This window comes from Melospiza melodia, chromosome Z (assembly GCF_035770615.1).
Source record: "Melospiza melodia melodia isolate bMelMel2 chromosome Z, bMelMel2.pri, whole genome shotgun sequence".
Lineage (NCBI taxonomy): Eukaryota > Metazoa > Chordata > Aves > Passeriformes > Passerellidae > Melospiza > Melospiza melodia.
The window spans coordinates 74113456-74401813 of record NC_086226.1 but is presented as its reverse complement, the minus strand read 5'-3'; the positions used below and the strand labels follow the sequence as shown (position 1 = coordinate 74401813).

The following is a 288358-nucleotide window of genomic DNA, read 5'->3' as shown; positions in this document are numbered from 1 at the left end:
ACATTTGGTAAATTAACCTCACTTTGTTCTATTTCTACTATGTATAGGAAAAAGCTCTAGCTCTATTTCAGTCTGGTCCCCAGCCAACATCCATGCTCTAATTATTAAAAAGAAGCACCATGTCCTTTATGCTTACTTTGGTTACTCTTTTTTCCTTACTTTGGTTACTCTTTTTTGCTCTGCCCAACAGGTCAAGCATTAGTCACTTATCTCCAATCTCCTAGTGTGGCAGGTCCCTTTCTGGACTAGACTAACCTGACTGTTAAAACCACTGTTCTTGTTGAGGTTATTAGCAAGGAATGTAAGGGAACTACAGCTAATACAAAAGGCTTTGCAGCCTGCAGATCAGCTAGAACTTTTTTAAACCCCTACCCTTTGGGACCACTTCAGAGAAGTGACAATTCAAAAATATTTATGAAGACAAACTATTTCCTGGTAAGCCTTTGTTAAAAATTCAAGCATGAGCTACTCTCAATTGTTTTCAGCTCATTCTATTTTTTTTTAATTGCCTAAGAAATATCTATTTATTATTATGAATGTCACACAGCAATGGAGAACTCTCTAAATTATTGATGGCCTTTGAACACTGAGAAGGATGGAGAGATGTAAGACAAAGGGTGAGTTTTTTCATAAATTAGTTAAAGTATTAATATTGTAAATCAGGGAAGACAATTAGAGTTCTCTCCCAAGAGAAAGAGAGAGAGAGAGAGAGAGAAAGAAAGAAGAAGAAGGAAAGAAAGGAAGGAAAGAAAGAAAGAAAGAAAGAAAGAAAGAAAGAAAGAAAGAAAGAAAGAAAGAAAGAAAGAAAGAAAGAAAGAAAGAAAGAAAGAAAGAAAGAAAGAAAGAAAGAAAGAAAGAAAGAAAGAAAGAAAGAAAGAAAGAAAGAAAGAAAGAAAGAAAGAAAGAAAGAAAAGAAAGAAAGAAAGAAAGAAAGAAAGAAAGAAAGAAAGAAAGAAAGAAAGAAAGAAAGAAAGAAAGAAAGAAAGAAAGAAAGAAAGAAAGAAAGAAAGAAAGAAGAAGAGAAAGGCACTTTGAAATTGCCCAATTCAGACCAGAAGTATGACTTTCAAATATGAAAAGGACACAGTAAAGGTAAGTAAAAATAAATCAAAGGCAAGATCACAAGACATAAAATTTGTAGTCTGCCTACGAAAAAATCCTCTCATTCTCAGTTTCATTGTACACATCACAGAAAAAGTCCCTCTCATGGCCTAGAATTCAGAACAGTTTGGAAGAAAGGACGTAGAGCTGCCAAGAACAAGGAATGCAGAAGAAAGCTTGAGCGGGTCAGGAATACCAGAATCCCCACTAATGGCAGGCAGCCGCTCTGCACAGCCCTGCAGGACTCTCTCAGACAGTCTCAGCTCAGTGCTCAGCGGCGACACAGCCACTGTGAGCAGCAGGACCTCCCCGGCAGTGCGGGTCTTTGTGAAGCAAAAACCAGATCTTTACAGGGCTTGTATAGACAGGGTCAAGCCAGAAAACCGGGCACATGCTGGGGGTGGTATTTTACTGCACACTCAAACAGCAGCACACCGGCTCGCTCCCACAGGTTAGGGGGAAATTTCTGAGATTTCAAGTTTGTTTGCATGGAAGAAGGCAGCACACTTAAATTCTCACACCACAGTGAATGGCCATATTTTTCACTTGAGCACACTCATTTTCCTTTGAGGCACCAATAAAGGGTTGGCTCTTTAATGTCTGCCAATCCTATGTTTTTAGTACATTAAATTTATTGCCAGTACACTTGTGTGAATATGGGAAAAATATGCAAGTGTATGAATGACATTGCAAATTAATTGCTGAAAATAAACAAATTAAATATTTCTGCCAGCAGGGCAGTTCTATATTCTCCCCATATCTTCATATTATTAAAATCACATTTACACAAGTTTATTTTCTGTAAGAATAGAGAAGTGGAAAACTTTTTAAAGAAGTGTGACTATAAATTTGAATTATTATACCTTGAAAAGCTTTTAATACGTAACCAGAGATTGGATGGCAAGATTTTTCTGTCTAATTAAAAAATTTTGCACCTGCGACTTAGATAATTGCTATGATTTGATTTGAATGCAGCTAATACATAGTGCATCAATCATTACCCAAGAACAGACATTTGTCTGGCAGTAGTATCTGAGATTTTGGTAGGTGACTCAGGAGGTTTACATAATGATAACCTATGGTCTAGCACAAATTATTGTTTTGTGATATAGCAGTTTTAAACCTGAGACTTTCAGAATGCAATTTTTTGTATGCTTTTCCTATGTGTAAAATTTATTCTTTAAACCATTTTATGTTTTTATGGAAGTCATGACTTCTTCCTTCATCTGTAAAATCCCCACTGCCTGTACAATGTTTACTCCGCAGTTGCATTTCTGCCTAATGTCTCCCTTTGCTCCCCTATAAAACTGCATATGTTTGAGTGAACTGCTGGCAGAAAGCAACTCTCTCTGCAAACCAGACTGTAATTCAGATGAACATTTATCCCAGAACAATTACATGAAAAAAAAATAATTCTGTAGTAAGGAGTAAGAGTTATTTATTATAGCTTCATGATGGTTGAGTTAATAAAAGTGGAAAAGGCCTTTAAGTTTAAATAAGTGCACCATTAGAAAGTAAATTAGGAAAAAAAATTATCAAGGCTGTTTTTTAATATCCTTCACCTTAACAGAGTCCATTTGGCCTATAGTGCTACCAAGAGGTCAGCTATAAGACATACTAAAATAAATTAAATTAATAAAAATAAGCACTACTTTTGCTTAAAGAAGCTGTGTTTATAATAACTAGTCTAAGGTAAAGATATTAGAATACACTTAGGAAAACAAATAATTAAAAATTAAAACCACTTGCTATTTCCCAGTTGATCAAGTTAGAAAGCAATTTGAAGTAGAAAATGCATTTTTCAGATTATATATCTTACATAAAATTTAATAAAGATTTTGGTTTTTTCTGAGTTGTATTGTTTTAATAATTTCTACTTAGAGGTAATTAGCAATATTGTGAGCTATGAGATGCCACCAAACCAGTAAAAACTTTGGAAGAAAAATCCTTTAAAAGTTAGGGGTTTTTCCCCAGATTGATATCAAACAAAATTTCCCTCAAAAGAAAAAAGAAGAAAAAACACAGTTGGTAACTGGGACATTGCATAAGATGTCATCATATAATACATCATGGGCAGCCTCTCTGCATACTGTTTCATATATTTTTGGGGAATAAGATAGAAGTGTTTTCTCATTGAGAAAACTAAACTTACAAATTTATTTTTTTTTATACTCAATAATCTTTATGTTCTGTCAAATGCAAAAGTTACCAAAAAAATTATTAGAATACAAGAAAACAAAATCAGATGGGGGTCAAAGTCATTTAAACAATGTTTATTTATAATGGAATAACATATTCATATAGACACTATTATTTCTAGAGCAAAGTGTCTGGGATATATAAAGACAAAGACATGCAATCAGAATACCGATTTGGAGTTCTTTGCTAACATTTTCTTCTGTATGACACAGATTTTTTCTTTCTGTAATTTGTCATCTAAGTAAAAATTAAGGACTCTCATGTGCATTTCCAAAACGTGTTTGGAAATTTTCATTCTTCTTGTTCCAGAAAAACATTTTTTCTTAATCAGTGGAAAACAAACAGTTACTGAAGGAGAGTAGCACCTCTACCTTTATTCGCTTTCCCCTTGCCCAGTGCAACCCACCTTTATTATCTCCTACGTGCAGCCCGAGGGCAGCAGAACACAGTGCAGGCGCTGGGATGTCCTCTCCACTCTCTCCTTTTGAACCCCAATCAGAGCCTATAGGAGACAAATCACCTTGCTGAGCAGTAATTTCACTTCTAAAAGCTGGAATCAGATTCTACCATATTTCACTAACCATTTTATGCAGTATTTCTTAAGGTAGTCCATGTTTGACACTTCTAGGTAACTTAAGAGTAAACAAAATCAATTAAAAGTATAAAAAAGAAATTAGATGTAGACATTATTCTTTGATCTCACTTTGAAGTTCACCCTTACTCTTGCAGAAATACATTTTCATCATACTTTTTGTACTTTAGCAGTTGCTTTTAAAGTACTTTGTATGAGCAAGCATTTAAGATATTATCTTTAAGAAAAGCCATGCAATATAGAAACTGTTTATGTAGTTGAAGAGTTCTTTGAAAAAAAAATGCATGCTGTGAGGCACAGCTGCAAAGGAAATTTCAAAGTATTTACATAAAGCTAGGATCAGTATTTAAAGTTGCCAAAAAAAGACTCATTTCTCTCTTTATCCTGGTAGAGGATAGTACTACATTTTTTCTGTCAACTAAAGTGAACACTCAGCATGAAAAGCACAAGCAGGAATTTACTCCAAGGTAAATTTCCAAGTAAGAGAAACACTATTTAAAAACATTTTCTTAGTAAATTTCTGCATGTACAGTCATAGGAAATTCTGTCTATATTAGAGAAAATTATGCTGTTTTTCTCAGAGACAGAGATAAGGGGCATAGGAAGTTTTCTTTGTTTTTCAGGTTTTTTAGTTAGTTTTTAGTTTTTCTTTGTTTTTCAGGCTCTTCAGCTTGAGCAATTTTTTCCCACTTAATGGGCTGAGATTCTTTAATATTGTAAAAGACCTCTGATGTATCACCGATTTATGGCGTAAAGATGCATCACAAAGCTGGGCTGCAGAGGAGATCACCCTGTCATCAGAGGGGAGAAGAGTGAAGGAAATCCCATTAAATATGCAATAACTTCAGGGAAAATAAGTTCAAGTAAGATAGAATTGCTTTAGTCACCCCTTCCTACATGAGGGGGTACTTCTATGGAAAATAAACTCTTCAAAACATTGTTATCTTCTCCTGGATCTTGCCACCACCTAAGGTCACCACAAGTATCCTAGCAATGCTTCTAGAGATTTCTTAATGAAATTTATTTCCTCATCAGCATGTTAAGAAAATTTCCAATGCTCTCTCATTTTCTTAGGTAGGCCTTCGTGGGCATTAGTGTCCAATTAAAAGAACTAAGTAAAGTTTTGGAAAAAAAAAAATCTGTAAGTGGAAAAAAATTTAATTCTCTGAGCAAACGTATTTCAGATTATCATTTATACTGAAATTCTTGCTGATTTATTGAACAGTTTTACATAAGAGTTAATATAATATTTCTGATCATTTTTAAGCAAGATTTTTGTTTCAAGAATTATATAGTAATAGCAGCATTTTACATTTTGTACTGTGGAATTCTGTAACAAACAGAGCAAGAGAAGGAAACAAAAATTATGTGTCAAATAGACAAAACCCAGTCCAAGGAAAGATGTTTTAGGTTGGGTTTTCTTTCAGGGAGGAAAGAGAATTTGTTTGGTTGATTTTATTTCTTTTTAGAAAGTGACTGGGACCTAATAATTTTTTTATGGTATCCAATACCAATGCTGTTTTATTACCGTGGAAGTCACATTCCACCTAAGCCAGTCCCCATTTCTTCACTACTTGCATCAATGAAAAAACATCTCTTGCTTTGACAAATCAATTTCAATTGTGCCTTCACCTGAAGAGCTATTTTCTCATCAATACATTCCCCAAAGAACACATGTGGAAAAAAGCCATCACAATGTATAAGAGTATTACAGCAATTTTTTTTCATTTGTGTTTTATTCAGTTAAAATCTCTTTAGTCGTATGCAAGAGAGTTTTAATTTATTAACCAACAATCCTACATCACTATGGACACACCTGGATATATGCTGCACATAAAACAAAACAAAACAAAACAAAACAAAAAAAAAAAAAATTGCTCTTCAGTAGTGAAATTCCTGAATAGTTTGTGATGTGTAATTTGGGATTAAAAGAAGGTATTACTTGTACTTAAGCTACAGTATTAGAGAGAGACTGCAATTATAAACTGCCATATTAAAAAAAAATACTATAAAATCGACTTTTATAGATAAAATTGTAGGTTTTGGCTGTCTGTAACAGATGGATATGGCCCAAGAAATGAAGCATTTGGAAAGGCTGAGCGAAGACTCTTAGTAATCCCACCAAAAATTTGTCAGCTAACACTGCTTCTTGGCATCATGGAAATTTCCTGGCAATATAAAGGCTGTAAAAGATAAATCTCATATCCCCTCTATACAAAGAAATTGGGAAGGAAAATGCACCACACTTTTCTGTATGCTGCTCTTTGAACGTCGCAAATCCAGCTTGGGGCACCACAACAAATCTGTGAAGGCCTCGAAATGCTACAAAGTGTGGTGCAAAGGACTAGAGGCAATTTATGTCCCCAGTCTGGATTAACAGTGGTGATAGCTGCTGCTCCTCTGCTCCAGCCTCCACAGCAATATTCCCTGCACGATGTAGATGATAACTGATGCTGGCGAGGAGGGCAAGATGTCAGGAGAATCCTCAGCAATTCGAGGGAAATCCTGAAACAAGGCACACACATGGGTGGATAAGAAGGACATTGAAATGGGATGGTGATGGATTTTTTGGATGAGATGGATTGGGAACAAGGAAGATTTTACTGGTTTCTGAAGTAAGGAAGAAAGAAAAGTACTTAAAGTTTTAATAACAGAAATTATTTTCTTCTAACGGCAGAAAAGAAAAGGACATTTTCTCTTTTTTTTGTTACAGTTATGAAGTCTAACTTGCTATTGATTTTCAAGAAGGAAAGCCTACTTTTACTGTACTTCAATTCTCCAAGGATGTTTTCTGAGAGAATCCAACAACCATAAATATCTTTGACTTTTTAATGCATCACAATATCAATAATTTAAAAGGTTATTCTAGAACTTTAAAAATGCTCTACTGGTTTCAATGTTACAAAACAATACCCCTTTCTACAGTAAAATATTTGTGCATGTGTTGCACCAGATATCTTTATTGAGCTATTTACTTAATGTTGGGACTTTTTTCTTTGTAAACCTTTTAATCTTCATCTTTCAGTAGACCAAACTGCTTTCATCAGCTGGGAAATACATTTGCCTTCTGGGAAATTCCCTACAGTATTTCTGAGTTCTGTACAGAATTCTAGAGTTTTATATAGAAGACTTTGTTTCCTGGTTTAGTTTGGTCAGCAATTGTGCTGCCTAATGGATAGTTCCAAAATTGCCATTAAATAATGAGTAGATACAGGGTTGAAGTTACAGAACCCAGCTAAGATTTTTGACAAGCCTGGAACCCTACAGCTACAGAAGAACTTCATGGATCTGAGATTTTATCTATCCCTAGATGTTCAAAGAATACAACCTCATAGTTGAACCTAATGGTTATGAGCCTTTGCAGCTTGGTATAGGTATCTAAAATTGTGCATTCTTCTTCTGCTGTACAGGTAACTATGGGTTACTCTTTTAATTTCTGTAATGTTTAATGGCAAAAAAATCACATAGCTACATGCAAATGTTTATTTTATATATTTTTATATATTTTATATATATATATAATGAATTTCCATTTTATACATATATGTGTGTGTGAATGTATATATATACATAGTGAATGATATATGTATATTTTTCTTTCATATATTAAATATTATATATATATATAATGTATCAATCATATAACTGGGAATGTTAGTAAAATATTAGAAATGTAATGTAATCTAAATATAATTTTTTTAATGTAAAGAAAAAGTTTACTTCAAGAGCTGTAAGTTATATTGTATCATATTTTATTTCACAAAAGAGTTAGATGTTCTAAACCTTTTAATTACTTTTCAAAATAAAAGTAAAACCCACATTTTTTAAGCTCTTTAATAGAACTAATAGAAATTATTAAGAAATACTATGAACTACAGGTAAATGAATAGAAAAATGGCAATTTAATTTTGGAGAAGGAACTAACTAGTGATTTTCTATCTAAAAATTCTGACCTTCCCACAAAATAGTACTGTATTAGCAAAATACTCTAACTTTTCCAAGGAAGATATTATGGTGATCAACTATAGTGGTCTTTCATTCAGGGATAAAAATTTCTTCTTAAGTGTTTACTTTTGCTCTTCAGCTTGCCTTGTCATTGCTTGGGTTTTTATCAATTCCTTTCTACACAGAATATCTCCTAAGTAAACTGATTTTGCCATGAAAGGAATTCCTGGAAATGCAGTGACTTATTTCTCTGAAGCAACTACTCAGAAAATTTATATAAATCATACAGTGTATTTCAACTTCTTTTGCTCCATTTTGTTGTGAGTAGCAGAATTGAATGTGTTGTCTTCTAGTCAGGAAAAAAACCCCACAAACCCAACATACAGCACAGCGCATCATATGAACATATTTTTTCTTATGAATCTGGCAAAAATTCTCATTTTATGTTTTCCCTGGCAAACTTCACTTAAAACTGACTCAGGAAATATGTTTTGTTACCCTTTTTTTCATCCTTTACCATGCATAAGTCTTTCTTTTTCTCATTTCTTTCAATAAGTTTACTCACTGACATATTCTCCTGAATGCTCAGTCTACACACTTGGTGCCTGCGAGACAAAAGGTGGAGGGTGGAAATTGCGCAATTTTTCAGGTCCAGGGAGTTGAACAAGCTCTTTCCGGAGTTATGGAGACTTGTGACTATTAAGCTTTGATTTTACTGTGCAAAAAAATTAATTCCTTCACCATCATTCATCCTTTAATTAAAAAAATAATTTTTGCATTACAAAAAAATTGAAGGGGAAAATTTGCCTCCCACAGATGTCAGTAGCCCATTTGCCACTCAGTTCAGTGATTTCAAAATAGATTACTTCTTGATGCTTTTTTTGCCCCCCTCAGGATTTCTCATTCTAAATCTATTTTTAAATTTAATGCATGATAAATTCAAAAAACAAAATATTTCTTGTTGTTAGTTACTGAGAGATTTTGCATAAAAAAAATGTCATGTTGCCAGCCCTGGACGAGAAAATCTCATTGTACCTCTAAGCTGTCAACACCTCACTTTTGGTATTTTTTGTAAATTAGAGTGAAATAATAAATTTCTGTCTGATTAATGTATACTGATGAAAGCAGTCTATTGTTGGAGACCTAACCTACATTTCTATTCTCAGCACTCTACAAACCAATATAGAAAGAAAGCCCAACTGTATTTTTCTTAAATTTCAAGTCTCAAGTTGCAGTTGAGGGTCAACCCAGATGTTCTTGCAAGCCTGTTATTTACTTTAAGTTGTTCATATAATGTCTCTCTATAATCAATGCAACTCCAAGAGGCAATTTCACCCATCATAAGTCAACTGACAGAAATAAACGGACTAAACAACCCTCCACAAGTATTGGCTGGGATTTGCTGAGTGCAGAGAGAAACTAGCTAGCATAAACCAAGCATCTAACTGCGTGTAATAAAAATTAGGTCAAAAATCTGCCAGCCTAAACTTTAGAGGGTTTTTTGGTATAAAATTACAATAAATTATTATTGGTCTTTGTAGGATAAAATGGTAAATACTCAAAAAAAAAAATTAAAATACACCTTTAAGACCTTATATGCCCAAAATCATGGACATCTACAAAACTTTATCCTTTTTACATCTATTATTTTCAATCATTATTTTGTATTAGCTCTCTGAACATTCAGTTTTGGTTTTAATTCTTTTAATGACTCCACATAATGGAAAAAATTTCTTTCCAGTTTCCACGTCTTTTCTTGACTAATTTCTCACCTTAACCTCCTCTTTACAAATGGGTATGGTGAAGCTTAACTTATTGTGCAGATTTATATTTTATGTGTCACCACTCCCTTTGGCTCTCTGTTGTCTCCACTCCAGATTCCCAAAGGAGCACTCCTGGACTCCACAGTCACTCTCCCTTCTCCCTAAACAAATGTCTGTCCTCATTCAAGTACAACAAGCATTACATATTACAAGGCCCAGGTACTCATGACAGAAAAGCAGTGTTACTATATTGTAGTTTCCAGTATAGAGATATTTCTTAAGAAATTATTTCCTGCTAATTAATAAAGGAACTGTGAATTGCCAGAAAAACTTTTAATCATAAGTCATATCAGCTAGGGTACCCAATAAATATTTGCTGCACCAGAAAATCTTTACGCCAAGCAAAGACTGGTCAATGTGTTTCTATACTTTCTAAGAGAGAGAAAATATTGCTTTTTATTTTAAAAAAAGATCTAGCCTTTCAATCTCCAAAAGATCAATTTACTCAAAGTGATGCTTTTCTAAAAGTTAATAGACTTTTTGTTTCTTCAGTACCAGAAGCTCAACTTGAGAAATCTAGTTCACTATATGTAGTAAAATACGATTACTCCTTTCATTCCTTGGATTATGGTTGCACGTATCCTGGAGAGTCGGGCATGAATGACTGTAGTATGTACAAAGACTGAATGAACAGACACATAGTGCAGACCAAATTGAGACCAACAAAGCCACACAGAGACAGTGCCCATGTATCTCATCGTTTTCTCATTCTTTGGGGCTTCTTTTAAGACATGAAAGCAAGCCTCAAATACTGGGAATGTTTTTAGAGATCACAAAGCACCTTTAATCAAAGGCAAATATTAGAGAGCCTACATGCTTTTTCCCACACCAGAAAAGAGCTAATGAAGGGAGAGGAGGGGAAGGAAAAAATGAGTTTCTGTACTGTGTATTTAACTTGTCTTGGCTATATTTACTGATGTTTTATTCAACTGGACACATGAACATTTACAATATTATATCACACAGCTCATCTGCAAGCAGTGCTGTATTTGTTGTTTATTAAACAGGGCCCTTCAATGAACTTCTAAGTGACAGATATTATTTAAGAAATCTTTCAAAATTATTTTTGATAGTCACAGTTTCTGTCATTAGTAGGGCAGACTGACAAATTATCAATGACATGTTTATGCTACTGCTGGTATTCCCTGGCAGCCAGAACATGGAAGAAAAATTTTTGGAAAACAGTATGTATACAGTATAGTGGATGTTTGCCACTTGGTTATTTGCAGTGAGTTTTGCATTAGTTAAAAGAGGGTGATGGTGGGGCTACTGGTTTTGTTGCAAGCAGGAGATGCAGTACATCTTTGGTCCTTAGTAGGCTGCTTCTCTTTATGACAACCACTTCCTTTCGTATGTAATTAGGGACTCAAACATGGCAACACTCCATCATTTCTGAATTGCAATTGGATTTGGATTGCATTTCACCTTTTCCTGATAGAATTTTCACTTTTTCTAGGACTAATTCACTGAAATTAGAGGGCCAGCAGCTCGCTGTGGGAGGCAGTGAGGGAGCAGGGCAGGCCATGATGGGAGCCAGAGGCAGCCCCAGTGCAGGGCACCAGGCATCAACCCTGCACAGTGCTGGGGCTGCTGCAGGGCTTAAATTACTGGCAGCTGATCTGCTTGTTGCTGTGTCCCCAGGAGCCAGACATGTCTAACGGCCACGGCATTAGCAAATGCACAACACATTTGTGCTGCCTGAGGAGTCGCCAGAGGTGCATATATCATGGATCCTGGATTTGACTACGAGTTGCTTGCAACATTTCCCCTAAATCTAGAGAGAACATTCACTCTACTTTTAAAAAGGAGACTGAACAAGACTCTAAGGCTATAGAAATACATTATGTACTTTCAAGAAAATGGAGCTGCATCTGACTTTTCTTCAACGGGGAAGAGTCCTCTGTGCTTTCTGCTCTGTCATGTTAAGCATTTCACAGTCCACACAATGTACAATAGTTTCCTAAAAGCTGCATTTGCAAAATATATCATTTCAGCCTGATAAAAAAATGGAGACCCATGTCCACAGCTGTTACCAATGTGTAGAATTCCAATGAAGTTAATATGGCCATGGGGATTTCTGCTCCTAGACCCAGAGAATTTAATACTTTCAAAACAGAACACAAATAAAGTCCTACAATATTGTCATAAGACCTAATAATAAGTACTGCACAACAGTATGAAGGATATCCTGATAGCTGGAGGCAAAAAGAAGTGCAAAAGGATGGGTGTGCATTTAATGTTTGCAATCTAGTAAGTACTGTAATTACTGTAATTATATACTATCCTCAATATTGTGCTCTGTCTGATAGCCAAGTATCATTCTATATCATATTTATGTAGCCTTCTCTACAGGTAAAATATTTTCATATTTTGCGTAAACCCTGGAAGATAAAATCTTCTTATCAGGACAAGCAGACTCTAGAATTTGCTGCAGTCACAAACCACTGACCTTCAAACTCCTCCTTGCACTACATTACCTTATCTATGAGATTTTAGTTCTGCTTTTAGTGTGTTCAGTTACCTCTCATGGATATGATGTTAAACTAGTTGCATTTAAGTTCTGAAATTTGAATTTTAACTGGTTTTGAAACGAACTCAGAATTTTCTCTTAGGTAGGTGAGTTAAAACCATTTAAGTATGCATTGGTCCTACCTGGATTTGAAGGATTCTACAGAACACAGTTAATATCATCCCATTTCTATGACTAGAATTTCCCTAAAATTATTTAGATATGTGAAATAAAAAAGAGAAATTATTTAATTTTTTTTTCTTAGAAGATTTTGTGCTCAGTGGTAAACATGGGATTGCTGTCCTTATCTAATCTGAAATAAAGTATATTAGACTTTCTATAAGGTACTCAGCTCTGCTTCCTCTTCAACACATAAAAGTTTATTACTTAGAAGAAAAAGTCTGCATGCTTCATTGACCATAATCTGTCCCTGCACTACCTAATAACTACAGTGTGATTACACCCTTTATTCTCTAAATTTACCTCTAAATGATAAGAAATCAAAAAGTAATGTGGTAAGGATGAGCTGGTGTGTCACCCTCTAGTTTAAAACTTTAGCTGAGACTTTTGCACTCACAAAAGCCACAGCTACTTTCTTAATAATGTACCATTTTCTAGCATATTCATTCTCAAAGATATACAGAAGAGAAAACAGAGAACAAAACTTAACTAACTCCTGTCCTGGTAACCTAAATGTCTCTTTTCACTTTGGAAAAGTCAAGTTCAGTTCTGATATCAACATTCAGAGATGTTGAAAGGGAAAATTTTTAAGAAAAGTGATTCAGCTGGAGCCAGTCAAAAGACACACAATTCTCAAAACAGCCCCACACCGTCAATATTTTCAACTTGTCATTTATCTAAGAGGTAATATAGTTACATTTTAGAGGGATCTATACAAAGATGAAAAGATCTATCATATTAAGGCATAAATGCATCAAATTTCCATGGAACCCAATTAGACAAAGTGAACTGCTGAATATAGGTTAGTACTGAGAACAAGTGATGGCTCTGTTATGGTATTACAATCCACACATTGAAAGGTTACTTTAGAACACCCTCAAATTCGGGCCGTGATGTAGAAGCTCTGTTCACAGATGACTTTAAAGGAACTGTAAAAATACTCTCTATTCATTTATTAATCCCTATTGATGTACTGTAGACAGTGTAAATGCTATTACTAGGGAAGTGCAAACAGTTGGGCATTGCTGCTGTTATAAAGAAAAACTTGAAGTGGGGAGCAATGTTTGTTTCAATACTTCAGCAATATTATTATATTTATTACATTAAAAATATCTGGAAACAAGAAAGGAAAAAATCAACACTCAATCTTAGCAAGAAAATGTTATATAATTACTGAAGTTAATGTTCTTTCCTTGAAAAGCTTAAGTTGCAGAACAACTGAAAATGCATTTTTACCTGAAAGCCCTTTGTGACTGATGAGTAGCTGCAGCATGAAATGACTATCTATGTGAATGCAAAATCTCCCATATGGCACAAAGTGCAAGTGCAGGGATAGAGAGTATGGTGAGCTAAATCTGCTAAATGCCATTCAAATCAGTGCAGTTTTTAATGCTAACCTACTTATCAATCAAATGTACCCCTAAGGATTTGTTATTGGAACTGATCACAATCATAACTATGCAGCACTTTGAAATTCTTTCAGAAGAAAGATTTCTTTTTTTCATTTTTTTAAATGGTACATCTGAATACTTAATATTTATTATTTCAATTTTCTTCTTCATTGGTTGATGAAATAATACAATGGAGTATTTCTTTTTCTTATGTCCTTGGATTACATTATTGTGAATTATTTGAAAGAAGGGGAAAAGAAATGGACAATTCATCTGAGTCTTTCATGGAAATAAAATGAAGACAACTTGCAAGATAGAGACAACTGAATGGGACAATAAGAGGACACAAACAGATCCAGAGAAATTTACAGCATTTAAATCCTGCTTTTCTCTTCAGCAAAGAAACCTGACAACTCTTTAAAAATATATAAATTCTTTTTTAGTAGAAAGAGACATATGAACTGTGTTTCTGGAAAATCAGTGCTGCCTTACCACATATTTAGAAAGTAAATGCATTAATGTATTCTTGAAAGAATGTATATAAACTCATCTTTTATTCCGACTTTGACTTTATTTATGTTTTACATTACTTTCACCTAAAAAAGAGACAGAACAAGGACACAATAATATTCCTTGCAGCTTCAAAAGCAAAAGCTTGTAACCAATAATTCATTTTCAATTCAAAGTTCAATTGTGAACAGCCAAAGTAACAAGTCTAGCAGGCTTAGGCTGGGTATGAACCTAAGCCTGCCAATTGACCTATTAAGACAACAAGCAGGCTGGGTTAGGTGTGTTGAGGGAGGTCTTACTGCCACTATAATTAGGGCAGTAGCTGCATATTGAATGCTTACTTCAATGGCGAATAAAAGCTTTACAATTAAAAAAAACCTAACCCCTTAATACTGATCTATTACCAAGTAATCACAAGATACTATATAAACATGCAAAGAAAGACCATTTTCAAGTAGAATTGTGACTGGAAAATATCTGTTATTGAAGATTCCAATATGGTAGTCTCATGAAGTGATATAAAATTAAATTAGTATTTATATACTTAGTATATAAATATTTCATTTTCAAATATTTTCTTCCCTCAGAAGAAGAAATTCAGGTTGTTACTTTTTTCCTCTGTCAATTCCCTGTTCAGAATATCTTCCTTCCATCATACTAGCAGATCTGTGATAATTCTCAAAACATAACATCTCCTTTGAGGCTTTGGATTCTTTACAGAGCATATTTCTTTCTAAAAGTTAAATTTATCCATAATGCACATATTTTAGTCCCAATTGTGTTTATTTTCTTTTTTGTTTGTTGAATAAACAGAGAATAAATGACAGCTGTATTCCCAGCTTTGAATCTTGTAGCATACTATTCCAGAGTGTACATTCACCCACATGTTACTGGTTGAGACTGAGGTAGAGGTAATTTCCTTCCCAGTGGCTGGTGCAGGCCTGTGCTTTGGATTTGTGCTGAACACAGGGTTGATAGCACAGAGATGTTTTGTTATTGCTGAGCAGGGCTTACACAGAGCCAAGGCCTTTCCTGTTTTTGCACTTCCAGCCTGGTGAGGGAGCTGGGGGTGCCCAAGGGGCTGGGAGGAGACACAGCCAGGACAGGTGACCCAACTGACCAAAGAGACATTCCAGAGCACCTGACATCATGGTCTAACCATAAAATGGGGGGAAGAAGGAGGGAGGGGGAGATGTTTGGAGTGATGTTGTTTGTGTTCCCAAGTCACTGTCACATCTGATGGAGCTGTGCTTTCGCAGAGATGGCTGAACATCTGCCAGCATAGGAAGCGTTGCATTCATTCCTTGTTTCATTTTCCTTGTGTATATGGCTTTTGTTTTTCCTATTAAACTCTCTTTGTCTCAACCCAGCAGTTTTCTGCTTTTATCCTTCCAACCCTCTCCCCAGTCCTGCTATGTCAGAGTGAGCAAAAGGCTGCCTGTGTCTTGGTGTTGGCTGGGGTTAAACCATTACCTGGTTTAACTTCATTACCTGGCAGTTTTGTCCACACTTCTGTACAGTGCACTTGAAGCACTCACCATGGAATCATTGAGCACTATCTTAGTTGTCATTTATGGATGATCAAATAGAGCTTGTTCAGTAATTCTCAACAATTAAAGGACGCTGGGTAATGAAGGAGAAACTGAAGAAAAATATTGCTGACTTACAAGACTAATGCGTCTTTAAAATCTTTGCCCTGAATTATGTGAGACACTGAACTCCATAGAAGGCATGAGGACACAGTTCCAAACTGACTCTTGGGTGCCTATCTGCCCTTTTCTATTTCTGATTATAGTCAATAGGGACAGATAAACAATACCAGCAGTACTGCCTTGAGCCATTCAGTTCAGGATGGAGATGCCTACCAGCATCTGCAACACTTTCTGACCTTACTCAAATCACCATCCAAACGTAGATATCTGAATTTAAATTTTTAAAAATTAATACTATCCTTATAATATGAGTTCAGCAGCATCTTTATATTGTCACATGGTGTAGTTGAAATTATACATTTCTCTGTTTTCTACACCTCTTCTGCCTAATGGAGATTAAGTCAAGAATGTTTCACATCCCACAGATCTCTACTTCAACAAGTCCCATGGCATACTGACTTTTCTGGCTCAACCAGCCAGGTGTGCTGTAGCTCTCAGTATAAGCACTCAGAGATTACTTGTGTGTTAGAAGCAAAATAGTGTAACTGCTTTCCCTTATTTTTACTGTCTGCACATTCTTTGTAGTGATTATCCGCATATTGCTGTCAGTTCTTTGCACCTGCACAAGAGATTCAACCACAAATGACAGAGAGAGAGGTAAACAGTAATGATAAGTAGGACACAAGATCACAAACTATTTTCCTTGCTCTTACCTGAATGCTTCATGCCTTCGTGTTTGCCTGGCTTGTAGGTAACTCTCAGGGTGTGATGAAGGCAGGCATTCTCCTTTTTAGCCCTGTGGGAGCCCTGGAGCACTGACCACTCAGTAAAGGGGCCTGGCACCTCACCAGAGCAGGCCACATGAGACACATCTCTTTTGAGATCAGTTAGAATGACAAGAACACTTTGTCACACAATTCACTCACCAATACTTTCATATTTCTAGGTCCAACAGTCAACCAAGTGCTAGGTTGCCTTCCCTTTCCTCCACAAAGAATGAAAGCCTTAACTGATGACAATAATTTATTTAGCCCGGTCAGTATGAGAGAAAATGCAAAGGGTAGGTCTAACTAACACAGAAGTCTAAAATGGAAACAGATTTTTCCATTCTTAGGCAAAAGGTTTCTCTGACTGCAAGTACTTACACATGCACAATACTTACAGGTCCCTCCGTTAACCCAAATCAGTTAATTTTTCTTTTCATGCTAGATAATCCTATTGAGCAAATTGTATCTTGAGAAAAAGAGGTTCTACACTTTGCTTTTCTTATTAAAAATGCTTACTGGCTTCAATACAACCCTTAGCTCCCTAATCAAGAATGGACAGTCAGAAGATATGTACTTTCAGCTGCTAACTGAGCATATTACAAAGGAAATTCCAGGGACCACAATACTCACACCACCCTAATGTTGCATAGCCTCCTTTCAGAGCAGAATTCCCTTAGTTTATATGGCCCACCCAGTATCAGAAGCTGGCTGGAAATGACTGCTGAAGATCTGGAAAGAATTAGAAAGAGACACCAAAGATCTCATTTGCAATGAGATTTTAATTCAATCCAGGCTATTCAAAGGAAAGAAAAAGGACTTTTATGAATTTTCTAAGGTTACTTGCAGATACAGGACAAAGGGGTAAAAGCCCAATCCAGTGAGTCATTGAGAACATTTTATTTCCAGTGAGTCACTGAGCTTCAGAGCACCAAAGAACATTCCCTTATTCTTCCTTATTTCCTCTGAGAAAAATGTGATCTGCCAAAAGACACCTGTTTTAAAATAGCAATAAAATATCCTGAATGTCTTCATTAGTGTCTTTGATGTATCTTGCAGTTTGATTTTGCAAAAACCTCTGAACAGGAGATTTTATTACCAGCAGATAACTCAGATTTTATCAGGTACCCATCACCTCATTTCCTTGTGCAGTCATAGGTTGTGTCAATGCCTTCCTTTGTATCAAGACTAGATACTAATTTGGACTAAAAAGTAGTTGAGACAAAGAAAATAAATTGAAAAAGCAACAACTCATCTGAAAACTGTTGAAAAAGATAGCTTGAAGTTAGCTCCTGAGCCTTGAGGATATTTTCATAACGTTTTCATCATGAAGTGGAAAGTACTTCTAGAAATATGATTCATAAACTTAATTGCTTTTAAGGAGCTATGTCTGTAATGTGAGGCAGTGACCTTTATTTCTAGTTTCAGCCCAAGCATTAGGGGGAAAACTAGAATGGGATCACAGCGAGATCCCAAATTTTTCATAAAATGTATTAGAAGGAGGATAAGCTATACTTTGTCACTTAAAAACATTACCTGACCATTATCCCTAGTTCCCCCTGCTGACATTACTTGTTTGTGGCATCATGCCCCTGTTCACTGGTGACCTCCTTCATAGTGTGATGAAGGTAGTATCTCATCATCCTATGAGGAAATCTGTCAAAGGGGCTGAAAGGTTCAGAACACAGAGGCAACCTCAAGTACCAAGAAGAAACGCTATCATATTTCATGTATTTCTTATGAACCGTTAAAGTGATTTCCCATAAAGTCACAAATTACTTTAAAAACTCACTTTTAACCTACTGTATCCTTCATGGACACAGCTCATCTCATTTAACTAAATCTCTATTCCCCTCAGATTCCACTTCAGCCTCTGAGTCTCTGTGAAATGAGTTGCAAAAATGTTTGTGTACATATTTTCTGTATATATTTTATATACATTTGTATATATATTTGTTTTTTATATATTTGTATATACATATTTGTATATGTATACATATTTTGACTTTTATGGCTGGGAATTCAGTGCTGACTACCCACAGCATATTCAAATTTACCAGTTGCCCATTTAGCTGGTGCAGTCACTGATACGTTCCTCACATACCCCACAAAGGTTTTCATGCAAATTCTAGCCAGAGCCTAGTCTTCATGCCTCATCAAAGCCTTTATTAATTATTCTCTCAAGGATCTTGAATTCACAGTTTAAGATCTCTTTGTACTTTCTTCTCTACCTCTCTAACTTTATTGAAGCTAGAATTAGCTCATCCCTCTTTCTGTTGTTTCAGCTAATCTTCCTCTATGTCTCGAAAAAAACTTTCTTGAATTGCACCTATTTCAGGAGGACATGAACATTATTGTATTCTCAGAACCTGAGATATAAACACATTTTTATGATCTTAGAATACTATTTTTAATAGAACCTCACAGTAGTTAACAACTTGTTTAAAATTACCCCCAAAACCAAGATGATTTCTTTCTAATGCCTTAAATTTCCACATTTGTTAACAGTACCTTGTGGCAGGCCCAGAATTCAGTAAAAGAGGGCAGCAATGAGGTCCCTAATACTGTCTGAAAAAAAAAATATTAAAATTAGGCAGAGAAAATATATACTATTTTTAATTTTTTTTATTGTATTGGCTTTTAAACAGAATTATTTCATGAACAGTAAAATCCCTTTGTATATAAAAATGAAATATGCCAAAACTACATCTATGCAGTGTCAACAACCTAAAGCATGAAATCCATACCTAATCTAGACCCAGACACATTGTCCAGAGAACGTCCAAAGAGTTTCATGTGTTAATTCCATGGTCCCTCCCCAGTCAAACATTCACCACATGCAGAGCATTAGAAGTCAACTCAAGCTCTTGTTATCAGTCATTGGACATATGCGTATCTAGGGTCTCAACATTGGATTCTTAACTAGGTTTCACCCTTAGTTACTATTGAAAAGGGAGGGGGGGGTGGGTTTATTTCAAAGGAAGTGTTATGAAAACAGCAAAAGGAAAAACAAGAAAGTTGGCAAAAATACAGCAATATTATGAAACTCATTAGCACAAAGAATCTAATTAAAACAGTGGAGAGCTTTTCATCACCAACAAATTAACCATTTTCTTAATACATAGTGGGTGAGAGGTTGCAACATCTGACAGATGATCTAGAAGAACATTTTTTCCAATATGAGGAACAAAATCATTTGGAGCATCCATCATTTTTAAAACACACTAGGAATCCAAACAGCACAGAAAAGTGCTGTGCTGTGCCCTGGTGGACAAATGCAAATAATAACTTCTATTCTGTGCAGTTCAAACAGCCCATTTATGAAGTTTGCCTTTTTTACTTAGTGTGAATTGAGTACAAAAGTATCGCAAAGTTTCCAGTCTTTAAAATTTTTGTTTAGACATTAGTTCAGGGTGGGGTTTTTCTTCACCTTATGTCAGCAGTCATCATGGTCATCTGCAACCCAAGTGCAGGTTAACTGATTGTCATGAGGTTGAGGACGGGATGGTTCTGCTCACTCTTTGGATCATAATCTGCTGTGTTTCATTGTAAATTCTTTCAGTCTTAAATGCTTTAGTTGTAAAATGCAAGTAGAGCTGGAGAATGATGAGATCACAAATAAGTAACTGGCAGAACAGCAGGTCATTAAAAACTTATACAAGGTTTTGTATACTTATACAAGGCATTGTAAACGTATACTGCATTGTTTAATGCAATGATTTTTGGCTAAGCAAAAGCTGCTAACTAACATTGAAAGTCCTCTCCTACGTATAACTGAACTGGTGCTACCATCTCAAGAAATAACATAGAAGAACCTTACAGTTTACTTACTCTTAACAGACATATTCCCTATTCTGGGACAAGCACTGTATGTTCTTGCTGATCATTCACACTCATAGAGAATGGGGGCTGTACTTTATTTTTAAAAGAAGTTTAAGAGGGTACAGGATACCTTAGATGAGGTCTAACACTTTGCCAACACAATCACGTAGGCTTTGGAAACATAACTGGTACCCCTCAATAAAATAATTATTATCCCTTACCCCTCAATAAATGTATTTAGAACTGCTGCATCACACTGCACAAAAATAACAGATCCAGCTCCTGGAGTGGTGCCTGTGGAATACACAGTTCAGGTCCTAGTCATGTCATCTTTTGGGGGCAACTTGCTTTCCAACCAGGACAGCACCAAACTAGCAGATCTTATTTGAAGGATCCATAGAGCAGATGACATGTCCATTATTCTCAGAGAGATTGGCTTCGACACCTTAACATGCAGGCAATTCGGTATTACTCAAGAGAAACCAGCTTACTCCAGAAAAGCAATCAATAAGGCAATAACACAGCCAGATCATTTACAACACCAAGAGATTTGTGCTGACCGTGATGGACATCTTGTGTCAGTGATAGGAGCTTCCATGGCCATGTCAAAACTGGAACAGATAAGGTATATTTAAGTACCAGGCTTACTGAAAGTATAGAGTGTGTTATTCTAACTCAACACCTTTCGACTAAAAGGTTGTTAAGAAGCTTAGTGACCGAGAACACCTCCTTTTGCCTTTAGAATTCTGTTTCTTTGCTTGATGGATACTGACTTATTGAGAAGTCCAGATGGTTACTATCCACTTGGATAAGTCAGCTCACACAAATTTTAAAATCTGTTTTGAAATACCATATGGACTCTTTTGCCAGTGAAATGTAAGCCCAATTTCGGGGTTAGAAAAAGAAACTAATCCTTTTTTCTCAATGGGAGAAAAGATATAAGCACATTAATATATTGGGAACAAAAATTAATGCATGAGAGCTCTCATCCTTAAATCCCAGAGAGATTGTCTTTGTTCTTTCACTTCATGCTTGTAAGTGGAGGTAAAATCTGATGTAGACAGACTTGTGACTATGTTTGTCTGAATGAAAGCCTGAATAAGTTCAAGATCAAGCTGTTATTCACTCATATTGAGTAGAACTAAGTCATTTATTAGTCTCTGTTTGATCCCCTAAATATCATTCTTCTTGACACTTTGCTACTTCTATTTTGTTTTGGTTTTATTTCTTAGATGAATCACGTTGTAATACTCAATGACTGTCAAATAGAAAGAAATTGTGCAATTTTGGGACCACTTCCAACAACTAGATTTACAGCTGGCAAAGAAAATCGCATTGTTTCATTTTAAATTGTACACAGTATTGAAAGAAACTGCTCAATTATTAGTAGTATAACTTTAAGACTTTGAGCCACAGACTGGCAATTTTGATAATGGAATTTAATGGGGTAAGAAGGAAAGTCTTGCAGGTTTAATGAAGTGTATCTGTACAAGACTCAGCTTGATACAAAACATTTTCAAATGTACATTTCAAAACATTGCTTTTCAGCCACTAGAATAGAAACACTTTATTAAAATACTTTTAAAATGTTGGGATTTGCGTCCTAAGTAAAGAAAGAGCTAATTCAAATGGCAAGCACCGGGCAAAGAGAAGGCCGTTTTCTAGTGTGCAGGTATTCACATATAAAGTTTTAATGAAAGAAGAGATAGAGTTTCTTTCTGAAAGCTGAGAAACTGTTAATTGCAATAGCAAAAGAAGAAAAAATAAATAGAAGAAAGAATTTTTTGTTCATTTCCCAGCCAGACACTGTATAGTGGAAGGGCCTGCAGAGTGTACACAGTAAGCTTTTTTTCTTATTTAATGATCAAGAAAAGCCATCATTCATGTTTGTTGGTTTTTATTGTGAAGTCAAACTTTCTGACACTTTGACTTTTCCCATGCTTTTCTTTCTGTAAGAAGGGACCTTAAGCAAAGCACAGGTGATATAATGACTTAGCAGTGCTTCAAAAGACCACTGCACTGCTGTGAAAAATTATTATTATTATTATTTCTTCCTATTGTCTCTATTCATTTTTTCCAACATTGTTGTTTAGCAATATCAAGATCTGAAACAGCATGAAGGTCCAGAGCAGCAACTGATAAAATTTCATACTTTGTTTTGAGCAGGTGAAATAACATCTAGCAGTATTTAGAAAACTTTGAGATTTAATGGGATCACTTTAATAAAGAAATAACTTCAGCCAAATATTTACATGCACTGGTCTTTAATTGCACTAGCACAAATTTATTCAAAGACCATAATAGAATGAGATCAGAGAGTAGGAGAAGTAAGGGAACTGTCCAGAATTATAGGAGAAGAGTCCAGAAGTATTTGCTTGACTATTTTTTAAAGAAAAGTGGAAAATAGAAAATTTGCCTGTCTTCAGTTTTGGATTTTACATCTTCCAGGTCTGTATGAGCCAAATTTATAGTTTTCAGTCCTTCCTGCATGTTAGATTCTCTGGTCAGGAATCATAACATCATCTCCATCCATTTAAAAATCTGGCAAAACAACAAGAAAATGATGGGATTTATAGTGCTTTACCTCTTTCTCATTGTATATGGTATAAATTTGGATTCTATTTAGGTAGGATAATATTACCCCTCTATAAATTTTTTGTCTGAAAAAAAATAGAAAGGTTATTTCCCCAGAATGTATTGTATATTTTTTTTCTTTTTTCCCCCAATTTTATAATAATGGCTTAATCAAAAGAAAAACACAAGCATAAAAGATATTCTGGGTTCTGTTCACAAAATACAGCATTCTAGAAAACACCAGAAGTTCTGGACTTAAATGCAAGGTAAATGAGAGAAAATATAGTTGATTTTAAACCCTTTTTCAGCAGAGGAAACATACGCAATCAGCTTTCAATATCATTAAACCCACCCTGTTATCTCAGCTGGTCTTCAAAAGTCCCATTCAAAAATGTTTTGCCTCTTGCAGCACTTTCCCTCTTTAATCACTCTTGATGTGCACAGAAACAAGATCCTTTGCCTATCTCACCATGTGTAAATTTAGGCCTGAAACTTCAGTTCAATCACTTGTGCACCTGAAAGCCACCACCAATCATGGCATTTAAAGTAAGACTTTTCTTTTTATTTATTGCATTCAGGATGCTTCAAGTATGTCCTATATCAACACTTGCTTCCAAATCAGCAGTTGAATAAAAAATTAGTTCTTAAATATTTCTGCTTATCTTTATAATTCTTTCGATCTCATAGTGAGGAATAGAAGGTAATGTAGACATTCACTGGGGCAAAAAGTCATCAGCAGACATGAATGCAAATACACATCACAGAGGTTCTGTACAGATACAAAAGTTTTAGCTGCATCTGTGCTGCAGTCAAGACCTGCTCCATGCTTTCCTGACGTGCCTCTGGAAGAGCTGCAATGGGGCAACACAGCTCTGACCGACCTGCACCTTCCCTGAATATATTGTCACCACCCACCCCAGACACTCCTTACAGATTATCTGGAAGCACCTTTAAATAAGGCCTGGCCTGGAGGCAGCCCTGTGTCAGTTTTGTGATAGCTTTTCTTCTATAAGGGCACAAAAAGGATGAAACCCTTGAGGTTTAAATGTGAAGCAATAAGTTACTCACTCTCAGTGCACACAGAAGAAAGTAATCTTATCCTTTGCTACATGAGAAAAGCACTTTGTTCCTCTACAAATGAACCCTGTGCTCGAATGTAAATCAGTGGAAAAAAGGAACATTTCTCTACATGAAAAATTCTGTGAGAAAACAAATTCATGCTAAAAATGTCTTCCTGTTCACATATCAAAACTCATCTCCAAGCCTCCAGGCACTCTTAATCTCAGTTAAAAAATACAATTGTTACTGCAGCTCTGACAAGTCCTAGAGAGTGTCTGCATGCTGTTACCAATGTAAAACAATTCTCCTCTTCTCCACTCTCTCACTACTCATCCCTCGTATAACTCTCCTATCACTACAAAGTCTCAAAGGAGTTAGCAACATTTTTTTCATATGTTTCAGGGCCTCTTGCAGGAGAGTGAATCCTGTGTTCAAGTCTTACACAAAAAGTATGATGAGACACACCTCTACTTCAGTTTAGAATAATTTGTGCTCTTTTTCTTTGATTTTCTAGGTTCATCGGGGACTTTTCTTTAATCAGTATAATGCATATTTTTTTCCCATATGCAGAATATTTTACACAATAACTTTCTGAGCAAGTGTGATATGGCTGAGGTCTAGAGAAACCTGCTGAGCTTTTTACAATCTGAAATTTTTGAGACAACATATACAAGCAAGACAGAATTTCCAGATTGACATTTTCTTCAGTTTTATTGAAAATATGTGCAACAGTATATTTTAAAATTAATTAACTTAAGGGATATTTCAAACTAGGAATTGGACATAAATTTCTTCTTTGAAGATTACACCTTAAGATATTTTTACAGCTGTATGTAAGATTTTATTTTTCAAATGTTCCTCCTAGTCATGGTTGATATTGCCTAAAACTGTATTCATGGTTTCTCTCCTTTTCTTTTTCTAATCACCAATTCTGTTTTAGACATGGCAGTTTATACAAGATTTATAAAAAGTAAATAAAAAAGAACCAAAAACTATCATTTAGTTCAAACAAGTCTAAAAGTAACTTTGGACTCTACCTCAAAAACTTTAAACTAGGTGTGAGAACATTAATCATCAAAGGGGAAAAAAATTAATGAACACACAGAAGTGGATAAGTGAACCTATGTGGGTTAGTTGCAAAATTGTAAAAAACTCCTTTGTATTAAACTAATTCCTGTAAATCCTCTTTTTCATTTGCTCAACCGTGTTGTAAAAAGTTTTCATGTGATGACCATGCGAAAAAAATTTCTTCACATACACAAAAATCCTAGTTTAGCAGAAGAAAGCACTTATGCTGCTATAGTAACATTTGTAAGTCCAGCTATCAACAGCTACAAATATATATTTCTGATTATGTTTTGTCAGCTACATACAAAACCGTATAAAATCTTCTGACTTGCCCCAGACAAGCTATAGATACTTTTTACAAGTCATTTATATATTTTTCTTACAATGAAGCAAGCAGGAAAGTTTGACAAAAGAAAGCTGAATAATAAAAAGTCAGAAAATTTAAAAGGAGTAACAATTGCTACAGCAATTTCCACATATATTTTTTTAACCTTTTTTTAAGTGTTCACCTGCATTGTACACCCACAATTAGGGATAAGCCACACGCCTCTAGCCTCTGGTGGAAAATTAATTACAGTATCCCTCCAGCATAGCTGGGACACTCCAGTATCTGGATCCCTTCCATGTTTTCTAGAAACTTTTGTGAAGACAGAACAAAAGGCTGAACAGTCTAAAGCAGGGCAAAGAGCTCACATACTCGTCTTATGAATTTGTCTCTGTGTGTATCTGTATGTGTGTGGGTGTGTAGGAATGTATATATACAAAGAGCTACATAATAAATAGTACTACATATAGTATATAACTTTATTCATATGTACAATATATAATTTGAGACACATTATGTGTGATTTATCTCCTTGCCATGAGAGTGAGAGTTGCCAACATGAAACCACACAGAGTTTCACTTTGATGGGGATCATGAAATGCTACATAAAAGGGAAGAGTGCTGCAAAAATCAGGTTATCTTTCCATAGCATCTTTCACTTTGGCAATGGTCTTTGATGATTCAATCTCCACAGAGATATTATGACTTTCTCATCCCTGATATTTTGTAAATGTAGGAAATAAGTTCAAATGCAGGAAATAAGACTGTTCAACAGTCAAATGAACATATTTCTTCCCCTGGTAACAGTAGTATCTAAAACCAAAATATACATTTTGCAAACAGAATTACCAGGCTGCAGTTGAACTAAGTAATTCATTTCTTCATGATCCTTTTTTTAAGCCATTTTAGATAATTCTAAGTATATAATGCTTTTATGGTTTCTTTAAGTATATTCTTCCTCTATACTAAATTTTTCAGACTAAGTTCTTACAAAAACATATTAATGGTAAAAACTAGACTGTAATTTTGATACATTAAAGCATACCTCAAACATATCAAAAGGTTCTAACTAGGCAGACATTAATGGATGAGATAAAGTGCACAGAGTAAAATAGCTTCAATAATAAAAACTTTTAAGTCTTCCCTGATTAAACAATGATGGAAAATGAAAATGTCTAATATCTCTAAATACAAAACCTATGTTAAAAGAGATTATTTTTTTTTAACTATGGGAACTTCTTTCATAGGATATGAAAAGAAAAAATCTCTTTCCTGGATCAAGTTCCCTGTCATCCCATACAGCTGCTTCACCTAGTCCCTTTCATTAATACATCACGTTGAAAATTTCAGCATGAATGCATATACACTACAAACTACTTTTTAGAATTACTTCATCTTATAAATTTGAGGAATAAATAAATTGAAATACCACAATTATTATGAGTAAAAAACCTTTTTTTATCAACAGCCACCGGCTGAGAAAGTAGCATCGTAAGCTCTAGGGAATCCAGGAGACTTCTGAAGTTCATTGAAGATATCATCTTTAGCCAGGTAATAGACAGGCCAAGCAGAGGGGATGTGGTAGTAAGTCTGATGGTGATCAGCACGAGTGAGCTGGGCAGAGATGTGTGATTGGAGACAGCCTGGGCTGCAGTCATAATGCGTCAGAACATAATGCAAGAGAATCCACAGCCTTTGAGTGCAGGGGTCAGGCAAAGAGTAATTTCAGGACCCTAAATCCCAGGAAAGAAAACTTGGACCTGTTCAAGGCATTGGTCAGCAGGACCCCTGGGAAGCTGCCCTCAGGAGCATAGGAGAGGAACAGAGCTGGCAGACCTACAGGGACACCTTCCACAGAGATCCAAAGATCTTGGTTCCCGGGTGCAGTCAAGACATGCTGGAAAAATAAAAAGGCGAGAAGGAAATGTACAGGCAGGGGAAAGATATCCCAGAAAGAGCAGAAGAATGCAGTCCAGTTGTTTAAGGATGGAATGAGGAAGAACAAGGTGGAGCCAGAGCTGAAAATCACAAAGGATGCAAACACAAAAAGAACTTCAACAGGCCTGTCAGCCTGAAAACAAATATCAAAAATGTGTACAGCCCTTGATGAATATGACTGGAAAACTGGTAACAATGGATGAAGACTGAGGTACTCAACAACTTTTATGCCTCAGTCTTCAACATCAGCCTCTCTTCCTGCACCTCTCAAGGGGATGGATTGAAAGGCAGGGACTGGGGAAGCATAATCCCTCCCAGTGAAGAAGAAGATCAGATCTAAACCTCCTGAGGAACCTGAACATATATTAGTGAGTGACACCTGAATAAGATGCATCCCAGAGTCCTGAAGGAATTGGCTGATGTAGTTGCCAAGTCAATCTTCACATATTTAAGAAGTCATGGCAGTCACCCAAAGTCATAGCGATTGGAAAAAGATAAATATTGTACCCATCATATGAAAGGGTGGAAAGGAGGATCCTGGGAGCTACCAACCCATCAACCTCACTTTGTATCTGGGAAGATCATGGAACAGATCCCTCTAGAAGGTTGGATCCATGTGCTAAGGTGCATGGAGGACAGGGAAGAGATTTGAGACAGCCAGCATGGCTTCATCAAGGGAAAGTACTGCCTGACCAAGCTGGTGGCTTTCTGTGGTGGAGTGGTTCTATCAGCACATGAGGGAAGGGCTAGGCCTGTCATTTATCTGGAATTCTGTGAGGCCTTTGACAGCCAGCCCACAACATCCTTATCTCTAAACTGGAGAGGGGTAGGTTTTTGATCACTGTCTGTTCAGGGGATAAGAAAGAGGTTGAGTAATCAGCACCCAGAGGTGACACCCGTCCTAGCCAAGCCTAAGAAATGGGCCCAGGTGAATGTCATGAGATTCAACCAAGTGAAGTACAAGCTCTTGCACCTGAAAGGAGGCAGCCTGGCATCATTGCAGCTGGAGGAGAAGAGATCAAGAGCAGCCCTGCCAAGAAGGGCTTAGGACAACTGCTGGCTGAAAAACTGGACACGAGCCAATAATGTATTAACACAGCCCAGAGGGCCAACTGCACCCAGGGCTGTGTCAAAAAAAGAGAGACCAGCTGTTCAAGGGAGGTGATTATGCCTCTCTTCTCCATTCTCATGAGACTCCACTTGGAAAGCTACATCCAGCTTTGGGGTCAGAGGAGAGTTGGTTAGATGAGAGTCAAAGTGATCAGAGAGATGGAATACCTCTTGTATTAGGACAGGCTGAGAGACACGGTTGTTCAGTCTTGAGAAGACTCTGGGAAAACCTTATTAATCTTTCTTGCAGGGGGCTTATATGAAAGATAGGAACAGGATTTGCAGTAGGGAATGTAGTGATAGGACCAGATGGCTTTACACTAAAAGTCAATTTAGAATTTAGAATAAATATTAGAGAGATAGTCTTTTACAATGAGGGTGCTGAAAAACTGGAATGGGTTTTACAAAAGGGTGGTAGATTCCCCATCTCTGGAAACCTGCAAGGTCAGGTGGAACAAGGATCTGACCAAACTGGTCAAGGTGTCCCTACTCATTGCAGGGGATTGGACTAGATTACCTTTAATAAGGTCCCTTCCAATCCAAATAATTTGTAAAAGCAAAGATTAAGTACTTAATCTCTTGACCTTCTGTGCTATTACATTGTTTTCAAAACCTGACCTGCAGACTGTAATCATCATGCTGTTTTGTGTATGTTTTTAGGGACTTGGAGGAGAAAAAAAAAACATGTATGCAAAAACTGGTAAGGACTCCTATGAACACAATTTTGAGGATTTGCCTATATTTGTTTAGGCAAAAATTTTCAGGAAAGCATAACAGTTGCATCAGGTTTTCAAAAGATATGTCATGAAAAAAGAGTGGTACAACTCCGCAGTATTAGAAAATTCAAGCAAACAGACTTGAATTCCAAGGGCTGGAATTAAGCCATAAATGCATGTAATCCACAGCAGACCAGTAAACTTATTATTGCCCAAGAATATTTATGCATCTATATATCCTTAGGCATATAGACATATAGATCTACAGACTTATTTTCTCATTATAGTTTTGGGAATGCTCACTAAACTTCATTCTGCATTACACAATGAATAAAGATTCTTCCAATTGATTGTGCTTACCCTAATCAACCCTTTCTTATATATGCCTTATAAATTCACTTAAATGCCAATATAGAATAGTAGTAAAGTCATAATTTTGTTCCACTTCATTTATAAACAGCTCTTCATATCAATCCTTCATCTAGTTCCAATGTGAAAAATATTACCAATAACATGACAGTTTAAAAATAAACAAATCAAAATTAACATCACTTCAAGACTCTGCCAGAGTCACTTCCAATAACATATGACATCTTTTCAACTTGCATATCATATCAGAATAGGTGACTGAAAGCAAGGAGTCAAAGTAAAGATAAATAAAAATGCTTATAGACATGCCTTTTATCAATCTTTGTGCTCAGAAATTTTATTTTGAGCAATTAAAAGTTTATCCAGCTATAAATGTTGTTTAAAGAAGGAAAAAAAATTTAAAATGTGGAAATATGTCTTGTTAAGCACATTTTAAAATTGTCACTGTTTAACTATCAACTTAATGTGCTGATTTTCAATGTGCCCGTGAATTATTAGGTCTTATTTATGCATAAATCAAGGTTTGAAAGGCAGTTTTTGGAAATCCATAACAAGCTGTGCCAAAAAACAAACCAGGATAGGTCAGCCAATATTTATATATTCCATGACAACAGCAAAAGTGTATCGCATCCAATTCTGTAGTTGCAAACAAACCAGATAATACTACTATTTCCTATGCCTTACTTCATACAGGTGGCACTTACTAATTACTTGCAAAATGTGAAATCTTTAAAATTTTCTTGAGAAAGGATGTTCTTTGATGGTTAATCTTTGCATACTTTTAAGCCTAATCAAGAAGAAAGATTAATTAACCCATGAAACACAGAGCAGCTAACAAGCTCTGAGTGATGTGCAAGATTCAGAATGACAAAATACTTGGTGGAAGAGTTGCCTTGCTAAGGTTTAGGGCCTGACATGCATCAGGCCAAGGGGAAGGGTAACAAAACCTGGGAAGAAGGATGTACCACCAACAGTGAACACAAATAATGCAGAATTTATGGGCCTCAAGGACTTTCGGCAGAACTCCCAAGATAAGGGAGAAACTGATAATGCCAATTCAGCAACTGCGCTGAAGTTAGCTCTGACTGGGTGAAAGGTAATTCCTGGGAGGAATCTGCAACCACTGGCTCACAGACCACAAACCCAAGACTGACTCAAGGGAAGAGAGAGACTGAGCATGCAGACTAATTAGTATGCAAAGCAAAATAATCATCAACCAGTAGAAGACAGAATATTAATAAATAAGAATTATGTAACTTGTTACCAATGAACACTAAAGCATTTGTTTGCTAAAATGTAAAAATGGAAAATTTTTGATACTTTATATGCTTGATTTGTGAAATACCACTGAGTACCCATGCTTCTGAAACATTTAAATAAATAATCAATGTCTCCCTCAAATGTGTAACCACCAGCTTTTTCTACGTCAGGTAACAAATCTGATTTTCATGTACAATGTTCACTTATTCTTAGTTTTTCAACACAGGAATCTGTTGTAATTGAGTATCACAGCAGGTCAAAGTCACTCAGATCACTAGAAAATCTCCAATCGCTTTAGGCCTCATCAACCTCCCTAAAGAAAGGAGCATCTCCCAGCAGTGTGTTCCCAAGGTCTGACAGATTGACAGTGACCATTTTCTGTATTCCCTGAAGTTGTCGTGCAAAAGGCAGGTGCTCGCTCTCACATGCACACAACCAGCCACACATAGACTGAGAAATGGAGTTTGGCATTTCCCCATTAGGAAACAGAAAACACCAGTGTTTAAAAACTGAAAAACTGAAGACAACGTGCTATTAGTCATCTCTAGGTCGTGGGAGAAAGTGCAGTCAGAAAGAAAACCCTTTGACAGAATCTTCTCAAGCAATGTATCCACTGGCTGGAAAATGTGCTTAGAAGCCCTCTCACTGGAAATTCTTTGTCTGGCAATCTAGAGAACAGGAGATGGAGATGTCACCAGGGCACTCTGTGGCCCTCTGAGAACTGCAAGCTGCTTGCTGCATGGTTTTGCTTCCTTGGTGGGGCAGTGGCTCAATGGTGACTTTGTGGTGACATTGTCCAGGAGCAAGGTTACATACATAGCATCTTTGTGACAAAGTGCAACATATTCAGCTCTCACAGCCTTCTGTTGAAGCAACCAGGACCCAAAAAAAATAAAAGGGGTTGCCTAGAGAGACAACCTCATATTTACAGCAAACCCTTCCACGTGCACTGCCTGACATCTGCTCCTCAATGAGGAGATGATAAGAGTGAGCAGGGAGTATTCAGGGATCTGTTTAAAAGTTACAAGCCTATAGGATTTTCACACCACAGCTGGGAAATTAGATGACTGACTGATGGTGAGATATATCTCTGATTATTTATTCTTTCCCAAATGGCATTGGTTTCTTTTCATCCTGGAAAAGATCTTCCTTATTCTGTATACTGACTCATGCTTCACAAACATTTAAGGACACTTCTGATATGGGGCATGATTTCAAATAAATCTGCATAAGAATTTTCATGAAAATTAGATTCATTCATACTCCTCCTACATGACTCAAATGAACTGAAGAACATATTTAAAAGAAGAAAATCAGTGCCTACACCTCAAACAATTAAATTGGTTCATTCCACCTTAAAGAATTTAGAATTATTTGCATTAAGTGTTAGGGAAAATCTGCATCTCAACTTAGTCTTTACAAACAAGGCAAGGTGACTTTCAATCCCTTTACACTGAAATACTAGTGTCACATCTCATACTTTGATGTGAATGGGTAGGCATCACAATTTGGTTATGTTGAAGTTGAGGCCACTGCTGAAAGCAATATTGTCAGGGTACCTTCACTGGTAAACACGACACAAGAATGATGTTGGGATGGAAAATTCTATAGGACAGAAATTTTTATAGGACTAAGCCTGACTCCATGTTTTACTAAACACATTGGCCCTCTTCTGGCTCTGACACACAGCCCACAAAGCCAGTGAGATTTATGGCACACAGGCTTTTTAAAAATCCTGTCTAATGACTGCACCTAAAACAAGAATTCAGTGAAAGATAGGAATTAGACACACACTGAAATGCACAAAAGAGAGAAAGAGGATATGATTAAAGTGCAAAAGAATCTGGAGCTATTTATTTTATAGGGACTCCTTTATGATTCCAAACTCTATCAACATAGACTCCACACAATTAGGACTATGCAGAGTTCACATATTTTGGCAGATAAATAAATGCCCGTAAATGCACATAAATGACAGAACTGTTGTGTCTTAAGGGAGAGGAGAGGAGAGGAGAGGAGAGGAGAGGAGAGGAGAGGAGAGGAGAGGAGAGGAGAGGAGAGGAGAGGAGAGGAGAGGAGAGGAGAGGAGAGGAGAGGAGAGGAGAGGAGAGGAGAGGAGAGGAGAGGAGAGGAGAGGAGAGGAGAGGAGAGGAGAGGAGAGGAGAGGAGAGGAGAGGAGAGGAGAGGAGAGGAGAGGAGAGGAGAGGAGAGGAGAGGAGAGGAGAGGAGAGGAGAGGAGAGGAGAGGAGAGGAGAGGAGAGGAGAGGAGAGGAGAGGAGAGGAGAGGAGAGGAGAGGAGAGGAGAGGAGAGGAATGAGTGGTGGCCTTCAAGCTCTGTATATTAAATACACTATTTAACACCTTCATCACAACACAGTGGAGATCAGTTCACCCTCAGGATTCTGCAGTCAACACTGAGCTGAGTAGTGCAGCTCTTCTGCTGGAGGGGAGGGACACCAAACAGAGGGTCTTTGAAAGACTTTGGGAGTGGAGTCACCTGAACCTCTTGCAGTTCTGCAAGACCAAGTGAAAGCATACAGGTAGATGAAAAAATTGCTTATGAGACCACAGTGTGTGTTTGCAGTTCAAAAAGTCAACCAAATCCTGGGCTGCACACCAAAAAAAAAAAGCCTGGCCAGCAGATCAAGTGAGATTATTCTCCCCCTCCATTCCACTTCTGTGAGAGTTCACCTGGAGAACAGCATCCAGGTCTGAGTCTCCACCAAAAGGAAACCACAGATCTGTTAGAGAGGGTCCAGAGGAGTGCTACAGGAGTGGTCCAAGGGCAGAAGCCCTTCTGTTATGAGCACAGGCTGAGTTGGGTTGTTTGGTCTGGAAAGTCTCCAGGGAGACTTTGTATCATCTTCCCGCTCCTAAACTGAGCTTATGAAAAGAGGAAGAGAGACTTTTTACCAAGGCCTGTGGTGACAGGTCAAGAGGCAACAGCTTTAAACAAAATAATGTTAGTCAGTCTGAGACTCTGTAGCAATCAGATTATGGCTTAATTTCATGGACTGAACAACTTTACTTATAAGTTAGGAAAAAAATATAAGCTTTTCTTCTTCTTCTTCTGCTTCTTCTGTGGACAAAGTATCACAGTGCTAAATTTCATTTCATTACTACAGGAGCAACAAACTTTCAGGTTTTTTTGTTGGGTAACACTCTGCCTTGTTATTACACAGACTATTCTTTCAGCAGCCTCCCAATGAGACTTGCTTCTAAATCCACCATGAAGTCTAGCTGCTGTTTCCCTGCTTCGCTCTTTTATCTCCCATGAAACTAATGGCAAATTCACTATTTGAAGACATTCACATAGCACTACCAGACAATTTATTGGAAGCATTCCTTACGAGATGACAATTAAGGTTGCTAAAATGCACTGGTATTGCCTTAAGGTGTTACATTAATATTTATGTCAAAGTTACATCTAATTTTCCTCAAATTTAAAGGGATATGACTATTAAAATGTATATATTTCTCTGCTTAGTAGAATTCCACATGGAATCTGTTATAATTTGAGAGAGAAAAATCAACCTACTGTCTCCTACATAACTATTAAGGGCCAAAACAGATGTTCCAACTCATTGTAAATATTTAAATATTTGAAAGTTTATTTTTATAATTGTTTTTAGTTCTGCAACTAAATAACCTTGAAATTAAAAAAAAAAATGCTAATCCTTAATATTTGTTTCCTACTTAGAAACAAGATAGAGATTCCCAAGCGATGAAAAATGTGAATTAGCCTAAAAATAAACTATCATCTCTTCTACAGGATATTTATTTTGGATTTCTTGAATAAAACTCAAAACAAACATCACTGTAGTTAGAACACTACCAAAATGGCCTTCAAGGCACTGTTGCAAGGAACATCTACTCGAGGATGACCTCTTTAATCCAACTGATCAGAATAAATTAAAGGGAACACACTGTACAGCAGTAACTGTCAAAAAGGTTTAATCATGCCATGATATGGCAGTTGTTGTGGTTCATGCTAGCTAGCAAATACTGGGAAGTATTTCAAGGAGAGAAGTCTCATACTGCCTTTAAAAAGAATACCTTACTCCTGGGCTTGCCACCCTCTGCCAAGAATGAATTCTACTGCAAGTGAACACCATCCAGGCTGCTCCTTCAGCCACTTTCTGACTTTCACTTAGAGCATATTCATTACAAATTTTGAAATTGATCAAACTCTAATCAATATTTCATTTCTATTGTGGTGTCTTGTGAGGGTTCCTCAGGGTGAGAGGAATAGACGAGAATCTTGCTTCATGATCAGAAGGCTGGATTTATTAATATATATAATACATTATTACTGTACTAATAAGAATAGAGAGACAAGTTGCAGAAGCTGCTAAGCTAAGAATAGAATAGGAATCTAAAAACAAGGGAACTCTCTGTGAATCTGTTCCAGAGCTTGGACCTGTGATTGGCCCTTAATTGTAAACAAGGAATATGAGCCAATCACAGGTGCACCTATTGCATTTCACAGCTGCAGATAATCACTGTTTACATTTTTTTTTCTGGGGCCTCAGCTTCCCAGAAAGGACGAATCCTAAAAGAAAGGATTTTTATGAAAAAATGTCTGTGACAAATTTAAAAATGGAGTAGGTTTTTCAGTAAGGACATGATTATGTAGGGTTCAGAAAGGTTACATATCACCTAAGACATTGAATTGGAAAAGGAGCTCAAAACTGTCTGTGACTGCCCACAGTGGCTTTCCAGGAAACTACAACCCTGAGGATTGCTTTCTCTGGCACTGTGCTGTATTTGGGCACTGGCAATCCTGCCCCTGCCTCTGTTGGGACAGAAAGAGAAAGGAGAATTGTACATACCCCAAGCCTCTTGCAACCCAGGGACAGCCTGGTGGGTGTAAGTGGCATCAGATTGGCATAAGAACTAGGAAGCATATGTAAGCCAATTCATACCTCCTGCCTCCTCTGAGCTCCTGCATTTCCATTGCAACCAAAGTTGAGCTACACTACATGAAATTTCTTTTCTTGAGCTGCTTTTGCCTCTTTACATTAAACCTCTCAAGTACTTCTCTACAAATATGTGAAGAAAATATTACATTTGTTGCAGTTCTGTTATCGAATCACCATTGAAATCTAATTTATACTAGATTTTGCCTAGGTGCAACCCATAAATAGATAAAAACTTTTATCTGCATTTCAGTCCCCAGTGAGAGTACAAAAATGTAATATTTATTTTTTATTTTGAGAGTACCAAACACCATTAAATAATATGACACCACCAGTAAAAGCATTTATGTGTCATCTCTGCTTCACAGTTGCTGCTTGGAAAGTCTACAACAGAGCAGCTTCTTATTAGCACATCTGCAGGATGTGCTGTGTGTTGTTTTACCTGTTCAGAATTCCACCAGAGTTCACATACAGCTTGAGCACAGGGACAAAGAGGTCTTTTTGCTTTGTCAGCTGCAACCAAGCAAGGAAACCAAGCACCCCCTGAACCTAACAAACTTGAACCAGAAAAACACCCTAACTCTGAACATGGCAAACGATCTTTTAATTTCCTCAGAAAATTTAGGGACCTAAGTTCATTAAAAGCAGGGCATGGCTAGAACAACATATTGGAAGTATCCATTTGATTAAGGTATTTTGCTTTGAGAGACTTGAAAAAATGCAATTAAATAAAGAATTTGGAAGTTAAATTTTCACTCAAACTACTTTCATTCACAGCAATAGCTACTGTAGTGTTTTTCTTTTGGGAAAATCCTCACTGGGAATTAACTTTAGAAAAGCAATTAGACCCTGCTGGGTAGCTAAATGAATCAACCTGTCTAAACTATTTTTTACTAGAAATATATCTGCATTCCAGCATCTTGAAACTATTGTGAAAACACACACACACTATGTAAAATTAATCCCCGGGGGACCATAATGGTTGCTGTTAATAATACTCATCTGAACTTGAGGCCTCAAGTGTTGAATATCTGTCAAATAAAGAAGAGAGACAGCCAGCAGCAAAAGGACAAAACAAGGGGAGCATTTTCAGCTTCAACAGGTACAAGCTGTAAATGTGAAATGGGTTGTTAGAAAAATAAATTATTTCCTGCCCTCCTCTAATTTTTCACAGTCTGTGTGGTAAAGCCTTCACCACTGACACAACTGACATAGTCTTTGCATCTGCATTCACTTACCACGACCTAGTAGGTAAACCAATCTTGCTCTCCCTAATAGCTTAATGCCAGAAGCACTTCACATAATGTAAAACATCTCAACCTCCCTAACCCTACCTCAAATTAAAAGGAAAAAAAAAAATCAACCTGGTCATGTAATTGCTTGCCTAACAACTAAAAAGGTGGTTATGAGTGTCTTTTGTTTTCCTGAACTTCTGTTTAACAACAAGCTTAGCCCCAAACATAACCTCTTAGGAACATCTGCAGGAAAGTTCATATCTCCCCAGTGCATCATAATTTCTTCAGTAAAATTACATTTAAGAGTTAATCCTACCACTGCTGCAGCATGGTCATGCCCTGGAATGTTTCTGTGTTGTCACTGAAATCAACGAAATCTTCAAATCTCAAAATATGCTGAGCATAAAATAAAGTGATATTTCCTACCTAGCGTGCTGCTAATGCAACTGACCCGCTGCAAAATCATTTTCACCAGCTGGCTTGCATTGTCTTTCCTGGAATGATGACAGTGCAGGTGAAGTGAGGAATCCAATTGTTTTACCATCTCCAGTCAATTCACAGTCAGCCAAGGCACCTGAACAGGTGTCATGCATATGCAGTAAATTTTCATGACTTATGGGGACGAAGACAGAAAACTGAAAAATATTGTACATATAAATGCACTTCGCAGAATCACAGAATCACAGAAATTCTAGGTTGGAAGAGACCTTTAAGATCATCGAGTCCCACCCATGTTCTAACACCTCAACTAGATCATGGCACCAAGTGCCACATCCAGTCTTTTTTTAAACTCTTCGAGGGATGGTGACTCCACCACCTCACTGGGTAGATGATTCCAGTATTTGACCACTCTTTCTGTAAAAAACTTCCTCCTCAATTCTAGCCTGTATCTCCCTTGGTGCAGCTTGAGACTGTGTCCTCTTGTTCTGTCTGTTGTCGCCCGGAGAAAGAGACCGACCCCCAGCTCACCACAGCCACCCTTCAGGAAGTTGAAGAGAGTGATGAGGTCACCCCTGAGTCTCCTTTCCTCCAGGCTGAACAACCCCAGCTCCCTCAGTCGTTCTTCGTATGGCTTGTGCTCCAAGCCCCTCACCAGCCTCGTTGCACTTCCTCTATATTAAGTAGGGAAGGGGCAACCTAGTGAACCACAGAGGACATATGATTCTCAAAATTCCTCTCCATATACTTTCAGTGAGTCCTACAGGGATTCCCAGCTTTCTTCCTTTTTGTTATGGAAAATACCTGTGACCTCAATTGCTAGTGTGCTGAGGAAAATTAAATTTTGACCATTAAATGTGTGTGCTCCTTTAAGCAGAGTCTTTCTATCTTCCTTATTTATTTGTACAATGCATAGAAGAATAAAATCTGAATATTGCTGAGGCCTCTGTGAATTATTGCAGTGTAAATAAGGTAATAATCATGGTGTGGAACTTACTCCTGGAGTAAAGTGAGGGGGCAAGTGCAAGTACTCGACAACCACGTCCTCCTATCCAGCAGAAAGACTGAGAAGCAAGCTGATTTCTCAGTGCTTCTTCAACTACTTCCATGTGCATAAAATAAATATTAAACCTATGTTTTTCTGTGTCAAAAATAAAACCCCCAAACGGTGTTTTGCTTTGTGCATGGGGAAGTAATCTGGACTGACCACTACTAAACACAGACCAGTTTCCCTGACTGTCAGTTCCGCTGTTCGTGGGCTGAGTTAAGACTGAGTCTGCCTTGTTCTGCTCACTTAGAGCAAGAGAGTGACTGGGGTCAAGGCCCACATCCCCCACAAACACACATTCTGTGAATTGTGATAGCAGCTACTCAGGGGGGAAAAAAGCAGCTTCTGAGCCATCACTGATATCCATATTCATGCAAAACAGGATCTAATCTGGGACTGAAACTTAAGCACTGCTCAAAGGCAGAGAAAGGAAATTAACAATAGTGGTTGTTCAGAAGGGAGGCCTTCTGCAGAAATATCATATGATCTGTTCTCTATGAAATTTTTTTCCACTTGGATTTGAACAATCAAAAGCAATTATATTTTTAAAACCAAATCTGTAAGAAGTAGTATTGTATTTTTCATCTACTGTGTGTCATTGGACCACACAGACAAAATTATAGCTGTACTGAAATCTGATCCAGTAAAAACCAGTAATTATTTGAATGGTTTCTGACACAGCTCAAAAACCTGTCAGGCAATCATGTTTGCAGAAGCACACAAACCCTTTCCCTGTGCAGCTACAGATTTCCTAAAAAGAAGAGTAAAGAATGCTCTGTGTCATTATTTTGAAGGGTGCAGATAGCAAGCCTTAGCTGTAACAATGGTGGAATATAGCTAGCAAAACTAACCAAGAATATGATCAGCATAAATTTATCAAGTTGTATGTCATCAAAAGTCACATGGGACAGTCAGGAATTGTGAGCTGAGACTTCTTACAGTGCATGTGTAATTTTTAAGTGTGAAAATATTACACAGCTCTACTTTTCTCAGAATGCTAATATACGGATGTGTTAAAAGCGAAAATAAAAAACCCAGCAACCTTCATTTTATATCAGTTGATCATTTTTTGCAAGCAAAAGAATACATAATGTTTAAAAATCTGGATCAATGATATACTATAAGATACTAAGTATACCAGGCAGAAAAAAGCCTTCCTTGTTACCACATCTCTGGATGTAATTAAGGCTGTCATGATCTGAATGAGCGTGACTTGATCAAAGCTAAGCAAAACAACACCAGCTTTTTAAGCATGAAGAGATAGACACTTTATGAAATACAAAAAGACATGGGCTAAAAGATATTCTATGAGATGAAAATAGATTTTTTATGAAGGCTAATTTTAACCTCTTTCTACAATGAACTAGGTCACCTACTGCAAACATGCAGAAGCTGAAATTCTTAGAATCCTTATAGCTGGCATACAAAAATTAATTTGAAAAATAAGAAAAACATTCTCTCAGTCTTTAGAAAACAGAGAAATACAGTTCAAGTGAAGATTTTAACAGGCAAGAGACAGAAACAGAACTTTTACAATGTATTTGCATCACTGCAGATATACTTAGGATAACCAGTGATACTGAAGTCTGTTGCATGCAATGGAGAAGCAACACTGAGCTTTGAATGAGCCACCTGCAGAACTTTTGACTCTGTATAAATTTTTTGTTGTTGTAATTTTTTTCCATTTGTCCACTTTCAATATCCTGGACAGATTTCACATTATGTCTTACATCAGCTGCACTATAATACCACATGAGATGGTTTGCATACGAATTTGCATTCCACATATTAATATAGTACAAGAAAGCCTAGATAAAATATTTCCTTTTCAGCTTAATCTGAAGTAAAATAAAATCTTTGGCACCCTCACAATAATGTCTTTGTTTATCATCAGGTTTATAAAGTAGTGTCAGCAGCATTCTGATTCAAAATCAGCATGATTTTGAGCAGCATTCTGATTCAAAATCTCTAGTAAGAGTAAGAGAAACTGTTAACAATTAAATCTGTAATTATATATTTTTCTGACCTCCATGATTGTTGCAGGCCTTTGTCTGCAGGGAGTCATGGATTGTTTAATTGCTCATTAAATTCTAACAGTACAAAGATTTCTTTCCCTCATTAAAATATTCCAGTTATATCATATCAACTAACCATAAACAAAACATACACTATGACCACTGTAACTTGGTTTAGTCATTCAAATTACTTTGGTTGACACATTTTACCACTTTTAACATCTAGTCCATTTTACAAAAACTTTGCATTATAGTAGAAAGTGTCAGAGCAAAAAGGCCTTTAAACCAAGCAACTCTTTCATCCAACACATGTTCCAGAGTGCAGGAAAACATACATTGCCAAAAATTCATGGATCACATAACTGTGCAATGAATCTGTGTCTTAGGAAGGGTCAGGAGGGCTTTACTGCTTTATTACCCTCGTGTCTATGATAGGTCTTCAAGGTTGGAGACAATTAATAAAAACAACAGTGAAAAGAAATCATTAATTTCTCATGGCCCTCAACGTGGAATTTCTCATTCCACGTTGAGGGCCAGTGGCACATGTTATTTTGTTTTTTTTTTTTTTTGTAGAGGTGTAATGCTTACCAACACTACTTAACTCCCTCTGAACTAATTCACACAATAAACCTTGTTTTACAGGGTCAGCCATTACTCCACCCTTTTAGGTTCTTCTGCCGGTGGGTGGATGGACCAGCTGATGGGATTTTGCTCCATCCTGCTTTTTCAGGTAGGCCTCTGCAAATTCCCTGTGAAGGACAGAGGCCTGGCAGCAGTTTCCACACAGGGCCATGTGAGCTGCATCCCACCACTCCCTAGAGGCTTTAAATACTTACTCGGGAGCACCAACTGCTGTGGGATGCCAGCAGAGGTAGATTGTTCCAAAGCCTCTCCTCAAGAAAAGCTTGCTGCAGTGATTAAAATTAAACAAATGAGGACGTGTCTGGCTCTTCCTTCAGGAATATTTATCAAAATGAGACATGCGGCTGGTTCAGAGCTAAATGATACCCAAAGATTTAGCGTAGGAGGAGAGGGGTTCTTATTTTAGCAATACTGCTTCATACACGATGAAACAGGATTAAGATTTTACATATGCTCTTTTATTTGAGCATGATTTATCTACAGAAACAGCTTAATGTGTTGGCGGAACAGCGCCCATCAACAGAAGTGAAGAATCCCATGGAGCAGACTATCTGCCTCCAGGCATAGCCAAGCTAGACATGGATTTGTGCAGAAGAATCTAGTCTGTCAAACAGGCAAAAGAAATTCTATCTTTGGACCCATTAGTAAGCTGACATTATCCACAGTTATTTTTGTTAACTGAAAATAAGTTTAGGTTGCATGTAAGAGATAGGTTCCGTTCAGTTTTGTGGAAAAGCACAAATGAATTAGAGTGTTGCAAATACCCTAGGATCTGTCTTGTTGGCTAGTCACGGTGTACGTTTTCATCAGCCACTAAAACAGTTGTCATTTAAATGCATGTCCTCCTCCAGTTCTCTGAGCATGACACATAACCTGATTTTCTGCCCTGTGAAAAGGATGCAGTAGGACAAAGGGTGCATTCAGGGGTTTCAGATGTCAGGGTGACAAAATCGTTTGATGGTCCCAAAGGCCAGAGCCAGTGTTTCTGCTGTAGAGATTTCCTGAACAGTAGCACCTGCTCTTCCAGCATGGCAGCTTGGAGAGGAAAAAAGCAGCATCTGAAGAGACACATTCTGCTACACCCTGTCTCCTCATGACAACTATCCTCCAGCAGGTTTGATGTGTCCCTTTGTCCTCATTAAAAAGGCACTGAGTGTTTTCAGTGCAGTACTGTAGTGGGTAAGTGATTTTCTTTCAGAGCCCCTTTGGAGCTCCCAACTGGGAAATGAACTTGGCCATTTAATCTGTGTCCCATCTGGACCAGCAGGGCTCCTCATTCTGCAAATACCCTTCCAGTAATTCATAGCTGCTAATGTCACATCAAATTGTAATGAAGTTAGGCACATTCAAATGGGTTTTCCAGTGGTATTATCATTGATGTGCCTCTTTATTTATTGAAAAGGTGGTAATATTCCACAGACAAAATTCTTCATTTTAAAAACTGAAATGTTAAGGCATAAATGGCAGATGGTCAAGCTTATAATGTAAAGAATTTGATTCCCTAATTACAGCTGGATAAACCAACCATTTTAGTAGTATGGGCTGTGATTTCATACCAGCCTCTCTACTTTCTCCCTTCAGTCCTTGTAGATGAATTTGGGCTGAAGGGTAAATCAGACAAGCTATAAGGAGTTCACACAACAGTGATTCTCATGAATCTGGCTATGATGACAACCTTTGTACTTAGCCCTTTTAACTCCTTTGAGCCTGCAGCCTTTCTCCTTTGCCTCCTTACTACCATTTCAGTCACTCCTTCTAATGCAAAACTTGTGTTTGGAATGACAATTTTTTTAAATTATGACTTAACAGGCTGAGTTTCCCACTCCAGAGATGAACATATGTAGCACAACAGAATTATATTTCCAAAGATCTAAAAGGATCACCTGTGTTTGAAAGGATAGTTAACATCAGCCTGGCTACTAAACATGTCTGTCAGCTAACAAAAGGACAATTAAAATCATATTAGTATTAAGAAAGACTCATTAATCTTGCACTCCATCATTTTTGAGTAAAATCTCTGTCTGCTCACTATGAAACAAAGATTCACTTGGCTGAAACATCTGCATTAGAAAAAAAGAAAGAATGGAGATTCTCAAAAAGGCTAAATACTGTACAAGTAGCCCAGATGCCAAGGTAATACTGTGAGAATATGTGAGGAAACAAGGAAGTCCATAAACTGAACTGGGCACTGAAAAAAACTTTGCTCAAAATTTGTTAAAATGCACAAGTGGCACTTCTCTTTATACCTCGTGCAAAACCAGTACATACACAAGATGCTTGCAGTTATTTACATCTATAAACTCAGACCCAGGATTTGTTGAGACTCTCTCCTCCAATGCAATGCATTCCAAACTATCCAAGGAACACTATGTTATGGATATTTCAGTATATGCTATAGATGTCTTTCTCCTTATGAAATACTAGAGTGACTCTACAAATGCTTTTTCTATTTATGAATACTTGGAAACCAGTGCATGTAAATATTTGCTGAGATTGAAAGATTTCAATGGTAGTCCCCGAAATTGAATCTCAGTACTTTTTATTAGTAACCTTAGTTTTTCTGATCATTTTGTTCCAAATTTCAGGCTTCCCAGCAGGCTCTTAGTTAAACAGCCAGCTAGCTCCTTAACCTGACAGATGGAATTGAAATGGCTGAAGAACAGTAGAGATGTCCACATAATTTCAGCAAATAGGGTGGAGATGTTGCAGACAATTTTATGAATGCACAGATATCTTGAACTTAAATCCAAAATGCTCAGAATACAAGCATGTTTTATCTCAAGAGCACGTGGAAAATATTTTAAATATATTAAAGAGGAGGGGAACAAAGTAAACAGACTAAAAAAAGGGCACTACGAAAACTGCTAATAAATATTCACTTTTCATCCATTATTGCTGGAAGCTTTTGTATTAGATCCAGAATTGTGGTCAGTGGTAACAGGCCAGAGTTTCTCTCCTGAGATGGAGATTCCTGAGATAGAGATTCCTGAGAGGCAATTGAGGAGCTTTTTTGGTGGTTTCTCTAAAGTCTATTTTGCTCTAATGTTCCATGCAGTCGTTTTGTGTTACACTTTCCAGAATCAGAAGCATGTATGGTACCATTTTTAGAGCAACACATTTGGTCCACAATGAGAGAATCCCATAACAAATGTGTAAAAGGGAAGGATAATTTCCTGTGGATAATATGTGGGACAAAATATAGAAGTCCAGTATCATTTGCATTAACCAAATGGCTCATCTGGAGTCTTCAGCTCAGAACAGAGCAGGGGAAATCACTGTGTTACATAAGTATTCAAGCTGCCAAGCAGTCTTAAAACATAGAAGGTTGTTAATTAGAGAAAACAACTGAGAAAAAATACACTTTCTATTAATAATTAGGCAGAATATGCGAGGAAACAAACGCTTCACAAGCAACCTACTCATCAATGACACATTTAATGGGGTATAACTTGCAAGGAGACTTCTTTCTTGGACTTCTTTCTTCTTACTTGGATCATATCTGGTCACAAAAGGGCTCTTCAAAGATGAAGGGTTTAAAGGTGTCTCCTCTCTCTAGTGTCCCTGCTGTGTGTTCCCCACTGTAATTAGACATGGAGTTTTCATGAAATGCTATCTATGAATGCAATTAAATTTTTCTCCTTGATTTTCCACTTGACTATGAATGGACACAAAACTAATTATCTTTCAGTGCCTTGCTCTTGCATTGCAGTGAAAGTTTTCTTATGTTTGACAACAACTTCTAAAGACAGGGGAGGGGGACAAAGAGAAACTAATGAAAAGTCCCTGAAACTCAACTCCTTTCAAATCCTTAAGTACAAAAGATTCTGTGATTGAACTGAAATACCTGCAAAAAGCATTAGGAAACTAAGAAAGAGGGAGAAGCACAAAAGAGAAACAAAATTAAAGTTTCAGGACTGGATTACAAATTTGAACATTTTCATTTCACAACAAAAAAAAATTATTGCCTGTGTTAAAGTGTTTGTAAAGTAAATTAAGTAAAGTGTAAGTAAATTATGAGGAATGCTTCTGCAGAGTTATAACTGATGGCACAGAGATCAAAGAGAAATCCAGACAATGAGAGAAACAAATTGAAAGACAGCTTCAGAATGAAGTGTGCAGATGTAATGGAAATCTCCTCTGCAGAGCATAACACAATTTCATTTCTCCTGTGAAACTCATAAACAAGCCCCCAGACACAGTATTTCCCCTTCAGAAATAAAAGCATTATCATCCAATCATAAAACATGCTTACTGAACTCCAATAACCTGTCTCTGCTCATATCAGATATTCCTAGGAGGGTAAAGGAAGTCACCAATGGAAGTAATATGTCAGCACAGCCAGTCTTCTCAGTCTTCTCTAAAATTTACAGTTGATGAAGTCCAAAAATATGTCACTGAAGAGGTCTTCAAAAATATTGCATTTTGAGGAGGAATTACTTATTAAATTTTGCTCTAATTAAGGATCTGCCACTTCACAGCTTAAATAATTATGGTGTATCATGAAAATTGTTTCTAACATGAAAATCTCCCACTTTTTCATTTAATATATCCAAACATTTTTCTTTCTTCTGTCATGTTCCACATCAACAGAAGCACCAAATGCCTTGCCTTGTTCTTCCCATATATTTTTTATAATTTCATTTCAAGGATAAAAAGTACATTTTCATGTTGAAAGTAACTCATGGTATACATGTCCTTACACCCCATCTTTCTCTCTGCCAGAAATACTGTATCTGAAGAACATAAAATTGTTAGGGCTTCTGAATATTACATTTAAGTTAATTTATTATTTTTACCTGCAAACCTCTGTTAGGCACTTTAAAGTGAAAGACTTCTCCTTGCAGAGAGACCATAATATGCAGGTAAAGGATGCATTATTGCTAATTCTGTATCTTAAGAGAATTATGCTATACACAATATGCAGGGCATCCTGGAAAACTCCTACCCACGACTTGTGGAAATTGCAGTCTATAACACTTCAGTACTGCTCTTGGATATGTCATTCAGGTAAGATTGATGAGTAATCATTTTGTGCAATAACAGGGTTCTGTGATAACCTACACAGAGATCAAGGACCTTTTCATTAAGCAGTTTCAATTACAAGAGTTACTCTGTGAGGAGCTATGTCAATATGGCAGTACATTTAAGAGGTAGGCCATCAAAACTCTACTCCTTAAACAAAGGACTGCAGAAAAGCAAAATTCAAAAAGTAAATTTGAAAGAAAACTATTTTTCTTTATGTATATCATATAAAATATTCTATTTGTAGTGCTCAGGATTTTTTCAGTAAGAGGAAAAATTGCATTGTAAAAACATGATAAAACTACAGAAAAAAAGTCCTGAAACTGTATAAGTATACATAGCTTGATTTAATAGATCTCCTTCCACATGACAAAGTTACAGCGTAACAGTCTGGCTTTATTAAAATCTGGGATTCGCACAAAACCATCATTAGATTATGAGAACCTAAAGATGTTATGTTTGCAGATTGATTGGAGGAAACATGATACAAGAAATGGCAGGTAACCTCACATTTGAAAATGGCTGCAAGCAGAGTTAAAGGTAAAGGAGAGGTTATGGCACGAATGTAATTGGAGACCTCATCTATCAGAGTATTTTTTAGGAATGCAAGAGTCTGGGTTGTTCTATAATAGAAATGTTACAGAACCTATGTTCTAAACCAACACAATTCAAGACAACACACGCTAGGAAAAAATGCATATCCTAGTTGTCAGCTTTTAAAATATTGTCTAACCCACCCAGGGATAGCTTCACAGCAGATTAGCTAAAAATCTTGCCAACTACCACCCGAATAAATCGTTATACAGCAATTGTCTTCAAAAAGTCAGAGAAACTCTCTCCTCTCCGTGCATATAATTCCCAGGAAATCCTTAGGCAAACAGCTAACAAATCTGAAAGACCCTTTTGGCTAAGAAGAGGATTTGAATCCATTCAAGGAATGCCTCTCATGCACACCCAGCCCCCTGAAACTGATTCAGGCTGCAGTGTCATGGGAACCAGGTCTCGCTGGAGCCTGCAAGGGAAAAGGTGGCGACCGAAGGAGTCTCCCATGCCACAGCTGGCTTCCAATCAAACACCACCACCATAGAAGGAGACACCTCTAAATAACAATCAAGGAGTTGTTACAAAATACAGCATTCACAGGAAGGCATCAATCTGCACTTTATGCCAAGATAGCACAATGTACTTCTTCAGAGCTTCTCTAATGGGACAGAGAAAGCATTGGAAACACAGAAACATGTGCTACATCCACTCCTCCTCTCCCTCCCCTTTCACAGCTCACTAAAGAAGCATAGTCTTTTATAAGGAGGAAGAGGATAAAGCAAACTTTGCTCTGAAAAGCCTCCGGCCAAGATCTAAGAGCATAACGGGGAAGACACAAAATAGCAGAAACCGCTTGAACTCAGAGTGTCACCAATAAATGAATTGGAGGAATGAAAAGTTTTGTCTGGATAGGAGTCAGGCTGCCATGAACAGGAATTTTCAAACTGGCTCATGCTCTCAGATAATTCAAGTTTCCATGTCTCAAATACTCATTTTACCACTGAATTCACACCGTGTAGTGCTCACACCATATGTTTGTAGAAGATAAATAGTCTGGGATTGAACAAAATCAGAAGTCCTGCCCAAACTCAGTACTCTTTCATAGATGGTGTTCCCCAATGGACCACTGGTCTTTGGAGAGAACTGCAGCCTGGAGGAACACGCACATAAATGCAGAATGGGATTTCTGGGGTCAGAAATGAAATTGCATGTCCATATGACTGTCGGTCTTGTTTTTACTGTGTCCCAAATTGGAGGCAAGACTTGCTGATCCTTCTTTCAATATAGGCGCCTATTTAGCAACAAATAAAATGCAAAGTCATCTTTTTATTTTCACTGAACACAGCAAATTAGAAACTTTACTTGAAATACTGATTTTAAACAATCTTTGAAAATACAGCAGGTACATGGGAAAAGATTTACTAATGAAATACCATAGACATTTTCTGTCTTCTTAGACCAACATTTCTAGAGAAATGACACTAATCTCCTTTCAGCTGTACAGTCCTCCAATTTAAACAAGAAAACTCCTTCCAGATTGTCTTCAGTATCACTGCTAATGAAATGGGTCATTAACTTTAAGAACACAAATGTGTTGCACCAGCCCATTCAGTGCAACTAGTGTACAAGATGATATTTTAAGAGCACACTTTGCAATGTAGCAACTAGTAGATAATGATATTTTAAAAAAAAAACCTTCCATGGCAATGGGCCACCAAAATCCCACTGCCAAATGGTGACAGATATGCTACAGGAAGGCAACAATGGACAATGTAATCTTAGATCCAGGCAAGCACAATTTAATAACTGAACCAAAGGATATTTTCCTTTTTTAATGCACTTAAACCAGTCTTTCAGAGACGCTTAATATTTTTTCAGAGGTAAAGGAAGGGTATATGAAATTTGTATTATTTACATTTCCTCAATCTAATTCTGGATTTGTAATGCATAAATCCAGATCATTATGCAGTATTTTATTTTCTGCTTATTATACAAGAACTTCAGCAGCACACTTTCTCACACTTTTTTTTCTATTACATAACTTGTTCATATGTGTTTTCTTAGTACTTCAGTTTAAAGTAAATTGACAAATAGGATCTCCCGTATTAAATTGCACCATATATGCTTCAAGTCCAATGCCCTGCCTCCAGCAACAGCCAGTATTCAGCAATTTAGAAGGAAACTAGGAAACATATATTGCTTCTTACTAATTGCTGTAGTTTTAGGCCACAAGGGAAGTGTTTCCTGCCTTCTGAAGCAGTTCTTTTTAATTCCAGAGTTCTATAAATCCATTTGTGCCAAATTTCATTCAAGATAAGTGTGTCACAATATTGCTAACAAAAAAGCAGGGAATGCTTCCATAAACCATGCATTTTTCAAAAGGTATACATACCAGACTCAGCACAAGGACCTGTTTGCTTCATTTTCATTTTCTCAAAATCTTATCTAGGTCTCTCACTTCTCTTCATCCTTCTTTTGATCCAACCTGCCCTCTTTTACAAGCACTGTGTGGGTTAAAAATTATACTTATTCTAAATTCATCTTTCCCAGAAAGATTGTTAAACAAACAAACAAAACCATTTCTCACCATAAGTGTGCCTTTTTCAGCCTGGAAGTGCAGGTGCAGTATAAGGGCCTTGTTTCCTCATTTCCTTCTCCAGCAAATAAAGACTTGGAAAATCATTACTTCAGTGGTATGATTGCTTCCCCCATCCCAAGAATACTCAGAACTATGATAAGAGGATAAAAGGTAAATTTCTAGGGCAACAGAATAGCTATCAAAAGCAAAGGAGTCATATATCACCTTTACAAACTAGCTGGCATTACTTAGTTTTGTTCAGAGGGAAACATAGATAGATCAATCAATATGTCTATTATTATTCCACTGTAGGTCTAAGGGTCAGAAATGTTCTTCTAATTCCTACCACGCTTTTCTTACTGATAGTTTCTCTTATTTCTTGTTATATCAGTCAAGTAACTTCCTTCGCTTGACATTTACTTCTTACCTCTCAATATACACCACATCCATTTGAGCCTTTCTTTTCCCCCCACTTCATGCCAAGATCCTCTGTTCTTCTTCACATAAATATGGTTCTGCTCCAGACTCCTTTCAGCCTCAGCTTAACTTCCACATACTTAACTGGTCTGTATGTACCTGAGTCTGACACAGACATTTTGGATGTTTATTATCCTTGCCTCACTCATTACACCAGATCTTTCACCTTGTTGCATTGACAACTCAATTACATTCATTAACCCATTTGTTTTCCTTATTATAATCTTGACTGGTTTTATTTCCATTTAGCAATATCAATGCAAAATATCTATTAATTTTAAAGGATTTTTTTTTTTTGCTTCTGTATAATTAAGTAACAGCTCTAGTTCTGAAAGTTAACTTTTGCAATTTATTCAGCTTAGACCAATTTTACTGTGTTGCTTTGCAGATCACAATTGTTCTTCTACCTTATAAGTCACTGGCTGTCTCCTTTTTTCTTGCTGAGGAGCACTAAAATACAGCTATATATGTCAGCATTAATTACACCAGACCTGTAATTGATGGAGCTTTCGGCATTTTAAAAATTTGTTTCCCAGGCCTTCATAGATCTAGTGATGCACTTCCAATTGGCAGAAAGAAATGTGGTAAAACTTCTTTTCTTCCTTCTCATGTGCTGCATGCTAAGATAGGCTTATCTATAAATTCAGTAGCATTAATCATGTCGTCATTCTGTTGACTCATGTTTATAAAGAATGTGTTATAAAAGAGACTTTTGGTAGCAAGCTTCCTCTACAGCTATTGCATTCTGCTGACAGCAGTATTATAATTCTTAATGAAATGTAAGTAAGAAAGACTTTGCCTTCCTTGACCTCAAAAAAGGATGTAAAATACTGGCAGGAGAGGTGTACAAATGCATTGAATCCAAAGAAGAAATACTTTTTAAAAAACATACTCTTTTATTAGGCAAACTAAATGTAAAGAAAGAATACTATTAAAAGGAGACAAAAAGAAACGTTCAATGTTTTAGCTTAATGAAAAATTCTGTGCAATTTGGAAATCAGGAGACATTTTTATGCAGATAGAGTGAAACTGTATAACCTTAGACATTATGCATATATGTAATAAGTACAATAAGATTTATCATCAGGAAAAACAATCTTATTCAATTCTATATATGATGTATGCTCTGCACTGCAGTCAGATTCTTACAATTTTAAAATCAAGAGTACAAAAATATCTAATTATTCCTCAATGTTATGCACCAAAACCAAAAAAAGTCTTCCTATTACTGCACCCCTCCCCATCAAACAAAACCTCTTTTACTGGCTAGGTTACAGAATTTTAATAGTTTGATTTTTTTTTTTCTTATTTCAAACAGTCTCAAAAAATTTAGAAGAGCATTCTATCATTTGGAGAAGACCACTTTAAAACTTACTGGCATTTAGTAGTTTAAAAAAGCTGACAGAAACAAGGATCATGTTCGATGTCCCAGTCTAAAACCAGGAATTATTAATCTCATTGTATCTTCATAAGCTTAAAAATATTAAGTGTTCAGAACCTTGATATGTCAGTTCATATGATTTCTTTATATGCTGTAATCAAAAACTAGAAGACTGATATTTCTAGTCATACAGACATTGAAATCAGTGAACTAGATCTGGGTCATTTGTTTGTTTTCCAAAGTACTCGCTATGGTATATCACATTGTCACTGCAGTTTGTGGTAAATACCCACTAAAAGCCCACAGAAATTAACATATTCATAAGTGTTAAAAAATTTCCATCCCAAAAGCCATTCACTTAGGGGGCAATGGCTTACAGAAACAGTTCAGAAGACCCCAAGGTCTTTCTCTTCTGTTGGTTAATCAAAACATCAGCAAATATAGTAAATAAAAATATTTATTTCAGTAGCTCTCTTATCTCATTACCCTTTTTTCAGTATCTTTGCTAATGCCTTAAATGTATTTATTATAAGAGTTACATATGGGTATACTGCTTATGCTATCATTCTGTTCAGCTGCCCTAATTACAGACTGTTTGATGTTACACAAAAACAGAAAATAAATTACGCCTGCCTTCAACCAGATTAAATGGAAATTGAAAGCAAGAGAAAACCAGGAGAGGCGCAGTGTGCATTTCTGAAACTATCACAGAACACTGACAATTGAACTGATTTCAAGGTTGTTTTTATATAGACGCTACACAAAAGTGAGAGGAACTAGAGAGGGTTATACAAGTCATTCTGGAAAAAAAAAATATCTACATGTTTAATAAGTGGTGATGAAGCCTGAGCCAGATGGTAACAGGTCAGTTATTACCACTGAGTGAAGGACAAGGGCCCTAGCTAAAACCTCTGCCTGAAAATAGGTGCATGGGGATTCATTATGCAGCAGGACTGATGCAGAGAAAGAGGAGGGGAAGATAGAAAAGCTGAGTAGGAAAAGGGTATGTCCAACATCTCAAGGCCAAATTAGGGAGCAGGGGTAAAGAAGCACATAATCAAGGTGCTGGATATGAACTATCCACAAAAACTAGCGTAGGAGGTGGCAAGTGCAAGAGATTGTACAAGGGATGGAGAGAGGCAAGGAGAAAAGACAGTGTGTGCTGTCTGAGAGAGGAAAAATGGGGAGGGAATGAGATACCATTTCTGCAAGCAAAGAAAACTTGGGAGCAGCCATATTCAGAAAGATGGAAAAAATGGGAGGTGAAATCTCTGAATCACAGACACTAAAGAGAAGAAGCCCAACAGGTAAAACAAGATAAAGTCCAACACTTGAAATGCAATTTAGCAATTGCTTTAATTATTTTTTAAATATTTAAATATATTTAGCCTCTGCATACTAAATTATCATAACCAAAACTGTATGCCCTAAACAGAAGCAACCAAAACTTGTGGGATCAAAAGGAAGGATACACCACATGAACAGATAAAAAAAAAGGCTTTACAAATTGCATAGCAGTTAGTCAATATTCACACTCTTCATGTGTTTGGCACACAGCATAAAGGTGTGAAAATTAACAGGTACTGAGCATCTGTGTCTAAACTGACAAATCCAACTCCAACTGTATGACCTAAAGTGAATCAATACTAAAACTGAATGTTTGCATCTATATTTTTAATGTGGAAGGGAACTGAGTGATTTTTTTTTTAGATAAGAGCAATTGCTGCCAGCCTAGAACACCAGAGAGAATATTCTAATATCTGAACTTCTCTCTACCCAAGTAGTGTTTAAAATTACAATAGTGGCTAACAAGGCTTCAAAATATTACAAGGATCATGTTAGGCATATCTGCATCTATTGTGCTTCTGTGAATTTCAGATGATTCTCTAAAATATCAAGAAATCAATATCAAAAAGCGAACCAATGGAGGAAATATTGAGAAGCTGACAAAATTTATTTACAATGGCAGTTAATCTGATGCCTTTGAGAAGCTGGCGCTGCAGAAAGCTATGGGTCTCTTATCAAATTCTTACCATATTCAGTCACTTAAAAAATAAAAACAACATTCATTTCTACAAATAAAAGAAGGTCTCTGCATGTTAAAATTAATGGTCACCTATGAAGTAGGAAAGCTCATGTAAGTGAAACTGCTGAAAATACACTGAAGGGAAGAGAATCTGCTTTATTCCCTTCTTGATGTGTGAAACTTAGGTAGAGTTAGAGGTAACAGAACCTTAGAGATATCACTAAAGATGGCTTATCAGATAAATGTAAATCAAATCTATTGAGCCAGCTATATCACTTTCACACATTTTTAGATTAAGCAAACACCTTGATAAAAGGCTAAAACCAGAATGGGCAGGAGATGGCAGAAGAAAGTACAGCAGTAGTCAGCTGTCATAGAAAAAACTGTGAACTGATAGCAGTAACACAAAATTAAAGAGCACAATTCAATCACAAAGCCCCTGATTTTTGCCAGACTGGGGCGTTGTGGCTGCAGTGGCACCTTATACTCTATTTAGCCTTTCCAAACTGTATCAGTTGCAATTTACTCAGTGTCATCAAGAGGGAGAGCATAGGCTGCACACACATGCAGTCACTGAGCTGACTTAGGGGTGTGTTTGGGAGTTAAAAGAGCACTTCACGTCCTACCTGTCATGACAACAACTTTTCCTGTTAATGCTCTAAATAACCAGAATGAATTGCTCAATAATGAAGGGGTATCAATTAAAGCCATATAACCAATGATTGATTATATGGCTTCACAAGAGGAGCCTCTTTTTTTTTAACCCACAAAATATTGCACATCAAGTGATAGACATTTATGCTTCTAGACAGATTTAAAAAAAAGCAAATAGCCCCTCTGCTGAAGTTAAGGGAGAACCACAAATGTGTTAATTGCCTAGTAGCTGTAGCTAGGCAGAAGCAAGGGAAAAACTTTCAAATTACATTCAGTTACCAACAACACAAGGCTTTTTCTTATTTTCTTAATCCCTAGAAATTAACAACAACAACAAAAAATTCCTGATGCTGTGAATATTACCTATTCACATTATGCATTAAACAAGATGGGTCAGTCCTCAATTTAGCTAGATTTTTCTCAAACCAGAGAAAACCCTATCAATCGGAAACAAAGCCATTTTAGACTGCTAAAACCAGCAAAAACTGCCAGTAGCCAGCAAATTATCTCTGTATCATCAAATTGCCAAATAAAAGAAACAGTAATGCTTGCTCTGTATAACCCAGATTATGCCTTTTTGGCTCCTTCTGGAATTAAAAACACTTTAAAATACCCATTCAGCTTCCATCAGCAAGACATGTAGAACTGCAGGGGGTTAAGGCTGATTCTCAGAGCCAAATCCTGTGCCCCATGTTTACAGCATGTTGTTTACAACAAGCTTTAAAAGAAGGAAGAAAACAAATTGGTAATAACTGACCTCCTAAGAAACAGTAGCAAAAGGACAGAATTACTTAAGAAAAAAGGGCAAAAGAAAATGAATGCAATTTTTTAACCTCAGAATAAGTATTTGTACACCAACATATCTTGCAGGGAGGGGGTTCTTTCCCCCTGTTTTTATTGTTGGTTATCCATGAAAATTTTATTACAAATTTCATGGTTTACAAGATGATTATTTAAACAATTGACACAAATGGGGTCCAGAAGATGAAGTGTTGTCTCTCTGCAGATCCCAGCATTTACAGTTTGAAAAAGCAGGAAACATGCTGTGAATGCAATGAACAGAAAATATACCTGAGAAAAAAATATCTGTTTATGGACGCTTTTTAGACATAAAGAAATCAATAAACATACACATACACACACACACACATGCGCACACACACACAGAGAAAAGAAACAAAAAACCACTAGAAAATACACTGTTTACTTCTGGAACTGTGGGTTTTTTTAATACAGAGTCTACTCTACAGAAATACTTCTTGTTCTGCAAAATGTCAGAATAGGTTTTTGTTAAATGTGGATCATATACCCTTTTTTTTCCTGTTCAGTTCTCTCTATTTCTATTACTCTGTATAAAATAATTGCCATTTCTACATTACTTACACATAAAAGTTTGAATTTTTAACTCTGTTAAAAATTAAATTCTCCATTACCCTTCAGGTAATTAAACACTAATCCAAGTCCAAGTTATTTTTTAATTAATTTATTGATGCAGCACTGTAAGAAACAGACTTCCAAGGGGATAATTTTAACCAAAATGGAGATGTAAGGATTTTGGTTTATAGGAGGAAAGATGCAAACCACACCTTGTCCAGGGGAAAGTGGTACCAAAGAAAAGTGTTGGTGTCTTGCAGACATGACTGTGTCTCATAACCAGGCATCTTGACTGATAATTTGAGAGGTCTGCTTAGTGCAATAGTTTATCTTCCTTTTGTTTACATCATTAGGCCTGCTATTAACAGTGAACGGGCTCATATTAATATTCTGCAAAAGCATCTCAACAAGTCCAGTCTCTGCAACCTCTCCTCTTCGAAATAAAAGAAAAAAATCAAAACAAAACAAAACAACAACAACAAAAAAGCAAAACAAACAAAAAAAAATCCTCATAATTCAAAATTGCAGAGTTTAAGAACAGAATCCATCTGTACCACTGAATTTCTTTTTCTCAGTCTTGGAGTGTTTACATCATTTTCGAAGGTAACACCACTAACAGAACTGTATGAAGACTAAACAGTTATATTTAGATATCTGCAAATTGACAGACCTCTGGATAATCTTAAAATGTGAGAAAGGTTGATTTTCTGAGACATCAGTTGTGGTGATTTATATAATATTCTGCTTTAGGAAGTGAGCAAACAGATTTTAAATAGCAACACTCTGAATTTAGGAAGTTTACTTCCCTTATCTTCGCCTCACAGAGATGGAAAAGCTTCAAGTGAAACATAACATTTTAAATTGTTGTGACACTTCTCCAGAGGTCTGTTTTCTTGTGGCTGTAAGTTGCAGGTAAACAGTACAGAGAATGATTACCTCAGTACAGCCACAGATGAGCTCAGTAACATGCTCTTATGCTGGGGAGTCAGCAGCACAACTCAAAAACAAAATGTAAAACCCTGATGCCTCTGGTTTAGGGCATCATGAGAGATCTGGACATCTGGAACCATAAAGCTGCCAGAAGCAGGCTAATGTATTTTGCTTGGCAGAAGGCAATTAAAAGGAAAGCTTTCTGTGAAGATGCCAACATTCTGAAAATGTTCAATGCCAACAAAGTGGTGCAGAGATCTTCACCTTGATAGCAAGTTTTGACATCACATTACTGATAGTCATTTGGTAACTGTGTCCTCTGGTGTCTGCAATCTCAAACATAATGGATATTATAATTTATTTAGGTAGAGCCCTAGATCAGAAGGTGACTCAAGCAGAAATCTAGGGCAGTCCTGGAAGACACAGAGAAGTAAAAACAAAAAAACAAAAAAACTAACAAAAACAAAACAAAACAAAAAAAAAAAAAAAAAAAAAAAAAGGAGAGAAAAAAGGAAGGAAAAAAAGGAAAAAATAAGACTGGTAGGAGAAAACAAGTGTTGACAGTAACTACAGGTAAGAACACACAGTTATTAATAGATCTGCTGAATTTAATGGGTCTTTCTTCAGCTGTGGAGTTGAACTACAGATAAAGGAAGACATGATAAAAACACCAGGATAAATCAAATGCTGAAATGTGCAGAGCTTCATAATTTTTAAAGGATGTCTGTATTTCATTATAAAACATATAGAAGAAGTTATAGCTGTTAATTTTAAAGCATCAGTTTAACATCAGAAAACTGCAGACCAGTTTGAGAAATATTATATGCTTTTTTCCAGCCCTCATTGAATCAAGATATATTAGCTATGGGACTGTAAAAAATGTTATAAACTGCCAGGTTTTTCCCCTTCCACATACGTGCAGTCTTCTTATGCTTTGGGAAAAAAAAATCTTTGATTGCAGCATCTGATATTTTTCAACAAGATTATGAAACAGTATTCATAAGGTAGTCTATTTCATGAACATTTTAAGCTTCTCTAAACAGACATAAAAAAATGTGTGGTTTCTCTGTTTCCCTGTTTTCATTCCCAGATAAAACATTTTAATCCACTCCTAATTTTGCTGTCTAATGTCTTGTCCTCATTGCAGTCACTCTTAATATTCACTGTAGAATAAAAGAGAAAAATTAGTCCCGTTATATACACATTCACATTAGCAGATGGGATTTCAGGTGGGATTCAGAGCAATACAACGGTACAGAGAAAAATCCTGCAGAGCATTCAGCATCCTCGGGGGGTTTAGCAGGATGACTTTAAATCACCAGTGCCCTCTGCTGCTCTCAGGACGGTCTTTTTGTTTTTCCATTCGACCACGTATAACTTTGACAGCCTTCCAAGCCATCCTTAATTGCTGCTTCCCCGTGGGATGGCTCATGGGGGCCGTGATTTGCAGGATTCTGTCCCCGTGAGGCGGAGCTGCGGCCTGTCCTGGCCCAGCAGGGCCGTGGGTGTGTGGCCGAGGCAGAGCTTGGCGTGAAGGCCCGGGGGCCAGGGCTGGGGCGGCACAGCTCTGCCACGAGTGCTCATCCTCGCCAAAAGACAAAGCTTGCAAGGTTTTCAAGGAATTTTACTGCTTGTCCCTAAAGGCCATGGATAGAGAGGGAGGGTTGCCTCTGCTTTTGCCCGGGAGGCTCAGTTTTGTAGGGAGGATCCAGTGCAGCAAATAGACTAAATCTAATAATATGAAATATGAAGGATAGAGAAACATGAGTAGTTACAATTTCATCAGCTGCACAGAGTAACACCTACCTAGGGGGAAAATCAATCAGATAGTGTCTGATCAATGTTTCTTGATAGCATTAGCTATGTGGCTTATAAAACCTCTGAGGAGATGGTACTTGTTTTCCTTACCAGTGTAATTCATTTATTAGCCCAAATTTACAGCTGTCAGCATTGATTTGAAGCACCAAACGTACATGAACACACATTCTGAGGGTTCCAAGGACAGATAGCTAAAAGCCTAAGCAAAAACTAGCAGAAATTTTTGCAGAGAACAGCTAACTAATTTTCATTTCTTTTATTTATACAAGAAAAGAATTTGATTTGAAGAAGGAAAGCTCTCTGGTCAGGAGTTCTGAATTTGGCTTTCATTTCCCTTTCTCTATAAGGAAGTATGTAACTCCCATCCAATCCAATAACTCTCACACTCCTCAAGATAGGAGGAATGGTCAATTTAAAATGAAAGGACAGTTTTTGTGACTGTAGGCTACATTTACATGCATGTCCAAAATCCTTCTGCACAGCCACTTCGACTGACTACCAAATATGACAATCTGAACTTGTCTGGCACACAAAATAATGTTAATGGCAATATTTATTTTGTATGCCTTTTATATAAAGGTACAGAAGAGGCCATGAAATCCTTATTTTTCTGTTGGGCCAAATATTGGGTTGACTCTTAAACTAATGTGATTCCTGCTTAAAGTAGACCTGAGGCAGTTTGTGTGCCCCCCCATTTGCTTGAACTTGTATTCTCTGCCTTTTCTACATTCTACACTAAAATACAAAGACCCCCTCCAAATAAAGCTGTTCCCTGCTTTCTTCTGAAGGTAAAGGACTTTCTTACTCATTTCCTAAAGCTGAGGTGCCACCTCACCTATGTATTATGATTTGGTCCTTGTGGCGGTGCCAGACCACTGCAATAAAGTATTATCAATTTACACAGCACAATGCAAATTATCAGGTATATTCAGTGTCCCACAGGAAACATAAAGTACCAGGACAGGTATTTGGAGACTATGCCTTATGAAGTATTCTCATCAATTATAATGAAAAGTAGCAAGAGGCTCAGTAACTCAGGCAAGTTACACCAACAGAAAACAAAACAAAGCACTCAACCCTTGCTGACTTTCAAACAAACAGACCATGTGCAACTATTGGCATGCTCCCCAGAGCTAGTATTAGAAAATAAAATTGGATTTATCTAGTCTATTCTTTGATCAAGAAGTCAAGCAACATCTTTTTCTTGCATTTGAATGTTTGCATGTATGTCTGCAGACCATCAAAGTTAGACTGAAAAAAATTTCAAATTTCCTGACAAGTTTGACTGCTCAGTTATGGACTGTTTTAAATGGAATGCTGTGATCGTGTACGTCATAAATTTTTGATACTTTTTCTCAACTCTCAGGACTTAATTGCCAAAATCAGACAATTCCTGCTGTGAACATTGTAATAGTCTAATATATGGCATCTGTATTTTGACAAAGGTAAAGTTGGCTGTTGTCAACCTGTGTATCACAACATTACTACTCTTTTCATTGCCATTATCCCTTGCTGTGTCTACTTGTTCATGTTGAAAATCAGCTTAATATGAAAGCATGTTTTTCCCTTGTACTCTTGCCAAAGAAATAGGAGAAAAAAAAAGGGGAAGGGAAAAAAGTGAAAGGAAGAAGAAAGAATGAAAAGGGGAAGACAAAATTTAGGAGCAAGGAAAAAGAGCCTCATAGTCCTTCAAAAGGAAGGTACTCAGTGTGGGAGGAAGTTCTGCTCATTTCTTTTGCCAAAAAAAAAAAAAAATGTCCTGGGGCATTTTCAGTTGCTGTCTTCATTTTATCAGATACATGCTAGAATTTTAAACATGTGCAAAGACCATGGATTTTTTTCTACAAGCTACATGCTAATCTTCTCATGCTGATTTCTGAGCTTAATCTTTCCATGAATTTCACACCAAGAGACAGATAGTTGCAGAGAGAGAGCAGTTCAGAAGTCAATGTTTCAATACATAGGCAGAAAGTAGAGCTGTAAGTGAATTAAACAATTATGAATAGGACAATTCATAAAACAAGTGCACATTGGAAGACACTGAGGAAAAGAGTTTCAACATCCTTGATAAATTTATTGAAAGGAATTGGAAATTCCTTTCCAGTTATGAAGAATTTCCTTAAACCCATTAAAACACTTTGTCTTTCAAATATATGATGGCATGCAACCTTGGCAGGGTTTTCTTGAAAGGACAAGGGAAACAAAGATTCGTATGAAGCTCAATAAAAGGCTTTTTTATCTCTTCTATTTCTCAAGAGAAAGGATTTTTTGTTATTATATTGTTTTATGAGATTCCTTGCAAATAAGAAATTTCTCAAGGTTTGTAACATGAAGAAACAGCTCATTATGTCTAGTTGCTTTTTACATGGTTTACACCTTTACTTGTTTTTTTACTTCAAGACAAATTATGAATCAAATTCATAATCCACCATTATCCCCCTAAAATTAGTGGGATTTGATTAAGACCTTTTCTTTTCATTAATATTGGCATCAAGGAGTCTAATTATGTAAAAAGATTTTTTAAATGCCAAAGATATTTATTTCATGGATATGGGCATGGTCTCACCATTCTCTCCATTGCTAATCACTTCCATTCATATCTGTGAAGCCTGCAGTGGTACCTTTCACTTGGTGTCACCTTTATTTTCCCAGCATTGTTTTCCTGGAATGCCTACCTTTTCTTAGCCAGTAACAGATGAAGACTTTCCCCTAATTCAAGCTCCTTGTCACGCTACCTCCTGCCCTGTGTTTGACTCCTTGTGGAGCTCGGTGTCCTCCCTCAAAGCTTCCTCTTGCTTTCAGTCTGTGCCTTAGACCCTTAATTTGTGTTGACTCACAGCGTGGTTGCTGTGAGCTCTGCACCTGCTCCTACCCCTGCTTCAGCAGCTGAATTCTCACAGATGACTGTTTCCAAGGGAGACTCAGGCAGAAACTTAAAAATAACAGTGGAGCAAGCTATGCAGGGCTGCCTTGAGCCTGTGCATGCAGCGGCTGCCAGCGCAGTCCCACTTCAAAATGCAGCCACTGACGCAAAATCTGAGCACACTCAGGCTCCCCTCGTCCTATCCAAGCCAGCACCTGCACAAACGACATTATCCTGTTAGCAGCTCTGGCTAACTTCAATTCTGCTGGCCCAAATGTGCCATGAATGCTGGCAATTTCCTTGCTTATAAGCACAGTGCCTTTGGGCTACCTGAGGCTAAGCCTTGACAAAACCAAAGTGAGCCTTTGGTATGCAAAACTTTGAAGAAAATAAGGAAAAATGTGCTCGAGACAGATTTCCCAGTTTCCCCAAAAGATAAAATCAAAAGTACAACCTTCCCCCCTTCCTCCCAAAATATCAAAATTGTTTTTGCCTTTTATTAAACAAAGAACATGGAAGACAGGAAAGCTTAAGAAATTTTGTAGGAAAAGAAATTAGAATTTCAGGTTTCCTTACAACCTGAATGGGTTGGAAGAATTTTCTTCATCACCACTTCCATGAATTTGCGAGAAAATCATACAAAACAATCCTTCCTTTATATTGTTTCTTGTGTGACTGTGAAACTTGTAAACTGAATCATAACATAAGAACATTAGGAACAATGTCTGAATTGTAGCTCAAAATTTGTTATCATCATATGAGTGCAGACACCCTCAATTACTTTAACAAAGAACAGCTGTGTTGCTGTGGGGTTGCCATTTGCTTCCCATTAATGATTAATTTTTAACAATCTCACAAGACCAGCAAATTAATAAAAAAAAAGAATTATTATTGGCTAATAAAGAATACTTATGACGGGAACCTTTATGACATTTGATTCACATTGTACATTGACATGGATGCTATTTATTTTTACTTTGTGTCACATGAGAGAAAAAACACTTTTTAGGCAGCAATAGCCTTCTTGAGAAAATCAAATCCATATTCAATAAAATCACATATTTTTAGTATTGTAAAGTACTAGCCACATTTTATAAAAACAGTCCTTTCGCTATATAATTTTAGTTATTGTCCAGCTTGTGAAAGATTCGACTGAAGATAGAGAGCAACATAAGGCACTTTGCTCTAGATGTTTAATAAGAGGGCATTTAAAACTATTATAGCTGCTACATTCTTCCTATTCCCCAATGCTAAACATTAATCCCTTTCATAAACTGCACTCCTAAATTAGACATGAGCCAAGGCATTATTTTATTACCCAAACTCTGCTAGCACTTCCTCTTCAGAAAATTTTTATGCTTCAGTACTTTGGGAGGTTTAGGTGATCTAGAGCTTTTACTGCTGATAATAAATTCTTGGATTGAAAATTAATATAGACTACAGTTAAAAAATTTTCAAACTGAAACGTTTCAGTTGTGAAAACCTACTTTAAAAAACAAATCTACAACCAAACAAAGCTTCACTCCTTCAACATTTCTTTGAAAGTAAACAGTGAGGAGAATAAACTTTCATCCCATATTGAAACACAGCTTGTGATAGGGAACTACAAAAGCATCATTTTGTTTTGAAACAATAAAACAACACAAGAACACAACAAAACCTTTGGATGAATACAACAAAACCTTTGGAAAACACGAACTTATGACAATAAGTCTCTGGCAAATCTCACCAACCTGATATACAACCATATGGAAATCAGTCCCAAACGTACCTCTTCAGAAAACTCAATGGAAATACGCACATTCTTCACACTGGTACTTATCAGTTTTTATTTATCACCTAATGAATACTCAAAATTTATAAAGCACATTATCTTCAATTTCAGAGATAACACTTAATATACAAACATAAAGCTTGAATTCTCTCCTTGATCGATATTATATAAAGCCACTTAGCTGAAACACTGGCAAGGCCATAAAAACATTTTAAAAGTTGTTACAAGAGAAGAACATGTATAATAACATAATTGTAGAAGCGAAGGGAGACGACCCATCCTTTGATCAGCATCGAACTCCCATTTATTGATCCAAAATGCACATTTTATAACCGTGTTAATTAAGTTCATACATACTGCAAAACCCGAGCTCATCATTGGTTACCGATTACAGATCAACCCCTCCTTTTGTTTTCAATACCTGTGGTTTGTTATTGAGACCAAGACTTGTTTGTCTCATCCTGTTATGAACGGTTCTCAAGGCCTCCATGTTTGTCACTCTGCTTTCCCATAACTTATCCAAGGACAAGATATTTACTTGTTATTAAAAAACAACCTGAGAACTTCTGCTGTTTACAGAAACGTGCCTGAGAATTTTGTTGTTTACAGGAACAGGCTTTGAGAATTTGCTGCTTACAGCTGCCTTTTACTTTTCAATCAGCTGTATATGATTATGGCATGTCTGAACAAAACTCTATAAGCCATGTCTGAGCAAAATTCTCCAACACATAATGGAACTTTTTAAAAATTTATTGCTGATTCAGAGGAATCTCTTATCTTGAGATCCTTGTAAAAGTCATTGTGTTTACAAGGTCAAAATGATTAAAAATAACAGTCAGTAGACTAAAGAGACAGCAAAGAAGCTAAGTGATTTATTTGTTTTGGTTTGGAAAGAGGGAAAAGGGAGGAAATATCTTGTTTTAGTGCTGATGTCTAAAGATAATGAAGGTGAAGCATTGTCAAACACAGAGACATAAAAGAATAAGATAGAAGAACTCTGGAAATTGTAGTAACATAAATTACTGAGGCACAATGCCAGAGCACTGGCAGAAAACAGAAGCAGAAACTTTTGAGCAGTTATGCTCCAGTTCACTATCCCTGGACATTTTCTGGATGTGGAATGGAGGATAGGAGCCTCCAAAGCCATATTCAACTCTTTTAATCTACCTAATATAGATGAGACTCATTTCATTTACCATAAAAAAGGACAAGTTCTCCAAAAGCAGAGTAAGGTAGATTCAGTGAATAAAAACATAAAGAAAAATTATTTCCTGGATGCAAACAGCAGATAATGACCAAAGTATGACCGCCACCACCAATAGATTTCTCTAGAAGAAGGAATTAAAAAGTGAGACTGTTTCTGTAGCATATCTCAGCATTCAGAGCTGCTTTTAGACATCCTAGGAACCAATTCAAAACATCTTCTTGCGGCACATCATCAAAAACTCCTCCTATTAAATCTGCCTAGCGTTATGCATATTGTGGTCCTGACCATCCCTGCTGCAGTTACTGGGTTTAATGTAAAGGCAACCCTAGATTCCACCTTAGGACACCAATTAGGAAATCAGCCTTTATCTGTTGGCAACAACTGGTTTGCAGAGCATTATTGCATATGCACAAATGCCAGTATAGTAATAAACTTTCTTGTTGTAAAATGGAAAAAACATATTAACCTGTCCAATACAGTGCTATAAGCATATATTTTTTAATAGAAAAAATGTTTGTCTAATAATATTTAATGTCAGTATCAATGAGACAAAGATTAAGTCTTAATTTCTTTTTATTAAATAAATCTATCAGCAAGCAATAATAGGTGGTAAGCACAATAATACATCAAAATCCCAGAGAAATCATTTTGATTCATGCCATCAGCAAATAGCAAGTCTCACTCATATTTCTCTACAGTATGTGCAGCAGAACATATCAGACTATGTTAATTTGGATATAAGAATAAATCTTCCAGAAAGTTTCCATTTGCTTGATTGAGTGTTTAGGTATACAGAAAGCAGCCCAACAATTAATGTTAAATGGTGTCAGTCACCATTTCCTAGCTAGCATCCTTGCAAAACACACCTACCCAGTGTTAACTCCCATATTAGAAGATATAATTGTAAAAAATAATTGCAGCTAAAAGTGGAATTTTTCACACTCTTGTTAATTACTTTGTCCTTGCTCTAGATCCTATGTTATAATAATGCAGTGAATTTAAGCTGTGTAACACAACTTAAATGCTGTGTTTCTGCATCTCTCAGTCTAGAGGTATTTCCCTGAAAATGTCAGGAGTATCTCATGTAAACCCACCTTAGCATCTGAGGGACTGCACCAATCAGTCTCTCATGTAGCTGCTAATCAGCTTCATTCTGAAGATTCACCTCATGCCAGTTGCAGAACACAGTAAGTAGGCTTCATAATTTTTAGGGTTTCACAGCATTACTGAGTCTTACAATGGGTAAAATCAGTCAGCTGTTCAAACTTGACAGTATGAAAAGGAAATAATGGATCAGCAACATCATGCAGGGTTTGTTTCCAGAGTGGAATACCAAAAAAAGGCAGCTATTTTTCTTTTCACTCTATTCTTTAGACAGATCAGTATTAACCATGGATTCACACCATTTGCTACTGTTGGAGACCCCACCATTCATCAGCAAAATGGCTTTTAGATGGTTCTACCCTAACAGCCATAAAAAAACATACATACATTCATCTTTGTCCTTTGTAAAGCTTTGCATTTTGCACTGTTTTGTCTACAAAGCAAACTAAAATGAAGTCAAGGATGTACAATTATATATCTAGATTAAATAATCCATGTAACACTGCTCTTAGGAAGCAAATACTACTACCAGACTGTGTTAGAGATGGGTTCCATGTCATTGACTCTCATACTGCTGGGAACAGCTTCTTACTAATATCTTTTTGAACTAGAAAAGCATCTGGAATTGATGCTGAGCAGTAGCTGTTAACACCACTTATGTCCTAAGCTTTGTCCCACCTTTCAAAATACATCTACTGCATTCTGTCTGCACACTTCATGCTAACTCAAACTGTGCATTTGGGTAGTTGGGTTTTGCAGAGTACTGCATCTCCTGACTATTCTATTTTCATTCTTGTTGATAGTCCAAGGTAATTCTTTCCAGGTGTTGTATTTAGATTTCATGTACTTTTCACTATGAGAGTGATTGTATCATTAAAGCTATTTTCACATCCTTTGAGATTAGTTTTTTATTCCACCAGACAAAACAGGAACACATGGGATGCACTGCTATTTCTTCACCCAAACTAAAGCATCTCAAATATTCTACTATGAGACATGGATGACTAGTATGAATTAATTTGATTGTGCTTCCAGGCATTCTTCACATTTTTTACTCTATTTCAATAGAGAAAGTATAACTTCTCTGGTACCAATGTAGCACTTGTAGCACATAGTGTGTCCCAATAGAAATGCTTACTAATGTCCTACAAGGAGATTAACTGCAGGAGGCCTCACACCTAGACTATTAAATTGTCTGTATTAATATCTTTATCATTTTTTTTTTTGGCTAACATTCAAGGCAGTACTAACAGATATTGCAGCTGGTAACTGCTGATGGAAAAAGCTAAAACATCATAATGTATTTAAATGTAATGTTATATATATTTTTGTTACTGGAGTTGTGGAGATTTTCTGATATGCAAGTTCATAATACTGGCTATTACATCAAATATGTATATTTGATGTAATAGCCAATGTTATGAACTTGCATATCAGAAAATTTGATAAGAATTTGATTCTTAATCGAATATTTGCTCAATGTAGCAGATTTTAAAATTCAGACATGAGAAAGAAATGGCTACATAGAGCTAGTAGCCAATTGTAAAAATCGGAAGACTCTGAAAGATTTGAGTGACTTCACTAAAGTGCTGAAAAATTCCAGCATCTGTAATCAATCAAATCAATCAATCAATAAATAAATCAGTCTCAAAAAAATGTATTATTTAAATTTGAGCATATTTGAGCTGCTTGAGGCAGCTAGGGATTCTGCAAGCTGGGACTCTAAAAACTTTGCATGCTTTCCTGATTTTATTCCATGACACTTGCCAAAGTCTTAAAAAATTAAATATATTGTACTGGACACAAATGTGCTTTCCATTTTCCCCTACCCTTCCATTGTCCTCAGTCTCCATGTTTAAAAGAAATCTCTGGGTGAACAGGCTAGATCTAATAAAAAACTACTTTTCTACAAAATAGTCTCTACCAGTCTGTCTTCATAAAATATGAGTAGAGCTATTTGATATTAGGGTTATAGAGATTACAGCTGAATGACAACATTAAAAACTTCAAACGTGTTATCAAATATTATTATTGTGTAGTATTATGTAGGAAATGTTCCTCCACAGAGCAGGAGTTCATGCAGTACATAATCTTGGTTTGTTAGAACAGACTTCATTTGATTTTCATGCCCAAATCATTCACAACACCCACATCTGCCCACACCTCCCAGGACATCTACTGGAAAACCATCACAAGGGACTATACTCATGTAAGTACCCATGCACTACTGCTGAATGGAGAGCACCTCTGTATTAACAGCCTATTATTGTTTAACTTCCAAAGGTCAAGTCTACTATGACATTAAACTAAAACAATTTTCATCACCCATTTTTTCATTAAAACTGCTGCCTTCTCCCAGTACAGTTCTGATCTGGATAAAAACATTGCAGGGCACTCTTTCAAGTCTTTCCTAGAATTAGTATTTCAAGTCTGTAGCCGTGTGCATAACATGTGCCATTTTTTCGCAGAAACTAGAACAAAAATGGCCAGTAATTGTAATGGTTCTGTAGTTAAAAGAGCACTAATTTGTCAATGTTATTTGACACTTCTGGTTTTGAACGGCCATAGGACCAATTTAGTCTACCAGACTATAAAATGTGATAACCATATGGTATTTTACTGTTTCTTTTTGCTTTTCTGATCATAATGAGATCTTCAGATCAAAAACTGTTTTCTATAAAAAACACAAGAAAAATATTAGATGGAAATTTGCAGTGTTCCTAGGATATTGGATATCAGGCATGCCAAATCATTGTTAATGAAATTAATATTTTCTTACTATATGAACCAAAATGCTCCTAAAGCACTGAAGAAATAGACAAGGTACAGGCAAGTTTTAGGGAAGTACTTGGACTGCTGGGAGGAAGGGATCAGCAAAGAATGGAAGTTTCAGCAACTGCTCCAGAAGAGGAAGAACCATTACACATCAGGTGGTACCACCTTGGTACCACCGAATTTAAGGGTAGCAAAGTTTATGAAAGAAACTTGCTGTTCATCTGGAACTGAAATAAATGAGATGAGGATGAACTATGTAGAGTCAGGTATTTATTGAACAGAATTTATGAACCACAGGATACTGTTGTTATTGGAAAGGTTTCTAACATTGTGAAACTTCTAGTTATGTCTTGATTGACCTTATTTACCTGATTATAGGCAAATCAAGAAACATAGATTTTTACCTTTCCAGGAAAAAAAATAAAGCTAAAAGAAATTTTTGGAAGGAAGAAGAATATTAATGAAAGCAAAAGAAAACAAAGGTTTGTTGGTCTTTGTTTTGATTTGGTTTTTTTTCTAAAGATATCATGAATATTAACTGACAAGAAGACAACTCAGAATAGAATGCAGGTTTGAAAGAAATTGAAAATATCAGTTGAACCTGCCATAAATGAAATGCTGGCATCAGAAGAAGTCAGATGAGTGGCTGTTAAAAACCCCTAGATACTGTTAATGGGAGTGTTCTCATCCCTGGGAGTACTGATATTCCCAGTATTCGGAGGCAGGGGTGTGACATTGACCTCAGCTTTGTGTAGTCTTCTGCAATACAGCAACTACTGCCTGCTTTTGAGGGAAAATTCACTGTTTACTTGTATTCAGAGTGAAAGGTTACTGCTCTGCTTTTGTGAAGAAGCTCAGCAAAAGCAAATCGATGAGCAAGGGTCTACAGAGATTCCCTAAAATGCATATCAAACTGAAAAGGACAAGCTGCTCTTCTTAAACCCCTATGTACACTAGTTCAGTTCCAGAGGAAAACAAAATTAATATTCATATTTTAGATTCAAACACACACAAAATGTTTAGAGGCATTTCTCATTTGAATTTCTAAATTTTTGTGCATTAACAAGGGAAAAATTAAGTAAAATGTAGATGATCCTATAACTCACTTGAGTGAAATAATTAAAAGAATTACAAAGAGCCTTAAGCAGATAGATCTGAAAGTAGGCACAGACAAGTTACTTATAAAAGACACCTGGCTTTAGATATCAAAAGTGTAAATAAATTAGCATCTGCTACATTACCTACAAATATATTTCTGCCACTTAATTATCTGAACACAGAATCTGGTATTTATGTTTCAAGTCATTCTCCACTGACTGTTGCTTCACATGTGACAGTGGCAGCAGGTAAGAGGTAATCTGTAGTTACCTCCACAGATCCAGCTTGGGTAAGTCTGCTTCCAAAGTACTCTGACAGTTTTGGGAATCCTTTGACCATGGTCTAGAAAAGCTTGAGAAAGCAATGACTGTATAAATGATTGGCAGATAGCACGAAGGTGAGGGAAACATGCTTGCATCATATTTGTCCCAGCAGGAGCTTTGTCATTTCCAATATGCAGGTTTTTAAGTATACAACTTTAGCCCTGAGAATTGCTCTGCACACTCTTTGTAGCTGAGTGTCACATAGGATATCAACAGCAGAAGTCTTGGAAAGACACTCCAAGACAAGACTACCAATATCTGGGTTTTACGGTAATTTTCTTACAAATTTTTAAACTACCTCTGAGCAAAACAGAGTTTGCAGATGATATGAGGAACAGTGCAAGAGGGACTCGGCAGTGGAGTGAGCTCTTGGCTTGTGAGTGAGAAAGCAGACAAGCACAGGAAGCAAGTTTGGTAAAAATAAGCCATATAATGGTCCAATTTGTCCCTTATTTGACAGGCACCCAAGGAGCAGTGGCCATGAGTGCCCTTCTTCACTTTGTACTTTGCCCTCTATGGAGCTCCCTCCATCACTGCCACAGTTAAACTAAACACCAGCATTAATTACAACGCGCAGAAACTGTACCTCATGTACATTTAAATAACTGGCACTCCATTAGAGAAACAATTCAGTCTGTATTGTTCACATATTTTGTCATCCTGTGATGTAAGTGATACTCCTTTCATGGTCATTCCTTCATTGTTTTAAGGATTTCTTTCCAACACACAAGCCATTCATTTAGTTGTGCATCTCACTGGAAAAAAAGAATGAGGAATAAAGCAGAACAGTACTCCTTTAATCTGTTTTAGCAGGAGATCATATTAGTCATCAGTGTCTGAACCCTGTATAGTTTCCATTTCGCTCTTTCATAGTGCATAAAACAGAGCTGACAACACATTTTTTTCTTTGTCAAAACATTTCCATTTCACCTACTTTTCAGTGCACAGACATCTTTAAGAGCCATAACTTAGGCCGAGATTGCAGCAATGTTTTTCTTGCTATCTTGCTAGTATTGGAAAGACACCTGCACTAGATCCTTAACAGGAGTATACCAGCTTTAAAACTTGTCACAGATAAAACAGGATTTCTCAAATGATAGTGTCAAATAGAGAAAAAAAAAATAACCTAGGCAGTTATCAGATGAGAGTGAGAGGGCTAGGCCAATACTGTCTTTTATATCTCATCATACACATCATGTTCAGCTGTTTCAAAAGTCATTCAAGCACATTATAGTTTTGGTTGGCTGAAATGCAGTGTACACATCTCATTCCACATCCTTGTCTGATGCTTTTTTAACTTTTAGAGAATGGCCAAAGCAGACACAGATAGTTTGTGCAAAGCTTTGCCTTGCAGAAAATGAGTAATGGTGCTGAGAAATGTGTCTTCCAGGCATATTTTTCCTGAGGATTATGTAAAGAAAATCACAGCAATCTATGAAAAAAGCATGCACAGAAATAAATTGCTCTGGCTCCCAAATATGAAGTCGTAATACAGTTGTCCTTCAAATATTTACTTCTCAGTGTGAAATAGAAGGACTACCAATAAATCAAAATGCTGTGTCTGCACACTGCACACTGCTGCAAAATGAAAGGCAAAGCAAAAATAAGTATTTATCAGTCACAACAGACAATTACATTATTCCTGAATTCTACATTTAAATAGACACAAAGCTGACCAGGCTGATGAGAAAAGCATTATTATAGCTCTTGTATCAAGACCAAAATTGCTACTGTGTGCAGAAATAATCACAGAGAGCAAACTCTGTTGTATCCAAGGTGGAGAACTGTGCTTGGCCACAGGAATCTGGGGTCAGAGGAGGGTGGTTGTGTCCTTGGCCTGAGAGTGCATTTAGCCGCAGGACCCAGACCCACACATGGCAGATTGAACAGACATTTCAATGCACCAGGACCTCACTTTCAGCTCTCTGTTTCTCCCTGCTTCTACTTCTACCCTGCACGGTAAAATTACACCTCTCTCAGTATTGTGAGACCTTAAAAAAAAACATTTAAATTGTTTGTACAAACCATGTATGCCTGGAAACTAAAGAGCTGGGAGATGCAGGAAGGGAAAACACATTTAAGCAAAATTCCAATATAATATTATTCTGGTTCACAGCTTCATGACTCAAATCATATTCAGTTCAGCTGAATAAAAGTATTTATTTCAAATTATACATTTGTTAATTTTTTCCTTAGCTGCAGCCTGATCTCCCCTGCCCTCCATGCGTTCCAGTATTGGTACTGGCCTAGAGGGTTTGACAGATTGATTCCCTTTTCTACCCTTAAATGTACATTGATGGTATGAACCATTTTGCACAGACATCATAATGATTGCCTGCTAACTGAACAATTATTTCATATTTTTCATTCATTTTAATTTATAGTACAGTGTGCAAAGTTCAATTACTGAAATGTAGACTTTTTAAATGCAACTTCTATGAAACTGAGATAAATGGATTTACAATCCTCTATCAATTAGGATATGGGTCTACCACTGTCAAATCAGCTTAACTGTTAAATGTTGACCAAATCATATCCTAATTATCTATTTCAGATTCTATGTAAGAAAAATCACTTATTTTAAGAATCACTTTTTCTACTTAGTCTACACTGACAAATTAATTTCACACAACATCATGTTAAATCATATTCAACACCTCATTATATTTCCTAGGTTCACGTTTTCTTGTCTGCAGTTGCCACATCCATATATGATTTTACATTTAGAGTAATTTCACAGAAAATGAAAGTCTTACATAATATTAAAGCCACAGAACTATAGAGTAATCTTGGGTGAAGGGACCTCTGAAGATCTCTAGTGCTCCAAAGGAATCAACCACTGTAGATGTAAATTTATATCTATTCATTTAATGCACTGACAGCCATAAATTCCACCTGCAACAATGGCATTTTCACCTTCTGAATGCCAAATCACAATAAATTGGCATGAGTGACTTTTAGTAGCCCATTTTATTTGGATGACGTGTTTTCCACTCCCCATGAGCCTGATGTCATGGTAGACAGAAGCACAGAGCTGTAGCTTCAGGCACATCCTGTGGATGGATGGAAATGCAGAAAGGATCATGTGTAACAAACCTGTACAGAGATGGAAAAATAGAAACTGGAAAAATGAGGCCCATAATATGCTTATTGTAAATTGAAAGTACACTTAGAAAACATGTGAAAACATTCCAGAGTTATTGCTTCTTTATTCTCTCTTTGAATTAATTGTTTGTCCTTAATCACTGCAACATGATAATTTTTTTTCTTTTAACAAAGATTATGCTGATCATATTTATTGTTATCAATATAGAAGTTAAGTATACATCTAGTTATGCCCTAATTGATTATTAACAGTCATTCTGGGTGATTAAAGACCCCAAGCCTTCACCCTTTCATTTACAGAGTACTCCAGGTATGTATTTATACTTCATTAATGCACCATCATCCTGTCTTATTGCTTAATTCCTTTATATGTTGCAAATCTAAAACCTTTTTTTTCACAATATTTTCCTAGAAAATAATTTGGAGGAAAGGATGTTGCAAAATTTTCACAATGAGCTAAACACCTAAAAGAGGATTTTGTAATAAATTAAAATTGCTTTTATTAAAGAATATTCTTTGTGGCTTGTAATCTTTATTTGAGTTATGTACTGCTATGAACCAGAAAAAAAACCTCAGTGAGCTAAATGAAGCCAAACCAAAATTCTCCTTTCTCCCTGCGCAAAATTTCCAAACAACTCCTGCTTCCTCTCCCACACTTCCCAGGCTCAAGGCAGGAGCACCAGGACATGTAAAACAGATGGGCACTCAAGTGACATGCTGCAGACAAAGGGCAGCCTCTGGGCTAGCAGAGCAGAGCAGTGGAGAAACAGCAGGTAGTCTCACATTTCTTTTCCAGACAACATGTCAGATTACTCACAGTCTTGCGCAATTTTCAGCTTGAATATCTGATTTATACCTTTAACGTTTTCTTCACAAAAGTAAAGGACGATCGACCAAGATCTTAAAAAAAAAAAAAATAAAGGCAACCTGAAAAGTCATGTCTGAAGTCCGGAGTGAAGTTATGTCGCTGGGCTTCAAAAAGTCAACTCAGATCATCCCTGTTACTTCCTTCCATCACAGAAGATTATATGTACAACAGCTCCTGCCAGTTACTTACAAAATCTTGTATTAATAGACATTTGCCCCTCATTTCTTTTTCAGGAAAGCTTGGTTTAAATCCCCTAGGTCGTGGCTCAGCACATCCTGAGTAATTTTATCCAGTTTCTTGCATACTACCCTACTACAAGCTGGACCCATTTTAAACAGTAATATCACTCTGCTCAATGCTCTTGGTCAAAGTAGCTAACACAGATCTAATTATTCTTGAGTAGTTTCCAGTGCAATAAAAAGGGTGAAGCAAGAGGATATTAACTTCATACAGAGCTATCATCACAATCATTAGTGTGACAGTAGGTGAGATGCAACTTGCAGAGGTCTACTCAGCTGGTAATCCAGATGGGTAATTTTGAGGTTGTTTGCAATTTGGAAAAGTACCATGACTGTTCACTGCTCTCAACTAGTCCAAAATAAATGAAACATCCAATAAAATGTTGGTTACAGGTTGAAAACAAATCCTAAAGCTACCAACTATGATATTATGACTGTATTTCCTTGATGAGTAAATATGCACACAAGTTCATTATCCCAGCCAATGTTGAGAAGCAGCATTGAATCTTACTTAATGGAAAAGTTAATCAGAAAAAGCACATTGGAGGCTTTTAATACACATAATTACACATACATAGTGGAGCACAGGGTCTAGCAGAGAACTTCCTGTTGTAGAAGGACTCTCAATGGGTCAAGTGATTCTTGGAGCCCAGTCCATATCTACCACATCTGCTTCTGCACCCACCTCCTATCACAGGTGAGTACACCAGAAACCAGAGAAAAGTGGAATAGCTCAGGTAAATAATTAATAGTTAAGTTTAGAGGTAAAGATGAAGCCAGCTTTTAGAACCAAAATAGAAAAGCTGATATCATTAATTTTACCCCAATATACCAATAATAAACTTGGTCAGACACTTGCAGAATGTCTGGTAACCCCTAGAGGAAACAGCCAAGTTCAAGTAATTCAGACAACAATATGACACGGACCAAGGGCTCCACATTCCCAGACAGCCACAGGAAAGGACCTAGATACAGTCAGATTCTGGGGGAACATGTGGCATTCTGCTCTCTATCATGCTGTACACACCCATATTACAAAGGACAGATATGCTGAGTACCTGGGGACATCTGGCTACCCTGAGAGTGCCATGGGAAGCTGGAGAAAAACAGCAGACATTCTGGCAGCCAGAAATGGCTCATCTCCAGAATAATCAGGCCTGGGACCTATGCACAACATAGCAAAATAGGATGGAGATTCCGTGGGAGGGAGTCTGAGATGGCCACGGGCTCAGGCACACTTAAATTCTTCCACAGAAATGATGATAACTCCTAATTGCTACATGCAGATGCAAATATAAGTTAATTGGTATCAAGATAAAACTGCATCACACTGGTTTTTGCTCACCAGTTTATTGAACAGCACTACTCTTTCCCTCATAAAGCTCAAGAAGGAGCCCTTCCTGTGCTCATTATCCCTGGCAAAACAGAGTAGAATGCGCAATTTTTCATTTCTTTGAAGTGAAGCCCAGATTGAAACTGTTGCCTGAGTAAGTACAGACAATGTGCAGAACATGAGTAACCCCACTGAGATTAGAAAAGACCCACTGCTTCCTAAATGCATGTAGTTAGTGGAAAATGTAGCACATTTTCTCAACATTACTTTTCATTTTGTGTTTTGCATAGATCTAACCAACTCAGACTTCGCTGAGCCTGCAGAAAAAATAAATCTCTTCTGCATATGGCCACTGTTTGTGAAGACATTCATTGAAACTGCATCATGAAAAACTCCTTATAGGAGCAGTTCCAGAGAAATCTAATGTTGTGCAGCTGTAAGATTAAGTTCCCCCTTAGCTAAATGTGAAGTTTTTACATGTGGCAGTGTGATAGCACTTATTGGGACTTCCTTGCCTCAAGCCTGGATGTCATCAGTCTTTAAAATGTACTATTCCTGTAACTTGAAACTGATTTTGTTGTCACTAATCTCACTTTTGCACAGGAACATTCCCAGTAAAGATAGTTGATTTTTTCTGACACATGAAAGAAGAATCATAATTATATATACCAGCCAACAAATCAGCTGTTAAACAGTTCTAAGTTGAATCAACTTTCATGGGAAATGTTTTGAATCAGACAGACTCACTGGCATATATTTTATCAATATAAACTGTTAAAACAATTTTCAAGCACTTGTGCTGGCCTAGCAATGTAGGTGAAAAACATGGCATAATACTATCGAGTATGTTATGTGAGTTTATGATTTCACCTTTATGCCAGCCAAGGAGCAGCTTCTTTTGGAAATAAGCAGTCATTAATAAGGACTTCTCCATAATTTTCATGCTCTCTGTGAAAGGATGAAGAGATAATGGATCTCAAACACCTTTTCTGGTTTAATCTTCCTGAATATCTCTTGCATTACTGTAGTAGAAGAGGCAGAACATTGGGGTGGGAAAAATACCTGTGTAACATCTTTCTTCAGACAGCTCGTAAACTCATTTTCTTGCTTCCTGCATATGACAAAGTGCCCAGCTGGCAACTTAAATTCTGATTTATAGGAAAGGTCAGTTAATCCCAAGCAGGCGTTTTGCTAAATACCAAAATATCTCCTCATGTGTTTTCTCTGTCAATCTCAAGAAAGTTGGAAGCTTAAACATCAGAAAAGCTTACAGGCTAAGGCAGTGATATCAATTTTAATCACTATCAAAGCATTTTTTCTCCCCAATATTGAATAGTTTATGGACCACAATTAAGATTATAAATGTACAGAAGTTCTGCATTTGTTGCAATACTGTTCTTATAGACAAATTAGTAGACAAACATCCATCTTCCTCTATTGCATGACTACTGTACTGCCAGCAAACAGTACAGAGGAGAGAAAGTGCATTGAGAACAATCCTGCAGTCCCTACCAAACCTTAGCATTTCCCCTGAGGCCAGCATGAATTTTACATCAAGACTAACTCATCTAGAAATACCAGTTCTCTCCAGACGTCACATGTCTAACTTTCAAAATACCAGGTTTTAAAAATATTCTTTAAAGGACAGCAGAAATATTATTTGATGGTTGTTTATTTTCCAAGTGTAAAGAGTAAGAGCAGCCTCCTCTGTGTCAGAAAAGAGGAAAAAAACCAACCAAATCATAAAGTCACTACAGGGTCCAGAAAGCAAGTGAGGAAATTATTACTTGTGGAAACCTGTGTGTTTATCCAATGATATGAAATAAATGGAGCAGAAGTAGCAACATCAACATTTGATTAAGTAGACATTAACAAGAACACAAAGTATAAATAAAAGGAGATAAGAACTTGGTAATAGCCCAGAAGAAAATTGCTGAAGTGTCCAGAAGTAGCACACCATAACCCTTTCCATATTAAAATAGTATATCACACCTGACAACAGACCAAGGAAAGAGAAAATCACAGGAAATGCTCTTTCAGATTTGTTCTTGGTTTTTTGTAACTTTCTGTGGCATGTCATAAACACTTCATGCAAGAATGTGCATCCTGAAATTTAGACCTTTATTTAACCAAAATCTATGTTCTCCCCTCAACCATGTAAACACCATTCTAACTCCAGTGTAGAGGGTATGTCACTGAGCTTAAAAAGTAGTGTGCGCGCGCGTGTGTGTGTGTGTATGTATATATATACATATATATAGTCTAAAACAGAAAATAACTTGAGGAGAAGCACACCCAAGATGATTATTTTTCCACTTGAGAGTCTGGATGTTATTCTAGAGCCATGAACATGTAATAATTAAAGAGTTTTACAAGAACTTCACTCATCTGGCAGAGTAATGATGATGCTTTTTAAAGGTCTCATTTGAAAGGCCCTGCACTAAGCTTCACACTAATCCTTTTTGCTTTTGAAGTAATCTGAGCTGAACTCACTAAAATGTCAATGTGAAGTCCAAAAAGTGCAGACATATTTTTGAACAGAAAGCACAACAAAGTCTAAGTAATGTATAAACTTTTATTTAACTCTCATCTACACTGTTTTAAAAAATTACTTATAATTACTTTAAAAAATTACTTTAAAATTACTTTTAAAAATCTTAAATTACTTAAAAATTATTACCTTTTTTACTTAAATTTACTTAAAAAAACCAGGTGGCTATCTCAGCATTTCATAGCAGCTGCTATAGCAGTACACAAACGGGAAAAAAAAAGAAGAAAGTCCGTATGCCTGACCTCAACTTGTGTTGCAGGCAGTCAGTGGCAATATTGCATAAACTGCTTAGTCATCAATATTCCCAACACATCTCAGATCAAGTCATTGCCTACTTAAAGACAGAGCTTCAGACAGTGGTCACTACTCAGAGCTTAGTCATCAATCAGGAAAAAAAAAAAAGATATTTGGACGGAAAGTCTAGAATATAATATTGACCATCTCCATATTGCTCTGGAAAAGAAAGCCTGCCAAAACAAAGGCTTTTCCTGATTTGAGATAATTGCCCAAACTCTCCTATGTGTTTTCCACGCCAGCTGGGCCGAGCAGAGGGCGTGGGAGGGCTGGCATTGGCTGTGTGATGGAGCTGCAGCACCACAAGGAGCAGGATCGCGTAACCACGCTGAAGTTGCACTCACCTCCATATTTGCAGGCCTGCATTAAACCCCTCCCAGCTGGAGCAGGACAAAGGTGGTTTTGTTATCCTGCTCTTCAGTTTAAGGACAAGATACTTTTACAACCTCATCAAGTAACTCTAGACCTACCTTTTCCTTATAAAACAGTGTTGGGTTGCAGACATCTACAGCTACCATTAAAGAGCGTATTAAACTGGAAGTTTCAAGCACTGAATATAAGACGAAGTTAAAAGTTGAAGATGGGGGCATTCTTCAGCTTTGCTTTAATTTTTGTAGTATTTAATCTTCTTGTTTTAAAAATTAAAAATATTAAAAGAAATGTCTCTGATAGTACTAACATTTATATAAATGAACAAGAACAAAAAGCAGAAATTATTAATATGAGTCAGAATGGACAATTAACATCCATTTTGTTCTAAAAGGAGAATCTTCAAGGTTCTGAAATGGTCCGTGTTTCCTAAAGCAAGTGTTTGTCAACTTCCTTAGGTCTTTGCTCAAGGATGTCTGTGAAAACATAATCCAAGACATATCTGACATCTCTTCTAGAATTCATCATTATGTCTATAACAAAGTTGCATTTTACAGTGTTTGATGACTTCCATATTTTCAGACTTCAACGTTTTACCTTAATTCAAACTGGCCAGTTGTAAATTTGCCACAAATTATTTTTAATATCACATAAAAATTATATCTTAAAAGAAAACATAAAACAAAGATTCAGCTCAAAATGAGTCCAAGAATATACTCTCAAGAAATGGGTGTGAACAGCTCTAAGAAATTTCAATCCAAAATTATTTTTACACCCCAAGTTTTCAAAGAACTTTCACAAAGTCTGGGAGTCAGGGTTTTCCCAATGTATGTTTTATATAACTGCAGTGGCCAAGGTAGAGTCAGAAAGGCATTCTGAAACATCCATCTCTTCATTGTCTCTCCTGCAACTGCTCTCAATTGAGTAGTCTTGTAAAAATCAGTGGTCAGGAGTTCATCCTCTAGATTAACTGAGTGTCTAATAAAAGGCCTTAGTCATGAATAAAATTTTAATTGTTGCCAAAATTAAACAAAAATATGAGACCAAGCATTGCTGTTCTGTTTCCCAGCAGTTGGATCAAACACTTGCTCCACAGTTTCCTTGCTTCCTCACACTCTGTGCATTCCATACACATCTACGGAAAAACTCTCAGTGACTTTATGCCTCGGCAAAATACAGCTGCAAGAGTACGAGACAGATGAGATGGGTTTTACTCCAAAGGGTTTTTAAAGCTTGTGTTTGAACTAGAAAACAAAAATTGCGTGACATTTGAGGGATTTAACCGACATAAATCCCAAGGCAGCAGTTCAGGGCAATGTGTTAATTTGACTGGCAATTTTAAAAGCAGTTAAATGGCAATAGGAATTAAATGCCATTGAACTGGAAGGGTATAATGGGCCTAAAAGATTCAATATTCTTTGGGGAAGGAATTGTCCCCCAACTATGTAATACCATAACAGTCTTTCAGTTTAAAGGCAGAGAGTGATAGTTCAATTACTTTGCACTTTTCTCTTCCTTTTACTAGCTGAAAAGTGATTATTAGAGGATTTGTGGGGTCTGACTTTTGGCATCTCCTCTACTGTATGAATAATAGGCTCGATTTTCCTTTTACAGTGTAGTACTACAGGCCTGAGTATTGCTGCTGATATGAGTCAAGTGTAAGCCACACTGGTTTACACTAGCTGAACCCTCATGCTGGGTTTTATGAGAGTTTGATAAAAGGTGGGACTACAGGGGAAGTTTTTGTGAGAAGCTTCAAGAAGCTTACCCTATGTCCAACAGAACCAGCAGTGCCAGCCACCGCCAAGGTGGGCCCAGCACTATCCAAGTGTGAGCCCACCAGGATGTTGGCAGCACCTCTGTGTGGGAACTCAGCACATCACTCCTGGTGTCCAGAGTTGCCGAGATAACCCCTGGGGGGCTCGGAAATCCTGGAATGTTGCCAGAAGGGCTTGGTGGCTGGATTTTGACCCTGCACGGGATGTGCCACCTGTATGAGGACAAGAGGATCACTTGGGGATAAGTGGTGAAGGAATTGATTATTTGGGTGAAAACACAGGTTTTGGGATTTTGGTACAGGGGGTTTTTTAGGAGACAAGATGGAGGAATTAGGGTGTGTCTTGTCCTTCTCCTCTTCTTCTTGTCATCCCTCTTTGATGGTGATGCTGGCACTTTGGGATTGGTTCACATTAAATCTGCACTTGTTAATAAGGGTAAAAGGTATTGGAAGGTAAAGGTAAATATCTTATACATAGTTTTTAGTATAAAAATAGACGAACGCCCAGTGGGAGCTCAGTGTGCCCATGGCTGTCTTGCTGGTCAGACCTCTGTCAGGCTGGGAGACAACTTTGTAGATAAGAATTAATAAACAATATTGAAGACTGAAAAATCTGAAGAGTGCACTCGTCCTTTGGAGCGCGGGCTGTCCCAAGGCCATCCTATGCCTAACCGGGCAGAGACAGCAGGCCGAGAACGGAGACCTCTGGAGTAATAGAGTTAAGGTGGGGAAAACCCTGCAGAACTTTTGCTTACCACAATTGCGGCCAGAGAAGAGAGAAGTAAAAATATGTGGGAGCAGCTCTGCAGGCAGCAAGGTGAGAAGCAGGGGCTGGCGGCTCCAAGCACAGAGATTCCCCTGCAGCCCGTGGGGCTGACCATGGCGAGGCAGCTGTGTCCCCAGGGAGCTCCTCAGAGGAGCAGAAATCCACCTGCGACCCAGAGAGGACCCCACCCCGGAGCAGATGTATTCCCAAGACACTGTGAATCTGTGGGAAGACCATGCTGGAGCACAGATCAGAACCTGTGGATCCATGGAGAGAAGAACCCACACTGCTGCAGGTCTGCTGGCAGGGCTTGTGACACCACGGAAAATCCACATGAGAGCAGTCTGTTCCAGAAGGACTGCAGATTCCACCAGTACCTTTCCTGATTAGCAAAAACCTTGCACTTGTTCCAAAAAAGCGTTACTGGTCTAGAATGAACCAGCAAGAAATATGCATTATCAAATTTGTAGGGTTATACCATGCTAGAAGCAGACAGATTTGAAAAATCAGAGAGTTGGGCTACAGATTCTCTCCTGGGATGCAGGTAAGTAACACATGGATCCCTCCCAAGACATGATTCCTCAGCATAAGGATTCTGGTGTTATATTCTGGGGCATAGACTCCTGAGAATAAGAGCAGTGATAGCCTCTATAAATCTGCATTTATCCTGAAGCTGACTGCTGTACCCAAGAGCATCATCTTCCAGAGATGATACTTCAGAGAATAAGTGAGAAACATAGTAGATGCTTAAATCAAAGGGTATCTCAGCAACACACCTTCTGCCCAAGAAAACAAGGTGTAGCCTTGGCTGGGAAATTATCTGAGGATATTTTTCGAGCTAAACCTGCTTTGCAAAAATTAATTCTAGTTAAAATAAATTACTTTCCATGCATCTGTAACCAAATTAAGTTCTTTAGTTTGCTATAAATCCAGCCTAGAACACAAAGCAAGTTAAATAATAACTTATTTCCCAATTACATTGGAGGAAGATGGACAGCTTTCAAATATTGCCAAAAATGTTGTTCAATTCCCACAGTGAAAATTTCTTTCTTTATTGGGCACAGTTAGAGATATTTCTTTTAGATAAATTTCAAGAAATATAATTTGCATACACATTTGGAGTTTTTTTCTAAACTAACTTTAAAATTTGTTTCATTTTCCTCAGAATGCACTACCCCACTCTTAGCACATGAGCAATGTTACTACCATGGGTCCATTGTGTTTAAATCTCTCCTTTTACTCCCACCTGAGCTTTCCTGAAAATGGAAGACATGTTACCTGAAAGGTATATTCCTCACACATTTTTGCAAAACTTAGGAAATAAAATACTACAACTTAAAGGGAGGAGAAAGGAGAAGACAAACAAATTTTTGTGTTGGTTTCCTCCTCCCTCAACAGAAGTGGACTTCTTTAAACTGCCTGAGAGCATGGGTGGGAAGGGCACAACTTCTCATGAATCTCATCTTCATTAAGTAAGATTCTCATAGTTCAATTTCTTTTGTGGTCACAGAAACAACTAGTTCTTTTTTTATATGAAAATAGAGCTCAGTGGAAACAGGTAGAAAGAAAAAACTAAATTACAACCTGCAGGTCTTTCTTTGATGGTTTCCCCCTCAGCTTTGCAGCCCAACCCTTTCTTTCAACTCATGTTGTTCTATATTAAGTATAGAACTGCAAAGAAACTTTCTGGGCACTGCGTACATTTCAAACATTATCCACCAGCCAGGCAAACGACATCCAAAGGTTCAGCAGCACAAGTGTACTTAGAGGGAAGGAATTATCTCTTGCCTCCAAGGACAATAAGAGGTGTGCGCCTGTAGGGTATCATGTACTCTTTTATCTTCACTGGAAATAAAAAAGAGAGTATAGTGCAGAGATAATTTTCCTTTTCACTTAATTAAGTGAATACTTACCCAATTTATTAAATCAGCTTCAGAATTAAACATTTTTATATAGAATTTTTCACATTTTTGCTTTATTCTTGACACTCTTAGAATCACAGAATGGCCTGCTTTGGAAAAGAAAGATCATCCAGTTCCAACATCTCCACTACAGACAATGACATGCCACCCACGAGGTTCAGGTTTCTCAGGGTCCTTGAACACTTTCAGGGATGAGAAATGCACAATTTCTCTGGGCAAACTGTTCCTGTGCCTCACCACCCTTACAGTAAAGAATTTCTTCCTTACATCTTATCCACACTTCTTCTTTCAGGTAAAGAAATCTTTCCCCCTTGTCCTATCACAACATGCCTTGAATAAAGTGCCTCTCCCTCTTCCTTTTTCGTACAAACACAAACACAAACATATTTCAGTACAGCACCTTTCAGATTGCTGAACACCCCCAGAGCCCTCAGCCTGCCTTCACAGCAGCGGCGCTCCAGCCCTCAGATCCCCGTGGTGTCCCTGCTCTGGACTTTGTCCAGCAGGTCCATGTCCCTCCTGTGCTGGGGCCCCCAGAGCTGCTCCTGCAGGTGGGCTCTCACCAGAGCAGAGCAGAGCAGAGGGGCAGAATCCCCTCCCTCACCCTGCTGCCCACCCTGCTTTGGATGAAGCTCAGGATACCACAGGCCTGGCTGGCCCTGTTGATCAGCATAGTCTGCTGGTAAAATGTTTTTACAGGTCAGTGAAAATCTATAATCCACATTGCCTTGCATTGCCAATTTCAGTGTTTACTTCCACTTTGAGGAACAATATTCTGGACACTAAAACTGCAGATCAGTTACCAGACTCAGTGAGATGTCTTCCGAGACAGCATCTCCACAACAGGATCAATGCCAAAGCAAAAAATCAAAACCCAACCAGCAGATTTATTGTGTGAGAAGAGATACACCTATAAAAAGGAATGACTGATGAAAAGAACAACATCAGATAAACACCCAGTACCAGAATGAATGCCTATTAGCCAGAAAATCTGTAAATGATCAGTTAAAAATATGTGAGAGTCAAAAAGGAACATGAGAACAAAAAGAGTCCTGCCCTAGCTTTCTAATGGTTTCAATGTTTTCCTAACTCACCAAATGAGAAGCATATTCACACAGCCTTGGATCCAGGCTGGCTCTTGGAGATTGGTGTGTGTCCATGCAATGAGAAATTATGTCAGCAATGTGCAGTATGACTGAGCATGGTACTGCAGAGCTTGACAATGGGGAAATAGAGAAAAATTGAGCACAATTATGTTGGGCATTCAAATTAAGCAAAGGACTTTTGACAATACTGAAACACAATTACTTTGATGTCGGTTTGGTTTTAGCAAAGTTGCCCCCTGAAGCGTATAAGTGCCATCTCTACAATGCTCCTCATGCTGATGGAAATAAAATTGTCTCATCAATGAAAGTAATTGCACATTTAAAAAAATAAACGTACACCAGACTCAAGAGTAAGTTATGCACATATTTTAATAAAGATTAAACGGAGAATGACATTCCTTTGGATGAGAAAATATCTCATGATTCAGCAATCCCTGTCTGGCTCTCAAGCTTCATATTTCAATGCACAATCTTCTGTCCCCTTCATAAGCACCCAGTGCTGGTCGATGCTGCAGACAAGACTGTGGGTTAAAATGTACCTTTGATTAGATTGAACCATCTATGACATTTTTCAATACCATAATTTAGATAAATACCTTCAGGGTTGAACTACTTGAAACCCTCTTTGATTCTATCAGCTGAGAAATTACTTAAAATCAGTAGAACTTTAAAAATTTCCTAAAAGATTTGGGGGCTTAAAGTGTATTTTTAAAGTAATTTTTGAAAAGTATGTTATGCAATATTCATGTTTCTTTGGACCTTATTAAAAGTCACTTTTGCTGAAAACAAGAATTAACACCATTTTGCTGTTTCATAAATCACACATCATAAATTGCCTTCTTCCTGATAATTTAAAGGGTAAAAAAACCCACCATAGCTAATGAAAGTAATAAAGTAATAGTAAGTTCACCTACATACTTGCTTCTGTGTGCCACATTTTTAGAAACCTTCACTAATAATAATTGGGCAGCAGAATCTTAACGATGGCCAGAAATTGCACAAGAAACTGGAGAAATAAAAAGGTAGAAGTATTATGATATGAAGAGAGCTCCTAAGCATGTTTTTTCCCTGAATTCACTGTTACAGGATGACATGTCACCAATATTTTAAGATGTGTTAATATTTAACAATGCATCTGAGTGCTGCCTTTTCTTTCTTAGAAAGTTCTCACTCCTCAATTTCTTTAAATACTTGGGGGTTTGTTGGGTTTTTTTCAAAAATCTCCTCATTGAAACATTTAGAGTATTAAATTTTCATATGGCTGCCTGTTTAAAATCTGAACTTTGGGCAGTCACATCCACCTTTGATTAAAAGCACAAATGTAACTAGTTTTGATCCCTGACTCAATCAATGAAACTCTTAAAACTTCAAATTCCTTCTGTGGAGCCGGTTACTGATGACATATTTAAGCTTCACATTCTGCAGTAAACCTAAATTCTTGATACATTTTTTGTTCACAAGCTCACACTAAGACATACAGAAGACAAATATAACAGAAACACAAATGCCAACATTCAGCAATGAATGTTCATTACAGGAAAAGTTAAAGAACCTTGTTTTTATCAAATACAACCAGAAAAACTAATTTTAAAATGTAAATGAATGCTTAATTCATTTTTTTTACATCGCTCTTTGAATAATGAAGTGATGCAGTCCTGTTAGTACATCGCCCTATTTAGGCAAGCAGAATGTAGGCATTTCAAACGCAATAACAATATTATTTTTTAGACTATCTTGTGTCATTTATTTATCACAGCTGTTCAACTGGAAGACTCCTGTCAGTCACAACCATTGTGCACAATATCCAGGACTCAGACACACAGCTGGCCATAACCAATTCAAACTATACGATAACAAAATAAAAAGTACGCCAAGACAGTGTGTTATGCTCCCTGGCATCATACACAACTGAAAGAAAAAGGAAACTTCTGCTGAAACACTAGCACACTTTATGGAACAGCCTTCCTTGAAAAACGTATTTACTGTATTATTCCGGAGACAAGTCCTGTATGGCAACAGAACCACCGTGAAGTATCCACATTTTCCAAAGTGCCACTTGCAGCACTGCAATGGGAAACACCTGTTTCTGGAAGACTCTCCATAGTCCTGAAACAATATGCAGATAAACACATGTAAATAGATGAATACAAGCATGAAGTTGAAAACCATTTTAAAGGAAACTAAAACATTGGTAGAGAAATGTATCTAATAGATTGCTTACATTTACATAGTTTAGAATATATTCAATGAAATACCCCAAACTCTATTTTTACTTACAAAGAAACAAAATAATTCAGATACTTTGATGTTACTGAGTATTTGAAGCATTGTGGTGAAAGTAATGTTTTTATGTAAGCAATTAATAAACATTAATTTTTGAGATTTGCAGCACATACAGTTTAAAAGGAAATGTTAAAAAAGAAGGCACCAAAAATGTTTAAAAACCCAAACAAACAAACTCAATCAAATGGTCATTGTTATTTTATTTATGGATTCCTACTATCTTCTGTGGCAATTACACATCTGAATGTTAGCTGTCTGTTGATATCCACATTAGTGTGTGATAAAAACCATAAAACTCTCATTAAATTCACGAAAATGGAGAAGAAATAAAATTTACTTGCCATATCCATTTAGAATTCCATTGTTTTTGTAACTCATTAAGAAGTCACACAATTACATTTGCGTTCTGCCTCAGAAGTTGTTACAGATGTCTGCAGCTCTGGTAAAGAGAGGGGATTAGTGGAAAAGCAAACACCTCCTATTATTTCCCAGAAATTTGACTTTCCCTATAAAATCACTTCTTTTCCAATTTTCAGCCCAAATTATTCTTTTTTATGTTCACTAGTTAAAACTAATGGTTTTCATTTAATTTAGAGTAAGACATATATATATCAAAATCTTCCTTGCAGCAGTTCTTGTACAAATGCTTCATAATGTTTAGTCTTTTATGGATGAGACAAATTGCCAAAGGAAGACACAATCTCTATGTGCCAGTGACACATTTTTGATAACTGAAAAAAAAAATTCTCAAAAAAGGGTTTAAGATAAAATTGCACTCATTTCCAAAAAAAACATTCCTTGTGGTTATGCCTTCTCCCTGTCATTTCAAGATTAATAAATGAATCTTCCATAATTTTTAAAGGATGAAAAAACAGAATAAAAGTTAGTATTTTGTATAGTGAAAGGAGAACCTGTAAATCTCAGTGACTTAGTATTTAGCGTCATTTTTGCAGCTACTATTTTTATAAAGTTCTGGAGAACAAGACAGTTGTGGTGAGCTTACACTCATCCTACCTCTGAGGAGACTGGCCCAAGGCGTTTCTTAGTCAGCAACACTGACACAATCCTTATGCTGTAATAGCAATAACTTACTGTTTTTAACAAACAGCAGCCTTTGTTCTGAGGGGATTCGTGTCCCTCTTGGCTCTGTGACTTATCAAACACCCAAGACATCCAATAGTGCTTTAAAAGGCACTGCTGGATATACCTGATTGCCAAAATGTGGGGTTTTCGTTCTAATGTGTAAATCCTCCACTCTCATTTTGTGCCTGCTTACTTTCCATATATAACATTTTGCATCCCTCTTTGCCATACAAGACAGACAAAATGTGTATCCAAGGAATCATCTCAACAATCCATGAACAATATTTCTGACAACAAATATTTTATTAAGCTACTTTTACCCAACTGTAAAGTTAACTCATAAACAAATAAAAAAAGTTCTATGACGTGTACATAATTTATGGTGAAACATGTATTTATTACACTTTTTAAACACCTAGCTTATATCTCAACACCTCTAAAATTTTAACACCTTTAAAGTAATAAAGTACTTTGATTCTTATAGACATATCTTTGGACTGTAACTAAAGACATCAAGAACAAGCAGCATTTTACCTTCTGAGAAACTGCCTACAGACTAACAGCAAGTGTCACTTCAGTTTAATGTCTGTCTGCTTTCAAGGATGTATGTCTTTCAAAACAGGGTCATGATCTAATATGCCTTTCCTACTGATTTTTTTTCCAAGGTAATTTAAGCTGTCTGGAGGTTTGGGGATGTTACAGATTCTCATTTCATAAAAGTGGTAACACTTTAGGTAGTATCAAAACATCTTGTTCAATGCCAACAGAAAGTTCAAAGTATAAAAATACTGTGTGTTTTATAGGTGTGCAGGAATGGCATATTCTCAAAAATTCTAAGTAAATAACACTGAAAGGTTAAGAGTAATAAAAGATGGTAAATATTCTCTCATTTAGTGGAAACTGCACAACTCACTGGATTTCTTCCAGTCCTAAGTCTTTCTTGACTGCAGCCATTTAAATAAACAGCTGGGCCTTGCAGCTATGCAGTCAACTCTTGCAGTCAGTTGTAACCCTCAATATATTTCAATAACAGGACCTTTCACTGTGCACTGGGAATCATCCCTCAAAAATGTTTACTTGATAAATTCTAGTTGAGAGACATGTTTATAGTCAACGATACAATGCAACCGTATATTTATAAAGCTTTATTAATAATACAATGCCTACAAACTTCCTATTGATTATATCTCAATTCAACACTGTCAAATGCTTTAACATTAATAGCTATTAAAATACCTGAGGTGTCTATTATCCACCTAGTTTTATAGATCGGAAGCTTGAGATACAGGCAGGTTGAATGATTTTCCCATCTGTTCTCTGTGTGCTTTGGAGCATAACCTAAATATAGGCATGTGGAAAAGTTCTACTAAAATGCTAGCTCCACAAAAAAGCAAAATAACTTTTGCTCTTTTATTCAACAGAGACATAATTTTATCCTCAATTCACAAGAAATTTCCTGACATTAAAAAAAATCTGGTGACCTTCCCAATTACAACTCCACTGGGTACAAGACAGATGCAACCCAACATACGGTAGTAAACAGGTTGATATAATCTCAGATTTTCTATGGCAACATTAAAGTTCTGGGGTGAGTGGACGTGGAACAGCTTCAGGATGGTCTCAAAATATCTCTTTTCAGGACATGAAAAATTATGAAATGTAGCATGACCGACGACAGTTCAGGGTGGCACACATCTAGACTGGAATTAATAATTTATGGAATGATCTTTTAGTTTGGTCTAGAATATAAATGAACATGTCTATGTCATACTTGCACTGATTTTTCTCATTTGCAATAAAATGATGTTTAGTGCCTTTGAATTCAGAAGACTCTCTTTTCTGTTTAACCTATTATCTAGAGTAATATAATCCTGTGGAGCACTTGGTAAGTCACTTTCCAACTATCAATCATCCCTAAATAGTGCTCTCTCATTTTAAATCAAAAGAATAGACCAGATTTCTCCTTTTCTCCATCTTGGAGACAGCAGCAGTCAATAAAGCCGTCCATTTCAAATACAAGATTTATAGCTGCCAGAATTTTTATACCATATACTCTGCATTTCTAAATACAATATTCATATTGGTAGAAAACACGCAGCAACTGCCTGTAGCAGCATCTAATGGGATTTTAACAGAAGCCTCAGCCTTATCCAGGTGCCTGCTAATTGACCTGCAGAGGAAGCATTTCATTGTGTGCAGCCAGGCAGTTCTGTTTAGATAAATCAATAGAGAAAAGAGAATTTGGGAGTTTTTAAGCAGAGGTCAGGGTTAATCTGTAAATGTGTTTTATCCCTTGAAGGATTTATATTAATCCAGTTTTGTCTCTGATACCACTGATTCAAAGCTTACATTATAACTGAAAATCTTCTCTCTGGTGCTTTTCTTTTTTATAAATACTCAACTACTTAAATGTGCACCGCCCAACAGGACAGCAAGGAGAATCTCCTGGTAAATCTTTAAGTAAAATCCACATACTTTTTAATAAGCAAACAGACTTACTGGAGAGCACAGGCCCCCTGACCAAAAAAAAAAAAAAAATCCTGATTTCATTTCTGTTCTGCGTTGGATTTTTTTTTTCAGTTTGATTTTTTTTCCTTACTGAAACTTTGCCTAATATTCTTCTATGGCAAATTAAAACCAGAAGTTGTTCTAACATAGGGATCTAGTCCAATAGCACAGTCTTTGACAGAATTCAGGCACATCTCAAAATCCAGGAGAATGAGAAAAAATCTGGCTGATGTCCAGGATACAGAATTTTGTGGCGTAGAATAGAATTACTGTTTCAAGATGAACCCCAGTAGAAAGACCATGGTCCCTGCTCTGGCTGGGACCATGCACAAACTACAGCTCCTGAACCCACAGCTTCCTCTGCAAAACGTGGGATGGCACTGGGGGCATTCAGAGCAGAAAGACTTGAAAGCTTTCAACAGCAACAACCCACCATGCACAGCAGAGCAGCTTTTTGTCATTAGCCATATATCCATATTTTATTCCATTGTTTTAATGCAGTAAAAGATGGTAGTCTGCCCCATTTCATAAATTCATCCATTTTATATAGCACAAAAGGCCCTTTGTATGATTTTGGAAATATCCCTTACTTGAGGCACTGTAATAAAACAAGACTTCTGTTGCAAGATAAATAAAGTACCACTGCTCCTTCACTGTCCTGTCACCTCAGTTTCACATTATTTCATTCAGTCTTGTCTTCTGCCCATAAGTTGACATTAATGTCTTTCCTTATCATGACATTTATGGTTTCCATTATTTTCTGAAGCACTCTATTGATTTTGAGATCTATAGCTCCTACATGAATTGTCCTTCAGAGCTCTGTCATTACTCCTGCTTGTACAATAGGTACATGCCCAATGATTCAGGGTCAAATACAGACAGCCTAGCCATGTGAGGGCTAAAGTAATGGAGGTACTCCTTTTCTCTTAGGGGAAATTAAGTTTCCTTAAAATTGTAATATTTACATTTTAATGAGTAAATATACTGACCACCATTATATTGGTATTTTTTTCCTCTCACTCCTAAATTCCTAATGCCTTAGAATGGCCTCACAAACTAATTTTTAAAAAATGTTAAAAACATGAAACTATAAAGCCTCCATATAGGAGTAACCAGAGCAAGAATTTAATAGCATAAAAATGTGATGGTTACAACTAAAATGAGCCTATGCCAACCCAAGGCTAGACAGATTTTTTGCTGTCCAGATGAACAAGCAGAACTTTGTTAAAGCTAGTTCTGAAGATGGCATTGTGTTTTCTCCTCTCCAGCATCTCCACTATGGTATTCCTGTCTTATGCCTGAATTTGGGATCCCTTTGTTGGTGAACATGAGTACAACAATAAAGTTCTACACAGAGGATTTCAGTTTAGGCTTCACTGATACCTGATTCCACATATGCACAAAAGAAGCCAGTTTTCAGAGAACACTCTCCTGAAATATTTCAGTTAGATCAAAAGCTCAGAAAATCATAAAAGCATTCTGTCTTCCCTTGGTATTGAAAAGCATTCCATATTCCCTTGGCTAAACTAAAAACTTACATATCTAGGCATGATTGTCAAGACTGAACTGGGTGACTGGGTGCTCCACAGCAGATCTTTGTACCAGCAGGGTTCCAAACACCCTGTGGTATGGCAATCTCCAAAACCAGGAGGAATTTGCAGAATTACAGAGCAAGTCTTGATATCCTAGCATATGGGGTAAAGTCTCTTCTGAAACTTCAGTTTATTCCTTTCGTGTACTTTCCAGGTACATCTGTTTCTGCTAAGACTCATCACACTAAAAGATGGAGTCTTTTGAAAACAAAAGCCTTCAGTAAGTCCTGAACTCCACTGCATGGTTTCTTTAAAAATATGCCTGACATTTGCCCAAGCAAATTATTTTAGTGTCATGATCTCAGTTAACCTTTTCAGAATATGGTGCTTCAAAAACATTTTGATAACACTTACTATAAGCCTTAATGCCATAAACTTTTTGCCATCCCATTTGCTCTCGTTTATCACTATATAAAAGCGTCACCCACCAGCCAAAGGGGGTTATTTGCTCATGCAGACAGGTAAGATGTCCATTGCCAAGTGCAGAAAATCCTTCCCCAGCTGTCCTCTGCTTTGTGCTTTCAGAGAAGAACCATGCATTTAAAATGCTATCATAAACGAGTCAGAGGAAAAATTTTGCCTTCCAAATTAACTTAAATGATAATATCTGTGGCTAATAATTAAAGCAGCTCCACTTATGTGAACCCACTGCAGGACTTTTGAGCCCATTCGTTCCAAGAATATACCATGAAATTACATGCATTCTCCCCTTTATTTCAGAAACAGTTCATCAAATTGCAATGTCAGATCTAAACCTGGGCTTTGTTTCTTTAGAAAAAGATGGGTTTTCCTAAGAGAGCACAGCACAGAGAGGCAGCCCTCCCCAGGCACGTTTCCTGCCTGGCAGTGCTCGCCGAGAGAGAGGGGGAATTCTGTCATCATGTTACTGTGCTAATAGAGTGCCTGCTGGCAAGCACCACTAGGCTCTCCAGAAATATGACACAGTGAGATAAAGCTTATACAAACTGAGAGACATAAACATAACCTACTTGTGTTAATCCTGTAAAACCACGAGTATATGACAAGGGGAGGCAGCACTACAGAGTGCTGCGGTCTGTGATTCTCCACCGCAGGCTTTCACTCTGAAGAGACAGGATATAAATGCAGGTGTGTCTTCTGCTAGCGAGACCTCACTTCCATGCTCAGGGTAAGGCTTCTTTGTATCTCAATTAGCACCCCTACTAACTAGGGTGGTTAAGACCCACTTTCAACACGCACGGAAAATAACACCACATCCATTATGTTAGCGATCAAAGCTGTACAAGTTTGTAGATTGTTTCAAAGATCAAAGACAGTCTGTCAGACTTCATTACCAGAAGAAAAAAGGGACTCTGACTTCAAAAGGCATTGTGTTGTCCTTTGTTTCCTCCTCAAAAATAATTTTGAAAATGGTGAGTCACCTCAGAGCAATCTAAATTAACAAGGTTTTTGACTGTACCTTCTAGCTCTGGTTGTAGTTTGATCTTCTCATTCTTTTTCCTTTTCCTTTATGTCTATATTAAGTAAAGGCTGATTGTTTGCCCCACTGGCTTAATACTGGCACACATTAAGGAATAAAAATTGAAGCACTTCCTCAATCTGCAAGATACCTAAAATTGCTCCCACTGCCTCCCCTGACTGCTTTCTCTTGCTCACTGACACATTGTCTGCAAAAAAGCTATTTGAAAATGTCCTTAATTAGTTTTTCTATTTCCCTGATTGAAGTGATACCTTCAGTCAGATTCACATAACTAATTATACTAATAGTGAATAAAAATAGCATCAAGATTAGAGGACTGATGTTGTTTGAGCTGTAAGTCTTATGGATACCTTTTTAAAGGCGAGTTTTGAAAGCACTCACATTTTCCTGACTGCTTTAAATACTTTTAAACTATTCATAAGGGATTTTTTAGGATTTTCATAATTACCCACAAGGCAAAAAACTCATCCAGCCACACAAAGATCCAAACCTGAATACATTTGTTCATATGTCAGTGGTAACATTAGTACAACACTATAAAGCTTTACTTGTACCCAGGAGTAATTTACACTATCAGTGAGGTCTCCACTGACAGTTCCCACATCCTCCATCACAAACAAGCTAACAGATCTAAGTCAACAGCACTGAAAAGTTTAATCATTCTAGTGCAGGACTAACGCAAAATGTGGATCTTCATTTAATTCACTTTCTCTACAACTGGCAGTCTTCCAGATACCACTGAGGAAGCGTGCCCTTTTTTGGCCTGTGGGATCTAGTTTTACATTTCTGAAATTGTGAAATGGGTGACCTGAACGGGTTTTTCCCCTATCTGTAAGTACTTAGCTAAAATATTTAATGGACAAAGTGCTGATTTACCACTTCTTGGCTCCTATCCCATAGATGATGATCACTCATCCATGTGAAGTTACCCTATAGATATCTGGTAACATTCCCTTCTTAACATGTTATTCCTATTCCTGTTACTCTGTGGATTATTATCACTGTCAAAAAATTCCCAAAATTTACTTCAAGGCGACTTCTCAGGCACAGTCAATATTAATGATGTCAAAACCATGGTGGAAAAAGGTCTTCTACACATTTGTACTAATAAATGTAATTGCCTGTGGAAACACTAAGATAAAAACAATGCCCACACAGAGTGTGCTGGACAGGCACTACAGGAATGGAGTCCTTAACCAGAAAAGCCACTGTCTGAAATGGTCTTTATATGTTATAAAGTGATACATAAATCCAAAGCAATAGGTCCACAATTGCTCAGAGGAGATAAGGAAAATTGGAAAAGCATTCAACCAAGCTGTTCTTTTCTCTTTCTTATTCCTTCATTTTATTCTTTAACCTAACATTTAAAATTTCTCGTTTTGCACAGGCATAAAAACATCGTTGGTGTGAGGTCTCTGTCAAGTCACCAGAGCACCCTTCTTAATTATTTGATTGCATAATCTTTTAGACTATATAGATCAACTAAATCTAGTTCCTGACCACTCCACATTATACTTCTTCATGGTTTTTCCCTGAAGCATCATCTAAAATTTGAGAAGCATAAAGCAGTAAGGTAATGACAAACAGTCAAAATGTGAAACTGCAAACAATGTCTGAAAAGAGATATTTGGTCTTTGACCATTTTTTGCCTAACTTAATATCCCCATCTTTCTTCTTTCTGAAGTATTCGCATGAAGCTTGACCTATACTTTTTTATATATATACGTATATAAAAAGAATATATGCACATATATACACACATAAGAATATATATAGACACGCCACCACATTCACTGAAAATATATATTTATACAGATATAAAAGTTAAGACTTTTCAGGGTTTTCTTTAAGGTCTTCTTGCTTAGAATGTGTCTGCTCTGTGCAGGATGTTTGGATGCGTTCCAAACTTCACTTTTACTATTACACTATTAATATTTTTACTACTACAGGTGACACTTTTTTGAAGGACACTTCTGAAATAATAATTCTGAGTTGCAGATGTGAGTAGTGTGGAGTCCCCAGCAGGCAGGGCAGAGTGAGGAGGCAGTCTGCATGGTAGGCTCCAGGCTTCCTAACATGCCCATAGCAAACCGTGTCAAGCAGGTAACCTATTTAAGAGTCAGGAAAAAATGCACCTGGAAGTCTTCTAGCTGGGATTTCTTGGCTTTACTATATTCATAAAGACAAGACATAATTTTAAATTCTTCACAGCTCTCTTGAGTCTAAACAGTAAACTTTATGCACTTCAAATCACTTTTAGATTTGCTTCCTCACAAAATTCATGGACAGAATAAAAAAAGAACAGAACAGGGACAAGTGAGGGATTCCATTTCTTCTCTGCATGCACACACATACACGACACACACACACATATCTGTCTTAAGAGGTCTGTTTTCTGGCCTCAGAAAAAGGAAAGCAAATCCAATATTTAATTATCAACTTCTTTGTGTCCACACTGAATTTTACTGTTAAACCTTGAAACAATGGTGAAAATTTCTCTTTCTAATGGGCAGCATCCAAAAGTCAGGCAGTCTGCAAAACTTTTCCTGCCCTGTCTTGCATAAAGAAAGGGCAGCTTCTCGTACAAGGATGATATGAGGCTGCTCTGCAGCAGTTCATGGCTCAGAAAGTCACTTTGAATCTTGGAAGTGACCTTGACAGCAAAACTTTCAAGGTAAGAGCATGTTCTTCTGGTTTGTGAAATACAGGAACTAATGGATGCTTTTTTATATATATGTTTATTAAGCAAAGTGGAAATTCTTTTTCTTGTCCAGTTTATTTCTGCCTCCCTTAGCATATAATACTGGTTTGCTCACAGAAAAGGATGAGTGCAACCAACCGTGTGACCTAGGTAACTTCAGTGATTTTGCTGCATAGCTCGGGCCAATGACTGGCTATGAAATTAGTGAAAACAGCTCAGCAAGTGCTTAAGATGCATGAATTAGAGAGCATGACTTAGATATTTATTTCTCTGTAAGAATATGTTTCAGCTCTTTTGAAAAAGTTGCACATAAACCTAGTCTTATGAAACATTCTAAAATAGGATGTTTTCTTGATTTAAGATCTGGTTTTGTCTTTCATGACTATAAAAGCAACAAAGAGTTAAAGCTGAACAAAGACCAAGTTTGGACAGCAGTATTCATAAAAACCATCTGCACAAAGGAAGTGTTGTTTTTGCTCCTGCTTGCCCTATCCTTTTCTTCATTTTATCTCTTCCCACTCACTTCCCTAGCTAGCTGGCCTGAGTGGTAAAAAAACTGACTTCATATATTGTCATCTTTAGGTTTTACAAGAGTTCTTTATATAAATAATGTTTAATTCCCAAGTAATTGCAATGTTCTTGAGGGCCACAGGTAGTTTGTATAGATCAGAGCAATGAGCAGAATCCTAAGCTAATGGCCACCTTGCTCATTACACGCAAGCTGGCTGAAAGTAACAGCCTCGTGGGAGCAAATGCTGTTTGCTGCCTGTTAGATAATGCATCAAAACATGATTCTAGTGAGTAAAGGGCATTCAGACACCACACAAGGGACACTGCACACCTGCACCTGCGAAATGGTCTCCTATGAAGAGGTATTCACAGGTTTCCTTAAACATGAAACTGCTTCAGGAAGAATATTGTTAATGGTGAAGGCAAAGAAGGAAGTAAGGGTTTATAAAGAAATTTTCTCAAGGTCTGCAACAGAGTTCCAGAGCCAGGGCAGAAGCAATTCTGTGATTCACCCAGGGATCACAGTACCATATTTGGTGCACTTGGCTTTATGCTATACAGGCAAAAGTTGTCTCCCTTTGCTCTCCAGAACAATCTGGGTGACAGCTTTCTCTGAGAGAGAAACTCCTTGTGGTCTCTGGGCACAGGAGAAGACATTTTTCTCCAAAAATGTCTTAAAAACACCAGATGTTTGAATAGGAAATGCCATAAACAAGGACCTCTTGTCCTTGTTTGGAAAGGCAACTGGGAGCAGCTCATCACACATGTGTTCTGGGTATTCAGAGGTATCACTTGCCATAAAATGTCTTTTTTTTTTCCTTTTTAGAAAAATATTTTAAGCAAGTATCTAATGTGACTCTTACTAGAAGAGCGGCTTTTCATGACAGTAAGTACGGTCCTGTCATGCAGCACACGTGACCTTTTTGGCAATTAAAAATAATGAACCTTGGATTGAAAAATGTGTCGAAAATAGTTTTAGAGATGAGCCAGTTGGCAGAACACAACCATCAGAAAATATCTCAAAAAATATTCCACCTACCCACACAATCTCCCTGTGAGACTGCTCTGGGAAAGATGCTGCACACAGCTATTTGTGCTTGGTGATAAAAGTAGAATAGTGAGGCTCTACAGACCCTGTGGAAAGGTTAGTAGAGGGGGAAAATAACAAAAGCCAACATGAGCCGGTTGTTTGTTGGCAAAGTTTGTTGGTTGCTATAACTTGTGGCTTGTACAAAGCTAGGCAGGAAGGACAGGGTGATCTCAGAATAATTCTATGTGCTTTAATTTTAATGAAGTCCAGCAGTTTATTTCACGAATCTAATGTAGCTCATTAACACAAATACGTGTCTGCACAGATAAATTTAATATAAAATAAGATGTAGTAATTTTGCTGATCATTTATTTACAGGAAAAATGCATCTGTTGTAGGTACCAATTGATTTTTGTTTTCTTCTGCTTGCTGGGGCACTGGTTTGAACCCAAAGAAATTGATGGGCTCTGGAGCATACTGACCAGACTGTCTGGGAGATCCGAGAGGCAAAAAGAGCTGTCACTCAGGGTGCAAAAACAAGAAAAGGCACCAAAATTAAGGGCCAAATTGCAAGAGCACAGCTCCCACAAAAACCTTGCTGCAGGTTCACAGTGGCCACTGTTCCTTAACCCATAGCCAGATTTTGCCCTAGAGCTGCAGGAGAAGTGCCTGGGCTGGAGCAGATGGTGGGGTTTGCATTGTAAGGAGCAGCCTTCCTGCGGATGGAGTTACCGCTGAGCTCAGCAGACACTCCAGACACACCTTCCTTCGCACATCAGGGCACTACTGTAGAACTCCAGATAACATTGTGATAACAGCTTTCAGACACGGTAATAGTTTCCATGTTTTATTTTAAGCCATGAAATACCAATCCTTTGTTTTTCAATATTAACCTTTTTTTCTATATTATGATCAATAATGAAATCAATATATGAGGTTTTGAAAAAAAAATGCAGATAAGTACTAAAAATTTCTGTAATTTTCTCAACATTATCAGCAAAATAGTTCACAGGATTCTTATTCATTAAGGTAACCCAGGACTTCTCATTGTAGGGCTGTCCCTGTTGTTTAACACTTTGTCTGTATATGCTTAGGATGAAGTTTCCTCTGTAATTTCTAATATTTAATTTCAACTACAGAATAACTAGTTGTACTTTCTGAGTAGAGAATAATAGTAAAATACTAATTGCTTTTTTCCATGCTGAAACAAAATAAATTTTGGAAAAAAAATCCTATCTATTAGTGTGCTCAAAAACTGACATGAGTGTGCTGCAAAAAGAGCTGAATTCAAGTTCCCCAGGCAACCACCACTTTGGCATTTTCTAACCCAGTTTCCCACTTACTTTTCCCTTAATACCACTATGAGACAGCAAGGTACAAAACACATACTCAACATTTAGCATAGGGTATTTCTGCTCACAGTTTTCTTGAAGCAGAGGTGTATTTATAAGTGATTGGAGGCTTGGGGGCTTGGTTAACTCACTGCTGGAGGCCTATATGTGGATTTGAAGTCTTAATAGACAGCTAGTGCACAGTAAATCCACATTCAAAGGCCAATTTGAAATTCATAGTTACACTTCAGCCTGGGAAGGCAGCACCGACAGTGCCTTGGGCAGGCTGTAGCAACAGCTTCAGCAGGCATAAGGGCAATTTTGGTGGGCTTTTTTCTTATGGGCATTTTGTCCCACAGCAGTGTGGGTAGGAGATGGAAGAAAATCCACTGCCATTTTCTGTTCATTACAATGGCAAGCCGTGGAAACTAACCTAAAGCTTATGCAGAATGTTGAAAAGAAGCGAGTCTTGGCGAGATGAGGAGAAAAGAATCTGATGTATGTTAGCGACCTGAACTTGATCTCAGAAAATGTGACATGAGAAAAATATGGGTCTTTTCACTTGAGGGATGTGAACAACTTCTCAGTCTTGCATCACTGGCAAGATTTGATTGAAGGCAGTTCAGAGCAGCAAAGAGATAAGGCTAGAGAAACCTTTATCCTGAATCTCTGGGTAAGCCAGACTCTGGAGGCTGATCCCCACAAGAGAGTGTGCTGTTTGTCTCCCTGCTTGAGCGAAATGGCTTTAATTTACTGAGCAGAGGCCCTACTCAATCACACCATCATGTGGTCAAGCAAGTTGTTCACATGAAATGGGAACCTAGCATGCTAATTTTTAATTTTCCCACCCTGAGAAAGAGGGATCAGGTCCTGGGAATGTGCTTCACAACTTGGAGTCGGCGTGGAAGGAGCTGGCCATGGAGTGGCACCGCCATTTGGCAGCACAGGTGCTGTTTGTAGCAGGGAGGCTCTGGCAGCTCCTCGGCATGCTCCTCATACTGCACGTCTGTGCATGTGCACTGGGCTGCCCCTGCAACCGCAGCAAGATGCTAAATCTGTCATTGTCTGTCTCCGAGTTGACTCCAAATGCTGTCTGCTGGCAAATGCTGACACACGATGCCTGAATGGGGGCTCTGTGGAGTGTGCACTCGCATCGCCCAGTCCACCCGTCTCATGTTCCCGGTCTGATGAGATTTGGAACAGTCTTTCAGGAGCTATAGGTGTTAGATGAGATGGGAAGTCTCATCTAGCACAGCTGGGAAATCTCCATTTTAGGATCCCTATAAGAATTATCAATCAACAACTGTTCAGATTATAACGAAGGCAGTTTATTCACGCTTCCTTCACACAAAAATATACATATTTCCCAATGCCTCCAGGGGTCTCCTAGAAATTATAAAAATAGGATAAAACCTTTCACAATAGGCTCATTGTGACTGATGTGCTACTAAAGTGTAGCAGATTGAAACTGCATGGCATGTTGTGCCATAATGTCTGTATCTGGATTATTCCCTCTTTCAGCAGCTATCAAATATGGTTTTATCTTTTTTTTTTTAAAGTAGTTGTTGCTGAGTGAAAGTAATACAGTCCCTCTGAAGCTTCTGAGGCTTATAAAAAAAGGTACTTTATTTTTTCATTTGTCTGCACACACTTGGGGTTCCTACAGTTTGTGCTCAATCAGTAAAACTGAATGGAAATAAAAATGAAAAATGAAAGATGTAAAGCTCACGGATTTATTTTTATCTTGAGAACCTTCAGGAAGGAAGATTTTTCAGCCTCTAATCTTAATGATACAGCAGTTAGAAGGAGTGATTTTCTCTGTGAGCTTTACACATTAATTAAGCTGTATTGTATATTTTGAGTTGAACTAGTCCTTGTTAATACCACCTCTGTGAATCTCCCCTTGCAAAAAAATATTCTAGTTGCAAAACAATGCTTGATTTAAACAAGGCAGTTAGAAGAGTCAACAGTCTATATGAGAGTAGCTGATTTTATAGTCTATTAAGAGAAAATCTTTTACAGCAAAGTCCTGATCTATCTGTTTATAAAATAAGTGTTTTGAAAGAAGAGATTACTTGAAATGATTTTGTGTGGGCATCCTTAATGCTCAAATGCAGCCGCAGATGCTCGACATAAAAGGTACAAATTTACAACAAAACACAGTTCAACATATGTGCATTTATTGTCCAGATCTTTTTAGGCTGTCAAATAGTTTTCAAACAGTATTCAGCACATCTCTCAAATATCCCAGCAGTGTGAGGTGACTGGTGCTGCATTTCTCCTTTTACTGAAATAACAAGGTCAAAATGTTCCATTTTGTGTGAATGCTCAATATAAGACAACTGAAACCTTATTTCAGAAAGTACTTAGAGTTCTATAGAGCCTCATGTTGAAAGCAGAGTTCAAGGATCTTCCTGCAATTTAAAGGTCTCTGTCAAGCACAGGGAGCAGGTGCCAATCATCTGTGAAAAATGTAATCTAGGTCCCCATGGCAAAGGCTGAAATAGCCACATCTCTATGGCAGGGCTTGCTGGGAGAGGCTTCTTTCCCTCCCTCCCTCCCCTCAGCCAAGCTCACTGCACAGCCTGGCTGGGCTCTGCAGCTCCTGCACAAAACCAATCTTTTAGCTGCATACGCTCTGCGCACGGGCTCTTCTTAATTAAAGCAGCCATTTGAAGTCCTCCCTGCGGCTTATAAATTTTCAGCTTTTCAAGTCCTGATGTGCTCTGGAAAAGGGTGCGGCCTAAACACTCCTTGTGTCAGTTGCCGCTGTGGACTGCTCTGCATCATGGCAGTCTGATGGCACACCTAAAGGAAACATCATTTTAACAGACACACATCAGTAACTGCAGCAATGGCTGGTGCTGCCTAGGACTCCTCTCATTCTTCTACAAGCAGCTTCCCCCCTTCTCATGCCATTGCACAACCTGGCTCCATAGTGCATTTGATCACCTCTCTACCCTGGGGCCTTTGAAAGAAATAGAAAATGCATTTCTATTTCACCCATTTTCCCAACCTTTTCATACTTACTACCATGTATTAACAGTAACAGGACATCAATCTTAAACCAATTTTTTTTCAAAGTTCTTTGAGTGTTTGGGTTGAACTAGAAGCAATGATATGAGGAATCACTCCACACCTCCTTAGCACAAATTCTCTTCAATCAAAAAAGAGGAATTTAAAAATATTCATATAGACATTACAAGAAAGATGAGAAAAAGAAAGGAAATGTTTTATTGTTCCCATATCCTGCACACAGCTTTCCATTTGTAACTCCCTAAACCAGAAGTTACAGCCTGAATGCAGAGCTCTGCTTTGCGCTACTGCAGAAAAACAGGGCCTCTGAAAAAAGTACCCAAAATGTCAGCAATCCACGGGCCACTTTGGTGAGCCACAGCTCTACAATACCCAAAGCCATTACTATGATTGCAACCAGCTGTTGGCTTGACACTGCTTCAAAAACACATTCACTATTCCTACAGGATTTTCTTCTACAAGAGGCATCTAAGGTACATGCTACCATTTTACTTATGTTGTCCTCATTGGTGTGGCATTGTCACTGCATGACACTGCAGTCATGCTAGAATAGGAATGCTCATTTTTATGGGGATGAAGGCTTTTAATTTGGGCCTACTGTTTTCTTTTTATCCTATAGCAGTGATGGGAGTTCTCTTCTCTCCTCTCATGTTCTTCAGAGATAGGTGCTTCATTTTATACAAGCCTGAGGCTGTGTTTACTGTAGGGAAATATTTCCTCCATGAAAAATCCTGTTGGGACCAGAACTAAGACAAATCAATCATTCCACAGGTTGGAAATGGATGTTGGAAGCAGAGTTGTGTAAAATTATGAATTCCAAGACTGAGCAGATAAATCCAGCCTCTGATTTATTTAGCAAGTCTTTGCATCTCTGAGTCTGCACTGCAATTTGGGTTCAAGCCTCCCTAAGGTTACTAGAGCAACATCTCTATACATATCTAAAGAGCCTCAAAGTGGTTTCCTCTCATGAAATTTTTTCTCTGAGAATATACAATTTTTGTTTGTTTGAATTTAAAGACATTTCCAACTACATTCCAGGCAATTAGCTTCTTATTAGTGAAAGCATTGCCTTGTGAGTTCCGTGGCAAGTAATGTATTACACGGTGACACAGACAACAGACATGTGATCAGTAGTACCCACTCAACAGCTGTGGAGGAACAGTCTCCAGAATAAAAATGGGGTCAGTTCATGACAGTGATGCAAAAGAAATGCATGGAAAATACCCTACATTTGAAAGTCTGTGGTACAAACCAGTTACCACCAGTAAGAAATCTGGTCTCTGAGCACAGTGGTGTTCAGACGTTGTTCATGCTTCTCCTTTTCTTGTCCTTGGTGAATCTGTGATTAAACAAATAGGGATTCCATTTGGAAAGAGAATTATATATGCCTTCTTTCCCTCTAGCACCTAAGTCACAATGAATCAGCTCTTCATCTACATCCTTTCAAACCTTCCTCAAGATTTACAGTAATTCAACAAAAACGATAAAAGTAGAAATTATCAAGACACTAACCTCTGTGAAGCCCTGCTCACTTCACCTAGGTCGTTTGCTTTCCAGCTGTCCAAATCCCATTGCTCTTTTTTGGTTTCCACCTTTTCAATCAGGCAAGTACATTTTAGACATCCTGAAGGGTAACTACCGTACTAAACACTGACATCCTGAACACCATTAATACAGTACCTCTTGACACCAATGCCACTCAACACATTTGCTAAATTGCTCTGAACATGCCAAGAGAGCAAACAAAAAAATCTCAATTCCAATAAAGTCCGTACTTAAACTGGTACAGAGTTTTTTGGAGTTGAGTTTGGAGTTAAACTGTGCCTTCCCCATTATTTCCTCTGCATTTTTAACATACACCTTCTACAACTTAAAAAAATAATTACTTTCATTCTTGAAGTGATTTGGAAAAGGTATTTGTGAAACAGTAGGATTGCAAGAAGACAGATTATTGTTAACAATGAAGAAATTTACATTAACTGATTAGCTCTGTTTATGGCTGCCAAACACATAAGATTCTATTATTGGCCCTCTGAACCTTGAATTTCTGATGACTTAAAATTTACAGGTGCATTTCATTTTCTTGCCTACAATTGGTAATATTGAATAAGTTGTAGCTAGCATAGTCATAAGATAACTCAGGAAAATTACAACTGCTTTTTCTTACATTTCAAGATAACAAATAAAAAAAATGCAAATTCTTGTTTAGCATTTGACCATTTTACGCAAAGTAGGAGAGCAATTTTCTTTACTACTTTTTTAATAGGAAATGGGAAGGTAATTTTGAAATCTCTGCTTTTACTGAAACCAATGTGCAACATCTTCATTATTTAGTCACTGCTGATTAAGTTAACTCTGGGTGAAGTATGAGTCATTCACCACTATACAAATATTTGTGCTCTTGTGTTACATGAAGCAGAATAGAAAGAAGAAATTGTCCAAAATATTTTAGCACTTACTATTTGCAAGACCTTAAACTACAGTCAGGCACAAGGAATAGACAGCAAGAATGTTCAGAGATTAATATATACATTAATACATACATTAATATATACATTAATACACACATTAATATATACATTTTACAGCTTGGCCCTCAGGCTGGCTTTCAGCCTGTGTGCTCCTGACTCTACACAAGATTTCAAACAATACTAAGTAATACGGAAAAAGTACTACATTTTGTGAGAACCTCAAGTGACTACCACACCCAATTCTCCTAATTTTTGAGGTATTGATGTATTGTCCTCTGTTATTTTTGTAGGAGCAGAGAAGTCAACAGCATGAGGTACTCTTTCTGTTTTGGATATCAATGCAGATAAAGATTGTTTCAACATACAGCTCACTCCCTTTGAATGAAAGACCATTAAATTTTACCTACCTGACCTTGTAAGATGTCTAAAATCAAGGATGTTAAAGTCTAAACAGTGTCCAGCTAAAGCATATTTCCTAAATAGTGTTTCAGTCTAGAGCCAAGAGCAGCAGGATGGGGAGTACTATAAAAGAAACACCACTTCCTTTGACAGCTTCTCCAAGTGATTCATCCCCCGCCCTCAAAGAAGACACAAATTCCCCTTCCTACTTGAATCTGTCTGACTTTTGGTTCCAGATATTTGCTCTCCCTTCTGCTCTGTCTCAGGAGGGTGAAGCACTCTGCCTTTGCTTCTTGGGAAGTCGCCGTTCTCTCTCACTAGGCTGCTTTTTTTGATGATCTAGATGCACAGAGGTGAAGGCTCTCACATTAATGCACTCTACATTCCACATTTCGATGGAATTCTGTTCTATTGTTCCTTATTCCTTAATTACTTTTTCAGAACTGGATTGCAGAACTGTGTAAAATACACAGTGTTCCATAACCAGACATACACTTCCCATTTTCTCCCACTCAAGATTACTCATTTCAAAAAACCATGTACAGATGTTTTAGGCGTGGAATTACTCACTGATAGTTTCTTCTGAGTTCATGTCATCTGTAATATCCAGATTTTTTTCAAAACAACCTCAGTTTGATTCTTTATTCCTTTTTTTCCCTTTGGAATACAGAAATTATCTGTATGTAGAACAAATATGCTGATATAATACAAAACAGGGTCATTAAATCAAATTTTTACTCTTCTTGCAGTCTCTATCATCTTACAGTCAACAATTTTTTACCATCTTTTTTTTTATTTTTTAGGTAATAAATCCTACCTAACACTAACACTTAAACTGTCTCTGGTGCACAATTCAACAAATGTACTAGAAATACCACAACTGAAGGGGATTGTATGAGATATACACTATCTGACTTTAAATTTATTTAACACAGAGTTTATTTACTGATATTATTTTAGTGTCCTTTTAAAAATGGAATCTCATTGAAGGAATGCCATTGAGATAGTTTTTATGAGGTTACCTTAAGCAACCAAAGTTATAATCTGCTGGAACAACACCTGTCTTCTATAGAAAAATGTGAAACAGTTTTGTTTAACCAAATCCAGTATCAGGCCCTCCTATTACAGTGCCTAAGGCTGAGCACAGTTTAACAAGTTTCCCATGCAATGTTTGTCTACTTCAAATACTTCTCAGAAGTCTTACAATCTTTCACATTTATTAGATATTAATGTTAGCAAGAAAGACATCTCAACCACTGGTATTAGACTGTAGCAAATCATCCAGGCTTTCTGTCTGAAGTGTTTATCTTTAAACATTGTTAATTGATATTCTCCTTAGTGGATGAGAAGGCAGTATGTCATCCTCATGTGATAGTGGCACATCAGCTAATTTATTTTCAGATACAGAAGCGAAATGGTTGTGAATACTTGTCTCTTCCCTGCATCGTCTTTTTAGCACCCCCATATATAAATGGACTTTGTCATCCTTTGTCTGTTATATACAGGAAATTTTAAATATTTTTCTGCTTTTGTCCTTTTAAAAACAATTATTCTAGACCCCCACAAGAGTGTTCTATACAACCCTAGTTGTTAAGGTTTTATAGTCATTCATATTTCCCCTCTTAGTTAATGCTTTGATTGTTTTAGCTGAAAAATTTATTTCTCCACTGAAACAGAAAACCTCCATTAAAGCTGAGCTCTTCCTCAAAGATACACAGTATTGCAGTTTTTTCTCTTCCTCATAAAATATAAGATCAAAACTTTAATTCACATTTTTCCATCTGAATTTTATTTATACTTGTACTTATCTTTCATAAATAAGGCTTTTTATAATCTAAAGTAAATATTTGCTTGCTGTCTTCCCTTTTCCTTACAATAAAAGCAAACAGATAATAATGATTGATTTACAAACTACCAGCAAAATTACAATCGAGTCATAATATTAACTTTATCCATCAATTTAGGGCTCCAAATGTGACAAACATATTAATGTTTTATCATTAGGGAAAGAAAAACATAATCAGTAATCATTATGGACTTCAATGACTTATACAATGACTGCTTGTATCTCTCCTCCAAACCAAAATTTCACACTAACAAAAAAGTCTCATTTTTAAATATTCAAAACAGTGCTCCAACAGTAATTTTTCTTTTTTTTTCTGATTAAAAATCATTAAATATATCCAGAATTCCAAAATTTAGACTACAATATTTAATCATAATTATTACAGTTCTACCTTATATTTTTATTGGTGTAGTGATTACATGTAATCAAGAAAAGAGATTTTATCACAACACCACATTCCCCTAAGTGCATCACTAATCTACTCCAAATGTCCTAGAAAGAATTTAGCCAACCAACTCGACTGACTTGTAATGTCTCAGTATTCACAAATAGTTCTAAACAGGTATTAGGAAAAGATTTCTCAGCAGTTGGATTTACAACTTCTCTTGCCTGTTGTTATGATATTTTTATTTCTATTTTTTATATGTATATTTTTCATTAGTTACAATAAGTCAAAATTGAACAGAAATTTATGGACAATATTTTTTAAACTAATTAATTTTTTTTTCCTTTAACAAATTGGTTTGCCTCTTAGTCTATATCAGACTTGCTGCTCTAGCAGTCTTTCTTCTGAACTACCTTAAGGGTTTTTCATACAGTCTCCAGATTAATCTACATCACTCTAAAATGCATACCATAGTCCCAAATCTTGAAGAATACTTGTCAGAATGAATATCTGGACTCCTCAGTGTTTCCTACCCTCTCTCTTTCTCAGAAAACAAAGCTGTCTACTTTTTCTTCTTCTGTCCTTTGCAATTTCAAGGCTATCTACAGACAGCAGTGTGCAACTATCATGTAATTTGCTCCTATTTAAATAATCAATTTGATAAAATTTGTCCATAACCTGGCCTAATTATGTAAGCATAACTTAAGACTTTCACTGAAGAGAAATTCATATTCCTACTACATAAAGGTATTCTTCTGAATTCTCAGTATTTTTTGTAACAAGTCATTAGTCATTTCAATATTAATAAGTTGTTTCATCAGGTGTTTACTTTACTCAGAGGTTAAATCATGGTGCATTTACAAGAATAAATATTCCTAGCCAAGCTGAGCAAATTCTGGTTGTCATTTTTATCACCAGAAATCTCTAGCCTATTAATTTAGTCTTAACTATTTACTGTCACTTTAGTACAATTTTATTATTTTTACAAGTTACCCATAGCAATATCCCTTTAACCTTTTTTTCCTTGAATACTCATAGCACAAGAATTTGCATTTCCAAAATAAACATTGTCTCCTACAGCTTTTGGCACAACTTGCTCTTTGCAAACCAGAGCTTTCTGGTTGTCTTTCTATGTTCTGTCTGTATTTCAGAACAAAGAACAATAAAAAAACTTTAGGAGACCCACCAGGAGCATATTAAGAGACATCTGCAGGATCAGAGCAGGATAAGAGTGTTCAAAGGAAGCTTTCTTCCCAGTGACAAACATCAATCAGAAAGCATATTTTTAACAGGAAAGGCTTCAGTTAAACAGGCTTTCTGCAAGTAAAGAATTAGTGGGGAAATAATTTTGAGACAAATTACAATAACAGGTTACACACTGTATGCATGATAATATAAAGAAATAGTCCCAAAAAACACTTGCAGTTTAGTAGATCATAAAAACTACTGTGAACACTGGCAAGAAATAAAAGTTATCAGTCTACCCTGTTTTCCAGGGGACTTTCCTTGGTGTCCAGAGCATGGCACCCCTTATCCAGGCAAACAGCAAAGTTGAAGCAGTGGTATCCCTGACATCAGCAAAGTTCTGGTAGTTAAAAACATAAGAGAAGAGATCATTTATCTTGAAATTACCCTTAGTGAGAGCAGTGAATGATCCTCCTGAAGTCATTCTCAGTTTCCCAAGAATTTCATTAGACTAATATTTATCAAAGTACCATCTGAAATGTTACTATCTCAGAAACTTATTATAAAGAGGCGAAAACACAAACATAGAAAAGGATACATGGTGGTCCTAATATTTTTAATATTTTTCAGTTTGTCTAAAGCATCTGGATACCACACATCTGTAGTTATCTCTCTAGTGGATATCTCAACCAAATACTTTATAGATAGAGAAGACAGTAAACATATTTCCACCTTTCAGGGTGAATTTTCATTGCTTTCAAATTACTCCTTTCCTAGTCAATCTGTTTATCTTCCACCCCAAAAGAAAGAGTCAAACCTGCACATTCATTTCAGCGGCCCTTAAGAGGTGCCACTGCAGGAAAACAAATCCTGAGTAGTATTCCTCCTTTGCCTGGGATCTTCCACACCTGTGCAAAGTGGATGTGAAGTACTGTCATCCTTAACCAGAGAGTGTCCCCACAAGCAAAAGCAGAGACAACTTGCAGCATTTTAAAAAAGGGAGACTAAGTACTGCTGAAACTGTGCAAGGGAAAGCAATATTCCTCCCCTCTGGCAAATCTCCACCATTGGGACCGTCCTGATGTTACTGCTGATCAGACACCCATTCCAGCAATTTTAGCCTACCAGCAGTGCTTTTCTCCCCTGTCATAAAACACTGCACATGTAAGATAAATTTCCCTGGAGCTCAAAATGTGTATTTCACCCCCTCTCAGTTTTATCATTACTTCTTCTCTTTCCTTGTCTTTTCTCACGCATTTTTCACCTCCCAACAGTATCTGAGCAAATTAAAGAGGAGCTTGTTTCTGCATAGCCAATTTCTTCTTCTTTCTTGACAGCTGTGCTTTAACCCAGGAAAGATTTTAATCAGGCTTCTGAAGCAATAGGCTTGAATGTAAGCACACCTTCAAGGGACGAGCACGTCCCTAATAAACTTTGAAAGTAGGCCATATGTGAAATAAAATAAATTAACCTTACAAAACAACATTCTCCTTAGGTTGTGATGTCACATATATATGTGTGTAGCACTCTAATACACATTCATGAGAAGACTGCTGCCTCATCTAAGATTTGAAGCAGGTAATTTGTATATTTCTGTAAACTAAGAGTCTGAAACACTCTATAGACTTCACTACGATGACAGCATTTTTTTATTTTCAGAGGAACTGATGGGCTATTAGCCAGGGAACAGTGGAGACTGTAGGCTCTTCTAGTTTACTTTGAAAGTGTGACCTATGAGTTTTAAGTTTTATGTGTGTACGTCTATCTCTCACAAATCAACTTCAATTGTGGAACAGTTTTCCTCTGTGTATACGTAGATAATGAATTCTTCCTGTTGCAAAGTGACCTCTAGAGTCTGAGAACTCAGTTTCATTTCAATTTGTGTCAATGAAATACTTGACAAATTGCTCTATTTAGAGTCACGTATATCCTGGATTTCAGAGCTGAGCATTGCTACCTCTCTGACAAAGATAAATCAGCCTATAAGGTTTGCCCTGTATCTTCATGTCATGGCTGCAATTACAGATGTGAGTCCAAAGTGTAGTCTCTGAACAAAGCAGGATGCATCACAGTGACAAAATATTTACTTTCACAAAGATAGGAGGCTTTAAGCAACTTGTAGATTTTAGAAAAAGCTTTTAACAGAACATGAGAACTATTTAGGGAAAACCAAACCCTTTAACTATGTAAGGGCATATAGATTTTTTAGGTAAGTGCATCCAGACTTTTTTGTGTGGTGGTTTGTTTTTTGGTTTTTTTTTTCTCTTTAAATGAATATTAGTTAGATTCACTGTCAGCTCAGTTTAGCTTTGAGGCTATTGATTTAAGACTGTCCACAACATAAAAAGCATTTCTGGAGGAAAGCCACGTCTTGGCTTCTTTTCTGACTCTGCAGGATGCTCCTGGAGCAGCCATAACCCAATCCTCTTTACTAACCAAAAAAATCCACAACAAAAACTCTGTACTGTTGTTCTGAAGGCAAAGCCTTCACCACAGAGATGATGAAATCATGCACTTATGATTTGCCCTTCCATATGCTGCACTGATACAAGCCAATGATTCTTGGAGCAGCTGGCACTTGTTCCTTTTCTCCTTGCTCCTAAATTACTTTAGCTTCACCTGTTCCTTTCTCAAATTAGCCCCAAATCATTTTTCATTTCTAGGGTTATGCCAACAGTAATAATTGCACCAACTGGTACCTAGACCTGAGATCAGTGGGCCACTCCTTTCTCAAATAGTCGGTTTTAATTTCTTTGAGTGGAATCAAAGTTTTGCAAAATTATCCAAAAGATTAAAAAAGAATGGGCAGTTTCCCCGAGCAATAGATATGCAGTCTACAAACATATACTATTATGTATCTTAGGATTAAAAAAATATATAATGTCAGGTCCACAAAACTGAGCGATCAATCAAAAATATAAAGTGTGACTAGATTAATTAGAAATGGTCTCACTCCAAAATCCATAGTACAACTGTTACAAAGTTGATGAAGCCTTCAAGTACTCAAACAAGTGAAAACTGGAATATTTCACTGAAGACCTTTTCTCTTTTTAATAATTTTCATCATGTTAAATTCTTACTGATTCTAAAGCCATGAACAGACCTTACCTTGGCAGTCTCAATTTAGGTTTTATATACAAATTATTTGTTAAAATTTCAGTCAAGGTTCACCTTTTATAACAATTAACTACTTTTGCTCAGTAAGAGAAAGAAGGCAGATACATGCATGTTTTGCATGCTTCTTCAAAGTGAGAAATAAATACTCTTCTGGTGTTTGTGAAGACCTGAGCATGCAGAGTTTGCAATGTAGTGGTATGTAGTCCACTTGTACTTTTATATTATCCTTTATATTTACTGGGATAATTTTTTTTGTTTTTTTAGAGTCTAGTCTTTCTTCTCAACATCTCTTTTCCCTACAGATAGCTGTTATTTCACATTTGCAAAACAGTCTCCTCCTCTTCTGCTCTTCAGTATTATGAGATAGTGGATTCTAAACTTTCCATTAATGGCTTTTAATTCAACTCTCATAAGTCCTTCATTACTGTGTTCAGTAGGAGCTGAACACATCTTAAAACCTTGAGTAACTCTCATTGACTGAAGGTTCCAAAAATAATACAGTTCCATCTATCATTTATGATCCAATGTGATTAAAAGACATCAGCCACAATTCAGAATCTCTATGACTTTAAGACAGTTCCTAACGCAAAAGCCCTAATCAGCTCCTAAAAATAATTATCCATAGGCAAGATTAATGAGAATCTCTTCTTTATTTATATCCAAGCTTTTTGTTTGTAAAAGAACTGATGATTAGAATTTTCCATATGGTTCATTTTAGGGACTGACCCACAGCTATCAGTGAAAAAGTGTCCCTACAGGCTCTGAAGAACTGAGACAAACCAGTGGTGAAATCTATGTCTTACTCAGCTAACAGAAGACTCAGAAAAAACACATAACTAAACTTCAGCCTATTCCAATCCACCTTCTACAAGGACATTTTGAAAAATATGAGTATCATTACAAGTAATATTGCTGATATTATTTTCAGGGGAAAAAAATCCCCCACAACCTCCACAGAACCATGTTTTCTGCAAGCATAAGTGTTCAGCCTCCTCATATATAGCCACAGTAAATCAGAGCAGGCTTTCATGGAGATTGTGTTAGAAAAGGAAAGGAAGAACAATTGAATTTGATGCCATGCTTGTTTTTTGTATTTTTAACTGGGGTTAGGATTAAAAACTTTTTAAATTACATTGAAGTAGAGTTAAGAAGAGACAAGACGTCATAGGCAGGATCACTAATCAAACACAGCCAAGATAATATGCACCATGTCTTGCTCAATGGGAACTAATTACTATAACATTAGCTTTGCAGTGTTTAAACAACCATTTCATTATATTTTTTTCTACACTGATTAAATTTTCTCAGCATTTATAATGCATCATTACATCTGCTTTGTGCACAGATAATGCACAGCATAGTTGCTTGTTAAAACTTCACTGGTCTCCTTCATAATTTTAAATAAATCTAATTTGAATCATTTGCATAATTTTTTTTTTAAACATGGCTAGTCCTTTATTAACGCCACGTCTTAGGTGTGAAGTGACTAGGCTTTGCCGCTTGCCAAAAGCAGGGTTTTTTTCACTTTCAGGGCCTCAGGGAGCTGCACGTGGCAGAGGTAAATGATAGTGAGATGTGGTGGTGAATGTTGGTGCCCGACAGCAGCCCAGGGCCGAGCACGGTGTGAGCACAGGACCTCACTGCCATTCTCCTGTTGCCATGGCATTCTGTCTCAGGAGTGCAGGCATGGACAAAAATTAAAATGTTAGTCTTGTGGCTCGTAATAATCTTCATGGATGTAAAGAATACTTCGGAGAACAACTAAGGAAATGACTTGTTGAAACTCTTTCAGGAAGAATTCTGTATTTTCTTCAGTAAAAAGCTGCAGTGTAGCAAGTGATGTACAAGATTGTTGCAGCGAAATCTCTTGAGTCTGCAGGGGAATAGCGACTTTTTTGTTGCTCCAAACTAAGAAATGAAAAAGCTTCGCTTATTTTTTTTTAATATTGTGAAGAAATAATTTATATTTTTAATTATTGGCCATGGAAGACGATATTTCTCTTTGCCATTTATGACGTACTTTTTTCCACATTTCCTAGACCTCTTAACTTTAATGCATGAATGTTAAATATTCTACTTGAACAACATAATTTGCTGCCAGGGAAGACAGATTTGGGAATCCCAGATCCCAAATACACAACTCTGAATAACCAGGAATTTGAATCACCTTTTCAACTCACAAAGCATTATGAATTTTGGGGGAAACGCTATAATCAGAGTAAAAGCACTCTTCTGGAGGACATCAGAAAAAAAATCCATCTTCCTTCATCTCTCCACCAGGAAGTTATAAATCTTGACAAACAAGAAGACTCAATCAAAGCCAGGCTCAGCTTTCAGTGACATTGGCATAAATCCAAAAAATCTTCTCTCACTTTTAAGGAGTAAAGATAGTGGTATCCAAAATGGAGATTTATCCTCACATGTTTAATATTTCTATTATTTTAATTATAATAAATCCTAAAATTAGGTGCTCAAGAAGATGCTAAATTTATTTCCAGTCTAATAATTGCTCTTTAATTATTTTACCTCTGCAGTGAACAAAAATTATTACACAAATACTGTTAAATTGGTTCTGGTCAAGATACTGTATTGCCCTTGGAAGAATCCAAATAATGAATTATATTGTCAGTGTAGCTGTGCAAACATTGGTGACTCCCAAGGAATCATCTTACTACAAAAAACAGTGAATTGGACAAATGATAGAAATATATTAGAGACTCATTTAAAAGATCACTGTGATGATGTTAATGCTGAACATTTACAACTGGGCAACATTCCATTTTTTGTCCAAAAGGCATATTGTTGTTTTGTTTATTATCTTTCTTTCCAAGGTCCCTAAAGTCTACTTTCCTCTTGTATGGAATGTGATCTGCCCTCAACTGGTTTCTCGTTGCTCTAAAGGTACTTCACAACAAGAAAAGAAAAGTAACTTCTACTCTTTCTGTAGAAACAAATATTTTCTCTTAGAAAAAAATTAAATATTTTATCTGCTGAGCAAAACAGAACTCATCCTCTATCTTCTCCTCAAAGAGAATATTTTTTCAATGGGAATTAAACAACACCAAAATTATGTTAGATATACTCAGCCTGTATTAACTAGATAGCAGTAAGAGTTTTATACTAGGTATGAAATCCCAGCACCAGTTTCAGCTTGATAGGCATGTTGCTAATAATTACTCCTCAGCAATATTTATCTCAGGCAAGATTGGTCCTTTGTCCACAACAAATTTTTCTGAAGGCAGAAGCTCTTAAAGTCCTTTTCCTGTATTTATACACAACTATTTCAAAATAAAGGGCTGGCCTGTGAGCAGAGAAATGCATGCTCCTTCCCTTTCCTCCTCAGAGACACCACACTGTTTGAAGTTTCCCAAATAAGCCAAACACACACACACACACACACACACAAAAAAAAAAAAAAAAAAAAAACCAAACAAAAAACACCAAACAACAAAAAACAAACAAAAAACTCACAAAAAAAAAAAAAACCACACAAAAAAGCAATCAAAAAAACAAAAAAAACATTCTGTGTAAACAAAAGAAGTGACAATGCCCCAAGGCTCATTTAAAATTCTTCAATGGAGCTAATTCTTCCAGTTTTGCCCTTCATATCCCTTGAACCGATTTTATTTCATTTATTTCATCTTAGGCTCAGAACAGCCCACCCTGGCCTCAAAGGAGGGATCTGTGTGTGCTTTTTGCACACAGACCGTGTGAGCTGCTCCTGTGGCAGGGCAGCAGAGGCAGGGCATGTCTGTCTCCAAAGGAAGACACATGCTCACTCTACCACAGGATCCTCCTTGAGACTCATAGGATTTGTAGATGAGCATCCTTTCCTTTTGGTAACAATAATACATACTGCTCTCAGTAAAACCAGGAAGGCCATGCCAGTGACACTTTTCTTCCTCAGGCTTGTTTGGGTTTTTTTCTTTAAATCTTCACAGAGCAAGTGGAAAGGAATAGACAAATGACACAGACAAAAGTTGCCTAAATAAGAAGGAATCAAACTATGATACAAATACATCGGTCAGGAAATTCAGCAGCTCTTAAAATTAAGTCAACAAAAGAGATCAGGAACACGTAAGTGCAACATGTTGGATTCTATATCATTTTCTAACACGATTTTGCATCAAAATCATCCCTTCTCAAATACAATCAGTGTTTTATTCAAAGAATGGCCAAGGGATAGTTCCTTCATTATTCTGATCAATATCCTCAGCCAGGCAAAGCTTTGCAAGATAGATAGATAGATAGATAGATAGATAGATAGATAGATAGATAGATAGATAGATAGATAGATAGATAGATAGATAGATAGATAGATAGATAGATAGATAGATAGATAGAGATAGATAGATCCTGACTTATAATTCAGGCTAAATCTTTTTGGGTAGGTTCTCCCTACCCCATTACCCTAAACAAAGTCAGTTACTTTTCCTGATCACACTTTGGCTCAACGAGCTGTTAAAGATCCTTAACAGCTTGTGCATTGTATTTTTTTTTTAGTTGCAAGTATCCTACAGTTGCTGCACTGACCTGCAAAGTTTCTGTGAAAGAAAGATGTAGACAAATGTACAGACAAAACAACAAATTCAATATGTGAATTTGAGGCCAAATTGTAGGATAGTATCAAGGATAGCTGAAATTCGTAGAGATTAATTTAATATGCAGAGTTAATAAATATCATAACCACCTTGGTTAAGAAGTAGAAGCAGTAGAACTTCAGTTCAAGGTAAGTTTTAGGGTATTCAGCTCTGCTTTTCCTCCCATGCCTGTTATCTCCACATCATGGTGAGCTGATGAAGTCCTACCTTAATGCAATTGCATCCTCTGCTCAAACATCCCAAAGCCTCCTGGGTCCTTTTCCATTACCAACAAAATTCATATTCTGTTGTGCCTGGTTTTATTACCCCTAGAACAACTATTTATCATTTGCTGGAAGCAAAATAACTAACAAACAAACAAACAAAAAAAAAACCAGCAACAACTACAAAAAAAATTCCTTTACTTTTCTTTTGTACATTTAGCGTAACGGTACAGGACTCCAGGTATTTGACTGTAAGAGATCTCACTGCACACTGTGGCCTCCTCAGTAGAGACTGCCAGCTAGATCACACAAATAGGGACAGATTAAAGAAATAAAAGAGAGCATCTTCACACAAAGCTTTTCAAAAAGCTCACCTGAATCTGAAAAGAAACTTTCTAGAGCAAGAGCATTTTTAGAATACACAAACCATGAAAGAAAATACTTGATAATGAACTAACACACTCTCCATTAAAATGCAATTCTAATGAAATGATTGCGTGGTACTGGAAGAAAAGCTTTCCTCAGTGCATATAATATGTGTTATCTGATATAAAAATTTAATTACTATCTTAATTGGAAAAAAAAAATTAGGGGCAACTTTTCTGATTCATTTCCTTGTGGGTAAAAAGCAGAACAGCTTCCAACTGAAGTTTGGCTCTACATAACTGTTTTTGCACAAAAATGCTTTTCCTTTTCCCACCTATTTTCCTCATAGTTTTTCATCTTGTATAATGATAACACTATCATGATTCTTGGAAACTAGCTAGGCCCTAGTAACTTAATCCATTTATGCAAGGACATGAGTTTTGTGTAACCTAAGGGGAGTTTAGCGGCATTTGGCCCATTGGTGCTCAGAAATGTATGGAACACTTCAAAGACTTTACTTGTGAGAGCAACCAATGGAACGGGCTGCCCAGAGAGGATGGAGTCTCTCTCTCTCTCTGGGGAAATCCAAAAATTCTCCGGGCAGAATCCTGCGCCATGTGCTCTGGTTTTACCCTGTTTGAGCAGGGAGGCTGGAGCAGATGACTCACTGTGCTGCCTCCCAGCCCAGCTTAACCCAGTGACCCTCTGATTCTGTGAAGGGGGTTGGTGCAGATGTGTGTGTGACCCTGCACAGTCTCTCTGTGGGAAGATGTCTTTTATCACTCCAAACATTTTCACTCCTGTGAAAACAAAAAAGAGTTCACAGTAGTCCCTCTTTGGCGTTTTGAGGATTGAGCCAGCATTTCTGCACAAAGGCAGTGCCAGTTCAGGTGGACTGGCTGCAAGGCACCAGCACAGTGGTGCTGAGCACTGCTGCAGCTGTGCAATGGCATCTTCCACTGCACCTGCTTCCCTTTCCAGTCTGGAGGCAGCACAAATGTCCCAGGTGCTCTGCTCCCATCTCCTACATGGCCATGACTCAGTCAGGAGCAACCCCTTCAATGCTTTTGACTGCAAAATTCAACTGTGACTCAGTTTTTTAAAAAAAAATCAATCTCTGTGTCAAGCTTCACCAAGAAAACTGTAGACTCGACAAAATAAAAAACTTGGGCCAGGAAATAAGTAAAGTGTAATTGCACACAGTCCACTTCTCACCCAGCAGGAGTAAGGTAGCACTGCCAAGAGATCCAGCAGATTCAGGACAGGTAAGGCTGCCTCACAAAGGATCAGCAGGTGCTCTTCTACAAAGACCTCATGTCTATTTGCAGCTTGCTCTTTGGAGTTAGGCTAGAAAATATTTCAAATAACAAAAAAAAAAAAAAAAAAAAGCAATAGAATTTGGGGCAGAGACAGCAGCCCATTATGGCAGTGAACACACTCATTTCTTCCTGAAAGATAATACTATCTGTCAAGATCTAGCCCATAAAGGGTTTTATATGCTGCAGTTCCACTTCCTCATATTCATGCTGAAAAGTTCAGAAATTGTTTTCTAGGGACTCAAAGCCAGAAATCATTCTTTCTATCTAGGTTACCTTAAGGATGAGAAAGGTTAGCAAACCCAACAAAACAGTAAAGAAAGAGTGGTATAAAGTGGAAACCTGAAAAGATATGAGGGTAAAGGCAGTACTCACAACATATTAGACACAACCTGCCAAAGAGTTTCAGCAAGAGAAGGAAAATTTGGCTTACTATAGTGAGCAGCATTCGTAGCAATTCCCACAGAGAGATGTCAGGAAATAAAACAAACAAAACTTTGCTCTCACGTACCATTTTAAGCGTTACCATACCAGAAACCAGCCCCATGAAAATTTTCAGACAGAATTCAGGTACTACTTCTAAAAAAGCAAAGTTACCCATGAGAAAGGACTTGCAGTAAGATCAGCAAAGCACTCTGTCAATCAGTTATGCTGTGCCCAGATTCTCTCAGGGCTCTGCATGAGAAACAGCAGCCACTGGCCTGTGCTAAGCTGTGCTGTCTGTGGCTCATTGTGACTTATGTGTACAAGTCTGCATCACTTAAACAGGAAAGAGCCAAAGACTATCAAGCATCACGGCATTGTCACAATTCAAATAATGCCACAAACTGTGTCAATTCCCTATGGAAATGACTGCAGGTGTAACACTGAGCACAAGCCCTTCAGACCTCACAAGGTAACATCCCCAGCACTAACACAGTCCAAGTACTAAGTAGCAGCAGGGAGACACAAAATTTAGAATTCTGTGATGCATATTTAGCACCATGGACTTTGGGGAGGATCCTTCATGTCTGCCTGATATCTTTTCCCATGTGGAAAAAGGCTGCTTTCTATCAGCATACAAGCAATGCAGCACCTGTGACTGGGGAAACTAAGACCTTTTACATTTTGTGTTTGTGAATGGTTTAAAGTGCTCAGATCCCTGTATTTTAAGAAAAGTATAAACCAGCCAGAGGTACCTTGCAGTACAAGCATCAGTAGTCCTATTACATAAAAGAGAGTCCTTAGGTACATGGAAACTGTTTGGATTCAATGTTGTTTGAGATCAAAGAGATCTGATGATGACAAAACCTTTTCTCAAATAGAAAGTCACTCAACTGCTCAATTAAACTGAGTTCTATTGCCTCATTCCTGAAGAGCTGGACTGGAGCTTCACTGGAACAAACAGAGTGTAGAGCTGGGAATATGAGCTATTCAGTCTCATACATTCCTCAAAATACCTGCACAAAATCACTGGAAGTCTTTATGCTGTGTCTACTCCATGTTCAAACAGTAATTGTATATAGTCTTCTCTACCCATCAGAAGCCATAGTCACAAGCATCTCAAACTCAGTTACATTCTTTGTCCTTTCCATTCTTTTTGCCATCTTTAAAAGTATAGAACACAAAATATACTTTTTAACAACAAATAGATTAAAAACAGAAAAGTCAAAAACATTTCAATAAAAATTCCAGTGGCCATGTTGACACTAAACATTGTAGGACACAAAAGACTAATTTAATTCCACTTCCCACGTTTTCAGCTTCACCTACATATACAGAGGTGCCAGCTCTACATTTTTCTTTGACTCTTTAGGGTGTGGAAAAAACATTAGTTTTTTTTGACTGGTATTCAGTCCAGAGTTAAGCCATTTGTTTTCAACTGAACACATTATAATTTATATTCATTTAATTTCTCCTTCCTCAGTCTCATGGGAAGGGGAAAATGCTAGTTGAAAATTTGCATCTGACCACGCTGACAGCTGCTCTCAGGCAAGTTTTTCAATCTAGCATGACCTACAATTTTTTCTGGTTGGGGAATAAATGTAACGTTATTTTTCAAATTTCTTAAAGGAGTGGCACTCTTTATTTTAAAAGAATCGAAAGGGACCTGGGGGTCCTGGTCAATAGAAAGTTGAACCTGAGCCAGCAGTGCCCTGGCAGCCAGGAAGGCCAAGCGTGTCCTGGGGTGCAGCAGGCCCAGCATCACAGCCAGGCAAGGGAAGGGATTGTCCCTCTCTGCTCCGCTCTGGGGCGGCCTCACTCCAGTGCTGGGGGCAATTTTGGGTGCCACAACACAAAATACTGAGTTTTAAGAGTGTCCAAAGGAGGCCATGAGGATGGTGAAGGACCTTGGGGTGAGGTCCCTTGGTCTGTTCAGCCTGGAGAAGGGGACACTGAGGGGAGGCCTCACTGCAGGTGCAGCTTCCTTGTGAGGGGAAAAGGAGGGGCAGGCACTGATCTCTGCTCTGTGGTGACAGGGACAGGGCCCAAGGAAACGGCCTGAAGATGTGCCAGGAGAGGTTTAGTTTGGCTATGAAAAGGCTCTTCACCCAAAGGGTTGTTGGGCCCTCGAACAGCTCCCCAGGGCCGTGGCCACAGCACCAGCCTGACAGAGCTCAAGAAGGGTTTGGACCAAGTGCTCTCAAGCACTTGACTCTTGGGACTGTACTGTGTAGAACCAGGAACCGGATTCAATTGTCCTTGTGGGTTCCTCTAACTCAGGATATTCTATGATTTCATTCTATCATGTATGGTATATAAGAAATGAATGAAAACCTCATAAAAAATTTCTAATGCAGTTATGAAACACATAAATTCATTATAAATTCTGACATTTGTCCAAGTGTTCCATTTTCTTTCCTACATAATATAATCTAGAGTGTAAAATGTCTTATTGCATTCTTCTTGAATGAATTCTTCTTATTGAATTCTTCTTCTGGATTTCTTTAAAGGTAATTAATCAAGTAATTAATGCTTAGCTGAGAGATAGATTTGTAGGATTAGAATGACAAAATCCAAAACTTTAGGATATCTTCACACAGTTCTGAACAAAACAGAATGAAAAAGGAGAAGAAACACAAGGAAAAGGAAAAGACAAATTGGAAAAAAAATAACAGAGTTGCTTGCTCTTGTTTTGGTTTGTTTTTTTTTAATAGATCTGTTTGAATCTGGTTTTGCCACCATGTTGAAGTACAAAGATCAATTTGCCTTATCTGTTTCTATGTCCTTTTGTAGTCTTTCTCCTTAAATTCTCCTCTATACTGCAACACAGAAAAAATCTCCTCTCACTCTTCTTCTTCCCCAGCATCCCCTCCTTTCTTCACTGGACTTCAGCAGTGCTTCTGTCACCAGCCCAGATCAGCCTCTACCAGAACTGCAAAACTCATTTCAGCATAAGAAAAGGTGGAGAAAGGGGGCGGGAATCCTCACCATAAGATTAACTAGCATAGGTTCCCAAAAGGTTTGTAATTTGGGGATTTCAACCGGATGTAGTCTCCCAGATTTCTGGTGCATCTCTATCACTGTCTAGCCAGTGAAAATATTGATGGCTTCTGTAGAATTAATTGCTCTGTATGCATCACTTAAACAGGAAAGAGCCAAAGACTAATAAGCATCACAGCATTGTCACAATTCAAATAATGCCACAAACTGTGTCAATTCCCTATGGAAAAAATTATTCTGTTCTTAAGGAGATAGCTCCATTTATGATCTGCAAAATGTTTGAACCAGATGTCTGCTTTCAAATCAGGTACTTCTGGCAAGGTTTTTGAAAATGACCTCAGGGAGCAGTTCTGGACAAATAGAGGAATTTTCAATAAAAGTTTATAAGAAGCCATTCTTTAAACGTACCCTATGCTGTACTTGATCATTTTATACATTTTCAGTAGTGTAAGACACCCTCTCCGTGGGCTTCACCTCTCGGAGCCAGAAATTTGTCAGGTATTCATAGATATTTTTCACTTGAACTTCTCTCATAAACTGGGACTGGGGAGTCTCAGGTATTTTGGACAACAGTACACAAACTCATGGCAGGTCTGCTCCTCTTCAGATCACTGGAAGCATTTATAAACAAAAAAAACAAAAGCAGGCTTGCTCATTTTCACATCCATTTACATAACACAATGTAGAAGGAGCTAACAATAACGGGGACTCCCTTCCGTAAGCAGTGAGTCAGTAACAGGTGACATCAGCCAGCAGAGATCAACAGGAGAAAAAGCTAGACCTAGGGTAGAACTGAGTTTACTGGATTCCCTAGCCTGTGCATCTCAATAGACCCTCACTTCATTTCTTAGAGCATCTTATGTCCCGAAACAGCAAATCCCAGCACCAAGCAGGGACAGGCCTCAGCTGAGGGATCCTTTTGTTGGCCAGGAAGAGCCTCAGCAGACCTCTGAGATGAGCGACTCGAGTTCATGGAGTAAAGAGGAGTGTTATTTATCTACACAAATGGCTAAGTCAAAGCTCTAGGAACACACACAATGAGAATTTCTTCACTGTTCACATCCCAGATTTCACAGCCACATGGGGAAGCACCTGCCATGAAATAAAATCCTGCCCTGGACAGCCTCCAGGCTCTAAAACAGGTGCTAATGACACTAACTGTGTCACAGAGGAAATCTGAAGTCCTGCATGGTAGCCATAAAACAGAAAATGAGAATGAGAAATACACCAAGAAACTATATAATTTATCAGAAATGTAGCATGTTTATTGAAAAGCTAACAGGTTCAAAAAGCAGCACTTAGGTCACTGATACCGTACACAAACCTTATTCTATTAGAAATTAGATGTTAAAGTGAGGTGATTGATTAAGAATCTTATTCTTCCTTCCAATATCACAAACATTGGATCATGACATTGTCCTATCTCCTCCCAATCTGCCATAATTTGCAACCTTTCTTTGTTTATTCATATTTGCCAAGGAGATAACTGAACATTTGGGTGGAGCGATTGTAAAATTTGAGCATCTAAATCTGTCAGTCAGTGCCAGCAATGCAACACAGGAACTCCCATGGGCATCTTGTAAGTTTCTATGTAAATGAATTAATGCAGCAAAATAGAAATTGAATTTGTTTGTTTGTTTGTTGGCTTCATTTTTGTCTGGTTTGGTTTGGTTTGGTTTGGTTTGGTTTGGTTTGGTTTGGTTTGGTTTGGTTTGGTTCAGTTGGGTTCAGTTTGGTCTGGTTTTGTTTCATTTCGTTTCATTTTGTTTCATTTCCTTTGGTCTGGTTTGGTTTGGGGGTTTTTGTGCATGATCCTTCAAGGGTAAAAAGCAGAATGCTAAATCAGTACAGCAATTCACCCAGACACCCAGGCCTTAAGCTTGCACCAATGAAATTAAGAGTTTTGTCACTGACTCCAACAATATGATAGTATACTGTAATATCTGAAGCTTCATAGATGCATGCCAGAAATGTCACAGGAGAGTATCAGAAAACCACTGTAGTAAGTCAGAATATCCCTCAAGTAAAATATATTGCTCAAAGATGTATTCCAAAACACCCGTATCAAAATCTGGTTTTGGAACAGTCCATTTGAATTGGTCATTTCTCCCCCAGCAACCACATTTATAACTCTGCATCATCCGTACATCTGAGACTGATAAATATGCTGAAAAGGTCATGTCATGCAGCAGTTGCTGAAGGGATGCTACAAAAGGCCACTGGTAATAACTCATGCAGGAAAAATTTACTCACTAATCTCAAAACTCTTAAAATCCTTCTTTGCAGAATGGCAGAATGGCTTGCAGGAGCAGTAAATGCCCCTGCCTAGCTAACACTTTCAGTACCTTCCTTTCCAAAGTACTCTTCCATGACACAGTGTTTGGTACATTTTCATTGTCAAGTCGGACCTTTTACAACTGCAGAAGAAAAGAAGATGAGAATTTTACATAGGTACATTTTAGAATGGGAATTACTTGGCTTTTCCAAATACAAGACATGCATAAGGTATCACAATTTCCAGTCACTCTCACAATAGTCTCAGCATATGGAATATCACAAAGAGCATGATTTCTGTTTTGTCAACAGTTTTAATTTACCTATTTACTATTTCATTACTACCCTATCACAGCACATTTGATGTCACAAACATAAGCAGAGCTGTTTTTCTTCTCTTTTATTTCCCCTTACCTACTACAAAATAAAACCTATGAGAGATATATCTGTTTGGTATAAGGGTAAGCTCCAGAAATGAGAGCAATAAATGCTCCCAAAGCACTTTTTGGAATGCAATTGCAACAAGCAATTTTCAATTTCTTGCAACAAGGCAAGGATATTGGAAACTCATCTTGGATACAGACTGCCTTTTTGACATAGAAAGCATATTTAGAAACAAAGTGTATGGAATATCAGCTTACCTCACAAGATAAAATTATGTGAATGTTTGCTTTGGCAGAACTCACATGAAGCTGGTTACTGTTTTGCAGGAAATTTTTAAAGATAAAATAAGGTTTGGCTCACCAAATAAAGTAAACTAACCTTCAACAGTAAGCAACCTAGGAAATTATGTTTCTTTATTCTTAATTTTGTTGTTGTTTTTCTGCTCAGGGGTAGAGATCATTTAAAATTATAACCAGTAGTCGAGCTAAAAGAAATCTTCTGATAAAGAGCAACTTTTCTAGAAATATATTCTGCTGCCGTAAACTTTCAAATGCAAATGACACGAGACACGAGTATCTGGCTACAATAGTGCCCCCAGGTGACATCCTTGTTTCAAAGCGACCAAAGCCACAGCAGCACAGAAACCAATGGTCTCCAGCAGCTCAGGACTAGTGCCTTGGAGCTAGAGTTCATCCCTGGAAGCCCTGTGATGCACACACAAATCCCACGCCAGCGCCAGAAAGGAGCAGGCTGTATGGGATGTGAGGATCAGTCCAGATTTGTCTGTTCCCCGGCCCAGTGGCTTTGACAGGAAATCAGCTTCTGCACAAAGCACAGCTGGTGGATGCTACGCTGAATTATCACCCTGCTGGGACATTGGGACATTCTTAACTAGGCTAAGGACAAGGAGGGTGCTTTGGAGGAGACTTTATTGGGTTTTTCCCATTAGACTGGAGAGTGGAGGAAACAAAGGACGAGCTTAGTGGAGGGGAGAGCATGTCAAAGAAAGAGGTACCGAGGGCAAGTTTCATGAATTTGCTGCAGTTTTACACAGGTGCTGTTCTGCACATCTTTAAAAGATGTTTCATATAAAAGTATTTATTCTGCTACCAATATTCACCAAGGAGAAAAATACTTTTTAAAAGTATGCTAACTACGAAACTTAGTGTGGAGTGAATAACATTTGGTGTGTGCATCCACCTGTTCATTCAAGAACTGAAACATTCCTGAAGTCACCTCCAAGACTTTGCTGTGGGAAGGTGCCTCATTGAGTACTAGAGCTCTGCAAGTGTGCATTGCAGCTGTTGCATCCATTTCAGTGGACACAATGAGATAGCACAGGTATGTCACCAGAATGCACGTACACCAGAAAGAGATCTTACTCCAACATATGAAAGATTTAAACACATCTGCAGGACAAAAGTCCTGTAAGTCCCTAAAGGCAGTGTGATAGCCCTCAGACCAGTGGAGAAGCACAGATTCCAACTCAGACACCAGGATTTGTGTTTGTTTGGTTTGGTGTTTGGTTTTTGGTTCGTTGTCCTTTGGTGGGGTTTGGGAGGGGGGGCTCTGGGGAGGCTGAGGGAGTGGTGGCTTTGGTTTGGTGTTTTGGAGGGCAGCATTTCTTGTTCATTTGTCTTTCTTGGGTTGGTTGGCTGGTTTTGGTTAGTTTGAGTTTAATAGGGAATACAAGTGTATTTTTCACTTGTAAAACCTGTCCTTTCAAGAATTGAACAGTTGAAGGACTGCCTGTTCTGAACGTTCAGTCAAAACTAGGAATCCTCAGCTAGCTGTTGCATCTTAGTAATAGTGAAAAATGTTTTAAACAACTATGATTCCAGATGTCTGTGCCATTTCTTTCCATAAAAAGAAGTCAGGCCAGCTGTAGCTTGTTGTTTTCTAACCACTTAACCTAAGCATCTGAAAGAGCTTTGTCCTCAATAAGATTAACTGGCTGGTTGACAATACCCTCTAATATGAAGCTTCTACTCAGTAAAGGACAAAATAGCCAGGGGCTACCTCAGGAACTGTGTTTTGATTGCTCTTTACTTTTGTTACCTTGCAAACTTAATAGACATTTTGGGCCTATTTATTGATATATAGACTAGATTGTTTGTCATGGCGAAGCTGTGGTGACACCACTTAAACCCAACTGGCAACATTAAAATCACTGCCATTTGGAACATTATATTCTGACTACCTGTGTCACTCCAAGTGCAACACATTTGGACATTAGCCTCTGGAAAGGAACAAAAAAATAAAAATGGGGTCTCCATCCTTCAAAACTCAGCATTTATCTAGCAATTGTTAAGTCAGTCAGAAAAGACACAGCCATGAAAAGGCAAAGAAGCATTTTTTTCCAAGCTTTGAATTAATTGTGAATGCCACTGCACAACAATACTCAGAATTAATGCAAAGGCTGAGAGGGCTGCTTGAGGTGATTGCATAAAAACACACATCCATTAGGACTTTTCTGTTTAGCACAGCCTTAATGAAGTACAGCATTTTCCCATGCAGAGAGGCAGGATCTGTGCTATTTACAGGCTGGTTTTCACTCTTACTGCTGATTTTTGCTCCAAACGCAAAGGAGTACTTCAGCTGCCATCTCCTGGCTAATCAACCCTACTGCACTGCACCAGGCTGGCTCCCATCTGCCTTCCTCAATCCTGTAAACAAAGACCAAACAGGTTCTCCTTTAATCCTAACCCAAGCAGGTACTTCACTAACTGTATTTTTGAGCAGTAGTAATGACTGAAAAACAACACTGTATTCTCAGCCTTGATCTCTGCAGTTTGGAAGCAGAGGAAAAGGAGCTTGGATGCAGCACAGAAGGAAAGTGACAGGTCCAGGGGAGAGGGGGACAGGTACTGCAGACCCCCAATAAGATGTCAGTACTGAACTAGGGGGATCCTTGTTGTGCCGAGATCTGCCTCATCCTGTAAAGTTTAACCTTCATGGGGAAGGTCAAGGATCAAAAAGGAGAAATCACAGATGATTTTACCAACACAATGGGGTAAAACTGGCCATTAAAGAACACAGTGTAAATGCAGGTTTGTGGTGAAGAAGAGAAGGATATTTACATAAACATTTTTTCATTTGAGTACTATCATGACCTCAGCTTCCAGGTAAGTCAACATACGATAGTCATTCTTATTCTGGAGATAGGAGGCAAGAATGAAGTGAATGTCTTTGGGTGACCAGCACATTAGAGCAGAGAAGCTGAAGCCTTTGAAATTCTGCATCTTGTTTACGTGGGACTATGACCCTAAAGTATATGGAAATGAAAAGCATTTGGGGCTTCTTTCAACAGGAATATGTAAGGTTGCTGCTTCAACCTATGTATCTGCTGAAACATGAAAACTGAACTAAAGAGAAAATGCTTAGGATAAATACAGGTATTTTACACTGCTAACTCAGACCTAAACTAAAAATTTTAAGATAAACTAAAACTTGAATAAGTAAGAAAAAAATCTGTCATGCACCTTCAAGATACCAAGCAGCCCTCATAGTACAAAAGTCAACAGAAACTGAGAATATAACAGATCACCCTACTTTTCAGCCCCACTTGACTGTTTTGGACAAGGCACAGGTTGGACAAGGCTGGACGTTTGAACCAAAGAAAGCATCATACTTAGTTAAAACCAGGCCCGTGGAGAGTAGAAAGTCACAGGTAAAACCCCATGTACAACTACAGCCATCAGTAGTATCTAATATCTCCTCAACACAAGTCTTCAGCAGCTTGGGATGTTTTCTGGCATTGTGAAAAGAAAGTATCACTCTCTCAGGAGATGCAAATACCTCAGGTAAGGCCGTGGCTACACGCTTTATTCAAAACCTCTATTGATGGATGAGAAGGCCAGAGAAGTAGAGCAATAGATTTAATACCCGGGTTTATAAACAAGCAGCACTATTTCATTGTACTGTACACTGAATGGCAGCCAAGACTGACAACACTTACATAAAAACAGCATATTACAAAAAATTGCTTGTATGTTTGAAGTTTCCCTTTTAAACTCATAATCTCCCTTCAAATTTTCAATTGGTGCAGCTTTTCTTCTTTTCTGAGTTATGACATTGATTTATCTAGTGCTCTGCATCAGTGTTTGTCTCTTTGTAAAAGAGGCTGGGGATCTCTGGCTTTAAAACATGAAGACTGTTAAAGTATTCTCTCCTGAAATTTCTAATATCTTAGAGAGCAAGATGGGAAAATCAGCACCAGCAACCAACATCAGATGGAGAAATTAGTAAATCAACATGATAAGAATCAGAAAAGTCAGAGAAGGGCTTAGGAGGTTTATCTGAGAAGCGCATGTCACTTACACTAACATCACACTCTCAGGTTTCTAACACTAAATATCAGCCTTTCATTCCCCTCCAGTATTTATTCTCCACTAGTCCACACGTACAGACTCCTTCCTACAAGTCCTGATACCAACCTCTCAAGAAACTCCTGAGTCTCCAACTCCAGCTGAGCTCCTCCCCTAGCTACAGCCACCTTTGCCCCATGATCAAATAAAGGCAATTTTCTTTATCAGCAATTTCAAAGTAATTTTCAAATATGGTGTCTTGTCACAGGTCACTTGGCCAATGTCATGCACTGTGTAGGTATGCATACAAGCCACCATTATTTGCAAAACACTTCAAAATTATTCTTGATTATATGAACTGTATACATTATTTCTTTACAAACTGTACTAATGCTGTACCCAGTTCTGTCACAATATTTCCCAAGTTTAGGGCAAGGTTCTTATAAACTGTAATTACTATTTTTTAAAAATTAAACTAAACAAAACAAGAAATCAATTCTCCTCAAATCATGTAGTCAGCTTTTGACCAAACCTTGGAAATAAAGGCCAAATTGAACTAACCCCATTATCCATCTCTCTCTCTCTCTGTGCTTCACTCTTGTGTTTCAGTCACTTGTCACTAAGATGAAGTATAGTTTAAAGGAAAAAAGCTTTCCCTTCTGTCTGGGGAAAAAAAGGGCTTGTTGAAACAGAATGCTTTTTCATTTGGGGGCTGACCTTGCTTTCATTTCCTTTCACTCTTAATCTGCACATCACTACAGCAATGTTACTAAGGCAGGGAGATAAATATCTGGCTGTTGTGGGAAAATAACACCCAAGAAAGTACAAGCAATTTATACACAACTGTCAGGACAGAAACCTTTGGAGGATTTTCCTTCCCTCCACTAGATGTACAAGGAATTTACAGCACCCTTCATTGATGGTCTTGCCACCACCTCCTAAGCTCACAAAGAAATGTGGAATTCTTGCTCTTTTTTACTCTCTCATATGTAGAAGTTTGACACAGGAGGACAGTATTTTACTGCAGTTTCCCAAGAGCACCAATTAGTTTCCTTTCTTTCATCTACACTTGCTTGGCAGGCAGGAGTGACACTTGGTCTGAGTGAAGAAGACACATCAGTGTTAGGGCTCACAAACACACAAACAGCACTGCTCTGAAGAAAGCAATGCAAGGAATAAACACCAGCACGTGCTCAAGGAAATGCAATGTAACACAGCTGCAGGGTTAAATATGGATGCTGATAATTTTTCTGCTCCATCATCCTGATCTGCAAGTAATACAGCCCAGAACTGATGTTTCATCATTTCAACATTTGTTTCATCATTCATTCCTTGAGGAATTCACAGCCATGCAACATCAGTCAGAGCCAGATCAAAGATCCACTGCTACAGGCAACAACTTCTTGGTCTCAGCTTGCTGTGTTTCAGAAATGCAGTTTCTCTGCAAAAGCCAGACAACTGAACTAGAAAATTCATCAAGCTGTTCCTTTCAATTAGTCATCACGACATGCAGGACGGGTTTTAATGCTTCTCAGCATTCTGTACATGTTAGCACTGTTTTCTGAAGATCATTTTGAAGAAGCGATGCTGGAGGGAGGATCAGGTAGGTCACTGTCATTAAAAACACTTTCATTGACTTTTGCCAAAGTGAAACTGCTGATTGTTCATTAATGCACTCATCTTTCCATACATTCAAGACTGGTTCCCAACAAGACCTTGAAGCAAACCCTTTGGTTTTGTACTTCTTGCTCAAATCACAGTTAGAAAAAACACACTTATTTAATATTCTTATTAATAATCTTTAGCAGGAAGAAAATGTGTCAACTTTATTCCTGACTGATACAATGCCTGTGGGGGTTATGAATGCATGCATGTACTGTTTCAAAAACAAGGAAGCTTTGGGATAAAAACAAATTACATTGCAAATCAACCTGAAAAAAAAATCCAAATTAGAACCTCTGCATACAAAATAATTCAGAACACTAATAATTAAATGCAGATTGTGATGGGACAGCTCACAAGAATATAGAGCAGGGAAGTAAAAGATTGTGTGGGTCCTCCATTTCATTACAGAGCAGAGAAAGAACAGTCATCTGCTAGCAAAGTGATAGCACCAAGACTTCTCTTATTTAGCTAGACAACTGGAAAAAAATAGCTTTAGGCTAAGTAGTATCAGCATAAGAGGCTAGAGGATGAATTTGAGAACAAATTTGAGAAAAATAATCCTAAAGACTATCATATATGCCACCTTGGCCAAGGTGAAGTCAGGGGAAAAGAAAGTAATTGCATACAAACATCTGAAGGGAAGAAACATCAAAGGAAGAAGAATCACTTGCTGAAATAGAAAGCTTGCTATGTTGAACAAAGAGATGAAATTAGAATAAGGACAATTAATACAGTTACTACCAAAAATAGCTTGTGTTAAAATACATCAGGATATGGAATATATCACAGCAGAACTGAAACTTCATAACAATTTAGAGGTAATAAAAATACAGGAGGCAGAAAAATACAAGAATTCTGCAGAAGGAATGTGATGTTAAGGAAACTACCAAACAACAGTAATCCTAGAGCACTTTTGTCCCCTTATTTCTAACTAATAGGACTGACATTGTATTTAAAAATTGCCAACATGTAAGTGCTGTATTGATAATAAGGCTAAATAAATATTTTTCTAAAAATTTTGGAAACTTACCAGGCCATTGAAATAATTTACACACTTTTTCCATTTTGTGTAGACGTATTGGGAAACATTAGCAAATACAACATAAGAGTATTTATGCAACATTTGGGAGTAGAAGTTTTGGGCAGTTTTTTCTCAATTTCAGCCCCTACACTGATACCCCAAATGGAAAGAATTCCACAGTAACCGCAGCAGGACCTCTGTGACACAGCACCACACCACTCAGGGCACACCAGTGCGTCCCATGCGTTTGGATGGAGCCAATTCTCAGGGGATGCCACCCTCCTGCAGTGCTGTGGCAGCACAGGCACTGTAACAGAAGACACTCTGGAAGGTTTTAAATGATCCATAGCTGTTTACATTATTCATTTCCTATTATTAAAACAGTGACAGTCAGACAAAAGCTGCAGATTTTCAGACAGATATGCAGAACAAAGTGGCATAAAGCCTGCAGCCCGGCTGTACACATAATTAAAATGAACTGGCTACAGAGACAGATGCAGTCCCCCCTGACCTTAACAATGTTGATGTTTACATATGAACCTCCCCACTTGACTGCAGATAAGGAATGACAGACAATACTACAAATTAGTGAAGGTCAACAGAGCAGGAGGCAACAGTTAGTCAATTACGAAAGCAAACCCTCTGCTCAAGCACCAAGTCCTGTGTTTTCTCAGCATAATCAACTGCCTGAGTCATGGGGGCCTAATAAAGTTGACCTGTTTTTCCTTTGTCTAATTGACTGATGCCTAGAATTGCATGAACTTTAGGTGTTTAAGTCTTAATATCACGTAGCAAAAGGCAAATGTCTAATTAGTCCATCTTCAGGTCTAATGGTTGATCCTGCAATGTGCAGTTCTCTATAACCATGACAAAATTTTCAGTTTGAAGGGTTTACAAAGACAAAAAAAGTTGTTTACAAGCTATGTATCAACTCTACTGGGTCCTAGTAAAGTTGCTATAGCAAAACAGCTCTAGTGTAAAGAACAAGGATTGAATTATAAACAGAGGTTAAAACAAAGCAAAAATAAAACAAACAAACAAACAAAAACCTAATGCTTTCCTCAGACAAGATGTATTTTTTCTTTTAGAGATGAAAATATCATTAGTTTTCTTGAAATAGCAAGGTGTCAAAACTTTCCTGATTCATTCCCCAGAATAAGTAATTCAAAATCCTAAGCAGCCTTACAGACATGGTTTTCTCCCTTAGCTCTATGGATTATCTTACGTAACTATGCAGACAGTATAAAAACTATATACACTTTAAAAGTGTATATAGCTTCAAGATTTTAAAGGCTTGGTGGTTTTCTTCCCCACACATTTCCTACATATGCTCTTCAGAGGAATGGTCTCAGATCTTGCTCCCCACTGGTAAGTATCTGCAACAGCTGTTGCTGCTTGATGGCCCCTTATCCAAGCGCCTTTATCCAAGACACTTGGATGTGTGCATTTTAGTTTAGACCCCACTGCTGAGCTTTAACTGAAATAAAGCTAGACTCTGGTTGCAGGTACTGTTTGACAGTTTTTCAGAGTCCCACACACCCAAATCGCCCTGCTAGTGCTAGTATCCAGCATAATCTGAACCCAAACCAGAAGATACCTCACAGGTTTCCGTCTGTGGCTCAGTCAAAAAAGTAGTTGGACATGAAAGGCCCACTAGGTTTTCTCTTACTGAAGGCTCTATGACCCTCTTCCCCTTCAACTGCCCTCACTGAAGTTAGAAAATGGAGAGCAGCTATCAAACCCCACTATTATGTCATTTTCAGGGTAAGGAGACAGACATAACTTAAAATTATTATTCAAAAAGGAGGATAAAATTTGAGACAAACTCCAAAATTGTACTTTCTGTGTACTGTACTCTGTACTTTTCTGGGTATAACGCCTTATGCATTTGCAGCATAATCAAGGAGTTTCTGCTGTGAACAAAGCAATTCCCTAAGGGTTTCCACTAATGCATTCTGTTTGAAAATATATTTTTAAACAGTTCATCCAACAGTGCACCACAGAGCACAGCCCCTATAAAGGGATTTTTATGACACTAAATACTATAGAACAAGAGGCTGAAAAAAAGGTTCTTGGAAACTCAAAGTCAAATTTTACTCTTCATTTATGCACAGTTTGGTGACAAAATACACACATTCTCCCTCTCTTTCTCTAACAACACACAATATTTTACACAGAAACAAAAATACTTATGCAGTTTTACATATGAAAATATAATATTTAGAAAACCAACAATTTAGAAAACCAACTTCCAAATTCATTCTGGTCCCATTTTTATATTAGTACTTTCTCTGTCTAAAGCACTAACAACATTTTTTCAATGCTCTCTCTTCTTCTTTGGAAATTTACCAGATATTTTCCTTCCCTCCCAGCTGCACATTTACTGATGCCTCACTAACACATTTCCCTTGAAACAATTTTGCTTCTCAGCCATCTCTATGTCCCCCAGTGTCATACTGCTATTTCTGGACTAAACAATGCATTTTATCACCACACAAGAGTCATTCCCTAAGAAGCAAATCTATTTATTTGCTATATCTCGCTCATTTTACCAACAGGCTACTCATTTGAAAAACCAAAATTTGTTTTCAACATTCCTAAGAGCAGGACACTTAAAATACACACCATGAACTCAAGTTTTTTAAACAATACTTCAAGTGCTCACATACATCCACAAGCAAGTTGCCACAGCTTCCAAATACTATTAAAACAACATTTTATGCTGCCACTTAAGGCCATCTAGATCTACAGAAAAAAAAAAAGCCAAGGAAAATGGAATTCCTTTAGTCACTTACAAGAGCCTATTACATTCATGAACTGCCACAAAGAGGAAGGAAATTTATTTTAGAAGGAAATAGTGAAAAAAGGAAAATAAGTAGACTTTACATCACCTGATGATTAGATTTAGTACATTCTACAGGTCCATTCAGTTTTAGATGGGTCCACTGAAAGGTCTTAGAGACTTTTCACAAAATTTTAAGCTTCTCCTGAGCTAACTCCTGATAGTTTAAGGGAATTCACAACAGGCACTAGTCTGATAATGTTAGCACTGTCATGCACAGTCAACTTCTACGTAAATATTTCCATTCATCTGAAAAATTGTTTATACGATAACATCAACAAAAACTAAGCCAACATCTGAAGGCTGCATGTCTATTACCCACAGCTATAAATTAAATTAAATTACTAGTTTACATTACTTTTAGCAGGATTACTGCTCAAAAGTATAAGTTTCCCTTGGGATCTTTGAGAAATCAGAGCCCAAGTTTCCTTCTAATGAAAGATGGGATGTTTGCACTAGACAGAAAATTAACAAACACTAAGGCAAATTAAGAAAAAATATAGCTTCACTAATTACTAAATATTAACTGTGTTTAAGCTTCTTACCAAGGAAGGAATAACATTGGTTTTGTGACACTACAGTCACTTCTGATGCAGTAAAATTTATTTAAAATAAAATTATGTTCCAGAGAATGCCTTAACATATCTTTCCTCTGGCCATCACAGTCTTTGTCTCATTGTCAAAGAGGCTTTTCAAAGATCCAGGAGGAAAATCAGGGGAAGAGAAGTTTGTGTCCTCACACACAATTTGTGCCCGGCAGTCCGGGGCCCTGCTGCTCACATCGGCAGGATGTGCAGTGTTTCCTGTGGCAGTGGGTGTGGGCTGCACAGGGCTCACTGGGCCCAGGGACGTGACACCAGGAGCGCTTGGGCCTCCTCAGGCCACGCTGAACAGGCACAACAGGCTCTGCAGGACTTTGGTGAATATTTACACCTGTGTGCCTAAACGCGCTGAGCCGTGTGCAAGCCAGCTGCACCTCCAGCACAGCAGCCCTGGGCCCTGCAGAACGCACCCCTTGTGTCCCACTGCAAAAGAGAAGGTCTGGTTCCAGCTTGTCGTGGCCAGCACTAGAGCTTCCTCACCAAGGGAAGCAGACATAGCCCCCAAAGACAAGGCCTGCTGTGTAGCAATATACAGATCACCAAGAGTTTACATAAGGCAAAAAGGCACTAATACAACCTTACAAATTCACTCACAGACACTCCCTACAATATACTTCAGAAATTTTGAGCTGTCTCTTGTATTTTATAGTCTGGTAAGTGCTTTACAGAAAATTACTGTCTGATAAATTGTCAGTTAACATACATGAAGGCCTAAGAGATCCCAAATGGCAAAATTAGTGAGAACTTCCCGAAGAACAAATTTAAACATATCAGTTTGTACAAAACTGATGCCACGGCAGCACCAATTTTGTGTTGCTGTTTTGGTTTAAGATACAGTCTTATGAACCAGAAAATATTGTAAACTTACATTCAGATATGAGGTCTTTGGAGCAAAGAAAATGGATCTTTGAAAGCAATGTTAATAGAAAGTGGTTAGCACATTCCGGCAAATGAAAGAACTAATTTACATGCAATTAAATTCCAGACACTCAGAGAAGTAATTTTCAAGTCTGGCCAATCAAAAGCTAGGCATATAAAAATAAAAGAAAGAATATGTTAATTTATTAGTTGGGGAAAACTGTTACTCTTTTTTTTGGCAACTTGTCAAACAAAAGCCAAAGGAAATATATTTAAATGCAACCCTTCAGAGAGGTGGTTTGGCATATGCTCTAATTTGGGAAGAGGGCAAGTCAAGAGAGACACAAAGGAGGTTCGAATGTAATTCCTAGCATAAAGGAGATGTTGAAAATCAAGGAAAATACAACAAACGAATATGAAAGAGTTGCAAAATCTAAGTGCTCCTAAAGGGATCTGTATTATCTCACATTTTTGTAAAGCATAAACTATATTTGCCATTTATGAGAATTACAATTTTGCTGAGGATTAATTGTGGCTTGAGTGACAAACACCTAGCAAGACTGCAGACTTGACTTCTGTTTCACAGAGAGACAAAACCCTATTAAGAGAACAGGAAAAGGCACCAGTAAAATACCAGTTTGTAGTACTGAAATTAGCTTGAATTAGTCGTAGTATTGCAGGAACAAGCTTAAAGGCTGCTCCACTGAGCATTTAAGGCTAACAGGACAGCTCACTGGGTTGAAAAGCACAGCCACAGGATGCAACCATGTTTACTTTACACTGTAATCATGTTTAACATTAATTATTCTACATCACAGCTTGTACACACACATGACCATTTACGGCATCTCACTCGTCAAGAAATACCACTACTCTACAATGTGTCCTGAAATATTTGTATGCATATATTTAATTAAAAATCATACAATCACAGAATTGTAAAATATGTTGAGTTGGAAGGAACCCACCAGGATCACTCAGTCCTGGACCTGCATGAGCTACCCCAACTCAATCATGTACAATTTGAGACTTAAGGACTAAAATACAGGGACCCGTTTTGGTTTAACCATATTTCTGAGCTTTTATTTGTAGCTGAATCTGACCTGCTACCTGGAATTAATATTTTTAAAGTTAATTAACTGAAAGGAAATCGAAAGCCATAGGGAGCCTGAAGTACAGATAATCTTTGTAAAACTGTCATTACATTTCAGAGCAATCACATCTACTTTCCTGAAATGATGTCATCCTTAATAATCAATGACCTATGTATCATAGCATAATAAATACTGTGTCATTTTTTATTAAAAAATAGTTTGGATTCAAGGAACACTGAAATATAAACATGTCACAACTGCTTTGTGTGTCAATATGCTCTAAGTGCCATTAAATGCAAAATCTCTAGCATTAGAGAGCATCATTAAAATATGTTTTGTCAAACTGAGTAGGTTTAATTAAACCTATTATATCCTAGACGGCACACTGGAAAAGACAAGGACAGTGTGCAAGAGCTATACACAATTAATTCTATTCATAACAAAATCTGCCAAGTACAAATTGTCAACTTGTTTAAAAACAGAAAGCTGTTACGTTGCCAAGTAATGGGGAAATAGTGTTTAGTGGTATTTCAAGCAATTACCTTAGATGCGTAGTAGAAAAATGTAACTGCAGTATACCTAAAGTTGGAAGGTACCCTTTTAAGGATCATTGGGTCCAAATACCTAGGCCTTTGAACTCTGTCAGGCTTGTTGACATGATGACCACTTCCCCGGGCAACAGTGTTCCAGTGACTCACCACCCTCTCAGGGAAGGACTTTTTCCTAGAGTCCAGCCAGCAGCTTCATTCCATTTCCTTGCATTTTATCACTGCCACCAGACAGGGGACAGCAATACTGCCCATTGCAGAAGTTGTGCACCACAATGAGATCTCCGGCAGCCTTCTCCAGCCTGAACGTGCTAAGTGACCTCAGCTCCTCCTTATAAGTCTTGCCCTTGAGACCTTTCACAGTCTTGGTTGCTCTCCTTTGGACACACTAACAGCTCAATGTCTTTCTTACATTATGGCTCCCAAAGCTGCCGCCAGCACTCAAGGTGAGGCTGCTCCCATGCAGAGCACAGCAGAGCAGGACAATGCCCTCCCTCATGCAGCTGGCAATGCCATGCCTGGTGCTGTGCCCAATGCTGTCACTTTATGTACTTGAAGGTTTTTCCTTCCTCTGGATGAAGAACCCCAGCTCTGAGCCTCTCTTCAGAGCAGACGTGTTCCAACCGTCTGTTAATTTTCATGGCACTCCTCTGGACTCAGTCCAACAGTTCCACATACTTCTTATGCTGCTCTTGAATGCAGTGACCTGTGTCATGGCCTGTTGCTTGCTGTGCTGCACAGAAGAGTAGCAGCTCTCCATCACCCCAAGGCACTGCCTGCCTTCTCTTGGAGAAACCATGGCAATTGCTTGGGAAGCTGACTCTGCAGAGGTTCAAGGCTGGACATTTCCCACACTCCTGAGCTTTATGAGCAGCATGAGCAGAGCAGGAGATGACTGCAAGGAGTGTCACAGCAAGTCCTAGGGTGATGCCCTCTGCTCACACGAGTCCAAGGGAAGGAGTGTGGCTTGCAGGAGTGTCCGAGCCCTGTGCTGAAGGCTCTCCCAAGGTCCTGATGGGGAAGGGCTCTGCTAGACTCCTCCAGGCTGATGGCACATTGCGCTCAAGCTCATGAGCTACCTGGCTGCTTGCGGCTCAGCAGGAGAAGTCCCTGGTCTGGGCTTGCTCACAAGCTCAGGAAATGGGCAGCTCTGGTGTTAGGAAGGAATTTTGCCCTGTGGCAGATTGCCAAATCCCCCTGGGCCATTGTGGGTAATTTACTGTCTGCTGCTTTTGCAGCATCACAACACCATTGGTGCCCCGCATCTGCAGTAAGGAAGGTTTTTTTCCCCTTGCGTCACACTGATGTTGTCCCAGGATTTGGGGGGATTGTCTTCCTCTGAAGTCCTAATCATGGAATCCTTACCAGATCATCAGTGTGTTATTTTGAGTTAGGGTCTGTTCACCATTCTTGCAGCACAAAGACACCACGGGTGCTCAAATCCCAAGAGACCTGCCACTTTTCTGCTGTCCCTTTACTCCTTAAAGCTGCAGATTTTCCTTGGTCTTGGTATTTGTTAAATGTGTGTGCTTCTCTGGCCATGGGAACCTTGTCCTGCATCTGTGCTGTCAGCAGTGCAAGCACACAGTACTGTAGTTCTGAGGCAAGGTTGGGAGGGGGAAAGAGAGAAGCTTCAGGGGTGGCATCTGTAGTAAGGTGCCAGAAGCTTCCCCCACGTCAGACAGAGCCAGATCCAGCTGGCTCCAAGATGGACCCACTGCTGGCCAACATTGAGCCTGTCAGCAATGCTGGCAGGACTTCTTGGATAACATAGCTAAGAAGGAGAAAAGAATTTCTGCAATAAGCATCCAGATATTGCAGTGAAATTTTGAATGCCACTGCACATTACAACACATTTTCTGGGATGTTTAAACAAATTTTGCATGCTGCAGTGGAACCCTTATGCCAGCGTGCAATGCCACAGTGAAGGTAAAGTGGAAGCAAAAGGCAGTCTCCAGCTGTGCATTCCGCAGGGAGGCCTCCAACACACACAGTTCATGCTGCACCATCAACTCCAGCCTTACCAAACAGCACTCACGGAACAAATAGGAATGGCGCAACCAATCCATTAACTTCTCAAAAACTCCTTTTAAGCATGAGAAGCAAGTTAGCATGTTTTAGCACTACACTGAAAATGTGGAAATTAAGAAACGTCTTCAAACTCTTCAAAGATTCTCAGATAAAAGTCATTATCTTCTGTATAACTCAAGCATCCACTGGCTGCATTCACAACAAGGCATATTTGCACAACAAATATATTTATATAATGAATATGGAAATTAAAACACAACAGTTGGTATTTACTATTTCTTACATGAGCTACCATAGATCATTTCTGAAAGATATTTCTATTAAAGCTTGCTTGTGTTGCTGCTCAGATTGTTTACTCAAAGAAATTTAACTCTTCAGGAAGCAGAGCAACATAGAGTGGAGTACATGCTTCTTCACTAGCGCTTTCATAGCCATCTGTAAAATTTTGGCTCTCTTTTGAAAAGCAGTTCACGTTGCTTGAGAACTGGAGCCTGCTTCTATGTTAAACAGTAACCCTCCCCTCAGTTCCATTTTAAAGCAGAGCATTTGTGACAGCTTCAGAAGTGATATACATTAATCCTATTTGGGGCTCAACCCTACTGCACCCTGGTTATCCTATAGGACACAACTTATTAATACTTAAACATAAACATTAAGAGTATCATGCATTTTACATAGAATGCTTTGGTTCTAACACAATTTCTTCATTGAATCATTGGCCAGCAAAGCACTTGCTTCCATCTTACCTGAATTATTCATGAGGCATGCTCCTGTAGAAATCATCAACTTAACTGGAAGAATCACTCAGCAGAATATCCCTGTCATATTTTATTTTTTCCCCTTTATTAAGTTCCGTTGTTAATCAAAAGCACTGCATTTTTCCCCCAAGAAAGAAGTGGTGTATGAAGAATTTATTCATGATCATGGATTACCTGCCACACATCAGCAGCAGAACCTTAGACCGGAAGATGGACAACCTGCTGGGCAGAGGACAAAGTTCTTAAGAATTAGTGAAGAAATACAAATAGGTAGATGTTAGTAACATTTTGACATAAATAAAATTTGATACAAGTAACTACTTGCCAAATATCTACTTTTATGAAGTAGTAATTGTCTCAAAATAAAGGCACTAATATGACTGTAATTTTGGATGAACTTATAAAGGAAATGAAAATCACCTGTTGATATTGAATAGACACAATTTATACAATTATTTCAGGAGGATTCTATTTCATCATGAAAGCTGAAAACATATACATCATGCAACTAGCTTTCCATTTTCTGTGGTTGTTTCAGTAATATTGGGCAGAGAATATGCTCAGTATTTTACAGGCAAAAAAACCCCGTAACTAAAAATCTACTAACTGTGCAACTTGCAGTGAATTTAATCCAAATCACTACAATATACTCTGAAACTTCACAAAAGAAAAGTTCATATCTCTGAAAAGAGCAGCACAAGACATTTTTTTAAAAATCATTTATTTCAACAGAATATAAAGATGAAGACTGAATCCAAAATGTTATGAAATTCTCTAAAATGTTATTAAATTCTCTAAAATGTTATGAAATTCACATTACAATTTTTTCTGATTTCAAGGTGCTAGGAAGAGCAGATGAAAATTAAGAGTCAGAAACTCTCTTATTCTGTAACTCATACAGCTCTCCACATCTAATTCAATTCCTCTAACAATTTGTCTTGGGCTTCTGAATTTTAGAACTACCTTTAAAAGAGAACCAGAAATACTCAATTCCCTCTCCTCAAACTTCATTATCGCTTTTACTTAGTACCATCTTCTCATACACACATTATGAAAACAACAGCAATAATTTAGAGCAATTTATGTCTGAAGTCAACAATGTGGACAGGTAAGTGAATGTTTCTTGCGAGATTATTAAGTACATTTCTCCTGATGTCCTTAAAAACCTTAAAGAGTACATATCCTAAAGAAGAGACTGCATCCATGCACAGATTCACTTTTAAAGCTGTGATATTCAGCATTACAGTTTTGAGCTACACTATAGTCATGACCCTCTCCCCCATCTTTGAAGTGATACATGCCTCTAGAGACAGAAAGACAGAACTGTTTTTCTATTCTCTGCAACAGAAGGGCTGTGATTTTCCACGCTTCTTGAGAAGGGTATATAAGCAAGGACCTCTTGTTAGGATCTCTTAGGTAAAGTGCAAAATCTGGCCCTTAAAAGTTTGCTTTCATATTTTGTCTGTTATTATCAGACAATACTGACATTTTATTCTTTCCATTCCAGATAAATCCCCTGTAAACAGTAACTGCAACAGAAACCGACGTTCACCTTTCTCATATCAAAAGCACATAATGCCCCAATAGTACCAGAATAGCTCTGCAAAATATCATCTGTGATTCCACAGTGACAACAGGGTCAAAAGGAAACATGATTGCTGTCTGAACAGGCAGGGAGGATTTAGTTTTGCAGGCTGAGGTGTAGGTTCAGCTTGCTGGGCTAAAGAAACTCTCACTGATCACAGGGAGGTAAGTGCTCCCTAGAGGGGAGAAATGTTGTCTGTCTGGCAGGACACAGGTGAATGAAGCCAAGAGAATGATAATCTCACAACAGTTTCAAGATAACTAAAGTATGTACTTCATCTACTACCAATGCCTGCTCAAAGAAATTAAAGAAAAGGTCTTTAGATAAGACAAGGGTCACAGACCTTAATTGTTCAATGTTTTTGGCAAATACCTGACTACTAGCACCTTTCATTAATTAATCCATTATTGATGCATTTCAGAATGAAACAGAATGACTAGTAAGATTCCAGTTATGTACAGCTCTAATTAAGTCCTATGCAAAAAACATTAAAAAAGCAAACCCAGCACTACTCTAAGGAATTTAATTTGCTGTGAAAAAGAAAATCCACATAATATTTCTAGGCAAAATTATATGAATGAACTTTTCATTTGAACCTAGTATTCCCCACAATACTGACTCCATACTTGGCATACACCAGCACATCTAGCACTGACTGAAGACATCCTATCTAATGCCCGAAAAAAACAGAGAACTTGATTTTGGATGAACTTAAAATCCCTTAGAGGACTACTTCAAGTATAATGAAGCACCATAAGCTGAAACATTAATATAGAACAGTATAATTTTTTCCTCATTATCTTCTGCTGGTAATTATGGAAAAAAATCAAACGTAAAGTACATGACCTCAATTCTGCAAATGCTTAATCACGACAAGTATATGACCCATTTCTCAGTGTATCCATCTTAAAATATCTTTAAAAAGAACACATAAAAATCCCACTAGAAATTTATTTTTACTTTTATCTACGCATTTTACATACATATATATATGAGTCATCAATAAAAGGAAAACAAGCAACTAAAAGCAAGACTTTTTGTTTCATAGAAATTTAATTTTCCTTTTAAAACATATTTCAGAATGGTGATAAACTTCTAAAATTAAAATGCATTTTGTAAATACATTATCTATATTTCCATTCAAGCATATAAGCAGAAAATGGTTTCTATATTATTAATTTGCAAAATATTTTTGTAGTTCTCTTCCACTAACACATGAAGTTGGTATGTCTTCATGTGCTTTAAGTAACTTGTATATACTCTTTAATATCTTTCTTCACTGAGAGCAAATCCTAGCATTCAAGTCCAAAAGAATCTTTCAGTTACAGCTACTGAGGCTGTTACTGCTTCCATGGTCCCATAGGCAGAGCAATTCTGCTGCTGCTTACTGACAGAGGTACCTTCCCACCTACAAAGGTAGTTAGCATCTTTTAGGAAATACAGTGGAATTCAAAGAAATATTTAGTAAATATTAAACCACTAAACCAAGGCAGCTAACCTAAGAGATACTTCATAAACAGGACAATCCTGGTATTATGTGGAACACCAAGCCACAGCGACAAGTACCAAGCTTTACAGCAGACATACCCTAACAACAGAAACAACTTTTACCTAAGTCTCTGTACTTGTTTGGCTGTGGTAGAGTTTGTTTCCTTCCACAGTGACTAATATGGGCTGTGTTTTGGATTTGTGCTGAACACAGGGCTGATAACTCAGAGATGTTTGTTATTGCTGAGCAGAGCTTACACAGAGCCAAGGCCTTTTTTGCTGTTTGTACCGTCACACTGGTGAGGGAGTTGGGAGTGCATGGGAGCCCAGGAGGAGACACACCCAGGACAGGTGACCCCAACTCGCAGATTCTTACAGGCAAAGGGATATTTGCCTGACAGACATGCAGCCTGTCATGTCAGGCTGAATGACATCCTGCTCGACATATAAAGCCAGTGGAAGAAGGAAGAGAGGAATGTTCAGAGTGATGGCATTTGTATTCCCAAGTCTGTTACACGTGATGGGGCCCTGCTCTCCTGGAGATGGCTGAACACCTGCCTGCCCACAGGAGGCAGTGAATTAGTTCTTTATTTTGCTTTGCTATTGTGAACAATTTTTGTTTTCCCTATTTACCCGTCCTTACCTCAATCCATGAGTTTTCTTACTTTTACCTTTCTAGTTCTCTTCCCGATCCTGCTGGTGCGGTACAAACAAGTGGCTGCCTGGGGCTTGGCTGTTGGCTTGGGTTAAACCAAAGCAGTCTCTCATCCTACTTAAAATCTACTTCTCTTTATTTTTGTCTGTTATCTGTGCCTATGAGACAAAAGCAGCAGCTCTCAGGGCTAGGAGTCTGGAAGGATTGTGAGCTGGAATACAAGGAACAAACCTCATAACCAAAGCAATATGAAAGTCCCTGAAGTGCACATTTTGTAGAAGGGAGGTAAGAAATGGCTGCAAAAGAACAGAAACAGTTCTGTCATCTTGGTTTTCTTCTCATTGCACCTACTAGGGGACAGAGCTGGGGATGCAGCACTTGGGTGGTGTTTCAGTGCGGGAAGATGTGCATGCTTGTATGGCACCAAACAGCAGTCAGCCACCACTGCAGAAAGACTGAAGAGGGCTCTGAAACTGAAATGCCTGAGAAATTGCCACAGCACTTTAGTCTTCATGCCGGTTTCACTGAATAACAAAGGAACCATTTTTCTTCAAATAGCATACACAAAGCTGTATCTCTTCATTAACTGATTAATGGTGTTAAATAGACAGAAAAAAAGGACTAGAATTTGTAATATCAGCACATGTGAACAAATTCAGTGCTGAAGAGATGCAGTGGAACATACCACAGTAAATTAGGTACTTTATTGCTTTGAGGCAGAAACAAATATATAATTTATGTGCATTCATGTATATAGACATAAAACACACAAACATCAAGAGAAAAGCATGAACCACTATCTCTTTTAAAAAGTCCATTTTTTAATTAAATTTCAAAACAGGCAGGGAAGTTGTAGAAAATAATGCAACATAAGCAACTTTTTATCTAGTGTAGCAGTTGAGAAGAAAACCCTTGGTCTTAAAATAATTTTTGCCTCTTTTGAAGTCACTTGAAAAGTTTCCTTTTTATCTCAAGAAAAACTAATAAAAGAGTAATTTACTGGTTGTATGGGGTTATGAGGCAACAAAAGTACAATGTTGAATAAAAATACATTTATGTTTGTCCTAAGCATCTCTTTAATAAGAGAGCATTCTAAACAAAAGGGGAGGTGCGGTTTGTGTTCTTATTTTATAACATTTCCATCCTTGTCTTTTTTCCATAGACTTATTCCTACTGACTATGAAAATATGGTGTGTACCTTTGAAAAACATTTGCACGTGTTCAAAAGCCAGCTATCCATGCCACCAATTTCCCAACACATGAGACTGCAGCACACAGAAATCAGATTTCATTTTGGTAGCGATATTTGGAAGTACAAAGTGGACAAGGACAAAGGACCAAACATGAGAAGCAAACACATTCCTTCATTTTTAATCAATATCTAGTTAGACTGGTGGGTTTCACTCATTAATCTTTTGGTAAGGGAAAAATGAAATGGATTTACCATTACAGCCAAGTAAAATTGCAAATTAAATTTATTCTAATGAAATTGCTTACAAAGAGTGCTACTTCATCACACATAGCTTCTGTCAAGAGTTTGGACTTCAGAGTATTCATTTCTTTGAGGTAATGTATTTATTGGCAAATTCTGAATCCAAAAGATCTGAAAACAAACTTTCTAAATTCTTCCTCTTACCCTGTGCGTATTTTCAAAATTATGCAAATTCCACCTAAAAAGTACTCTGTATTTTGTGTCTAATAGCTTCAAACAAATCTGAAACTGAACTTCATGTGACTGCTGTGCTGCACCTAAATGTCCATTACATTATAGCTGAGCTGGGACATACAAAAAAACTCAAAAAATTAAAATGCCTGGAGGTTTGCAATGCATTGTTTTTAATTTTTTCAGTAACAGTTGCATATTGATTGATCTGGTATTGTACAACAGGGGAAATTAGCAATTAAAGGCTTCCATGCATCCAGAGATCCTACAAAATCCTGTTATCCACAGGAGCAAAATTAAAAGAACTGAGGAATCAACAAAGCAAAAAAGTGCCTTCTGTATGAGGTGTAGAATGTCTCCATTGCTGAAAAGCATGAAAACTCTGCACAGATTCCACGTACAAGAGCATTTAACATAGGATTATAACTCAAGGCAACTATTTCTCTGATCCTGTAATTACAGAATCACAGAATCACACAAATTCTAGGCTGGAAGAGACCTTTAAGATCATCGAGTCCAACCCATGTTCTAACACCTCAACTAGATCATGGCACCAAGTGCCACATCCGGTCTTTTTTTAAACTCTTCGAGGGATGGTGACTCCACCACCTCCCTGGGTAGATGATTCCAGTATTTGACCACTCTTTCTGTACATTTCTTCCTCCTTAATTCTAGCCTGTATCTCCCTTGGCGCAGCTTGAGACTGTGTCCTCTTGTTCTGTCTGTTGTTGCCCGGAGAAAGAGACCGACCCCCAGCTCACCACAGCCACCCTTCAGGAAGTTGAAGAGAGTGATAAGGTCACCCCTGAGTCTCCTTTTCTCCAGGCTGAACAACCCCAGCTCCCTCAGTCGTTCTTCGTATGGCTTGTGCTCCAAGCCCCTCACCAGCCTCGTTGCTCTCCTCTGGACACTCTCAAGCATCTCAATATTCCTCATAAACTGAGGGGCCCAGAACTGGATGCAATACTCCAGGTGAGGCCTCACCAGTGCTGAGTACAGGGGGAGAATGACCTCCCTGCTCCTGCTGGCCACACCGTTCCTGACACAGGCCAGGAGCCATTGGCCCTCTTGGCCACCTGGGCACTCTGCTGGCTCATGTTCAGCCGGCTGTGGACCAGCACCCCCAGGTCCCTTTCCACCTGAGCACTGTCCAGCCACACCGTCCCCAGCTTATATCGGTGCAGGGGGTTATTGTGGCCAAAGTGCAGGACTCAGCACTTGGACTTATTGAACTTCATCCCATTAGATTCTGCCCATCCATCCAACCGTTCCAAGTCCCTCTGCAAAGCCCTCTGTCCCTCTAACAGACCAACACACGTTCCCAGCTTAGTGTCATCTGCAAATTTGCTAATAAAGGACTCTAAACCCTCATCCATATCATCAATAAAAATATTAAACAGAACTGGCCCCAGCACAGACCCCTGAGGGACACCACTGGTGACTGGCCGCCAGCTGGATGCAGCACCATTCACCACCACTCTCTGGGCCCGGCCATGCAGCCAGTTCTGAACCCAGCAAAGAGTGCTCCTGTCCAAGCCATGGCCTGCCTGTTTGTCTAGGAGTATGCTATGGGAGACAGTGTCAAAGGCCTTGCTGAAATCCAAGTAAACAACATCTACAGCCTTCCCTGCATCCACTAGGCAGGTTACCTGGTCATAAAAGGTGACCAGGTTGGTCAAACATGACCTACCCCTCCTAAATCCATGCTGGCTGGGTCTGATACCCTGGCCATCTTGTAAATTTTGCGTGACGGCGCTTAATATAAACTCTTCCATAATTTTGCCAGGTACTGAGGTCAGGCTGACTGGTCTATAATTACCAGGATCTTCCTTTGCACCCTTTTTGTGAATGGGTATCACATTGGCCAGCTTCCAGTCATCCGGAACCTCACCAGTGAGCCGGGACTGTTGGTAAACAATGGAGAGTGGCTTTACAAGCTCGTTTGCCAGCTCTCTCATTACCCTGGGGTGGATCCCATCTGGTCCCATAGATTTATGAATATCCAAGCATTTCAGTAGTTCTATGACTGCCTCCTCTTGGATAATGTGGGGACCATTCTGCTCCCTGTCACCATCAACCAGCCCAGGCGGGCGGGTGTCTTGAGGGCAAGTCATCTTCCCACTAAAAACTGAGGCAAAATAGGCATTAAGCACTTCTGCCTTTTCCTCATCTTCAGATACTAAGTTCCCTCCTTTGTCCAATAAAGAACAAAGGCTGGTCTTACCTTTCCTTCTACCATTAATGTATTTGTAAAAACAATTTTTATTATCCTTTAGAGAAGTTGCCATTCTAAGTTCAAACTGAGCTTTGGCCTCCCTAATTTTTTTTTCTGCATGCTCTAGCAGCCTTCTTGAATACTTCCTTAGAGACCTGACCCTTCTTCCAACGCTGATACATCCTCTTTTTATTCTTAAGTTCCTCCAAAATCTCCTTGCCCAGCCAGGCTGGACGTTTACCCTGTTGACTGATCTTTCAGCACACAGGGATGGTCTGTTCCTGTGCCCTCAAGATCTCTGTTTTGAGGTATGCCCACCCTTCCTGAACTCCTTTGTTTTTTAGGACTGCTTCCCAAGGGATGCTTTGAATAAGTCTCCTAAACAGGCCAAAGTCTGCCCTCCGCAAGTCCAATGCAAGAGTTTTACTGGTGCTCTTCCTGACTTCACCAAATATTGAGAACTCTATTATTTCGTGATCACTCTGCCCCAAGCGATCTCCAACCACCACATCTCCCACCAGCCCATCTCTATTTGCAAACAGCAGATCTAACATAGTCCCTCCCCTGGTGGGTTCCCCCACCAGCTGCGACAAAAAGTTGTCCTCCATACATTCTAAGAATTTCCTGGACTGCCTCTTTATTGTTGTATTAAGTTCCCAGCAGATGTCTGGTAGGTTGAAGTCACCCACAAGAACAAGGGCTGATGATCTTGAAACATTACCTAGCTGCTTATAGAATAAGTGATCTACCTCTTCTTCCTGGTCGGGTGGATGATAACAGACTCCCAGTATGGTGTCAGCCTTGTTGGCCTTCCCCTTAATTCTTACACATAGACATTCAACTCCATCTGCCTTAGTTTCAATTTCGATGGCATCAAAAGTTTGCTTAATATAAAGGGCCACCCCTCCACCTCTTCTTCCTTTCCTGTCTCTCCTGAAGAGCTTGTATCCATCCAGTGCAGTACTCCAGTTATGTGAGTCATCCCACCACGTTTCCGTGATGGCAACTACATCACAGCTCTGCAGTTGCACCATGGCCTCCAGCTCTTCTTGTTTGTTGCCCAAGCTGCGTGCATTGGTATACATGCACCTCATCTGGGCTACTGACTTCACCCCTAACTCAGCCTTGCAATTCTTGGGCCTGTTTCCAGGTAGCTCAGCTGGTTCCCCTTCCCCCTTCAAACCTAGTTTAAAGCTCTCTCAATAAGGTCTGCCAGTTCATGAGCTAAAAACCTTTTGCCCTTAACAGAGAGGTGTGCCCCATCTGGTTCCAGCAGAGAAGATGCTGTAAAAGTTTCCCCATGATCAAAGAATCCAAAATTTTGCCGATGACACCAACCCTTAAGCCACTTGTTGATGATGCGGATTCTTCTGTTTCTTTCATCATTTTCCTCTGCCACCAAAGGGACTGAGCAGAACACTACCTGTGCTCCTGCCCTATCAACTACCTGACCCAGTACCCTGAAGTCCTTTCTAATTGCCTTGACACTCCTCTTCTCAATCTCATCACTGCCAGCCTGGAGTATCAGCAGTGGGTAATAATCAGAGGGCTGAATCAGCCCAGGAAGTCTCTCAGTGATATTTTGTACCTGGGCCCCAGGGAGGCAACAGATCTCCCTGTGGGATGGGTCTGGTCGACATATGGGGCCCTCAGTTCCCTTCAGGAGGGAATCACCTACTACAATTACCCTTCTTTTCTTCTTGATGCTAGAGGTAGTGATCCGTCTTGCAGATGAATCATAATTGGGGGGTTCACTAATTCTAAGGCATTTTGCAGATGGCTATGAATCCCAGGCTGTAATACAAATTTCTTTCTGTTCTCTATAATATAAACTCACATATTATGTAAAGACACATTAAATCTTCTGCCTAGTAAAATAAACTTCAAAATGTAAGCCAAAAGATACACTGCTTCTGGAGATCAATTTAAAATAAGGTAAATTAAATTAACGTATACAATATCAAATGCAAACATCATCCATGTATGTAAATATGACATGAACAATAAAGCTTAATTGATACCCATGTTTCCTCAAGGAATTATTGACCATGTCCCAGGGCACAGGGAAGGAAGATTACCAGTCCAGCAGGTAAGTGGACACTGCATCCCACACAAGGCTCTGCACACAAATTACACAAGACTCCAACTTCAGACTCCAAGTTAGCCTGGAGATTGGTGTGCTACAGGAATAAACATGCCCTTGCTCTGTTCCAATGTGAACAAGAGTGCATCTATGCTATCATTAATCATATGAGACTGGTTTGCTTCAGATTTGTCAAAACTAATTCAGCTTTGCTGAATTTAGTGACAGACACCGGATTTATCTGGACCGGGAGAAGAGGAAAAGGTTATATAAGCTTTGCTCACATAGCCAGACAAATTATATTGTTTATCCGTGCCTAAACAAAAGGTCACTATTAGCTCAGGGTCAACTAAAACTTCTTAGCTAATCTCTGACCTAATTTTGACCTCTCTTATTAATTGCAGAAAAGCTTTCATTTACTTGTGCTTACACATACCCTCATCCCACCTCCACCACACTCCTGTAGTTTCTTGTCTTACAGATCATAAATTAAAGACAAAATATCTTTTTCTAAGACTAATTAGTACCCAATTAGCTTCATGTTGTTACCTAGAGGGGAACTGACAGTAAAGACAAACAATTATCATTTTAATCTCTTAAATACAGGAGGCATCTGTGTAGAAGAAAGGACTATCAGAACCTTTACTTCACTTTACTTTTCCCTCTAGATCATAAAATATTATTTCAGAAAGCCTGTAAAAATACCCAATTCTTCTGCTTCTAGCAATTCCCATTAGAAAGAAGTACATTTATATCACTGTTAGAAGTTAAAAACTAAACACGTGAAGCCTAGAGGATCTATAATTATGTTAGTTGGCTGTAACCAGATATAATAATTTGTCATTGCATCATACTTCTTACAGAGTAGTTTGCACTTGGCTTGTTTAATTCCTTTAGTAGCACAATCATTGTATGTCAGAGTATGGGTATGATGTATTTACATCCACAACATCCCATCTGTGGAAGACTAATTTTTGCTCAAGTAAAAGCAAAGCACCTGAGTTATAATTCCAAAAATCACGATTTCTACTTTTCTTTTCTTAAGTCAGAATTGTTCAATTTCTTGTAAAAACATATGCAGACTTAATTTAAAAATTAATTCTGGGAGAAACTAAACCTGACTGCATTGTAAAAAAATAAGTAAATTTACAAAAAGGAGTTCTAATTATAGAAGAAATAAAAATCTCAAAGTTAGAAAGAACTGTCCAAATAACATGCCTTATGTTCATCTGAACTAAAGAATATCGGGAATTACGCTTTGAAAGTCTACTGTAGTTAGATACTGAAGATAAAAACCTCAGTAATATTCAACATAATTCTAACTGTTGAGGCCTTACCATTCTATCACATACATATTCACATTTCTTCTCTTTTTGTACTGGTAAAAGCCTCTCCAAAATAAATTCATCCAGTCATACTGAGGATCATATCTGACACCCAAGCGATAACATGACTCTAAATTATGTTCAGTTTTCTTCCTCTTCTCTACAGGAAATGAGAATGCTCCTCCATCATCTGAACAAAGGCACCTGGGTTAGTGCATAAATGAAAAAGCTTGTCCATTACTGTTTGTCACACTGGTAGATAAACTCTTGCCGAAGAAGGACCTAAAAGGTGTTTTATTAGAGTATAGTCAACTGTTTGGATCAAATCTAGATTCATATTCATTTGCTAGCTGCAAATAAATCCCTCTGTACAGTCAGTACAGCTTTCTTATATTTTAACATTATTCACCAGAAGCTCCATTCTTCTGAGTTTGCGTTTATTCTTTGGCATGGGCTTGTCATATAAGCCATTTTTGAGAAGATGTTCCTTGCTGTGATGGATCTGGGCACCATGCTGAAGTTGGAAAGAGCATAAAGCTTGAAGTGGATGGAGTATAGTCTGTAGAAACATGAAGGGGTGGGGGACAAAAGAAACCCAAGCTTTTAGAAAGGTATTTTAGAGACATCAATCATTACCATTTTTTTAATTCAATGACTACTTAAAAATGCTAATAAAATACAATTTGGATGATAAATGCTGTTAAAATATACCCTTTGGAGACACAAAAGGTGGACCTGAACAGAAGATGTACTGAAAAGAATCACAGAGCAGTCATACACGACCTGCATGGTGCCATCCCTCACTCCTTCCTTTGGAACCACTCAATCTTGACTTCAGCCCCAGCCACATTACTGTAAGTTATGGCTTTGAGTTGACCTCAGCAATGGACTACAATCAATTACTGCGGCTCGGTCAACAAGCTGCAATAAAATAAGTCACAATAACTAAGCTGCTTGTGCTTGCACAAAAATCTCTTGAGGCAGGGTTTTAGGAAGAGAGGAGGGACTCACGATCAAGGTACCTGGACTGCAATCCTGGAGACACAACTGTGTCCCTGCTTCTGCCCAGAGGTATTGCGTAGGATTAATGAAGCCACACAAACCAAATGTATCTCAAGTGGTCCCTAACTGTAGACTCTTAATTTTCTGGTTGCCTGGCTAAGTCAGGGGGGCCCCATGTGCAGATGTAAAGCAATCACATGTGTAACTGCAGTCAGGAGGAGCTGAGATTCTACTGAGAAAAATATGACTCTTAAGAGCACACAGGAAAATTAAGTGACATACTGGTTACCAAACCAGCAGGGTTGTAATTTCCATGGCTCTCAACTTCAGTTCACTGTCTCATATGCTGGGAATAGCACTCAGTTCAGAGACGGTATAAAAAATGCATTAATGTAGCTCTTGGCTACTGCAATGCCTAGAGAAAACAGAAATTCTGTCTTTGAAAAGTAGGCTGGGCCAATTCTCAGTGGTAGGGGTGAATCAGAATATAAGACTGGTAACTATAGACATTAACTAAGCATTCACTGTAAGACAGAAGTTCTAGTGAAGGAAAAATATGTTGTCCTAGCACAACAAAGGAAAGGTAAATATAAAACCCCACAAATATACACAAGTTCTTGAAAACCTTCTTTACTTGGAATTCCAATTTCTGAGCCTTATTCTCTTGTGTGTCCATACACTTTGTCCAAATCTGGGTTTTATATCCAATTAATTTAATGTTACGGTGAGTCTAGTGTCACAGAGGCAGACACAGAGATGGCATACTATATGTTATCCCAGCTGCAGGAGCAATTTTTGACCTCGGCACCTTTTTTAGTAGGCAAATGTTTCATAGCTAATATACGAAAATATTAGCTAGCTGATGGAGAGCAGTATGAGCACTCCAGGGTGAAGACTAGCATGTAGGGGGTACATGGATGGGCTTTAAATCTTTTTTCACAGATCATTCACTACTGAATTCTGGGCACACAGCTGAATTGCAGACTTGGGTCAGTGGTGTAAAAGTACTTGTAGGTGTTTTTCAGAGGGCTTATTAAATTGATATTACTAATGTCAGCAACAAAAGATTAAGAAGGACATTTTCTTAATGACCTCTTCCATCACAGACTAGTGGGATCACACTTTACAAGGAAAGGCTAATGTCCAATTAGTATTCTCTGACCTGGGATAAACTTAAACTCAAGAACTATTAAGCCCCAAATTCCTCCAGTGACATGTAAGAGTTGTGAGCCAGCTGGTAGGCAGACATAACCCAGTGGGTTACATTCCATGACTGAGGAATGCAGGAGATCAGAGGACCTGGCTTAAAAAAACATTTAATCTTCAAGATAGCTGTAAGAGGGTATTCAGATCATCTCTGCTGTCTAGTTTTTGGAGAAAACAATTTACCTCTTTCCATGCAGTAACATACCTTATCTCCTGTCACAAAATGAATTAGGTTTTTCAGGGTTAAAGATCACTTTGTTGTGTTCGCTGTTGGAGCACAACGTGAAAGAGCCACAGTAATTTGAACGCTCCAGAGTTAATAAATGAAAAATGGTATCCGTTGCTGCATTCTTGTTTTAGTTTGCTATGCAACAAAACTATTACAAATGTCATTAAGATTTTAACTGTCAAGTTCTACATTAATAGCTAAGTACCTTTGCTGCCCCTGTACCATTCATAAAAGAAAAACTCAGGTATTTAAGTTTACATACCTCTTGTATACTCTTATTTTTTTCCATGATGGAAAGAGCAACAGCTGCACATTCAAGAGTAGACAGACAGGTGTTTGTTGGTTGTGTACGAATTACATATTGACTTGAAATACTGGGTTTTAACTGCACCTGAAAAACAGCAAACTCTAGTAAAATAAACGGGCCAGGATAACACATGAGATATCTATTCTCTATACTGAGCAAAACACATCCCCTTTCCCTCTGGGTTCACTCATCTTCTTTTCTTTTTTCTTTTTGGTCTTCCAAATGCCATTGCCATGCTACTGTTCAGTGTAATACACGTGAGCCACCATCACAAATAAAAACTGCAAAACTGTAACTGTATGAATGTGCAAAGGAAATACAATTTTTTGTTAGAGAAAGAGTAAGTGAAATTTCAGCAACTGATTTCAGTTGTCATATATATATGCTATAAAAAAACAGATTTATTCACTTATGCTTTTTTTTATTACTCTAAACACACACAAACATGCAAGCTACAATGGCCATATAGTCATTAACATTTTATATCTTGGCAAAATATTATTTGTCAAAGTTCTGAATCTCAGACTTCTATAAACTATTTATTCACACAACGAATTAGGTTTATTAGATTGATTAGAACTATTCGGAATCCTGTCTGAAAATAATTTACTGGCTCTGCCTGAAGTGATAAACACTTTAGACTATCTTGAAAATTAAAGGATTTTAAGAAAAGGAAATTCAATTAAACCAACAGCTCCAAAAGCTTTTACCAAGTTTTCAAACAGTGGTTGAAACAACACCCAATTTACACTACTTGACTCTGTGTGAAAATTCAGATATTATTCCTGTATTCCTAAGATTTCCATCTCCACATATATCTAAAACACAATTTGCAAAACAAATAATGTTTTAGCAATATTGTCAATATTCTTGACCAAAAATTCTCAGTTCTTTCTACAACAACATTGTAGTGCAATACAAAAAACCCAGACACATCATTATAAAAGAATAAGTTAATTTTCTTTTTTTTTAAACTCATGCCATTAATTGTCTTTTATTTTTCTGCTCCCTGAAAAAATGAGTAAGTGATCCCCCATGGCCATAATATTGTTCCCATTTTGCCTGCCAGAAGTCTTTCACCATTCCTCACTTTATTCAATACTTTTCTCCTCCACTTTTCTCGTTTTTCCTTTTATTTGAAATATTTTATTTTCCTTCATCTCTCTTACAAGCAATTACCCATGCCTTAAAGTTCAAGGTATCCTATTTATAAAAGGAAAAATTCCAGACTGCTGAAGAGACATAAATAAGTAAGATGAAATTCCACTGCCTTACTTGTCCTAATTTAAATGAAATTTAAAATAGTAAAATAAAAAAAGGAAACAAGAAAAGAGCAAAAGGCATTCTGGAAAGGACAAGCAAGTTAGCTATAAAAAGTCAATTTACTCAAATATAGGAAAATTCAGAAAAATTAAGCTTTTCTTGCCTATCTTCTTCAATTTGGCATGGAACAACCAGAAAAGAATAAAATTACTTCAGAGGAAAAAAAATGTAGAATGTAGACATCAGTGTAGGTAATGAAAAGAAAAAGAAGATAGTATTTTCATTTGTTACTCCTCAAGGTTTTATTTGGTTTTATGCCTTCTCTCTGTGACCTTGTCTTCACCACAACAGCATAGGAAGCCTAGTTATTTGAGGTATACAGAAAACTATGCTGGAAGAAGTGGTCCCTACTTAGAAACTTCTACCTAGGTATCAAAAAGCAGAGCGAACTCAGTCCATCACATCTCCAAGACATGTCTTGAGCAGCAAAGCAGACATATATTCACACTTTTTCTCAACAGCTGAGAGCTACATTCTTCATGGAGTATCTCTCCAGAGGCTTAAACCACCTGATGGAGCACCTGCAGGCCCACTGGCTTCCCCCTCCTTGGACAGCGCCATGAGGCTTTTTTTCCTACGAGTTAGGAATAGTTCTGTCTGCTGCTTTCTACACTTCATTCCTTGGGTCTCATGCTGAAAAACACTTGAAATAATCAACATTCCAGAGAAAGAAAACTTATCAATGATTGCAAGACAACTTCTATAAAGAAAAGAGGCTTGCACACTGCCACACAACCATGGAGCCAAAATGTGTGTAAGTGCAGCTCTCAAACAACTGACAAGGCACAAAAGGGCAACTTTCTAGCAACAGCAGCAGCAACTAAGTTTCTTCTTCCGTGAGTAGAAAGAGAAAGGATGGAAACAAGCGTCCCCAACCATTTTTCTGAAAAATTACATATTCCTTGGGATAAGATTAAAATACCATAGAGAGTGGTGGAGATCAGAGGAAGAATACGTGATCAAGACAACTGCCAGCTACAGTTTGTCTCTTAGGCTTCTTTCAGCATGCATTTTACCCTACTCTTTAAAGCAGCACAACCTAAATAAATCATCCCTAGTCACCTGAAATACAGTCAGGGTAGTCTTTGTCTACTGCAAATTGGGTAGACTCATCAAAGCTCCCATCTGAAACTAGATACATTTACTGAACCAATAAAAAATACAATACTCCACCCACTCAGAGCATAAACTGAATGGTAAAACAAAGCAGAAACAATACAGAAACCAAAACAAATTAGCATAGTTACTAAATATTTCAGACACAGGAAGATATCTTCTTGGAAAAAATGCCTAGACATATGAAATATTTAAATGTCCTCAGACTTGATCGGGTAGGAAGATGACTTATTTCATTTTTCCCCAAGAGGTCTAAACTTGCACTGCCTTTTGTGCAGTTAATAGTTTCAGATACAGTATTGCAACAATCTCATCCAAGTTCCTGCATTATCTATGTGCATTAATTCTTTATCTGTCACCTGTGTATCTCAAATCCAGCTGAACAAATTTAGTTCAAATTTACAGAAGTATTCATACAGTTAACTTAAACAAAATCAGACTATCTGCCTCCTACACCAGACTTCAAAATCTCAGTTCAAAATGAGTATACAAAAAGAACCTGTTTAAGTACATTTCAAAATAACAATTATGACATTTTAGAAGTGCTTCTCCATAAAACGACAGATACCACAATACAACAACTTGTCTGTTTTTGCTTCAAAGTAATTTGGAAATCATATGCACACTTTGGAATAATATCAATTTCTATCAAAATACAGAAATGACAAGTTGAAAAAACAGCAGCCAGTTTAATATTGCTCACAAAAATAAAAAGAAAGAAGATGGAAACTATCTCAACCAAGTCAAACTAGAGAGAAATTTAGATAATCTGAATGCAATTACTCACTGGGATTCAGCCAAGACACTTAAATTAGTGTATCTGTTCTTTGTAAGTGTGAAGGAGTTTGGGGACTTAATTTCCAAGCCATCAGAAGTAGGAAGCAACACATAAAAAAAAGTTTCATTTTTATCTGTAACTGAAGACTCCTGCTTCAAAAGCTTGAATTTCAGCAAATCTCACAAACTGTTACACTAACTTAACACTGGCTTATCTGCCAATGCACCATTCCCTCAGCAAATGCTACAGCCTTTGAGCATTTACAAAGGATTTGAACCACAGAAAAAATTGTGACCCTTCAGTGTTTCTTGGGGGCAGAGTTTTTCTTCCTGAGTCTTCCTTGAACATGCTCCAGGCAACTAAAGACCCAGCTGATCTTCTTCAGCTGTTCAAAACTGATAGGAGCAAAAGTGTTGCCTTGATGGGGTCAAAGACCTGAAATTTTAAAAATTTAAGTCAGTAAAAACAGTAAACTGATTTCTGCTTTTATTTTAAATAATAGAACTGAAGGTCTAGCAGAAAGCTTTAAGTCCTCTCCTTAATATCAGTATCTTTCTATCTTTTCTGTGTTAATTTCTTCATCACTACTCTTACCAGCTTTATCCTCACCAGCTTTACTCTCCAAGAGAACCCAACATTATGCAAAATTATACTTGGAAAATAATGCATCACCAAGAATTCAAAAAAGTTAGTACATCTGTCTCACAGGGCACACTAAACAATTCTTTCCTGTTCTACAGGCATCTCAAAAAAGGCAGAGGCATAATATATTTTTCTGTGGCTTCTATAAAAAACTTAATACTTAAGATCCCTTCCTCTTTTATGTTGATAGTGTCTTTTGAAAATCTGAATGTCAGCTTGGGAATTAATTTGCTTAACTTTTCAAGAATGAAGGAAGAAAGTACCATCTGTCCTCCTGCTTAACATAGGCACTAGTTACTGGTCATATTAATAAATACCTTTCAGGAAAAAAAAATTAGTCATTCCTTTAAACTAACTCAAAAGGCACAAAAAAAATCTCAGAAAGAGTACAATCACATCTTGCTATCTTGCTCATCCTTCTAGAACCTAAGAAAAAATTGCTTTCAAGGTGCTAAAGGCAGTAAGAGCATTCTCTGGAAGCTACTGCAAAAACAACCTCAGACAGAAGAAAGGTGACAGGCAGGGTAAGACCTTTCAGTATCCGGCTTGCACAAGCATCTTTTACCTGTAAGTCAAAACAGTTTTCCGTATCTTACAGAAACTTCATGCAGTTAGTAAAATTAACTTTGTGCTGGAGAAGACAGGCTGAGTAAATTTAGTCTCAGCAGGCTACTGAAATTTAAATCAAGAATATAAATAAATTATCTTGTTCAAAACCTTGGCTTTAATTTAAAGTGACATCTTAAGAGCACTCTCTTTCTAAAATACTGGAGGGAATAACTGCCATGCAACTGTCACAAATGGAGAGTCTGAAAAAGTAGATACCTGTCACAAAACACTCAATCCATGAGGGCATGACTTTAAAGACTCTGATGACTGGAAAAAGGGAAACATAAACTCCATTTTTGAAAATAGAAAGGAGAAGATCTAGGGATCTACAGAGAAGTCTCATCTGCCACCAGGCAAGCTTATGAAGCAGATTCTCCTGGAAACCATGCTAAGACACATGGAAAACAAAGAGGAGACTGGAGAGAGACATCATGGCTTTACAGAGGGGAAATCTTGTCTTCTGTGATGGAGCTGCTGGTGGATAAGGGAGCACTGGTGGATAAGGGCAGAGCAACTGGCACTGTCTACCTGTACATATGCAAAGCTTTGGACACTGTTTCACAGGACATCCTTGCCGCTAAACTGGCGACACATAGTAATGACAGGACAAGGAGTAATGGGTACAGTGAAAGAGTGAAATTCACACTAGATATTGGGAAGAAATTTTTACTGCAAGGGTGGTGTGACACTGGAACAGGTTACCTAAGAATGAGTTGTAGCCATTACTCCTTGTCCTGTCATTGCAGTTCCTGATGAAGGGTCCCTCTCCAGCTTCCCTGCAGGCCCCTTCAGATCCTGCAAGGCTGCCATGAGGTCTCCACACAACCTTCCCTTCTCCAGGCTGGACATCCCCAGCTGTGTCAGCCTGGCATTGTAGGGGATGTGCTCCAGTCTGTTTATTGACCTCATGTTCCTGCTCTGGACTTGCTCCTACAGTTCCATGTCTTCCTTGTGTTGGGGACACCAGAACTGGACACAGCCCTGCAGTGGGGTCCCACCAGCGCAGAGCAGAGCAGAGCAGAGCAGAGCAGAGCAGAGCAGAGGGGCAGCATCCCCTCCCTCGCCCTGCTGGCCGCGCTGCTTTTGGCACAGCCCGGGGCAGGTCTGGCATTGTGGGCTGTGAGAACACACTGCTGGCCCGTGTGGAGTTTTCCATCTGCCATCCCCACCAAGTCCTGCCCCACAGGGCTGCTCCCAATCGCTTCTCTTCCCGACCTGTGGGTGTGCCTGGCATTGCCATGGCCCGGGTGTACGAGCTTGCACTTGCACTCCGTTGAACTTCTTGATGTTCCCACAGTCCCGCTTTCCAAGCCTGTCCAAGGTCCCTGTGGCTGGCACCCCTGGCCCCGGGCATGTCCCTGCCCCACACAGGGTGGTGTCATCAGGGAGCTTGCTGAGGGTGCTCTCGATGCCACTGTCCCTGTCACCAGCAAAGGTGTTGAACAGCATCAGTCCCAGTATCAGCCCTGAGGGACATGTATAATCCCATTCAATTCTTGTATGAATATTTACAAGTACAAGAAGCAAAAAAAAAAAAACCAAAAGAAAAAAAAAAAAACAAAAAAACAAAAAAAAAAACAAAAAACCCACCCCGATCCCCCCAAAAAAGGCAAGAAACAAAAAAACACCACCAACCAGGAGCCCTTGCTATCCTTAAAGGAAGCTAAATAGATTGGCCTTCAGTTAAAACAAGTAACTGAAATAAAGTCCAAGTGCACATAAGCTGCAGCTCTAACCCAAAAGGAACAGTTTTATCTCCTGTAAAAGAACACAGCATGAGGCAGATAAAAATGTCAAAAAAACTAAGAGCTAACAGACAGTAAAAGTGTAAGGAAAGGAAAATATTCACAGGTAAACCATTAGAGAAGATAGGACTGACCTAGGAATATCTGGACTATATATTCTGCAAAAAATAATTGAAATACCATCTGGTTATGGTCTCAGTTTTTGTAATTGCACAATTTCACCTATAACTAAAGAAATAAATAATTTAATACTGCCATTAAGTTATGGAAAAATAATTATATTTAAGTGCATGTCATATAGGCTATTCATGCCACCTCGTAAAATGACTATGCATTTCCAGTTAATTTCCAGGCATTGTATTTTTTTTGTATTTGGAGAAGAAAAATTCTAGAAATTATTTCTGGTAATATCTCTCTTGCTCTGCTTACATTTAAAAAATTAATGTCAGCCAACAGTTCAATATTTTATGCAGCACTATTCTTTTAATAATTAATAAAAGAGGAAAGTGTGGCAAGTAAATTCAGTGTGCAGAGCATGAACGCAGAGAATGGGGTCATGAAATCAAGAAAGAAAAATTAATTACTTGCTTTGTTACAGCCATTTAACTATAATTACCTGAAAATATCAGAAAATTGAAAATGAAAATTAAATACCTCAGTGTCAAAAGGTAGCATCAATGCAATGATACTGTTCTTTGGAACCTACCAATTATTTTTGTTTTGTGTAATTTCTTATTTTCTTACTGTATGGGAAGAGCAGTAGGCACTTCCTTGGACAGAGGAAAACCAGCAGAAGAAGCTCCTGAGAATAATTTTGGCAAGGGCAGAAGGGAATATAAAAAAAAGAAGAGTAAAAGAATAAAAAAATCTTCAATTAATCTAGCTATTGGAAAGCAAATTCAATAAAAATTAAATATATTTCCAGTTTACCTTTTACAAAATGTTCTTATCCCATGAGAATATCTGCATGGGTAAAATGGTACAAAATTTGCAAATGCTCCTGAATTGTTCTAGCACCTGGATATTCAGACATCTGTCGAAGGGTTTGACAACAATTATGAGAGAAAAGGAAAAAAAAAAAAGCTTCTGCCCAAGTGTGAGGAATCAGGAAGATGCAGGAAAGCCTTGTCCCTGAGGGGACCCTGCTTGGCAGCCATTTCGTGTCTCACAGGGTGCAGGCAGTCAGCAGGGGGACACCACAGACACTGCACCCCAGAGACACTCTCCAGTCAGTGGCAAAAGGTCTCTGCCAATGGACTGCCCTGGGACATCGGGCCAATGGTCTCCTGTCAGCAGGTGGACGGACTTTGGGAGGAGCCAGGGCATAAAAAGTAACTGCACAAGAAGTTCTGGGGGGCCGTTCTGTTCTTTGCCTTTTGACTCCTGAGGGGCTTTTCAAACATGATTGTTGAGTGTGGGTTTTTGGCTTGGGGCTGTCCTTTTGCTTTTGAGGCTTGGTGATCTGGGTTTTTTTGAGACTTGCTTTTTGAGACTTGCTTGTCGAAACTTGCTTTTGAGTTGAGGGTTTTTGAGCCTTACACTTTTGCCCCGGCCCCAGCCTTTTGGCTCTCCTGTCCTCGCTGGCTCTTGCTCGCCTTCGCATCTGCCCTGCCCTGTGCCCTGACCAGCGCCCTGCCTGCTTCACCTCTGTGTCCCTGCCTGAGCCACCTGTGTCCAACCCAGCCTGCCTCCGAGCCTGCTGCTGCTCCCACAGCCGTGATCCTCACCGCGACTCTGTCCAGATTGCTGGACCTTCTCCCTTGTGAGCACCCCTCCCCTTGTGTCTGGTTGCCCATCGCCACAGTAGCCATCCACAGCCCGTGCCCCAGGGACACAGACAGCACACCCTGACCTCCAGTGGTAATGCTCTCCCTTTCCCTCTGTTCTCCCTCTATCCCATTTTTCTTCCTCTTGCTCTGTCTTCTCTAGCCCTCTTTGGTAGAGTAACTCCTTTTTATCTTGCTTTCTCATTACCAATAAACGGTCCTCAGATGCAATGTTTGCCCTACTTGGCTTAATTTAAAGAAACATACACATCTGGCATCTGGTAAATCATCTCACACCTTTCAGTCAAAAAGAAAATGTCACCGTATTGAGAGGTAATAAATACATACTTACCAGAAAAATGTCAATGACCAATGTCATTCAAATTAACCTAAATGTCACATGGACAGAATACTGTTGATTGCTCAGCATCATATCTCAACTAAGCCTACAATCCTGACCCAAAATAATTCCCAGTTCTGTCTCTTTGATCTCAGTTTTCTTAAACAGCAATTTCTAACAGTCCTAGCATAAAACATTTTGTTGTCTTGAGTTCAATTTTGTTTTTTATGTTTTGGTAGTAATAAGACAGCAGCTACAAACTTAACACATCAAACATTTCACAATATGTAACAGCTGTTAATGATTATGTTTATCTTACAAGTCATTATACACAGGATAGGTTATGAACTACTTACTTAATGAAAACAAGTTTTCTTGCTACAGCAAAAATTGCACAGTTGGAGAAAAACCAATATAATGCACAAATAAAAATTTACTACCAAGGCTCACAGGGCCTCCTCCACTCTAAGGACAACTAGGCTACCCTGTGGGATTTTTAGTAAAATCACTATTAGTAAATAACACACTAGTGTCATACACAGATAGATAAGAAATGTGTTTGGAACAAGTCAGTGAAAGTGCAGTGTTTTTCTTCCATGAGTAAGGATGGACGGTTGAATCCATACTTTCCAGGACCAGCCTTACTACAGTTTTCCCTGCTGCAACCATTGTGGCTGGTCTTTGTTGCCTTGGCTTCTGATTTGTCTCCTGCCCACCTGCACTTTTTATTCATGATCATACTTCTTTCTCTTGCAGAATTAAACGGGGCATTGTTCATTTATTTAGGTTCTATGGCAAAATTTAGTATTGAATTTCTCTCATGCAAATTGTAAACTGTAACAAATAAAAATAGAGTGAAAAAAAGCATAAAGATAAAAGGGGACTGTAAAAAAACTCATTTACTACTTGGCACTATTTATTATTTAGCCCTCATAAAATCACTTACTGAAGTCTCGTAACTGTGGAGATGAGAAAAAGTATTTTTCTCTACATCTCCTGATCTCATTGAATAGGAGATTTTATAAAAAATTCAGAGAGCAATCAGAATAAGAGTCAATTAAGATACAGCCAGATGACAACAGTGACTTGATATTTTGCTTTTACTTCTGTTCTGGGTGTTTTCTGTGTGAAGATGAACAAATGGTTTTATATTTCTACTTTTACATTAATTGTAATCCACTGTCAAGGTGTTAGACAGTTTGCTATACAACATAAACTGTATTACATTTGTGTCTGTGGGCACTAACTACATTAGAAGGAAATTTTAACTTTCTCTGGAAGGAATTTATGTAAATGGCCAAGTACACTTTAGAGTAACTGCTTGCTCCATCAACGAAATTCCTCTGATTTTTGAACATGTTTTCAGAAACAAAACGCTATTCATTCCTTATTCCTATAGGCTTGGAAATGGCAAATTCACAAATAAAGTTTTCTTATCTTAATATACCAGAGGACTAGATGACAAACCCCACTTACTGTTAAATAATATGATATAACTATTCAATGAACCTCAAAACATTACGGTTTCTTCACCAACTCATTCATGACTTTACCCGTCGTTAACGGAAAAATAAAGAAATTAAAAAGAAAAAAAGAAATTATGCATAGTGCATAGCTGAGCAAATTAAGTTATGCATTAATTTTGTATTGATAGTTCTGGTATTGCTGCAAGTTGAATTGCTGACAGAAGACCCTACAGCCAACTACAATTCAGTGTCCTACACCTTTTGACACTTAAGCATTTCATCACATCTACCATGTAATTTACTTTAAACCAGGTGACATTTCATGACTTCCTGTCTAGCATTTAACCCTTCAGGGGAAGCCCATGGGACTCTTCTACCTAGTAACTTCAGTGGCACCACTTCAACTGAAAAGCAGGCTGACCCGTAGAGGAAGGGGTTTTTTTAATGTCTTTTCTTTTAAATAAAAGGAGTGGCAAGAGTTTGTCCCTTGCTTTCCATACTCTGTGAGCAGCTCTTTTCTTCTTTGTTAGTGCTCAGTGAAATCCTGAGAATAGCTGGCACATCTCTTCACTGATTCCTACAGAAGAGGGTTAAGAATGCTCTCCCAAAGAATCCCTGTGATGACAGTTTCAAGCAAGCGGTTTGATAGGATTTACTCTCAGACATCCCATACCACCTGTGAATCCACGCTTACCCCACAGAGGCCATACAAACAGAATCCAGTAACTGCTACTCACTTTGCACAACATGAAGTTTTGACAAGAGCAACAAGGTAAGTTGGCAAAGAATTCTTTAAACAGATGTTGATGTGACTGACTTTGGTGAAAGATCAAACCTCTGGAATCTCAAGGACCTGTTTGTGTTGACAGCTACTCAGGCATATTACATGATGGGCAGTGAACAATTGAAAAGAAACAGAAATGCCTAAGTGTTTACTAAATATTTAATCACATCTTCCAAACTGTAACAGATTTGGGCCATGTTTCTCAGAAGCTGAGAATAAGAAAAGCTCCCCCTGCCTGACAAATTGCTGAAGTTCTCTCCCATTGACTGGAGTTCTAGACAGCATATAACCTTGACATTTCAAATTTATAGAGCCTTTTCAAAAGACAGCACATCAACTACAAAGTGGTATCATTGCTTTTAATTAATCAGTTTATGAGGTGAAACAACACAGTTTCTTGTCATCATTAACACCTTTTGTACACCTTCCCTTTGTATTGAAGACAGTGAAGCGTTTTGAAGGATTTTTTTGTAGTACTATGGTATTTTAATTTAACAGTAAGTGTTCTTAACAACCTGATTATACTGTTTGCAAATAGAATTATGTTTAGCAGACTGTACCCATCCTATGCACAGGGAGAGAATGTCACGAAAAGGTCAGACAGAAGGGAGTAAACTCAGCAGGAATGACCCTTTGACAAATGCAGTGCTGAGTAAGAACATTTGTGTAGTACCTTGAAACTTTGCAGTTTATTGCCACAAACAAGTTCATAAATCATTCTGAGGGTCTTGCCTCAAAACTACTATGTTTACCTTTAATAGGGAGCAAATGTACAACCTATTTTAACAGCTTTATGATGATTCATTTTACCACAGGATTCCTAGGATCTCATATAAATATGAGCAAACAGCTTAAAAAAATGTTTAAGAAAGAAAGCATATGGTAGCATTTACCTTACCTACTAGCAGATCACATTTTTTCTAGTTCTTTTCAAGGCCATCAAACTGTATAATGAAGAATACCTAAATTCAATAGGAAAAATGGGGAAAACTGAATTTAAGAAAATGTTTAACTACTCTGGGCAAAATTTGGCTACTATACCTGAGCTGAAAGTCCATCATACATAGGAAGACATCAAAATCTCAGTTTATTTATTTATTTTCACAGAATCATAAAATAGTTTAATTGGAAGGGACTTTTCAAGAGTCATTTAGTCGAGACCCCTCCACCTGGCCTTGTTGAACCTCATGAGGCCTCCACAGGTCCACTTCTTGAGCTCATTCAGATGCCTCTGAATGACATCCCATCCTTCAGGAGTGTCATCCCACCACTCAGCTTGTAGTCATCTGCAAATCTGCTGTGGTTGCACTTGATCCCTTTGTCTGTGTCATTAATGGAGACACTAAATAACACTGCTTCCAACAGAGACCACTGAGGGTACCACTTGCCACTGATTCCCATTGGAACACTGAGCCCTTGACCCTCACTAAACCACTACCCTCTGGACGTGACTGTTCACCTCCTTCCTCATCCACCTAACAGTCTACCTATCCAATCCATCTCTCTCCAACTTAAAGAAAAGGAAGGTGTGGGGGACCCCATCAAAAGCTCTACAGGAGTCCAGATAGATGATACCTGTAGCCCTTTCCTGTAGCCCTGTCCACTGATGTAGTTCCCTCACTGTAGAAAGGGTTGGAACTAGATGATGATGGATTTTTAAAGTCTCTTCCAACCCAAACCATTCTACGGTTCTACAATTTGCAAAAGAAATTTTTGTATACACTACAGAAGACTCTGAACTAATTGCCAAGTCAGTAAAAAGCAAGTAAGGTGAGCTGCAACGAACTCAGGTACAAACAAATACAGGAGAGGGTATCCAAAAGACCGGGCAGATTGCTGGCTGGAACATTTCGGGGGCATGGAGCCCATCCTGGGCTGGGCCTTGCCTTTGATGAGGTGATGCCTTGCACTGCACACCCTGCTCTGGGCCTGTGTCCCAGCCCTACAGGGGCCAGCACTCCCTGGCACAGCACAGGCAATACTCCACACCTGGCCCTGGAGCCCCAGTCTTGCCCCAGAGCGGCCAGATGAGGGAAGTCCCACCTGGGGAAAGGGCACAGGAAAGCCAAAGGGTAGCTTAGCCAGGACACAAAGCAAGCACAGGTCTTGGCTCTATTTCCTGCTGGACTTCCTATCAGCTGAACGCCACAAACCAGAAGTGTATGCTCTTTTCTACAGCTTTTCTGTCTTTCTCTCTTTCTTCTTCTAATTTCCTCTTCCTGGCGTTTTGAGAAAGTTAAAATGGGATGGGCTTGGAGCCTGTTAAATTGAATGGGGCACCAAGTTAATGCTTTGCGAAGTGTTTTATGTTGACTGTATGTTGCTTTAAACTTTTGCCAGCATTCTCTGCTTTTCTGAAGCTGCCATTAAAGCTTTTTTTGTTGTTTGACTGCTTGAGGATATCTTGTCAGCATTTCTCCTATGCATCTAATTCTGAGTAGATGTGAGCCCCTTTAAGAAGCTTGCCAAGCCGTTTTTTTGGGGCTTTATAGGCATTACTTTACATGTGATGGAATTAAATCTACAAAGACTGCACATTAAGAGAAAGTCTTGCATAAAGTTAATCAGTCATCATATTTCATTACTACTACTAAACAGAAGATCAGCAAATTGGAATCCCAGTTCCAATTAACAATTAAAAGCATTTCTGTACTGCACCAACAGTTTTTCAATTTGTATTACAACAAGAAGCGTTCAAGGTGTATTTTGTGCAAAGATTTCAATGCAGGAAAAATCTTATCATCAGTGGTATTGCATGACAATTTAACAATTGCAAATCTGGTTCAGGATTTGAAATGTTGTCTTCTCTATATGAAAAGTCCAAAATGTACACAGATAATGTAGTTAGAGGCCTGAGTTTTCTTCTAGTTGTCTGTGAATTTTGTGCCCTTTTTTTAATAGGAGGCTTCTGGTCTGAACGGAACAGCATGTGTGCATTCAAGTAAGCAGATGTGCATCTAGCTCTTGGGCACTAAATTTTGCATCAAATTTATAATTATAATCCCAAAATCACATTGCTGACAATAAATTGCCCAGTTGTAAAAAAAAAAAAAAAAAGTTTTTTAATATGCTTTCATTAACATTTATCTACAGTGAATTTCCTGTACTGTATCTGTACTGTATTAATGTCCAGTTACTGAAATTCACACTCCTTATAGAACTCCCCACTGTGTTATCACTACCACTTTCAATTACTTACTGCCATGATGACATTTTGTCACTTAACTAGTATACCTTTGGTATTACTTCAGAATATGCTGAACAACCTGGATTCACTGCAGGCTGTACTAACAATTTCTCTACAAACTGTAAAATAAAATTACAGTCACTATGAAAACAGACCAGTTACCAATGCCTTGTTTAGCATTTTTAAAACAAGACAGCATTTCTTTGTATGACACTTATTTCTATTGAGGGTATTTGGTGAGGGATCTGCAAAAAGTGACCTTTGCACTGATTCAGTCAGATTGCTTCTGAAGGAGCCATGAAGCAGGTACGTAAACAGCTTCAGTAAATTTGTAAGATACATCACCTGTTTTCAACAGTTGCATTGAGCTAGACCAATACTGCACATATATCCCTGGATCTCCTAATCCTATTCTTAATCAGATTTTCCACTAAATTATTAATATTAGTGCAGTGTACCTAGATATGTGAAAGGATAAGCAGAAACACAGCCAACAACATGCAGTACTCATGCAATCATCAAGGACTGTGATAATCTTAAACTGTGATGTTAAGACTTTCTGAGTCTTCGCTGTTGACTGGGTAAGAAAGCGTTGACACAGGATTGTCCTCAGAAAACTGACAATTCTAGAGCTGAACATAAATTTTGTGGTCAAAAGATCATTTTGGATACTTTATCCTCATTTCAAGAACATGTGCATCGATTGTCCTGGAAGTTTTGAGCATTGGAGGAATGACTTTTCCTCCTTAGAACAGTCATGCATGACCTTATATACACATAATGCAGTCTAACACACAGGAGATTAGCACTCTTCTGATGCAGCTGTGTGAATAGATCAACAAAATTATAATAACCATTTTTAGTTACATGGCCCTTACTAAAAATGATCATGTAGAAGGCCTGCTTTGCATCAGTTGAAATACTTTCTGACTATTAAAGGGTTACTGCAAATAGATGCTCTTGATATTGATAAAAAACTCTAGTCTCCAAATCTCTAAATGTTCACTAAAATGACGGTATAGGCAGTGTTTGTGAAAACCTCTGAATAACAATTAGTCTTTACACGTACATTCTTGCAATAGAAGAAATACACAAATTATTTTCAAATGTTAAAGGAGTAGTTACAGTAAGTCAGATTTAATGATAACTCCCTGATCTCAAAGCTACCTCTTATGTTTTAAAAGCTCAAGCAAGACTGCAGACAGATCTGTTAAACTCTTTCAAAAGTGACATCTTGGGCTCCAAAAAAGCTGGTTAGAAAATAAATTCCACCTCAGGGAAGGAAGGAGGAGAAGGGAGAGAGAGGAAGAGCAAGAGATCCCAAGCATAATCTAAAGTTGGATATCAAAACATCAACTTGCTTGAGAACCAGTGCTTGACAATACAAGTATACATTACAAATGCTCATGACTAGTCAAGCAGATTTAAGCATACAGTGCAAGCTGAACTAAACAGTAAAGCTCAAAGGTTAAAAATTTGCTGTAAGAAACCAGATTTTAGATGATGATACCAATTTTCATGTAGCGAAGAAAGTATAAGGAAAACAAAATAGATGTGTTAGAAATTGTGAAGGCGTGATGGAAAAAGAAAATGAGGTATTGAATATATGAATAACAGCAATGCTGTGATGAATGCATAAATAGGATAATTTGTTGGCACAATGCTGCTGACATTATTATGCACAATGAGTGGCAGAAGAGTGCATCGACAAAGAATTGAAAAGTCACAATGAATATAAAGCCTCCCCCAGCCTTAAACTGAGCCCACTCATGTACAAGTAGACACACCATTCAGACTAACAGTGAGTTAAGGCAGAGACAAGAAGTTAAACAGTCTGTGCAAATGGTACCATTAAAACTGGAACACTAACTTCATGAAAATATTCTGAGATATTTACAAAGTATTTTGTCACTACAAAATGTCAAAGCATTACAGATTATTAGCTTAGAAAGTTACACATAACAACATAGGAAGAAAAAGCAAAAAAAAAATTAACAGTGAACTACACTTTATGCCCCATACCTGACTGTCAAAAATAAAATTTTTCTTTACTGCTGGCTAGATTGATACTGATGCCTCAGCTAAAAATTAGAGGGAAATACAGTTTCCATGCACCATTCCACATTAACTTAAAATTATTTATTTGTACCTGAATACCAGAATATGAATTCTTTTTCCCACCCCTCAATATTCTCAAAATAAAATGTGATGACACTGAGGTGGTGAGAGCTGCTCCAGAACCTGTGCAGGAACAGTCCCCTTGGCATCAGCATGGCATGGTACAGCTCCCAGTGCCTCTGCTGCTCAGTCTCACCACGCACACTGATATGCATTGTTCTTGAGCTAAGACTCCTCTCCTCTGAGGAGGGGACACATAGGCACCAAGAAAACCAGAATCCAAGAGGTGCAAAACCTCTGCTGACCCCAAGTCAGAGCCAGTGTGCCCTGAGGGCACTGAGCCCCCCCTAGGGCTGAGTCACTGCCAGCAGGGCAGACAAGGCACGGGGAGGACTCTGTTGTGCCCTCCCCAGAGGTGAGCCAGATGAGATGACAGGTGACAAAGGACAGATGTGTGCCAGCAGGACTCATGGACAAGGCCTCACACAGAAAGCAGCACAGCACCTCTGGGACAAGCACACGTCGTGGAGGTCCAGGGTGGGGTGCAAACACATACAACAAATATGGGACTCAAAGCCTTCATCCAAATGACCAATCTCTCTGCCAGCGGGCACACGGCTCAGTGCAAAGCCCACCAAAGCACCAAAACAATCACACAGTTCCTCAGATCCCACCACATTTAGCCCTGGAACCCAGCTCTGCCTCAATGTCACAGGAAGATAATCTCTAAACATCCCAAGAGAGGGGAAGGAGGGAGCTGCAGGGCAGGCAGGGACCCTGCTGGCTGCACCTTGGGCAGCCACAAGACCAGAAAGATGGCAAAAATAATAAGAAATAAGTAAACCATACTATCCAGGAAATCCTGTAAACCTTTTCTCTTTAGTTCCCATCCCTTCCAAAAAGTGGCCAGCAAAGACAACCACCACTGTGTAGCACTTTCCAAGTATTTTTAAAGGATGGGTATTTATTTTCTACAATTATCCCACAAAAGTATGATGACCCAAAGACTTTCACTGGATTTTTCAAAAAGGAAAACAATATCAGGTAGTAGAAATAATTCATTAAGGTTTGGAATAGTATATTCCTGGATTTACAACAGAGATCCAGAAATACTTATCCATAAATAAAAATAATTTCTGTACTACCAACTTCTGATGCAACAATAAGCACTTGGGATAGTCTACTTTTTATATCTATGGTTTGCAGGTTAACTTTTTCAATTCTTATTTGGAGCTGAAGTGCTGAAGGAGTAGAAAGCCAAAAGCAGGAGTTTAGTCATCTCTCCCCACTATGCTGTGCTTATCTTCTCATAAACAGAAGCGGCTTCACCCACAGTGGCCTGTGATTGCTTCACACAATACACCACCACATGAACTGTGACAAATGGCTAGTTCTTCTCTCAAACTACTGCAACAGCTTCTCCAAGGTGACTGAATACCTTTTCTGTATGTCCTCTGCAACAGCAGCAGATGCTGCAGAGGAGATTCAAAAGCCTGCAGACCCCTTCCTCAGTTGTGGCTATGCAAAACATCCTGGGATAATGCGCTTCTCCAGAGGGTGCTAGTTCATGGAGTACCCTGCGTAATCAATGTAATAATCATATTAAAGACTATTAAAGTCACAGGAGGAGCAGCTGAGAAGAGGCAACTCAGGAGAGACTTTATCACTCTCCACAACTCCCTGAAAGGAGATTGTAGCCGGGTGGGGCTCCGTTTCTTCTCCCACACAGTTAAAAACAGTTCAAGAGGACACTGTCTAAAGCTGCCCCAGGGGAGGTTTAGGCTGAAAATTAGGAGGAACTTTTTTACAGAAAGGATGATTGGGCACTGGAATGGGCTGGTCAGAGAGGCAGTGGAGTGAGTCATTGTCCCTGAAGGGGAAAAGACTTTTAAAGAAATACAGGATGTGGTGCTTGGTATCAGTGCCAACAAGCTGACAAGGTGGTGTTCTGTCCTAAATTGAACTTGATGACCTCAAAAGTCTTTTCCAGACTTTTGAGTCGGTGATTCTGTAAAGTCACCTTAACCCCAGTGCCTCATAGGTTTTTGCTAAAAAGTTTGTCCAACCTCATGCTTTGTAATTTAAGAAAAAAAATTCCATTCCATTACATTCCACAATAAGAATGATTCTGGATCAAGACATAAATTTACATTTTTCTGATAAAGTTAAATATGTTAGATTCATATATATCTATTTCCTCTGGGGCTTTCTGGAAGAGCGCAATTTAAATTTCTTTTAACATTTTTTTCAAGGAAAAATGCTCTGCTGACTGAGCTGTTAATTAACAGAGCTTTTATTGGAGATCTCAAGATTTTAATACTAATTTAATACAACAGCCAAGTTTATTAAAATATCCCACAGTATCTTGAAAATCATTCAACATAGCAGTTTGTATTACCCAAAATCAGCAAAGCTGTAAAGTAATACAATTAAATATTCCTTTCAATGGCTCCAATCGATGATGTCTTTGTAGTCAAGAATTGCTAACGTCTTCATTACTAAAATAGCTCTTTTCGACCTCCAGAATATTGATTAAAAGCACAAATCACCATTTATTGAATAAGTCTAGCTTCTTTTTGTATTACAGATAATGCCTACAGGTATCACATCCTCTTCACTTTTTACATCCCCCTCTATATACCTTATTCTCTCTCTGGGGCCAAAAAAGCCTGCCTTCTTGAATTTCAAGTATAGGGACATTCTACTCACTTTTGTCTCAGAAAATTGCAATATCAACCCAAAGTTTCAAGATATGATCAGTAAAAACTTTTTTCAAATAGAAAGCCATTTACATGGTTCATTTAAATATGAACTATGACGTAGAAAACAAGAAATAATGCAGAAATAGTAAAATGCCAGAAAAACCCTACAGTGTTGGCCATGATATCTAGATCAGTGAGAAAGATGAAACAGAACACTGTCAAAGGTTGAACAAACTTTAGTCCCTAACAGTGCTGGTGTTTACTTGCAGACAGTTTTATAACTATGTTCTCCCACATTACTGCTAATTTTAACCATTAATAAGTTTCTAGGGGGCTGCACAGGTGCCTCAAGATCATTTCAACACAAAATGATCAAACCTAGTCTAAGATCCAGGTGTGTACACAGCACTCCAATACAGCCCTAGCACGGCTCCACACCCAGTGGGTGTCATCACTGAGCCTCACCTATCTCACCGGTGACTGTGTGCAGCTACAGTGCAAGCTCTAACTTGGCACAGCACAGAACAAATAAAGCAAAAATTACAGTCAAACCACTAAATGTAACCTTTAAACTTGATCTAAGAGATTGATGTCAGCCAGGTCACACCTCAACATGGGAAAACGGTTTTCCCTGCAGGAAGCTATTTTTGCATTTGGGAACTCCAACAATGTCATCATAACACATCCCTGTGATTTGAATAATAGAAAGTATCAAGTAGCGTATAAAATAAAAATCAAACCAAATACTGATTATAGCTCTGATATATTTACCATCTATCATAGTTTAAGAAAAAATTAATACTTTTATTAACTTAATACTTCAAGAATCACTGTTTCACTGTATTCATTTACTCTAAGAATTTAAACCCTTTAAAACAAGAGCAGCAATGCAATTCCAATAAAAAAGAAGGATATGGATGTCAGAATGTACCTTTCCTTGACAAAAGGGCCAGATAAGAAGTTGAGTGTTGACGAATAACTGCAAATGCTAAAGACTGCAATCGATGCAATACAGAATTCATGTATGCACAACAAAGCAAATCTACGAAGAATGTTTTTCTATACTCATGCTGTCTGCTGGATTTTTTTCCTAGAGCTTGAAGTATGATCCCTTGCATCACTGTTTCATAAATCAATACCTCTGAACTTTCTCAGAAAGGAAGACTGTGACTCACCCCACAGCGACAAGTCGTATCCAGTCATTAGTTCTGGTGCCCACTTGCAGGGAGGAAAGGTGCACAGTAGCCAATTATCCACTTCCATCCAGAAAATCTCTCTGGGCTGTCACATCTCTACATGTTTTTATCCATGTTCATGTACAGAGGGTTATAGATTAACACCCTACACCTACATTTGCTCCCACATCTATGAAATTTTGTACAAAACATCTTAACATACAGAAAACAGTTATGGGCAAATCAGGTGTCTATAAAATCACATGTAGATGTGACTTATATCTAGTCTTTGTGGTGTAATAATCTCCTATGATAGGAACACATTTGTTTGCAAACATTAAATGTTTTTTTTTTCATTTGTTGTAGTGCACAGATACATCTTAATATCTTGGTGAAATCTAATGCAACAGAAGAATACATGTCAAGCAACAAACTGCATATTATGGATTTTTTGAAAGATAAATTATTTATATATTTAAATGAGGTTTCATGCATTATAGTCAATATTACTGCTCAATCTTCTAAGAGGTTTTTTGGTGTAGTATTTTACTGCATTTTCATTCCATTATTTTTACATGTTCTATCAATTCAAAGTCTTTATCAGCTCCAATTTGCCTTAGGCAGGATTTAATAATTTAAAAAGCATTACTTGTATGTAAAATGATCCATAAGCTTGCTGTCCATTATTAAAAATAAAATAAACATTTTAACAGCCTCGGGGATACTAATTATGATCCAACAATGAAGGGAATTATTTTCTCCATTAGTAAAACTGTTGGTATTAATACTTTTTCTAAAATACACTTTCAGTTATGTACCTGAATAAAAATGGCAGCTTTGTCAAAAAATTAAATGTACACAAACAATCCTAGTCTGATGAAAACACTTAAGATACAGATACAAAATATGAATATACAGTCAAATGGACAGTATTTGTAAAATGTTACCTGAGACAGAATTTTTAATATGGTGGAGACAACATATGAGAAGAGTGTGATGCTTTCCTAAAAGGCTGAAAATTCAACTTTCAGTTTTCATATTTCTGCAATGTAAAATACTTATGCAGGGGAAAAGAAACACTTATTTCAATCTTTCTATTCTAACATCTTAAACAAGACACTGTTGTGTGTTTTTCTACACAAATTAGTTTTCAATTTTGCAAAACAATGATTCACTATGAAGTTACATATGCTAGGTCAAAATCAAACAAAAGCAAATTTCAAGTGAGAAGGCAGACATTATCAATTATCATATTATCAATATTTACAATTATCTTTCTTACAATCTTACAGATTGCCTAAATAATTGTTCAAGTTGTCTTTCTCTTGTTGGCTGGTTACATCCTCAGAAAACCACCCCCTTCTAACTCATTAGCAGCAAGAATCTACTAGACAAACTTTGAATTTTTATTTTACAGTTTATAACTCACTTGCTTGGGAAGGCGGAAGAGAGAATTTTTGTAAAATATATCTTTAGCCTGACTCCATGTTCCATCGATGATAATCATAACAGATGGACTAGAAGACATCACTGCAACTTCTTCCAAGTTGGTTGCTTCAGCTCCAGGATACAAAATTAGAGTATTGGGATTTCTGCACACAGTTGCTAATTCAGGATACCTTTAATGCACAGGAACACAAAATCAAATTAATTCTAGAAAGTTTTCATGATGTACACATACTTTCAAATATTAGCTCCCACTCATTTCCACCAAATTTTACTTAAATTTCCCTTTGTCATCTATCACTTTCTCCTTCCAACACCTCTGAAGCTGTTGGTTTTTTGCTCCAACACCTAAAGTTGGAGGGCAGCTTCTAAGTCAGGGCAATCAAAAAACAACCACAAAAGCGACCAATGAAAGCTGAATAAAGCAATATATCATATCTTTTGCAATGCTTAATCACTACTGTAATGTGTATTGGAGCCGAAGACATTTTGAATTGTTTACCAAAATTTAATACATGCATTCTAGAAAAAATTTATCAAACACTTGGCATAAAATTACTGCAATTATCCCATTTTTAACCTTATATATAGATAAAATATTAGCAATTCATAGTCCACACCTACAGGACACTTTTGAAAATGTTATCATTTCCATTGGTTTGGGTTTTTTTTAATTGCTACTTATACTAACTGGTACAGTTATAGTTCCCATTCTTTTACATGCTCTTCTTCCTTCCTGTTGGCCTTCTACACTTGCCAGTGGTACCACAGATGTAACGGCTGCCTATTGAGTGTACAGTTAATGTACACGGAAACTCCTGAAGAGTTTGCAGGACACCACTGTCCTAGCCTATAAAAATCTGTGAAAGACATTGTCATTTAAATAGTACTCCATGTCCCAAAAGCCAAGTATAAACTAGTCTGGCCTGAATACTCCAGGGATGGGGCAGCCACAGCTTCTGCAAGCAACCTGTTTCCATGTCTCACCCCATAAGGGTAAAGAATTTATTCCTAGTACCTAATCTAAATCTAAATCTACTACTCTCTTCCAGTTTAAAACCATTTCCTTTGTTCTAGACCTTGCAAAAGTACCTCTCCAGCTTTCCTGAAATCCCCTTTAGGTACCAAAAGGCTTCCACAAGGTCTTGTTTGGAGCCTGCTCTTCTCCAGAGTGAACAACTCTAACTCTCAGCCTTTCCCACAGGAGACGCGTTCAGCTCTCTGACCATCCTCATGGCCTTCCTCTGGACTCATTCCAACATGTCCATGGTCCATATCTTTTCTGTGTTAAGGGCTCAGTGCTGGACACAGTACTCCACAAGGGGTCTCACCAGAATGGAATAGACAAGCAGACAGGGGAGAACTCAAGAAAAGCCTAGTCTTGTAATAAAGAACGCATTACTTGTCTGGAACTCATTTCTCAGTCTTCAGTCTTGCTTCAATCAGAAATCTTGAAGAAATATAAAGCAAGGGTTGACTGCCCAAAGCATGTGACATCAAATAAGAAATTAATTCTACATAGTACCGCAGTGGTTATAAGGTGTAAACTGATTTGGTAGGATGAGAAGAGCTTTATGCAGTTGAAACACCATGTGAAGTGGAAAGAGAAGCCAGCACATCTTAGGTATATCGGAATGGGATTAATAGTCAGCACATAAAGTGGGCACTTCATGATACCTATCAAGATCCACTTGGTGCAAGATCACAGATACAGGCACACGGTAAACATCTAAGTTCACACTGAGGAATTTCTATTGTCACTGTCACCTTTTAAGTTCCAGAAACCAGGCATCTGCGCCACTTCTCCAAAAATCAAGCAATAACATGTATTTGTAGGGAGAAGCAGTGGTAGGAGTGGGGAGGACTAGAGAGGAAAGAAATGGTTCATAATGGATTTTGAGTTGATATATACAAGGTGTACCTAAACCTGCACTCCGTTATCACTCTCTGAGAAGGCATGTGAAAAAAACAATTATAAGAATGTTAAATCAGACAGGATTGAAGTGCAAGACATTGAAATCCTGAGATTAAGACTCAAATGGGACCATAAAGGATGTATATGAAATGAATGTGGAATGGAATTCAGTGTACCAATAAGCTGGAGAAAGTATTCCACCATCTGACCACCCTCACTGCCAGCCATCCTCCCTCCAGCAAACAATCCAGACTGATTCAACACTGTGTTTCATTCCTGTCAATGTCGTTTACTACAAAGAACAAACATACAAACAAATAAAACCAAAACATAATGATTTGTCTTTCCAAAATGAACAGGAAAATTGTAAATAGAAACTGGAAATCTGTAAAATAAGCCTGTGGCAAACAGTTCTTCCCACTATTTTTTAAGCCTTACTTACACTATAGTAATTTGGTATCATTTTAATTTAACCAACAATCTTGATACGCAAAATCAAAAGCACGAGGCCATCCCATTACACGATATGTAGTACCCAAGGCTTAAAACTGGTCATTATTTTCATGTTTGTCTTGAGAACCCAAGTCTTCAATTTAAACTATCCTAATTCTGAGACAGAAGAGATTTTAAATCCCCTTAGAGGATTAAAAAAATGAATTATTAAAACTATTCCAAATCTGCATTGATTATGAAGCTCTTTAAGTTTATATTATGAACACCACAACTGATGTTTTAGTTGACAATTCAGTTGAAAACACTGGTTTTCAATGCATACTCATCCAAGGATCATAGAATCATCACAACTTCACAGAATGGCTTGGCTTGGAAGGGACCTGAAATATCATCCTGTTCCAACCTCCTTGCCACAAACTGGGACACCTTCTACTAGACCAGACTGCGCAGAGCCCCACACAGCCTGGCCTTGGACACATCAGGACAGGGCATCCACAGCTTCTCTGGGCAATCTGTCACAATGTCTCACCACCCCCAAAGTAAAGAATTTCTTCTTAATATTTAATCTAAACCTACTTTCTTTCAGTTTGAATCCATTCCCCCTTGTAAATAGTCTCTCTCCATCTATCTGGTATGCTCTCCTCCTGTCCTAGAAGGCCGCAATTGGCTCATGTCCTTTCTAGGATGAACAATCACAACTGTCCTAGTCTTTCCTCTTCCTAGTCCTTCCATCCCTTTAATTTCCACCAAGTGTTACTTCCATGACTTCCCCAACACCGGACACTTAAGATTCTTCTGAACAGGTTTAACCATCTTGTCTAGACTGTGTTTTTGCTAAAAAAAGTTTGGACCAGATGATCATTGAAGTCCCCTTCCATGCTGGTATTCTGTAATTCTATAGTACATATGTAATTAATATTGACAGCTCTCATCCTTAAAATAGAATGATTTCAAGTAATTGCAGGAATATCCTCCATAAAGACTACGCTGAAGAAAAATCCTTTATACAGACACTATGACATTTCCAATACTTTCACTGGCACTTCACAGTACTTGTAGACTTTCAAACTTCAGAAAATGTTGGCATTTCCAAGAAAAAGTAATTTGTATCATTTACAGTTGTAGTAATTTACCTCAATCCTGTTGTAGTGTGTTTTGTTAGTTTATTTTGATTGCTCCCCCATTTTCTGTATTTCCCCCCATTTTATATAATGGTTCTGCCCTCACCAGTTTTTCCCGCCATAAACCTGCCAATTATGTTGTTCCCATGGCAACTCCCGCCACTGGGATTGTCAGTTCTTTTAGTTATGTAATTCCTCCTCCCCCTCATTCCCTTATATGTATACCTGTTTCTCCTCCCTGGGCCCAGTCAATCACCCCCACTCCTCCCAGTTTACTAGAATCTTCTTTCCCACGGGGGTTATGATTGGCTGTGGTCCCGGGGCCCCTCCTTTACTTTGTATTGATTGGGTTCTCCCTAATGTCTGTTATGTTAAGTTCCCTCCCTTGTCCTCCCTTATTGGTTCTCTGTAAACCCCTCCCTGAGATTCCTCACCCTTTATAACCTTGTTACTCCCCTTGCTCTTGGTCACTCCCTGGCTGACATCTTGGGTTTCCCCAATAAACCTGACTTTGTCCCCAGCGAGTGTCCAGCTCCTTATTCCCGTCCTGGTGGCAGCGAGATCAGTCTGTGGTGAGCACAGCCCGAGGCCCTCAGACGCCAAGGGGTGCTCACCTTGGATTGCAGCTGGGTGTTGGCCGCCCTCTGCTAGCCAGACAACTAGCCCTCAAGGCTGGACACCTCGCCGCAAATCCAGGTAAGATTTTTATTGCAATAATGAAAAGTAAGGTCAATCTGAAGATAAAAATTTCCTCTTTCTATAAATTCATCAATACAAATTTTTTTATCTGCTTTACGTGGCCAGCAGCTAACATAAAGCTCAAACAGATGACACAATTTAAAAGTTATGCTGTAAGATATAACTATGGCTTTGAGCTCTGTAAGAGAAATATCTACAATACTTGCTTCTCTTATAAATCAGCTTTAGTTTTGGTATGCAGCAGGTACTGTAGGCTTTTATAATCCATTTAGCACAACAACACTCTCTGCTAAGCAAAACTGTTCAGATACTTCATTCCTGTCTGAATATCCAACCACTTTGTCACTGAAGATTTATACATTCTCATGATTGCACTTAAGTAGCATTTCATTATTTCTGGGATGCATGCTCTTGAAATGTGTAATTTAAACATAATCCCATTTTTGTACCATGTACATTTTCATTACACATCTACTCAGTTGCTCTCAAACTCTCTAGATGGTTTTAATTCAACGTGGATCCAGTGTGAAAAGCAATCATTCAGATTTTAAAAATGTAACACTGCCATTTAGTAGCAAACAATACTACTAATAAAGAATAGATGCTAACATATTATCTGTAGAAAACCATCAGGTTAATGAGGACTTCTCAGTTTTTCTTATCATTTTTACTGTCTCACCTCAGTAATAGGCAGGTGCCTCTACCTCTCTCAATACTCCTATGCTTGGAAGATTGTGGACTGCTGTAATTCCTAAAAGGTAGTAATTTCCATCAAGTAGTAAAATAGATTTTAGAAAAGGTAACTACTCTCTGTCATTTCCACATTCAGAAGGAAGCCCTTAGGGTCAGGACAGAAGCCTAAGAGATATCCAGGAAGAGTGCCTCTGTTTTATCTAATTTCTGATCATTTATCTACATTCTTTGTATGTAAAGCATAATCTTTAAGAACAGAAACATTAGCACAAGGATCATCACAGAACTGTTTACATTGGAAAGGACCCCAAACACAATCAAGTCCAACTGATACGGTTTGGACATGGCAGTGTCTTAACACTGTATCCCCAAACTCCCTCTCTACAAGTCTATTAAATACTTCCTGGCACGGTGACTCAAACACTTTCCTGGGCAGAATGTTCCACTGCCTGACAGTTCTTTTGGTGAGGGAATTTTCCAATCTAAACCTCTCACTGAAGCACATCTTGAGAGCCATTTCTTCTCGTTCTGTCTATTGCTTGTTAGTTCAGAGAAGAAACCAACACCCACAACAACCTCTTTTCAAGGTTTTGGTAGTAAGTAAGCTGCAAGCGTTGTTGTGTGTTCCCTGTGAATATGCCCAGAAAGGCACTGCAGCCAGGAGAGCACACACACTGAGAGAGAGGGAAAGCATGAGGAGAAGGGAGTAGAAGAAAGGAACTGTTCTGGACTCACTGCAAAGCTGAAGTCTATAGTACTCAAAGAAAAAACAACCAGAGAGAATATTATCTAAATTATATTGAGAAATCTGAAATTTGATATGGTAAAGTATAGTTTCAGATGGAAATTAGCGCATGTTCAGTTAACCAGCACTAATTACTTTCACACACAGAATGACAAAAGCTGTGACAGGCTGATGATCTCTGCCTGCATCTAGTCATTTTTGACTGAACTAAGGAGCAAAAATGCATGAATTTAGTTTGATAGCATAATGACACCAAAGCACAAAAAAAGCTCACAAAAAAGTTATCTGAATAAAGAACCACAACCTGTAACCAGTTTTACATTAGTCGGTAAGTGGCAAAACTCAATTCCTTGATATTTGATATAGTAAGAATTCCTGTTTGTGAACAAGCACTACGAAGTGTCATATCTATTGTATATAATTACCTTAAACAGCTTTACAGAAAATCAACAGAAATAAATTGCATTTTATTACTTCTAAAGTGAAGCTACAAATTTTCCCAAGTGGTCCATTTAATTTCTAATCTAGGCCACTGAACTGCAGGAGGGCTGGCAATTATACTGAGATTTCACAGAGTCAAAGAACCACAACATCGTAGAGTATGCTGACTTTCAAGGGACACAAAGGATCATTGATCAATTCCCATCCCCGTTCAGGACGGGACCCCAAGAGTCACACCACGTGCCTGAGAGTATTGACCAAATGCTTATTGAACTCAGACAGGCCTGGTGCTGTGACCACTTCCCTTGGGAGTCTGTTCCAGTGCTCAGCCGCCTTCAGGGTGAAAAACCTTATCCTGCTATCTAACCTAAACATCCCCTGGCACAACTTCAGGCCATTCCCCTGGGTTCTGTTGCTGGTCACAAGAAAGAAGAGACCAGTGTCTCCTCCTCCTCTTTCCCTCACAAGAAGTTGTAACTGCAACGAGATCCTCCTCAATCTTTTCCAGGCTGAACAGACCAAGTGAGCTCAGACACCCCTCACATGGCTTCCCCTCGAGGCCCTTCACCACCTTCATTGCTCTCCTTTGGACACTCTCTAACAGCTCAGTGTCATTTATGTTGTGGTGACCAAAACTGCACACAATATTCAAAGTGAGGCTGCCCCAGAGCAGAGCAGAGCAGGACAATCCCTCCCTTGCCCAGCTGGTGATGCTGTCCCTGATGCCCTCCTGGCTGCCAGGGCACTGCTGGCTCACTACTGACCAGGACCCCCAGGTCCCTTTCCACATGCTGCTTTCGAGCCTCTCATTCCCCAGTCTACACACACAGTCAGAGTTGCCCCATCCCAGGTGCAGAACCAGCACTTTGTGTGGCTTGATTTCAGAGAGCAATGTAGATAATTTGTAATTGTTCCCACACTGTCCTAAGTAACAGAGTGGTGCATGTAGAAATATTTGCAGCTGGGGTTTTGTAAGTGTTCCTTCATTAGAATCTATAATTTTATCACAGCATCCAGAATCTATACCATCCAGAATCTATATCTACTAAAGTCTGAATATTTTCAAGGAGGAAAAGCTTGAGGATTAGATTACCTTTCCAGAAAAATAAAATAAAGACAAAATCATCCCATCCAAATAGTCACAAAATATAAAATGAAACTTAAAAACTATAGTGGCAAGGTTGTTTATAAAAGTCTGGTACCAAAATAATTCAAACTTTCAACATGTCAGATATTAGATACAATATTAGATCAATACAGAGATCTGTATTGATCTCTGGTCAATACAGGCCCACAATTACTTCTGAGTGAAACATTATTATTATACAAAAACAAATACCTACAAAACTTTATTAGTAGCCTAAAAAGAGCATTAATCCAATAAATTGTAGTTTATTCATGCATAAGAGACAATAGTTGCTTTTTGCCCTAACATTTCCATAGTGAATAGCAAATATACTGCAGTTGTACAAGCCTATGAACAATGCAGGGAAAAGACATTAGCACTTTTTTTTGCCCATCCTGCTACATTCCACTGTTTTGAAGTTCTCTATCTTTGTAGAGAGTATTTTAATAGAGATCCTTCAAATGTAAAGGCTTTTGTAATTGGAGTTTCAGAAAATCATACTGTACAGTGTATATCCAGCTATGTAAATTATACCTTAACTCTGTATTCAGGAATAAGTAATCACTTTACTGAATTGAGATAACAGATACCCTACCACTCTGTTCTCCCCCACACTTTTGTATATTTCAGCTGGCCTTGCTCACCATGTCATGTGTATTAACATTAACATTCAATTTTTATTGAAGGAAAAGAAAACAGCAAATATTAACCATTCACAGAAATTCCTCTAAGGATTCAACTCAATTTGAGAATTAATTTCCTTTTTAAGTATTCACACTTTCTATTTGCTTTATTAAAAATTTATGTAGTAAAGCTTCACTGGCATTTGTATCAAGACCTGGTTTCTAAGATTTAGCTTCATCTAATGAAGATTAAAGATGTTATATGGGAAAGCAGTATTTTCCAATGTCTCAGAATATTAGAAAAAATAATTTAAAATTTCTGAGAGCTATGCTTTCTTATTATTAATTTTAAGAGGAAGAAGAAAATTAATATTTCTTTTTTGAAATTTTAAAGAGTTTTAAACGAATCTCACAACAAGGCTGCTTTCTCAGTTTCCCACACTTGAGTAAAAACTATTAGTTTTACTTCAGTGACACCAAATGGTTAGTCAGACAAAGCAAATCAAAAAAGAACAAAATAGAATAGCAAGACAGAGCTAGTAGAAAGAACAGAACTGGAAACAGATAAGAGTTTGAAAGTAGCCATGTGAACACTCCAAGAGCGCAGAACTGAGACTATAACCTGAAGGAAGAATATCAAGTGCTTCTGACTATCTTTGGAAATCAGAATGTGAGTGTGCACACTTGAAATAAAAATTAAGAACACTGTTGGCTATTTTAAAAGACACTGAAATATATATTCCTATGATTTACAGAGAACCAGAAAATGCACAGGCAATCCTGCTCACCTGTCTTCATTAAAACGTCGACCAACCAAAATTTTGCATTTGTCTGGAGGGAGACAAGCTGCTAGCAAAGGTACCGTTCTTAACACTCGACTTTCCTGTAAAAAAAAGAAAAGTTACTTTTGAATAAAATCAAGAAAGGCTTCTATGAATTATTAATGTTTTTATTTTCTATCAAAATCTGTTGACTACAGAGAGAGAAAAAAATTTAGCAGGTAACAGGACAAAAAATATTCAGGAAAAAAACCCCAATCTTGATGCTTCAGATTGTATCGTTTTAATTGACAATATTGAACTCAATCTCAACTAATCTACGATCATCACCATAAATTTGAACTAGGCTATCACTATAAAAAACAGTAACAAAACTTGAGAGAAAAATCACTGAATAATAAACAGCGGGCAAAAAAAAGCATTAGCATTAATGAAATAGTATCATTATCAGTAGAAAACCTGGGTAGGGCTCAATTTCCACAGATAGATGCTTCAGGGTTCTGTCCTGAGTTACACACATCACTCAGGTTTTGAAAAGTACATCCTACTTGCAATCACTTCCAAGAATAAGCAAAGGCAAAGGTAAGACAAAAAGGGGTTTGTACACCTAGCTATGCCACTGACCTCTGGATCATAACAGCAAGCATGAAAAAGGAAAAATGACACAATTATTCTATTTACTTATATATTTATTATATATCTATACCTATCCATCCATCTATCTAGCTAGCTATCTATCTATCTATCTATCTATGTATATATATATATATATATATACACATATATATATTTACCTATATGCAAAAAAAAAAAAATCAGACTGAGCAAATAATTCCATCACCTTTGCACTAGTCCTGATGCTGGATTTCTATATTTTTAGTTTTTAAGTTAGTCTCATGATGCGCAATGATGCAATAACACTGATCTGAAACCAAGTATTTAGACCTTGACATGGAACGCTATATTGTCCTGGGATTCCTCCACAAGCAAAAATCTAAATAATTCATGTAGCTATTATGCAAAATGGAAGTTTAACAGTACAATTTCCCACATGTGATCCACTGTTCTACAGCAAGCGATTCTTCTCCCTTTGACAACACCTGATACATGTGCACGTCTATCTGGCAGCTTGGCCTCTGGATAGTGTGAATGTGAAGACATTAGTCACATTAATCCAAACACAGGATATGTGTTTCTTGACTTTCTGCATTACTATCTTCCCTCAGTACCAGTCTCAATAGCACCATTTGACAAGAGCTGAAGGCTTAATCCAAGGTACTGCAGACTTCCAAAGCCAACAATGAAGCACATGGGGGATGACAGTTTAGACTGGGGGGCAGCAGGGGAAAGATATTCTCTATCTGGTTAGTTTATTGGGTTATTTTTGAAACAGACTGTTAAGAGTGTATCTGTAATGCAATGGCAGACTGAAGGATCAGATACAGTCCAAAAGGCTCATCTGCCTTCAAGACTGATTGTCTTTTGAGTGTAAGCAGCAAAGGGAACTTATTTTTTGTCACGTACGCCTCTGCAGTTATGCAATAAAAAGCACCACCTGTGACTACCTGCAAAGACCACCATTTAACAGGACTTATCTCTGATAAGCTAAGGGCCCTCATATAGTTGGATAGTTACCATAGTGGTCTTCCAAGGATAGTTTATTCTATAAATTATCACTATGCAACATAGAGTAACAGAAAACTTGCATCTCATTGTGAAAGACACCTGTTCTGATTGCTAAATAATAAAAAGTTGTAGATAGCCTTCCAGACACTGGAATGCTGTATAAATCCAGAAAAATCTGCAGACTTTTCTAATACTCTCCATCATGAACAGGGAATTCAACACAATTAAAATGCCAATTCAATATCTCTGGCATATTTTTAAACTTCTTTTTCCCAGCAAGGGACTTCAGTGTATATTTAGGTAGTTTTCAAATAGGAAGTCACATGGAGGATATTTCTATTATACACAGTCCATTAAAAATCAGTTTTCCCATTTAGGGCCCAAACATGTCATGGCTTCTCTTTTATTTCCCTGAAAGAGAAGACTTTTTTAAATTGGAGTTTTTTTGTATTCTGTTTAAATTCCTTCAGGAAATTACTCTTTGCATGTTGACTGAACAGCTGTCAATGTCAAGCAAACAGCTGCACCATGAGAGTACAGTTTTCTGAATTCCACAGTCTGCTTTGTAGACCCATCATCTACCCAGATCTGTGTAAATGTGGTACAATTTCTAAACACCTTATGATCCACCTCCATGGGCCACTGTCAACCAAAGAGAAAAACATCAATGTACATCCTCCTACTGGTAAACCAAAACACAGTGTTCTGAAGCTGAACTGTAGTTTTCAGTGGGGAAACAGGTAAGGTCATCACTGTGTTGAATAGCTTAATTCACATTTTAACAGAACACTAACATCAATAAGAGACCACTGCTGTAATCAAAATACATTTCTCCATGGATCTACTCTTAGCACCTCTGTGACACACAGTGTTCACAGAATCACAGAATATGCTGAGTTAGAAGGCACCCATGAGGATCATTGAGTCCAACTCCTGGCCTTGTACAAGATACCCCACCAGTCACACCCATGTGTCTTTATTTTATTTAATGTTACTTAATAACAATGTTATTTCATTCTTACAATTTGTACAAAAGTAAGTAGATTTCAATTCCAGTAAGACTATACTGTTGAGATGCCTTGCATGCATGGAGTTACAGAAATAAGGTGTGATTTCAAAGATACAATAATTCAGATGAACTGAACAACAAATATAGCAACTCAGATGAACTGGCATTCAGTCATGATGTTTAAAAGTAAAAATCATTATATGATTGCCCTGGTTTTGGCTGGGATATAATTAATTTTTTCCCAGTAGCTGATATATGCTGTGTTCTGGATCCAGGATGAGAATAATGTTGATAGCAACAATGAAAACATCGGTACATTAAGTAGTGTTTACCTAAGCCAAGGACTTCTCAATTGTCCACGCTCTGCCAGTGAGGAGCTGCACAAGAAATTTTGAGGGAGCATGTCCAGGTCAGATGACTCAAACAGGCTAAACATGGTTATTTCACATGAATGTTATGGACATATTTCACATGTCCATTATTAACTGGGGATGGTCAGGACCTGTCATTGCTGTTTAGGGATGGGCTGGGCACCAGCAGGAGGTGAGCACTGTATCATGTATCAGTTGATATTATTATCATTAATAGCAGCAGTAGTGGTAGTACTACTGCTCCTGTATTTCACTTTGTTTCATTTATTAAACCCTCTTATCTCTCTCACAGCAAGTTTTACATTTTCTCCCTCTGCTTCTCATCCCCATCCCATCTGGCAGAGGGGCAAGTACTCTGGTACTGCATGGTCCTCAGCTGATGGCTGGGGCTGAAGCAAGACAGTGAGCTGACAGCACAGCTCTTTCCTCCTGCCTACCATTTGCTGCATTGGGATTAGAGCCCAAGTCCCATAGGTACCATAGCCTTACTCACCTCTGCTGGATGCTGAATTATATACAGGCAGGTGGAGACCTTTAGTGGATGTACAGGCAGGAAAGGACACAAACACACCTTCTGAGGACGGCTACATGGCGAAAGGGAGTAAGAGAACAATAAAAATAATCAGCAGCTTGTGAAAGAAGATATAACTACATTGCACAATACATATTCCCTAAGAACTTCACCTAACCACATCGTATTAAACCTCATGTAATTTTATGTTTGAAACTCCTTTCACTTCTAAAAATAAAGAGGCAAGACTTTCATTGAAACAGCATTTTGAGAACACTGTTCAGACACTTCCTGTAGTTTGGTTTGGGTTACAGCACTCTGAAAATTCTTCTGTCATCTTCAAGATGAGCAGCTTACTAGTATCCGTACCCTTATTAGACAAGTCTGTTACTTCTTTCCTAACAAGTTAGTTTCAACAATATGATGACCTATAATAGAACTTACAATATTTACAATTTATATTTATAATGATTGATTAGAATACAACATTTTAAACATATACACACATGAAAACCCAGACATGCTGTATTTTACTTTTTTATAATTCCATCTATGCTGAAGACATGTAGAGTGAAAACAAAAAAATCCTTATCAGGAACATCCAATCTAAGTCAGAAAAAAATGTATTTAAAATTCTTTAGTGTACTGTTTCAAGCTGTTGAAATGACTAGCTGAAGAACAGTATCTAAAGAAATTAACTTATGCTTAGTATGAAACTGATCTGCTGAATGATCAAGAATAAACAGAAGCAAAGAAGTAAGCTTGAAGTTTTACACAGAGAAATTGAACTGTCACTGCAGAAAAAAACACATTTGCGTGCACATCCATGGGCAGATGTCACTCTAGCTCTTTGCACAGATTATTCAACTACTCAGGAAAATGAAGAATTTTCTTAACAGTGAAACTCCTACATGTATTCATCAATTAAATCACACCATCTCTGCAAACAAAACTCTATATGCTTAAAACATAGAAAGTCAGAATTTTCAGCAGTGACAGGGACTTGGAGCAGAATTTCACCTGCAGCCTCCTTGTAACCTTTACTGTTAACAGTTCATAGGCTGAGCAACCAGGAGAGAAAGTAAGCAATGAATCACTGCAGCAGATGTGATTCAAAGAAGTGAATTCTGAAGACAGGTTCAGATTAAATTCATGATGAGCCTGACACAGAATGAATTTGCTTGCTGACAAGAGCATGCATCCAGACAGGTGGACTAAGTAATGCTACAGTAATCCACAGCAGTACAAGTGATCCCCATTCAAACATTAGTATTTAATAGTAAATGGCAGCATTATAAAAAGGCAGTAAGAACTGGTAATCTCCTCTTTACCACTTGACAGGCTGTGCTAATTTAAAACCTGTCCTTCAAGCCCCAACAACTGAGGCACAGAGAATATTCCCTTCTTACAGGATATACAGTTAAAGGTTACCCAACACCAGTCACAATACAAAGTGAGGACAGGGGGAATGTTGATGCAAAACAAGGAATTGGTACTTCTCAAAATAAGTAACAGAAAAACTAATGTTAAATATTTAGACTAAAAGATTCACAGTCAATAAATCAACGTAATGACAAACTGGAAATTATTCTGATACACTCTTCTGGTGTACTGTTGCAGTAGCCTGCTGCCTGTTTTTCCTTCTAGTACTGGCATTTTCCTGCTGCTAATGCAGCATAAATTTGGCACATTCTGATGTATTAATGGTCAGGCTTCAGGCCTAAAATGAAGCACTCAGTAACCTGACTATTCAGTGGGCTACCCAAGAGACCTTCATGATGAATGAACTGGAAAAACCTCACTTCCAGGTCTGATGGATTGTTCTCCAGTGCAATCCCCTTATCTTTTTCCCAAATATTCTCAGATGTGAGCAATTTAAACAGAAATCTCTGTTTTGATACTAAACTAGAAGCAGCAGATACTGTGGGGGCTGGTTTTTTGCCTGTGCCCTGATTGTTAAGTTAAAGTTCATCCTCTTTCTGATCATCAGGTACATCAGAAACTCAGGTGTGTGTACGAAGTGTTGACTCCTTGGTTTCTCCCCAATAGCTGGTTCACTCCAACAGCTGGTTTCACTTATAAGTTGTTAAAGGTCTCCCCATTATGACATTTTCTGCTGAAGAGAGATGAAGGCATGAAAATCTACTAAAGGAAGCTGTTCCAGAACAGTTAGCTGTTGACTTCAATCCCATGAGCTACACTGTTCATTACCTCATAAGCACACAAAAGAACTTCACAGTGATTTCTGACCTCAGGGTGTTTAATTATAACAAATTTCGCTAGATATAACTTACTTTCAAGTCTCCCTTTGGCATATGCTTTTTGTATTTTCCACACTGGTTTGGATTTTTCACAGATAGTTTAGGCCTTGTTAATCTCACAGAAAAAAAAGAAAAAACCAAACAAAAATAAAGAAAATACTTGGAAAGTAAGTCTTTTCAAATAGCTGCAAAAATAAATTCTGCCTATAATTTGATCTGTAGGGAGCAGAGAACAGACTATGACAAATAAAGAATTTCCCAATATAATTTAATTACTTACATATGCATATACATCATTTAACTTTAAGCACCCAATTAGGTACCTAACTATGTTGAATACACACTTTTCCAACCCCATCTTGAGCACACAAGACTTACTTCTGTAATTTTATTTTGGATCCTAACAGTTATTTATGAGACAAAAACCCCCCAACGTTATTTCTTCATGAAATCAACATTACCAGTCCACATCTGTGGGACAGGAAGCACTACAGAACAAACCAAGTTCTGTTCCACCCCCACAAAAGCTGCCTTTGCTCTGAGAAAGGCCACCTAGGCAGAAAAGACATTTAGTCTTTTTCTTTTGTTTAAAGATGCTGTTTTACTCTTGCCCTGCATACACAGCTGATATTACAGAAAAGAAGCAGCACAAGGAACTTCTTTAACACTGAACATCATCTTTTTCTCATTTCTGGAGATCTAAGTAGCAATCATCTCTAGGCAGGAGCACTAGTGTTCAGAATATTAAGGAAAAGTTTTGTGGGTTGGGATTAGGATCTGAAGAGGATAATTTTAGGATATTTTTACAGGATATTCTCCTGTATGCAATTTCAGTACAGCTCAAAGCTACCCAGTGGATTCTTAACGGTTTTTCAATACAGCTTTTCTAGTTTAAAATTGATGATGAAGTAACCTATCACAATGGCATGATTAAAAGAAAAAATCATCATTCCACATTTGGCAAGAATGCTCCATATGAAAAAGACAGCCACATACATGTACGGACTTAACAGCTTTCCTTCCATTATTTATATCTCAATGAATGATACTCAGAATAACATTAAGTCTACCTTCCCAGCAGAATTGAATCTGGACAGGGACTGTGGTATCAGATTTAGTGTGATTATGAGTTTCTGGGCAGAGATACTCCAAAAGTAAATATGCCATAGTCTGGAAAACAGTGAGCTAATTCTGGAATTCTTTCCAAGTCTCTGTATTATTTTACTGTAACTTGCTTCAGAACTTTACCCTGCTACATGTCCAAAGGCTTCTTCTGAAAGCAAGCATCATTCTGTGAATGCAAGTGAGTGTATTCATACACCCATAGTCAGAAAACTACAGTAAATTATTCAAGGATTTGAACTCAAAGTAAGCAAAAACTAACAAAGTTGCAGTCTTATGCTCAGCATTTGTAGACATTTGTATGGAAACATACAGAGGTTAAGTGTGCCAAGCACATGTTCTAGAAACAATGCTTCCAATATTAAAATAAGGAAGAAGCTGATGTTTATTAACTACTAACACTTGTAGCAACATATTCATGTTCCACCACATATTGCCAAGGTCAGGCCCCAGACTGTATTTTCAAAAAAACATGCCTGCCAAAACAGAAATGGCTGCTTCAAGTAAATGAGATTTCTCTACTGTTTTTGTCAAAACACCAAGGGTTTCAAGGTCACAACCCACCTGAGAAATCTGAAGAAAAGCCACAAAGTTACTATATGCTTGTTTTATATTAACACTATTAGGTATGTTTTATACTGACAGAAGTCCATTACTCCCAGGCATTAAAACAACATTCAGGAGTTTTACAAAGCTAGGGTGAGGGGTGAAGTTTAAAAGGAGAAGCCCAGATATTTTTTAAAATTTGAAAACTAATGCTACTTTTGCTACCTTTATGTTAGAGGACAAACAAAAACTAAACATTTCTTTTAGGTAACATTTTGCATTATCCACCTTAACACTACAGTTATAAAGGGAGCATAAAAGAATATAGATCTATTTATCTACAGATAAGTAGATCTTATACACAGACGTTACACATAGATATGTATAAACTTACTCATTTAGGAAGAAACAAACCTAACCCAACATTTAGAAGAAAAACACAGTCTGAAGTTAATATGACATAACATTCAATAGTACAAACTTTCAATAAATAATCCCATGAAAACAGCAGTTAAATGCCAGGCAGTTCTCAAAAATGCACATCAATTGTAAAGTGTTACTAATAATTAAACACAGAACATTTTTATGACACTACACAAACCTCTGGTGTGTATTCTGAGTGCTGGAGATGCCAGATCAAAAATACCTGAAGTAATTTCTCATGTTATCAGCACAGTCTGGGTTTCTTCTAGGCTTATTGTGGACATTCTTTAATCAAGCAAAATTTCAAGCCTTATTTTTAATGTGGTTTCCTGAGAAAAATCAGGCACAGAACATTACTCTGACTTAATTGTATTTCAACTTCTATTTCTTCCTCCTGTCTCTTAAAAAATTTACCAAGTCACTGGTCATGAGGCATAAAAATGTAAAATTAAATCTCTACAAACTTCATTAGGAGTCAAAAGTCACATAAAACACAGTATCAGAAACACAGGTGGAGGGAGCACCAAGAACAATAACAGAGCACTTCTTTTTCCACTTGATAATCTGTATAACATCAGCTTCCTGACAAAGAAAAAAAAGAAAAAGAAAACCTAAAAAATAAAAAAGGCATAATGCCAATTTTTTTACTTCCCAAAAGAAGTTTTAAATAAAACAGGTGTATGGGTTGCTTTTGTTTCAGTGTTTCAGATTTTTAATAGTGCAACCAGTGAATTTAATGGAACATATCTCTGTTCCCAGAGTAAAAACATACACTTAGATGTGTATGCACAGGAAAAATATCTCATACAAATCACAGTGAAAATCTTTTGTTCAAGGAAAAGATTACACACAATAATGGAAAAAATTTGTTTCCATGTTACCCAACAATATGAATCATCTATTTTGCAAACCAATTGTCTTCAGGTGTAAAAAGGTAACTATTTCAAGAAAATTTAGCTATCCTGCACAAAAGCTTTTGTAACCTTTTCAATACAATGAAGACAGCAACTTTAAGGAACAGAACACAGAAATAAACTAATTCAGCTGATCTTGTTCTAATTCATATGAAACGTTCTACCACAGATCTCATGATATCATGAGAGAGCTATGGAGTCCTTTGGTATCTCTCCATTTTGCAGATCATTTTCCAATGCACATGAAATGTTCACTGTGTTGAAGAGCTTGAAGCCCCTGAGTTTAAATGTCAGGACTTCATACAATACCATATCACTATCAGCTTCCTCCTTTTACTGTTTCAGAGTACCAGCCAGGAAAAAAAGGCATCCTCCTAGGAACACTCATTTAGACTAACAGTATCAGTGGATCAACAGCAGAGTGGCCTCAGCTGGAAAAGATTTTTTAGATGATCACATTCCAACTGCCCAGAGATAGTCAGGGACACCTTCCAGGATCAGGCTGCTCAAAGCCCTGTTCTGCCCTTGAACACTCCCAGAGATGGATGACCCACAGCTCCTCTGGAACAGCTGTTCCAGCGACTCACTACCCTTATAGCAAAGAATTTATTCCAAAGATCTAATCTAAACCTAATTTTATCTCTTTTAACTTATAGATCTTGCTCCTTTTACACTTTAAACCTGTAATGTATTCTGGTACGGGTTCCAAAAGTTCCAGGAAAAGCCACTGCAGTAAAAAAAATTAAATTAATTAAAATATGCCAGATTAAATTTAGCATTTTGTACCAGAAGCCATTTAAGGCCGTATCACAAACTTCCAAACCAACAAGACCATAAAATTGACCAATTAAACAGAGGTTACCATTGTATTCAACAAGTTCATTTCCAGAGAACTTTCATCATAGCTGTCCATTTGATAAAACATAGCATCTGTTCTTGCCACAAGGTACTATCAACACAGCAAACTTGGTCACAGTATAAAGAAAGTACTGAGTTCAAAAAGCAACACAGTATTTTCAGACAAAAACTGCCTTTGAACTGCCCGATAATCCCACTAACATGGTCAAGGGATACAGCAAAGGGAAAAGGCAATGAGACAGGGTCAGAGATACTTCAGAGAAGAGGTACAGAAAGAGGTTCAGAATGGGGACAGGAAGAAAGAGTCATCTCCCTGCCTCTCAACAAAGCACACAGTACTAGTGAGCAGCTAGGAAATCACAGAACTATTTCCTAGCACTTAGATTTCTGGTAGATTTCTCAGATTCCATGTAGGAGCAGGAGAACCGCTGAGAGTTGGTACTCTTAGCAGCTCTCCTGCTCCTACATGGTTTGGGGAGAAGATACATCCCTTGCCCTTCTTTCTGTCTTCCACTCTAACCACAGCCACTGGTGCAAAACACTGATTTTCCACCATAGTCAACCAATTTGAAAACTTCGCTTTCTTGTAAATTTGAAACAGTCTTGGGCCTGTGCCCAGAGCACTGGATTTCACAAAACCCGAGCAAAGAATAAGGTAGTTAATTCACAGAGGCATCAAAGAATACCAGCAGAGACTAAGGGCAAAAAGAAACACTTATTTACATCTGTTTCATGAGCAGCTAAGTTGCATCACATAATGGGCAGGGGGAGAAATTCACAGCAATAAAAAGCTGTCCATTTTCAAAAGTTACTAAAGCATGAAGATACACTTTTTAGTTCAGAAAATCACAAAACCACTATTCCTATCAGCCACAAATATCATTCTACCAGTGCCCAGTATTTATGATGATCCCCAGGCACCTGCTATTTATTATTTAGCTCTCCACCACAGAATTTCATGTTTGACCCATTTGCTCTGAGTATGGTTTACTGGCACAAATCATCATTAAAAAAAAAAAAAAAAAAAAAAAAAAAAAAAAAAAAAAAAAAAAAGTAATAGACCATTATCCAGCTCCTACACTCAGCAGGCAGCAGGAGAACATAAAGCTCAGCGAGATAAGCATTGAAAACAAGAGCAAAGACTATATGTGGTTTCATTTTAACATTTATTTTCAGAGCAACCCAATATATTTCAGGGATTATGTCCTGAGCTCCTACTGGGGAAAATAAACAACACATGTATCTCAAAAACAGCTAAATTTTTAGCAGTTGACAGCCAGCTACTAGAAACAGGATTTACATCACTAACTCATTTCCTCTTCAGCACCAAACAACGATCAGCTTGTAATGATTTTCAGTCAAAGTTCAACTGGTCTGGATTGGAACAACTATAGCAATACATTTGATAAGCCCTACTTACAAAGATTGCAAGATGTTATTCCCCTAGATTTAAGACTAAAAAGGCAACTTTCCAGAAGTAAGAGACAGAAGCAGTCACTTACTTAGTTCATTACAAGCTCTGAGTTCTCATTAAAGAAAACCTTCCTATTTCTTTGAAAACTACATCAGTTAGTGCAGGTCTTCAGAAATTAGGCAAATAAACATACATACATAAATAGATGCATACATTTCTCTTTAGAAAATGTCTATTTGTAAAAAAATTATCTAAAATTAATGAAGAAAATTACTTCCTTCCAAGTATCTGCTAGCTTATGCATCATTTTGAACTTCTCTTCTATTTTGCATTATATTTTTCACAGTGATTTTCAACACGAAGTAAATAGTACAAGAGATTTTATCCTCATCATCAGTAGTAGTAGTAGCAGCATATATTGAAAACATAGTATCTGGAGAACTACCAATTATGGGTGAAGTGGCTTTTATGGAGAAGTTTACAACACTACAGTGACATGTAATTATACTGGAAGAATTTTAAGTAAATTTGGACATTTCCTTTAGACTTTGACACTACAATAGGAATATTATTTAGGTTACCCAACAAAATTAGTAGATTCTTTAGTACAGCATGTGTATGAACCCTGTAAGAGTATGCTATCCTTAATGAGTGACCTTCTGCATATTTTTATGCTGAAAGTACGCAGAGAAAAATCAATATATTTCAGAAATGTGGACAAAGGCAGCACAAACCTTATTAAAGACTTTTAAATTGTGTTGTGTTCTCATGTGTCCATTTCCCAAGGCAAATAACCTTTCTGCCTGACCAATTAAATCATAAATAAAGGACAAACAAGTTAGCTTGGGATTTTTTTTTCAGCCTGGTATGTTCACAGCAGCTTTACAAGCCTAATCAAAACATATCCAATGCAACAAGTATCTTCTAATGCTTTAGAAGACAAAAGGTGCAAAGAAGAAAAGAAAAAAATATCCACACAGTATCATTTTCTGAACTTTTAACTTTCTGAACTTTTAACAAAGCAGACTTTGGCAGGCAGCTTTCTTTGTAAATAACTTAAATTAACAAATCAATAGGAGAACATTCTTTCAATAGCTTAACTGTTTGCATTAAAGTTGGCTGTGGTTTCCACTGGAACTAATAGGAGTAAATAAATAAAATAGTATTTAGCTTATGCAGCACTGCAGTCATTACAGAAAGGCCAGGAAAGCCAAAAACTAATGAGCCTGAGATTGTTGACATTTTCATGCATCTTGGCTCTAAAGTCTGGCAAAATACCTGGCACCCTGACAAGCTTGATGCCAGACAGCTAGCAGAGTTTTAAATCTGTTGAAGAAGGTGAAGCAGTAATGGCATTTAAAGTGTGCCATTGAGACATTAGGAAGTTAAACTCAAGTCTTACATTGCCATCTTATAATTCTCAATCTGTTTCACAAGCTCAGATGATACCACAAGAAAAGACAAAGCAGAAAGACTCTGTAACCAAAACATCTCATGAAAAAGTCCTGAATTTCCCAGGGAAGAGAGGAACCCATCAATTTAAGCAAGAAAGAGGAAAAAATTAAAAAAAAAAAAAAAGAAAACATTTTCAACAATACAGCACCATGATCTTGGGTCTGGTAGGCTTGGTAGCCCCTCGCACGCCTGCACAAAGAGCCCCTCTGCACATGACTCTCAGAAACTGTGGCTGACTCTCCCTCTTCTTCTCAGTCTGGTAGCTTGCTGCAAGGGAACACAGGCTCTTTAGCACCCCATGTATAATAAAGGTTCATAATTAAAACTTATTTAGTGAGACAGGGAAGCTGAGGTTACGACACTGCTAACAGGAGCCACTGACAGTACATTCCAGGTGCAGTGAGGGGTTAAAACAGCAACTGAAGCTGCGTAAATGCAGTCTACAAATCTCAATCTTCCTGCACTGTTGTTTCATTATTTCTTGTTTATTGATGAAAAAAGTTCATTGATCAACTTTTCATTAAGGGTAATATTGCAAAAATCTATCCAGCCAAGAATAAAATCTTCTAACACTATATTTCTAATTCCCAGCTTATGAGGTTTTTTCAGTTTTAAATTTGAATTACATGAGCAAGAGTATCTTCAAAACACCTTGACCAAGTTTCAATAAAACTGCCCTTTCTATCTCCACAAAAGGAATAGGTCATTTCACATTTGAAATATAGGTCTCTCATGCAACTTCACCACAGTATTTTAAACACAGAACCTATTGAAATATATACTTTATTTTTTAATAACAAAACCAAGTCTGAATCCTAGTTTGAAACAAGCAGATGAAAAAAGGGAGTTAAATTAAAAGCTCACTTCTGCACCAAATGAAGTCAAGGGAATTCTGTAGGTGATTTTTAATGAAAGCAGGATCAGTTCCCACACATATTTCAGAAGTTAAAAGAGCTAAATTCTTATGTCTCTCAATCCACACAACAATGCTATATCCTGTCATTTACAGCTATGAATTTAACCTTTACTCCTTTCAAAAAAATTCTTAAACTCTACTAAATGAAGGTATTGTTATAATTTATTACGGTAAAACAGAGCACAAACAGTATTCCCTTCCTAAATGATATTTAGCATTAACATGATAGTAGATAATGCCTATAAGACAAAACTCCTTTAAAGAATAGATACTCCTATTAAAAGAAAGATTCTGCAACCTATCTTTAACTGAACGCAAGCAAAAACACAGTTACTAGAGTATATGACAAACAAACTGTGCGGGGAAAATGGTTAAATATGAAATAGAATAGTCAATAAAAGTATTCTAGTATAATATTCATTTCTGCCGTAGATGGTAGAAGAATGGAGCTGTGTTTAGACACTCAGAAAACTTCAGTATAACTCAACAATATAAAACAATATCAAAAAGGCTGTGTGCAATGTTCTGTTCAGACTTCCCGATGCCACTTAGCTGTCAGAGCACTTTAAATGCCACACTGCACTCTAGTGTCCTTTTTATGAAGAACAGCAGTTCTGCCAAATACACTGCTTCTGATCTAGCATCTATCTTATTAAAAAGTAGTCAGTTTCCTGATATAATGTAACAAAATAATGTATTTTAAAACAGCATACCTGTAATTTAAAAGTAAAAAGTTATTTCTTTAACATATGTTGATTTTTACAGAATACAGAGTATCTCTTTTATTTAACCCAGCATCGAATTCATTAAGCCATTCTAAAGCATTTTCCAGATACTGGAAGATGCTGCTTTTATAAGGTAAACAATCAATTCAGCACAAATGTTTTTTAATGCTTAATACAGCAGTCACCACATCAAATCTCAGAACCACAGTGATTTTTATGACTCAACGTGCTTTGCAGGCTTCAGGCCCTAGGAAAAAATACCCCACAATAATGTTTTCTTTAAAATAGGAAAGTTAGAGGTCTGTTGCATAGATGAAACTTTCTTGTGCAACTTGGAAACATTAGTTTTATTACTAGCGTAGTATATATTTAGCAAGCATGCTTATAAAAGTTAACAAAAAACAAGGTTAACAAAAAACTGCACTTGAGTATCCTATTAAGAAGTTGACAGGAATGAGAAGGATCACAACAGCTAATAGCTAACTTTGTGCTCATAAAAGTATCATGGTCTGAGAGGCCACTGGTATTAACTTAAACAGTTAAATAGTAATAGTAATAGTAAAAGTAATAGTAAAAGTAATTAGTAAAAAGCTATAAACAGACTCATAAAATAATTCAGAATTGGACAGCTTTGGACTCAAAGCAGACATAATTTCAAAGGCCTTGAGCTAACTGATGTTAGCCTACCAGAGTCTCACCAGGCAACCAGCTTTAGCATTTAACCACTCTCAGGAAGTTAAATTCGCTTTTTTGTGAAGCTGAAACACAACTACACTCTGATTGAAACTGGCAGGACAGGGCCTCTTCTCCCACCAGGGGATGCTGCTGGCCCACGCGTGCCCTGCCGCCCGCCTCTGCTGCATGTGGCTCCCTTGCAGGCCAGCACGCAGGCCGACAGTGACACCGCGGCTCGTTTAGCCCTGGGAAGCGAGCCTCGAATGTGCTGAATTTCCTGAGGTTCCTCATGCCCAGACAGCCGTCAGTGTCTCTCCGAAGGGCAGCTCTAACCTCCTGCAGGAGCACTGTTCCCTCCACCGGGCTGTGGCCTGCACAGCGCCTTCCACCCCGCCCGCCCGGGCAGGGCAGCACGGTCAGTGGCGCTGCCCGCAGCATGAGCCCCCTCCTGCTTTGAACTGTGCATTGCTTGAGCTCAACAGGCCGGGAGGCTCTCTTTATTTAGTTTATTTTGTAAACCTATTACCTAGTCTGTATATTCCCAGCTTGATTTATGTAGGAAGGTCCCAAACACTCCCTAAATATTCTTAAATTCAGACCAAGGTAACCACTCCCTACTCCAGAACCAGAACCTGTTATCACGGTTACAGACAGTTAAATCCATTAACCAGTTTGTCAAAGAACGATGTGCTCCTCTTCCATTTGTCCCCTACCCACATTTGTTTTATTGGTACATGACTTCATTAGGCCTCTGATATTGCCCCTACTAAATTCCTCCTGACCCCTCTCCCAACAGGTACAAAATCTTCATTTGCCAACGTGAACAGAATACAAAATGGAAGCAGTGGCTCAGAACAGAGGTATATTAAATCATAACCAAATTAATAGATTTTGACAGATTATATCCACTGTACCATTATAAACGTCAAAGACATCACTGAAGCAGTTTTAAAGACTTAAGTTCCATGATATTTGGGTGCCTAGATATCTTTAAAACCACTTGAGTTTAAAGCACATATTCATCATCATCCCTGTTCACTTTTGTAAGGCATAGGTGTGAGTGGGCTTGGTGTACACGAGGGGTTATTTTTTAACCTACGTGGAGATGACATATTCTAAAAGGCAGTTAAAATCAACTTAATACACTGTATTAGCTGCCTGCTTTTCATACATTAGGATTTTTAAAAGAACTTTGATGATCAAGGAGAATTTAACATAGTCTCCAGAAGAATCAGCACAATTAGAATTCATTGATATTTCGTTGGTATTTTAATGAAGAAATTTCCTATTAGAAAGTACAATTAACAAGCCCTTCTATTAGAAACAAAATAAACTATAATGATTTTACAGCCTTATAGCTTCATTTGTTGAAAATTCTAACAAATAGAATTTCTGAAGTTTCTAACCAACAATTCTAATAAATCACGGGAGGGGGAAGAAAGGCAGCTTATTCCTAAATTGCTTAAGTGTAATACTGAATTTAAAAATACCAGGAAAAACAAGTTCCATACATTATAAAATTGAATTGACTGCTTCTGTTTCGTATACATAGCAAACCATAAGAACCTCAGAATCATAACTCTGAAACTTTTTTAGATCATCCTTTTTTATAAAATACCACTATCTTGATTTACCACTTTACAGCTGTTAAGAATACAATCCATTGTTAACAAAACTAGCCTTATCTCTAATTAACTTTTCTGCCAGTAGATTTCCTCAGACTGTTTGGCATCCACAATTAACCCATAAACTCTAGGTGCTTTTCAGATCCAGGAGTATTTTCGTTCCACTATCTGACAAAAGCATCAAAATATTGAATTCCTGAACATTTCATATTCATTCTAATTTAACCCACTTATTCTCTTCCTAGTGCACAATTTGCCTAGTTTCAATTTCATTAAACTGGACTTTTGGAATAAATAATTGGCTTTGTGAATGCTCCTCTAACTGCTTCTGAGGTGAAAGGATTCAAGAAAGAGTTAGGGAATTTAGTTGAGGACCCAGTGGGCATAGCCAACCAAGGGGATCAATTCTTGGGTCCAAATATCTACACTTGGGGGAAGATTAATTCCATCCTGAGTATATTATTTTCCCCAGAAGAGGTCCGGATGATTAGAGCTGCTGGCATAAGAATATGGAGAAAGCTAACAGTCCAGGACCCCAGGTGCCAACAGGTGAACATAAATTGCCACTAATGGATCCCAGCTGGAACCCTAACCAGGAAGAGGGGAGGAGGACCATCATAGAATATAGGTCTTTGATAATTCGGGGGATCAAAGAGTCAGTTCCCAAAGGAACTAATACCCAATTGGCATCTGAGCGGGCACAAGAGAAGAAACTCCTGCGGCCCGGCTTAATTGCTTAAAGCGGAACTTCCAACTGTACTCTAAAATAGACCCAGACACCCCAGAAGGTCCAGTGCTACTAAAGGTACAATTTGTTACCAATTCTTGGCCTGATATACAGAGAAAATTGGAAAAGATTGAAGATTGGCAAGAGAAGGATATTAATGAATTGAGAGAAACATTAAAGGTGTATTTAAGGAGGGAAGAAGAAAGAGCAAAAGCCAAGGCTAGGATCATGGTTGCTGTAGCTAGAGAAAGTGTGGGGGCAAGAAACTCTATCCCACGATCCAAAGATTATGTGATCATTTCTTAAGAAATAACCTGGGCATAGGTGTATATGGCCTGGCAAAAGCAATTACAAAAGAGTGTTTAATTTGCCAAAAAGTAAACCAGAAGGTTATGAGAAAGGTAGCACCTGGAGGGAGGGAATTAGCTCTAAGACCTTTCCAGGGCATACAGATGGGTTTCACTGAGATGCCCTCAGTGCAGGGATAGAAACATTTACTGGTTATAGTACATCATCTCACCCATTGGGTGGAAGCCTTCCCAACAAAAAGGGCAACAGCCCAGGTTGTAGCAAGAGTAATCTTGGAGAACATTAGCCCCAGATATGGAATGGTGAACACCGTAGACTCAGACCAAAATCCACATTTCATGGCCCGAACATTGCAAAACATAATCAAAGCTTTAGGAATGAAATGGAGATTACATACTCCATGGCACTCCCAGAGTTCTGGGAGGGTACAGAGGATGAACAAAACTCTCAAAAATGTATTGACTAAATTGATTGAAGAAACAAAAATGAATTGGCTAAAGTGTTTGCCCCTAGCGCTTTTGTGCATCAGAACAAGACCCCGGTCTGATATAGAGATTTCACTCTATGAAATGATATTTGGACTGCCATTTTTGTTAACACCCTATAGCACAGGAGACTACTTGGAAGGAGAAGAAGCTACCAGAAAATATTTAGGAGTCATTGGAAGAACCCTAGAAGGACTTAAAAGAAGAGGATACCTCCCCCAAACTTCCCCTCTGGACACAAAAGTACATAACATTAACCCAGGAGATTGGGCTTTGATAAAATCCTGGAATAGTGGACCATCTATGCTTAAATTTGAAGGCCCCTTTCAGGTACTCCTCATCGCTAATTTGGCTGTGCAGACCAAAGAAAAGGGTTGGACCCATATCACGGGAATAAAAGGACCAGTCTCACCTCTGGGCACTGGACGGGATTCAACATCAGTTTCTCCCTCTGGCATTGGACCAGATTCCACACCTCTCTCACCCCCCTACTCAGGACAGGATTCAACCACATCATGAGTTAATTCACCTGAATATACCATTATAAAAGGACCGAAAGACCTAAAGTTGACTCTAAATGGAAGAGCCAAAAAGACTGATTAACAGAAAAGAGTTTGGTATCAGAACCATACCGTATCTTAAAGTGTTATAAGACAGTTCTGTGTTTAAAAGAGGTTTGTAAAAAGGTTAAAGACTGTTAAGTAATTCTGGTTAAGTTCTCCCAACTTAGTACCAAAGACTCCAGGTTAATCTTCTACAGAGTGCTCCCCTAGGAGAAACTAAATTAGGAAAGACAGACCAAGAGAGGTTTAACCAGAGAAGCAGGTGGAAGGGACTCTAAAGAGCTTGAAGGCTTTTTCTTAGTAAAGTCCCCAAGAGGCAAGGCCGGGTGGGCAGGCTGTGCGAGATGACCCACACCAGACTCTTGGGAAGGGTAGTACTGATGGCTCTGATGGCTGGTGGTGCTCAGGGGAGCCCAGCTGAGCCGTGCAGTGAGTGCTACCAACCCCTCTATGAGGAAGAAGAAATTCCTTGTCAAGAGTCCACATCAATTTTAACCCTAATTGTGTTAACCTCTCCCAGTTGGTCCTTTGTCAAGAGGATGAGAAAATGTATTGGATAGCCTGGAATACCACCGCTTTTAGAGAGCAACTCCTGGGACAGTGCCCTGTAGGAGAAGCCTCGTTGTGCTTTGAACATGATGCTACTGAAGCAAGCCTGGTGGATCTGGTCAGAGAAAGAGATAGTAAAAGCAATAAGAGAACAAGACCAGCTAGAGATACCCCGAGGTAAGAGTCTATTCATGGATTCAGTGGAAAAAATCAGCCAAAGATTGAATCTAACTAATTGTTGGGTTTGCGGAAGTACCAGATGACCGAAATTTAGCCATGGGAAGGGATTAGTCTAAGGGTGTTAGAAATCTTAAACTGGACACAGAATAACCCAGAACTTAGTGTTACAGAGGTGAAGGGAAAAGAACAACGGGATCTGAAAGCAAGAATAATAAGAGAAAAAGCTATTTTAAGAAAAGGGAAGGGATACTGTACGCCAGTCAGAAGAATGGTTTGTGAAAGGTATTTAGCAGTTAAAAACTCTGCTGCCTAGTGGATCCCAGAAGATCCAAATAAATTTTGGTCTGTTGAGAAAAAAGAAGGGAACAAGTGCATCCACCATGAAGCACATGAACATTATGAGTGTGCTAAAAAAGGAATAAATCCCTTTTGGGGAATGCAAGAAATTTCTAAATATTGGGAATGCCCAACAGAAACTAAGAATGCATTTTGGGGGGCCCCTAAACACCTGTTTTGGATTTGTGGTACTACAGCATACACTAAATTGCCAGGAGACTGGTCTGGCAGTTGCACCATTAGAATGATAAAATCAGCTTTCTTTTTATTACTCAAAGAATCTGGATGAAGTTTAGGAGTTCCTACATATGATGATTTAAGAAAAACCAAACGGAGGAGGCGAAGTGCAATAGAAATTGGAAGAATCCAAAGTTGTAAGAGCCAGGTTCGGATCCCATGAAAAATTATCAAGACTGATGGCCCAGCCACTTGGGCTCAAGATGAGTCCTGGGGTTATCAGACCCCGATATCCATGTTAAACAGAATCATCAGGCTTCAGGCAGTAGATGAAGAGTGCAATCATTAGAAACATCTCAAACAAAATAAGAAAACTAGCATGTGTAAGTAACCAAGAACAGACTCCTACACTTGATTCCAGTTGGTGGGATAACCTATGGACTTTCAAAATAGATTGGTGGAAAAAAGTAGCTTTCCTTACTATGTTTATACTTGCTGGCTTGCTCATTTTACCATGCTTTTTTTCCTGCTTAATTAAAATGGTAACATTTGTCATGCAGACCAACCTAGAGATCTCTAGAAAATTAACCTGAAGAAACCAAAAAAAGTAATAAAGTTAAGTAACCATGATTACCAGAGTGCTTAAGAAATTGATAATCAATACAAAAAAAATTAAAGAAGTTCTATGCTCATGAGTCAGAAATTGCAAGTTGATGCGAGCTTAAGTATAAGCCCGATCAAAGAAAAAGAGGGGGACTGTTATGAGGAGAAAAGTTGCCCATTTTTTTTAAAGGTTGCAGAGCTCACAGGTTGAGCCAGTTGCTGCCAGGGTGGAGTTCAAACTGTTTGTCGTGGTAACCATCTGTTGTTAACAGTTTTTTGTTAACTACCTGTTGTTGATGGTTGGGAATTCCCCTTTTTGTCGAGTGGCACCCTGCTGCTTCCTGGAGGGTGGCACCGGATGGTGAAGAGGAGGGGACATCGGAGTTGGCACGCAAATGACATCGGGGCTGCCATGCAAATGAAGAAGCCCCCTCACCAAATCTAGCAAAAACCCTTAAAAAAAACGAGCCAACGCGGAACTGAGGGGTCGAAGTGATGTCTAGACGTGAGGAAAAGAATCCAGTGTCTGCTAAGACCCTTTTCACCCCTCACCCTAACCTAAAGATGTTGGCTGAGGACCTCAAATGTCAAACCAAAAAACTGGGACTCTCCTGGTGCTCTCGTGAGCACGGAAGCCCCAGCTCTGCCTGCCTGCAGACGAGTGGACAAAGCTGCATTATTCCTCCTCCTCCATGCCGTTCGTGGGAGCAGCGGTGGCGTGAGCATGACCTGTCAGTTCTTCCCACCCAAGCTGATTTTTAATAAAGGCATTAAAAAGGAGAAAGATCTCCTGCCCTATTTATTTCAACAGGTATGCTTCTAGAAACAGCACAGACAAGTACTAGGCTGACAGATCCAGGAATCTGAACTGGGATTATTTATTCCAAGCAAAAAGCATCAGAGTTTTCGATGAAAAACATTTCAGCAGAGCTTGTGAAACAAAAGTACAATTCTGTTAACCCTATAAAAGTGCCAAGTGAAAACTGAACCAGTGTTCAAAACACAATTTGGCTTTTAAAAAATGAGAAAGGGACACACATTGCACAGGATAAGTGTGAATGGGAGATCAGGGGGTGGAATGACATACAGTCATTAAAAGGGAGAGAGAAGACTCCAACAATTATCACAGCTGAAAGGGAAAACAAACAAACAAAAAATTTCATCAATGAAAGAAATCAGAAAAAAATCAAGTGGAAGAAGTCAGATGACCCTGATAAATCATTCTCAGATTACTTAGAAGAAAAAAAAAATTCTAAGAAATTGTAGGCATACTGTTTCAACAAAGGAAGAAGGTTTGAGTGACGCACCTGAAATGACAGGAAAGGTTTTTTGAAAACAAAATTCAAACTGAGGGAAAATGTAAAAAAAAAAAAAAAAAGAAAGAAAAAACAGACAACAGGTAACTGAAAGGAATCTGACAGAATTAAGACCAATCAGTCACAGGATGCTCAGACATGCTCTGTAGTACATTACATAATAAATAACTCGGGGATATGTCAGGGCTGCCTCTCCTCAAAAGAGATAGTGCTGCAGCTGAAATTTACGTATGCCAATATCAGATGTAAACCCCAGATATCACATGAAAAATCACTGGATTTGCTGCACTTAAACCAACTCTTATTTGGGTATATGGATAACAGTCTTCAGCTACTTTGTAACCCCCAAAGAATGGAAAGTAAAATTCATCCTTTTATAGGTTTTTGCTTTGTGCTAGGTTTACAAAAATCAAAAGCAAATCAAGAAAAATAACCATTAGTATTTTTTAGTATTCCTTACAATTAAACTGGGAAGGCTTGATCAATGTTGAAGCATTTTTGACCTCTTTTACAATGCACTACCATCCCCAAGGAAAAGGTGTGATTGGTGTAATTACAGAGTAGAAGCCAATCAAACACACTACATTTTTTTAACTAACAAAAGATGCAGTTCTTGTCTTCAGGTGTGCTCCTATTAACCAATAGCTATCCATGGACCATATGTGGCCAGCCTGATATATCCTCTTTCCTTTTTTAATACCAACAGATCAAAAAAGTATGCTAACCAAGTCAGCTGAGGCACAAAACCAGCACCCTAAAAAGGTCACTACTTATCAATCTGATCACAATATAGTATGAAATTAATAAATGCCTTTGAAGTTCAGTACAGCAGAAATAAGTAACAGTGAAGTCACAAAATCTTTAGTTCACCAACAGCTCTGGGACCACTCAATATTGGTAATACACACCAAAGAAACATCAGCATGAAAAACTACTGCATATACAGTAAGTGCTAAACACAGAAGAAAAAAAAAAGAAAAAAACCAATGTTTAGCTTGATATTATAATTCTAGCCAAGAGAAGATACAGAATTTAGTGACCAAACTATAATCATTTAAAGCAACATCCCCAGAAGCATGTTAAGATTATAAAAGGCACTGAACTTCCAATCTAATGCTTGATAATTTTTCCACTTTAGCTATTCTTCTTGAAATGTGGTATAGATTACATATATCATAGTTAATCAATTTCAAACAAGTTACATCTTAATTTGTAGTTGGTAAATTCCACATCTTTTTTACTACCAAGTATGCAAGTTCAAGACCCCCTCTTAACATTCCTCAAATGTCCTTGAGCATCTTCTATTGAAAATAAATAAAAACTTAAAAGACATTTGTGTCTATCAAGCAAAAAGGGTAATTCTTGAATGGAAGAAACTTCCAGGTTGTATACTTTTGCTGTTCACACCCCCAGTCCTATTCAAATTCCTTAGCCTCTTCAGAAGAGCTGACATATTACAACATAAATATCTCTGCTTCTCCTGTGGCAAGAAAAGCAACATAACCACTTAATGCTGAAATAAATTTTCAGTTTGTAAAGTAACTTTCTGCTGTTGCAAAAATAGGCACTTACTGATAAAATAATCTGCAATCTGCTGTAAAACCATTCAGAAATTATCTTCTCTTAATGTCTTCAAGCATAAAACTCAAAACAATAATTTTTTCTGTGGTCTTGTGGCTGGATTCTCTGCTGGCAAGCGAAGTATTACCAGCTCCAAGACTCGGGGCAAGAGGCCACCAGCACCTTCTTGCTTAAGAACTTAACTCACTTTCTAGCTTTCTAAGTGCAGTGCTCCTGATCTCTCAATGCAAACACACGTTCCCCCAAGCAGGCTAAGAAAACATAAATCAAGTAACAAAAAATACGATCATGGCAACAGAGTCCTTCTTGCTATTCACTTTGTCTACGGGGCTGACAAAAACCTGGAGAAGGGTCAGACACATCACTGGCACCCAGGTCTCTGTTACCTTCTTAGCTGCCTACATACCTACACTTAGGGAAACAAAAGTATATCTGCACATCTACCCTGATGAATTCCCTATTTATATAAAACTCACTGAATGCTGGGAATAAACACCTATAATACATTCATAGTAAGGAGATAACAAATCTTTGACTAATACTTCTAGCTATTTTTTAAAGAAATACTACCTATAGGTGAAAAGGCCTCAAATATTTTATCAGGCTTCTCTGCATTAAAGTTAGCTTACAAAAGCTCATTCCAGTTATTATGTCCCCAGGTTCAGACAACACTTTGGAAAACCTATGCAAGCAATTAATGGGTCAACACAAGGATACAATAGAATTGAAAAGGCACAGTATTTTTTGAAAAGTAATAAATGTTACAAAAATGTTACAAGACAGAAAATTCAGTTCCTTAGACCAAAAACCTATTAAGAGATAAATAATTTCTGATTCCTTCAGCTATACTGGAACACACAGAACAATTTATTCACTCTTCTATTAGAAGCAACAGCTGAAAACAACCCCTTTAAAAAACCCAGTTCCTCTCTCCAGTTCTTCCTTTCTAGGCAACTGCCTCCTGCCAGACCTCAACTGGAGTTGCACCGCTTACAAAGTCCTTCTACAAAAAATCTGAATGCCAAATAAGACTTATTTCATCAACAGAATAATTTTTCACACATACTCTGGTAGACATATCCACAAAATACTACTACTTACCAAAATATCTCTCTCAGCAAACGCTGATGCTACAGACTCTCTAGAGACAGCCACGTAGACTACACTACATAGCATCTCCATAACGTAACTTTGGACTGTGATTAAGAACTGGAAAGCCAAATTCATGCTTACAAAAGATTACTATCTCTGGCAGTTTCTGCCTCATTTCAGAACAAAGTTCTATTGCCAACTACTTGTGCTCTTCTGACAAATCTCATATTCACCACTGTCTCTTTACTGTCAGTGGTGGGTTGACCCTGGATAGGTGCCACATGCCCACCAAAGCCTCTAGCACTTCCCACCTCAGTTTAACAGGGGGAGAAAATATAATGAAAGTCTCATGGGATGAGACAAGGACAGGGAGAAATTACTCACCAGCTACCAGAGGAGGTGAAGACTCAACTTAGGGAAATGGGTTTGCTATTAATCAGAGTAGGACAACAAGAACAAAACACAAATCCTAAAAACATCTTCCCCTGCCCCTCCTTTCTTCCCAGGCTCAATTTCATTCCCAGCTTCCCTACCCTCCACAGTGTTGTGACTTCATCACACACTCTCTGCTACTCATTTCTCTGCAAGGAGAGGATTCTTCACAGTCTTCCCCTGATCCAGAGTCCCTTCCCACAGGAGACAGCCCTCCACAAATGTCTCCAACATGACTCCTTCCCCTGGCTCCAGTTTTTCATGAACTGGCACCAGTGTGGGTCCCTTCTACAGGATCCCGAGTCCTGCCAACAAACCTGCTTCCATGCAGGTTCTTTGCCCTACAGGTCCCGCCAGGAGTCTAATCCAGCCATGCTTCCCACAGGACCACAGCCTCCTTTGGGCATCCACCTGCTTGGGTGTGGGGCTCTCCAAGAGCTGCAGATGGAGCTCTGCCCCACCACAGATCTCCACGGGCTGTGGGTGGACAGCCTGCCTCACAAGGGTCTTCACCATGAGCTGCAGGGGAGTCACAGCTGTGCTGCTGCCATCGCTCAGCCTTGCCATGCAGCGGATCCTTCTTGGAGCATTCTGCATGTTAAGCGAGCTGGCTGACACTATTACAAGGACAGTTTTGATGATCTCCAGATAAGAGAGGTTGCTGAGGTCTGAAAGAAAGCTAATGTCACTCCTCTCTGCAAGAAGGTCCAGGAAAGTACAGGTCAGTCAACCTTACATCAACCCCTGGCAAGACAGTAGAGAAAATCCTCATGGAAACCATTTCTAGACAAACAAAAAAAAAAGGATATTGAGAGTAATCAGATGGATCTAGAAAGGGAAAATCCCATTTGATCAACTAGATGGCCCTCTATAGTGCAGTGAGTACCCTGGTGGATGAGAGGAAAGCAGTAGATGTTGTTCACCTCAGCTTTGATAATTCTGACAGTGTCTCACCCTCCTAGACAAGCTGATAAAGTACCTGGATAAACTGACAGTGAAAAGAACTGGCTCAAAGCCAGGTGCTGAGGGCATGCCCAGAGGGATGAAGTCCAGCTGGAGACAAGCTGCTAGTGGACTACTGCAGACATTGATACTGGGCTAACACCATTTAAACTCTTCATCACTGACCTGCATGCTGGGAGAGAGCATGCCCTGAGAAAGCTCACAGCTGACAGGAGTGGCTAGTACAGGGCAGTGTGGCCATCCAAAGGTGTGACTGATGATAAAAAAACCCTTTCAAGAAAAAGTTCAGAAAAAAATGTAGGAAGACACCTTGGCTATCACAAAGGAAGCTGGACTTATTTCAATACAAAGGGACTGGAGGGTGGCCTTTGCTTTAGATAAACTTCTCTGTGCATCAACTGTTTGTGTAAATGGCCTCCACCCAAAAATCAATAGAGATAATTATCTTCCTGACCCCAAGAAAATCAATAGAGACAATTATCTTTCTGACCAGCCAGACCAGTATGGAAGAAGTATTCACATGGCTTAGCATAGTACAAAAGCTGAACAAACACAAAATGAACTTCAAGAAGAGCAGTGGGTTTTAGGTGGATTGAACCCATGCATTCCCTTCTGGTAACTGAGGATGGACAGTGCACATCTAGAAGAACCCTGTCTGGGGATATTGGCCTCTGGCAGGATGGACCTTTACAGACTGGAGAACTGGGCTAGAAGGAACCTCATGGAATTTCAACACAGGTAAACGCAAAGCCCTGAATTAAAAGAAGAACAGCCTCAGGCACCAATACACCCTTTGGAACCAAGAACTAGCTGGAAAACAGCTCTATAGAGAAGAAACTGCCAGAGAGGCTAATAATGAGCCAGCAAACTGTCCTTGCCCTTGACACAAAGGCCATCAATAGCAAACTGGGCAGCATTTAACACTGCTGCCTGGAGGTCAAGAGATGTGATCCTTCCTCTCTACTCAGCACTACTAAGGACACGTCTGGAGGGTTGGGTCCAGATCTGGGCCTCCCAGATCATAACAAGCTTATTGGAGTAGGTCCAGCACACAGCTAAAGATGACTATGGGACTGGAAGTTTTTGAACAAGAGGCTGAGAAATTGGAAAAGAGAAGACTAAGGAACACGTTATCACTGTGTATAAATGACTGATGGGAGGGAATGAAGATGAAGCTCTTCTCAACAGCACCCACTATCAGAGCAAGAGGCAAAACGCACAGGGAAACTAAGAAACTCCATCTGAACACAGATGGAAGCAAACACTGGGAGAAATTCCCAGAGCAGTTGTGCAGTCTCCGTCCTTGGAGATACTCAAAACCCAGCTGGACACAATCCTGGGCAACCTGGTTTAGCTGATCCTGCTTCAGCAGGGGTCTGAACCCACGGTGATCTCAAGAGGTCCCTGCCAACCTCACCCATTCTGTATGTAAGATTCTGTGGCGTAAGCAATGATGCCATGGCAGAGTGACCGGGCTACAGCCCCAGCTGGGTATGTCAGACTGTGAGCGTGGTAATTGGCAATTATGTCCTTATAGGAAATGGGTATTCATCTCCACACAGCAATAACAAAAACATGTCAAATGGAAAAAATCATCCCGAAGTAGAAGTAATAAAAGGCTATGAAGCTATTTTCTTTCAACAGCCCTTGCTAAAATACTTAATGCAAGCTTATTTAACTTTCTGCAACTGCTACTCAAACTTTAAAAATTCATGTTTGCACCTAAATACCATAACAGCGTGTTATAAAGCAAATGCATATATTGTGTTGAAGAAAGCCCAAATTGCTTCTTCAGACTCAGCTTTTATATGACGTAACAGAATTATTAACAAATATGTGACACTTATAAAAGAACATTACATTTTTCCTCAAAATATGAAGCAGCACCATGTCATCAGAAATCATCATTGAATTATCAATGCTATCAAGAGCTCTCATAGCACTCAAATTCACCAAAACTATTTTAGATATAGGCAAAGAGAGTATTTATATTAAAGGATTAATGTTACTCCTTTTCTTGAGCCCCACTCTTGAAATACACATACAGCAGCACAGCACATACAATAGCAGAACTGAGAAAATACCAGTTGTTGTTAACCCAACTCTACAACATAAACCCATCCTGCAAATATAGAGGACTGTTACCAGGGGGCATTTGTGATGGCCTACATGACACCTAACAACGTCCAGATGATAAATAATACAGTTTAAAGTCATAATTTCTCCTAAAAATATTACCCAGAAGTTCTCCTATAACAATGGGATTTTCCTATGTATAGTCAAGATTTGTGGCAAGAAGTCATTTCATGGCTCTTGTACTAATAAAAGGCTTTTTCCCTAATAGAACACCATATATCTAGAAAACAATGAAATCTGACCCACAGAAGTCCACAATTTCAAAATGTTACATTACTATCAGCATCACACACAAAGTCAAATTGTTGTCCTACATTACTTCAGTTGTGGGGCCTGCTCATTTTGTTTTTCAAGCTAATAGCAACTTGGAAATTATTTGAAACCTATTCTACTATTAAAATGTTTGGGTGTGGGGCTTTAACTTGAAAGCAAGTTGAATACTTAAATTAGCTATGAAAGCCTTAAGAAGTTATTCCTTCAAAGTTTATCACCACTAACCTTTTGGTTTTGGCAGACAGACTATGTATTAAATTCTCTCCTCAACAATAAAACAGTATGATGCACATACCTCATTTGCATCAGCTGCTTGCCATCTGAAACACCAATCATAATCAGGGTCATTTTGAACTTTTTTTTTTTAGCTGGCACTTACACACACAACACCTTCAAAATGTAAAATTGTATTACATTATTCCATTCAAATTCTCCCCCATAAGCTATTGCAAATGCTAATATTTTCCCCACCACCACCACAGGCAATAGAAAGTCTCCAACATATAACACTTAGAAACATCCTGTCCCTTCAGGACACTCAAGTGACATTCACATTATCCAAAATGAAAACTTATCTACCTTACTCCCACATTTCTATTCCACATCTTGACTGACTGAGCACTTGTTAGCAAGTTGTCAATCAGCTGTCTTGCCATTTCTAAAAAAAATCAGAACCTGAAGTCAGTTCCCTTGAGAAATCACCAGATGATGCTAAAGAGAGCCCACTCTTCCATGCTTTTGTACTGAATTCAGACCTAAATCACATTCATTGAGGAACGTTGTAACAAAAATCCAGAGTTCAGAAAATTGAGGAAGGCAACTAAATATACCTGGCCCCAGCCAACACGATACTGTTGAGGGTAATATTGCTTCCCGTGAGGCACCCTAAGTTACAGCATTACCCACTTCAACTCCAAGTCATGCCACAGAGTCATGACCAATGAAAAGCAAAATTTAGCTAGCATGGAGGGGATACCCTGCAAAAATACACTGAATGTACAAATTAGTCTTGCATTGATGCCACCACAAAAAAAAAAAAAAATCCTTTTTTCTTAAAAAGTAGCTCTGTGGTCTTTTCATCCTCCTTGGTTTCTCTGCCCCTACATTTCTGTCAGTGTCTGTGCTCATTGTTCCCATGCTCCTCACAAGGAGATGTAATTCATCCACAGCTCTTTAGGAAGATGATGTTTCAATATTCTGCATGGTAATGAGGAGCTCGACAAATATTTTGCATCACATTTACTATGAAAAAAAAGAGACACCCATCCTAGAAATCATTTTTGTATGTGACTCATCAGAGAATCTGTTCAAAATTTAAGGACCTGAAGTAGATATTGTGAAACACACTAATAAAATAAACAACAATAACAGAAGTACTGTACAGGCATTTTAAAAGAACTCAACATGAAAAAGCTCAGTAAGGGATGACAGTGGGTTAACTCTCATTCAGCCAATTCCTTGGCATGTAAGGACTAGAAATGCTGAGCAGTAAGCAACTACCACCAAAAAACAAACAAACCCCAAAAAAAACCCAAAAAAACCAAACTACTTCCACAAAGAAGACTGCTAATGTGAACAGAAACTTCAAATAAAAATATGGTTACTAGAACCTTACAAAAACACGTGGTTTATATGAAAATCTCTTGGCATAGATTTAGGGAAAGGGAACCCTACTTTTCAGACCCATTTAAGATCTCTGAAAGAGTCAATAAATACAGAGTGCTGTAGCTAACAAAATCAACTCTGGCCTTCTCAAAGAGTTCCCAAAAGGTTACTAGGTAACTAAGCAGCTATAGGATGAGGAAGGATCCTTACAAATATAAACAGAAATGCATCACCCAAGGTATAGATCTCTACCTGGCTTGCTCCTACCTGGAATAATATGTGCAAGGGAGGAAGGTGGAAGCCACAGCCAAAATAAATTAAAAGATAATTCCTCCCCACTGTGGTTTATAGGCCTGTGGTGTGTCCTTGCTAACCAGAGGTTGCTGATACATGGAATTGACATGAGTTCAAGGGGGACTGGAGAAATTCACATCAACAAACGCCCTGTATTTACTGGGGGATATTAGATATTACATCCAGCTCAAGAAGTTCTCTGAGCTAAACAGAAAAAGAGGGCAGCAAAAGGCAAGTGTCACTCACCTGCCTGGTTTTCATCTCTGAGCATCAACTATTGCTTATGACTACTTTTTCCAACAGTGAACACTTAGAAATACTATGACTTGCATGATACATATGTTTTATTACAACTTACATACAGGAAACTCTCCAGCAGCAAGCTTCTGAACTCTGACACTTGAAAAGAGACTGCAACTACACTGTCAGCAAAATTACATGCCTTTCCACTCGTTTCACCAATGACCAGGAACAGATCAATCAGTATAGGTGCTGAGAAGCCTTTTTTCCCTGGCAGCTATGCACAAGCATTTCGGTTCAGGAACTTGCTCTTTCTTTACTAAAAGTACATACATACATACATAAGCATACAATCAGATTGTGAGATATTTCTGGAAGACCATAAGTCACTGTCTGCTTCAAAAAGACACCTGAATTCACAAGCTGTATTAACCAATGCTCGAATGGATTTCAAAATTAGCGATAAAGCTGTTAGGTAAGGCTAGTTTTTCATTTTCTTTTGACAAAGCACCAAAGACAGTGCAGATGTACTGAGCCTCATGTGTCTTGCTGCATGGCATTGAGGGGACACATTGCTTACCCTTTGCTTTTCTAAGGCGAGCATACAGAGAAAAGGTGTAGCACCATCTCTGTGTTGAGCCTCTAGGTATTCCCCACCACATTTACCGACTCTTTGGACAACAGAGTTAATTCATGTCATGTTGCTGCTTCACAAGAGGTGTGTACATGCCTTTAGGACATGACGGCCTCAGGACAAGAGGCAACAAGCAGAAACTGACGCACACGAAGTTCCACCTGAACATGAGGAAGAACATCTCCACTGTATCTGGAACAGATTGTCCAGAGAGGTTGTGGAGTCTCCGTCATGGGGATACTCAAGCACCATCTGGATGCAATCCTCCGCCGTGTGCTTTGGGATGGCCCTGCTTGAGCAGGGGGTCTGCACCAGAGGACCCAGCGCTCCCTCCCAGCCCGACCCGTCCGCGACTGTGCGATGCCACGGGCGCTGGAGGGCGCACAGGGCGAGCGAGAGACCCTGCTCACACCGACCCGCTCCGTGCGGGGGTCCCTGAGGGGGACTCAGTCCCCGCCGAGCCACCGACCCGCGCCCGCCCGGGGCCTCAGCGCCACCTCAGGGCCAGCGGGGCGGGACCCACCGGCCCCGCGGCACCTCCGCGGCCCCACGCCCGCGTCACCTGCAGCGCCCGCACACGGGCCGCCTCTCGCAGCACTCCACCGGCAGCTCCCACAGCCCCTCGCAGCCCTCGCCCTCCCCGCCCGGGGCCGTGGCCGGGCCAGGATCCGCCCCGCCGCCGCCGCCGCCGCTGCCCTCCATGCCGGCGCGGCGAGACCGGGAGACCGCCGACCGCCAGGGGGCGCCATCCGGCAGGAGAGCGCGCGGCCCCCGCTCACGTGAGGCGGCGGCACCGCCCCTTCCCCGGGCCACGCCCAATAGGAGCGCGCGAAGAGCCGGCGGAACCCCGCCCACCGGGGCGGTGCCAATGCGAGTGGCTCGCGCTCCGCAGCGGGGCACGGCCGGCAGGGGGCGCTGTCGGCGCGCGGCGGTCGCGCGGAGCCGCGTGGCCTTCCCGGGCACTGCCGGGAGCGCGCGAGCCCCGTCCCGGCGGGAACGGGGAACCCAGAGCGGGACACGGGGAACCCCGGCCCGGCCCTGCCCTCACAGCACGGGCACCGGGACCGGGCGAGCCCCGTCCCGCCGGGAACCGGGAACCCAGAGCGAGACACGGGGAACCCCGGCCCGGCCCTGCCCTCACAGCACGGGCACCGGCACCGGGTGAACCCCGTCCCGCCCCTGCCCTCAGCGCACGGTACCGGCACCTCCGGCAGAGAGCGGCGAACAGCCCAGCAGGGCCGGAGCTGACAGCGCAGCTCCTGGTGCTACTAGTGACACTGGGGTGGGAGACTGAATTTTTAATACTTTTTTTTTTTTTTTTTTTAATCACAGACTTCTGGTTATTACCTAATTATTTGACCACTTAAATTGATGTTTTATTCCAAGTGCTGCAGAGTAAGACTTCGTGTGCCCCAGATCCCTTATACCCTGTCCTGGCCTCGCTCAACTCCAGTGGAGTTTCTGCGGCACAAGACACAGTGTAAGTTATACTGTGGTCATGTTGCAGTTTACATTAGAAATCTACTGAAATATAGCAGCCAGTAGATTTCCACACAAGAGATCTTCTCCTGAAATTAGCATCTGCTGATGAGTGGGCCGGTTGTATTATTTCCTGTTTTCTGTTCTGTATCCAAAATAAACTGTATTGTATTTACGTATTTACAATCATCAGACTAATTTGATGTAATTCAGGCCTCCTGCTATTAAATTCATATTGTGCAATACTCACGCACAATATTAACATAGTTTTGCTTTTAAGTGGTGTATTTTTGTACTATACTTTTTTATTTGTAGCTCAAATTTGTAGCACTAATTTTCTTGTGTAGCCATTGAAATAAATTTTCCTCACAAGATTGAAAAAAATCAGAGATCATTGATTCTGATGCTGGCTAAATACTTATACACTGTAAATTTAAAAAAAAAAAATTTAAAGAACCACCAAAGAAATTTTAAAAACACCAAAGAAACAAACAGAAAGAAAAAAAATCTAAGTTAAAAGGAAAACACCACTATGAAAATTCAAAATTATGAAGTTATCTATTGCTAGTATTATAGCCCACCTGATTTAGGAGAGGGAGACTAATGTGGGTGGTGGGGAAGGTTGAAACTTTTTTGTTAAGCTGAAAGCCTTATCACGAGGTAAATTGTTATAACCTATGAACAGCTTATTCAGGCCAGTTGTTAGAAGGATCACAGTTGTAGTGGACAGGACAAGGAGTATTAATGACAATTTTCCTAGTTCCACCTTACTGGGGAGGGTCCCCATGCAGGGCTAGCAGCAGCAGCCTGGATATGCCTTCACAGCTTCCCACAAGTCTCCAAAGACTTGAATTTTTTATCTGCTCTGCTAAGTATAATCAGCCTTAAAAGAAAGTAAACCATTGTAAACTGTTCTGGTCAGACCACACAAAGGAAAACAGATCTGCAGATAGAGATGCCTAAAATAAATGTAACAATAACTTGGTCTGAAGCAATTTTGTTGCCAAGGAAATGGGTGAACGTGGCAGCGAATATCGAGAGGTTCAGAAGCCAGAGGATGCTTTTGTCTGTATGCGTAGATCTGAAGAACAAAGTGAGTCAGTTGAAATGGAAGGAAAATGGAAACATGAGATCAGGTTAGGATAACCTGACCATGACTAAAAGCTAGGCTTGAGGACAGAGGGTTCCTGTTAGCAGAACATTGCTGTTCTGGACTACCAACAACAGTAGAAGGGATTAAAAGCCAGATGAACGCCACCAATTTTTTTTTTTTTTTTAACAAAGCCACAGTTTGCTGTATTTGTGTGTTTCAATGCATCTTTTCTCACTAAAGTCCAAACAACTAAAACTTTGACACTAAATACTAATTTTTAAAAATTGGAAGCATTATTTTTTGGCCAAAACATCTTGTTTGAATAAGGAGGGATTTAAGAGGAAAAATGACTGTATATTGAAGTCTAAGACAAAAATTAAAATATATTTTATGGCAGATCTTGTAATAATAATCTTTTGCAGGCTAATAGGGTATTTATTTTCACACTATCTTTTTAATACATTAGTAGCTTGAGTATTCAATGTGCAGACTTGAGTGCAAATTAGCTTGTCCACCATCATATTAGAAACCTGAGGAATTTGCAGCATCTTCTTGGACAAATGTTTACAATTTGTAAACTCACAGCCCTAAATGATAAGGTGACTGGGAGTTTCTTGCTTGCATTAAATACATTTACTGCACTGTTCCATTTTTGGAATATTAAATGGTCACATGTTTAGTGACTCACTGTAGTGTGGAAAGTCCATAAAATTTTATGAAAAGTACCATTCTTCTGCATGTCCAATCTCTACTGCATCTTTTATAAACCATTTCTCTTTTATTCTAGGATTTAGTATTTATTTTATTTTAGGGTTAGCCCTTACTGAGTAAGAACAAGTTACATTTCCTGCTGCTACAAATCACCAAAAGTCCCTTCCTCACCAAGAAGTTCAAATTTAATATACATTTATTTTAAGAGATAGAAAAAGCTGTCAGGATTGCAGTGCTCAAAGAAGCATATTCAAATGGCAGGTGTAGTTTCCAGGGAGCTTTAGCCAGTTTAATTCCAAGTCCCGTGTTTCTACTGGCTGTTTTGACCCAGAGTTTCAAATATCAGTGTAAGTAATCTGAAATCCTGCTGGATACATCATATTTTTTCTTTTGTTTTCTTTGTAAAATCTGAATCCTCATACAGAGTGTTCCTTCATGGCAGCTGACAGCTGTTGAATTCGGGCAGCCGTGGTTCATGTTTCCTGTCCATGCCCATCCTTGTCCATGCATTCAGGTGATGGATCCAGCGTTCAAGCCTGAGCTGTCTCACTGCACAGCCCCTGGTGTCAGCAAGAGGCACAGTCTGCGCCACTGCAGCGGGAGCTGGGAGCTTGGAAGCCGTGCTGAGCTAAACTGCTGCCTCAGGGCACCACAAATGTGCCTGGAGAACTGGCTGGCACTGGGAAATGTGGGCCAAGGGGAACAAGTTTGAGACAGGTGAACTGGGAGATGCTTACACGAAGGCCGCCATGAAGAAGAGGGCGTTTTTTTGTTGTGCAGTTCTGCCTCATTGCCTCACAACAGAAGACAGACAAACATCTTGGTGTTTGTACAGCAGAATGGCACCAACAAAGCACCTTCTAAGCTGGCAACATGTGCAAACAGAAGCCCATGTGCAATATGGAAGACTGTACTAGATAAGGAGGTTCCAGAGTAATGTTGGTAAATACCACTCAGGGTGGAAATGGAGCTCAGTGCAGGAGAAGTGTGGGGGTGTCTGAACTCAGCACCAGAAACTGCTGAGTTTTGAGGAAGAGCTCGCTTTTTGTTTGACCTAAGCATGTACTGACCTGATTTGTCAGCTCCCTTGTTTTCCCAAGACAGGCCTTTTTGAAGGAAAAAGAATGTTTTAGTGAGACAAGATAGCTGCCCAGAATAATCGTCTCCAACCTCCCACCAAGGACTTTGTGGCTGTTGCTGGAGGTACTATATTTTTCCACATGCACAGAGATACTGTGAGACTTAAGGGCAAAAATTGCCTGTGCCTGTCTCTATTCCTTAAGATTCTGTTCTATAACAGATTTGCAACACAATGATGAGAGTAAAGCACCCCATCTTACTTGTTTGCCTGGGCAGCTAAGGATTACATTCCAGGGAACAAAAAATAGAAACTAAAACAAAACAAAGAAACAAACAAAACAGAATACACACCAAAAATGGAAAAAAAAAAAAAGAAAGAAAGAAAGAAACCAGAACAAAAGAAACAAAAAAACAATGACAAAGATTTAACCATCCAGTATTAAAAAACTGATTACATGGTCAGACCTGTGTAACATTTATGTACAGTGTATATTGTTATCTCCGCTTCTTTTAACCCGTGGGTTTCAGACATTACTCATTATGTTTAAAGGCTTTGGATTTGTCTGTCATTTATGATAAGTCACTGCTTTGTAAATACTGACAGCAACTTGAGAAATGGAGAATTCATTTCAGCTATTTTTGTTACTACTAGGGGCTTGGAAATGTCCTTTACATAAACTGGAGAAACAGCAACAGCAATAGAAACATCCAGTTTGCTGCTTATTTTTCCTTTGTATTTTTTTTTCTGTAGACCCAAGAACTAACATTTGTACAATCATGTCCAAAATGCTTTGCAGCAGTGATTATGCCTTTATTCTGCCTGATGAAAAGCCTTCTGCAGGGCTTGTTCTTTAGCACCTCTCTTCTACATATTTGCCAAAAAAAGAATATTTTCCATAGCCTCGTTTACTTCCCAGAGAGACAGGATTTTGGGGATAATAATGTTTGTCCATTGAAACTTTCCTCACACCTTGCAGATACTCTGTAAGAACATGCAGTTAGGAACTATATTTGTGTGAGGAAATAGCTTAAAATAACATTCCATCCCAGCTGTCTCATGCCATCTCCTGTACATACACTTTTATTTTTGGCGTACTACACAGATGAGTTACAGTGAAATAATAAGGGCGTGACTTTGCAAGGTAACTACTGCATTTCAAAACCACTGGTTTACATGTTTTCACATACTGTTAATACCAGGAAGTGTTCTTTCTCATTCTCCCTTGAGGATAATTGCCAGCCATTTTGAAAAAAATAATAATGAAGACAATGATACTATGAGTAGAACCTTATTTCTTTACTTAGTCTTAAAGCAGTGAAACTTTTTAGTGAATCTGCATTGGAAATCAAGTGAAGTTACATAAAGGTACTTACACAGTAATATTTTTCTTCCACAAATATGGAAAGTACTGGGTAGGACAAATATCTGTACAGACTGGAGCTTTGCTTTTGAAGTCTCACCCCGGTTAGCCTCAGTGTCTTATGTTAGCCTCACTCCGAAGAGAGAAACCCTAAGGAAGCCAAAGGCTGGTCTGCAGCTGTGCACTTTTGCAGTTACCATTCATCACTTGCAAATACATTTTACAGTGTTTACCTCACACAGATATACTAGCAGAGCCCCAGCCTCTGGCATAGAAACAATTAGGCCAGCAGACATTATTGAAAGGCAGCTTTTGAATATTTTGGTTGCATTTGTTATGATAAAGTGTTTCCAATTGGAAAGAAGATGGCCCCTTCCAAATGAACTTAATAAAACCTGCAGAGCTTGTGTGGCTGTTTGCAGTCTACCTGTAGGAGCTCAGCATTCTACATTTGGTGGGCAGGTGCCAATAGCTCTGTAAGTATTTGTTCCTGATCAAGTAGTCACTTTTAGTGGTGGATTAACAATTCCTTCTCCTAATGAGAACTGTAAACAAACAGACATATTGGATTCTCATGAAACAATGTTGGCTTGTTCCAGCTCGGAAACTGGTGAGTGCTGGCAGGGTAGCAGGTGTTAGACGATGCTGCTGCAGGCTGCCTCCAGCCAATTTCCATCAAGCTCAAATGAGCACGTTGTTCAAGCCTGCAAACTTTAAAAACTGCAGCATATTTCTAAATGCAAAAAATAATTTGAAAGTGCACATAAATTATCAGAGCTGGTGAAGGTCATGATCTTTCCCACCTTCCTCCACTCTCCATCTTGCCTGGTGCTAATATGAGTCCCCACAGATGTGCCAACACAGCCACCCTGCATGTTTCTTTCTCTATTTCCTCTCAGGTAGACCGGCTGGGTTTACCCAGCCAGGCATTCATGCTGGCATTAGCATGCTGATGGGAAGAATGAGGAGGAGAAAAATGTCCTGCTTTCCATTCTGATTTCTAATGACCATGAAAAAGTGAAAGACCAGTAAAAATGTAAATGCTGTTTTTCTGGACATGTAGTGCTGCCTGCAGAGGTTGGCCTTGGTCACCAGTTGCTGTCTTGGTGTGGGCCAGCCCTGTGATGAGTAGTCATGATATACTCAAAGAGCATATGGCAATATATGCAAGTATTGCCAGCTAAAAATAACTCTTCATGGCAGCTTCACTAGTGTTTTTTTCTGTCACCCTTCCTTTTGTGAGCTGCCACTCTTCCTTTCCTGTTGCTCTGCTGCTACAGTGTTCATCTCGTCTGTGCCACGATGTGCTGTGAAACAACCTGCCAGGCTGCTGCTTAGACCTGCTCCCTGCCAGCACAGCATGCACAAGGCTTCGCTGATCTGGAAAATCTCTGTGTACTCAATTCTTTGTTTCACTGTTATGGGTAGGTTGCAAAAGATGAGAAGAGATCATAGGCTGGAAAAATACACTGAATTATAATTTGGTTGCCTAATTCAGTTCATGAGTCTGATTGCTTTTATGCTTGTAAAAGCTAACTGCCTTCTCAGTTCCTTTTGGTTTTGTCTGTTGCAAGTAGATCTCTCATGTTGCGCAAGAAAGTCACATGGAACTTCATAAAGTTATTCTATGAGGTCACATGTAAGTGTCATCTTCTTTTTGAAACAGCTTAGACTGAACATCTGAGGTAAGTGAAATATATCATGTGACAGATCACTTACATTCATTTGCTTCTTTCACCAAACATTTGTAAGGTGTAAACACATTCTTCAAACCCAGTCATTTCAACACTGATTTGAAAGTTTGGTCACTTCTAATGGCTTCACTCCTGACACATAACTAACAGCAGGTAATTCCAATCACTAAGCCTGTAGTTGTACCCTGTGATTGCAACTCTGATGACTTGGAGTACATTACAGTAAGAGGTTACTGAGACCTTCATGCTTATTTCAAAATTCTTAACTAAAGTCAGATTCAAAAATCAAAACTATGCACTGTATAGAGACAAGTGCAGTTGGTTGTATAATCTCGATGTGCTGTGTATGCCATTTTGTAACTGTAAAATGCAGTTGAAAATACAAAGAGCAGATGTAAAATAAAACAGGTAAACTTCAGTGATGGAGATTAAAATAGGTGGATGAGAGCTGTCCCTTGAAGTCATAAAATATTACAGGCAAGGGTTAGTATGTCCTCCAAAGCTTTATACCTTTAGAGGCAAACCATAAAGCTTCTGTTTCAAGGACTACCAAGTGGAAACTCCTGTATGTTGCATGTCTCTTGGAAGCTGACAAGCATGTCAGCAGAGAATTAACTTTTATCTGTTTGTACTGCTGATGTAGATGTGGCTTGTTACAGGGAGAGAAAAGGGGGCAGTTTTCAGAGTACTGACAGAAATCATTGAGTTTTTATTGAAGTCCTCTAGAAGTCAATGTTCCAATCAGCTGTACCTTTACAGGGCATTTTGAGATGTCAAAACCAACCCCTTTTTCCACTCAATTTAAAAGCTTTGCATTTAGCAAGTCATTTTGAAGCCATAAGAAAATAATTACCTGAGTGTGAAGTTTCTTAGATTTCTGGTCGGGAAGCTGGTCAAATGCCATCATTAGAGTAATTTTTATTCTTTCTGCTCCATTGTCAGTAATGGTATGGCCTACCCTAGGTGGTCAAAGGAGACAGGGTCCACTTTTCTGGAAACTGTTGCCTGTTCTTTAACTCCCACAGTAAGTGTAGCTGAATTACTTCTGCACTTAATGAATAGTCAAGTAAAAAGCTTTAAAGGTGTATGAAAGAAGTCTAAACTGTACCTGTCTTGCAATGTAACATTCAGTTTGTGCTCTTTTTCTTCTATCAGAAGGGCATATGCAAGTAACAGAGATTATTTATTGATACAAAGAATGCACCTCTAAATAACAGAAGTATCTCTCTCTTTGAATCCAAGATGTTTTGGTCATTTGGAAAATATGACAACACAAAGAGGAAATGTCAGGACAATTTTACTCATGTCCATGAATTTAGCAATATCATGCCATTTCTTAGGTTGGCCAGTTTCACAGACTGGATGCATAATATATTCCATAGGATTTGTTTTGTCTGGTTCTGCAAATACAGCCTTCCAGACAAGACTACAGCAAATACAGTAAAAGCCTCAGGTGACAGCAATAGCACAGGAGATTTGGTTGAGTTTTCTTGTGAAGAACAAGAAAGTAACAAAATTATTCCATAAAATGTGAGCATTTCAAGTTTCCTCTCCATACTGTGTAAGAAAATTATTGAAAGATGTGAAAACATACAGTAAGTCAGAAAAGCTGTCTTATTCCAAAGCAGCACTCATGCAGCCCTATTGTCCTGAATTTATAGATCCAACACTTGACTAGTATTAAAGAGTGTATCTGAATATCTGCCATGCTACTCTAGGACTAGGTTGTAGTTAGATACATATCACAGTAAACAGTGAGAGGGGCAATTATGCAAACAGAAGTTCATCCTGTGTAGTAAGCGAGATGACAATAGTATATGACATGGAAAGAAAGTTTCATTCATGAGACACATATTTCCAGAAGAAAGAACTTTGAACAAAACTTAGCCTTAGACACCAAAGTATACAGCACAGGAGATAATTTTTGCCTCTGTGCTAGCAGGGGTGCAGTAAGTAGATTGATTCAGGGTGCTTCCTGGTACTGGACAGGAGCTTTCTTGGATGCTTCAAACTCACAGGGCAGATCAGTTCTCTTGCTTTGCATCTAACAGTGTAGATGTCCCATATCTGGTGCTATTAGGTACTGTTTCTTGTCCCTGGCTTACACTCCATGACATACTGCATCTCTCTGAGCCATACTGGTAGTTTATACTTATTCTAATGGCTAAGCCTGAGTTGTTAAATGGATGCACATAAACAGCCAGGATAATTTTTAGAAAAATGTTAGCAATGGTGCATAATATATTAATATCCCCCTTAGTTACTTCTGCATCTTGGGTTGTGGCACTCTGTTTTTGCTTTGGTTCTGATCATTGTGCTTCCTCTGGCATATATTTGCTAACCCTTCATAATGCGAGCAATATCTTTAATGGTATCAGACATTTAAAGAAGTTAAAATCAAAGTTCATGGGTTTGTATACCCTACAAAGAAATGTTTTACATAATAGAAAATACTGTCAGGCAAAACCTACTCTCTCTTCCAGTAGCTAGCAAATCAGAGGAAATAAAAACAAACTGCCTTATTAATTTTAGGAATCTTATTATTTTACTGAGCAGACTGTTTCCTTCTTAAATACCCTGATTTTAATGCTTTGCCAGAACCTGATCAAATTCTTTTCCTTAGATTGGACTGATTCTTTTTCCCCCAAGAAATTTAACATTCTAACAAAAGTTTTGAACAGTGCGAAATAACTCAAATGTGTAGTTCCATGAGTGGTCTTGCACAGTAAATTGTTGTGGTAGTGTCAATATATTTCTATTACTTCACCATCTGCTTGATACGTAATGTAGTAGGCAAGATCAATGCCTAATATAATTATGTCAGTAGAAACCTTGATGTAATGTTGATATTATGTCCCTGCAATGTACTTCCTAGGGCAAGGACATGGCATATATTATCTTTCATCTGCAACTTTAATGTTACTTCAGCCAGTCTACAAAACCCCTCGCACTTTGCAACAAGTCACAACAGGGATTTTCCTGAAAGAATGATGGATTGATTTCTCCCTGACACTGTCCTACTAAGGACAGAGAGTTGTGCAGGGGCTAAATAGCGTGATGGCTAAATAGAGCTGTGCCTATGTGGAAATCAAATGTAGTAGTGATTTTAGTGTAGATGATTTTAGCCATGAGGCTGCATTGGAGGGATGGGGAAGAGAAAAGCAGGGTGTATTATACAGTGCTGTAGATGCCAGCCCAGCAAAATCATTAAAAATATCCTAAGGACAAAGGAGAGAGGGAATATGCCACTATTATAAGGTAGTTCACCCTGGACATGTGTTTGAATTTTATAGCATTGCCTGCTAAGACAAGAGCATGGTCAGTCATGGTGTTGGACAGACACTTCAGGAATGAGCCTATTCTCTGGACAATCAGAGCCAGCTTTTATATCAGTGGGAGCAGTGAATCCCAAAGTATCTGCTAGCATCATTTTCTTTCCAAGACCAAGACCTGATAGGTCATGGGTTGGACTTGATGATCTCAAAGTTCTTTTCCAACTTGATGATTCTTTGGCTTGTAGAATGAAAAGTAATTTAATTTGTGGCGGTTGGACTAGATGATCTCTGAAGGTCCATTACAACCCTAACTTTTCTGTGCCTCTATGAGTTAGAAGGCTGTAAACTTAAAATGCTGCAAAATTGTGGGGAAAAGCCACAAGGTTTTTAACAAGCTGGATCCAAGGAAAAAGGAGACTCATAGGATCTATCAATTTTCTTGAATATTGCTGAACAGTATTTTTAACAAACCAGGATAAGAAGGCAGTATTGATGTATGATCTGAAGCACAGAGGAATTTAAAGTTCCATGTTGCAACAGTGCAGCCCACAGACTAAATAAGAACTTCTGTGAGATAATATGAGAAGATGGCTCAATGGACTTCCTATTGAGAACAGTAAAAAAATCAGCATTCACTTCAGTGAAGAGTGGGAAATGGGCTGGAAGGAATTTATCTCATGCAGGTTCAGCTAAGGTGACATCCTCATGGAAAGAGAAAACAAAATGACAAAAGCAGCAGGATGTGTCTATTCAATGCTAAAAGAAAAGCCACTTAACAGCCAAACAACACAAATACTGCAATTAATATGGAGTTTAGCTGCATCACATTACACAAAGGTGCATATTTCAGAATTTTCTGTAGCTTGAGCCACATCTGACACTGATTTTTCTCTTGTGTATCTGTGTGATCGTGTGCAGCAGAGGTCTTTATTATGGTGCTGCCACCCAAAATTATGAAGCAGACAAAAAGTAGCAGTGTGTGTCAATTTTGTGTGTCCTTCTCAGTTGCAAAATTATGAAAACAGCCTCTATGTGAAAAAGGTGTGCTGATATCAACAAAGGTGATGAATTCATAGGTAGCTTGTAAAGGTTTATCCTCAGATTACCTTGATTTGCACACAGCTTGTTTACTATGGCACAATAGAGAATTTGTTGTGTGATGCATGTCCTGCAAAGTCAGAAAAGTGTATGAATGAGCAGTGACATTACTGGGGAAATGTATTTACACAACTTTCAGGTGCTCAGCATGTGCATTGCACTCCTTTATGTAAAGGTAGAGAATTGTTAAAAGGCATCTTTTAATGGAGAACAGCTAATTGTGAAATAATCTGGTGTGTATCAGTCTACAGACCACCAGATTGGTCCGGTGCCCATAGCACATTTGTAAAGAGATTGAAAGAAGCAACAATGGGAGCTGCATGTGAGCCTGAACAGACATGACAGGCAGGTTATGCAGCTGCCTGGTGCTCCAGTTGCACCTATCAAAAAACCACTAGAAGGTAGGTTTGAAAAACTTAGATCCTAATAAGGGAATAAATGTGAATAAATTTAGCATCCAAAGCATCTTAGGCCAAGGACTCAGATATTTCACTTGACAGCGGTAGTGAATGAGAAGGGACACCCTTCCATCTCTGCTCAGTTAATTTAGTCCTGTCTGCTCTCTCTTGGGAGAGGCTCTTAGGGTGGCTTTGGCCAAATATTTGCAATAAACAAGCAACCAAATAACATCTTCAGAGGGCACTAGTGAGCTTCTCAAAACAGGCAAGTGCCCAGATATATTGAGGGGTAAAGTGTTCCACCAATATTTATGTACTTCTGAATCCATCAATGTCACACACCAAATCATACATAATTTTTCCAATTTACATAAAAGATTATTATGTTTTTACTTTTTGTATATGTAGTATCTATGAAAGGGTTTAGAAAATTTCCAGATCCATCTCCCAGTTCTTGTAATCAGTGAATAAAATGCACATTTTGCCAAAATTAGATAACTTGTTTTAGGAAGAATGAAGCAATTTGTAGATATTTTTCTTATTAGACTTCCCCAAATGTGATAAAACTGACAGCTGATAAATATACCTAATGAATTACATTGGACTTTTCGTTCTCCTTTCTGTTGCTGGACCAGTATATAAAATTGTGCAGCAAATCTACTATTTTTCCTTCTTTTATGAAATTTTAAATTTCTTCAAATTCAAGTATTTTATTTAGTATAATATTATGGCCTTATAACAATTACCATTTCCCAAATTTAAAATGTTTTTATGGTCATTGTGAAATATAGCTTCTTAAAAAAGAATGCTGATATATAGCTTCTTAAAAAAGCATTGGAGTTGGAGGCCCATAAATTAAATTTCAGAACTAAACCAAGTTTAGAATTAACATGGAAGTCACAGATTATGAAACGTGAACAATTAATTTGTTGGGGTTTTTTTTCCCAATAAATGCTTATATCCTTTGTTAAAATGTTATTGGGAGTTGTAATGCTTTTGGTTTGAGCCCTGCTTTTCCTTACAGTTTTGTAAGTTATTGAAGATGACAGTTTTAAAATTGCACAAGCAGTACAGAAACCAAGACATAATACTCACTGGTACTTTCCTGAGACCAGTTATTTTTATTTAGATGCACAACAATCATTCAATGGAAAATTACCTTTGTCAAAGTAAATTTTATCTATGGTAAAATCCAAATGGTTGATTTTAACAGTTTTCATATTTTATTTTGTATTTTCTGTTGCTTATTATATAGCGCATTAAAATAATTAAATATTGATTTGTCAAGTAGTCACTTGGTGTTAATGCAAAAACTGTAATGCTGCATCTTGGGAAAAAAATCCATTTTATATCAGATAGTATTTCTTAGGTAATATGAAAGCACTGGGAATTCTTAGAATGATGAAAATCTTGTAACCCAAAAGTCCACGTGTTATTGATTGAATCATCTAGCAATGACATAATTAAACATTCATATCTCTTCATATTTCAAGTAATCATTGCTGATTGCTATGCATGCTGAAAATATGCCAAATAGCATGCATTGGTGGATTCATGGTCTCTTTCTCTTACACAAAAAACCACAAAGATGGATGTACACATTTGCACACATAGACTTGCAATGAGGTTAACAGGACTGGTCAATGTTTACATGGACCTCAAGAGCAGGAAACAATTTCCTAGATTTAACTGCCAGTTTTAGGCTTTCAAGTGCTGGTTATTTAGTTATCTGTTTAATTATTTTCCTCTGGAGTAGTATATTTAAACACAGGATCTAATTATAGACTATAAAGTGTTGCTATAAATTTTATTTTTCCCTCTTACTGGGGCAAGACTGGAGCTTTCTATTTTTATTAGAAAGAAGAGTAAGCTGCGAATGCAAACCAGAATACATACCACGCCTCTATTTTATCATGTGACTGTATTTGCTACCTCTGTTCTTAGTGAAGTCCTCCAGAAAAAACAGAGATAAAATACTTGATACCAAGTACATGCAACAATTCCTTGTAGACATTAGATTAATTAGAGCACCACTGTTTACTTAGCAGTACTACTGAATCACAGCAGTCCTTGCAATGGAAATTCTGCAGTTAACATACAGAAGACGACACTGAAATTGCAGAAGATAAATGTATTTCTCTTCTTCCAAAATGTGTTTAAGGACAGTGTCTTTACAACACAGCTGACAGTCTACTCCATAAATTTTTTACATGTGAGCCACTTGTATTTACAGAAGAAAGCTTTGCACAGCTGTTTTTCATTTGCCCTATTGGTATTTTAATACCTGTATGGTTCAAGCAGATTTTGTGGTTTTAGATCACTGCTGAAAACTTGTCAGGACAAACTGCTTATGAATCCATATACCGGTTTCCAGAAGAAAGACTGAAACAGGCCAGTCTGGAGTCTCTATTTACAAAATTATTTAGCAAATCAAAGCAGAGGACACCAGCTTCTTGATGGCTGTTGTTGTGGCCTTTCTGTCACATTTTCCTCTTATGTTTAATTCCTTTTCAGATGTATACTTCTGGTACAACTGGATCTCTTCTTTTCACACATGCAGGGGAAAAAAATCCTACTACTTGTTCCATGGGGTTGGAAGAACACTGTGGAAAAAAAGCACCTTCCAGGTTTTATATATGTCCGGCCTCACAGTATTTCCACATTGCTTAGCCAAGTCCTCCAGGGCTATTACAATACAAGTAATAAGCAATAATAACCAAGGCATTCTAGTACTTTGGGGTGTTGAGCATCCTTAACTTCCACTAGAAACTTGATGAATGTGACAGGATTAAGGCCTAAAGCTTTATAAAGCTCCTGGTACCATTCATTTGCTCAGACAGGGATTAAAACAGGCAGGCAGTAGCGAAGTGGTAAATATTGACTCAGCAGTAAATAAAATCAGTCCATTGAGGTGGAGTGTACAATATGTGGTGGAAGAAGAGTCACGAGAAAGCAATATCGCTCTTGGGCAGATTAAACAGTGTACACCACAAACCCACACGCTGTTTCAGGAAAGTCACAGTGTTCATAAAACACAGAGACACTCTACACTCTTAACAATCTTTAAACAAGGAAATTGAGTGTGCTTTTTTTTAATCTGGTAAAAAATTTTTCTCTTTAGTTGCAAAACAGATGAAGTCTGGTACTAACAAACAACCACCACCCTTTAATATGTTTTAAAATGCGCATGTGTAAATTTTATTTCCTGTCCACAACTATGTTAAAAGATCTTATGATTTTTTGTTTATAAAATGGAAGATGTTTCAAGACCATTCTCTCCTATAAAAACACAAACACTCTATTGCCCTGTAAAGAAAAATAGATGACATACAGGTGCTCAAATGATGAGAAACATAGCAATTTTAATAGCTTTTGTCAAGCCTTGTTAGGTGTGTGGTTTCTTCCACTCAGTCACTGGAATACCATTTTATACTCTGCATGTAACAGTCAACAGAGAATATGCCATCAGGCTGCAAAATTTCATTTGTCTCAGCACCATTGTTAAATTTTATGTTTCTGCAGCATTATGAATATGCCATTTAAAGTTGGAAGGAATGTGCATTAACACACAGATGAACACTCTTTCATTTGGTTGCTCTTCCTTTCTCTTCCCTATATGTGGAATAAAAACAGTGTAAAGAAGGTAATATTAATCTTGTAAATGAAAGTATGCCTGACAGTTCAGAAACCCTGCATTTGTACAAATGAATCTGAACTATGTTAATGAAATGTAGCAATCAGAAAAAGATACAATTTTTGAGTGGCATACCATGAAAACTGCAGGCAAAGAAAAAAATACAGAGCTACCTTACAAAATGGCTATGAGATAAGGAGGGGTGTATGCATTTGAGAATAAAATTGCTAGTTCCACTACAACAGGAAAGAACAATGGGCTTTTGTGGTTTTCTTTCCCAATACTTAAATGGCCATCTGCTTAAGTCTGTGTACAGATATAAGGAAAAACCAGTCTTCTATCAAAAGCTCAATCCTAAGAGATCAAAACTTAGCCATTAACAACCTTAAAGAGGTAACAGGATGAAATAATAGCATAAAATCACTCCCCCCCCACCCCACCCCAGGCTAGTCCTTGAGCGTCTCAAGCCATTTTAAAGGCCTAAATATGAATGTCTATGTGCAATAGATTTGTGGAGGTATGCTGATAGTGAATTTGGAAACATATACATCCAAGCTCTTGATATAAACATGAAAGGAAAAGTAAAGTGATTGCATTATACCTCAGGTAAGTTTCTTAGGGACACATATACAGAGTGTCACCGTTTTAAGTTTGATATGGAAACCATATGCCATCTGAAATACCCCAGAGAGTTCCAAATTTATAAAATATTCTTTATTGGAATAGACTGGCAGTATGACGATTCATTATGTGAATATGGAGTCTACATATTTATTTACATATAATTTGACATTTCAGAGTAAACAAAAAAAAATAGTATTTGTTATTATGCTCAACATGAAAATCACAGTTTATAAAAGAGAAATAGACTTACTGAATAATTCAGAATTTACATAAAAAGGACAAATACTTTCTGGTAGATAATATTGCATAATGACTATTTCAACAGCTGTTCATGTGAATTTCAAGTAGCAGGCTATACATCAGCAGCCTGATCAGAGTTCAATGCCAGCAGGTGAGCTGTCAGCAGAACTTCTCTGAGGCCAGATGGGGCTCTCCAGGTCTGCACAAAGAACTGACCCAACCAGACCCATCTTTGCATGGGTGGAAAGAGCCAGGCTCAGTCATTTCCAGGATATTGACTACAGCACTGTGGCACAAAAAGTATCCTGTTCATGTAAGACGGATGACATGTGAAAACTGACTGATGCGTCTGGAAATCATCACTATTTAGCATTTGTAGTAGGGCAGGACTTGTACATGCCAAACAAGATCACTCTCAAGCATGCACTGTGTGGTCCACCAGTGGATATTTTGCACAGCAGCTCCATGCCAGAGCAGCCCTCCTGGCTCTCCCAGCTCTGCTGTGGTGCAGATCTGTATCCTTAGAGCAGCCTGCTGGAAAGTGAGGGCGCACCTGACGGGGCCCCCCACTACTCCCATGCAAGAGATGAAGTCCAGCTTTGCATCCTCAGCTGTCAGGGATCACAGAATATTTTATAAATATATAGGAAAGAGTGGACAGTTAATGTACTATCCACCAGTCCTTTCATAACTTTCTTCAAAAGTAGCTTTAATCTCAGTTATGTGAAATGAATGTAAAACTCTGTATATGAATGGAAAATGAATGGAAATTTTTAGAAGTCTGTTAATTGTTAACTGCTAATTTGCAAGCCTGAGGGATCTAATAATTGTTGATTTTTACCTTAGAATCAACTAGTTATGATACCCTCTGCTGGAACCAAAGAATCACCAAAAGCCAAATAAAACCTGAATTTAATAAATGAAAACATCTTTACCAATATCTTGTAAAAAAGGATCCCAGTCAGTACATATCTCCCTCACCAAGTAAAAGGTCATATCAGATCACTGAAGTGAAAAGCAATGTACTGCACTGTGCAGGAGATGTGACAGCAACATTAGCTGTTACAAAACATCTTTCACCAAATGAAAACTGTACCAAGAAAAAAAAAAAAAAGAAAACCAAATATCACTCTAACCTTCAGGCTACAAATAATGAAACTTGGGGTACTGAACACATGAATAAAGCCAGCTTTTTTGGAAAGAAAGGTTTCATAAAGTGGTCTTCTGTTCAGAATCTCATTACTAAATGCCAATATGTATGTATTTATGCATTTCACATTTTCCCAAGATTCTATGGTGTGTGTTTTACTGTTTTACACTTTTAGGAGTCACAAAAGCTCAACAAGAGAATCAAGTAGTCGTTCAAGTGATTGCCAGTGTGATCACAAAGGGAGAACACCAGATCTTGAGGAGATCAGCAAGTGCTCTTCAGGCTTAACCTCACTAAGGTCCACCTTTGCCTTGTGTATTCACAAACCAAAGAAACCCTGCAGAAAAATCAAGGGTAGCAAAGACAAGGTCAAACAGCATATGAGGTGCACAGCTATTCCTGGCTGCAGCGCATTGGTTTTTTCACATGAAAGGTAAAATATAAATGTAAAATGTGTTACCTTCCTGTAGCTAATTATTAAGAAATACAGGAAGAATATAATTTCTAATACCATAGAAAAACTCTAAACATGCCACTTAAAATGCCAGCTTCTTTCAAGCTGCCTGTATATCATTGACATAAGTGACCTCACCACTGTTAATGAGTGACTCATGGATGTTTCTTGTGCAGAAAGAACACAAAGTGTGTCATTGTAATTCTGCAAGTGAAATAATTTACATATGTATACCAATTTTGTGCTGCATTACACTGAAGAATATTGTTAATGTGGATTTGATGTGCAGATGTGCAATTTTGGATTTAGAAGAGACTCGTGGGAGTATGATTTAAAATTCTCATTTAGACTTTCCTTGGATACTGTCAGGAAAATATATGCAGGATCTACTAATGAGAAGTGTGTATGCATATACTTGGTATTGCTTTATGGAGCATTTAAGGGCCTCATTGCTACTGAAACAGTAATACTTTTCTCAATAATCAAAAAGCAGTAAATTGTTCACTTCCAAGCACAAATGCTGCAGTTCTGTCAGGTTTTCAGAACAGCCAAAGCCAGTGTCTGTTAAAATATTGGGAAATTAGGGTTTTTCCTTTCTGACCTTCCTGATATTCTGATACAGATACCATTTCATACAGCTCCCTTTAAAGAAATAAAGGCCTGAGTGAGTATACTCATTAGCAATTATGAATGACAGGAGTCATCAGCTTGTGAAAAGAACTGCAGTACCTGAAAGACTCAAATAAAGAAGATTTACTGTGGTTAGGGGGGAAATAACAAAAAGGAGTTTATAATGTTACTTTATAATACTGTAGGTTAACTCAATGCCTATTCTAGTTTTTTAATTCTTCTGAGAGAAAGGAAAACCAAAGATCTTAAAAGAAGAAAAAGTGTTTATTGAGAAGGCGAGAAAATATGCAAAATGAACAAAAATTATATGAAAAAAACTGCTGTTGTAACTGTTAGTTTTCTGAGGTGTATTTTTTTACCCTTAGAAACTGTTGAGTTTTGAAATTCTGAGCTAAACTAACTTACATGTTTTTGTCAACAAGACAACATATAACTACACTTTTAATTGTATTGTAATTAATTGTATTAAACCATTTAAAGCTTTACTTTTTAAATGTCCTACACTGCATTCACTTTGACGTCATAATAAAATATACAGTGGATAATTTGTCTGCAGCTGAATTCACAGATGTTGCAAAAGTGAGGAGGGGCATCAGTCAAACTGCAGGACACATGGCTGGTGGCTGTCCTTGCCATTCCCCAGGCTAAGAAGTGGAAGAAGCACAGCAGCAGTGTCAGGGATCAGCAGCAAGGTGAGGTGTGAAAGCTCCAGCGTTACCGCGTGTTGCTGACAGCAAATGTGGGAGGAGGAAGGTAGTGGGCCCTGCTCCTGTGGGGATGGGAGCCCTGACGTGGATTTACACACCTGACAGGTGTATAAAACCTGAACCTCGCTACGGAGGCTTCCACTCTATCCACAAGTTAACACAGGTTAATGTCCTTTCTTCCGTGAAGTAGGCCAAACACTACTAATCTGAGTAGTGACAAAGGTCAAATTCACTTAGAAAGTATTTTCTTAGCATATCAGCATGTTAGGGTGTTGCAGTTATAAATGCCACACTGTGTTGCAGATATAGATTAAAAAGCAGTTATCAACTGCAAAGTAAAACTCTTCCCTTCATCATTTTTGTTGGTGTCCTGAGTTTCCCCTCCTTGATTCCTTCACCCTGCTCAGACAGGGGTCTGGGACTGCTGTCTGCTGTTAGCCTGCTCTTTCTTTTGTTATACTGCAAATCCTATGAGCTTTACACCTATGGACTGAATAAGGCTTGAAGAACCAATATAGACCTGCAGTATCTCTGACCTCTTCTGCCCACATCAGTGCTTGTGGCTGAAGTCCCAGCTGGCTGCAAGCAAAGCAGAGCAGTTCACTGTGTGAGCCCAGAAGTAGCTGGTTGTGATGAAAATTGCAAATGAGGGTCTCTTTCTGTTTTCAGTGATAATTCACTTTCTTACCTAGAACTCAATGAACAGAATTTTTGTTAACTAAAAAAAAATTCACTAAGGTTGACTTTTGAGATTTTGCAGCAGGCAGGAGAATTAAGATAATTTATCAGCGACCAGCAATTCTGCAAGAGTAAAGAGTAAGATCACTACTCATTGACAGGATACTTTGATAAGCTTTTTGATGCTTTGTCAAACAAAAGTGATTAGGGTTATAGGAGTTTGTAACTTTCTTCGGAGGAACATCTACATACACAGAGTGCCAAACCTGATGATTTTTTTCTCATATCAGAAGACTTTAAAAAGAAATCTTTCTTTAATATGCATGAATGATCATCATCAAATTGTGTTATGGTGACATGCTTGTCAATCTGCTTTTCAAAGGATGCAGGGCTTATATTTACTAAAATGATGTGTAAGACATAATGCCTGAAAGTATATGAGATTGACATTGCTTATGCAAAGACCGGAAACGTAGGCATTACCATCTACAGATACACAGTATCACCTTATAAGTATCCTGGGATGTAGTACACAAAGTAATGCCTAACACCGTCAAATTATTTTAATTTTGCAATTTTTCTTGGAAGAGCTGCTGGACAGAAAGAGGATCTTATATTTGATACAGGGATAATATAAGAATGCAAATTGATGTGGGACCTGTAATTCACAAGAGAAAACACTTGTAATGCTGCAGCTTCCTATGAGAAATTGATGGAAGACTAAAAGCTAGTTACAGCGGAATACTATAATGAAATGCTATAAAGTGTAGCAGAGAGAATGGCCACGATGTCTCACAGCAAGGAGACACCTCAGCTTGCCGTACCTTTGGCGGTGAAGAGCCGCTGCAGTGGGGCCTGAGCTCTGCCGCTCTCTGGGGCCCGGCCGGCCCGCCCTCACCCGCCCGGGAGCTGCCGCGCCCATGGCAGCCGGCTCCCGTTTGCCCTCATCTCATCCCGACGGTGAAAAGCCCTGCTGCTCACAGCCACTCTGAGCTCCAAGCAAAAGCGATTTGTTTCCCTAACCTCGGGGACCCAAGGCTCCTGTTACCACGTGCTTCCTCCTGTCATTGCCCGGCGGGAGGGAGGGAGGGCTGCGGCCGAGCCCCTGCCCTTTGTGGAAGGGGCTGGCAGCGGATGCGCTTGGGGTCGGCGCTGCCGGCCCGGGCAGGCGGGAGGCGCAGCGGTTCGGCAGGTTTCGAGTCCGCTCCGTCACCACCGTCTGTCTCCGGCGCAGCGGCAGCGTTTTCCAGCGCTGTTTTGACAGGAAAGTCGGGTTATTTTAACAGGAAAGTCGAGTTCCACACGGGGCGGACGGAACTCTCAGCCCGCCCCAGGGACGGCGCCCCAGCCGAGCATGCGCGGCGCCCGGCCCGCCCCTGGGAAGCGCCGCCTCCGCCGCCGCCGGGCGCGGGGGGACAAGCGGCGGTGGCCGAGCGGCCGCGCCCTCCACCATGAACCTGCACCAGGTGCTGACGGGCGCCGTGAACCCCGGGGACAGCTGCTTCTCCGTGGGCAGCCTGCACGACCAGCCCTTCACGGTGAGCGTCCCTCGCCGCGGCGCCTCCGCAGGGCCCGGCGCCGAAAGCGGCTGCGTCAGGCGCGGCGGCCGCGGGCGGCCCCGGGCGCGGGGCTCGCCCCGGTGGCGCCGTCCGGCGGCGGCGGCGCCGCCCGAGGGGCCCGCGGGTCCTGGGCCCGGCGGGGGCGGGGACGCGCAAAACTTGTGCGGAGCGGCGGCCCCGGCGCCGGCGGCGGCCCCGGGCGGGCGCGGAGCCGGCGGGGCGGCGGGCACATGCCGGCAGCGGCGGTCCGGGGCCGCGGAGATGTGGTGTTGGCGATAAAAGATTACATAAACGGCTGCCGGGACGTGCGGCTCGCTCTGGAAGGGAGTTCAGCGCTGCCTTGCAGTCAGGAAGGTGGCTGAAATCCTCTTCTGCGCATAGCTGAGGAAGACTTGGAATAGCCAGCCCTAGTGTTGCTGAGGTGTTCAAAGGCTGTTTGAAGTCCCTGTCTCTTAGAGTGGAGAGAAAGCACTTCAGTACGTTGCAAAGGCCACAGTCTTTATTAAAGTGCCTTTTCCTTCCTTTTGCTTTTGTCTTGTAAACACACTTCTGTTGTGTTCTTATTCCCACCCTCCCTCCGCGTAGGGCTGAAGAGGAATGAAATCAGATGCAGCGAAGTTTCTCAGGGCACCACGCTGGGGTATTTTTAACCTTACCTTTTATGGCTGCCCCCAGCTTCAGCCTGGTGTGCTCTCCGGTTTGATAAGGGAATGATAGGCGGAAATGCAGGAATGAAATCTTGTTGTTTGCCGTCCCGTCTGGTGTACGCAGTGAAATTCGCCCAGCTGCTTGCAGCTCCGCTGGGGCAGTGGAGCAGAGGCGCTTCCCCAGGGTTAGGCTGGCTCTGCCCAGTCTGTCTGCAGCGCTGGCCGGCCGTGTCCTTGCTTCCCATTAACAAGTTCATGTTGGAAGATATCTTAAACCACAGCAGTTGAGAGTTCAGGTACCAAATTGTGCCAAACTCTCTAATTTTACATATCCAGAAACGTCAAAGACCCACCTGTGGTGGGAAGCCATTTAGTAAGAGACAAGGAGGTCTGCTTTACAGAGAAATGCTGGTAAGCTTTCAAAACATCTTGTCATAAGCTTGCCATTTTGAGGTCATTCTTTTTTGAGGGACACAATTTGAGTCATTCATGTCACTAGACTCACTTTCTACCTGTTACAGCCGAACTTAGGTAAAGTTTTGGCGGTCTCCAGTGGATAAGAAGAGTAGGAATCTTTTCTTCAGGAGAATGGAATGATTGAGAAGTGTAATTTTTGATATTCATTACTGTGGTCTCTCTTTTGGAGGAGCTGTGTTCATAGAAGTATATTGTAACAATGTTTCCTAGACATAAATGTAATAACAATATTTCCTATAGCTGCATTCATCTTCCTTTCATTATCCTTTTCCCTGAAGGGTTATTAATGGATTTGTTTTCCTCATATTTAAAATGGCTAACAGAAATATCCTTGACTGCTTCGGGGATGTTTTTGTTGTTGTTACTGATTCTGTGCTAATGCTGTATTAAGTTGACGAGATTGCTCAGAAGGATTAAGAAGTAAAAGGCACTGAAGCTAATTTCTGCTTTTTTGGAAAAGGACGACAGACTCAAGCGTTAGAAAATCCAATGAAAAAAAATGCCCCATAGTTTTTCCCTGTCTGAAATGATGATATAAGCATTAATTAGTATAAATACTATTGAATTTTATTTTAGAAATGGGAAAAAAAAAAAAAAAAACCAAACATGTAAAACTTCTATGCTTCCAGTTATTGTGGCTGAGAAGATAGGAGTTGATATTTCAAGGTTATGTACTGTACAGGAGGGACAAGTTGTCCTTGTCCAACAGGAGAATTTGGTCTGTAATTTTTTTTTTTTTTTTTAGATACAGTATGCTTCAGGATATTTTCTCATAGACAGCACTGAATATTCAAAGTGAAGTATTTTAAAATATTACAGTTCTAAGATAAAAATATCAAGATTCTTCTCTTTAAAGCTGAAAACTTTGAAGCAAAATTAGTGTAAAACTTTCTGCATCCACTGAATCATATACACCTTTTTGAGTATGTGCTGTTATCTTTTAAGGAAGTATTTCAGATATCTAATGTGAGGCAGGTTTGTTGTTCTGACATTTTTTTTTTTAGGATGTGAAGGAGCATGAGCTTCCTTGGAGAGAACACTGATAAAGTTTTTAGCCCATCTTTTATTTATGTGTTGAAAAAGGCTCATAAGATACAATAAGAAGCATGCCTGTTGTTTCTCTGCTGAGGGCAGGTGATAGTAACGTAAGGACACTTATCAATGAGAAGCTGGCCCTCAGCTGTCGGGAGTTACTTGCTTATTCTTTGTGTTCTTCTCCAGATACTGAATTATTTTATTTTCCATGTACTTGTCCACAGTGGAAGACATCCTTTGCTTTCTTTTATTCGTGTCAGGTCTGAAATACTTGAGTAAAAGTAAGCTCCTGGAGTTTATCACATGATTCCTCTGAACTAGTTATTACTGAAGTTGTATTTAAGTTATTAAGTGGGTAACCAGCACTGATACAATGTTTCTGCATATTCGGTTCTGATTCTCCCATTTTTTTTTTTGTCATTATTTCCCCTCACCAAAGTAGCAAAAGGAGAAGTCTCTGTGAGCAATAGCAACTTTACAAGTGCAAGTCCCAAAACTGATAATGAAAATCACAAAAGAGCGATTGTTCATAGGGTAAAAATATGTGAAAGAAAGATTAATTACATAGATTATTTCAATGGAACCAAAATATTTCCTTGACAGATTTCATCTATGTGTGTGATTAAACTAATTCTGGACTTGAGACTTGCTATGTAAAATTGATAGAATTGGGAACTAAATATCTGAAGTTGAAAGGCACCTGGAAAATTGGGTGAGGAGTGAGGTTCCATAGCTTAATCAAGACCACACTGAGTTTTCTAAAGGTACTGGGTTGCAATAGAAAAAGATTTCCCATTGTGCAAAGTTTTCTGATAAATCAAAGTAATTTCTATGGCTCAGTGACATTATTTCTTACCTGTCTAGAAAATACTTAATGTTTACATTAAGAATCCCCTGGATACCTGTAGTCCAGAAAATTTAGATATCATAATAGTCAGTCAAGAAATTACACTGTTTACACCTCACCTGCTTCTTGGTTGGTATTTAGGAAAGGGAAGGGATTTAGTAGGGAACCTTTTTAAGAATGCCTTATTTTTTTTTTTTTTTCTTTTTTTTTTTTTTTTTTTTCTTTTTTTTCTTTTTAATAATACTTGAATTAAGCTACTCTGGACTTAAGAAATTAATTATGTCTTAACTGAATTAATTAAAAAAAAGATAAAATTTCTTTTCAATGAAAAGTGCAGTTTCATGATTTGAAGTGCAGTGAAACATGATTCAAAGGGCATGGCCAATGAATTGGGTACTTGTATATACTCTAATATGGTTGTAGTATAATAGGTCAAGTACTTCTGATAAATAAAAAAGTTGAATTTTTTTAATGAAACATGAAGAAATATAATTGCTTAAAATTTAATTTAGCATCCTAATAAAAGCATTTAATTGTTTTAAATAAATGTTTAAGTGGAATATGTAGACTAGTGTAAGTTTTGATCAAAAGTGGGGCTAGAAAGATGCCATACTAAACTAGCAAAAAATAATTCTGCAAGATACCATGTGGCTCTTGGTGAGTCTTTTGATTTTGATCATTCTGTGCATAGGACAGAAAAAGATAGCAATTATTGCAGTATCATCTGCTTCATAGATTTGTCTTTAGTTTTTATCTTTTACTGAGTTTTGCATTGCCTTTCTAGTGTATGCTTATCCCATATATGCTTGAATGTGTTTATATGTGTATCTTTATAAATACGCATTGTGTGCACGCATGGTCTGCTGCATTTAGCCATGGATAATAGCTGCCCTTCATGTAAGAGAGCTAGGTGAAATAAAGTTTGTGCAAGTTGTCCAAGGTAATGTGTCAGCCCTTACATAGCTGTAGCAGAAACTATAGCAAAAACTTTGTATGTCAGTACATAGAAGAAATATCTCAAGAAGGTTGATTGTAAGAGAAATTAATGTGTGGAAGGTGCTGTGGTGTGTGAGAGGTTGAGGCCCCCAATTGTTGGGCTTTCCTTCTGTTGAGAGTAATTTCCCAATAGCAGTCTCAGATTGTGAGTTGTATATGTCAGACTTCCATTTCAGAAAGAAATCAGAATAGTTTGTATAATTGTCTATTCCCGTGCTTTTGAAGCACTGTTCCAGTCAAAATTTCTGCTATTCTTCTTCAAAGAAATATTAATTTAGAACTAAGAGCCAACATTGGATTAAAAGAATGGGCAGAATTTTTGTGAAAACCCACTTCTGCAATACAAAATCACATTTATTTTCACAGGTCTAGAACATCTTTCACTTCCTAATTTCAGGCTTGTTTGCTATGTCAGCAGCAAGTGAGATCCACGGTCCTGCAGCTTGAACTAGTTCTATCTTGTTTATTTCTGTAACAGAAGAACAAAGCACTGTTTAATAAACATTCCAAGTATGTGATAATATCACGCTAACTATCTTATTGTGCAAAGACAACTTTCTTGTAAATGTTCTAGGGCATTCTTAAGGTGAAAGGCTTTTATGGCCTGCCAACATCAGACATGGAGGCTCTGCTTGCTTCAAAAACTTGTCTTAGGGTGTTAGTATTATTATTTAAAAAAATTAATACACATTTAGGAATGCTTTCTCCATTTAACTGTATGACAACATTTTCTGCTTTGTCTCTCCCTCCCTTCCCCTCCTCTTCCCACAAGGGAATATAGGTAAATGAATATATATATATATATATATGAAAATATCTATGTGTGTGTATATATACATACAGTAAATTCTTATACTGGAATCACTTGCATTTGCTTAAGAGAAGACTGGAATTACCTTTTTTCTTGGTTACCATTGTTTACAAAGATGCCCTCATATTAGCTCCTATTAAAATGAAGATGAGTGGCATGTTAACAATCATGGACAAGTCTCACAATAAAAGTTAGATAAAGTGACTGGTAGGCAGAATTCATTCTGGTGGTATCTGAGACCCTTTTACAGTATGGAAAATATTTCTTATTCCCAAGTACAGACTTCTATTATACTACACTAAAATACCTCTGCTGTGAATAAAAAAATCTTAAATGTAAAATTAGCCCAGCAGTAAATTTTATGCACTTTGTTTAGAGGAACATCTTGGTAAGGTACTGCTGCTTAGGAACTTTATTTTCAGCTGATGTCTGGGCTTCAGTGAGTATGTAAGAGGATCTGACATCTCTGCACAGAATCCGTCTAAGGGTTGAGTTGCAGGGGGGACAACAAAGAACCAAAGGAAGCACACCTTAGGAGGGTGTCCCTAAGGTGCCTGGTCAGTGTGAGGGATAGTGACAACAGTAGAAAAGGGAGCCAGTTGCCAGAAAACTTAGTCACCTTCTTCATCAGACCCTTTTTCCATTGCAATACAGAACTTCCCTACCCTCCGCAACCCTTGCCTTTTGTCTTTGAAACTGTGGTTCTCCTGCAGGCAAACGTTAACTAAACATCAAAAATAACCTCCGAGTCATCATCCTTCTGCTTGGCTGTAGTTCTGTTTGGAAACTCTTTGAAAAGGCCTTTTTCTCCCCTTTCTGTCTCTTTGGAACAGATCAGTTCTACAGGCTTAGGAGCTAGTCAGTGGTGCTGCAGCTTATTGGCGTTAGGAAGCCACTGTGACCAGGTATGATCCAATCTGTCTGAACAGACTGATGTCTGAAGTGATTCCTTTGTTTTCCCCCAAGTGTCAGTCTTTTCAAGTAGTGTGGAGAAATGCCAGAACTTTTTTTTTTTTTTTAAAAACATTTTGTGTTTTCCTTCAGGAAACAACAAGTCTAGGATGCTTTAATACCTCTTTAAGCTACTCTTGTTCTTCATAGCTCCGGGTTAACAGGAGCTAGCCTGGGTTCTGACTTTTGAGCAGCACAATGCTAGAAGGATATAAAGCTGTGAGAGAGCATCCAGATGGGACAGTGAGGGGTCTGGGAGGAAAGCCATATCAGCAGTGACAGCCTGGCTAAGAGGAGACTGAGGAGAGACCTCGTGACAAGCTATAGCTTCCTCATGAGGGAAAGTGTACAGGCAGGGCTGATACCTTCTCTCTGGTGACCAGTGACAGGACTATTGGAAATGATCTGAAGTTGTGTCAGGGCAAATATAGGCTGGGTATTATCGAAAGGTTGATCTCTCAGAGCGTGGATGGGCACTGGAACAGGCTCCCCAGGGAAGTGGTTGCAGCTCCAGCCTGAGAGAGTTAAGGAAGTGTTTTGACATTGCACTTGGGCATGTGGTTTGATTCTCTTGTAGGGCCAGGAGGTGGATCTTGATGGTCTAGTGGGTCCCTTCCAGCTCAAGATATTCTATAATTGTTTTAAATCTTATTTCCTGATGCATTGATGAATATGTGATTCCTCAAGTCTCCAGTGTATAATGTTTGATAGTTACTAACAGAGTTCTTCCAGTGCAAAATGCCACCTGTGCTGAGGTCTTAAAACTGATGAAGTTATGACCTCACTAAAATAGTTATTTTATGGATTGCATGATTTCTGCTAATATATTCCTCATTATGATAGAAGTATGGCATTTTATATGAGGTTTAACAAGGCAAGTGCAAGGTGCTGCGCCTGGGTTGGGGCAACCTCTGTTATCACTCCAGGCTGGGAATGAAGGGACCGAGAGCAGCCCTGTGAGAAGGGCTTGGGGGTGCTGGGGGTGAGGGGCTGGACACGACCCAGCCATGGGCACTCACAGCCCAGAGAGCCAAACGTGCCCTGGGCTGCAGCCACAGCAGGGTGAGGAGGGGATTCTGCCCCTCTGCTCTGCTCTGACCACACCTGGAACCCTGCATCCAGCTCTGGGTGCCCAGCACAGGAAGGGCACAGAGCAAGTCTGAAGGAGGGCCATGAATATAATTAGAAAGATGGATCACGTCTGCATGAGGAAGGGCTGAGAGAAATTCAGTCTGGAAAAGAGGAGTAAGGATTACCTTATCTTGGTCTTCCTGTTCCTGAAGGGAGCCTACTGAAAGATTGAGAGAAACTGTTTCAAGAACGTGTAGTGACAGGACAATGGGGAGTGGCTTCAGACTGAGAGTAGGTTTAGATTAGATGTTGGAAAGAAATTCTTTACTGTGAGGTTGATGAGGCACTAGAATAGTTGTCTAGAGAAGCTTCATCCCTGGAAGTGTTCAAGGCTGGGTTGGATGGGGTTCTGAGCAGCCTGCTCTAGTGAAAGATGTTCCTGCCCATTGCAGTGGAGTTGGAACCAAATGATCTTTAGGGTCCCTCCCAATCCAAGGCATTCTTTGTGTTCAGTGATTGTGGTGGTGGCACAAGGTGGTTTCAGGCTTATCTGTGAAGCTGGAAATGGAAAGAACAAGATGGGAGGAGTATAGTAAGTCTTTGAAGTGCTGATGAGGCCTAGGGGAGGGCATATGCACACAGCAGGTGGGCTTCATACAGCCTTTGACACTTCAGTCTTAAAATACATTTATAATAAAACTGGGTCTAGGTTTCTATGTTATGTCTTTACATGGGAGCACTTCTTTTAGTTTGTTTTTGTTTTCCTTAAAATGGCCCCTATACAGACCTCTAAATTCTGAGAAATGTATGTATGGTATTTCTAAAGAAGCTTTTTCTAGTGAACTGTGGACTTTACCAGTGAGTCACTGGGTGAGATTATTTTGAACTGAAGAAAAAGCATTCCTTTGTGAACAGGTGTGAAGTTAATGCCATCACAATATCAAAATAATTACTTTAACATTTGAACAAAAATTGCTACTCAATCTCCTCTTTTGAATGAGCTTTCACTTAGATTGCTTTGGAACCTGTAGTTCAGTATGCTAATTAGTAATAAATGCTGCGCTTTTGAGAAGAGGAATTATACTGCTTGAATGTCTTGAAGCTGAAGGGGGAACTGGACAGGAAGGAGCTCAAAAACCTGCCAGTAGTAAGTGTTCATAAATAAGTATATGGTTATATATAGTCTGCAGGATTATAGACAGCATTTTCAATTATAAGGTGGTGCCTGGTGTTCTGCTGGTTGCAGTGTGATAAATGAGTATTGGCTGGGATTGGTGAACACAGTCTTCTGGCTAAGACTCTTCTTTGAAGCATCAATTAATCTTTTGTGGGGAAAATGTCTTTGGACTAAAATCTTAATATTTTTCATTTTATTTATTTATTTTAATATGTGTGATGGTATGATAGTCTAGGCCAGTCTTGGTAAAAGTACTCTTTCATGTAAAACACTTTTATATATATATATTTTATATTTATATATCTAGCTTTCAGTTATTCTGCTTTTGTTTTCAAGTCCACAGTTTTTATTTAATATATTGGAAATTAGTAGAGAAGTTGATTGTAAGGCATGATATTTCCGTCAGTGTATGGAAATCTTCCATCTTCAGTTTCTTTGATGCTGTTCTACTCTTGAAGCTTTTAGTCAATTAAAATGGTGTATTTTTGATCCTTTTATCAGTCTCTTGCTAACAGAATACTTGTTTGTGCTCTTAATTTTGTTGCTGTCTTTCTGACTAACTTTTTAATGACTGTGCGTTCCTTTTTGTGAGAATTTCATCCTTGAATGCTCCTTTCTTATGCTAATTAGATGATTCTCCTCGCTGTTGTTTCCACAAGTTTCTCCAGTGTTTAATCTTTTCCTCTATTTTTATCTGTACTCAATACCTAATAAAACTTCCAAGAAGGTAGGAAGAAATTCTGACTCAAGCATTGCAAGACTCAGTGAACTGTCTCTGTGAATGTGTTAGATAAAGCAACATACTCAGTGACAATATAAACTTGAGAGAATAGAATTCATACAAGTAACAGGAGACTCAACAAGTCTGAGGGCAGTTTTGCTTCTGTATAACTGAGCTTCATGTTGTTAGTCTTTTGATTTTTGCCTGTACAAAGCCCTTACTAAATGTTTTAGTAAAATTTTAGCTCCTCAATTCTACTCCCTCTTTTCAGAAATTTGAAAATTAAAAGAAAAACTTCTCAAGTCTGTCTCTCTCCAATCTAAGTATATTATTTTTTTCTAATTTGCAAGAACTATGGTTTTTATGCTTTTATATTTCTTTTAGATGTTTTTCTATGTCCAAATTTTTTTGGTTTTTTTTAATCACAAACCACTGTTTTCTTGTTATGCAAGTCTTGTGATGAACTTGTAAGCATGGAGAAAGAGAAATTTGCTGCTTCTGTAGCTTGGTTTTAAATTGCAGACATCTGTTTTTTCTCTGCAAAGACCTCTTCTGACTATGTAGAGTTTTACTTGGATAGTATACATGGACTATAGTGTTTCATATTTCACTAATATGCTGCAAGTAGATAAAGCTTTGCATTATTTTGGAGTGGGTTTTTTTTTTTGTTTTCTTCGGATGTTTTAAATTTTTTTTTTTTATTTATACTGTAGGCATATGCATCAGGATGTGATATTGTGGTACTGGGGACTGACTTCGAACGATTACAGATAATCCCTGGAGCAAAACATGGAAACATTCTAGTGGGATGTGTGGACTGTTCAATGCAACAGGGGAAGGTATGTAGAGCAGCGTTTCTAAAAATGTTCCAGCAATGTCATATTAAGCACCTTCTTAGGAATGTGTATGCTTGCAAGTTATGCTTGCAAGTTAGGGGAAATATACTACAATGAATAGTAAAATGACTGATTGCTTTCTGTCTTTACTTGTAAGCAGCACAGTAATTATAAATAGTACCACAGATATGATAGATGGTTGTAGAAGATAGGTAGGACTGCACAGGAGGTTCTGGATTCAGGGCTACATTCAGGGCAAGAATTTGAATAAGAGATTACTAAGTTGGAAGCAAAAGTAATTTATTCACTATGGCTTTGCACTACTGGGCATGTCATTGACATTCTTTGACAGGTTAGTGGCTGGCAGGAGATGAATGCTTCCACAAAAATCACTTTCAGATCATCCAGAAAAAAATGACATCTGTTTCAAGCAATTCATAAAGCCTCTGTTGGATGGGATTTGCTTTCTTGAATTCCTAGCTTTTGTTTTTCTTTATAGCTAGGTCTGCATCACAACGTTGCATTTTAGACAACACTGGGTTTTAATTCCTTTTAAGAGAGCTTTTTTTTAAATTTTCCTGTCAGAGTGAAAAAGAAATAACCAGGTAACTGTTCAGTGGGATGTCACAGTTCTGTATCACTCCATTGGGATGTCTCAGGGATTAAACTGTCGACCAGTTTAGTGGGAACTTTGAATAACCATTTGTTCATATAAGAGGGGCTTTCTACCTCTGTTGTTTCTTTAAGCTTATCCTTGTGAGTAGATAATGTCAGCTTTCTACAGCCTTATGAGCTGGATCTGAGAGCTTTGGTTATGTTCTGGTGTCCATCTCGAGACAAGACCTCTGATGGAAACCAGTTTTGTTGTGAACACTGTGCTGATGAAACCCCAGCCACACCCTGTTCCTGCTTTTTAGCATTTGAGTGATAAACTCTTGCAGTGCTAGTGAAGGAACACAAATGAAAATGAGGAAATGTTTTTCTTTATGTCTCTGACACCTCATAGTCACAGTCTGAGTTTCTCTGTTGGGTGCTGTTAACTAAAGGGGTTTTTTTTTGAGTTCACTGAGCATTATTTCTCTAAATTTGCAAGGTTATCTGGATTGCATGATACCAATTCTGTATACGTTTAAATGAGAAATTGTCCTTGAATTTTAAGTGAGCACACATGAATGTATCACACTGTAAGGCTTACTAAGCTTTAGAGATTTTTCATTTCTTAAGTAGACCTGTGAGGTCATTGAGAGTCTGCAAGTTGGTATTGTATTGCTGTACAATTGTATTGCAATTGGTTTGCTGTAAGGAAACTGGCTGTATTTCTAAAATGCTGTAGTACTAAGCCGTGGATGGCTAAGAATTTGCTTATTGACCAGACTGATCAATGAATTTTCAGGTCGTTCTTAAAAGGGTAGAATTTCTTCTTAGGTATTCTTCCATCAGTACTGACACACAAATTCCACTTTGGTTTGTCAAAACATACAGTTCCAGTGCTCTCAGTGTGTCTTCATAGGAGAAGTACTCCAGCTCTCTGACCATTTTTGTGTCCCTTCTTTCAACCCAGCATGTCCATTTCTGCCTGATGCTGGGCAGAAACTGGATGTGATACTCCTGTTGATGTCTCACTAGGGTAGGGAAATCATCCCCTTCGCCCTACTGGCCACCCTTCTTTTGGAGCCAGGGCCTGGTTGGCTTTCTGGGATACTGCCAGCTCACGTACAGATTTTTTGTCCACCAGTATCCCCAAATCCATGTCCACAGGCTTGCTCTCAATCTGTCAGTTTCCCTAGTCTGTACTGATTCTGACGGACCCAGGTGCAGGACCTTGCCCTTGGACTTTTTGAAGTAGGAGTTCACATGGTTGCACCTCTCTGCCTGCCAGTGTGGAAACTAGTGGAAAGTTTTGGAAGCAGCAGTTGCTTTGGACACTACAAGTTGAGCATTTTGGAATGCTAATCTTATCTTTAAAAACCACTGAACAATAAAATAGTTGACATATGGAAAAAATGTCCACATTTGGAGAAAAGGAACAAAGGAAGAAAATCTAATCAATATGAGTTTATATAAATTTTTGCTTTTGGGTATGGAATTGAATTATAAGAGAATGCAACAGTAAGTGAGGTAGTTAAAGAGAATTAGAGAGGGCAGATATTAGTCTCGAATGCAAAATGCCTGAAGAAACTTCTTCCTTGCAAATGTGACAAAATTATTCTTGGCATTTTTGGGTCAGGCTGATGTTAGTAGGATGGAAATTTATTTAACTATCTGTTCTTCTAATGTAGAGGGTTTCTCTTAAAGCTATGAATCTGCAGATTTTAGGATCTATATGAATCTCTTAAGTTTGTATAGATCTTAGGTATGACAGTTTAGTTTGGTTTCCTTTCAAACTTTAGTGGCTGATGCTGGAATAAAAATATTTTTTATAAAGTGAATCTAACTTACTTTATTATTGTTAAAGGAAAACTGTGGATATGTTAAGTCAGAATTTTACAGAAATAGAAGATTGATTATTGCAGTATATCATATCTGTAGATGTTCTCCTTTTAACTACCATCAGTTCAGAATGCAGGATGTCTGTTGTTCATGACCTATGCAGACTCCTTAATTTTTGTAAATCTGTAATTCAAAGTACTTTTTGGCCATGTTGTCGTGTGACAGTTCTCAAGCTCTCTGCGTGAGGTCTTTAACATACATTTGCTTGCTCTGGCTTTTCTTAGCAAGTCTTCTAGGCTTGCTTTTATATAGATACCTTGAGATCAAATACTAGTAATTTTGTTAATGCAAGTTTGAGGTGGTTGATAATCTGTGATGAAAAAAGACTTTCAAACACTGACTTAAAACTGACCATATTGCCACTTTTTTTGGACTGTTTTATGTTAGCCTTTAGTAGTGGTTTTATTTACAGTTTTCTGCATTGGGTGTTTTCTTGGCATAGTTTGGATCTTTTGAAATAACTTTTTGAAAGGTAGCCTGTTCTAATGCTAGGGAAGTACACAAAAGTGCTCTGATTGAGTACTGGTTCCACGTCTGAGAATTGGAACTCTGCAGATTGACTGCTAATAATCTGATTTTAAAAAGTTGTCCAGCTATACTCTCAGTAGTTTACTGTGATTAATGAGTAAATGGAGGATTGTATTTTTATTATTGACAACACTAGGTTAGAGATTTTTGGTAAATGTAATTTTCTGTTTTCAAAAGGAAATATGGATGTGAGCTTCAAATTAATCTACAAGCAGGGTTAAAAGTTAAATCAACCATTTGCATCTTGTTTTTATTTGTTCAGCTTGTTTCTTTTATGTGTGTTTATTTACATATAAATGTATATTACTTTAGATTGCAGCTTCTTATGGAAAGGTGATTTGTATCTTTGAGCCATTTAGCATCTTGAAGCAGAACAGCAGTCATCATAATGTAAGTATTTCATCAGTCCTTAATTTATTTGAGCAGTTACAGAGCCTGATAGATTTTACTTTAAAGTAAAATTTGCTTTAAAGCTGGAGCTTTTTTTATGTCTTCTTTTAATGCTAGAATAAAGTTGAGACATAAAGGTGGTCCTTGGGAAGTGAAAAGGGTGAGATAAGGACAGAGGCCTGTAATTTGAAATAGTTTTGAGCAAGATAGGCTTTAGTCTAATGCTTCATATTACTTGCTTATGTAATCATGCAGTTCATAACCAAAATACACCAGAATCCAAAAACACATACACAGCCCCATTCTGCCATAAGTGTAAGCATTAAAATAGAAATTTCTTTTTGAACCAGCCTGTGTTGCCTTTATGTTTTGGTGTGTTTTGTGGTTCTTACTTTATCTTTTGCTTATGAAATTACATGCACTTGGCCAAATTGCAGTAGTTTCAGAAATCTGTGGCTTTTTTAAAATGATTATACTTCAGTGTTAAAATGGTTGAATAAGAAAAATATTTATTCTTTTGGGGCTTTTGGTGACAGTGGTTTAGTGATTAGCATCGAGAATCTTAATTTCTGAATAATAATATGATTTAGGGCAAATTACTTAACCATGTTTCTTACATGAGGAGGCAAATGGCTATAATAAGAAGCATTAGATTCTAATTGAAGACAGTTTATTGATATAAGAGCTTTGACAGCAATTGCTCAAGGAGCTTATGTCTCCCTCTTCCGGGGCTTGGTCACCATTTGTATTAACAAATTGTTTATATCACCATCTAGTGGATTCTCCTCTTTGTACTAACCAACTCAGTCATAAGATCCTCAATGTACATGTAAACTTGTGGTATATATATTGTGGTATATTATACATTAATTAATGAGCTGGAAATTAACACCTACCTAATAATTTACATCACTGCAAAGCAGTGGAATAAAATTACTGTAAGATGTGCGTTCACACGCTCCTATGAAAATTTTGGATGTACTGCTCTTGTTTTTGGTCCATCCACCCCATTTTCCAGTAATGATTTTCTATACTGGTAAAGAATACACTTAATTTGAAACTTCAGAGTTGGAGTAGTAACTGTAAGCAGCAGGGGAAGCACCACCCACGATTTGCTTTCAAATGTTTTTTAGCTGTAGAAATATTCTGTTACTTCATTCTTTCAGTTTACTTTTATACAGTGGTTTCCAGCATATTGTTCAACTTTTTGTAAGAGTGTCTCTGTCTTCTATTTACTGCAATGTTCAGGGTCTAAAGAGCCCCAGAAAATCCAGCTCTGCAAATACTCTGTGTAGGTCCTTATCTGCAGCTGCTTCTTACTGTCTTTTGCCAAACTTCTGAAAGACTGAGTTGTCATATTTTAACTTCACATCTATTTCTGTGTGGTATTTTTGGGGTGGAGGATGACTACTTCAAAGAATTAAGAAAGAATTGACTGGAATAATCTGGAATTAAGAAAGAAATTGGCTCCTAATATTATTTCCAGAAATGTTTTCTATTTCTTTTATAAATCAAAGCATCAAACCTTGTTGGTTTATTACAGAAACAGACAAGATAAATATTTTGTAAACTTAGTCCTCAACTTGTTCTAGAGAGTGAAGCAGTGATGCAAAAGTGAAAAACACTTGACTGTCCTGTTGTATATTAAAAGAATAAAAAAAAAGAGTGGAGGGGAAATATCACTTGTTACCTTGACCTTTCTGAACTCCTAATTCAACAATGGTACAGATATCAAACACCAGGTGCCTTTAACTTGTGTAATTCTTGGTATCTTTTCTTTGTTGCAAAAATAAAATCTTACTTCCTCCTAAAACAATTCTCAAATTCCAGTAATGATTTTTTTTTCAAGCTAAACTTTTAAAATAAGAAGTTAAAAACCTCGTAAGTATGGCCACGTTAGTGAAAAACTATTTCATTTTAATTTCAGAATGAATCAATTTTTATTAGATAAACAGTAACTTATGTTAAACATCTTCATAAAATCTAGAGAATACAGTGAAGATGTACTGTTTATATTATAAAAGGAGGAGAATGAAGAGTTTTCATGCTAATGTTTGTAAATACTTAAAATTTCAGGTGTTACATTACCAGTGGCAGAAGAATGCTCAAATCTCACTGGAAGCCATAGTGCATAATCTAACATGGGATCCCACAGGTATGGACAGATTAAAAGAAACACTGCAACTAATTTTTTTACTTTAAATTTTGTCATTCCTTGTGGACAAGGTAAAGGTTTTCCCCTGTCCTCATGGTAGAGAATACCAAAGTGGAGTGAAATGTACCTTTTGTCACTTATTACACGAGAACTAACATAAGTGCATCTGTATGGTCTGGCTCGATTATTCTTATCTGAGCCAATAAGAAAACGTGGCTTAAATGGTAAATATTTGTTGAGAAGAACTAATGTCTGCAGTAGACCTAGGCGTTTCTTTTAGAGAATAACTAAAATTTGATTAATTCATAGTTTGAACTCTAGGTGCTCAAATCTACAAAAAAAAAAAAAAAATAGAAAAGGTATATCTGCCAGTTTATTTTCTGCAGTTTCAGCTTTGCAGAAATGTTTTTCCTCTCTCTCTATATAAAAGTCTATAGTTTGCTACTTGCTTGTTGTTAGATTTTGATAAATATTTGTTCCAGGTACACGCCTTCTGACTGGTTCCAATTGTCTTCAACTTTGGTCCAATGTTCCATTGGAGAACCCTGCTGACAATGACAGTACTGAAAGAGCAGGTGTTGGACTTGGAGAGTGGAGATGTATCTGGCAATGCAAGTAAGGAATCCATTTAAAGACAAGTAATTTCCTTTTCTTTACTGATTCATAACTTTGAGATTAAATACTTAGTGTAGTTATGTGAAATGCTATTGCATACTGTTACTTGATAAATATTATTGATGTGAGATAAGTTTTTATCATATTTCCCTTGACATTATTTCCTCTTATGAGATCAGTTGCAGTTGGTTTTGTAGCAATTCTTCAGCTACAAACAAGACTAGTAAAATACTGAGGGTAGGCTAATATTGAAGCTCTCCAATAAGCACTCTTCTTTGTAGCAGGAATAAGGTGAAAGCTGTGTAATTGCTGTCAGGACTGATTTAAAAAAACCTTCCTTCTTTGTTCAGTGTACTCCATTGTTGTTTCCTTCTTACACGTCCACCCCCTGATTTTGCACATACATTTTTTAGATTTATTCTGGGTATTTGGAACAGTCAGGGTTGATACATTCTCTTTTCTCTGTCTCTGAATTCTCTTCTTGTGTTCGTGTTGATACTGATATTTGCATTTGTATATTGTACATTCTAAAGTCTTTTAGTTTAGTACTTAAGTTTATAAGACAATTTAAATCGTTCTGCCATAAGTAGACTTTGCTAGTGTGGTGGGGTGGGTACATGGTTCATGTGGGAACCATCTTCCATATGGCCATCTCCTAAAGAAGTTTCCTGAAATGGCTGACTGAGCAGACCCACCTGAGGTTACTCTTTGTGAAGCACTTAGAATTCTAGTAGGTAGTTCTATAGGTAGTTTTCTGGACGTATCAGAAAAACATCCATTTTATGATCCTTCATTGTTCCTTTTTCTCTTTACTTGAACTTCTATCAGTGAATGTGTTTAAAAACCCAAGATCATCCAAATGACAACTCAAAGACTTTTCTTGGCATGTGATGAACTTTCTAATTACAAGGAGTTGAAGACTTACTCTATTTTTTGAGACATCTTTGGGCGTTCATCTCTCAGCCTAATAAGAGAAGTTAGCCTGTAGACAGAATGCCATTGAGTATGGCTTTAGGATCTGGGGTTCTGGTAACAGTAGTCAAGATCATACAGAGAGTGCTTTTCTTCTGTCCCTTGTGTAACGGGTTTTGCATTTCTATCATGTATAAAGACATAAAAAAGCTTCTCAGCTCTCCATGTTTTCCTCTTTTAAACTCTCTTTGTTGGAGATAGCTAAGTGTTGCTTTCTTTGAATGAGTAGGTCCTGGAAAGGGTCAGCAGAACTTGCTTTTTTTTGTTTACCTTTTATGCCTGTATGTCTTCTGGCATTTGTAGTGCAATTAGATTTAGAATAGGTTTTTCTTGTAGAGAAGTCTGCAAGAACGTTATTTTGCCCCTGCAACTATCCTGTTTTAATCCCTGAAGGAAACATTCCCAAAAGTTTTCATATTTGCCCCAGCAGGAGAATTTTGCTTAAACCTGGATGACTTCTTTGATACAGGGCTTTTGTAATTGCCTTGCTCTTGTTACTGCACATAAATGCACCCTGCTTTATTGACCTTAATTTAACTTAACCCCCTGTGAAAGTTGGGCCTCAACAACATGTTACATGTTTATTAAATTCAAGCCAAAAATGTGCACTGTATCTGTGGTGTGCAATTAAATTTTTGTATGCTCTTGTTGCTTTAATAAGCTTTATTACTTAGTCAATAACTGAGTGCTTCAAACCCTGTAAAAGAAGCTCATTTATTACTGCAGCCAATTAAAGTAAAATGCTCCAAAAGTTAACCACATAATTAGGTTTAGAATATTTTGGTGTAGCACATTATAGCAGTGTGACCATTCATATAAAAGCTACTTTCAGACACTTTAAAACTACATTATTCCTTTTACACTGTTTATTTTCTTGAGTTGTAATTCTAGGAAATATGAAAAATGAATCTGTCATTCAGGAGAAGATGGAAGATAATATGGTACAACAGAGACCATTTTGGCATCCTTATAATTGTGTGAAGTGGAAGTAGAGCAGGTTAATCTGTTGGCACCTGCTTTTCTGCTACAATATTTTTGAATATTGGATATTCAGCTACAAGATTTTGGTTTTCTGGATCACTACAGCCATGTGTTGTATATGAGTTTACATCTTAGTCTTTTGGACTTTGTTAAAACTTAACTTTCACACAACAGAATACATACTTGTATTTCAGAATTCAGAAAGTTTTGTGCATTCAAGGAAAAAAAAGTCTAGAATTCAATAAAAGTTGTTAAAGGTTTTTTTTTTTTCCTTTTAATTGTCTTTATTCTATAGAACTGCTTCTCAAGTTTGTTTAATGAAATTCTCGCCAGATGGGGAGTTTTTTGCTACTGCTGGAAAGGTAAGCATTTTTTTTCCTTAGAGCTTTGTACTAATTCATATAAGCATTAAAGCAAACCAACAAAAACACATTTGAAAAAAATAAAGATTACTTAATGAAAAAAAATGTTTTTCATATTTTTTTGTAGTCTGTGTATGTGTCTTTACAATTTGGTAAACATGAATTTGGTAGAAGGGTGGTTCCAGGCAGGGAGGTCACGCACCAAATATTCAGTGCTTACTATTCTAAAATACTCACTTTTAATTTGTACCAAATTATAAGACATAAGAAAAAGATGAGTTTTGAGGAATGGGGGAAATCTGTGGATGAAATCACTGCTAGCTATCCTGCTAGTGCGGAAATATAATCAAAATACCAAAAAATATTTTAAGAAATCAAAAATAGCTCTTTCATATGTTTTTGTGTTAACACATCTGTACGCCTTTTTGTGTCTGTAGGAGAGGTTCACATTCCCCTCCATGGTTCATGACAGTTTTTGTGGCCAGTCTCACTAGTTGGTTCTGTGTGCTCAACACGGAGCAGTTTGTCAGCAAAAGCAGAACCCCTTGGCAAAATAAGCAAAAAAATTAAAGCAAATTGCCAGTCTTTTGTTTTCCTGAAACAAGCTAATCTTTTATTTGTACTCCAAAACTCGTTGTTCAGGTTTTGTAGGAGAATAATGTCCTTACAAGTCAAAGCAGAAAAAAAAAATCAAGATCATGTAGAGGATCCAGAGAACAAAAGTGACAAACCCATACAAGAATTAATATTACTTTTAAGGAATATGAGTGGGAGAAGTAGTTGTTTTCTGCATTGAATTTCTGCTACCTACTGAAGAACCTAAAGGCTGCAGAGCTACTAGATACAAAACAACATTCTAGTATCTAAAGTTAATATCAGTTGCTGATATTTGTAAAAACCTGGTTTAAGAGTGTCAGAATCCTGAGCAATAGAAACCTGACAGAACTTGTTTCAGGCTGAAGAATAAAAGACAGTTTTGCAATTTGCTTTACTGTGTCTTGGATGCATGAGTGAAAAATTAGTGTGTACACGTAATAAGTGGTTAGAACAGTGTTTCATTTAGTAATAACGTGGAACTTGGCTGTTTGAGTCATAGTATCCCCTAATACATGCTTAAAAAACGAAGAGTTGATGGTGATTCAGTCTGCAAATAAATCTTGCTTTTGAAAGGTAGTTGTCATGCATATTTTTGTGGTTCAGTTATGTGCATTAGAAACAGATGAGTAATGCACATCTTTATTAGTTGTATGTGGCTTTTTTCCTTTAAAGCTTGCCATTTCAGGTCATCATGCTTGATTAGAAGACTAACTTTTCAGACATTTGCTATCTTTAAGGATAGATAAAGGTGTAACAAATTTGTAAAAATTGCCTAGATTTCCTTTTCTAGGGAAACTATACTCCAGTTAACAAGCTTTCAACACACAAAGTGAAATATCGGCTTTCTTCATGCTAGATTATTATCTGTATAAAAACAAAGCAGTAAATTCTCATGCTCCATTCTTTTTGTGCTTATTTGAATGTTGTATTTCTTGCTATATGTTCTGTGATGCCCTTTACTGTCATAGAAAGGAGAGCCATTCCAGCCACTTTGCAGCTAAATAAAATTCTTTGGGTATATGTTTTATGTAAAAAGGTAGTATTTTGTTATTGTCAACAATATATATATGTGTATTCCACCTTCTTTTGATGGGTAGGAGTTAATGTTTATTTTACAAGTCAAATGTTAATGGTTTAATGGTTTCTAATGTTACAATTTGATGGAATGGTGGAAAAAGGAATTAATCTGCAAATAGCTTATATAAGGTTATATTATTGCAGAGTTTTTGACTCCAATATTTTATGTCCTGTTATTTTAGTTTATAAATTCCTTCAAAGCGAATTACTGAATAAGTAAGAAAATTAGTAAGTAGGAAAATTAATAACATATTTTTTACCATAAATGCTTAAGTTAGTTACATGCCTGGAGAACTTTAAAGCACACCTTTCTTTCTATGTCTTATTCCTTTACTTCACTTTGTGAGGGACAATGCTGGTCAGCAACACCAACCTATCGTCCCCCCTAGTAGGGTCGTGTTATGCATACCCAGGTTATTTCAATATTTTAGTGCCATTCACATTTAACAGTTGATCAACAAGTTGTGAATCTCGGTCCAGATTCATTTATCTAGTCCTTGAAGGCACAATCAGTTCGTGTGTGTGTCTGAAAACAGGCTGACCAGTACTGAGCTTGTTTTTTGAGATATCATCTATGACCTTTTTTCCTGTTTCCAGTTAAATTTGTGTAGGGAATTGGGGTGGTTTTCTGACAAGGTAGAATTAGTTGTATTAACATTTGAATACCATCTCAGGCTAGCGCAAGTTGTGGTTTTGTGATTAAAAACTGGCAGTTAATCAGAAGGACTTATATGAAATCCAAGTTAGTAATGGCAAGAATAAAGTGAAAGCTCCGCTCCTGTGTTTTCTTTAAGATCACATTTTGAAGTTCCATTTATGGAACTGTTCCTCTCAGATAAGAAAAACATTTTACTTTAAAGAAAAATGAAACCTCAGGAGATGTACCCAAAAGTACTTAAAGTGCATCATAGTCTTACGCAAGGTAATCTTATTTACTGTCCTTTTTTGTCTTCCCACAGGATGACTGTCTTGTGAAGGTATGGTACAATGCAGAGAGCTGGCGGTCAGCCGTATCACCACCTGGTGCCAGTCCAGAAAACCAAGCAAAAGAGCTTGATTTTTCATTTGTTTATTTGGCTCATCCTCGATCAGTAAATGCATTTTCATGGAGAAAGACCAGTAAATTCATGCCACGGTCAGTAGTTCTAATAACTAGTTCATAAATTGCCAAAAAAACCCCCAAACTCTACAGTCTGCCTCTCTCTACAATCAACCGCCACACAATTAAATGTTTTACTTCAGTTATTGAGTGTGCACACCTTTTATACTGTTTTTGCTCTTGAGAGGAAGGCAAGTATCCTCTTACCTGGGAAAGAATTGAAAAGGTAGAAGTCTCAGAGACTGACTTAGGCATTGAACTAAATACAAAATCAGCTCTTGAAAAGTCATGTCTCTTTGCATTTTTTTTGATTGCACTAAGTGACCATTCATGCATTTAATCCTGACTTGTTCTATCCTGATGGAATCAGAGCAAAAGTTCTGTGACTTGAAGTCCTCTTTTACAAACATTCAGTTATTTTTGTGTCTTTTGATTTGTTTCTCTGCCTACTACAAAGCTGGATCTCTGTCAGAAATAGTATCTGGAAATTGGATTCAAGTATTCATTTGGAACTGATATCTTTAGTTTGAGGTGTTAGGGTTGTGTTAAGATGATTCCAAAATGACCTATGCGTAGTTTTCACCAGGACTTTAAATCTTAAACTGAAGTAGTGTTAGCAGTTTTGTGGCCTGCAACCATCTTTTTGCCATGTTATTCCAAGTAGCAAACATTTGCATACCTTTGTGTTGAGCAAGTTTATGTTGTTCATTATACCAGTCTTTAATACTCTTCTTAAATATATACTAATTCTGTGTGTCACTTTTGAAAATCCACCTGCTCCATGGTTCCTCAGGGAGTTTGCTGCTGGACAGTCTAGTCATAGCTTTAGAGCATTATGTAGAGCGAAATAGTGACCTTATATGACCTGGAAACTTGATGATCTGTGTATTTTTTTCCACTGTCTGGTTTAGGGTAATGGGATTTTTTGGCTATACATTTAACACAAGTTAGACTTGGAAAAACAGTAACTAAGATTAAAAACTCGTAGATTAAAATTGTCTGTTGTTTCCCTGGTATTATCTGAGTTTCTGTCTTTTGGATATATATTGTTTTGTAATTGGTAGATAACAGTAAGATCTGGAATTACAATCAGATATCCAGAATATTATTAGCTTTTTATGTGAATGACTTTAAAAGATAAAAATTTTACATTTTGCTATTCTAGATATGAAGTTTTCTTTAAATTAAAATCCACAATTTGCTGTTGCTCTATTATGTGATGACGTTTGAGGTGGTTTATAGTCAGATGCTTAATCAGAGCAGAAGGCCTTTCCTACACCATTTATTTTCATAACAATGTGTCGATGAGTTTTTCTTGTGCCAGTATCTGTAAGTTGGTGCAATTCCAAAGGCTGGTAGTGGAAAACTGTTTGGAAATGTTGGTTTATTTTGATGCTGTGTAATAGTTAGCACCTTCTTCACTCCTTAAATTTTCTTTCATTAGTGGTGCTGTCTGCAATGTACTCCTGACTTGCTGTAAGGATAATGTTTGTCGTCTCTGGGCAGAGACTTTGTTACCCAATGACAGTCTGTTGTACGGGGGAGGATACAGCAATTGGAGTGAAGCAGTGAACTTCACAAATAACTTCAAGAGAAATACTTCAAGTAAAGAAAAAGTGCAGAGTGCATTGGAGGTAAGAATTGAAATTGAACAGTGAGAATAAACACATGTAAAAAGTTGTGATTTTAGACAAGTTGGTAATTTGTATCTCAAACATGTATCACAAGTTGAAATCTTTTATACTTTTATATCAGAGATGTGCATAAAATGTTATAAAAGGGTGAATTTCCTTGAAGTCTTCCTTGGGCAGGCTAAGCTGACAACTCTTTTGCTGAGCTTCTCACATTGAAGACACACTGTTCCAAAGTCACAACTGTCTATTTTTGTCTGGTGACTGAAGAAAGAATGCTTTGCAGTATTTAGTTCAAAGGGCTAGGAGCAGTATGGAGCACACATTATATATAGGTTATGTGAAACCCAGGGGTGATGCTGCCTTAAGATGTTTGGTAGGGGCTCATTTGTCACCCCGAAGTTGTGGGATGGTCTCTATGACTTCTGCAAGTGGAAAAACAGTAATATGGAGGGAAGAAAAATAGCCTTTCTGCAGTAGTCCTCAGAGCAGACTGCTCATAAGCAGTAAGGCAAGTGATTCTTACCAGATAGTATTTTCTAACCAGTGTGAATAAGGAAGAAAGTGTAGCATTAATGGTCTGCTTCAAAGGTATGTAGAGCATATATGGGCATTGTGCTTTTATATTAATAGAATGATGTATTTAGCATGCTCGTAGTGCATGCTATATCTGAAAAATAGTGCAGCATACCTGAAAATGGCAGGCTAAAAGGCACAACAGAGAAAAGGAAATAGTCAAAGAGAGGAGGAAAAAGGAAGCTGGAGAAATTTCTGTGTTCGCGTGGAAAATAAGAGGCAACATTAGAAATCAGGTACAGCAATTATGTGACAATTGAGAGAAGACTGTTTGACATGAGCATGCTGTGTCGTGGTTTGACCGGAAATGGGACATCTGGGATATGTTGTTTTGCTGTGGTCACCAATGGGTGTTCGGATTTTAAGATGAGCACCTGGTTTGACCAGTGGGGCATTGGATCCGCCTCTTGAGACCACAAACCCAAGGAGTTAAAAGCAAAGCAGGGCTCTTGTCCTTCAGAGCCCTCTTGGGATTTCCGGCGTGAAGGAGCTGGGCCTCCCTCCCCCGGCCCAGTCGCTGCTGGGCCGGGGGAGGGGAAAGCCCATCTGCGGTAGGCCGGGATTCGGTGGAAGGGTGGGGAGGGCATCGAGCAACCTGCTTACCCCACCCCACCCCCCCCTTTTTTTTGGAGACGGAGAGAGAATGCAGCCTGTGCTGGAATTTTTACCTTGAAACTTGATATCATGTGCTGGCAGCACGGCTGGGAGGAGAAGGGGGGGGGGCAGCGGGCAGCCCAGCCGCTTCACGGAACATTACCTTTCCTAGGAAAGGGATAAGAGTGGAAGATGAAGGAAGAAACAGGCCAGTAAGGAGGTCTGGCAAAGAGAAAGAAAAATATTGAAGGAATGGGGGAAGATGGAGTGGCAACTTTGCTGGACTCTTTTGTTGTAGATCATGGACTGTTTCCTGGTGATACAGAGGCTGCATTGCAGGGGAAGCGGAGGCTCGGAGCCAGGAGAGTTTGGTGTTGAGACCCCTCGGCCCCAGGGGGTATAGAAGAAATGGGGGGGACAAAGGTCCCAGAGATGAGAGTGTGCTCTGCTTGGAACGAGATGAGGCATCCTTAAAAAGGCCCACCCTGAAAGCAGGCCTCTGCCCCATCCCATGCCTGGTGGTGAGAGCACCTTGGCATGGAAGGGAGATGTCACGAGATAGCAGGACTCCGGGCGGTGCTAATTGTGACAAGAAGTCCGTGGTACAAGGAAGGACTCTGTCTACTCTTCATAAGCTGAAAGGGTGGTGCCAGACCGAGTGTGGATAATTTTGGGAAATGAATTGTACTGGGATCTGGGGGAGGAGGGGGAAGTGTTTCTGTGTAGTTTTCATTCTCCTTGTGATTGCTTTTTTTGTGTGTGTGTAGTTTAGTAATTTTGTGTAGTTTAGTTAATAAACTTTTCTTTATGTTTAAGCTGGAGCCTACTTTGCTTATTCCTGCTCACATCTCACAGCAGGTATTAGGTAGAAGGTATACTCATGGGGGCTCTGGCTTTGCCAGGCCCAAACCATAACAAAGGATAGAAAGCGCAGCAAGTGAAAAGGAATGCCAAGAGTGTAACACCATCTTTAATACAAACTGTGTACCTTTGTGTACCTTTGGGTGCTTACATAGGTGTTTACATAAGGCTTGAAATGTGTAAGCAGTCTTAAAAACTAAATATTATTCTTTCTCTTGGAAACAAGTATTTGTATAAACAAGGAGGATCTTGAAACTTGTGGCCTTTTGTGGGGTGTTGAAGTGCTGATCTAATTAGATCCAAAGTACAGATTCTGTTTTTCATTAAATGAGACTACTCAGTATTGTTGCTTTGTTCAGAATCTTGAATAAGCATGGTGTGTGTTTATGAAACACAAGAGTATTTTCTGTGAAAGTACAAAAACTGTATGGATATTGTCTGCACACTGAAGTATGAAGTAGTTACTACATGAAGGTATTTTATGGGCCTTCATAAATAAATCCAAAGGCACTGGTTTCTCTCTACTGCAGACTCAACACAAGATTGCAAGAAACTCCACTGATTCTTTAAGTTAGCTTTTAAGCTGAAAAATATCATTTATTAGTGCCTAGAAAACCATTTACAGATTAAGTATGTTTTTTTCTTTTGAAAGGATTTTAAATTATGCTTTATTCTTCATGCAGTTAAACCTGAGGCACTTCCGACGAGGAAGGAGGAGGTCAGGTGCTGTTGTAGCACATACTGGATGTGCTCTGCATCAGCAAGATCCTCATGAAGCTCACAGGAACATTCCTCCTCATGCAAATGCCCTTTGCCACTACCATATTGCTGCCAGTATCAATCCAGCCACAGGTAATAAATGTAATCTTTGCTATGAAGTGAGCTCCAGTTGCTGTTGGGTATGTGTTCTCTCTGGAAACTTAGCAGATCTATTTGTTCAATATTTAAATAATCATGCAAAATTGCTAGTATGTTGGTTTCATTTTTGCATGAAAGAACTTTCTACAGTAATGAAATTATTTGAATAAATTTCCAGTGCAGTAATCCTGTTTTTTATGTTGTTCATCTTTTAAGTGAGATTGATAGTGTCTAAAATGGAGAAAGCTAAGTATTTGTAACTTGAGTTAAAATTTACTGTGAATTGTGTATGATACTGGGAACATACTGGAAAAAAAAAAAAGGGTATGCTTCTTAAGTGTTGAAATAACCTCACATTCATGTCCTTCTGTCTCTGAACCAAACAAAACATGCCTTCACCCTTATATTCCATAAACTTTGATATTGCCTTGCACCGTAACAACCTGTTGATAGGGGTTGAGGAAACTCCCCTATAGCTGCTGATACTTCTGTCTTCATTATCTCTGTGTACGCTGTTTGTTATCCCGAGTGACCTTTAGGTGTGATAGGGCCCTGCTCTCCTGGAGATGACTGAAGATTTCATTTTCATGAAGTGTGTGTCTGTTCATTGAAAAACTGACTAGAGATGCAATATGGAATGACCTTCATGAAGGTTCTGGTGTGGTTTTCTCTGTCTGGACTTAATGAACAAACATACTATGTAATTCTTTTCTTAAACTAGTTAAACTCTCTTTTATAGTATTGTTTTTCTGTTCCTACTTAACTTGTTTGAAAGGCCAGTTTTCAGCTAAGAGCATTTATGATGAGTTCATGTTTCTAGCTGTACAGTCTGGTATGATTGGAAAGAACGAGTAATTTCCATTAACACTGCTTTGCTAAGGAAAGCTCTAAACACTTTCTCCTTGATTATAGTTCAGCATTTTGAGTGGCAGCTCATTGGTTCATATTTTAACAGACAGGACTAGAATCACATCCAGCCTACCAGAAGGAGACTTCTTACAGCTTTGTGCAGTACCATCAATGCTATCATATTTCCATGGGAAAAGTCTCCAGACATTGCTTGTTATTACCCAGTGTCACACAGGAAACTTTCTTGAAAGCATCTTGGGGATTTGTTTATTTCCTCTTATATTTTTTCCTCTTCAGATTGCTCAGTGAGCTAGCTAATCTTTTCATGTAGGTAGCACATAATCTTTGACCTTTTTTTTACTTGCTTTTAAAGCATTTTTTTTAATACAGAATAGCTAATGTTATGATTAACCATTGTTAGCCATCAACCAAGCCCCAGGCAGTCGCTTGCTCACTCCCTGCAGGACTGGGGAGAGAATCAGAAGAGTAGAAACCTCCTGGACTGAGATAAAACCAAGTTAATAGGTTTTATCTCAACCTTGTTTTCTTTAATAGGCGAAACAAAAACTGCACACATGACCAAAGAGACACAAGGAATGACTTTGCTGCTTCCTGTGGGCAAGGAGATCTTGAGCCATCTCCAGGAGAGCAGAGCCCTATCACACCTAACAGTCACTTGGAATAGCAAACACCATCCCTTCAAGCTTTCCACCTTCTTCCTTCCTCCTCCCACTTTAAGCACTGACCATGATGTCATGTGGTCTGGAGTGTCCCTTTGATCAGTTTCAGTCACCTGTCCTGGCTGAGTGTTCTCCCAATGCCCGATGCAGCCCCAAGTTCCTTGCCAGTGTGGCAGTACAAAAACCAGAAGAGTCCTTGGTTCTGTGCAAGCCCTGCCCAGCAACAGCAAGCACATCTCTGTGTCATCAACTCTGTGCTCAGCACAAATCCAAAACACCGCCCAGTGTGAGACACCATGAAGAAAATTAGCTCTACTCCAGGCAAAACCAGCACAACTCTGCAAACTTTACCTTTGCTTGTGATAGACTTTGCAGCATAAATATGCCAAGCAACAAACTTACAGAATGACAATAAAAACAATTTTGAAAAAAATTAGAAAAATTACGTACTTAAAACTTGTCTTTGGCTTTTCTAATCTTGCATTCTTTTTACGTTACCTATATTAATTAGTATCTGTTCAATAATGTCTTTTGGATCACTTGTCTTTTAACTCAGTAGATTGGAGGATAGAAGGTTGTTCTTTATTGTAGAACCTCTGAGGTAACTTTCACATTTTAAATCTTAAGTTGAAGAAATAAGTGTTCTCCCTCACAGTCAAGTCTTTAAGTACCTTAGTCTAACCAGATTCTTAATGGAGACCTTTTTGTTTGCCCTTTTGAAATTAAATTTAGTCCAAAAGCCTAATTGTATTTCCTTTAATTTGATTTAAAGCAAATTGGTTTGTGATGTCTTACTTTAAAATTTGCCAATCCTACAGCATTTAAAAATATCTGATAAAAACTAAAGCCAGAACAGCTTTATCTCTCATTCACTTCACATTTTGAAGAATAATGCTTTCATATATACTTATAGCATGTATGCAACAAAAATCCTTGCAACCTACTTTTATACTATAATTTTATTTCTTCTGTTGTCCAGCCTGGGTGGAATTCTGTGAAAGGAATAAGCAGTGGTTGCTAGGACAAACTTGTCTCTAGGCAATTACAGAAAAAGTTACGGAATTCAAAGACTTAAAAGTTTTCTGGGAAGAGATACTGTGATTTATTAAGCAAATAGAAATTCACTAAGAAAAATGTCCAGAGCTGAACATCATTTAGAAGCTGGTAGTTTTAGATGGAAATTGGGAAAAAAGTGATTTAGTGACTTTGATAAATACTAAAAAGGCACACAGATTTATAATTAATCTGAAAATTAATCTTTCTAGTTCACCTTATTCATGCTCACTGTAGCTTCATCTTTCAAAGGGCATCACTAAAATTTTTTTCCTTCAGATTCTCTTACTTTCCAGATGTATAATGATACTTTTGAGACTGGCTTTGGGCTGTATAGGTAGATAGACTTCTTAAATGACCTGTGCTACTTCTGCTCTGTTCCCCTGCTGTGTCCCCAACCCACAACAATACTGCTGGTTGTCTTGGTCCTCCTTTATTTTATCTTTCTGCTGTCAGTTACAGTTTTCCTTGGCTGGATTGGATGATTAGTAATTCAAATCTATTGCTGATTTTGATTAGAACAACAGATTTTGGGTGAAAAGTATTTTGTCTCCCAGGATGTGGAATTTAAGTAATGGTGCATAAATAGGGAGCAGAAGGAGAAGAGACTATACATGGAGACTATTAGGTGGGAATTACATGCAGTTTGAGATTTTAACATGTTGCTGTATCACACATTTGAGGAAATTGCAGTAAATCACCTGTCTGCTTTTTAGCCTTGATTAATTTAGATTATGTGACTCTGCAGCAGTCTGATCCTTGCTTCTGTCCCACACTTTGTGATTTCTGCTTTATTTTTCACAGCAACATGGGACATCAAATGCCATCAAACAGCCACATGAATTAACAGAATGTATCAGAACCAGAACTCCCGGGGTTTTGTGATGGTGTTCCAGAGGGCATTCATTGTGTGATCTCTGTACTAATTTTTGCTAGTGTAAACCCTATGGTCATTGGTTGCAGTCTATATCTACTGCAGCATCCTTTGTGAACTGAATATTGGAAAACTATGCTTAAATGATTTGGTTCATACTGAGCTGTAGTAGCAAAATAAAAAGTAAATTAAGCTGCATGCGCAGTATTACATCAACATTGCAGGACCCTACTGTTATCCTAATGTAAGCATACTAAAGAACCTCTGTGTGGAACAAGTCTCAAAGCAGATGGTGTTGGTGCAGGGAATGACAAGTGGCAGCACACTTGGATTTATTTTTTCATTGTGGGATTTCTGTTTGAAAACCAGTTCTCTAAAATTATTTTTTGACCTAACTTACTTAGTTCTCAAGAATGTCAATCAATATCTTTTTTTGGTAGATATTCCTCTACTGCCTTCTATCACATCTTTAAGTCTTGGTGAGAATGAAGAAAAAAGTGGACCTTTTATTGTACACTGGCTAAACAACAAAGAACTTCATTTTACCTTATCTATGGAAGTGTTTTTGCAACAACTTAAAAGGAGTTTTGAACATCATTCCCCTGAGACTAATACTGAGGATTCTAATCAAATGGATGGCAGATCAGAAGAAGGTAAAAGTCATGCAGACATATGTCATGTAGAGAAATGGTTTTCAGTTTTTAAAGTAATTTGTAATGTTCCCCCAGGGGGAAGTGAGAGATTGGCAACTTGACATGCAAGGATACAGAGAAATTACAGTGGCATTTCAATGCATTTTCTTCTTTTGCACTGAAAGTATCTTAGTGACTTTAAAAAGAAATGTAGCTGGAAGTTCTGATTTCTCTTTTCGTAGTTGTTCTAGAAATTTTGAGTTATAGATGCTGAAAACTGTGTTATTTAATTAGGCCTGACTGGAGGCCTGTGTATGAAAATGTTACTTCAGTATTAAGGAAGCAAGAGCAACTTTAGAATTAACTTTTTTAGATATTAATGTACAGCTAATTTAAATAGCTTTGTTCTATAACATAGTACACTCAATTAATTTAAATATATACATCCTGGAGATTATTATCCTTTGTTCTGTCTATGCATGCAAAAATTTGTATAAAGTAGAGGAAACGAAAAATATTTCAAATTAAGGTGCAATACAAACTGTTTTGGTTTGTTAGACACTGAGCTCTGTTAGAGGATTTATGATTGTAATCTTCATCCTTTTAAATTAGTTTTTATATGGGTAGCTTATAAAAGGCCTGAAATTAGCTCCAATACCTGAATAACACTGCTTGTTATACTTCTGGTTTTGAAAAAAAAAAATATATATATGTGTGTGTGTGTGTGTATGTTGTAGAAGCTGATGAAAATTCAGATGAACAGAAAGGAAACCAAGAGAAGAAGGAACTGGGTGATGAGAAAGCTGCTCCATATTCAAGCCTTGCTCCTTTATCCTCTGCTATTTTTGATCATGAAATTGAAGTTCTGCTTTCTGAATGGAGTAAAAATGCTGACATGCTCTTCAGTATACATCCTATGGATGGCTCCCTGCTGGTGTGGCATGTGGACTGGCTGGATGAATACCAGCCTGGCATGTTTCGCCAGGTGCAGGTACTTTATTCCTCCTGAATTTTACATCGGTGTTCAGTGAGAAGTTTGATGGGAACCCTAATACTTAGTCTTTTTTTCTTAAAATTGCAGGTGTCATTTGTCTCAAGAATTCCTGTTGCATTTCCCACAGGTGATGCAAACTCTCTTTGCAGAAGTATAGTGATGTATGCTTGTACCAAAAATGTTGACTTAGCTATTCAACAAGGCAAACAAAAGCCTCCTGGCCTTACACGATCTTCATCTATGCTTATCTCTTCTGGACACAGTAAATCTACCAACAGCTTAAAACTAAGTATCTTCACACCTAATGTTATGATGATTTCCAAACATGCAGATGGGTCACTGAACCAGTGGCTAGTGAGTTTTGCTGAAGAATCTGCTTTTTCAACTGTACTCAGTATTTCACACAAATCCCGATATTGTGGTCACCGTTTTCATCTTAACGACTTGGCTTGCCACTCAGTGTTACCACTGCTGCTTACAACCTCACATCACAATGCTCTAATTTCACCAGATGTTGAGAAAGCAATACAGACAAATGAGTCTTCTCAGTCTCAGGAGTCACCAGTAAGACCTCAGAGTAGAGGCAATGCAAATGTGACATCCCAGGATCCCAATGCTGTTTACAGTGAACTTATTCTATGGAGAGTAGATCCTGTTGGGCCTTTGTCCTATTCTGGTGGAGTTTCTGAACTTGCTCGGATCAATTCTCTTCATGTTTCAGCTTTTTCTAACGTTGCATGGCTGCCCACGCTTATACCCAGCTATTGCCTTGGTGAGTTTCATTTTCTGATTTGTGACGTATTCTAGAATGAAATGAATATAACCAAATAATTCACTTGAATAGATAATGCAGGTATACTTGAATATACTGGAAAAATGTTAAGCATTAACATTTTACTTCACAAATTTCACAAATTTTCAAACTGCTGATACTTGGGAATTCTTTATTCCTCTGTAAAAGGTTTCTATGTTCTACTCTTTTATGTATTTGATATTTTAGAAGCTTATGCAGTGAAGTTCTTGGGTTCTAGTGCATACTTCATAGCATGCTGAAGATTTAAATGAGGGAGATTTAGCTCTAGTTTTCAAATGGAATTCTTGTTTTCTTTTCATATACTTTGATTTGGTTGCTAAGCACAGCTTTAAACTTGTAATCCTTGCTTGTGAATAGAAGAGGACTTCTTTTTATGCTGTGTAATTTTTTGTCATGACTTCGAAAATGCCTGTTGTCAAAAAACAAAAAAGGAAGCCATATGATGTTTGAATATTTGAGCACTTTCTTCCTGCTTTTCAGGTGCATACTGTAATTCTCCAAGTGCCTGCTTCGTGGCTAGTGACGGACAGCATTTAAGATTATATCAAGCTGTAATAGATGCTAAGAAACTTTTGTGTGAGCTCTCCAATCCAGAAATTTCTGTAAGTGAAAAGCCATGTCAAGTTTTTGCATGTTATGACTTCATTCAGTTGCACTAGGCTCAGACTTGGTGACTGACTAAACTGGTTGCTGAGGATTTCACAGATTATTTTGCTTGTAAAAACAGATAAGGTAAAGCTTTTTAGCTATACTGTATTTCATTTAATCTCAAATTCTGCATAAGGTTTGATTGGGAAATGTCTGTGAAGTGCTTACACCACAAGGAATCATAACTGTGTGGGTGCATTGCTATCCTGAGGAAAAGCTGAGACAACAATTCAGCTCTTGGGGAAAGGACATTAAATTGCTGTATGTGAGGCTTTCCAGATATTCTTGTCATCTTTCAGCTGTCAAAACCAAATGTGCTCTTCATAAAACAGGGAATGTTACCTCTGTTCTTACTGAATCGCAACTAGTGTATATTTTATGCTTTAGTTAGCATTTGCACAGTGATGTTGCGCCTATCCAGCAGGTTGTGCCACAGAAATGCATAAAAAGTTAACAAGACCACCCCCCCTGATTCTTTTCAAACAGAAATATGTTGGAGAAGTTTTTAACATCATAAGTCAGCAATCTACAGCTCGCCCGGGATGTATTATTGAACTGGATGCCATCACAGAGCTTGTAAGATCTTCTGCTGTACTCACCTTGTGTCATAATTAGCTTTTTAAAAAGCATTAATAATAAAAGCAATACCTGTAGCTCTCCATTAGGTAAATTTGGGGTACTTGGACTATTTTTGACATATTCTTGTACTTGTTTTCAACAGTAGCTGTAAATGGAAAGAATGTGAGTAATGAAAGTGCATTTTCATGAGGAGTCCTCTGTTGATGTATTTAACTTACCAAGTTAAAAGCTCCTGTGTTAGGGAGCACTATTGAAAAGTATACACCAGGATGTTCACTTCTTGTGTATTTTTCTTTAGCATGGCCGGAAAACACAGTTATTCCATGTTTTTCAAGAAGACTTTATTTTAAATAACCAGGAGAAGGAAATGCCTTCAAAGAAGAACAGTTTATCAGACTTAGGTAAAGAATTTTTTTTGTCATAGAACATTGAAGACAGTGTTTTATTTTTCATTCTAAAGAAGAAAAAACTTGTTTAATGGCTTGGTTTTTATCATTTTAATGTCAAATACCTTAATTTGAAGTCTTCAGAAGAACGCAACTAGTGAAACTCAAGGATGTTTCACTTCCTTTGAGTTGTTTGCAACCAAATTTTAGATCAGGTAGTTTAAATCACAAGATGCCCATAATGTCCTGTGTTAGGCAGTCCCTTAACATGAAAGGGGGAAGGGTTTTAAATGCGAAGTGCTTGTAGGGTATGAACACAGACAAGACGTACTGTATCCTGTCGTGGTGGATGCTGTTCTTTTACATCAGCTAAATGTTGCTCCTCAGGCCTTGCATGGCACAACAAATGGCGAGCCAAACAATTCCTCCTCACTGCAATACTGTGAATAGTGTGTGGATTTCTAGATCCTTGGACAGATCTGGACTGCTCTGGAAAAAGTGATTGGCTTTCCTTGGTGGAGTGCCTCAGTAATTTGGATATGTAGGCATTGCATTGTTCTGTCCCAATGAAATAATGTGCGAGGAAAAAGGGGTTGGAGTAAAGTTTGTGATACCAGGACATCTGCAGTACTAGATGAGAGGCCTAGAATGAAAGGAAGCAGAGTGGTGGGAAAGTGTCAAAGGAACCTAGGGAAATAGTAAATGAACTGAATATACATAGTGATTATTTGGTTCTGGAACTGGCTGTTTTTAACTGAGGAAGAGTTTTGGGGTAGTGAAGATAATCCCAGCCCTTAGTGGAGTTAGAAAAATGCAATTGAGGTGTTGAAAATAAGAAACAAAATAGAAAACATAAAAAGTGTTACTCTGCAGCACAATCATATGTTTACATCTTGAGTATGACACACAGAAATAATTTTAGAACAAATAGGGAGTTACTTGATCTTAGTCAACTGTATACATCTGTATGTGTTCTGAAAGTTGGTAACAGATTGCTGCATGCCATCCGTGTAAGGAACTGGGCTAAATGGACCCTTTGAAAAACTGTTAAATTAGAACTGTACCATTTGCATGCATTCTAATTTGAAATGATTTTCTAGTGCTTTCATATTTCCTCTTTAATACTGAGATAGTTACCTCATATTGTTTTTAAAAAGAACAAATTCATTTATGTTTTTCTATGGTACCATAACCATTGCAGTGTTAAAAGCACAGGGCAAATACAGGCTATTCTTTGGTAATGTTTTATGTATACTCACACCTAGAGGGTCAGAGGAATCATAGAGGAAAAAGACTCCCTAAATTAACTATTCCTTTTTGGTCCTAATGGGTTGACTTTTATATGAAAGAAAGAGAATACCTGGGTAAACTCTCCAGAACTGGGTGCCTGTTGATAGTACAACTCATATCTTCTTTTTGTGTAAAACTATGGCAAGTAAATTCTTAGGAAGAAGCATGATATCTCTTTCTCTCTTCTAGACTATACTTGATAATACATTCTGGGATTTAACTTTAAACATAGCAGAGTCAGCCAAATGTGTTGTCATCTCTGAAAGAAAACACTGGCAGTTCTTACATGAGTAAGAATCACTACCTGTGATTGTAGTGTTTGTTGGTGTGGTAAAAAACTGAGAAAGCTAATGTAAGAGTTAGATGCAGTCAGATAATTGCATTTCAGTATTCATGTTAGCTTAATCTGATTATTTGCTAGCCAAGAAAATTTAGTTTTGCTTTCAGATTAATAACCCCTAAGATCTTCCTGTTCTCAATTTCACCAGGAAACCAGCAGAATGGATTCTCTGAAAAATTCTACTTAATAGTGATAGAATATACACAAACCCGTTCATTACTACATATGTGGCATTTACATTTGAAAGCAATTCCTGTCTCAATAGGTAAGCCTTCTTTCTTGTAGTTTTCTTTTAAAAAAACCACCGTCTGGTGAATATCTGTTGTTCAGTGTAATCTAAAATGTTTCATATTTTTGAAAAGATTCTGCATTTGATTACAAGATTTTATCACAACCATTCTTTCTTGATTACCTACTTTTCTGATTGCTGAAACTGCTCAGTTCAGCCTGAGCCTAGAGTTTGGTATTTTTTGTGCATTCTAAGGACAGACATGCTTAATTGGCTCTAATACAGTCTAACAGTTAAGATGTTTTGCTTTTTGGAAGTTCTAGTTTTCAATTTTTGAGTTTATGCATACATTTTAAATAGGAATGTAGTCTGAGCATCAGTGATGCCATTACAATTCTAAATAATTTTGACGTCCTGAAGTCTGCTGGTCCTCTTTCAAACGACCAAACTATCTCTAAAACTCTTAGGTTTTATAGGAAGGTAAGATAACACTTTTGTAGTTTTCTGTTAACATTTAAAGATTTTAATAAACATGAATCTGATACCACTTACCAGAGAAGTTCGTTATAATCCATGTTGCTGTCATTTAAACTAAATCAGCATTTCTTACTATTGCTTTCAAATAAGAGAAAAAGTGTTATTGTAATTAATTTATAAGTTAGTGAGAATAATAAAGATCTAAATTTTCTGATGTAATTATGTGATGAGAAAATTACTGAGAAGGCTCTGCAGCAAATCTGTTGGAAATTTTTGTGTTTCATTTCCAGCAATTTTATACTCCAGGTCTTGAGTTTTATAAAAAAAAGGGAAACATTCATATCACATGATCTGAGAGCCTATGTTTTAAGGAATAAAATAAATATGTTACTAAAAAATTTCTCAAAAATAACTTTCATCAGTTTGTAAGCTAAGACATGAGGGCCATAATTTAATTTTCCCTAGCTGCAGGTATTCTATGCTTACTGAAACCTTATTTTCAGTGGATAGCCACATATATATTTCTTTGCAGCTTTTGGTCTTTTTGGTCTTGCTTTGATTGTTTTATAATCTCTCAGCAGTTCTAGGGTCTCTGAAGTATTTAATGTGAGATGTCCTAGTGTTTCTCTTTAAATCTGAATATAAGAATACATTTAATGACAACGAATGTAAAATTTTAAATCAGATTTTGTCTATTTTAGTTCCTTCTGGAACTACTAAAGTGAGTAAAATAACTTCTTACATTAAAAGAAATAATTGATCTTTTAAAGTTAACAATGCGTACCTTTCTTTAGATGAAAAGATAGGTTCGAATCCATCTGAAGAAACAATACAAACAGAAGAATTGTATTCTTCACCAGATCCAGAGAAGATCCAATCACCTTTCACTCAAAAGTATCGGGCCTGTAGAGCAAACCTTCAGAGTACCAGCTGGCTTGCTCTGTCTTCCAAAATGGTGTACAGTCAAGAGTTGAGTATGCCAGAAGGAGTCGAAATAATAAGTGTAAAGCCATCAGCAGGTTTGTCATCTTTTTTTAAAATACTAAAATAGGGAATCTCTGCCTTTCTGACTTTGGTCTTGAAAGAGCAACAAAATAATAGTGAGTTTTGGATTTGTTGTTAGAATCAACATGTGTAGGTGAATCCAAAAGGTTTGCTAAAATGTACTTCCTGTTACTTAATATTTCAATCCTGCAACTAACATTAAAATAAAGCTCTTACTTAAGAGAATAGTAGAAACACAAATTTTGTTTTGCGGTCATTCATGAAATTTTTGTAGGATCTGTACTTAAATGTTAAGGTTTTCATCAGCAGTCTTTTTAAAATACAGTTTTAGATTTTTCAATGAAAAAATATTTTTTGGCAGAATATATGTTAGTATTCGTGTTTAAATAATAATATTTGACTCCTCTCTGGGGCACAAAATGCAATCAAAGGGTAAAACGGTTTCATGGTATATTTGACATATCGTCTTCGTGAGGCCCTGTAAATGACCTCTTTGTGAGGAAGCAGTAATACTTTTTTTAATTTGGAGCCCTGAAATAGTGGCTGAATAAAAATGTTGCCAGTTTTGCTTTTTAGTATTTCCTCCAGTAAGAGTGTATTTTTTTCCATTTTAGGACATCTCAGTTCTTCTTCCATATATCCTGTTTGTCGTGCACCTTATCTGCTGGCTACTTCCTGCTCTGATGGAAAAGTTCGATTCTGGAGATGCAGGGTTGTCACTGAAGCTTCTTCCATGCCGCAATATGGCACAGACAGTGATGTTAAATATGTATGGGAAGAATGGCCATTATTGATTGAGGAAGGACTTCCTAGTAGTAGTGCTATTAATGTTCCAGGGAGGCCAACTGATGTCAGCTGTGCACACACAAACAGATTAGCAGTGGCATACAAGCAGGCAGCATCTAGAAATAGCTGTCTTTCTCAAGATTTTGTGATGCACGTTAGTATTTTTGAATGTGAGTCTACAGGGGGTTCTTCTTGGATTTTAGAACAGACACTTAAATTAGATGAGCTAGGCACCATGTTGGACTCTGGTGTTAGTGTTGATAGCAATTTAGTGGCAGATAACCAACAAGATACATCTCTGTCTCATGGTGGAAGTATTATACCCAACACTAAGCACTTGGTACACTTGGATTGGATGTCTAGGGAAGATGGTTCACATATTCTGACAGTGGGAATTGGATCAAAACTTTATATGTTTGGTCAGGTGTCTGGGAAGGGGCAGGAACAAAATGGTAACGAGATTGCTGCAGTCTCCCACAGTGGCAGTCCTAAGGCTGCGACTCTTTCTGGGTTTGTTTTGCTGCGTTGTGTTGACTTGGTTTCATCTGTGGAGGGGTCACCTCCTTTTCCTGTATCCTTGTCTTGGGTGCGTGATGGCATTCTGGTAGTTGGAATGGATTGTGAAATGCATGTTTATTCCCAGTGGCAATCTCCTTCTAAGCAGGAATTAGTTAGTACAGATTCCTGCAGTGGAAGTATGCCATGCCTAACTAGCTTAATGAAACAAAGCCAGTCAGCTGCCTCAGGTCTGCATCCACCAAAGAGAACTTTGACCAGATCTATGACCAGCCTTGCACAGAAACTTAGTGGGAAAAGGTCTGCCTCTGATCTGTCCATGGAAATGGAGGATTCTGGTCTATTTGAAGCAGCTCATACATTATCTCCAACTTTACCTCAGTACCATCCATATCAACTGTTGGAACTCATGGATCTCGGTAAAGTACGCAGAGCAAAAGCCATTCTGTCCCACTTGGTGAAGTGCATTGCTGGAGAAGTTGTTGCTATAAATGAGTCTGAGCCTAACCATGACAGGAGGCTCAGATCTCTGACGATCAGTGCCAGTGGAAGCACTGCAAGAGATCCCAAAATGTTCAGTAAAACAGAGACTACAGACTATATAGAAATAGACTCTGTTCCACCATTGCCTCTGTATGCTCTGCTTGCTGCGGATGATGATTCATCTTTTTCCTGTTCAGAGAAGTCTAATAATCAGCATAGTCAAAATAAACAGGATATGCCCAATGACAGTTACGAAAATCTCTTCCAAAATAATGTTATAAGTACAGATGACCTTGTCACATTTGAGGCAGATGAAGACAGTTCAAAAGTCATTGATCTTTCTCAATACAGCCCAACTTACTTTGGACCAGAACATGCTCAGGTTCTTTCTCGTCACTTGCTTCATTCAAGCCTGCCAGGTCTGACTAGGATGGAGCAAATGTCACTGATGGCCTTGGCAGATACAATTGCTACTACCAGTACTGACATTGGAGAAAGCAGGGACAGAAGTCAGGGTAAGCTGTCTCTTCCAAGTTAAATGTACTACTGTGCTTCACAGCCATTCCAGGGTTTTTTTTCTGTTGTGGAATATTTTTGTGGCTTGTAAGATGATGATGCACCTTCATTTCATTGTGTAATTGTTTCAAGACCTATTTCTTGGATAAAAGTAAAATTTTCTTTTGCCACTTGGTAATGCCACTGTGAATCTATCAGTCCACATACTATAATTATTTTTAATTCACTTTTGAAGAGACAGGAATGACAAATATTTGTTGTACTGTGTAGACAAATTGAGGAAGAATTTGATTTGGATTTTTTAATATATAACTTCTTCTGTCTCTTGCATTAAACAGAATAAATAACTTCAGAAGTTTTTATATTTGAAATTTTCTTCTTTCTCTTCTCTTGAAGGGAAGAATTATGGACTAAGCTATCATTTACAAATTCAAAGTATTAGTAGTCACAAATTTATATTTCTTCTATTAAGACCTACAATACTTACTTGGATTAATTGCTGTAAAATGTGTGTAAAAATATTTATTTCCAGGTGGAGAAACTCTTGATGAGTGTGGTTTAAAATTTTTATTGGCTGTCCGGCGTCACACCTTCCTAACAACTGCGCTTCCTCCTGTGCATCGAGCCCAGCTGCTTCACCAAGGTAACCGATGTCTTTTCTTAGATGAGTTGGGTTTTAGTGATGTAGCTGCCCCTGTGAATGGTGTGCTGTTGATGTGCCTCTGCAGAATCAGTAATTTAATTCATTCATTTAATTCATATTTTCAAGAAATATTGTCTAATATGAATGAGTGCTAGAGCAGAAAATGTCTTGTTTTGGTTGAGGTAAAGGTCTCAGAACTGATTTTTTTCAAACAAGTTTTTAGTTGGTAGGGGAGAATTTCTGTTTTCCCAAATGAAATACCCCAAATTTTCCAAATGAAATTCTACTACCATGTTGTTCCAATAACCTTCTGCAGGAATAATGTAATAGACAATTGCACCTCTTTATGTATGGGTTTGGTATATATTTGGAAAAAAAAAATTACTACTCACACTTTAAATAATTCTATATACTTACTGTAATTATACAATAAACTATTTCATATAGAGAAGGTTTTTTTAGTAAAATTTAACTAGTTCCATCCTGATATTGCAGATGACAGAACGAGATGGATTTGGTAAGTGATAATCAGATGTAAAGGACTGGCTATGATTACTCCTTTAGCCATCAAGACAGTTGTGATAGCATTTTCAGTTGCATGGCTTGTCTCCCCTCAGCTGAATCAGAGGCTGCAATTTGCCACAAGTGCCAGGGCAGAGTATTGCAGAGTTAACTTTCTGTTGGACTAATTTTAGTTGAGATACTTCTGTTTATGGTGAGCTCAGAAATGGGTGAGAGTGGGAAGGGCCTCCAGGGCAAATGTGGAAGTGGCTTTCTACAGAAAAGCACCTGGCCCTCACTAGAGTTGCAGTTATCCTTAGCCAGCTATGTTGTTGTTTAGCAATTGCTTCCTTCCTCATAAGATTTTTTTATTTCAAGTTTTCTTTTGTATCTCTATCATCAAAGGTGTTTTTGCTCTGATTATCTGAAACTTGTGCATTTTCTAATCCAAGTCAAAATAGTGAACCTGTCTTTCAAAATTTTGAAAAATGTAATCAGTGTACTGCACTTTGTGTCATGGCTAATCTTAGTGCCCCTTAGTATCCATTTGTTTGAACTTCATAGAGAAACTCTGTTCTTCACAAACTTACCTAAGGAGTTTGCAGATGAAAAATTGTTTCCAGTTGTATCATTTTTCTGCAATATTTGAAATGCAGTCCTAACAAATACCCTTAAATTTCTGTTGCCTCGCCAGCAATGCACTTAAAAATTCACAACAAGCAGTTTGACCTACTTTCCTTCCCCCGTTCCCATCCCTTTATCTTCAGGTTCTGGATTATTTTATTAATGAATATCTTCTGAATTTTCTTTTTCCTTTCTTTTCTTTTCTTTTTGACTGTTCATTGTACAGGTTTATCTACGAGTCACTTTGCCTGGGCATTCCATTCCGTAGCAGAGGAGGAGCTCCTGAGTATGCTCCCTGCAGTGCAGAAGGGCGATCCAACCTGGTCTGAGCTCAGAGCTATGGGTGTGGGATGGTGGGTTCGAAACATCCACAGCCTGCGGAGATGCATAGAAAAGGTAAACAGAGCATTCCAAAAATACCCCACAAAACCCTTCCAAACAGCTGTTCTCCAGTGTTTACCCTCTGTCTCGACTGTTTTTTATGGCCTGGAAAGGCTCGGGAGGGCCTTGGGCAGCCCGCGCTCCAAAGGACGAGAAGAGGCTTCAGGTTTTTTCTCGGTCTTCAGTGTTTATTAGTTTTTTATCTAAAAGATTTTCTCTCGGCCCGACAGAGGTCTGCACAGCAAGCCAGTCATGAGCACACTGAGAGCCCCCGGGGCGGTCACTTATCTTTATACTCAAAACTACATATACAATATTTACCCATTTTCCCCAATACCTTTTACTCTTATTGACCAGTGCACTTTTAGTAAGAACCAATCCCAAAGTGCCACCATCACCACAGAAGATGGAGGCCAAGAAGAAGAAGAAGAAGGACAAGACACGCCCCAATTCCTCCATCTTACTTCTCTAGACCCCCCTGTACAGAAATCCTAAACCCTGTGTTTCACACTCTAATCCCTTCACCATTCACCCCAGTGAAATCCTCCCATCCTCATACAGGTGTTGTCTCCCGTGTAGGATCAAAATCCAGCCACCAGACACTTCTGGCAACATTCCAGGACTCCCGAGCCCCCCAAGGGTGGTCTCGGTGACTCGGCACATCAGTCCTGAGGTGCTGAGATCCCACATCTCCCCCTTCTGTTTGCACTAAAAAGACCTCTTTTGCTACCTGACTCATGGCACGTCTTAAACATGCAAAGATGCATGGGACAACAAGTATAAGGACCAAGAGAATTATTAAGATATAGAATCCTATCTTTAAAATTCCTCTCCAAATGGGAGAGATGTCAAAGAATTCTGACTTCGCTTTTGTGTGAAATCATTGTTTTGTTTTTCATTCAAGACCCTAAAGGAAAAATTCCCCCAAGTCCTTAGTTTCTTTTTATTTCTCTTCTGAGTCATTTTTTGCAGTCTGAGTCTCGACTTCTGTCTGAGTACTCGTCTCTTTGTTTCTCGGATCAGCGTTTTCGTGTTCTCGCGTTTGAAATGGCTTCACGTGTCGCGCCGACACCCACTTCAGACCTCGATCTGTGGAAACACAAGCGAAACCCTTGCCCCAAGTGATTAGTTTGAAAGGACCCTCTATTTGTCCTGTCTCTGGGTTTCTGATCAAAACTAAAGGATTTTCCCTTAGCTTTGCCTGTGTGCTGTTTAGAAAATGCCTCACGATTGGTGGATTAGGTTCTGAGGATGAATTGTTTAGGAAATGCAACACATACAACGCCTTATTTAATTTCATGTGAGGTGTTGCCTCTGGTTCACCCCTTCTTTGCCTGTCCAGAAGGGATTTCAGGGTGTGATGTGTTCTTTCAATGATTGCCTGACCTGTGGGCGAATGTGAAATAACAAACGTATGTTTGACACCCCATCTTTTCAGGAATGTGTCAAGCACCCTGCCTGTATACGTTGGACCATTGTCTGTTTTTATCTCCTGAGGCACACCTAATGATACGAATGCTTGCAGAAAATGTCGACAAGCATGGTCTGCTGTTTCCCCTGCATGTGCTGAAGCAAAGACTGCACCTGAGAATGTATCTACAGAAACATGAACATTTTTGAGCCTCCCAAAGGATGGATACTTCGTGACATCAGCCTGCCATAACTGAAGACTTTGCAGTCCCCGCGGATTGATTGCTCCAGTAGAAGAAGGTGGCTGCACAAGCTGACAGTCTGGACAAGCACTAATGATCTCCCTCGCCTGACTCGTTGTGAGACGAAAGGACTCCATCAGTGCTTGTGCATTCTGATGAAAGAACACATGACTTAATCTTGCCTGCTCAAAAATGTCCAGTAGTGTTTGTGAAATGGGCACTGTCAACCTGTCCGCTCGAGCATTCCCTTCCGCTACAAACCCCGGAAGTGTAGTGTGCGCTCTAATGTGTGTGATAAAATATTCTCTTTCCCTGCTCTCTAGCAGTGTTTTCAAGCTCGTCAGATATGAGTGTAAAACCTCATTACTGACTTCTTTCAAGAGCGAACCCTCCAATCTCTTGATCACACCCGCAACATATGCGGAATCTGTCACCAGATTGAGAGGCTGTTTGAACAACTGAAATGCTCGGACAACGGCTGCCAACTCCACAATTTGTGGAGAGCCCTGAACCATCCTCACGTCTGATTCCCAGTCCCCTGCTGCTGAGTTTCTCCACATGATCACTGACTTGTGTGTCTTCCCTGAGCCATCTGTGAACACTGTGATCCCGTCCAAAGGTTCTTCACTTATTCTTGGTTTTGCTCTGTAACATATTTGTGATTGCAGTATTCTATGTTGTGGAAAATGGACTGTGCAAGTTCCTGGGAACGCTAACAACGCGATTAATAAGTCTTTCGATTGTTGCATTGTCCAATTGAAATAGTCTCGCTTCAGAGGTGATCTGATGACTGAGAATTCTCTTCCTGCCATTGTCAGCAACCTTGTTCTCGCCTTTATGATGATTTGTGCTGCCATCTCTAAATCTGTGAGAATTGTTTTTGCGGGCCTGTGTGGTAGGAAAATCCACTCTATGATTATCAAAGAGTCCTTTTGTGATTCATCTCATTGGAAGATCAAACCATGGAACTGTGTCTTCTTCGCCAGCACTGCCAACTGAAAAGGCAACGTTGGAACAAATCGATGTGCCTGCCTTTTCTGTATCGTGTCTGCGACTTTCTCCAACTCCTTTTTCGCTTCTGGCATGAGCGTCCTGGGAGACCGAATGTCTGTGTCTCCTCTCAAAAGATCAAGCAACGCTGGAATGTCGCTGTTTGTGATTCCCAAAACTGGCCTCATCCAGTTGATTTCTCCCAAAAGCTGTTGTAAATCATGCAAATTGCTGATCTTAGTGCTGATCTCCATTTTTTGAGGTTTTATTGTTTTCTCTGAAATTTTCCACCCTAGATATTTCCAAGGCGCAACCTCCTGAATCTTCGAAATGCTGATTTCCAGACCTGCCTTTTGCACCTCTGCAATCACACAGTCACGAGCTTCTCGCAGCTCCTGTTGTGTTGATGCTGCAATGAGCAAATCATCCATGTAATGAATGATTTTCACCTTCGGAAATTTCTTCTGCGCTGGTGCCAAAGCTTGTGCCACGTACCATTGACAGATCGTCGGAGAATTTTTCAGACCTTGTGGAAGAACGACCCAATGGTACCGCTGCAGAGGCGTTTCCTTGTTGATTCTCGGAACTGAAAAGGCAAATCTCGGAGCATCATCCGGATGGAGTGGAATACTGAAAAAGCAGTCCTTGAGGTCAATGACCACAAGCGGCCATTCTCTGGGAATCATTGAGACAGATGGAAGTCCCAGCTGAAGTGTTCCCTTGTCTTCTATGACTTTGTTGATCTTCCTGAGATCATGTAACAACCTCCATTTGCCTGATAGCTTTTTCTTGATGACAAACACTGGAGAGTTCCAAGGGCTGTCTGTTGGCTTGATGTGTCCCTTCTGCAATTGTTCTTGGACCAGGTCTTTCAAAGCACTCAACTTTTTCTGCTCAAGGGGCCACTGATCCACCCAAACTGGATCATCGGTTTTCCATGCCAGCTTCAATGTGGCGAGTGCCGCAGTGACCCCTATTAAAAATCCACTTCGATCTTCGCGCCCCATTGTGCCAAAAGGTCCCAACCCCAGACTGTGATCGGCTTTTGGACGACAAAAGGACGAATGATCGCCGTCCTGTCTCCTGGTCCCGTGACAACGACGGAATTCTCACTTTGCAGACACAGAGATGCTCCCCCTATGCCTGAGAGAGAACCCAACGGCGCGACCAAGCTCCAACTGCGTGGCCAAAAGATGTACGATATTACCGTTACATCCGCCCCTGTGTAGAGCATACCTCTGATTGCTATTGTCCTGTCCCCACATGTCAATTGGCATGTGAGCGTGGGTCGATCTCGACCTATGTGCTTTACCCATGTTGTGTGTACTTCAACATGTTCCTTCATAGGGAAACCTTCTTTGTTGAAGATTGACATGACCTCTCCAACTGCGTGTGGCGGCAAGGCAAAAGCTCTCGCAACCACAGTGTTTTCTGGTACAGTCAATGGTGGACGAAGTGCTCTTGCCAACACTGTCAACTCTGTATTTTTGTCTGCTGAGACAACCGTTGGATAAACAATGAGTCCAAGGATACTGCATTTATCTTGCCCAACTACCAAGAAATCTTGTTTTTTGTATGAATCCCCGCGGATACCCGTTGTTATCTCCGCATGACTTTCATCTAGAAAGCATACTGGTTTTGAAGCTGCCAGTGCACACTGTGCCCCTGGTGGGAGGAGGTCTGGGTTGCTATGGAACCGACTGAGGGTTTTGCTGAGGGCATCTGCTTGTCGCTCACTGATGATTGCCCTGTCTGCTCTTGTGACACCGCCAGTACTTGTGTCTGAGCGTGCTGGCGATTTACGGCCGCGCTCCTTTTCCCGTTTCGCGGATACGGTAACGGATTTCTTTCCACGTCTGTCTGGGAATAACATTCTTTCACAGAGTGTCTTCCTTTCCCGCACCATGCACAAATTGGCCTTTCCGCTTTCTGTGCTGGCGTTGGTGTATGTGTTCGTGGACAATTCTTTCTCATGTGCCCAAACTCCCCACATTTGTAGCACTGTCCTCCTGGGGGATTGCTCTTTTTCTGCGTCGTTGCAAGAACTTTGTTGTTGTTTCGTCCTGTTGATGGAGTATTTTTTCTAGCATCTTTTCTAATGTCTTGTCCTCTGATTGCCTTTCTGAGTGTCCCTTTATCTGTTGTTCCCATTCCTCTCTTAATTCGTTCTTCACAATCGCTACAACATGCTGAGGTGTCCCCACCTTGCTGCATGCCTCCACCATCTCTGCCAAGGATGGCCGTCCTGGCATGGCGCTAATGACCCGTTGACAATCCGGGTTGGCATTGCCAAAAGCCAAGCTCTCCAAGAGAGGCCTCTTCGCTTCTTCAGTCGTCACCTGTCGATCCACGGCTTGCGTGAGTCGATCGATGAACGACATGAATGGCTCTGTGGGACCTTGCCTGATGCAAGAGAACGGAACATCCGGAGCTCCTGTTGGTGTAATTTGCATGATTGCCATTCGTGCTGCTCCCTTGATGTCGCTTAACAGTCTTCGTGGAAGCCGCACTGCTTGTTCCCCTGGGTTGTCATCTGGAAGATCTCCTGCTAACTGCCCTTCTGTGAGGTTCGCGTTTGGCCCACCTTGATATCTGTTCCGCAACTCTGAAAGATACTGTCTCCACCTTTTTTCCCAGACGAGACTCTGTGTGTCAGTGAGAATCATTGCCACAATACTTCGAATATCACATGGCGTGAGGTCATACGTGGTGAATGTCCCTCTTAGTAGTTGTTTGAAGTATTGTGAGTTCAGCCCAAAAGTTTGAGCCGCCTTCCCTAACTCTTTGAGTGTCTCATGACCCATCCTTTCCCATCTTGGATGCTGTCCCTGGGCAAACAGGATTCCCTTTGTACGAGGGAAGGCACCACTCTGCCCTGGGTGTGTTTTCTCAGCAGCTGCTGTGACAAAGCTCTCCCTCTCCAAGCCCTACAGGATTCCTGCTCCTGTCTGCTGCAGGAATCAGTGGTGCAAGGCAGGATTTAAACCTGGTCAGAGCCCAGCTGAGCAGCAAGTGACAGAGCTCCTGCAGCCCCCACACCCCTGCCAGGAATAAACCAATTCAAAATAGAAAATTCCAGCAGCAAGGGAAGAACAGTTGGTTATTAATGCTGGAGAGGCCATGGCACAGAGGAACCAGAGAGCTCCACAGGGAATGTCTGACCCACAGGCAATGGGAAAAGCACTCAGCTCCAAAAGGCAGGGAAATCCTCCAGCCTGGGAGAGCAGTCCCCAAATGCTGTGCCAGGCCCTGTCAGGAGCATCCCACTGACACCCTGTGCCCCCTGCACACCCCAGGGCTCCCTGTGCTGCACTGGGGCTTTGGCAGAAGCTGTGAGGTGGAGACAGGGAATTTCACCTGAAAAACACAAAGGAACCCACAAAACACCTGGATGCTGCAATACAGGGGGGAATGACAGGAGGGGAGATGCACCCAGAGAGTTGCCAGCAGGACAGAACAGGATGAAGGCCAGAACAAAACATGTGGAGAACAACAGCACAAATGGGCTGCTAGAAGCCAGCCCAACATTCCTGGGAAGAGGGGTTTTTTCCACTCCAACAATTTTCTTTTCTAGATGGGGCCTGTACCAGGCAGCGCAGCCAAGGGATGTGGAGAAAGGGCTTTGTGCCACCCTCCTCCCACAGCCCTGCGCTCATAGTATTTGCAGAGGATGTTCTCTGGGAGCACCTTCTCCAGCTCACTGGTGGGGAAGGAACTCATGCAGCTGCCTTCCATGCAGCTCAGCTCTGATTTCCGAGAGCCAAAAACTGCCTCCTGAGCATATTTAATTAGGCACTCCTTGCAGAACAAGTGACCATCTGCACACTGAGTCAGCTCCTCGAAGGCAAACTCCCCGTAGCAGCAGCGGCACTCGATCATCTGCCCGTCCTTCTGATACTGCTCCTCGTTCATCTGCAGAGCCAGAAGGAAGTCTGCATGCTCTGCCATCTCTTTGACGTTCTGCTCATAGAACTCCTGCTCCAGCAGCACTGGGGGGAGAAGGGACAGCCTGTCATAGCTCCTCCAGTGCCTTCTCTTGTTCTCCAGGAAGAACATGTGCTTCTCAATCTTCACATGCCCTTGCTCAAATTTGAAGTCTTTATAGGAATATTGATTCATTTCTTTCCTCCTTTTTCGTTTCCCGCTGGTTTCAGGAGACAGCTCCTGCCACTTTTTGATAGCATCTGAAAAGGCCTTTCATGTGATTGCATAGTGCCCCTTGAGCTCATGCAGGGCCCACTTGATGTCCTGGCTGCTCAGCATTTTGAAGTCTGCCATGAGGAGATCAGCTGCCTGGATAAAGCACCGCTGGTCAAGGGGGGCGAGTTTGGAAAAGTCAAAGTAGTCCACTTTAGGCACCTTTGTCTCATCTTGGCTGGCAAGCAGGCTGCTGTTTTTTGCGGACTCTCTTGGCCGTTTTTTTTTTTTTTTTTCTGTTTTTTTTCTTCTGGCTTCTCTCCTCAGGAGTTATCAGTGCTCTCCTGGGAATTCGTCCAAGACCGGAGCTGCCCTCTCGGCTCTTCAGCTCTTCAGGGCTGACCCCCCCCCCCCGTCTGGTGGGGAGTAGCCCACGCAGTGGACGCCGCTCAGGGATGCCCCTCAGGGATGCCACTTGTCTCTGTCTCGGCTGTTTTTTATGGCCTGGAAAGGCTCGGGAGGGCCTTGGGCAGCCCGCACTCCAAAGGACGAGAAGAGGCTTCAGGTTTTTTCTCGGTCTTCAGTGTTTATTAGTTTTTTATCTAAAAGATTTTCTCTCGGTCCGACAGAGGTCTGCACAGCAAGCCAGTCATGAGCACACTGCGCGCCCCCGGGGCGGTCACTTATCTTTATACTCAAAACTACGTATACAATATTTACCTATTTTCCCCAATACCTTTTACCCTTATTGACCAGTGCACTTTTAGTAAGAACCAATCCCAAAGTGCCACCATCACCACAGAAGATGGAGGCCAAGAAGAAGAAGAAGAAGGACAAGACACGCCCCAATTCCTCCATCTTACTTCTCTAGACCCCCCTGTACAGAAATCCTAAACCCTGTGTTTCACAGTCTACTTAACTTATCCCTTCACCATTCACCCCAGTGAAATCCCCCCATCCTCATACAGGTGTCGTCTCCTGTGTAGGATCAAAGTCCAGCCACCAGACACTTCTGGCAACATTCCAGGACCTCCGAGCCCCCCAAGGGTGGTCTCGGTGACTCGGCACATCAGTCCTGAGGTGCTGAGATCCCACAACCTTCTATTTATGTAGTTTTAAGTTGTTAGATAATGAACTTTTTCTGAGTGTTCCATGCTGTAATTTTTTGTATCTAAGCTGCTCTGTATGAATATGAGCCTCTATATTTAACTAATTTTTTTAGTACTTTAGACTTCAAATTCCATTGTGGAGTACAGTTTTTGCTCTTAGATACTTCATCTTAAAAGTAATATTGTACAGTGCTTATTGTGGATGCTCAAGATACAGATGGAGCATATAGTTGTTTTTTATAGCAAAACTGAGAAGCAAGTCGTGGGAAAAGGTTCTTCTTAGAAACCTATCAGATGTGGGTACAACTTAGATATTATATGTTCATCTCTCTTGCAAATTGATTATTTTACATGATAAAACAAACCTTATGTTTTTTTGTTTTGGCTTGGTGATTTTTTTTGTTCGTTTGAGGGTTTTGTTGAGTTTTTTATATTAAATATTTTAATAATCACAGGTGTGCTCATGAGCCTAATTTCATTATCACTTGCTTTAAGCTCTTGGAAAAGCCAAGTGCGTTGAGCTAGAAAATGACATGCACAAGATTCTTTGACTACAAAGCACGAAGTGGTAAAATGCATATCTCTACTTTTACTTTCAAATCTTCAGTAATTAATCGTTACTTTATGAAACTGCCTTGCATTAAAAAAATCATTACTTTACTGCCTTAAAAAAAATCCAGATATTATGGGCCTGAGTTTAAGATTATCTTACATGGCACTTGGACTATTCTTGCTGCCACTTACCCTTTTTCCTTTCCACCTTCCAAAAGCAATCATTGGTCCCAGCCTGTTTTTCAAAACTCCGTCTTGCAACTAGTAAATTAATAATAATAACTAGTAAATTAATTTTGCTGTGATGGAAGAAACTGATTTCAGATACAGGGATTCCCATTTGATCTGCAAAAAAGCTTCTTGAACTGGAAGAGCATGGGCTAAGTGATACCAAACAGATTGTTGTATCTTCACACGTTCTTACATTGGACTCATAGTGACAGTAGGGATCCTGTATTAAAGAGAACTTCAGAGCCCTATGGGGTATGAGATGCCAGAAGCACCAAGAATCTCATTTAAGATTAATTTAAATTGTGATTGTTTTTTTACTTTTGAACTGTCTTCTCAGGTGGCTAAAGCAGCTTTCCAGAGAAACAATGATCCACTTGATGCTGCCATTTTTTACCTTGCAATGAAGAAGAAGGCGGTTATCTGGGGATTGTACAGGTATTCAAGCTTTTACATGGAATTTCACACTGTCTATTTTAATTTTTGGGGAAAAAGTTGAATGGGATTGTAATCCAAAGGAAGCACAAATACTATCCTTGAAAGCTGAGGTTGGATTTCTAAACTAGTCATTACATTGAATGAGTAGTTTCTAACCTTCTTATATTTACTGAAAGAGTTTAGTTGCTATTTCTGAAGGTAGGTGCTCCAAGTTTTAGTCTCAAATCTGCTGTAATTTCAATTACTGCTTAATTCTGATTTACTTTTGAGGACCAGCAGTGTAGTGTGTAAAATGTCACATCTATCTTTTAGATAAGTGTTGTTAAAAATTTCACCTGCAGATCAGGGGACTGACTTATGTCTTCCTAACTGTAGTTTGATACAGCAATTCAGTGTTGCAAACCTTTTGAAAACTAATTTTCATTGTCACTTAAGATGTCACCTTAAGAAAAGCAGAGATTTTCTGTATCAGGTTTTTGAAAATACCGTTAGGTTTTGTATTTATTGAAGTTTCTGCTATTTTTAAAGTTACCTTCTCAAATCCCAGTGTGGTGAGGGACTCTGTATTTCCTGATGTGTAGATCTGTATAAAATTATACTGACATCTGCAGAAATTAAGAACTGTAGTGTAACTAATAAAGAGTAAAATGTTTTTATCAATTATGTTTGATACACAGGTCCCAAAAAGACACTAAAATGACACAGTTTTTTGGAAACAACTTTACTGAGGACAGATGGCGTAAAGCAGCCTTAAAGAATGCATTTTCTTTGCTTGGCAAACAGCGGTTTGAACATTCTGCAGCGTTTTTCTTGCTGGCAGGACACTTAAAAGATGCAGTGGAGGTAAGAAAATTTTCAGTGTTTAAGACTGTTACATTGTCCCAAATGTACAAATACTTTGAATGCAGTTTGCATTTTGCATTCATATGACCCCTGAAGCTTCTTATACTTTCAATTTTTTCTCTTCTTTCCCACCTCAAATAAATGATAAATACAAAACCTTCATCTTTACATTCCGATTCCTTTTTAGCTGTCATATTACTGATACTGAAAAGTGACACGGGTAATTTCTCTGCTCCAATACTAAGGGGACTACCTACAGTTAATCCTTTCAGATTTTTCTACCCTGTCCTATATTCCTATAGTTTTGCATTAGGAAGTTCCACATGTGGTGTTTTGGCAGAGATGAGGATTAGCTCCTAGAATCCCTATACAAAATAACAAGGCAAACACAAATTATTTCCTGGGTCTGAATTGCGTAATTGTGAGGAAATTAATCTCTGTGATAATAAAGGATTTGTTCTGTAAAGCTTTGTAGCTAAAACAACCAGAATCCAGAGGTAAGAGGTGGCATGTGGACATTGGTAATGATCTGTAGAGCTGGTTGATTTCAAAGATCTGTTGTCATGCCATACTTAAACTGAAGAAATGCAAATCCAGTCTTGCGTGTGATACTTAGCAACACCTATTCTGCTTCATTCCTGCTCACTTTTTATGGAGTTGGTAGACCTACTTACTTTAATCTGAGCAAATTTATGTCACTTCCTATTATTAATAATTTTAAACTGAGGAGAAATGGCAAAGTTTGATCATTTGAACATATTTATTTTTAATTAGGTCTGCCTTGAAAAACTGCATGATATTCAGTTGGCTCTTGTAATATCAAGGCTTTATGAATCGGAGTTTGAAGTGTCTAGTACTTACAAATCTGTACTACAAAAGAGAGTTTTGGGAAGTGTGTCTACTGGAAAAGAGAGCTCTGGGAACATTCACTGTGACCCTTTCTTGCGAAGCATGGCATACTGGATTTTGGAAGATTATAGCAAGGCTCTTGACACTTTGATTAAACATTCTGTTGAAGATGAAGGAGGTAAGAATATAGATATTTGGCCTGTTGACTTGATTTTAAATATTTGCTCATTTAAGCCACAGTTTCTTGAAGTGTCATCTGAACAAAACCAGGTACCACGCAGTTCCTCACCACTTCTAGTAAATACTTGCTGTAGCAATCTATGTGGACTTTAATAGCAAACATGGTTACTGTATTATTGTTATCCTGTATCCCATGGATGCATACTTTGTCCTTTAAGCATGTAACTATCAAGATACTGGAATGACCCTGCAGTAATGCAGCTGCTTTTCCAGAAGCAGTCTAAAGATGAAGAGAAAAATTAACTTCTTAAATTAATTTGACTCCATCACAGCCTCAAACAATTTTTTTTTTAGCCACTTATATAGGAGACTCTGGAAGACATGGTGTTTTGTAACTTTTAGGCCTTTATAACAGCTGACTGCAATAATAGAGTTCCAATAGAAAGGTTTTGATACTTGAAATAGTACTAGGAGGCCCATGTGCTGCCTGAAACAGCACATGAGTCTCCTAGAGCATTTCATTTCTATGTTCACTTGCTGGCTTTCTAGGCCTTCTAAGAATTAATTGTATTATTTCCTAAAGGTAGTGTTTTCATTGAAGTTAAATGCTTCAAGTCTTAGGTAGTTAGCTGCTTTCAGTCCTGGCTACTGAGAGAAATTGGAAGGGGATAAAAAAAGGCTCAAATACTGGAATTGGATAGCTAATTCGTGAAACTGGTTTTTCTATCTTGATCTCATCTTTCTGTGTAAAATAATTTTAAAGTGTTGCTAATTCTTCTGTGATCAGTTAATGGCTTGTTTGTGGTGTCTTACCTTATTTTCTTACCTAGAATGTGCATTTTTGTGTCGCTCTCTCTGTTAACTGTCACCAGCTGTGCTTCTGATAGAGGAGAGCGTAAGGGTTTATTTCAGCTATCCTGAGACCTTTGAAAGCTGTGTGAATCATGCTATGCTGATTCTCATACCTCTTCAGGTTTTTTTTTTCTTGTGGACATGAAAATGAAATGAGTAGATGTTGCACTGCTGTGTAATTCATTTATTTGTATGTAATACTGCTACCATCATGTATAAATGTTGTAGATTTCCTAGTTTTATTGTAAGTTGCATTTCTTTTGAGATGTAGACAAAATAAAAAATAAAAAATTTCCATTTTTTTAAAAGCAACCTTAAATAAAAGAAGTAAGACACTGTCTTATTGTCATTTAGATGTGGAACATGGAGACTTCAGAAATGTGAAATTAACAGGACAGTGGCCCTGTTTGACATCAGTAAAACTGGCCTCAATACAAGGAAAAGAAATTATAGCTGTTTTAATTTAAAAAGTCATGCCTAGTGCCCCACTCTGCTTGTTTTTAGTAGGTTTGGCAATGTCCTTCCCACTGAGGTATTCAAATGATAAAGGTGGAGAGGAGGGTGCAGTGAAGTGAACAGTAGAATGGATGTGTGAAATAGACAATAGAATTTATACTAAGAGCTAAAAGCCTTCTGATGAACTTAGGACTTTGCAGATTGATTATTTCATGCAGAGTGGTACTTTATCCTCATGCTGCCATATCTTTTCAGATGAAGGGGATGGCTCATCGAGTTGCAATCCTGCAGTGTTTAACTTCTATAACTACCTAAGAACACACCCCCTCTTGCTGAGGCGTCATTT

At 38.3% G+C, this 288358-nt stretch overlaps 2 protein-coding genes and 1 long non-coding RNA gene across 12 annotated transcripts in view; 1 reads left to right on the top strand and 2 right to left on the bottom strand.

Annotated features, from left to right (window-relative positions):
* Window positions 1-83882: 83882 nt before the first annotated feature.
* LOC134431639 (uncharacterized) lies at window positions 83883-104008 on the bottom strand. Of its 2 annotated transcripts, none has more exons than XR_010031044.1 (3): window positions 103893-104008; window positions 85465-85587; window positions 83883-84002 (listed from the first exon to the last, which is right to left on the bottom strand). It is a non-coding gene; the product is annotated as an uncharacterized LOC134431639 (long non-coding RNA). The 2 variants fall into 2 exon arrangements; XR_010031043.1 differs by having other exon boundaries at window positions 103898-103936.
* A 39768-nt stretch (window positions 104009-143776) lies between these two features.
* On the bottom strand, window positions 143777-213908 carry DTWD2 (DTW domain containing 2). The gene is made up of 6 exons (XM_063179714.1): window positions 213769-213908; window positions 185760-185850; window positions 182270-182364; window positions 173649-173838; window positions 152424-152552; window positions 143777-150283 (listed from the first exon to the last, which is right to left on the bottom strand). Exons 1-6 carry the CDS (start codon window positions 213906-213908, stop codon window positions 150113-150115), a joined length of 816 nt encoding a protein of 271 aa, XP_063035784.1. The 3' UTR covers window positions 143777-150112.
* A 21003-nt stretch (window positions 213909-234911) lies between these two features.
* The window catches only part of DMXL1 (Dmx like 1), an 85281-nt gene continuing 31834 nt past the window's right edge, over window positions 234912-288358 (top strand). For 4 of the 9 annotated variants that reach the window (XM_063180152.1, XM_063180146.1, XM_063180145.1 and 1 more), the window contains exons 1-24: window positions 234912-235050; window positions 244518-244643; window positions 247971-248048; window positions 250125-250203; window positions 250686-250818; window positions 253067-253133; window positions 255767-255942; window positions 257351-257540; window positions 260252-260420; window positions 264323-264535; window positions 265252-265505; window positions 265596-266280; window positions 266803-266924; window positions 267457-267546; window positions 267848-267950; window positions 269714-269830; window positions 271066-271290; window positions 271891-273576; window positions 274110-274220; window positions 275572-275741; window positions 284735-284832; window positions 285510-285675; window positions 286450-286702; window positions 288268-288358. The exon at window positions 288268-288358 is cut by the window's right edge and continues 1000 nt beyond it. In XM_063180152.1, coding sequence (XP_063036222.1) covers window positions 234964-235050; window positions 244518-244643; window positions 247971-248048; window positions 250125-250203; window positions 250686-250818; window positions 253067-253133; window positions 255767-255942; window positions 257351-257540; window positions 260252-260420; window positions 264323-264535; window positions 265252-265505; window positions 265596-266280; window positions 266803-266924; window positions 267457-267546; window positions 267848-267950; window positions 269714-269830; window positions 271066-271290; window positions 271891-273576; window positions 274110-274220; window positions 275572-275741; window positions 284735-284832; window positions 285510-285675; window positions 286450-286702; window positions 288268-288358 — 5489 coding nt within the window. In that variant the 5' untranslated portion in view covers window positions 234912-234963. Of the gene's footprint in view, window positions 235051-244517; window positions 244644-247970; window positions 248049-250124; window positions 250204-250685; window positions 250842-253066; window positions 253134-255766; window positions 255943-257350; window positions 257541-258529; window positions 258665-260251; window positions 260421-264322; window positions 264536-265251; window positions 265506-265595; window positions 266281-266802; window positions 266925-267456; window positions 267547-267847; window positions 267951-269713; window positions 269831-271065; window positions 271291-271890; window positions 273577-274109; window positions 274221-275571; window positions 275742-284734; window positions 284833-285509; window positions 285676-286449; window positions 286703-288267 lie in introns of those variants that run through there. The other 5 variants (XM_063180153.1, XM_063180148.1, XM_063180147.1 and 2 more) reach the window with 4 other exon arrangements.

What these genes read in the sequence shown, in the direction of transcription:
- DTWD2 (XM_063179714.1), bottom strand. Translation starts at nt 213,908, where the DNA reads ATGGAGGGCAGCGGCGGCGGCGGCGGCGGGGCGGATCCTGGCCCGGCC. An exon ending in CCCGTGTGCGGGCGCTGCAG is followed by an intron (nt 185,851 to 213,768) that starts GTGACGCGGGCG and finishes TTCGCCATGTAG; the next exon opens with CCGTCCTCAGAAGGTGTGTT. An exon ending in CGACGTTTTAATGAAGACAG is followed by an intron (nt 173,839 to 182,269) that starts GTGAGCAGGATT and finishes TGTGCATTAAAG; the next exon opens with GTATCCTGAATTAGCAACTG.